Raw genomic sequence first — 262,706 nt, 5'->3', positions numbered from 1 at the left:
ACACTGGGACATCGCAATCTGCCTTCCTTAGCCTTCCTACATCTTCCATGGAATATACTTTGTGTGTTGTTTTTTAAAACGCTAATTGGAATGTCATTCCCATTCACACTTCGGCTCTTCAGCCTGACCCTGAAGAGTGAATGATCTGGGTATCTCAGCTATATCCCACCTTTCTGTTTCTTCCCCTCCCTGCTTCCCTATGTCTTCTTCTGTGCCAATTCCTTGGCCCTGCCAGTCCTCCACACATCTTGGTAGCTGCTCCTTCTGCCCAGACTATTTCACCAAGAGTCTTGCCCTTGGCAATGTCCATGACGGCACCTACTTTTCTCTGGATCCACGACCAGATCATCAACTTCTGCTTTGATATGCAGCTGGTTCCCAGGGTTTGTCTTACATAGCCCCGACTAGAGTTTGGAATTTAATGGTCGCGCGACTCCTGGGCCACATCTGGCTGAAGTGCTACGAAGACAAGAGCGCCAACTTTTTGTCCATCACCATAGTAACTTCTCTGTGATATTCCTCAGGACCCCTTAACAGGCCTTCCCAGCCCTTGACATTGCAACATGACATTGCCATGTATGAAGCTCATGCTTGATTAACTAATTAAGCTCAGAAGCGTAATTGCAAAGAAACTTACATTTTAAGCACGCTTGCAGTTTTGTGTTGTATCACACTCACTGCTGTCCTTGGCTGTGTGCAGCTAGTTGTCCACAGGATGGACACACTGCAGGAGGCAGGCGCGACTGTAGTTTCTCTTATCAGATAAGGCATGTGAGTCTCAAAGAGATTATGGTGTAGAATCCACATTCAGATCCTCAGGAGGACTGCTGCCTGGTACCAATGGCTACAGCATAAATATCACCATAACAGTTCTCCAAGTTGGAAGGAACAGAGGCCAGCAACTGACTCACACTGAAATTTGGCCCTTGGCAAATTATGGAGGAAACTTGTCAGTCTTTGAGGCTCAAGTACACAGCTTCTTAAGGGCCATTTCAGTGTGTCAGACGCACGGACTCCCTTATCAGAGGAGTCAGCAGGAAGCCAAAGCAGGATTAGTATTGAGTTCCCCAGCTTCCCTTAGGACGACTCAGAGAAGGACACCTGGAACCAAACGCTATCTGGAGCTCCCACAAGAGCCCGGGCTCCATCCTTGTTCCTCCCCAGTGGTCAGACAGGCTTCATTCAACTTCATCAATCTGTATGTCTGGTTCCTTATCCATAACGTACAGGCCACAGTGTAAAACCCCATTGGCATTCCAGAAAACACATGGTACATGCGCATGGAGGCTGTCAGCGAGCAAGTATCGATACAGGGCTGGTACAGGGACCTACACTCTCTGAGCACAAACACGCGCCTCCCACATAGTTCTCCAGGCCGAGCATCGTGTTGTTCTGGGTGGGCATCCTTGAAGTGATTTCCACGTGCTGTCAAGTCCTTCTCTCATCCGAATTATCTTGTGACATTTAGTACAGAAACTCCCTGTGGTCAGTGTCGCCCTTCAAATGACTGGGATCCCACCAGGAGAGCATCGAGTTCACGATCAGGGCGCTTCCCCAATACATTCCCACATACAGGGTCCTTGACCAACGTGCAGAGGTAGGAACTGAGCACTCAGGTAGCCTCTCTTGTTCTCGACCTCAGAAAACCCCAGTGAAAGTCACATCAGCTCTGGCCCTAAACCCAATACAAAAGCCCACGCAGCCTTCACCCCATCCCCCATCTCCTGCTAGGTCCCCAGTCCAGGTTCTTCCTGTGCAAATGAAGAGAACAGATTCCCTAGCAGAAGACAAGCTGTAAAGAGACATCTGTGACTAACGGGGGTGAGGTGGAGGGGGGTCATTGTCCCCACTCAACCAGCCAAGTGCCCAACACCCTTGTTATTATCACCATCCCTAGTAACAGGCTCCACTTACGCCAGGACAAGGCCACTGAGCAATCTTGGGTCACTAAAACCCCCGCAGCTGACGTGCCTCAGAGGTGTGGGGAGCAACCCAGCATGCTTCTTATGGGAAAGTGGTCTGTCCACTTGTACCCACTTTCTATTCTGGGATTTTTTAACAGCTCCTGAGTCCATTAGCTGAAATAACAGTGAGAGCAATTGAAGACCCGAGTGCCTTGAAATGTTTAGACACATAATGCTTCTCTGGCCTATTGCCTAGGAAAGTGGAGCCAGGATGGAACTCTTGATACTATGCTCCTCTGCGGTTTAGTAAGTTAAAGGAGAAATGTCAGACTTCAGGATTTAAAATACAATTTATACATATGTTAATAAGAAATGTTTGGATTTGAAATTTAGTTATGCTAGCAAACCCTTAACTGATGACAGAAACTTCATCTCCCAAGGGCACAGCCTCACAGGTGAGTATGCAGGCTGTGTGTCATTGAAACTCCGGCCTCTCTCCACAGTGCCCCAGAGGTTCTGGTGGTCTGTGCCCTGCTGACCGCTGTCAATGTCGCATTCTGCCCCAGCTATTTCTACAGTTTTTAGTGCACTGTTTACATTTAGTAAGTGTTGGCTGATCGAGAGAATAAACAGATGGGAGAACTGAGCTCACTGAGTGTTGTTCTATCCTTCCTACAGGTAGAAGAAAATCTGAAGTATCTGAAAATCTGAAGTATCTGAAAATCTGAAAATCTGAGTCTGAAGTAGGATTCTTGGACTGGGTGAACTGATTCACTTTGCCCGTGATGTAACCACTTTTAGACTTTGAGGCTCATGACGTACTTCCCAGCTGGGCATCTCCTTGACCCCTGGAGAGTCTGGGTCATTTTCTTGAGGCCATAGCAAAGCACAATGTTTTTCACTAAAATTTTTCGTGACATTTTTGGGGTCTTGAGCGTTGCCAGGACCCAAATGTCTGTGCACTTTACCCCTGCTGTATGTCGAGTCCCAATGCCCACCCACCTGGTAGTACACTTTTGAGAGGTGTCTAGTGTCTGTATCTTCCTTCCCCATTGCCACAACAGAACACAGAAAAGTGTCAGTCTATGAGCCAGGAAGCAGCCCTCACCAAGCCTGGTTCTGCCTTGATCTTGGAGCTCCCAGATTCAGGAACTGAAGAATAAACCCCTCTTTTCATTTGTAAGCAAACCTACTCTGTAGCATTTTAATAACCATCTGAATAGACACACACAGATCCTCTTTATTACAACCCAATATTACAAGAAGTTAAGCAGTATAGAGTTCTCAGTACTTTAATACAAGCCAGAAAGTTCATAAGCTTGTTAAAAAACATGACTATACTCCCAAGTGGCTGGACAACGTGACATTATCTGCAGGCTCTGACTCAGACAAATCTACTTGTCTCCTATTCTTTAATAATTAGTTTTATGTGCTATTGTGAATTAATGCAGCATTGTAAAAACTCAACATTATAGACGGTGTTCAAAGTCCTTTTCTTCAGTTGATCCCTTCCTTGAAGTAACCATTGTGATCAATTCATTTATATCATTATATCAAAATGGTTCTTTCCTTGAAGTATACATTGTGATCAATTCATTTATATTATTTTGAAAATACATTGAACATTTATGTGTCTGAAAAAATTATGTGGCATAATTGAATGTTATTTGCAAGTACATACGAAGAACATGTTCATGCTCCTTTTTTTTTCTCTTGTCATTTTTTCCTACCTAAGCTTCTGTATAGCATTCCAAGTAAGATGAACCCTATCACAAGTGTCTCTCTACATGACTGGGTGGCTTCTAGCATTTTTATTTTCCAAACAAATACGTTTGTGCATCATCTCAAACACAGAAGAAGATATTTGTCTGAAAAAAAAAAAAAACAAACCCTAAAACTACAAGGTGGCAGAGTACATAGCTTTAAAAATATATGAATTGGGGGCTGTAAAAAAAGGGGTGGTGGCTAGAAGCACTGGCTGCTCTTCCAGAGGACCCAGGTTCAATTTCCAGTACTCACATAGTACTGGAAATTACTTACAACTACCTGTAACTCCAGTTGCAGGGGATCTTCGGATCTTCAGCTGGAGGGGATGGGATGCCTCTTCTGATCTTTGGTACACAAACATACTGCAGAGAGCACGTGCGGGTCACAGCTGAGAGACTGCTCAATCCTTAAGGACACATATTGCTCTTACAGAGGACCAGAATTTTGTCCCCATCATTCACACTGGGAGGCTCACAACTGCCTGGTGGCCCAGCTCCAGGAGGCCCCCATACCTCTGTGGGTACCTGCACTCACGTGCAATGCTCCCCCACATAAAAGGTGTCTCTGCCAAATTTCCCTGAAAACTGTTTCTATTCCTTCTAACACTGTACAAAAGCTCTAATGTGCCCATGTTCAAGCATTACTTCTATTATTAATGTTTCCAATTTTCTCCATTTTTATGGATAAAAATGACTTATTATTATTTTAGTTTTCATCTTGAAATTAGTGGTGATGGCCGATGTAATTTTGTATTTTTGTTTGAGAATTGTGTTTCCTTTGTTCTTTTTGTCATTAAGTAATGGACTTGCTTTTGTACTTGATTTTAAAAATTGCTTAACTTTGCAAAACATATCTTCTTCTAGTGTATAATAAATACTCACATGTAATTACTGACTATTATTAACTGCTAATCTTAAAAGGATGCTTCACATAGAGATGAAATCATGCCTACCTGCAACTTCACCCTACTGGTATAGATCTATTTTCTACAGAAAAATAAAAATGAACATCATAAACATCTTTTAGGCTGAATGGTAGAAAAAAATAACATCTGATTTTAGTTCATAACTTCTATAATAGTTCTGTTTTATTTTCATTTCTAGCCAATGTTGAAGAAATCAAATGGTTAGCCCAGCAGGGCAAAGTCTGCACGGAAATAAAATTGTTTTTATTCAGAAACTTTTAAACAAAATTTAGAAAAACATTTTTCATAATAACCTCAGTTTGGGGAGATGCAGAAACATCCTGTCCTGGTCTCCCCTTTGTGAAATTACCTACAAAATCAGTGTCCTTAAAATTGGCTCCTGGTGCTGAGAAACTAGGCGGCTTCCTTTGAGGCAGAATGGTTGTGAGCCTTTCTGTTTGCCAGCCGTGCTCTACAGGCCAGGGAGTCTCTTTCTGAACTTGACTTCCCAGCAGGCCTGTAAGGCATGTGAGGATGGGGGCAATTATTGCCTCCCACTCCCAGGAAACAGCGGCCCTAAGAAAAGAGTCATCCTCAGTTTTTCTTCTCTGAGCTGGGTCCCCATTCTGGTGTCTCCAGCCACCATATGTGACATCTTTCAGGCCACACTCAAGACTTGTGTCTGCCTCCTGATTGCCTCCACTAGGATTGCGATCAGAAATCCTACCTTGTTGCGTAACCTTATATTTGCTTAATGTGGATGCATTCATGGCTAGATGGACAAATTAGTGGATTTACTGAACATGATGCCTCTTTGAAAGTAGCTCCTGAATCTATACACCTTGCCAAGTACTTCTCTGTGGAAAAATTAAAAATAGTGTTTTAAATTACTGCACAATAAAACTGACACTGCAGCCTGTGAGTGTGCTTTCCTGAGGCTGAATGCACACAGAGATTCGTGTCCTCACCTCAATAATCAAGTGGCAAACTGTCCCTCCATTGACGTTTCCAGTGACACCTCTCCCTTATTCTACCCCTAGAAACCTCTTACTTGTTTCCTATCATGATCCTCTTGTATTTTGAGAATATCTTATGAACGGAGTCATACAGTGTGTGAGCTTTGGGGAACAGCCTTTATAATTGAGATCCATTCAACTTACATGCACCAACAGTTTGCTTTCACTCCTGAGCAGAGTTCTTCTGTTGGTTGGACATCAATGTGTCTATCCATATGCTCACACAGAACAATTTGCCTTGTCCTCAACCTAGTCACAGTGTGTAGGGCTTTAATGAGCACTCCTGTACTGTTCTTCGGTGCAGAACTGAGTCTTAATTTCTCTCAGATGAGTACCCAGGAGTAGGAGTGTTGGACTGTATGGTAAAGGCAGGTTTAATCTTTGAGACAAGTTGCCAAACTGTTTTCCAGTAGGATTATATCAATTACTCTAGGGGGAGGGGGAGCATCTTTCCTTTTCTTGAGATAGAATCTTTCCCAGGCTGCTCTTGCACTGTTCAGAATGCCAGCTCATTCCTTGTTCTTCAGGGCTGAGGATGGGGTTGTCCATCACAGAGTGGGCTGAGAGGTCCATCAAGGCACAACCCTGCCAGCCTTTCCTTTCTGGCTTCCCAATGCACGCTGTTTAATAGGGTTGAGGTCGCCTGCATCCATGTTAAAGGCCGGTGGGAAGAACTTAGTCATCCCATTAGAAACATGCCGTGTCCGGTGCTTGCTAAATTCAGACTTAGGGCCTGGCATGGAATGCCCAGAGAAGTATAGGCAAAGAGAGCCTGAGCGAAAGGCGGAGGGTACCCACCCTACCTGACACTCTGATCCTCAGCAGAGGGTCAAGATGAGCCCCACCTCTCCATTCCCTAATATTACATCTCGTCTTTCCTCCTATTCTGCCATCATGAGGCTAGTGTGACAAGTTTCTTTCATCCAGTCTTCTGTGCCATGTGATTAGTATAGAAAATGAAGATAGCTATGTTTAGATGAAAGGATTATGAAGCCTCTCTTCTTCAGACTTCCTTCTCTGGGTCTAATCGTCCTAAATCCACACCTTGGCCGCAGGGTGGGGAGGCAGGGGATTCCAGTGCAGCACAGAGGAAAGGTAGCACTTCCTAAAGGTTGCAAGAGGCACCACCATCTCTTAAAGTAAGCTAAATGGGATAATTCAAACCTTGTGTTCTTTATTTCCCGTTCTGTTCTGTCTGCAGCTTTGAGTACAGCTTTGAGCAAGGATGAGTTCAGACCCCATATCCTCAAGCTTCGGTGTTACTCCAGTTGCCTCATTCTTTACAAACCTTCACAAACATGGGGACAAAAGGAGATTTCTCTCAGTTCTGTATCCTTCCTCCCACCCTCAAATCTTGATAGGATACAGAATCTGTTTCTCAAATTGGTTCTGGCCAGCTAGGTAGTGGTGCCATCTGTCAGTAAAGCCATACCAGCACTGGCTCTGTGCCAAGCTTGGAGGGCCTCACAGACCTGCTAAGGATGATACTGCTGTGCTTCCCTCTTGCTGTAGCAACTCCGTGACAAGACTGTTGAGTTTTCCTCATTTCAGGAATCAATCACCCCAGGTGTCACAGCTCAGGGTCATTCTGCTGTCCCCCACATAATGACTATACAGTGAGCACAGCGGTGGCCTTTTTCATCCCACTGAACTTTACTCAACGTCCCCTGGGGCTTGTTGACTGCAGAGCTGTGAGAAGGATTCCAGAACAGAATGAGGGTGTCTCTGGGGACGGTGAGTATGACGGAGTTACACTACAGAAGTCCCACAGTGGGGGACGGGTGGGTGGGTGACAGGCTTTACTGCATTCTTAATCCCTTGGCCATTCTGAATGACCTCTGTGAACCAAAGTTCACAGAAATTATCGTCACTCAGCATCTTACCCACTTCAGTAAAGCTAATTGCTCAGTTGGGCAAAGGTGACATTTAAAGTAGGTCTTTCAAACCAGAAAGCCAAAGCAGAATTCAGCAAATATTTTATAAAGAGGCTTGGGTTTTGGGAGAGGAGTAGCCTCTGTCACAACATGATGCTCTACTTTTAAGATGAAGGAAACCATATAAACAGGCATGGGTGTGTGCCAATAAAACTTTATTTGCAAAATAGTGGATTTGGTCAGTGAGTACACCTCAGTTTGCTGACTCTTGTGTTGGGGATGGCAGATACAGTGGTTTGCATGTTCTCCCAAGGCAACCGTACAGTGTGGTCCTGTTACTTATCCCCAAGAGTGCAAAAGTGTTAGGAAGTGAGGCCCACTGTGAGCTAATCAGGTCACGCAGGTTCCACCCTCATAAATGGATTGATGCTGTTATTATGAGAGTGAGTTTGTTATCATGGGGAGTGAAGTTGTTATGAAAAGACAAGTTTTTGGGCAGATGGTCACCCCCCAACCCCATTCTTCCACTATGGGATAATGCAGCCAAAAGGTTCTGGCCGATGCCAGCCTCTTAAGCACTGAGTTCCTAGCCTCCAGAAGCACAAGCCAATAAATTCCTGTTCATTACAAATTATCCAGTCAGTGATATTCTGTTGCAACATTCAGAGCAGAGTGAGACAGCAGATAAACCAGAGACAGAATCCAGGTCCCTCTCATATCAGCCTTGGGGTGCTTATATTTAGCCTTTTAGATCATAGAGAAGCACTCATATGGCTTTTGCGGCTAGGCTGTGGAGTCTCTTTGCTGCATCAGCTCATCTTCTGCTTGCTTGGACTGCCTTTTTAGTATTTGAAACCCGAATATTCCTTTCTGACCATATGGTTTAAACTAATACTACTCATCACCCCTAGCTTTTTGATTTAATTTTTTATTTGTACCTATTTTGTGTAATATTATAAGATTTAAATGTTTCTTTTCTGTATATATCTCTCAAGAATGTCTATGAGGGCAAGAGGAATTTTAATCTTATTGTTTATCTTCCCATACTTAGGACAAACACATAGTTGGTACTTGTTAATATTTGATAATTAAAAGAATGAATAAATATGAATAACCTTAAGGGAACTGGAGAACTCAGAGACAAAAACAATAAGCTTTTTTTTTTTTCATCTTTCTTTCATTGGTCCAAGAATGTTCAACACCCACTATTACTAGGGGCCTAATTACTTATTTATTTGTGAATTGTATAGAAAATTTTAAGAATGAAATAAATAGAAGTGGAACATTGTGGCCTCCAATGAATCTTCTCATGTACTCACATTGAAGTCCACTAAATTATAGGAATCAGTGATTAAGAGGCCACCTGGATCAGATCTGACCTTGAGGATGGAGGGACAATACAGATACCAGTGAAAGCTACCAGGATTTATTTTGTCTCCAAAAAGTCTTCGTAGGAAAAGATCTTTGTCTTTCCTCAAATCATCGCCAACTTCTTCTCAACAAAGTGTAGAATGTGTGGGTGGTCGTGGACATGACATGAAGGCATGTGGACAAGCTTCAGCCATCCGAAAACGGGATGCTTTGCTGAAGCAAGATGGTTGGGAAGAGATGTAGAAATGGTCTCCTCTGCTGGATGGTGGTGGCACACGCTTTTAATCCCAGCACTCAGGGAGGCAGGGGTAGGTGTATCACTGTGAGTTCAAGGCTAGCCTGGTCTACAAAGCGAATTCAGGATAGCTAAGGTTACATAGAGAAACCGTGTGTCGTAAAACAAAACAAAACAAAAAACAAAAGAAAAGGTCTCTTTCTTTTCTTTTAGTTCCGAGATGTAAAGTGTGTACGCGCTGGTTTTGCTTTCAACAGACAGCTCTCATTCGTTTATCAAGCGTGGTCTGCATGCCGGGATTGTGCTATACTGGGGATCAACCCAAAAGACAAAGCTTCCAGAATCCAGGAAGCAGCAGCTCCCCTTTAAATGAGAAAAGAAAACACAAAGGAGTCAGTCGGGAGGGCAGCTTTGCTGTGCAATAAGCCCTGTCAACACAAAAATTACAGAGCATTTTACAAGGCGTGGACTGCTGCGGAGCCGACCCTCTGTGAAGCCACCGCCGGAGCAGCGGGCAGCTGCTGCTGGGACATTTACCTTGTTACCTAACGTCACCCTCCCCAGCTCTTGTCTTATTGGCAATTTCCCTCCCAGTCAGGGCCTGAGTATGCAGACTGACCCATCTGGCTCTTGCTTTTGGCCGCCTTGAGAGAGACTTCATTTATGATTAACGTTTTCCACGCTTCTCTGTGGCCTCTGAGTGTTTTTCCTCTCTGCTTTACTGAGCGTCCATATGCTAACACTAGCATAGCCTTCTTTAACTTCACCTTCGTTAATGTACCGAAAAGCAGCTCTTTTTGTTTTTTGTTTTTTTTTAATTGCTTCTCCCCAGGATTCAGACATGAATCTCTGGGCACTGGGTTAGAAGGCAGAATTGAGAAGGAACAGTTATTTTTCTTAGTGTGTGACCAACTTCTAACCGTAAGAACTCAGGGGTAGAAAGGCTTACTTGGGTTCACGGTTTTATGAGAATATGGTCATGGCAGCTGGGCAGCTCTGTCCATGTTCACATCTTGGTGGATCAGGAAATAGAGAGAATAAAAGCCCAGACTAAAATCCTCAAAGCCTGTATCTAGAGACTGCCTCTGCCAGCTAGATACCACAAACTCTCAAAACTAGCACTAGGTGCTTAAACACATGAACTTGTTCGGGACATTTAGGACTCAAAAAACTAAGGTTCTTCCGCTGGACTCCATAAGCTAATGGCCACCTGATGATGCAAAGTTCACTTAGGATAACTTCAAGGCCTCCAAAATTTTAACATTCCCAATACTGTTCAAGAGACCAGTGTCTTTAAGACCAAGACAATCTTATTGTTGTGAATCTCTGTGGAAAAAAAGTTAATACTTCTAATATATAAGGGCACAGAGTAAACACTATTCTAAGAGGGAAGCAAGGAAAGATTGGACCAAAGCAAGACCAGAGTAAAACCCCGAAGCTCGGTGTGCAGTATCTGGGGCACGTAGTCAAAGCGTTATATAGGCTCCACTAGGCTTGAGTAGTCCCAACTCTGTGGTCCTTTGCCTGCAGCACATGTAGGTTCTTAGACATCTCCAGTTGGTGCCTGCAGCTTTACTCAACAAATGCCTCATATTCTAGTAGCTCTGACATCCTGGTATATCCATTGAAACTTGGGCTTTATCTTCACAGATTTCATACAGTGACTCATCCAGGTTCATTTACATGGACTCCAACTTTGCTGACCTTACCAGCTTTTACCCTGAGCTTTGGTGCAAACTCCTAGGACACTCTATTTCTTGCATTCTTCATGCCTTCAAAATAGCGTCCTGTAGGCAGTGGCAAGTTCTGCTGACAGCTTGAGAAAGACCCAGCTCCCCTAGAATAGCAGCTGCAACAGCTGCAGAAGGTAAACATTCCCACAGGTGGTCCTGCTCACTTGGAGTGCTCCTGCTCACTTGGAGTGCTCCTGTTCAGGCTGTTGCCTTTTAAATGGATGTTGGTTTTCAAGGGGCTGGGAAGATTGGCTAGTGGTTCAGAGAGCAGAGATCTACTTCCAGAGGACCCAAGTTTGGTTTGCAGCGCCCCTTTAGAAGGCTCACAGCCACAGTAACTCCCTCTCTAGGGGATCTGATGCCAATCTCTTTAACAAGAACCTCTTATCTCCGCCTGCCTTGACTAACCTATTTGCAACTTTAGCTGCTTCTGCCCTGACCAAACCACACAGTTTTTATGCCTTTTGTTGTTCTTTTTGCTTACCAGGAATGCATGTCATGTCATAAAGCGAATTGCTGCTGCTCAGCGTCTTCTTCCTTTTCTTTTCTTTTCTTTCTTTTTTTCTTTCTTTCTTTTTTTCTTTCTAACTCAGTCCATGGACAACATCATTCATATTTAGGCTGGGTTTCCCCTCCTCAGTTAATCCTTTCTGGAAGTTCCCTCAGAGATATGCCCAGTCAAGTTGCCAATGAGGATCAGGCATTATGGAGGTCTTTAGCCTTAGGAAGGCTCGTTGTGTTTCACATCACTGTTCAGAGTGCAGATCAAGACCAAGAACATAGTGTTCACAGGAAGGCTTTCAGCAAACGCTTATGCCTTCCTAGGTGCCAGAGTATTAGTAACAGGTGAAAGCAATACATGGAGGGTAGAGGCAGGACACCCAGGGAGCACGTGGTAGAGGAAGGCAGGATTGTCATTCATGCCTTCAGTGTTGCCTGGTAAAGAACAGTTCTGTAAACATAAAGATTATAAGGAGTCCTCCACGCAGAGCTCAGACATCTGCCAACATTCCAGAATTTACACTGGAGAAAAATCACACACAAAACAACGCAGAGGCATCACGTGTTTCACACAGTACACACACCCTAGAGGTCTACAGAACACAGGCAACACCATCTACCCAAGTGTCCTCACTCCTATCGCAGGCTTCATGATGGAGAATCCCAGGGGAGCAGGTCTACAGAACACAGGCAACACCATCTACCCAAGTGTCCTCACTCTTATCGCAGGCTTCATGACGGAGAATCCCAGTGGAGCATATCATTCATACATTTCATGAGTTTGACACCAGAAAGCTCATGGCTATGGTCACTCTCTGAATCTGGCAATGCTTCTGTTATACCTCAGACTCATTGACAAGCAGAGAATCTTTACTAGGGAGGAAGACAAATACTGAAGCAAGTGAGTACCTTGAAAACATGGTTGCAAGGCAGGAGTAATCTGAGAAAATGCATGTGTCTTTGCAAATGTGCGCCCTTCATTTCTATTTCACAATAAGTATGAGAAATGAGGCCTAATGGGAGTGGGGGTATTTCTGTAGTCTACTTGGATGATTATAACAAAATACCACAAACTGTGTGGCTCACAAACAACAAAAAACAAATATTTCTTTCTTACAGCTGTGAGGCTAGAGCATCCTAGTGAAGATGCCGTCAGAGTCAATGTCTGGCAGAGGCCTCTTTTCAGCTCGGAGACAGCAGTCGCTAGCTATGAGCAGACTCCACCTAGTCAGGTCACGAGCTCATGACCTCATCACCTACCATGGGCCTCAACTTTTAATAACAGAGCAGTGAAGATTCGTTTTCAAATTATGAATTTGGAGGTGGAGACACTCTGGTCACAGGTCTTACTAGGAACTTCCGTCTTGAAGTTCAAACCAGTCTAGGTGGTGACCTGGAACAGGCCATTGTCCCTACTGCAAACAGCAGATAGGGAGCGAGAGCGTTCAGGAAGTTATGCTGGCTAACTCTGATTGTCAGCTGGGTTAGATTGGGAGGGCTGGCCTTTGAGATTGGTGGCACACATGCCTCGGGATCTGTGTGTAAGATGTTAGACCATGAGGCCCTGACATAACCAAGGAGTAAATTCTATGATGGATTTGACACATGAGAACATTACTGGGAGGTGGTAAAAGGTGGGAGGTGGAACCTTATGAGAGAAATCAGGACACCAGTGGGGCACACCTTTGGATTGTGTCTTGCCCTTACTCCTTCCTGGGTCCCTCTCTCTACTTCCTGGACCACTGAGGTATGACCTGCTTTTCTCTGTCACACCTCCCCTGGCACAATGGACCGATACCTTTGGAACCACGAACCCGAAGAAATCCTTCTTCTCTTGGGTTGTTCATGGTCAGTATATCATCACAGTGACACAAGAGTATCTGGTAAAGCCGTCCTATCTCACTCGTTTCAAAGGCCTGTGCTTTCATAGTGTGTGTCACAGACATTCTCCACGAGTTCATTTTTAACACATCTTAAACGACCCCGAGAAGCTACCGTTCAAGTGTTCTTAGGTGAGAGAATTCCTGCTACATGTCATGGAACTGCAAAGAGAGTAAAAGGAAGACATGGGGTGAGCCTGGCTAGTGACCTCAGCGCAGAAGGTAGAGTCCCAGCGGGAAGGAGAGGTTACTTATGCAGAAGATCTGTGTGGCGTCTAAAGGGAGGGTCGATTCACCATGGGGGAGACAAGTGTGGGAACGAAGGGCCGAGTTCCTCTGGAAGGACCTCAGGGGGAGGGTAGGGGAACACGGGCTAGGCCGTTACTTCACTGGAAATTAATACATGTATAAACAAAATTAACAGAGTTCCAAAACTACTGGGAGAATGTTTGACTGTCTGGGGTGAGAAGTGGTTTGGGGAGTGATCCCCGGCATTGGCGAGGGGAGGAGGGGCAGAGAATGATAGATGGCCGAGGAAGCGCGGTTCCTGTGGGCTCAGGAAGGGGAGCTCTCTTCTGCTGGGTAGGAATGATGGAACAAAGTGGGATGCACAAATTCTTACTTCTAAGGGGTGCTAATTTTTAACGTTCCTTTTTTTTTTTTAATATGAGGAGGCATTTGAGTAGGAGCTACAACTGAGAAGAAATTATGTCTCATTGACATTATGCTTTTATACCTTTGTAGATGGCTGATTGGAGAGATTTTGATTTGAGATCTTTTGATAAGAGAGTAAAAAGTAATTATTTTAGTTAACATTTACTGCTTGTACCTTATAGAGTTTTGGTTGCTAATTCACTTCATCCTTACAGCATGCCTGCACACTAAGTTTATATGTGCTCCTCCTCTTTCTATGAGGAAAATGAAGCAAGGGCAAACACTGGGAGCACAGGTGAAGGTCTTGGCAGAGGCGAAATTTAAGGCAGGAGTCACCTGCTAAGCTGCTTCCCGTCGGGAGAGTCCATTCTAGCACTAAGGCAGGAAAGCTAGTTCCTTCCAGGAAAGTCAGCACCATCTGATGGCTTTGCCCACACAGGTCTCAACAGGTTAAATGTTTAACAAATGTTTGCTTTTCATAAAATAAACCTTAGCATCTTTATCTTTCCCAGTGTGTGTAGTTCCCACTCTAGGGCATTCTGGGAGCTAGGGAACAGAGGCGGCCTGAGTGAGCCCTTGTTTACACTTTGAGGAGAGTCCAGCATATTTCTCGTCTGCAGAGTGGCTCAGAGATTGTTCTTTAGAGCTCCTGTCAGAGCCCTGGAGCTGCATGCTAAGCTGTTCCCAGGCCCTGGCTGGCAAGACTGGCCCTTCATCCTCACAAGCCTGAGACTTCCCTCCCTCCCTGTTCCAGACAGACACCTCCCGTGTTGATGTTATACTCCTCAATAGATGGCCACGTCAGCCCTCCATCCTCTTTTATTCTTTAGGTTTACAGCAAGAGAGGGAGGCATGCAAAGATTTCTCTCACACAGAGCACTCCTCCGCAGCTCCTCCATTATGAATGCCAGCCCGAAGGGTGAATGTCTTATAACTGATGGACCTGCAGGCACATCCTTGCCACCCAGAGCCCATCATCTACAGGAAGATTCACTCCTCTTTATTTCGTTTTCACTCTTGTTTCGGATGCTATATGTCTGGACATGTGTCTGTCATTACAACATCACATGGGAAGGCTTTCACTGCCCTGGAATCTCTGGCTTTCCTCTTTACCTCTAGTCCCTAGCAACCATTGATCTTTCCACCGTCTCTGTGAGGCGGCCTCTTTGCACCTTCATTTTTATAAACAGCCATTATTTCTTCTTTGAAAAAAAAAAAGACTTGTGTGTAGTGGGGAGCAGGGAAGCATGTATCATGGCATGCGAGTGTAGGTCAGAGTGTGTTTTCTCTTCGCACTGTGTATATCCGGGGGTTCAAACTCAGGCTGTCTGGCTTGGCAGCAAGCACCTCCACCTGCTGAGCCATCGTTCTGACCCTCCTTCATTTTCACACTGGTGGCCCAGGTTGATTCTTTTTCCTATCATATTCACTTCTTTTGGGAATAACACGCCTTGCCCAATGCGATTGTAGCAGACATTGTTTTTGTTTTGTTTTGTTTTGTTTGTTTTTACTCAGATGGAATCATGCAAATGGTCATTTGAGCCAACATCTCAACCTTCAGTGTGAGGTTTTTGTGAAGCTGAATTACTTGGTAGTTCCAGGAGTGACTTCTCCAGTGCCACAGCAAGTTCACCTTGAGTGAGGCCTAGAGATCTGTTATTGGACACGAGGCCTGGGAGAGGGCAATAGAAAAAAGGGGGGAGCAGAGACAAGTGAATGTGGAGTTTGGGAAGAATGCAGAGCTGATGAAACGTCCCAAAGATTGTCACCTGGCTGGCGCTTTCAGCCGAGAGTCCTTACTGCTCCGGCTTAACAGACTGGATCGCCAATGCTAACCTTCCCTGTTAAGGTGGCAAAGGACACAGGAACGGGCTCACCTGCCTCCAAGATGGAGATGTTTGACCCAGCACAGGATGTTTAAAGCAGCAGAGCCTCCCGTTGTCAGTGTGACTGAAAAGCCTGAAGGGGGCCTATGACACCAGTCCCCTAGCTTCACATGTTCTCAGCAGGTGCTTTTGAACTCTCTCGAGGCCTGTCTAACAGGGTAACGGCAGAGCCGAAATGCCATGGGCTCTAATACCGAGGGCGACCCATCCTTTCATTCTGAGCACAGTGGTTTTTTCTCATCTTCCAATGGCTTCTTTTCTTTTTCCACGGAAGTGGGGGAAGAGCGGTTAACGGCTTTGTAGTCATATCTGCCCATTACCTGAGCACTTTCGATAAATGCCACCAACCCTGTTGATTGGGACATGTTCAGCTTCTAAACAGTCCTTGCTATTCAGTCTGCTGTGGAGACAGAGATTAAAGAAAAACCTGTAAAAGCCAGAGACATTAGTGATGTTGCCCGTCTCTTTCTTTTGCTCTTTGCTATTGTTTTACTCTCAATGATGTTTTTTGTTCTCACAAAATTAATACCTAGTGAAAAAATTTCAATAATAACATACAATTTAAAAAGACATCATTCTGCCTTCTGGGAACCCACCCTCTCCAGGACAGCTCTCCAGAGGCAATCACCGTTGACTCCCTGATTTCAAACCTTTCAGACATTTTATTGCCTTTCAAACACAAACCTTCTTTGAGAAGATCCCTATCCAACTTGTTTTCACTCCTTTAGGGACAGTTTTTGCAGGATTGTATAACAATCTATTTTGCATTTTAGAACCCATGACAGACATTTTCCAGATCAATTGATTTAGCATGACCTCATTTGTTCCAGGTGATACATAGAGCTTCACAGTTTAGTTATACAACAGCTTACTTAATCATTTTCCAATTGATGGTCCCTTAAATCATATCTAGTTTTTGATAATTCTAGATAAAGCATAGGTAAGTATCTTTATACGTACCTTATCCACTGGTGCTGGAATGTCAGAAGGTCTAATTTCTACAGGTAGAATTTCTAGGTTACAGGTTAAACACATCCATGTGTTGACATTCTTATTAAATAATGCCCCCAAAGGTTGTACCAGCTGCTAAAATGTGGGCAGTACCCATTCTTTAGGATGCTTGCCCACACAGCAGGAAATCCATTCTGCACGTTTTGATGAGAAAACAGACGAAAACCAGAATCTAGATGCTGCTCAAGTCGACTCCTTTCACTCCTGTGAGGATTTGAAGCTTGTTAATATTCATTAACCACAAATCTTTCTGCAGTGAGCCACCTTGCTAAGTCATGTGGCCATATCTCTACTGAGTGACTTGGACTTACTGGTTTCACAGGGACTCTGTACCCTGCGATAACACATTTCGTTCTAATCGACTGAACACAAGAGTTCTCGTCCTTTCATGTGCCACATTTGTCAGCCTTTTCTGTCTGTCTTCTTGATTTCTCTGGTTTCACTTCATGGTTGGAAAAAAAATCTTCCTCCAGTAAAAGCTGTTGTCTTCTTCAATACACTTTGAGCACTTTTGGTTTATTTTTCCCTGCATGATGTGAAGTAGGAAATTAATTTTAAATTTCTAATTGGGAATGAGCCACTCCACCACATCTTCATGGCTAGTTTGATTAGTCATTTAATTTTTAATGATTTTAAAGTGTTAATGCGTGTCATCAGGGCATCTTCATATGCACCTGCCATTACATCTTGCTCTTTAAAAAAAAGATTTATTTATTTTTTGTATATGAATGGTCTGTTTTCATGCACAGCAGAAGAGGGAATTAGTTTCCTTGTAGATGGTTGTAAGCCACCATGTGATTGCTGGGAATTGAACTCAGGACCTCTGGAAGAGCAGCCAGTGCTCCTAACCACTGAGCTATCTCTCCAGCCCCCTACATCTTGTTATTGGTTCTCCCACACTGGTCTTCCCTGTGACCCTTTTGACTGTACCTTGTTCTGTTTCTCCCCATAACCTGTCTGCTTTCCTAATACATATGGTCTATAATCTCTCTATTTACCACCTCCTTTAAGATCTCTTTTTCTATTCTTGACCTCCTGTTGAGTTTCATCATCTATCTCCTTATATAAATACACTCAGAGATACACACACATATAATTTCAAATCAGGTTCCCTCTTGTGTATTCTGAAGCAGCATTGTGATTGAATCTTACATCAGACAGTGTATGTCCTGTAAAGTTGAGCATGTTAGCTCTGAAATCAGACTGCCTGGGTTCAAAGTCAAGCAGTGCCACTTACTGTGTGACTTTGGCCAGGTCATCAAATTATCCTCAACCTCACTTTCCTCCCCTGAGAAATATCAACAATCATAGAAGCAGTCTTAGAATGTTATCACACAACAAGTCTGAGATCATGAGCACTTCACAGACTTCTTGCCTTATGTCGTGTTTGTCTCGGAAACTTCAAATCTAAGCTCCTACAATATAATGCATATTCTAGCCGTCAGAGCATTTGCTACATCTCAATGTAAAGATTCCCTCTCTCAACCTCTCTGTTATGTGTGTGCTGCAGAGGCCAGGAGAAAGTATCCAGTCCCCAAGAGTTACAGGCGGTTGTGGGCTGCCTGATGTGGGTGTTGGAAACCAAACTTGGAAGCACAGTAAGCAAGGCCCTGGGTGTAATCTCCAGTGTGAGTCTGTGCTCACCCACACGCTCACACACGCGCGTGCACGCGCGCGCGCACACACACACACACACACCCACACACCCACTAAATGTGATTTAGAAATGTAAAGCAACTTGTCTGACGGGAGACATGGCCTGGCGACGGAGCTAAACTGTTTGTCTCACCGTAAGCTGCACTGTTTGTGTTACACTTCCTCTCTTTTAAGAACCAGCACTCGCCAATGGTGGCATTTTGTGTCTCAAGTTCTTACATTTTCTAACTACCCATATTTTAATTATTCAGTTACATTACTTTCTATACTCTCTTGACCATGTGCCAAAGTTAGTTCTCAAAAGGCATTTCCATACACTAAGAATTGGGTAACATATCTCTAAAACAGTGTTTTTAACATTCTGATGATTGTCATCATCCAAAAGAAAACTTAGGCTGTTGGCCAAGGCTTACTCAGAGTCTAACTGGACTGACTCTCAAGAAGGAGATCCCTGCTGGTGGGAGATCTCTGCTCCCAAGTCCCAGGTCACCCTCCAGACAGCCTCGCTGGATTCTCTAGCAAGTTGCTGGAATTTCCTCTCTATTGGTCTCAGTGCTTCCTGGATCGATCATTCCAGGAACATGCCTCACATTGAAAACCCACTGTGACAAAGCCTAGGTAAAGCTTCACCAGTTCCGTTTCTTTTTCTAGGACACACAGGCTATGCTATTCCTGGGATTCTCTTGAGGATGGTTTGGGCCATCATTATAGGTCATGGGCAATGGAATGTGGCCAGAAATAATACCTGCCACTTCTAGGTTTGACAATTAACTACATCCATCATAACTCATAGTTAATTCTATGTATCAAATTAGGCATAAAATGGCTATGAGTTGGCTGAACACAGTGCCCAAATATGTGCTCAAATTTTACTGTGGATGTTTCTATGAAGGTGTTTTTGAAAGAGACTAACACTTAAATCAGGGTACCAATATATAACTTGCATGGGCCTCCTTTAGTCATTTAAAGGCCCAGATAGAAGAAAAACCCACTTCCATGAGCAAGAAGAGATTCTGCCTAGGGATGTCTTCGGATTTGAAAGTGGAGTGCTGATCCTCTCATTGTCTTCAGACTTCGGGCTCATTCATCAGGGTGTCAATGAGCTCTCCATTGCTAAAATGAAATGCCTGATATATCTACCTTATAAACAGAAAAATCTCACTTTGCTCCACAGTTTGGTAGGCTCTGGATTCCTCATTTATTGACCTCAGTGTTTGGGCAGCAGTGGTGGTGCACATGGTGGAAGAAATCTGCTCACAACATGCGTCAAGGATGAGGGGCAGGGGGATTGGAGTTTGATCCCATACTCCCCTTTTGGATGCATCCCTTCAATGACCCAAAGAGCTTCAAGAAACTACCTCCTTAAAGGTCTACCAGTTCCCAACATTGCTATTCTGGATATCAAGCCTTTAACACAGTAATGTTTAAGGGAATAAGATTCAAGTCTTCATAGTCGAAGGGGCCAATTCCTTAAAATAAATCTTTGTCAACTGGTACACACATTTTACTAGTTTTATTTCTCTGGAGAACTTGAAACACTTTGTCAAATCCCATGCTATTTTCCTCCCTAGCTGGGCACCCTGGAACAAAGGCCCAAAGATGACAGTCACTTGGAAGAAGCTTAGGTCTCCGAGTCACCACGCAGTGAACTTCTCAGGAAGAACATCTGACCTACAGTGAACTTTGCAAAGCTAGAAAGAAATGCTCTCGTGTTGACTCACGGCATGAGTTCCAGAAGCTAGAGTTACTTATCTTACTATAAAGGGTTGTATCATTGTTGTCAAGAGGATCTAGTGAAAGGGTCTGACTCTTTTGATGTTCTTCCTCTGACGTAGGAATTTCCCAAGGGAGATTACCTGTTCCTGGAGGTCTGCCATCCTTGAGTGCTGATCCTGGGGCTGAACTTTCTGGTTAAACCACCACTGCTACTGTGACCACTGGATTTAAACAGCCATTTTTGCTATGAACATCCATCCTCATTATGTTTTTGTGTCAATCTCTGGATGATGGAAAAATTGATTCTTAAAACCTGGGCCATATGTCCCTTCCATAACAGCCAAGGATCAGAAAGAGCGATCCCTTTATACAGAAATGGTAAGGTATCAGATTATGAGCAGCTAAAAGTAACAAATTCCCACTACGTCAAGGCCGTCCCAAGTGAAAATGCAGTCTGTAGAAAAAGCAAAGCCGTAAGAAACCCCGGACACTGGTGATCTTTGAGACCCCCATTTTCAATTTTCTGATTCTGGGATGAAATAGAATCCTGTCCAGTAGTATGGAAGATTTAAATGTCAAGAAATAAATTCAGATACCTTGAATATAAAGGAAAATTATTACTTCACAAAACTGAAATGTCTAATAATATTCTGACTGCCAAGATGGCTTTATCCAGATATTCAGAGGATGCCAGCCAGCAAGAGCTGGAATCTCTACCCTCTAATCCTCTGTAGGTTCTAGTCTTAGTCTCACCTTACTAGTAAAATGGCTGCCAGGGGCTCCACATCAGTATTCACTCAGGCTCAGAGATGTTCCAGCAAACCTAATTACTTGTCATTGACTCTGCCTTCTGAAATGTCTTCCTCATTCCTAGTGTAGGGAAATATAATGTTTGGCCAGCTCTGAGATATATGACCACCAGAGAATTGGAGTTGAGTTAAATCCACTGTAGCACAAGGAGCAGTCGGGGTAACGGTGGAAGTGAACTTTTAGGAAAGGACATAGAGGAGGAGGGCACATGCATCCCAAGAGCTAAAGTGAGCTGTTCAGTCTGGAGCAGTCCCCAGGCAGCGGGACATCCTTGAGCCAGGAGGCCTGAGGAGCAGATGAGGAGGGGGGTTGCCCTAAGTGGGGAATGTTGGTGAAAATAAGAGGTGATGTAGAAGGTGCCTGAGAACAGAGATAGCGGGGAGGGCTGATCGGCAAGTCTGGAAGCTGGCGTAGGGAGTCAGGGCTTCCCAGGTGTGATAGACATGCGCTTGAAAACAAGTTCAGGACTCCAGCTGCTAGCGGGCACTGCGGTGACTGGTCAGCATCAATTTAAGTGCTGTCTGCAGTAAACAGTTTGGCTCCTGTGGAGTCCAAGAGGCTGGGACTTGATCGGCTTGCCCAGATTGATTCTCATGGAAGTCGGAGAGCAAAGTAAGCTGGAGAGCTGGATTGTTTCCTCTGCCCAACCTCCCTTGGTCCTTTATTAGCTTCTATTTTTTTTAAGTCCCAGGCCATTCTAATTAATTTTATGAACAGCCCCAAATTTCCCCACTGCCTTCCCCTTCTTCGATGAGCGTAGTTTCTTGTTCCCTTTGTTAAACCCCCTGGCTCTGACTGAGAGTTCTCTTGGTCTTCTCTGCACCCAGACAAGAATACAGGGATCAGGCACTGACTGACCTCAGCGGACGCCAGCCTTTAATCTGTCCTTGCCCTTCACAGTGGACTTACAAAATCCATGTCCGATAAGGACCACAGGATGTGACCTTGTTTAGAAATAGAACTTTTACAGGTGTGACTGAATCAAGGATCATGTTATAAGATCGTTATGCATTTAGGGGAGGATCTGCTTCCAGTGACTGATGTTTTTACAAGGGCTGGCAAGGACACAGAGAAGATGATATGGAGATGAAGCAGAGGTGGCCATGATGTGTCTGACAGCCCACAGAGTTTTTAGCCACCACTGGAAGCTAGTGACAGGCATGGAACAAAGTCTCCCTTTGACTTTCCAAAGGAATTCACCCCCTCCGAGGCTTTGATTTTAGATTTGTGACTTCCCACACATCTAAGAGAATAAGTTCCAGCTCCTCTGTCACTGGTAACACAACCTACAGTAACTAATGTGTGGCAATTAACATACCCTCATGACTTTGGTGTGACTTCCATTTTATATGCAGAATCTGCTGCACAAGGTCACACAGCCATTTACTATTCCAACTGAGATTTGAACCTGCTTCCTATCCAACTCAAGTTAAGACTGTTTAGCTTTTGAGTTTGAGACTTGTAGGGGGAATTTGCATGAGACAATTTTCTATTTCTTGTTTTACACACACATATATACACACACACAGACAGAGAAACAGATACAAAGACTATATTATGTATATAAACAATGGAGAAGTTCTGTTTGTCACGCAAATTTTCATCTACCCGAAACAACTAAGTAAAAGAACCTCTAATTGCCCTCAGGCAATTTGCTTGGCTTTAGGCACTAGCATCCTTTCAGAAAAAAATTGCTGATTCACACTGTGAAAACTACATTCCCTTAAATGATATGGAGAGCAGTCACGGCCAGGACACTGTACTCTGGGGGTAGAGTTAGGAAGCAGAGACTCATTGTCATGCTCCAAAACAAGGTTTGCGGGCGTCTGTGTTGCTTCCTTTCCCAAGCAATTTAACTGGCTGTTGATTAATCAAACACAATCAAGAGCAGCAAAACCAGCCTGTATTTAAGAAAACAAGATGTTCTTTCCAGTTCATTGGGGTGGGGGTGGGGGGTGGTACAGATTATTATTCAACAATTCATATAGGAACAATTAGTAGCTTTTTGGAAACATATAATCTTTACTTGGCTCAACCAATATTTATTTATAGTGTTCTTGGCTGCAGATCTCTTCAGTTCATATAAATGGAAACGGAAATTACTAAATTACTGAATTACTAAAGGATATGGTAACCCTGGCCTCACTGAGAAAGACAAGAATCAGATCTGATGATGACTGTGCAGTCACGGACAAAGGCCAGACCACACTGCAGGAGAGTCTTAATGAGCCTCTCCTGGAAGGCCTCCTCTCTGGACCCCAAGCAGTTCTCCATACCCTAGCCAAGCCAAAGGTGGTGGATTAGATCCCGGCCGGCACTCCCTCTGAAATGCAGTGGCCTTGTCATTGCTTTTAAAACAGAAATGTCACATGGAGCTATCTGATTATGGCTGGTTTACAAAGGCAGCTGTAACACCTGCTTTCTGGCTTATGCCATGGGGGGTGTACAAATGGATAAAGTAAAAACATTCTACACACACACACACACACAGAGAGAGAGAGAGAGAGAGAGAGAGAGAGAGAGACACCCATATACACATACATGTACAAGTACATGTATACACACACACACACACACACACACACACACACACACACACACACACAGGCTTGATGTCTCAATAAGCAGTTGATCCAAAACATTAATGCTCATTTATAACACTTTAAATAAAATCCTAGAAACTGAAGAGTCAAAGAGTTACGTGTACAGGGGGCTGGAAAATGGCTCAGTAGTTATGAGCACTACCTTCTCTTCTAGAGAACCAAGACACAATTCACAGTGCCCAAGACGTGGCTCATAACCATTTTTAACTCCATTTCCAGGAGATCTTTTACCCTCTTCTAGCTATGAGGGTACCAGGCATATGCATGGTGCATATAAATGCATCCAGGCAAAAAACACACATGTAAGCTTAGATTTTCCAAACACCTCCCATCAACCCCCCACTTCAAACTTCCGGTCGGATTAGTAGGGAAAGGCGCCGTAAACCTCTTTTAGCTACTTCCTGCTGATTAGGGTCATCGGGTTCTTTGGGGATATACCAACCGCAGCTATCAGGATACCAGCAGTCCAGTCAGATGCCAAAGCAGCAAACCACAGCAGTAGCAGCAAACAGCAAGCAACAGCAACAGCAGTGGTACCGCTCAGCAAAAGCGGCTAGACTGAGCCCAAATGGCGTGAGTCTGCCAAAGCAGCAAAACTCCACCAAAGCAGCTGTGGAGCATCTCTCTCTGTGAAAACCAGCAAAGAGCTTCGAGCAGTTACAAAGCTTGCGAAGGGTAGAGATGTAAAAAGCATTGTCTCACTGTCTGCAGGCTTCTATTTATCCCTTCTCAGAGTCCACACAAGGATGTTTTCCAGCTAGCAAACCCCACGCGCCTCACATGAGGCAGTTTGCTGCTGACAAACCTCATTTGTCTTTTCACAGGGGCTGTTTTCCTTGGATGGGAGGAGGGGTGACATTCCCATATCCCATACTTGGAACCAAAACAAAAACATATTCACATGACACAACTGAGTCTCTAAAGAAACCAGAAACGGTACATCTATACAATGGAATACTACTCAGCAATGAAAAACAAGGAAATCATGAAATTTGCAGGTAAATGGTGGGACCTGGAAAGGATCATCCTGATTGAGTTTTCCCAGAAGCAAAAAGACACACACGGTATATGCTCACTCATATAGACATGCAACGTAGGACGGACCCACCGGAATCTGTGCATCTAGAGAGGTTGAGCAGAAGAGAGGACCCTGGCTAGAGTTTTCGATCCCCATCCTGAGGGGCGGGGAGGATGGACATCAGAGGAAGAAGAAAATAGGAAACAACCTAGGAACCTGCTACAGAGGGCCTCTGAAAGCCAGAAGAAGAAATCAGGAAACAAACTAGGAACACACCACAGAGGGCCTCTGAAAGCCTCTGCCCTGCAGACTATCAAAGCAGATGCTGAGCCTGATGGCCAACTCTCGGGCAGAGTGAATGGAATTTTGTGTAGGAAGTGGGAAATAGTGGGAGCTGGAGAGGACGGGGTCTCCACAAGGAGAGCAACAGAACAAGAAAATTTGAACACAGGGAACTTCCCAGAGACTCATACTCCAACCAAGGACTATTCATGGAGATGACCTGGAACCCCTGCGCAGATGTAGCCCATGGCAGGTCGGTGTCCAGGTGGGTTACCTAGTAATGGGAAGAGGGACTGCCTCTGACATAATCTGATTGGCCTGCTCTTTGATCACCTTCCCCTGAGGGGGTTGCAGCCCTACCAGGCCACAGAAGAGGACAATGCAGCCACTTTTGATGAGAACTGATAGACTAAGATCAGAAAGGAGAGGAGGACCTCCCCTATCAGTGGACTTGGGGAGGGGCATGCATGCAGAAATGGGAGGGAGGGTGGGATTGGGAGGGGAAGAGGGAGAGGCTTATGGGGGGATACAAAATTAATAAAGTGTAATTAAGAAAAAAATTAATTAAAAAATGGGAAAAAAAAGAAACCAGACATGTCCACTCCACACATACACATAAAATAAAACCAAATCTTTAAAAAGTTTTTTTTTTGCACAAAAGGAGCGCTAAAGGACTAGTAGAAAATGTAACTATTCAATCTTGCAACAAAGATGGCGCTTTTGCAGCATAAAAGCTATAGAGAAAAACCACAAAGGGAGCAATCAATAGATCCAACTACTTAAAAACAAACCTAGTCTTACTTTAAGCAAACCACAAACAACTTGACGGATCACGCCATAGTGCTGTTTGCCCCCATTAAAACCTGCACATGCAGAAAGTACACTCATGCAGAAAGTACAAGCGAATAAAAACATCTGGATAGTCATCAGAGACCACACAGCTTACATCCCACACAAAACAACCTCCTTGCTCTTAGAAGTGCATAAGACCCGGATGCATGCTACTCTAGGAAATTATTGATAGTACAGAAAAGGAAGCTCCGGCTTCTCCCTTAAGAATTGCTCTTACATATTTGGACAGCTTAATTGTTTTTATTGTTCAAATTACTTTCTGTCTTTTAGAAGACTTTAAATAATCGATGTCTAGACTTATGAGATTGTTTTAATTAGACAGAGATGACTTGGGTCACAAAGCAGATTTTCTCCCTGGCTCCCTTGGCTCTGTTTACAGTGTTATTTGTGAAGTATTATTGCTGAAGTGGAGGCAGTTAAAAAGAATCTTCTTTATTCCTTTTCATTATAGTTACTGGAGAATGTCTGGGCTTGGCCCTGATGGCTAGCTAAGGTCTGTCAATTACTTTTTTTTTCTTTTACAGGCAACATGAAATATATTGCCTTTTGATTTCCTGTCAAACTTAAAACGTAGCATTCAGAATATAATAAACTTAACATGCAACAAAACTGAAGCAAGAAAAATCATCATCTTGGTATAGAGATGCTCAGCTTTTAGCCCCATTGCCCCTCCAATACCTTACCTCTCAAGCAAATTCAATCAAATCATTTGGGCTCTATGCCACTTCTGAGTTCACACAAGGGTGCAGAGGGAAGGGGGGAGAAAACACTCGAAAGTACCTTCCTTCCATTCCTTTCCTATGAGAAAAACAACATTAAGCCATTTTCTGGGGACCAATACAACAGGCTCTTTTTTACCATCCATACACAGCATTCATCATCATTTGTGTATTAGTTCCTTTGCATATTGTTGTAGCAAAATACCGAAAATACAGAAGCAATCTAATGGAAGAAAGATCCATAGCTTCAAGGGGTCCAGTACATGATCACTTGCATCTGTGTTTCTTGGCCCCATTGTGAAGCAAAACATGACACAGGGTGTAAGACAGAAGCTGTTTACATCTTCACAGGCGGGAAGCAGAGATTGGCAGACAGGGACCAGGACTCATACACCTTCAAGGACGTTCCTCCAGGGACCTATTTCCTCTAGCAAGTCCCACCTTTCCGATTTTCTAGAACTTTCCAGAATAGTACCACCCCTGGGGAATTGATCTGTGAGCAATACCTGAGCCTTGAGCTGAGCATGGTAGTGCATGTATGTAATTCTGGCCCTTGGGGGATGGAGGCAAAGGGTTGAAGTCATCTTTGGCTACACAAGCAAGCTTCAGGTCAGCTTGGGTTACATAAGACGCTGTCTGAAAAGACCACACCTGAGAAAACTGTGGGTCTTTAAGGGTGCACTGCCTATCCAGACCATAACAGTCTATACTAACAGTGACTCCTGTGTGGTGCATTCTTTGGGAAACTGCAAAAAGCAATTTGAGCTCCACACGTGAGTGAATGAACAGCAATAAATAGGGATTGAACAGCTGCAAAAGGGGATGAGAGGCCCAGATGGTGGAGTACGATGCACCTAGGAAGTGCCTCACCTTACCAGCACCTCTGGAGGACAGGAAGCTTTAATTCATCTGACAAGTGCAGGCACTGGTTCTCAACTGTGGCTTGCGACCCCCAGAGATAGCGTATCAGATACTTAGACCACAATTCACAACAGTAGCAACAAAATAGTTTTATGGTTGTGGGTCACCACAGCATGTATTAAAGGATCCCGGCATTAGGGAGGTTGAGAACGACTGAACTAGGGCCTAGAAATGGAAAGGGGCATTTTCAGGACCTCAGCTTTGAAGCAAGAACACCAGGCGTGTTCACACCCAGATGCTTCAGTGCGACTGTTGAAATTTTTCCATCTCACCTTGTTTTCCGAGCCTCCCTTCTGGCTCTAGCCTTCAGATAAGCAGTCTTAAAGAGTTAAACACAGCTGGGTACGGTCGCACACCCTGTAACCCAGCACTCAGGGAGGGAAAGGCAGGGGATCACTGTGAGTTTGAGGCCAGCCTAGTTTACAAAAATCAAGTCCAGGACAGCCAAGACTGTCTCAAAAAACAAACAAACAAACAAACAAACAAAGAGTCAACCCTCAAGTTTGATAATTTTTATCCATGCAATATCCTTAATCAGACTGGCTGTCCAGCTGACGATTGTGTTCGTAGACTATGGATTTGGGAGTAGCTTGGTTCAAAGCCTTAACCTACCATTTTCTAGCTTTGTGCTAGTGAACACATCCTGACAGCCCTCCCGTGCCTTCATTTTCTCTCCTACAGAACGGAGAGATGTTTTCCACCTCTGGCTTGTTGATAGCAAGTCCTGCAGGAGCACCCAGTATTGTGACATTCCCTGCACTGTATCAATCCCTGCCTGAAGGTGGGAAATTATTTGCCTCATTCATCCTGGAGCCTGGTGCTGGTGGTCCTGGTTCAGGTTGGGAATGAGAAGGAAGGTTCAAGTCCTTCATGGTTAAGTCGTTCCTAACAAGGTGAGGGTCCTCTGTCCAGGGACAGCAATAGTGGACCAAGGGTTAAAACACTTAGAATTTCTTTTTTTCTACTCAGAATGAAAATAGGATAGATCCCTTCTAATTAAAATTAAAGTAGATATTATAAGAACAAATAAGCAGGATGAATGCATAAGAACTCTAGAGGTTTTCTTTTTTAAAAATAACTCTGAGTTTCCCTCACCAAAGGGAAGCAGCCAGTGTCTTTAGCTAGTATAACTTTTGTATTTGTTCCCATGACAACAAAATACGATCGTAATCCCATACCAATGGTTTCAGGTATGCTTTCAGGATTTATCTCAGGGATTCTTCTGTAAGAATTAAAATACAGAATAGAAGTTCTGGAAGATTATTCACGAAAGCAGTATTCGTGTTCATCTCAAAGGAATGGATTTATGAAAAAGTTAAGTTTACTTTATGTTTTTCTTATTTATTCAGTCACTCGCTCACTTACTTTGGTGCGTGTTGTGTATCGGTGTGAGGGGAGGGTAAATGTGCGTGGCTTCTGTGCAGTTGAATACATCTGTGCATGTGCGAGGAGACCAGAGAAGGATGCTGGGGGCCCCGCTCCACTCTCTGTCTTACTCCTTTGGGAGTGTCTCTCGCTGAGCCTGGAGTTACGCTTCTGGTCCCCAGCCCACCGCACCTCCATCGCTGGACTGCAGTAAGCACATGGCTGCGCCAGATTTTTAGAACGTTTTTTTCTTTTCTGTGCATGGGTGCTTTGCCTGCATTGATGTCTGTGCACCGCTTGCATTCCTGATGCCCACACAGGCTAGAAAGGGGCATTGGGTCCCGTGGAACTGGAGTTAGTTACAGACAGCTGTGAGCTGTTGTGTGGCTGCTGTGAACTGACCCCTGGTCCTCTGAAGAACAGACAGTGGTCCTCACCACCAAGCCATCCCCATTTCCCCAGGCCCTGCTTTTATGGCGGATGCTGGGATCCAAACTAAGACTCTCCCACGTGTGCAGCGGTTTAACCACTCTTAGCCAGTATCTCCAGTTTTTGCATTTTAAACATAAATGTATGCTGTTATATCAGAAATAAGAAAGTCACTCCAAAGGAAAGAGTGGTTCATGGCTCACTTTAACCTGGAAGCTGCACACGCTTCTACAAGTCTCCACTGCAGAAACGATATCGGTTGTAGTAACCGTTCAATTTGGGAGAGACAGTTCCTCTGCCTCTTCTGCCCATTACAAGGCCAGTGTGATGTTTCTTCTTTTTCTTTGAGGAAAATGACACCAATTTTGTTGGTCTTTTCCCCTAGAACCAATTTTCCCAACTCTTTCATCACGATAATGCTCACCATTAGCAGCACCTACAACCATGAAAATAATTACACCTCACTGACCAACCTCAAAGCCAACTAGCCACTCTTGCAGCGGACGTGTGGAGTCTGGAATAAAAGCTTGTCAGGTCACTTGTATCTCAGGAAAAACTGCACAAATTACAGTGACCAGATGGATTCCTATTGGCCCACAGGGAACAACTGTCTACAACTTCAGCTGCTAGTGCATTTCTTAACCAGGAATAGGTTTCACTGCCGTACAGTGGAATTTGGGTTCTCCAGCCTAAGGAGCCTGGCTTAGCAATAATAGTTCTGGTTATTCCACCATTGCTACTAACAAGTGGTCATTGCTATACGATCATGATGTTTATTTCTGTTATTATATTTCCTTCTCATTATTCACTCCAGGGATAGATTATGTAATTGCTGTGAGCACTGAAGTAGAAAACTTACTGTTCCTACAAAGCCCTAAGGACCAAAGTCCCCAGACCCCATTGCCATGGGCTGATTAATATATAAACTTGTTTTCTTCATGTGTGAATGTTGTGTGTGTGTACGCATGTGTTCTTGTTCTTAGATGGTCGCTTATATGATATACATGTGTGTGTGTGTGTGTGTGTGTGTGTGTGTGCAGATCAAAGGTCCATGTTGGGTGCCTTCCTCTATCATTCCCCACCTTTTTGTTTTCAGACAGTTTCTCAGTAAACTTGGAGGTCACTGTTTCAACCAGACTGGCTGGCCAGCAAGCCTCTTGTAGCCTCTGCCAGCAACCAGATTATGAGGCTGAGCCACAGCACCCAGCTTTTCAGCATGTGTCTGGGGATCTGGACGTAGGTCCTGAGTCTACTGTCACAAGAACTTTACTGACTAAGACATCTCTCTGGCCTCTGCGTGTTTCTATTTAGAGACGCCTTGCTTGTATTGTTAATCATTACAATTGAATTTGTGCCAAGTCGAGGCACTCTAACTCAGGTCTGAACAAAACTTACCTAACACTTCTGTCTTCACTATATGGTACATCACAGTCTTCTTGCGCTTAGGGACTTAGCAGCACTAAGTGCCTGGGCTTTTCAAGCAATAAAATCACCACGAAAAAGTACAGAAGTTAAAAAAATCATGACATCAAATGGACTTTAAAGAAGATTTGTTTATAATCTGAAAGATGAAAGAAAGGCATAGCACTGCCTTGCTCAGCCTCAGCCCAATGTGTACATTTGTTGACTCAATTTTTGTTGACATTCTGTATTTATCCACTAATGACTTCAAAGGCACCATGAGTTAATTGGCAAAGATAAGTTTTAATGAGTAGGTGATTTCACAAGTACAAGCCCTTCAAAAAACAAGGAGGAACTGCACATGTTTTTCTTCCTAAGACTTAACTTATGCTTCCTACAGAGTAAGCACTTTGTCAAGTATTCCATGGGCACTTTGTTCATTAAGCCTTTCAATAAGCAGGAGGCAGGCCAGAAAGTTAGGGAGGATTACATAGACACTGGAAGAAAGAGTCCCACCACTCCACGATATGGTTTGCATTTCTTGCAGGTGGAAAATTAACATTTCCTTACAGCTTCAGGGAGGAAGTGGGGGAAAAGGAAAGAGGGGGTAAGGAAGGGAGGAATGGAGGGAGGGAGGGAGGGAGGGAGGGAGGGAGGGAGGGAGGGAGAGGAGGTAAGAAGAGGAGAGGAGAAGAAGAATAGAGAGAGAATGGGAGGGGGATTACTTCCAAAGATAATATTCTCTCTTCAGAGGAAATCAGGATGACAAATGAACCACAACGAAGATTCTTTTTTTTTTTTTTATAATATAATGAGGATATTGTCTTAGCTTTAATTGTCAGTTTGGTTCAGCCTAGAGTCATCTGAGAGAAAATCTTCAATGGAATACTTTCTTGGATCAGATTGGCCTGTGAACATGTCTGTTGGGGGTTGTTTTGATTTTTAAAATTGATAAAGGCAGGTTCAGACAACTATGGGCAGTGCTGTTCCCTGGGCTGTGTCTTAGGCTGTATAAGAAAAGAAAAGAAAAGAAAAGAAAGAAAGAAAAGAAAAGAAAGAAAGAAAAGAAAAGAAAGAAAGAAAGAAAGACAGAAAGAAAGACAGAAAGAAAGAAAACGAGAGAGAGAGAGGGAGAGAGAGGGAGAGAGGAGGGAGAGAGGAGGAGGGAGAAAGAGAGTGGGAGGGAAGGAAAGAGAGAGAGGGAGAAAGAGAGAGAGAGAAAAGAAAATACTAGGACCAAAAGTACTAAAGGGGAATAAAGTGTCCATTTAATGTCGGAAACTGCAGCCCAGCATTGAAGGATGCCTAAGAGCTCAAGCAGGGGCTTGAAGCAGAAACCTTGGAGGAGCACGGTTTGCTGGCTCTCTCACCGGCTCATGTCTACTCAGCCTTCTCACACAGCCCAGGACTGTTTTCCCAGGGAACAGCTACAGAAAGAAAACTAGGGCAGAGTTAAGACACAACTGGACCTGGCCAAGGCCAGTGCGGCAGGGCTGAACCGCAGCAGCCATCTCCCATCCTGAAACCTGAGCATGGTACCTCATGCAGTCGCCTGCACTTTCATTTACAAAAGAAACTATTTCAGAGAAATAAGTAAACCATCTCGTCTCCAACTTAACTTTTTTTTCCAACTTAATTTTTAAACTTTGTTTAATCTTTGAACCTGGGACTTACACCTGCTAAGCAATACAACTTCAAAAGCCACAAAATCAACAAGTGAGATTGTGTCTCTTGAGAAACCCACAAGCACCCTTGGATGTGTATGAATTTCCATCTTCCTTAATATCCCAACTCTGCTCTACCGAGACTCATTCATAAGGTGCAGGCTCCACCGGAGAGAAGAAACTCCCCAGCTTGCTAGCCTACTAGCAGGGTCAGCCAGGATTAACTATGGTAACAACTCCATAGAGAAATACTATTGTGATCACTATCTACCTATGAGAAAACTGAGTCTCAAACAAACTAATGGCACAAACCATAGCTAACCAGTGGCCCAGCAGGATTCATACGGAAGCCTGGCCAGTTCTAAGGCCCATGGGCTTATCACTCTGCACCATGGTCCTAAGAAAGCTAAGCTGAGGCTGGTGCCGAGAAGAAGCTTGCAAAGGGCAGGGAAAGGGCGACTGCCTGGGCTGGTGACCTTCACCGAGAGGCAATGCGTATGGTGCAAAGTTCCCGGGGGTTTGGAAAGAAGGCCGTTTGGCTTCAGCTCTCGAGCGCATGGTTGTGTGTATGGAACTTTGAATAAAGCACACGTCCCCCGAGCCCACGCCGCCTGCTGGCTTTGTCTCAATTTTCAGTCAGCTCATTCTCCTCAGGGATCCTGCCCGTACGCTGTGCGTGGCAGAGCTTGACTCAAGGCTCCCAAATATGGAAGAACTGGAATTTTTGCTGTTGAGATGGACCGAGCCAACCAGTTTTTCAAACACATCATTTTCCCAGCAAAGAAGGGATGCTTTATGGTAAAAACAGTGGGAGAGAAGCCACCCGGTGGGTTGCAATAAGCCTTCAGGCTTGGCTGGCAAGCCTGCTGTGTTAGCTGCATATGCCAGGCTTTGGCCCAGTGCGCTAGGACCACCCATTTCACTGTCCTTGTGTATGCAAACTTGACAAGGCTCCCTGGTTATGTCCGGGCTAAATATTATCCAAACACTGACAAGAAACTTGATTGCCTGTTGCGAGTTGGATATATTTTCCTTGTTTTGTTTTAGAGTATATTATCGGTGTACCCAGTATATTTTATTTTCAGAAAGATAGTCTCAGAGAGCAGTGGGTGGATTTTACAGTTTGGTGTTGTTTATACAGGGCGAGGTTGCGGGTGGCTGAAGTGAAGAAAAATCTAAACCTAATTTCCATTCCCCCTCTCTTACCTTAGATAAGTGATATGTTGCCTATACAGAGAACATTCACACAGGGTCACATGGGTTTGGGTTTTGTTTTTAGCAAATTTATCCCTTGTTAGGGCTTTTCTTCCAAGTCATTTGTTAATTATAAACTGTTTTAGTCTGTTATTTTATCACTTCACTTGTAATTTGGAAATAACCTGGGTGCCCTGTGCTAGAACAGAAATGAAGGCAGCTCTCTCATTGAATTTTTTTTTTTTTTTTGAGTGTGGGATAAGATATTTTCACAGAAAATCTTCCCTTTGTACTCTGCATTGGTCAGTGAATCTCTGATTATTACCCCATTTTACTGTAAGGAGAAGCTGAGGCCATCCTTGGTGTGTTAGGTCCCAAAGAAACCCTGGACAAATGGCTAACTGAAGTGTCTATTATCAAAGGACACGCTGGCCTTGGCTGCCAGGCCCTCCCAGCTTCAGCACCTGTTGCTGAGTCCTGGCCTGCCTTAAACCTCCTCAGCCCCTGATCTGCTCTTCCCTTCCTCCAGCTTCTCTTTCTTACAGAGCCCAGCCATCCTGGTTCCCATGTAATCTCTTGGCCCTACTCTGAGTCTCTTGGATTTTCTCTGTGTCCTCTTGGTTTTCTCTCTTTGGTTCCTCTCTTGTCCTCTCTTTTCTCTCCCTCTCTTGTCGACCCCTCCACCTCTCATGGCCCACTCCTAACTGGATATGTTCAATCCAGTACTTTCTCTCTCTGCTCTGCATGCTTCCAGATGCCCCCTGGCTGTTCTCTACCTCATATCTACATTAAAATCCTTCTCCTCAACCATGCCACGAAGTGGCCATGTCCTCATTGTTATTCACTCTGTAGCTTGCCCATAGTTATACGAATGAGAAAAAAATACTTTTTTTCCCTCTTGTTCTGACACAGGGCCCAAAGAATAGCATATTGAAAAAAAATACAAACTGGGATTGGAGAGCTAGCTCTGTTGATAATATGCTTGCTGCACAAGTCTGAGAACCTCAGTTTGTAGCTCCCACTTGTAATGCTGAGATGGCAGAGAGAGGCAGATCTACAGTCTTCTTGGAATGCTATAGGCCAGTGAGAAACTCTGTGTCCAAAACCAGGTGCACCAACAGCCCACGTACATACTGCACACAAATACAAAATGCAAGTGCAGAGAACAAATACATGAGTTAAATAAAGTGACCAGAATGTCCATATCCCAAAATGAGGTGCCTGCTGACCATCTGTGCAGAACTTGCAAAGGATGTTTGGAAAGCCCTGCTTTGTGACATCACAGTGGATGACCTTGCAACATCCAGAGTGAGCTCTTCTTTAGAAAGATGTGGATGGGCTAAGAATCCTATCTTCCTCACTTAGATCAGACAGGAGGATCCTGGCTTCTCTGCTCAAATGTGACAGTTTAGACTGTGCCCACTGGACTTAGAGGATCCCAGGGACTGGGTTTGGACTCATGTCTGACAAATCCTGTAGGGAGGTGTCCTGTGAAGTAGCTACAAGTGGTCAAGTAGAAAGGCTCACAGTGAGGGCAAATGGTCACTCACTAACAGACAAGTGAGATGCCTCTAGGGGGACCACCTGGGAGACATTCAGATGATCCGTCCACAGAACTCTCTGGAAGGCTAACGTGCCTCCAACAGAGAGTGGATAGACAGACGCCTACAGGCTTGAGAGGGACTAAACATCTGTCCAGGAGAAGTTATATGCATCGCAGAAAGTGCAATCACAGGGCATCTTGTGAGACCCATGGAAGCACCTCACAGAGTAATCAGCTTTGGGGTTCTGTGTATAGTGGAGACAGTGCCGTGCATTCCACTGGTCAGGCACAGACCATACTTCTGAGGCTCCCTTGTTTTCTGAGATTATGTGACCAAGTCACAAAAAGTGAAGGATGGCCAGGATTAGCAGGTCAGACAGACACCTTCTTACCTGACCCCATAGTGCTTCCAGTGTGATCCTCAGTGTCCCATCTCTTTCTCCACCATCTGCAGAGCTGGTGAGAAGACAAGGGCTGGAAGAAGCAGGTTTTGAACTCCTGAGCTGCAATTCAGGCTTCTCCTGACCTCCTCAGATCCTGATTACTGTTACCTGTGACATGAGTGAGCAAAGACTGTCCGAGTGAAGTCAGCCTGCCATGGTGTGTGTGTGGGAGACAAAGGAGCATGTATTTGTGCTTACAGGCAACCTAAACACGAGAGGAATATTGCAACACCTATGACTGCACACATCCTCTCTGAGACAAGCAGGGAGGGCCTTTTCTGCCTTGTAACACTCTTCCTCTCCCACCAATCTTGCTCTCCAGCAGTGAAGAATCAATCAGACCTGGTGTCTGACTAGAAGAAGATGAACCAGGAAGAAAAGGAAGCAGCGAACCATACACTCAACCCACTCCAAAGCAAACTTTCAATCCAGCTGAGAGGATAAAGGACCTTTAATTGGGATGACAAAGTATTTTTTTTAATGTTAGTTGGGGCTGGAAATTCAGGTTAGTATAATAAAATCCATCTTATAATGAAAACGTTCAAATGCCTTTGAATTATCTTAGATATTTGGGGAAAACATGAAAGCAGCTTAGGATTCTACCTAGAAGTACAACAGAGCTGACCGCACACCAAGAGAAAAAAAATGTTTTTATTGCATTCTCTGTAGTCAAGCTCATTTAACATAAAGATTAATGGGTCTGGGTGGTGCCACTGTGTAGCAAAGGTTTTTCACTGAACAACATTGTACCTGCAAACAAGATTACTCTCCCTGAAAGCCAGATGTCTGCATCGCTCAAAGTGCCACTAGGGCATATCTCCCTCTGGACGCTCCCTATGAAGAGGAGGGTCTCCTTCTCTCCCTCCCAGCCCCACCTGTGGTGGAGTGTTCCATTTCCTTGGCTCCCTTGACTTCTCTTTAAGCTCTGCCTGTCTTCATCTCATTATCTTCTGCCTATGAAGTCTCCCTCTCCCTCATTCTAAGCAGAATATTTGTCATGGAACTTTGGGCTTACTTGCTTGCCAACATCAACTTGATTACAAAAGGCTTCTTTTCAAATAAGGGAGGAAATTAAATAATTACTAGAGTCAAGTGAAAATGAAAATAACACTTACCTTTGGGCTACAGCTAAGGCTGTTCAAGAGGAAAGCTATAGATCTAAGTACTTGCATTAAAACGTGAGCGATCTCAAGTAAATAACCTAATGATGCACCTTGTGGCTCTGGAAAAACAAGAACAATCCAAAACCAGGAGCAGTAGATGGCTAGAAATAATGAAGATTGGGAAGAAATTAGTGGTGGAGCTAAAAGAGCAATTTACACAATCAAAAAGAATCTGGTTCTTTGAAAAATAAACGAGTGAAAGTGATTACCTCCTAGGCAAACTAATCACAAGGAGAGAAGACCAACCCTTATTAACAAAGTGAGAACACACACACCCAAACAAATGCACATGCATGCACATATGTACGCACGACACACACACAGGTTTGCCAGACCTCACTAAACTGCAAATTTCACAAAGGAGGAGAAATTTCATTTTTTAAAATTTTATTTATTTATTTTTGATTTTGTTATTTCTTTTTTAAATATTAATTACAATTTATTCACTTTGTAGCCCTTTCCCTCATCCCCTCCCAGTCTCACTCTCCCTCCCTTATCTCCTCCCATGTCCCTTCCCCAGGCCACTGATAGGGGGGTGCTCCTCACCTTCCATCTGATACTAGCCTATCAGATCTCATCATGACTGGCTGCATTGTCTTCCTCTGTGGCCTGGTAAGGCTGCACCCCACTCAGGGGAGGTGATCAAAGAGCCAACCACTAAGTTCATGTCAGAGACAACCCCTGTTCCCTGGATTCTGATTTGCCATGGGCTACATCTGAGCAGGGGTTCTAGGTTATCTCCTTGCATTGTCCTTGGTAGGAGTATCAGTCTCAGAAAAGACTCCTGTGCCCAAATTTTTTGGTTCTGTTGCTCTCCTTGTGGAGCTAGGAAGGGTAATTTCTACTACTTAGTCATTTACATCAGTGCCTAGAACAGGATCTCGTTTGGTGTATAGTTTGCAGAAAAAATGTTCACATTTGGCCTTTGTCTGCAGAAGGCAATTCAGTATCTAAGCTTGGTGTTCAAGCTCTGTCTCTGGGCTCTGTCTGTTTTGACCTAGCACTGTGGTGGGCAAGTAGTCACTGGTGATGTTTTGTCTCTTGCTACCTACATGTCTTTTTCAAGTGCTTGTGTGTGTTTTCAAAACCTCTGTATAAGCAGAACTGAAATTTTTGGTTCTTTCTCTGTCTTTGCACCTTCTTAGAAATGCTTTTGGCAGTTGATAAAAAATTGGTGATAATTTTCCTCATTAAATTAGGAAGATGAGACTTAAGTAGACTGACTGGTGATGACAGCTACCCAGGAGAATCACACTGATTGGTTTCCTATGAGAAGAGGTCAAAATAATTTAGTTCTTATTATGTGGGTGAAAACATCTTCAAGCTTGTTTATATTGCTTCTTGTTTACTTTGCCGAGTCTTGTTGTTAACACATTCAGGGGGAAAGAAATATAATTCAAAGTCACTTTTGAGAAAATGACCTATCAGAAATAAAAACAAACTTCAAGAGGAACAAGTGAGGGAATGTGGGGAGAGAGAAGGAACGGTTGTCATTCAGTCTGTGAAACAGCTGCCTGTGCACAAGACAGAAGGGAGCACTGGGCCTCGTACTCCAAAGGTGGCACTTGTTGACTGGACATTGTCATGGGCTCTGCAGAATCCTATAAAAAAGGCAATAACATCACCTGATCCAACTAATATACACATTGAGGTCTCATGGAGTTTCAGAGGTCAAGCTCAGCTCCCCATGACTGCCCAGCCTGCCTCAGTGCTGGCTGGTGTACCCAGCCTGTTACCGAGCATGTCTTTAGAGGAACTCTAAGCAAAGGGAGGGTGCAATTCCCTAACATTGGAGCTTTCGGTTCTAATCCATTCTGTTTCACAGAGGATTGGGTGCATTCTGAATAGGACATGTCTAAAGAAAGCTTAAATGCATTTGCTCAGGGAAGAAGAGGGGAGCCTTCCTACACCTTCCCTCCATAAACCATTCTGAGCTTTCTAAAGAACAGCAACAAAACGAAATCCCTACAGAATTCAAGCACTGTTTTCTTCCCATAGTCCTGGCAGTCAGGAAGTCCAGGATCTAGGTAGGTGCTGGGTGAACTAAGCCACTTATAGAGGATGCCGCTGCAGCCCGATGTGACAGGGCCATCTGATGAAGCAAGTGAGGTATCTTTTGGGCTGGATGTCCTGTCCAATGCCAAAGTTCTTAGGCCTCTTCTCAAATAGGGATTCACCATCTGTTTGTCTGCCCACTTCTCCACGACAGTGAAGGCTGGGCCATTTTCTTCCCCTTGACCTTCTTTGTTTTGGGCATCTTGCTTGGCTGGAAAAAAAGGGGAGTTCTTAGTTCTTAACATATGACTTTGAGATGGTCCCAAGACTGATATCAAGCCTATAGGATATATGCTTCCTAAACCTTCCTGTTATAAACTAATTGTATTTTTCCTGCAACAAGCCAAATAGGCACACAGAATAGTAAAGTTAATTTAATGTTCTTAAAATTGGTATTGCAGCCAGGCGGTGGTGGTGCATGCCTTTAATTTCAGCACTTAAGAGTCAGAGGCAGGCAGATCTCTGTGAGTTCGAGGACAGCCTGGTCTACAAAGAGAGTCCAGGACAGCCAGGGCTACACAGGGAACCCTGTCTTGAAAAGCCAACCAACCAACCAACCAACCAACCAAACAAACAAACAAACAAAAAACCAAACAAACAAATAAATAGGAATACTACTCAGCTATCAAAAACAAGGAAATCATGAAATTTTCAGGCAAATGGAAGGAACTAGAAAAGATCATCCTCAGTCAAGTAACTCAGAAACAGAAAGACACCCATGGTGTACACTCACTCATAAGCAGATGTTAGCTGCATAGAATAGGATAAACATAATAAAATCTACAGGCCTAAAGAAGCTAAACACTAAGCAGGACTCTAGGAGGATGCCTAAGTCTCACTCAGAACAGCAAACAGGACAGACACCAGAAGCAGTGGGAGAGAGAAAACAGGATGGGAGCCTACTATAGAGGGTCCTCTGAAAGGCTCCACCCAACAGGATTGAAGCAGATGCTGAGACTCACAGCCAAACTTTGGGCAGAGCACAGGGAGTCTTATGGGAGAAAGGGGGAATACAAGGATACAGAGGGGACTGGAGCCCCACAAGGAGAGGAACCAAGCTAAAAAATCAGAGTCCAGGTGGTCCTGCATAGACCATGCATAGAGAAAACCTAGAGCCCCTGCTCAGATGTAGCCAGTTGGCAGTTCAGTCTCCATGTGGGTTACCAAATAAGGGGAGTAGGGGCTGCCTTTGTCATGAACTTGATTGCCCCTGGCAATGCGGCCTTGCCAGGCCACAGAGGAAGAGGATCCAGGCAGTCCTGATGAGACTTAATAAGCTAGGGGCAGATGACAGAGGAGAACTCCCCCTTTCAGTGGATTAGGGCAAGGGGATAGGGGGAAGAGGAAAGGAGGATGGGACTGGGAAGAGTTGAGGGAGGGGGCTTCAATTGGGATATATAATGAATAAATTGTAAAAAAAATTTTTAAAAGTATTTCATTTTGCAATAAATCTTTCACAGGAACCATTCTCTAAAGTGTTCCAAATAAAATGAAACTGGAATTACAGTGTAATAGATCATTCAATGTTATATGTATTTCACTGTCTTTACCCTGTATTGCAGCTCCTCGTTGAGTGTGCTGTTGATTGTGTCATAATCAACTACACCTACTTCATCTCTGTAGCGACCCTGCTATATCACCTGTCGCTTACTTATATTAAATAATGGGGATTGATTTTCCTATTGTAGACATATTAGAACACTCCCAAATCTGTGTGTGGGTAAAAAGTAAGCCAAGTTGAGACTCTGTCATTTGAAAGATCTAGAATCTTAACTGAGTTTAACTGACCTAAGTGAAGCTTACTGTGTGTATGATAACTCCGCCCAAACCTAAGCAAGTCTTTTTTTTTCTAGCATTTAAAAAATTGATTTTATTTATTGCAGTTTATTGACTTTGTATCCCGACTGTAGCCCCCTCCCTTGTCCCCTCCCAATCCTGCCCTCCCTTCCTTATCTCCTCCCTGCCCCTCCCCCAGTCCACTGATAGGGGAGGTCCTCCTCCCCTTCCATCTGACCCTAGCCTATCAGGTCTCATCAGGACTGCCTTTCATTGTCTTCCTCTGTGGCCTGGTAAGGCTGCACCCCCAGGGGGAGGTGATCAAAGAGCCAACCACTGACTTCATGTCAGAGATAGCCCCTGTTCCCTTTACTAGGGAACCCACTTGGACACTGAGCTGCCATGGGCTACATCTGTGTAGAGGTTCTAAGTTATCTCCATGCATGATCTTTGGTTGGAGTGTCAGTCTCAGAAAAGACCTTTTTGCCCAGATATTTTGGTTCTGTTGCTCTCCTTGTGGAGCTCCTGTCCTCTCCAGGTCTTACATCTCCCCTGTCTTTCATAAGATTCCCTGCACTCTGCCCAAAGTTTGGCTATGAGTCTTAGCCTCTGCTTTGATACCCTGCTGGGAAGAGTCTTTTAGGGGCCCTCTGTGGTAGGCTCCTCTCCTGTTCCCTGTTTTCTCCCTCTTTCAATGTCTATCCCATTTGCCTTTCTGAATGAGGAATGAGCATCTTACCCAGTATCCTCCTTCTTGATTAGCTTCTTTAGGTGTACAGACTTTAGCATGCCAAAGCAAGTCTTGCAGAAATAGTAGGTCCCCTGGGGTGTCTTGGGTTGGAATTGTACTCCAGATCTGCACTGTTTTCTGGCCTCCTTTTATTCCCACCCTGTGCAGAGGAGCCCCCTCCACATGCTCTTCTTCACTAAGAAGACTACCAGAAGCTTTAGCTTTACATTTTAATCTCCTCACATTCTCAACTCCTTACAGAGAAATCCCAGAGAAACGCTGTCCTGGGTTTGAGTAAGAAACTCGTTACTTTCCTGTCTGGCTTTTTCACTCTTCTTGTTGCTGTGATAAAATACCTAGACAAAAGCATGGGTTTATTTTGGTTCCAGGTTACAATCTCTCATGGCAAGAAGATTCTGGTGGTAGAAGCTTGAGGCAGCTCGTCACATCGAATCCACAGTCAGGGGGGCAGAGAGAAATGAGTGCTTATGCTCCCACTTATGTAATCCGTGGTTTCTGCCTAGGAAATGGTGCCACCCGTGATGAGTGCATCTCCCTACCTCAATTAACCCAGGCTCATCTCCCGCAGTCCTGCTCAGGGGCCTGTCTCCAATGTCCATTTGGGCGTTAAGCTGGCATTTGAGATTAACCGTCATATCCTTCTCAATCCTGACTCTGTGTCCCAGGGAGTGGGAAACTATGATCTTCCACAGGAGCATGACTGGGGGATGTTGAGGTACTCTTCTATTGGGTGTGATGACTTGACTCTCTCCATGGAGATGTGCCAAACAGGCAAAAACAACAGAAGGTAACCTCAGAAGAGTCTGTGTATTTGGAACAAATCTTACATTGATAGTATTTGCTGAGCCTCTGAAGCTTAACATTGAAAGTTGACATGTTAGTTTTCCATTACTACAATTAAAAACAGAAACAATCATAGATGTTTTTTTTCTTACAGCTTTTAACGTTTCAGTCTGTGGTCACTTGGTTCCATCACTGTAGGTCCTGCTAGGCCATGCTTCATGGCAGGAAGTACACAGTGGAGCCAGCTAGTCTGTTCCTGGTGTCCAGAAAGTGAAAAACAATAAGAGATAAGCACCCTCCAAACCCCTTCAAGGTTGTGTCCCCAATGACCAACACCTCTTAGCAGACCTCATCTTTTAAAGGTTTATGTAATTTCCCAGGAGCACGCTAAACTGAGGACAAGCCTTTAACACATGAGGGACATTCAAAGTCGAAATTATGCCAGGTAAGTACTGAAAACTATAAGACCCAATATTGCTCTTTGAGGAGTTCTCTGAGTAACTACGCAGATCCAGAGCTTCCTTTGCTCGCCTTCCAGCTGCAATATTTTCCTCTAGCTGCACATATTCATCATTTTCTTTCTTAAGGCAATTTTCACCTACATTTTAACCTTTAGGAGTAGGCTGGCTTCTCCCTTTCAGAGAATTAAGTCTATGAGGCAGAGGTCATATTTATTTAAACTCTCAATCCTGTCATCAGCACTGAGCAAAACACTTAGAATAAAGTATGGATGTCATTGCTAGATATGTCACCATGAACTGTGTGAATGAGAATTCCTGGAAGGAAGCTGTGCCTGCAAAGGCTTGTTGACTGGTTAGAACTTCAGCGATGTGGAGAGGTTGGGTTATTGCAGGTTCAGAGCCTCATTACAGTCTATCTTGGACTATCTTTGGTCTCCTAAATAGCTATACTCATCAGACCTAAAATCTGTGACTAACAGAGAAGGTCAAACCTAACATCTTGTAATTAGTAGATAATTGGAATCTATTAACAAACCCTAGTTGTGATGGTTTGAAAGAAAATGGCCCCCATAGACTCAGGGAGTGGCCTTGTTGAAGTAGGAGGTGTGGCTTTGCTGGATGATGGGGTGGACTTTGAGGTCTAAGAAGCTCAAGCCAGGCCAGTGGTTCATAGTCTCTTCCTGCTGCCTGCAGATCAAGATGTAGAACTCTTAGCTCTGTCTCCAGCACCATGTCTGCCTACACGCCGCTATATTTCCTGCCATGAGGATAATGGACTAAACCTCTGTAATTGGAAGCCAGGCCCAATTAAATGTTTTTCTTTATAAGAGTTGTTATGGTCATGGTGTCTCTTTACAGTAATAGAAACCCTAACTAAGACACTAGTTCTGCCAATTAGAGGACTAAAGCTACTCTTAAGTATTATTTAAGACCTCTAAGAGGAATTCTCTTCGTATGGCTATAACTTACCTCTCTGATGTTTCTACCAATGTATTTGAGAAATATCTCTATTTGTGAATTTCTTTGCTCTGCTACTATAAAAACTTCATTAAACTATTGCAAATGTTTCTACATTGGAGAAAGGAATTAATTTGGAGTAATGTAAATCTTTACCTGGGCCACGATCGCTCATATTTGGTTCCAGAATAAACTAACTGCTATCCTGTTAGAGGAGAGATTTTGCACTGGTAACTACTTACTTACTAGTGTGGGGTAGAGAGAAATAGCTTTTTTTTTTTTTTTTTTTTTTTTTTTTTTTTAAAGAATCAGGTAGTGAGCAGGGAAGCAGAGGCAGTGGTGGACCAAGAGGGATATTTCCCTTAGAGAGTGTCACTGTGGCCAAGCTAGGAGGAGGCTTCAATAAAAACGATGAAGTTGCATAATTCACTGAAGTATATCAGGAAGGAAGACAAATGTTAGAAGTCACTTCCCTTCAGGTTTGTGCTGGAAAAAGAGGTGAGACTCACCCATCACCACCATCCCACTTTCCCCGAAAAAGTGGTCTCCCTAGGGGTCGGGGAAACTTCTCTTTAAAGGAACTGAACCCTTGATCCCAAGCCCAGCCTATGCTCTATATAGGATCCTTATAGGGAATGAATTTAGGAAAATGCATAGCTGTGAGGCTTCTGTTTATTTGCTTTGTTAAAGCCGGTGAGAGACAGAGGTGATTAGGTCTTTAGCTATGCAAGAGGGTGCAGAATATTACACTGGAACCATGAAGCTAAGAGTAGTGAAGGAAGACTTCGTGACATTATTCCGGTTTCACAGTAAATCACGAGGAGAGGTTTTAAAATGTAAACTGTGTCCTGGCATCTGTTCAGAACATGGGGAAACAAATATCCACAGGAACAGCCCAATCAATCACTAGAATGTCTTTAAAGCTCTCTGGGAGACGCTAATGCACAGCCAGGGCTGGGAATCAGGAAACTAAATTGCTTTACATAAGGTAAAGTTTAGCCTTCTCTGGGGTCAGACAGTGCTATGAGACATTTAGAGGTTTAGTTTCTACATGGAGCTAGAGATGGGATGTTGTACCTTGGGAGCAGAAAATATGATCTGAAAATATAATCTGATCAAGGAGTGCCCCCCCCGAAACATGACAACCAGCTCTGCAGACAGACACTTGCTTCAAATGTCTCCCTTGCTCTCACTCCCACCACCACCCCACTGTGGAAGGCAAAGCCAGCGAAAGTTGGGACTATGGTCTCTTGGTTATGATTAATTCCATACTTGAGTTTTCTTGTCCTGTATGATAAGTCCTCACAATGAAGTTGTGATGTCAGGACTATGGAGAACAAGAAAAGAGATTATGTATACAAGTAGCAAGAGTTGTTCAGGTGGCAAAGGGTTCCTGTTGTACTTAACTTTATAATTGACACAACCCAGTGTCACCCAAGAAGGTAGTCTCAACTGAAGAATATCCAGATAAGACTGGCCCTCGGGCCAGTCTGTGGGAGCATTGTCCTGGTTGTGAGTTGATGCAGAAGGGCCCAGTCCACTGTGGGCAATACCATTCCCTGGGAAAGCGGTCGAGGTTATAGAAGGAAGCTAGCTAACTGAGCACGAGTCTTTGATGGAGCTGTCAAGCAGTGCTCTTCCATGGTCTCTGCTGCACTTCTCTCTCTGTGAATGCCAAGATCAACGGTAATGCAGCTTGAAATAGAAAGCAGGGCAACTTTCCCATTTCTGTCATCTGCTTTATGCCTTTCCGTTTCTGCCTTGACTTCCTCCAGTGACTGGCTGAGTAGGAAGTAATCCCTTTTATCCTCAGATCGTTTTTAGTCAGGGTGTTTTATTACAGTAATAGAAATGAAGGTCGTCCCCGAAAAGTATCCATCAATCAGTAATCTTAGGCCACGTCTGTCAGGCAGCTGGATTTCCTGCCACAATGCTGAAAGTTACAGGAGGAAAGGACCATTTTGCTTGGGGACAAGAAGGTCAAGGATCAAAAAAGACATCCAGACTTGTCTTCAAGGTTTGTGAGGCACGCTGGCTGTGGCAGTTGGCAGAGCTGGCTGCACTCCTTGTTGACTGCAGCGCTTGGGAAAGTGGGCCCTGCACTTCGCCGGGGCAACACAGTAGAGCTGGCTCTGGGGGCTTGGGGGCAGTGAGCTGGCCCTGAGGGCTTGAGAGCAGGAGAGCTGGCTCTGCCTCTTGCAGGCCATGGTATTGGGTGAGCTCCTGGGGCAGGCTGGAGAGCTTGCCCTGGTGGGCATGGGAGAGCTAGTAAACTGACCAGCTCAGCTACCACCCAGGCCCAGACCCGGGGCTTTGAGTTCACCCACCCCAACATCTACCCCATCTGTGAACTGCTGGAGTTCGCGAAAGAGCAGTCCTGCAGATCCAAAGCAGCAGGGCAACAACTGGATATCAAGAGTAGCCCTGGCAAGGATCCATATTGATAATGCAGCAGAAGCCAGGGGACTCAGAGCAGGTCAATGACTTACTGCAATGAACATTTGCAAATAAAATGCTTGGACAAAAGGGTATACTGTGTGACACACTGCAGCTTCCACCACAAGATTTGATTTGATTTGTTTGTTTGTTTGTTTGTTTTTCTTTTGGGGAGAGGTTGCAAGGGTAGAGGGTGGCTGTGAAGGGACAGGGAGATGAATGGGGTTGGGATGCATGATGTAACATGCACAAAGAATCAAGAAAAAGTTTATAAACAACAATCACAGAACAAACAAATACATGTGAGACACGAAGTGACAATGTGGGGTTTTTGAGAACAGGGTCTGCACCTCAATCCAAGCACTCTGGGAGGAGGAGGCAGGTAGACCTCTTGGTGTTCGAGGCGAGCCTGGTCTACAAAGTGAGCCCAGGACAGAGAAACCCTGTCTCAGAAAAACAAAAACAAACAAACGAAGACCAGGGCCTGAGCATGCATGTTTGTGCTGTATGTCTAGGATGAAACCCACACACGTGCAATTCTTCAAGTCACACATCAGCTGGTAGTGACCATGTAGTTCATTATCCTGGTGCCGGAGAGAAGTAGAATGTTAGTGAGAGGCTACAGGATTAAGTATGAATGCTGGTGTATGTCTGAGTTTAAAGAGGCGCCTTGAGGAGCTAAAGATTTTGGAGAGGAAGGCCTGGAGACTCAGCTGCCATTTGGCAAGATCTGAGAAAGGGGTCTAGGTCTTCTCCACGCATGGTTCTCCATTGGTGCATCAGTCTCTGCAGGATGCCCTGGGCTCAGATCTTTTAGTTTTGTTGGTCTCCTTGTGGGGCTCCTGCCCACTCCATGTTCCTCTAATTCCACCCCTCTCTTCCTCCATAAGACTCCTTGAGCTCTTCCCAAAGTTTGGCTGTGAGTCTCAGCATCTGCTTCTATCCCCTGTTGGGTGAATTCTCTCAGAGGACCCTCTATAGTAGGCCCCCATCCTGTTCCCTCTCTTCCACTGCTTCTGGTGTCTATCCTGTTTGCCATTCTGAATGAGAGTTAAGCATCCTCCCTAGGGTCCTCTTTAGTGTTTAGCTTCTTTAGGTCTGTAGATGGCTATTCTATATTATACGGCTAATATCCACTAATAAGTGAGTGTATACCATGCGTGTCTTTCTGTTTCTGAGTTACCTTACTTAGGATGATCTGTTATAATTCCATCCACTTCCTTGCAAATTTCATGATTTCCTTGTTTTTAATAGCTGAATAGTAGTCCATTGTGCAGATGTACCACAATTTCTGTATCCATTCCTCTGTTGAGTGACATCTAGGTTGTTTCCAGATTCTGGCTATTGCAAATAAAGTTGTTATGAACATAGTTGAGCAAATGTCCTTATTGAATGGTGGGTCATCTTTTGGGGATATGCCCAGGAGTGGTATAGCTGGGTCTTGAGGTAGTGCTATTACCAATTTTCTGAGAAAGTGCCAGATTGATTTCCAAAGTGGTTGTACAAGTTTGTACTCCCACCAGCAATGGAGGAGGGTTCCCCTTTCTCCACATCCTCTCCAGCATGTGTTGTCATTGGAGTTTTTGATCTTTGCCATTCTGATAGGTGTAAGATGGAATCTCAGAGTTGTTTTGATTTGTATTTCTCTGATGACTAAGGATGTTCAGAATCTCTTTAAGTGTTTCTCTGGCATTCTATATTCCTCTTTTGAGAATTCTCTGCCTACCTCTGTACTCCATTTTTAAATTGAATTATTTGGTTTGTTGGTGTCTACTTTCTTGAGTTCTTTATATGTTCTGGATATTAGTCTTCTATCTGATGTTGGACTGGTGAAGATCTTTTCCCAGTCAGTAGGGTGTCATTTTGTTCTGCTGGCAGTGTTCATTGCTTTACAGAAGCTTTTAAGTTTCGTGAGGTCCCATTTATTAATTGTAGATCTTAGAACCTGAGCTGTCGGTGTTCTGTTCAGGAAATTGTCTCCTGTGCCAATGAGTTTGAGGCTCTTCCTCAATTTTTCTTCCAACAGATTTAGTGTTTATAGTTTTATGTTGAGATCTTTGATTTGGACTTTAATTTTGTGCAGGGTGATAGATATGGGTCATTCTACATGTGAGCTTCCAGTTAGACCAGCACCATTTGTTAAGGATGCTATCTTTTTTTCCATTGTACTGTTTTGGCATCTTTGTCAAAAATCAGGTGTCCATAGGTATATGGGTTTATTTCTGGGTCTTCAATTTGATTCCATTGATCCACCAGTCTGTTTCTATGCCAGCACTATGCCGTTTTTATTACTGTTGCTCTATAGTACAGCTTGAGATCAGGGATGGAGATATCTCCAGAAGATCTTTTATTGTAGTGGATTATTTTAGCAATTCTTGCTTTCTTGTTATTGTATATGAAGTTGAGAATTTTCTTTCAAGGTCTGTAAAGAATTGTGTTGATAATTTGAAGGGAATTGCATTGAATCTGTAGATTGCTTTTGGTATAAGATGGCCATTTTTACTATGTTAATTCTGCCAAGCCATGAGCCTGGGAGATCTTTCCATCTTCTGATATCTTCTTCTGATTCTTTCTTCAAAGACTTGAAGTTTTTTGTTTTTTTTTTTCATACAAGTCTTTGACTTGCTTGGTTAGAGTCACGCCAAGGTACTTTATGTTATTGGTGGCTATTGTTAAGGGTGTTGTTTCCCTATGTCTTTCTCAGCCCTTTTGTCTTCTGTATACAGGAGGACTACTGATTTTTTTTGAGTTAATTTTGTATCCAGCCACTTTGCTGAAGGTGTTAATCAGCTGTAGGAGTTCCCTGGTAGAATTTTTGGGGTCACTCAGGTATACTATCATATCATATCATCTGCAAATGGTGTTACTTTGACTTCTTCCTTTCCAATTTGTATCCCCTTGATCTCCTTTAATTGTCTTATTGCTCTAGCAAGGTCTTCAAGAACTATGTTGAAGAGATATAGAGAGAGTGGGCAGCCTTGCCTTGTCCCTGATTTCAGTGGGATTGATTTAAGTTTCTCTCTGTTTAGTTTAATGTTGGCTATAGGCTTGCTGTATATTGCCTTTACTATGTTTAGATAAGTGCCTTCTATTCCTAATCTTTCTAGGACGTTAAACATGAACAAGTGTTGGATTTTATTAAATGCTTTTTCAGCATTTAAGGAGATGATCATGTGGTGTTTCTCTTTCAATTTGTTTATATGGTAGATTACATTGATGGATTTCCATATATTGAACCACCCCTGCATGCATGGGATGAAGCCTACTTGGTCATAGTGGATAATATCTTTGATGTGTTCTTGGATTTAGGTTACAAGTATTTTGTTGAGTATGTTCATAAGGGAGATTGGCCTGAAATTCTCTTTCTTTGTTGGGTCTTTGTGAAGTTTAGGTATCAAGGTGACTGTGGCTTCATAGAATAACTTTGGTAATGTTCCTTCTGTTTCTATTTTGTGGAATAGTTTGAAGAGTATTGGCATTAGCTCTTCTTTGAAGGTCTGGTAGAATTCTGTGCTGAAACCATCTGGCCTTGGGCTTTTTTTTGGATGGAATACTTTTGATAAATGCTTCTATTTCCTTAGGGGATATAGGACTATTTAATTTATTTGCCTGGTGTTGATTTAGCTTTGGTAAATGGAGTTGATCAAGAATTATCTATTTCATTTAGATTTTCAAATTTTGTGGCATCTAGGATTTTGAAAGTAAGACCTAATGATTGTTTGGATCTCCTTAGTGTCTGTTGTCATGTCCCCCTTTTCATTTCTGATTTTGTTGATTTGGATAGTCTCTCTCTGCCTTTTAGTTAGTTTGGCTGAGGGTTTGTCTATCTTGTTGAGAACCAGCTCTCGGTTTCTCATTGATTCTTTCAATTGTTCTATTTGTTTCTAATTTATTGATTTCAGCCCTGAGTTTGATTATTTCCAGCTGTCTACTCCTCTTGGGTGTGTCTGCTTCTTTTTTTTCAAGGGCTTTCAAGTGAGCCGTTAAGTTGCTTTTATGAGATGTTTCGAATGAAGGCACTTAGTGCTATGAACTTTCCTCTTAGCACTGCTTTTATTGTGTTCCATAAGTTTGGGTATGTTTTGTCTTCATTTTCACAGAATTCTAGGAAGTCTTTAATTTCTTTCTTTATTTCTTCCCTGTCCCAGCTGTCATTGAGTAGTAAGTTGTTCAGATTCCATGCGAGTGTAGGCTTTTTCCTATTTCTGTTTTTGTTGAGGTCCAGCTTTAGTCTATGGTGGCCTGATAAGATACAGGGATTATTTCAATCTTCTTGCATCTGTTGAGGGTTGCTTTGTGACAAACTATATCATCTATTTTGGACAAGGTTCCATGAGGTGCTGAGAAGAACGTAAATTCTTTTGTGTTTGGGTGGAAAGTTCTGTAAGTGTCTGTTAGGTACATTTGATTCATGACATTTGTTAGTGTCATTGTTTCTTCATTTAATTTCTGTTCTGTTGACCTGTCCTTTGTTGAGAGTGAGGTGTTGAAGTCTCCCACTATTTAATGTGTGGGGATCTATGTGTGGTTTCAGTTTTATCAATGTTTTTTTTTTTTTTTTTTTTTTTTTTTTTTTTTTTTTTTTTTACAAATGTGTGTACCCTTATATTGGGGTATAGATGTTCAGAATTGTGATGTCTTCTTGGTGGAATTTTCCCTTGATGAATATGAAGTGACCTTCTCCATCTCTTTTTATTAATTTTGGTTGAAGGTCTATTTTATTAAATATTAGAATGGCTATTCCTGCTTTCTTCTTGGGCCCATTTGCTTGGAAAACACTCTTCCAGCCTTTTAGTCTCAGGTAATGTCTATCCTTGTGGTTTAGATGTGTTTCTTGTATGCAACAGATTGTTGGGTCTTGTTTACTCATCCATTCTGTTAGTCTGTGTCTTTTTATTGGAGAGTTGAGTCCACTGATGTTGAGAGAGATCAATGATGAGTGGCTGCTAGATCCTTTGAGTTTGATGTTGGTTTTGGTAGTGTGTTTGTGTGCTTAGCTACTTTCAGTTTTGCTGTAGTGAGGTTATTTATTTCCTGTGTTTTCCTAAATGTAGTTAGCTTTCTCGGGTTGTAGTTTTCCTTCTAGTATCTTCTTTAAGCTTGGATTTGTGGGCAGATATTGTTTAAATTTGTTTTTGTCATTGAATATCTTGTTTTCTCCATCTATGAGGACTCTGAGTTTTGCTGGGTATAGTAGTCTGGGCTGACATCTGTGTTCCCTTAGAGTCTGCATGATATCCACCTAGGCCCTTCTGTCTTTCATAGTCTCTGTTGAGAAGTCAGGTGTGATTCTGATGGATTTGCCATTATATGTTGCTTTGCCTTTTTCCCTTGCAGCTCTTAGTATTTTTTCTTTGTTCTGTATACTTGCTTTGATTATTATGTGGCATGAGGATTTTCTTTTCTGGTTTAATTTACTAGGTGTTCTATATGCCTCTTGTATTCTTAAAGGCCTCTCGTTAAATTGGGGAAATTTTCTTCTGATTTTGTTGAAAATATTTTCTGGGCCTTGGAGATTTCTTTTTCCTCTATTCCTATTATTCTTAGGTTTTGTCTTCTCATGTTGTCTTGGATTTCTTGGATGGTTTGTGTCAGGAATTTTTTTAAAAATATTTATTTATTTATTATTTTTATACAGTGCTCTGCCTGCATATGTGTCAGCAGGCCATAAGAGGGCACCAGATCTCATTATAGATGGTTATAAGCTACCAGGTGGTTCCTGGGAATTGAACTCAGGACCTTTGTAAGAGCAGCCAGTGCTCTTAACCTCTGAGCCACCTCTCCAACCCCGTGTCAGGAATTTTTTAGATTTAACATTTTCTTTGATGGATACATCAATTTCTTCCATTGTATCTTCCACACCTGAGATTCTTTCTTCCATCCCTTGTAGTCTGTTGGTTATGCTTACCTCTGTAGTTCCTGATTTTTTTCCCTAAGTTCTTCAGCTCCATGATTTCCTTCGTTTGTGTTTTCGTTAGTTTTTCCAGTTCTATCTTCAGATCTTGAACCATTTTGTTGATTTCCTTTACCTGTCTGACTGTATTTTCCTACTTTTTGTTCAATTCCTTCACCTGTTTGTTTGACCATTCCTCCATTTCTTTTATTTCTTTCAGTGATTTAATTGTTTCCTTTCTAAAGGCCACAAACTGTTTGACTTTATCTTCCTCTATTTCTTTATGCATTTTGTTTGTTTCCTCCATTATCCTCTTCATAAGCATAGATGTAAGGTCATCTTCTTGAATTTCACTTATGTTGGGGTGTCCAGGGCTACTTGCCCCTGGATAACTGGGTTCTGGAGATGCCATATTGCTTTAAGTTTTGTTGGTTTTACTTTTACGATGGCCTTTACCCATCTGGCTGTCTCAGGTGTTGGCTTTTAGTTTCTGGTGCTTGCTGGAATCCTATGCTGGGGAGAATCCCCTTGGTAGGAAGATAGTTGTTCCTGAAGGAGGCTTCCTCAGCTTTTTGAGTATGACTACTGAATGGCCAGTGCTTCTCTGCGAAATGCCAGAGCTCAGGTGTATGGACCTGGGGAATAACTGGATTCGTGGATAGCCAGGAAGGCTCTCCTCTCACCAGGAGAAGACCTTGAGACAGCTGCCCTGCCGCTGGGTTATTGCTCTGAATTTAGTGAGCTGCAGCTGCTGCTCTTATACTGTGTTCGCTGGAGCAGCCCTCTTGAAGAACCAGGGAGCCCCACCCATTTGGTCAGTTTAGCTAGGGAGACAGGTTGCGCCTTGGAGCAGTGTCTGTGGGCTGATCCGGTGGATCCCAGGCTTCAGGGAATTCCCAGATCTGAGGTTGGAGCTCTGTGCCCCCCAGTACCCAAGCAGTAATCAGTGCCTGAGCACAGCACTCAGGCATGTGGTAGGAGGCTAGAGCCTGGGGCCTGTGGGAACACAGGAACTTTCCTGGGGATTATCTGGGTGTCCTGAGGTCAGACCTGATGTTTCCCTCACCATGGGGTTTCCTCCCAAAAGGGAGACCCAGTCTGTGGTGTTTTGGGGTCCACAGTTCAGTCTGGGATGGAGATTAGAGCATGCAGGCAGAAGGAAGTGTCTGCGCTGGAGACTGAGTGCCTGCAAGATGCCGGGAAACTTTCTTGAGAATGTTTCATGGTAGTGGTGGGTTCATTTGGGTGCCCTAAGATCCAGCCTGATGTTCCTTTTCTTCACCATGGGGTTTCCTCCTGACAGGGATACCCAGTCTCTGGTATTGTAGGGCCCGCAGTTCTGTCTGGGATGGTGATCAGAGTATGCAGGCATGTCTCTGGGCTGGTTACAGAGCACCTGCTGGGACCCAGAAACTCTTCCAGGATTTAGCTGTGTGACCTGAGAATGGACTTGATTGCTTCCCAGGCTGTGGGGTTTCCTCTCACCTGGGAAACACAATCACTTGTGTTTTAGGGCCCATGGTTTGGTCTGTTGGTCACTGTACAATCACTACTGCCCTGCATCTTGGATCCCCCTGCATAAATTGTTTGAAGAGGCATCATGAAATTGTCTTCTAATATCAGTTTTTAAAATGATATCTTGTAGCATAAATATATCTCAGAGAACAATGGCTTCTTAACTCACTCCCATTGGCTAGCTTTTATAGTACCGGAAGGTGCTGTACATGACACCAGAAGGAGAAAGTAACCATCAGTGTTACCAGCCGGGAACCCTGCCATGTATAACAAGGACCAGCTTAGCAAGATATGCCCAATGGTACAATGATGTTATCAAAGTTATGGTAGTAACTAGCCATTATTTAATTGGATTTAACCTCTGCCTCACAAGACAGACCCCATGCCTGAAACCATTAGCAGAACCAAAAACCTGTGGCTATATAGGTCAGAGCTTTTACAGGAGAACTTACTATTACTTTGCTAGCTGAATATGGTGTTAAGCTAACTCCAATGACATATCAATATACTCATATGTGGTGGTTTGAATGAGAAGGTCTCCCATTGGCTTATGTATTTGAATAATTTGTAAACATTATTTGTAAACATTATCCTTTCCAAACATTGGTAGAACTGTTTGGAAAGGATTAGGGGGTGTAGCCTTGTTGGGGGAGGTGTGTCACTGGGGGTGGGTTTTGAGGTTTCAAAAGTTCATGCCGTTTTCAGTTATTTCTCTTTGCCCAGTGGTTGTGTCTCCAGATGTTAGCTCTCAGCTACTGCTCCAGTCCCAAGCCTGCCTGCCTGCTGCTATCATGCTACCTGCTGTGAATGGTCATCAACTCTAACGGTCTGAAACTGAAGCCCCGAATTAAATGCTTCCTTTTATAAACTGCCTTGGTCACGGGGTCTTATCACAGCAATAGGTAAAATAACCAAGACACTCTATATAAGTGTGCATCTCAAATCTCACCAGAGAAGCCTTCTCCCACCCCTCAGTAAGTGGTGACTAACACAGAAATGCACAATGCAGTGGCCACTGTGAGGAGATAAGAAATATGAAGTACTTAGCCCTAAGTGGAGTATACATGTCGTGTTTCCTCTTGTAAAGACTGTGGGTTCATTGCAGAAGAAGGAGTGGGAAGATTGTAAAGCCAGAGAAGGTGGGCGACCATGAGGAAACAGTATTTTCTGGCCACATCATCGCAGGTGCCCACCTGAACTCGGCAATGGTGACACTATGCTCAATCCCTATGAGCCAGTGCAACCGCACAAAATGTTGGCATGGAGTGGGGAGGTGGCGCTGAATTCTTGCCCCTTGCTTAGAAGCTCTTGCTAAGTGATAGTTTCTTGGAGAAGGAAGGTCTGTTTCCTCTAAAGGTGTGGCCACTGGTAGGTTGAAAAGATAACCTCTGACCCATACAGTCTGATGCTTCCATCTTTGCTCAGCGCTTACATCTTTCAGAAATGGACCATGACGCAGCTGATTGCTCCAGGACAGTCTGTCTCCTTCCAATCAGCTCTGCCAATGTGAAGCCATTTTCATCTTCCTGCATCTAACAGATCCCTGTTTATGCTAAGACAGAGAAAGGATCTTTGCACTTCCTGGAAAGAGGGGAGATGATGAGACTGTGAGCGCCATGGACTAGACGGTGATGCGGCAAGCAGGACTTCATGCCGCTCAGGAAATAAAGCATCGTGAGCAAGGAAAAAAGCAAATTGCAAATGGATTTCTTTTTAATAATGTGTCCAAAGAGTAAGGCAAGGAGCATTAGGTTCCCCTAAGGGGAATGAGGACAGATTAGATTTGTTGTCATAGTGGACTCTGAATTACTGGCAAGTGGGCAAGGTTTGCCTCTGAGTACCCCGCCTCCCCTGTTGTTTGCTGATTTCTAATATTTCTTAGAGCCTTTTGCAATTTACAGACAGCTTTCCTTGTTGGTGGCACCTTCCTCATATCCTTCCTGGCTCCCTGGGCTTTCATCAGATCTGATCTCAGGAATGCATTTGCTTAACTCACTCCCAGTAAACAGTGTCAGATCCTTCATGGAAGACAGGGTCAAACGGAAAAAAAATATTATTCAAACAAAGGCAAAAATTACTGACAGTATTGAATGTGTGACCTTTCCAGAGGCATTCGTAATTTCTCCAGAAAATAAGGTCCTAAGTTAAACAGATGAATCTCAAATTCTACAGGCAGCAGGAGGGGTTTTCTGGGCATGGGACTTGAAAAATGTTCTTTTGTGATATTCTTGAAATAGCTTTTGTTTAGGAAGTCATTTTGTTTGCTGGCAAGGTATTCCTTTCCTTCTCCAGGTCTGCATAGCTGGTAGCAGACATGTCTTAGATCAGAAGAAATGGACGTTAGTCTTTATTTCATAATTATACAAAAATATAGATTCTCAGGATGTCAGCGGTTGGGGAAATCTCACACATTCATGTGGTTGAGCCTTTTATAGATAAGGAACTAAACCACAAGGAATTCTGGACCATTCTGAAGTTAGAGCCACAAGACCCACATGGTTCAGTAATCAGAGAAGTTGGCAAAGTGAAAACAAAGCATCAAGCTGACTGAGAAAGTCTCTTTAAATGTATTATAATTTAGACACATACCAAGACTCTCGTGCTTCGTGGCCTTGTTCTTGTGCCATAAATGTAACAGAACCGTATTGGAACAGTGCAGACAGTGCCAAGTCAAGACGTCTATTTGCCACAATGTAATCATTATCTTTTGTTCCTACACCAAGCACTGGTTTTTGAGTTTAATATTTTATATTCAGTGTAAATACAGTACATTCATATTCAGTCTATAAAAAATTTAATATAAAGCAGAATTCTGAAAAAAGTCAACAGATTTTTGTTAATACAATTTTTGTTACACCATGAAATTCTCCCTCCTTGTAACATAGCCTTGGTGAGCTCCTGGGCCCTGGGTGAGCTTCATACCACCATACATTTCTTTTTCTTTTTGACACAGACCTCCCCATTGTAGTTCAAGCCTCAAGCCTCAAACTGGTTACGTAGCTCATGCTAGCTTTGAACTCACTGAATTCCTACCTGAGCTTCCCAGCAACCAATATTACAGGTCATGCCACCATGACAGATTCTTGAGGTTATCTTTAGAGATCATCTTGTCTAGCTATATTGTCATCTGGTGACACAAGCACAATGATTTATACTCCTTGTTTCTCAGCAAGACAAAAATGAGAGCCAGATGTTCTGAGCGGTATCTAGGCCTCTGGCTGTCATAGCACAGGGCAGCATTTGACACAGTCAGAAGTCCTTGGTGGTTCTAGAATAACACTTGTCGCACATCATTCAAACTTAGGGGGCAGTTGACTAGCATGACTCCTTGGAACAAACCTAATTTCACAGGAGGGAGGAGAATTAGTGATTCTGTCTCCAGATCACCCGAGCTCACCAGGTGTGCTATCGGGTAATGCGCTGGTCTCTAAGAGTTTGATTTTCCATTCAACTCTACATTTTCCTTTGCTTGGCCTTAAAAGGAAGGAAAATTCCAAGTAAACAATAAAGTCATTAAAATCTTGATTGTTTGTTTTATGCTTTCCTCAGTATTTCCATTTTATATTTAAAACTCAGGAGTTCATCTTAAAGGGCAAAGATTACAATCAATGTTAAAGTCACAAAATGAATTGAGAAACCAGGTTCCTGAGCCTCAGAGAGAATTTTGTTTTTCTAAGATGTGCTGGTTATAGACTTCTGAAGCTAGAACATTTACAATTCAAACAATTTCTTGGCTTCATCTACTCTGAAGTCATCTAGAGAAAAGTTGAAAAAAATGCAGCAAAATAAAACAAGAAAACAATAGAAACCAAACCCAGGCGATTATTTGAGTAACTTGGCCACATCATAACAAATAGAGCTGTTTGTAAATATCACGTGACAGCCTGAGATATATATATATATATATAAATTTTTTTTTTAACCAGCTGTCTTTACAGCCATCTCCTCTGAAATTCAAACTTGTATTATCATCAAGGAACAATTTGTTTCCATGGGAACATAATTAGAAATTTCAGCTACGAGTTTTGATGATTACCATCTTAATGAATGAACTGAGTTTAGTTGGATGTGAACTGGCACAACTAAAAATAAGCAAAAATTAGTTGAAAGGAAAACACCATGTGGAAGAAAGGATGTCGCAATTGAGATGCAAGTTGCAATCAGAAGTCAGCAACCTTTAAGCATAATAAGCTGCATTTTACATGTCAATGCTCCCCGAGTAGCCATTTTAAAGTTCTCAATATGATGACAGAGTCTCAGCAATGCTAAGCCCTGATTACTTAAGGAAGAAATACCTACATAGAATTTACAGTTTCAAGGACTCGTAGTTTTCTGTGTGGGCATCTGCAAAGAAATCTCTGGCCCAAGAAAACCTATCAGAGCGGGAGCGTACTCCGTGGATTAGCAGGGATATTTTGCATCAGTGCTTTCAGACACCGAACCTTTCCCCAGCTGCAGCTTGGGCTTCGTTTCTTTTGAGGTTCCCTGTGTTTCCTTTCACATGTTTGCACGTCATTCCTTTACAGAGTGCAAATACTGTAAGATGTGATGCCTCGACTGCCCAACTTGTGACTTCATTCTTTGTCCAGGAGGATCCAGAAATCACACTTCAATGAATTTAGTAATTGTTTGAGTGATGATATAAATTGATACTTGCTTTAGGCTTAATGGTCAGCTGGACACAGTGTAGAGTTACCTGAGGGGAGAAGCCTCAGCTGAGGAGCTGCCTAGATTGGGTTGGTCTGGGGTCATGTCTGTGAGGACCTATCTAGGTTATTGTTTTATGTAGGGCCCCAGGTCACTGTGGCAGCATCATTCCTAGGTTGTCCTGGGCTATGTACAAAAGCTGGCTAAGCATGAGCCCATGAGAGAGCCACTCAGGGGCACCCCCCAAGACTTCTGCTTCTGAATGCCTGCCTGGAGCTCCTGCCCTGACTTCCCTCACTGATGGACTGTCACCTGGAAATGTAGTATGAAACCAACCGTTCCTTCTCGGTTGCTTTGGTTATGGCGTTTAGCACAGTAACGGAAAGCAGCTAGAAGAACGGGGATGACCACAGCAGCCTGACCCAGCCATGTGGAATGCCACTGCTGCCCCTGACCACCAGGAACTCATCTCAGATACTTCCACCTTGTCGCCAAAATTACCACGATCACTTAAACTGTCCCACATTTGAAAACTCTGTCGGCTTGTGCTTCATTCTTTTATACGGCACAAGTGCTGTCCGATCTCATGCCTCAACTGCCCAATTTGTGGCTGTGCCCTTTGTCTGGGAGGGCCCTGCCCATGAAACCTCAGAAACATGTGCCCATCAAATATCTGAAACTTTAAGGTGCACAGGCTTAATCAGATCTCTTTTTTCCCCTCTAGAATGAAACTCAGTTCCAAGTTGCCATGCAAGACAGGCGTGGCTAGAAAAGTCATAAAGACAAACGAGGAAAATGGAAACAAATAGAAAAAAAGCAAAATGCCAGACTAGATAAAACCAGCAGATCCAAAGAGTGAAAAGGAGTAAGAATAAAGTTTAAAGGGTTTTACAGGTAAGTGCTCAAATGTAAAACAAAAAGTATTGAAAGGCGGAAATACATTTGAGGGAAACTAGAAGAGGCAGACTAAGTTCAGAAGCTCTGAACTGTAGACTCAGGGAAGACGGAGGGCCTGAACTTCCCGGCACTACAAATGAACCTGAGCTTTGGAAACATTTAGCTTAGATTAAAATCCTGATTTTTCCATTTTCTACCATGTGACTCCAGGGAGTCCCACAGTCCAAGCTTCGGTCTCCTCACCTGATGACTTAGGTCACGCCACAGTCACCACGTTAGACTGGGTTATTCATGAACATCACAGACGTGCTGCTTCTGCCTGTGGAGTCTAGAGAGTCCAAGCCCAAGGTGCTGGCCTGGCAGATGTGTTGTCTGGTGAGAGGCCCTTTCTGCTTCACAGATGGTGCGTTGCAGCTGTGTGCTCATGGGGTGTCGCAGGGAAGGGAATCTCTCGGTCCTATTTTTATTTTTTCTTTTCTTTTTATATTAAATAATTTAATTTACATCTGGGTCATAGACCCTCCTTCCTCTCCTCCCAGCAACACCCTCCCTCCCACACCCCCTCTCCCCTATTCCTCAGAATAGGGTGTCCTTACCCAGACACCCCAACTCATCTATTCACATGATGACTGAGTTCATCTTCCTCCCCTGTGGCCTGGTAGGGAAGTCCCACCAGGGAGAAGTGATCAAAAAGTAGGCAAGATAGTTCATGTCAGAGAAATCCCCCACTCCCCTAACTAATGGGCCCATGTGAAGCCTAAAAGGCCCATTGGGCTTATCTTCTTGGGGTCTGTGCAGTGCGGTATGTCTGTCCTGTGCCGTACGACTAAAATCCACTTATAAGTATATACACCATGTGTGTCTTTCAGGGTCTGTGTTACCTCACTCAGGATGATCTTTTCTAGTTTCATCCATTTGCCTGAAAATTTCATGGTTTCCTGGTTTTTAATGGGGCCTCTTGAAACTGAAAAGCTTCTGTAAAACAAAGAACAATATCAATAGACTGAAACAGCAGTCTATAGCTTGGGAAAAGATCTTCACCAATCCTCTATCCAACAAAGGGTTAATACCCAGAATATAAAAAGAACTCAAGAAATTAAACACCCACAAACCAAATAACCCAATTAAAAAATGGAATACAGTCCCTTTTTTCAAAGGACGCTAATTATATTCTTGGCAGCAGAACTCTATTGATTTGTTCATGGCCCAGAGGCCCTCATTTCTTAATACCATCAACAAAAGGATTAGGTTCATTTAAAGCTTTCGAACTATTTATTTATTTACTTGTGTGTTTATTTATTTATTCTGTGTGTTTGTGTATGTGTGTGGGTGCATGCATGCCATGGTGTGAGCGTAGAGAGGAGGTCAGAGGACATCATAAGGTAGTTGGGATTTTTTCCTTCTACCATGCAGGTCCTGGGGATCCAACTCAGACCATCCCACTCAGCATCAAGCACCCTTACCTGCCAAGTCATCTTGCCTATCTAAGGGTTAGATATGAATGTGAATTCTGAGGGGCACAGTCAGACCACAGTGTCTAAAAGTATATATAGATAACTCTGATTTAGGGGTTAAAGGTGATTGATACCTAAGGATCTTACACTATTTCTGATTCTTGCTAAGAGTTTAAAATTGTTCATTTATAGTTCATAAGCAGAGGCTTATGAGAATGGGTTGCTCCTGAAATCAAGGGAGAAGTGGAGCTTTATTATTATTATTATTATTACATTAATTACATTTTATTTGCTTTGCATCCCAGCTGTAGCCCCCTCCCTCATTCCCTCCCAATCCCATCCTCCCTCCCTCATCTCCTCCCTTGCCCCTCTCCAAGTCCACCGATAGGGGAGGTCCACCTCCCAGAAGTGGAGGTTTTTATAGAAATATAGCAACAACCTGCATGGAATAGTTTGTTTTCCTTTTCTTCACTACCAACTACTTGGATTTTTAGGGAACCCTACATCTGGAATGGAGAAGAATGACTTAGAATTAAGAATTGGACCAAGCCAATCTATTCCTATACATAAGACTTATTGTCAGGGGTTCTTTTATATCTATGCTGTATTTTCACCCAATTCTCTGCATTCTTCCATTGGGACACTCAGCTTCTACCTACATCTGTACCATGTGGTAATATCCTCTCCTCCTGGAGCAAATCTTTCACAGCAGAGGTCTCTTCCACTCATTGTTATGGATGTTGTGGTCGCCCCGGATCCACAGGTGGAAGGCCTGATTCAACTGTATCTGGAGAGAGGGCCTTGAAAGGAGGAATTTAACTATTGTTAATTAAGCTCATTAGAGTCAGACCTAATCCAGTAGGAATGGTGTCTTTGTAAGAAGAAAAAGAGAAATGGGCTCTTGTGCTCACAGAAGACACGGTGAGAACATGGCATCTTGAAACCCAAAAGGAGAGAGAGGATCCAGGAGGAACCAACTCTGAAACACCTTGACCTTGGATTTCTAGCCTGCAAAAGTCAGATCTTTCTGCCGTTTAGGGCACCCACTCTGTTGCAGTCTTAGCATACCTCATGTATCTGCTGTGTCTAAGAAAGCATCTTTCCTGACCTCATTCCAGTGTTTCTTTCTTACTATTTAAGATCTTGAAATTTTTTTTTTCCTTCCCAGTGTCTAGATGTGAATTTGCTTCCTCCATTAGGTAACTTTATATGAGATGTGGAGGGTTGAGGTGGGGTAGGAACTGTTTTCAGATGCTTCAAGTACTGTTGAAATGATCATAGTCAGGAAGGCTTTCCTGCAGATGGCTGTAGTGTCTGTTTCACAGCTCTGAGGGTGTTCTAAAGGCTGAGACAGTGGTTGAGATGACCTCTGGTTCTTTAGATGGCAACTAAGCAGTTGTCCTCAAACTCAACAGTTCCTGATGGTGGCCTTCCCCTCCTCCCACTGCTTGTGACAGCTGCCTTGGTGGGCCACTCTGGGAGGCTTCAAGGCCTCAGCTGCAGATGGGGTATAGAACTTGCTGACCTTGTCCAGCTGTTTTATTTTTACCTACTTAAACAGTCTTTCCCAAATGCTCTTGTTTAAGAAGTGGTATCTGGTTTTTTGCAGATGAAAAGCAACAGATACATTTTTATCTGTCCTTGGCATTGAACACAATGTTTGGAACATAAAAAAGATTAACAAATGTTTATTGTTTGTATTTCTATCAATGTCTATATACCATTACCAGATAGGAAGCAAATAGTGAATATGAAACCCCAGGAGCACTGAGATAGACTAAGATCCCTGTCTTTGAATTTTTATTACTTTCTCTCAGTGATCAAATTACCCACCCAAGTTTGAAAAGTACTGGTTCAAATCTTCTCCAAGACCTATAAGGAACAAGACCTACCATGAAGCCCTTCAGACTCAGTGTTTCAGGTAATTTTCTTAAGAACCTAATAAGGTATGAATCCATTCTATAGATGAGAAAGCTGAGGTGCATAGACCTTAGAAAAATACCCACAGTCACACAGCTAGTGAGCAGGAGATTTTGATACCTAACTTTATGTCCATGAACACAAGCCAGGGGCGCCATGACTCACAAACTCCTCTATCTGAATAAATTCCCATTCATAGTGCCTAAGTGGGAAACTTATCCAAGTTTAAACTTAATTCCCCTAAATATTTTTCACTAAATAACATCACAGTCTTTCCAACAATGTATTAACTTACTAAAGAAAGGAAATGGACTTCTGGCTTCTTTCTGTCCAGAGAGTAACAATGGCTTGGGTAAAACACACACATATTCCAAAGCCTATGAAGATCTAATCAAGTTAAAAAAAAATGGACCGAGGAAATAAATGCTCTCAGACAGAATCATCATGCCCCAGGTTTTATTCCTACCTCTGAAGTGGAGGATGCCAACAGTGCCCCCTGGGTCTATCCATTTATGGCAGAAAGCATTATGAACTTTCAAGAATAGGTGGAAATCTATTATTGAGCTGCAAAAGCCTACACTCTTTTTCTTACTAATCATATTTCTAACAGTTTCAAGATTGAATCTCTAAGTTTAATAACATCCCATTATCTTCTAACATTTAGAAATTAATATTGTAGAGTCCACCTCCGGCTCTGCAGCAGGAAACCTGCTGTGGTCTCCCTTTCCTATCTGACCCCATCCCCAAGGGACCACAAAGCTCTTCTCCCCAATCTACTTCCCATGATCTCAGCTCCCAACCCCAGGAGGCATCCCTGCTAACCCAAGAGCAGCTTCTGCCAGGGCAACAAGTAGGCTGAAGGCCGACACAGCTCTTCTACTGCTTCTGAGATCCACTCCTACCCCTAGTCTCACCAGCTGAGCAGGCCAGTAAAACAGGCAACACACAACCATCACACTCTCCAAACATTCAAAGAGGAAAGAAACAAAAAAATGAACAAAACAACCAGACAACAAAGACAAAAACCCAGAAATCAGCACCTCATCTGAAACCCAGATGCCTAGACAATAGCATAAAAACATAATCACTAACAGTCAGGCAATATGTCTCTACCTGAGCCCAGCTAGCACAGCAGGCCCTGAATATTCCAACATAGCTGAAGCACAAGAAAAAGACCTTAAAACCAACATATGAACATGATAGAGGTCCTTAAAGAGGAATGAATAAACCCCTTAAAGCAGATATTAAGATTCATAACCAAACCTTCGGCAGAGTGCAGGGAATCATATGAAAGAAGAGGGAGTTAGTAAGACCTGGAGAGGACAGGAGCTCCACAAGGACCAAATATATCAGGGTACAGGGGTCTTTTATGAGACTGTTTCTCCAACCAAGGACCATGTATGGAAATATACCCTGCTTGGATATAGCCCATAGTAGCTCAGTATCCAAGTGGGTACCCTAGTAAGGGGAACAGGGACTATTTCTGACATGAACTCAACGGCTGGCTCTTCGACACCCCCCTTCCCCCAAGGGAGGAGCAGCTTTGCTAGGCGACAGAGGAGGACATTGCAGCTAGTCCTGAAGCGACCTGATAAGCTAGGGTCAGATGAAAGGGGAGAAGGTCCTCCCCTATCAGTGGTCTTGGAAAGGAGCAGGGAGGAGATGAGGGAGGAATGGTGGGATTAGGAGGGAATGAGGGAAAGGGCTACGGCTGGGATACAAAAAATACAAAAAATAACCTGTGATTAATATAAAAAATAAAAATTATCATTAAAAAAGAAAGAAATCCAGGAAAATACAAACAGTTAAAGAAAACTAATAAAACTGTTAAATGGAATAAATGTTATATTTCCTGAAAATGGAAATATAAGCGCGCACCCACACACACACTGAGAAAATTCTAGAAATGAAAATTTAGGAATTCAGACAGGAACTACAGAGGCACCTTCCCCAAAAGGAAGAGAAAATCTCAGGCATTGAAGATCTGATAGAAGAAATGGCTACATCAGTTTCTTAAAAAAGTTAGATCTAAAAAACTCCTGATACAAAATACCCAGGAAATCTAGGACACCTTGAAAAGACAAAGCCTAAGAATAATAGGAATAGAGGAAACTCAAAGATGCAGAAAATATTTCAACAAAATCACAGAAAAGGTTTCCTAACCTAAAGACAAAGAAGATGCTTATCAAGGTACAAGAAGCATATAGAACACCAAATAGCCTGGACCGGAAAAGAAAGTCCCCTTACCACATAATAATCAAAACTCTAAACATAAGGAAGAAATATTAAAAGCTGCAAGGGAAGAAGACCAAGTAACATATAAAGGCAAACCTATTAGAAATACATCTGACTTCTCAAAGGAGACTCTGAGAGCCAGAAGAGCCCTGATACATGTTCTGTAGATTTGGAGAGACTACAGATACTAACCAAGATCACAACACCCAGAAAACCTTTCTATCACTCCATAGATAGAGCAAATAAGACATTCATGATAATGCCAAATTTAAAGGATATCTACCTACAAATCCAGCCCTACAGAAGGTGCTAGAAGGAAAACTCGAGCCTAACGAGGTTAACTACACCATGAGAACACAAGAAATAAACAGCCTCGTACCAACAAAATCAAAAGAAGAGAAGCACAGACGCGCACACACAGTCACTTACTCACACACCACCACCAAAATAACCGGAGTCAACAATCATTGGCCACTGATATCTCTTCATGTCAGTCTGCTTTCCCCAACAAAAAGACACAGACTAACAGAATGGATGTGAAAACAGGATCCGTCCTTCTGCTGCATTCCAGAAACACACCTTAATATCAAGGATAAATATTACCTCAGGGCAAAAGACTGGAAAAAGGTACACCAAGTAACTGGACCTAAGAAGCAAGCAGTAAAGCCATTTTAGTATCTAACAAATTAGACTTCAAACCAAAACTATATTGGGAAGGACACTACACACTCATCAAAGGAAAAACCCACCAAGATGACAGTTCAATCTTCAACATTTATGCCCCAAACACAGGGGCACCCGACTTTGTAAAAAAGAAAGAAAGAAACACTAAACAAAAAACACTACTACAGTGTAAATCACAAATTGACCCTCACACATTAATACTGGGAGACTTCACTACCCCACTAACAAAAATGGTAGGTAATCCAGACAAAAACTAAACAGAGACATACTGGAGCGCACAGTCATTATAAACAAAATGCACCATACAGAACATTTCACCCCAATACAAAGTAGTATACCTTCTTCTCTGAACATCACGGAACTTTCTCCAATGTTGATTACATACTTTGACACAAAGCAAGTCTCAGCATATGCAAGAAAACTGAAAAAAACTTCCTGCATCCTATCAAACCACAACAGGAACAACAGAAAGCTTACGGATTCATAGAAATTGAATGATATGATACTGAATGAAAAAATGTGTCAAGGCAGAAACAACGAAATTAAAGACTTCCTAGAATTCAATGAAAATGAATACACAGCATACCTAAACTTATGGAACATAATTAAAGTGGTAATAAGAGAAAAATTCATAGCACTAAGTGCTGACATTTAAAAAAATGGAGGGATCTTATACTAGCAACTTAATAGAACACCTGAGAGCTCTAGAACAAAAGGAAGCAAACACAACCAAGAGTAGACAGCAAGGAATGATCAAACTGAGACTGAAATTAATAAGGTTGAAACAAAGAGAACAATACAAAGAATCAATGAAACATAGATACTGTTAGATAGATATTGTTACTGTTAGATACTGTTAGTTACTGTTAAATACTGTTGATTTTCAACAATATCTTATTGAACAGTTATTCAAACTAACTAAAAGTCAGAGAGAGAATATACAAATTAACAAAATTATAATAAAAAAGGGACATAACAACAGGCATGGAGGAAATCCAGAGAATCATAAGGACATACTTTTAAAATGTATATTCCACAAAACTGAAAAATCTGAGAGAACTGGATAATTTTCTCGAGAGGTGCCACTAACCAAAGTTAAATCAAGATTAGATAAATATTCTAAATGGACTCATTAGGGGCACAGAGGTCCCCGCGCTCACGGAGAACCACGAGAGAACCAGGAGTGTTAACCGTGCAGGGTGTCTCCTCAGTGCTGGAGATAAAATCAAACACCACCGCTGTCGCCTGGCCTGAGACCAGAGGATGGTGACAACTGACCTTTTTGCTATCTGTGGAGGCAAATCTCATCCACCTTTTGGTATAAAGGCAGACCTCACTCAAATTCCCCAGAATGGTTGTCCCAGGCTCTTTCCTTCCTAGACCATTATCCATCCTTAAGGGAGACGTTACAGTGCTTTATGGCCTGCTGCCCATAATGCTATCAGTTAGAGACCACACTGGATTACAAGCCTTTTAGCTATACAACCCACCCTTACGGCCACATGTACTTTGTAAAAGTTTCTATGTAGTCACACATTAAGGTTTATTGTGTACCTGAAATTGGATACATGCATGGATCCTCTCATAGAGTATAACCGCTACTGAAATAGAAGCGGTCATTAAATGTTTCCCAACCCAAAAAATGCTCAGGGCCAGATGATTTTAGTGAAGAATTCTACCAGACTTTCAAAGAAGAGTCAACACCAGTACTACTTGAATTATTTCACAAAATAGAAACAGACACATTGCCCAATTCATTTTATGAAGTCACTGTCACCCTGATATCCAAAGCAGTAAAGACTCAACAAAGCAAAAAGAATTACAGACTAATTTCCCTATGAACATACATGCAAAAATAATAAAGTACTTGCAAACTGAATCAAAAAACTCACACACAAAAAAAAAAAATCAAGTAGGCTTCACCCTAGAGAGGCAAGGGTGAATCAGTATACAAAAATCAATAAATATAACTCACCATATAAACAGACAGAAAGAAAAAAATACATGATCATCTCATTAGATGTATAAAAGAAATTTGATAAAATCCAACAGCCCTTCATGTAAAAGTCTTGGAGAGATTAGTGATATAAGGGACATACCTAAATATAATAAAGCAATTTATAGCTATACATCAAATTAGATGAAGAGAAACTCGAAGCAGTTCCACTAAAATCAGGACAAGACAATGTTGTCCCCTACCTCCATACCTATGCAATATAGTACTTAAGATAACTGAAGGATATCAAACAGTACAAATCGGAAAGGAAGAAATCCAAGTATTGTCTTCATTTGCAGAGGATATGATAGCATACATAAATGACTCTAAAACTTCTACCAGGAAACTCCTACAGCTGATAAACACTTTCAGCAAAGTGGCTGAATACAAGATTAACTAAAAATAATAGTAGCCCTCCTATACACAAATAACAGATTGAGAAAGAAATCAGGGAAAGAACACCCTTCACAGTAGCCTCAAATAATATAAAATATCTTGGGAGTAATTCTGAGGAAGCAAGTGGAAGACTTGTGTGATAAAAACATCAAGTCTCTGAAGAAAGAAATCAAAGAAAATATCAGAAAACAGAAAGATCTCCCATGCTTATGGATTGGTAGGATTAACAGAGTAAAAATGGCCATCTTGCCAAAAGCAATCTACAGGTTCAATGAAATCTCCAAAATCAAAATTCCAACTCAGGTCTACACAGATACTGAAAAACAATTCTCAACTTCATATAGAAAAACAAAACAAGAACAACAACAACAACAAAACCCAGGATAGCTAAAACAATCCTCAACAGCAAAAGAATTACCGGAGGTCTCACCATTTCCAATTTCAAGTTGTATTACAGAGCTACAGTAATAAACAAACAAACAAACAAACCTGCATGGTATTTGCATAAGAAGAGACACATTATTAATGAAATCGAACTAAAGACCCAGACATAAACCCACCCACCTACGGACAACTGCTTTTTGATAAAGAAGCCAGAAGTAATACTGAAAAAATAAACATCTTCAACAAATGGTGCTGGCCAAACTGGGTGTCTGCATATAGAAGAATGCAAGTAGATCCATATTTATCATCCTGCACAAAGCTCAGTTCCAAGTGGCTCAAAGACCTGGGAACCTGATGGAAGAGCAAGTGGGGAATAGTCTTGAACCCTATGGCACAGGAGACAACTTTCTGATCGGAATTTTAGTAACACAGGTACAAGATCAACAATTAATCAATGGGGACTCATGAAATTGGGAAGCTTCTAAGGCAAAGGACACCACAATCAGGCAAAGTGGCAGCCTACAGAATGTAAAAAAGCTGAACCAACTCCACATGCAATAGAGGACTAATATCCAAAATACAAAAAAAATCCAAGGAATTAGATTTAAAAAAAAACCCAAATAATCCAACTTAAAAATTGGTAAAGATCTAAACAAAAATTTCCACAGAGGAAACTATTTTCAGCTAGAAAACAATTAAGAAATATTCAGCTTTTATTATGTTTAGATATCAGCCTTGTATCCTTGACCTTATTTCTAAAACTTTATCATGAAGGAGTGTTGGATTTTCTTGGAAGGCTTTTCACATCTAATAAAATGATCATGTGATTTTCTTTCTTTCAGTTTGCTTATGTGGTGGACTACATTGATGGATTTTTTTTTTTGAACCATCCCTGCATCCCTGGGATGAAGCCTACTTGATCATGATGGATGATGTATTTGATGTGTTCTTGGATTCAGTTTGTGAGTATTTTGTTGAGTATTTTTGCATGAATGTTCATGAGGGAGATTGGTTTGAAATTCTCTTTCTTTGTTGAGTCTTTGTGTGGTTTAGTTATCAGGGTGACTGTGCTTCATAGAATTAGTTTGGCAATGTTCCTTCTATTTCTGTTTTGTGGGATAGTTTGAGGCATATTGTTATTATCTCTCCTTTTAAAGTCTGTTAGAATTCTGAACTAAAACCATCTGGCCCTGGGCGTTTTTTTTTTTTTTTTTTTTTTTTTTGGTTGGGAGACTTTTGATGACTTCTTCTAGTTCCTTAGGGGTTATAGGATTGTTTAAACTGTTTACCTGATCTTAAATTAGCTTGTGGTGAGAGGGTGGGTGAGTCAAGGGAGGAGCCTACAATTGGGATGCAAGGTGAATAAATTTTAAAAAATAAATTTAAATAAAAAGAAATGTTCAGCATCCTTAGCAATCAGGAAAATTGCAAATCAAAACTACTTTGAGATTCTATCTTATACCTGTCAGAATGGCTAAGATCAACAACAACACAAGTGGCAGCTCATGGTGGTAAGGATGTGGAGCAAGGGGAACACTTCCCCATTACTGGTGGGAGTACAAACTGGTACAGCCAGTATGGAAATCAATATGGCTGTTTCTCAGAAAGTTGGGAATCTGCCTACCTCAGGAACCAGCTATACAACTCCTGGGCATATACCCAAAGGATGCTCCATCCTACCACAAAGACACTCAACCATGTTCATTGTAGCTTTATTAATCATATCGAGAAACTGGAAGCAACATAGATGTTCCTTAAGAGAAGAATGGATAAAGAAAACGTGGCACATTTACATAATGGAGTATTGCTCAGCTGTTAAAAAAAAAAAGTCATGAAAGAAGCTGGCATGGTGGTGCACATATGTAATCCCAGCACTTTGGGAGGCAGAGGCAGGTGGATCGCTGTAAGTTTGAGGCCAGCCTGGTCTACAAAGTTAGTCCAGGACAGCCAAGGCTACACAGAGAAACCCTGTCTCAAAAAACAAAACAAAACAAAAAAACAAAAAACATGAAATTTGCAGCCAAATATTTGGAACTAGAAAAAAATCACCCTGAGTGAGGAAACCCAGACCCAGAAAGATAGAGGTGGTACATATTTACGTCTATGTGGATATTAGCTATTGAGTAAATGATAACAAGTTATAATCTGTAGAGCCATAGAGGTTACATAAAGGGGAGGGACCTGGGTGGGGGTGCACGGCTCTTCCCAGGAGGAGGAAGATTTATGGGTAGCCTAGGGTGGGAGGAGCTGGGAGCATGGTGGGAATCAGGTATGGAGGAGACCTGCTTGTCACTGGGTCACCTGCATTCCATAGCACTGCGCTTTTACTTGTGCTCACATGGTCACCTAGGGGTGTGTTGGGAACCATTGTGGGATGTACTTGTTGTGTGCCCAGGCCATATGGCAGCCTGCATCCCCAGCTTACTCTTGGGCTCACTTGGATGCACAGACAGGAGGACTGGGCCTCACCAGCAAAAGCATGTGTAACTTGGGAGTGTTGGTACATTACAGTCCCACATCTTGGCGCACCCCCATCTCCACGTGTGAAGTAGCTTCCTTCCTCAGCCTGCAAGAGTCTGATTTGCCATCGGAAGATGAAGGACCTCTACTTTTTTCTTTTGTATTTTGATAAACACTGGAGAAGCTGCAGCTGTTAAAATTATCTAGGGAAAAATCTCAGAACTGGTTTATTTGGTGTCGTAGAACCTCTTACTGCTTTCAATACACAATTAGTAATCAACTGTTTTGTATACTTGTTTTCAGTTTTCATTTCGACGAGACTGAAATTATAGCTATTAGAATAATGTCTCTTAACTATTTGAAGAAGGAGAAGAAGGAGAAGGAGAAAAAGAAGAAAGGAGGAGGAGGAGAAGGTGATCCTAATGACTCCTAGCAATGGAGGATATGGAGTCTCAAATGGCCATCTCTTGTCGCCTGCCGAGGCTTCCAGTGGTGGAACTGGGAGGCATTCATCTGAGTTGTTGGCTAAGGATCTCTCGTGGAAATTTCCAAAGGATCCAGGCTACTGTTGAGACAAAGGATTGTGCGCCACAAACTGACAGCGGTACCCCAGTGCCAAGGACAACAGCCACACAACTAAGGGGAAGTTGAGCTGGGGCCTACATGGAGCCTTCACTCCTACCGTCTAGTCTCCAGTGCAGGAAAATATTCTTCAGGCTACTGAAAGAGAAATGTAGAAACAAACTAGCCACAAAACTGACCTACAACTTGTCTTCCCTACAGAATAGGCTGGGGTAATGGTGCACACAACTTGTGGGAGTAGCCAACCAACACCTGACTTGACTTACAGCCCACTCCATGAGAAGGACCTCATGCCTGACACTGCTTGGGTAACCAAGAATCAGAGACTAGATATCCCAGAGAGCCAGATAGAACCAAGCACTACTGGCCTAAAAATGTATCAATAAATTACTCCCAATGACATTTTTCTATACTCACAGATGTGCCTTATCTAGTCGTCATCAGAGGTTTCCTCTGGCAACAGATGGGAACACACGCAGATTTCCACATCCAGACCTTGTGGAGAGAGATAGAGACAGTGATAGAGATAGATATAGAGAGATACATGGAGAGATAAAGAGATAGTGAGATAGTCTCTAAATGGGAAGCTTCCATCAAATTCCTCCCTCACAGCTCAGGAAATCCAGAGGAAGAGGTAGAAAGACTGTAAGAGCCAGAGGGGACAGAGGACACCAGGAGATGAGGGCTCATTGAATCAACTAAGCAAGGTGCATATGAACTCATGGAGACTGAAGCAGAAAGCACAAGGCCTTATGTGGGTTTTCATTTGTTGTTTGGTTGGTTTTTGTTTTTCTCCCAATGATTAGGTGCCTTTGGGGAAGGTGGTGCAGAAATTCAGTACATGTATACAGGTAGGGTAATAGGAAAAATCTATCCCTTCAAATATTTATCGCTTCTTGGTTTTGGAAACTTTATTTAAAATCCTCTAACTGGCCCACAGAACCAACTAAGCAGGGCTCTTAAGGGCTCAAAAAGAACTGAATCGACAGTCATGGACCTGTATGGTCCTCTGCATATACATTATGGTTGTGTAGCTTGGTGATCTTGGGGACTCCTAGCAGTGAGAGTGGGGAGTGTATCTGGCTCCTTTGCTTGTGCTTGGAGCCCCTTTCCTCCTACTGGGTTACCTTGTCCAGCCTTGATATGAGGGTTTGTCTTATTGTTAACTTGTTATGGCGCGTTCAGTTGATATCCCTGAGAAGCCCGCTCTTTCTTTCTTTCTTTCTTTCTTTCTTTCTTTCTTTCTTTCTTTCTTTCTTTCTTTCTCTCTCTCTTTCTTTCTCTCTCGCTCTGTCTCTCTCTCTCTAAGGGAAACAGAGGAGGAATGGATCTTGGAGAGAGTGGAGAACTGGGAAGAGTGGAGGGAGGGGAAACTGCAGTCAGGATGTAATGTATGAGAGGAGAATTTTTAAAAAAGAAAAGAAATCATTCTAAATGTTTGAATTAGGTGTTTAATTGCTGTCAGCTGTGGTTATCCTGCTGCGCTGACATGAGAAGCTATCCCTCATATCTGACGGCAACACCTACCCACCAACCATCCTCCTCCCATTCCCAGGACTAAAAACAATTGAAGCAAAAATGATTTGTTAAAGGGAAAAATGTGAAGAAGTTCAGTTCTGATGCCAATTCTGCCATTTGGAAGTTTATTGTGACTCTAGACAAGTTATCTAATTTCAAATGTTGGCATCTTAATCTGTGGACAATAAGAGACACTAGCTCTTAACTTGTGTATGGGGGGTGTCAAGGGTTAAATGAAACAGCGTTACAGCTTTGTACTTTGCATTCCTGAAACTAAAAAAGCATGATAAAGAAATGAGTCAGCATCTACCCACACACTGCAAGATGCACATTCCAGAGTAGTGGAAAATTGCTGTACAATTTTTCAGCAAACTCAGTTATGAAGCTGGGACTGCACCTATGTCACATTGTATAACTTACACGATTCTCTGAATTCCACCCTTAGAAAGGACATATTTCACTGTTGTTGACGGAAAATGAAAATTCTAGCTTCTCAAATTTTTTTTGACAGCTAACATTTCAGGAATGTAGAGATAAATCTTAACATTGATTAACAATTTTGTACCTTTACTCATATCCTGAATAACATGGAATGTGTTTTTGACTGTCCTCATTTCCTGTCCTTTCTTTTTTCATATTATCCAGTGAAGTCGTTCCAACAAGTGAGTCTGTTGAGATGGAATTGTTATTTATATGATGTAGTGTTCTAGGAACACTGTTTTAAAGTGTTGCCAGCATGCTTAGACATTAAGTAATGTCATCAAACAAATAAAAATGCTTTGAATTTCTCCTGGTGAATCATGGTCCTCTATCTCTCTCCCCCTAGGGACGGCAGGTTGTTGTTTTTTTTTTTTTTTTTTTTTTTTTTTTTTTTTTTGCCACATTCCATTTCTTATAACAAAAAGTGCAATTTGGCACATATTTTGTGTTTAGTTCCACAATTAAAATTCGTTTTGTTTGGGAGAATCTGGAGGGAATCTTACATCTTGACTGAGGCACAATGGGCCACTGGATGCAGACGCTTTCGGACAGTGTCTTGAATGAACCCTGTACCCAAATCAAGTGGTTAGGCCTCGGTATGGAGTCCTCAGCAGAGAAACAGTGAAGAGAAGGATGACGCAACGTGGCCAAGGCCCAAAGAGCACCTTAAATCAGAAGCAAACTACAAGTGTTGTAGAGCTACCAGGGAGACAGTGCTGAGGAAGTTGTGGCCAGGACCTGGCTGGTTAAAGGGTCGTGGCAGGATCATGGAGACCTGTAGCAGTGGTTGTTACTATGTGCCCCTGTGGCAGGGATATTGCACAAAGTTGTTTAAGCACTAATCCAGATGTTGCTGTGAGATTATCTGGCAGATTGGTAAGCACTCGGGTTAGCTGATGTTAGGCGGACCTCTTTCATCACCAAGAAGAAAGGGTTCTGTGTCAGAACTCTGAGAGGTCGTTCTGGGCCTGTCCGCCGGTATGAACTCAGTTCGGACTCACGCCTGGGGTATCACCTCTTCACTTTGAGTTATGCCACCCCAACCGTGTGAGCCAAATGCTCTCTTCTCTCATAATCTTCTCTCCCCTGTATCTCCATATTCTTCTTCATTGGCTCTTGATAATATGGACGGATTTTCCTCTCGTAGCACTTTTCCTTCTCCACTGCAAGGTTTGGGGAGATACTGGTGAGCTGGAAAGTTACACTTACATCCCTAATAATCCACCAATATCCACCGTGAGGGAAATTGGAGATGTTTCATTTTTCTTCAACCAGATCTTCTTAAGAACTTTACACTTTGCAGCTACCCTACTGGATGCGAGATGGAGTTAGGTTTCCATAAAGCCAACGGTGAGGTAAGACTTTATATATTAAAGGAATGGTGGAAGTGATTTTAGGAAACCCTGATAGAGGTACAAAAAGAGGGAGGGAAAGGGAGGATCCCCACAAAGAGCAGTTAATGAGCAGAGTCTAGATGTCGTCCAGTGAGATAAATGACCCGGGGATGTCTGAGAGGTCATGCACTGGGGTTACGTATGCACTAGCTGGGTGGTAAGGGGTAGACTAAAGCCCAAGAATTGAAATGGTGCATTGATTTTAAGAATGTTTCCCCCTTCTTCCGATGTCTATTCTGTTTGCCTTTCTGAATGAGGATTGAGCATCTTACCCAGGGACCTCTTTCTTGCTTAGCTTCTCTAGGTGTACTGATTTTAGTATTTTTTTATCCTACATTATATGTCTAATATCCACTTATGAGTATGTACCATGTGTGTCTTTCTGCTTCTGGGATACCTGACTCAGGATGATCTTTTCTAGTTCCTACCATTTGCCTGAATATTTCATGATTTCCTTGTTTTTAATTGCGGAGTAGTATTCCATTGGGTAAAAGTACCACAATTTCTGTATCCATTCCTTGGTTGAGGGACTTCTGGGTTATTTCCAGATTCTGGCTATTATGAATAAAGCTGCTACGAACATGGTTGAGCAAATGTCCTTGTTGTATACTTGAGCATATTTTGGATATATGCCTAGAAGTGGTACAGGACAGGAGTCTACCACAGAGGGCTTCTGAAAGACTCTACCCAGCAGGGTATTAAAGCAGATGCTATAACTCATAGCCAAACTTTGGGCAGAGTTCAGGGAATATTATAGAAGAAGGGGAAGAGAGAAAGACCTGGAGGGGACTGGAGCTCCACAAGGAGAGCAACAGAAAAAAAAAAGGGGGCCCTGGGGGTCTTTTCTGAGACTGATACTCCATCCAAGGACCATGCATGGAAATAATCTAGAACCCCTGCACAGATGTAGCCCATGGCAGCTCAGTCTCCAAATGGGCTTCCTAGTAAGGGGAACAGGGGCTGTCTCTGACATGAATTCAGTGGCTGGTTCTTTGATCACCTCTCCCTGATGGGGGAGCAGCCTTACCAGGCCACAGAGGAGGAAATTGCAGCCAGTCCTAATGAGACCTGATAGGCAAGGGTCAGATGGAAGGGGAGGGGGTCCTCCCCTATCAGTGGACTTTGGAGAGGGCCATGGGAGGAGAAGAGGGAGGGTGGGCAGGATTGGAAGGGTCGAGGAAGGAGGCTACAGCTGGAATACAAAATGAATAAATTGTATTAAATAAATAAAAAAAGTGGAAAAGAATGTTGTTTTAATCATAGGGTTTCACATCACAGTAATAAACACATGCACTGGAATACATAGTCTTGTGAATTTTTAACAAAAACATGATAACTCATAGATGTTTTATACTAAGAAGATTTTTCTAAAAAAGAAATCACAATCTGTCTTTTTACTCCCCCTTTCTCTTGTTATAATACACAATTCAACTTCTTGATCAAAGGATTTTCTTTGTTCACCCACTTTGTTCGAAGCTCCATGGCCCTGTTTCATATCCTGTACTAAGTTTGTTCCAGAGTTAAGTCCTGTTTATAGGTGGTTGGCCCTTGCTCCAGGGCATAGCCTACTAGGGCTTCTTCAGTGAGTCTGTGTTTATTCTCTGGAGTTCTACTCTCTGTCTATACAATGGTGCTGCTTTTGATTACTGGGCCTTGGATGTTTCTAGTTTGAAAAGCTGACCCTAATTTCTTATCTTCGACCATATGAACAGCTTGTGGGCTTCTATGATGAATTTCAAGATGTCCAACTATACTCTTCAACTTGATATCAAGTGCTAATACTTTAGTCACCCTATTCTTTACATATGTACTTGTCTTTCACATTCAAGAAAACTGGAAACACGTTCATACACAAAGGTGGCAGATGGCATGTTAAGTTTCCAAGGAGACAGTAAAGAGAGGCACATATAAAAAGATAAAAATTTATAACAAAAGTGTGTGACTATGGGAGGTAAAGTTTGGAAGGATAGAAAGCAGCGTTGTGATTACAGAATTGAGGAGGCAATGAGCTAGGAGAATCTTTTTCTACCCTCAGCCCTGCCTGCAGAAAGCACATGGGAGAAACTAGAGTGTCACCTTCCATTTCTCTTTTTAATTAACTGTTAACTAACTGTTGCTCCAAATAGTACAAATTGTATTTCCAAAGTCCATTCCAATTTGTACAACAAGACAAAATCACTGAGAATTCTAATAGCATTGCTTCCAAATACAGGGAGGTGTTAAATGAATGTAATGCAAAAACAAGCTACTTCCTTCTCAAATCACCAGTTTTTATTTATTTTTAAAATACCATTTGCAAAAAAAAAAAAATACCATTTGCAAACATTCTTCTCTTGTCATATAATCTCAGACCATATTTTCAAAGGCCACCCTTATTTGTTTATAATTGTTTTTGCTTTTAAAATGTCACATGACATTGAGGGAAATGCCACATAGATAAATAATTTATATTTTTATTTGAATTTTATGTGAGTGGTCTTGAACCCATACATTGCCTCTTTTTTTATTCATTTTACATCCCGATTATAGGCCTCTCCCTCCCTCTTCCCCCATCTCCTATTCCTCAAATAAACAGAGTCCCACACCCATCCACCACACTCATTAAGTTTGAGTGTATTCTCTTCCCCTGTGGCCTGCCACGGGGTATTTCCTAACTCTTAAGTATAGTCTGTATAGGACGGAGCAGAACAAGACTCTCCCAAGGACGCTCATTTACCAACATTCCCATTGCAAAGCTGACCTCATGCTGAAATTAGCTGAACCACATATCATACCATTGTAGCAGACTCAACCCATTGATAGGTAATGGATATTGTCATACATTTGTTTCTTCCAAAGCCAGTGAAACACGCATGCTTGGATTGTTTTCATCTTTTGAGTAAATTTCTGACAGTGTATAGTTCAATTTGTTTTGTAATACAATGTGTTGAAATCACCATCTTTTAAGGCAAGTGGGAATACGGTAGAGTTTATGGGAACCGTGCTCATAAATAAAGAAGGTGCTTCTTAGTTCCCTGGGCTGTGCCTCAGTTACTTATTAAGGTAGAAGGATGTTTTTGATACAGCCCACATCCTTGTGATAAGGTACAGTTATTTAGTGCTTTTTACATGCATGGTTCGGCTGTCTCCAGTGAGATCCACACAGCAGAGCAGACCGTGTCTGAGAAAGGCAGGTTGGGCCCTGCAACTCAAATCTGTTGATTTGGAGCACCACTCTTCTAATTCGAGGGCATTCCTGGAGATGTCTCTCTGTGACTGTTTTGCTTATGCCTCTGTTTACGCAGCTGTAACCATTCACGTGAGTTTGGGCTCTATTACTCACCTATTAGGCTGAGTTCAGGGTGCACTGTGAAATGTGAAATTGGAGCATTTTCCCCAGTTTCCACTCAAGGATTTCGAATGGAAAGATCTCTACTGGAGACCAGAGAGGAGACTTTTCTTCTTTAGTTTAATGGTTAAACAGTGACCCGAACACAGTAAAGTGTGCATACAGACATGTAGACAACAGGGTCTGTCTTTTATTAAAATTCTTTGCATATTGGCTGCATTGTCCCTCTGGGACTGAGAATTCCTTGAGAGAAGAGATCATTTCTTACTCATCTTTGTATTCCTTGCCATTCCTAGCCTGCAGCAGGTGCTTTGAAAGGTCTTGCCAAATTAAATTGGAAAAGGAAAGCAGAGGGCAGTCTAGAATTGGATCACACCCCAACACACCTGCTTCTATGTCTGTATGATACATTTTTTTTAGTGTTATGATTAAGGGCTTATTTTTTTGTTTATGATTTGAAAAGTAAATCTAAACCAAAATTTTGATTGTTTCTTTAAGCCTAAAGATTGTTCTCTCAGAAACAATTTAAAGCATTAAAAATTTGGGCTGGCATGTTCACATTTCTTGTATGTTTAGTTATTTTCTGTTCCTGGTCAATATTATGGGATATTATTTCCTCTAATTATTTCAGTCTTGATAGCTTATTTATTAAAATTGTAATACTAAGTATCCTTTCTCTAATACTCCCTAGGACAATATTTTCATTCTTTTTTTTTTTTTTTTTTTTTTTTTTTTTTTAGGTGAGAAAGCTGAAGTTCTTACGGGGGGGAGCTAATTCTTTTTTTCCTAATTTTTTAAATTTTTTTATTTTTCTTTATTAATTACACTTTACTCACTTTGTATTCCCCCCCCCCATGGTTCCCTCCCTCTTCCCATCCCAATCCCTCCCTTCCTCCACCTTAGGGCACACGCTAAGAAGGGAACTAGAATGTTTTCTGAATGCAGGAGTCTTGCTCCTTTGTTCCAAGACTCCCTTAAGCCTAAGCCAGCACAGTTCTATTTTTCATTATCATTTCCTTATTTGCAAAGGAGCATTTAACATGGTTTTTATTTTTTATTATTGTTCAAAGCCAGGTTGCTTTGAAGATTCATGAGCAGGTAGGTTATTGCCTTGGAGTACAAAGAATTGAGACCTATTCATCCACAGGTCTGAGACACTCTATGTGGAGGGAGAATGTTTTGTAAAGAAACAAAGAAAGTACTATATCCCTTTTCTGCCTGGCTCCTTCAGAGTTATTTTCCTAAACCATGTACACCAGGTGAATTAACTAGAATCTGTATGTATCTTCATCGTATCTCTGTGATGGTGTGACAAATGACAGGGTACGGGAGAGCTACATAGATGATAGGTGTCCAGTCTCTTTGAATTCCTATTGTTTATCTGCTCTAGTCCCTTCCTATTTAGAATTTAGCTTTTGGATCACAAGCATTACAATCTTCAGGGCTTGTCAGCAATTCAAATTACCAGATCCCACTAGAGACCTATTGAATCAGAACCCACATTTGATTTAACAAAATCTCTTGTGATTCTCAAGCTCATTAAAGTTCGGTGTCAGTAGCCCAGAGCAGCCTTTTCAGCATTCTCCATCTGTTTTTCTGATATACTACTTTTGCTTTGCTTAAAATATATGTACATACACAAAACTGAAGTTAATCCTTAATTACTCTGGTGATGTTATTCTAATGTGAAATTATGCCTAAGGGCTTTTGCTGAACTACTATTGGCCTTTGGATCGACATTCAATTAGTTAAATCAATTACTTGTAATTATAAATATCTTTCATATATCTCCATGAGGACAAGAACTGCATTTCATTAAATATTTGTGCTCAATTCAGTTCCTTGTATGTAAATTCATGGTAAACTGAAAGGTGAACCATGACTAAAAGACTGAATGAACACATAGAAGAGGAAATCATTTCTCTAGATGGTAAATTTCTTGAAGACCAGGACAGGATCGTACTCATTTTAAAATTAAGAATGCTAAAAAAAAAGTACTATTAATTTCTGTTGGTTAATTAGTTTATGTAAGGAGACCAGTCCTAGGATATGAATCCGGATTCTAGACCAGCAGTTCTCAACCTGTGGGTGGAAGCCCCTTTGGGAGTCGAATGACCCCTGTCACAGAGGTCACCTAAGACCACATATGCAAATGCATTATGGTTCATAACAATAGCAAAATTACAGTTAGGAAGTGGCAACAACTATACTTATATGATTAGGAGTCACCACAATATGAGGAACTGGCAGGCTTCATATTAAAGAGTTGCAGTATTAGGAAGGTTGAGAACTACTGCCCTGGAGTCTAAAGAATAGAAAAGTAGGAAAGGAAACAAAAGTGCAACTTTGTGCATTGTTTCTTACCTCAGCCAACCATCAAAACATCCTGTCAACTGCTGTAAATTGAGTTCTGAAATGTAAACACCTCGCTGAAGTGCAAAGGCTAGAGTCAAAGTCCTGCATTTTTTGGGGTGTGATCAACAATTGTGTTCACAGGTTCTGCAGAGACTGACCGGTGGAAGAGTTAAGAACCTTTATAACATAGTCTATCTACTAAATTTCAACACACAGACACAGACACTCTGACACACTCACACACACACACCGTTCTCGGATCATTTGGCACGTCGGAAACTGAGGAAGAATAAACTTTTGTTCTGGATTTTGGATCAGACTGGGTAGGGAACAAAGCAATGAAATCTACTTCCAGGCCCTGTCTCTATCCGCCGTCGGAACTCAAGTGCTAGGTCTTTCAGATGCGGAGGGGACCAGAGAGGGACGGACCCACGGCCCAGCAGTTGCCAGGCAACGCCCGCTGGAGAAGTCCCAGCGTCAAAAAGGTCCGGAAGAAGGGACCTGCAGCGCATTCTTTCCGTGCCGGCGGCTGTCCCCGCCGCTGGGCGGGTTAGGGCAGAGGAAATGTTGCAGGAAGAGTCGGACCTGTCTCTCATCATTGCCCAGATAGTCCAGAAACTCAAGGGCTCCAATCTGTATGCTCAGCTGGAACGGCAGGCCTGGGTAAGCGGGGCTGATGGGAAGCTATGGAGAACGGAGGGCCCGCAGGATGTCCTGTCTGCTACAATGCCTTCACCCAAGCCAGAACCCTCTGCGCTCTCCACCCCTTTCTGGTGTTTTAAACCCCTCCCAGAGCCCTGCAGCTAGGTTTGCTCAGACCCAGGCGTGGGGCGATTGTGTTTTATTAAAGATGGGTGGGGCGCATCACGCCTTTCTTCAGGCCAGAGAATGACCAAGGTTTCTTCTTCGTTTATCTATTCCTGTAGTCATTTAAAGACCCCTCCCCCTCTTTTTTTTTTTTTTTAAGCCGTTGGATTCAAGAATGGCATGCCTTCCTTCTCTTTTACTGTTTCGTAGTGAATTGGGGTCCCATGTGCGTTTTTTTAAATGTGCCACTTTGTTGCATTTTACTCTCGCTGCAGAGATTTCCTATGCGCCCACCTAGCGTTTATTGAACACGTTTCAAACAGACTAGGCACCGCAAGTACTTAGAGTGAACGGAGGGCTTTACTATGTGCGAATGTAGCGTAAATGCAGCCATACAGTGTGTGAACTTTTGTGGGTGCTTCTGTCTTCCTTAGACTTTTGGGATCCATCCAGACTATTGATATTTCAGTAGTTCTGTTCCTTTTAATTGCTGAATAGTATTTCATTATTTGGAAGCCCTGCGTTTAGTTTCTCAATTTAGGTACTTAACCTGGTGGATATTTGTTGTTTAGAGATTATGGATAATGTCAATATTCATGTTCTATGCCGGTGTCTTCGACTCATGAGCTAGAAAATGCATTGTTTAGTTTTCAAATTTTGGGAAATTTTTTCCAGTTTGTTTCTTTTGTTGATTTCTAGCTTAATTCCAGGATGAAGAACATTTTTATTATGTTAATTCTTGTCTAATTGTATGATCCAGAATATGCTTTAGCTTGTTAAACACTCCACATACATGTAATAAGCGTCTTTTTTTCTAATGTCTTAGAAATGTCAATTGAGGGGAGTAGATTGAACATTTTGTTAAGTGTGCCGTGTCTTTACTGAGAGCGGTATGTGGTGGTTAATCTTGGTTGTCAACCTGACGCATCTGAGAAGAGGAAACCTCAATTGAGAAATTGATCCTATAATTGAAATAGGATGGCCAAGCCCACTGTGGGTGGTGGCATCTTGAGGCGGGTAAGCCTGGGCTATATGAGAAAGACAGCTGAATGATGAGCCTGGGAGCAAGCCAGTATGCAGCATTTCTCCATGATCTCTGCTTTAGTTCCTGCCTTGAGCTGCTGCTCTGGCTTTTCTCCATGATGTACTATAATTTGTAAGCCAAATAAGTTCTTTACTCCCCCAAGCTGTTTTTGGTCAGTTTTTTTTTTTCCTATTTATTTATTTATTTATTTATTACAATCTATTCAATTTGTATCCCAGCTGTAGCCCCCTCCCTGGTTCCCTCCCAAACCCGCCTTCCCTGCCTCTTCTCCCATGCCCCTTCCCCAGTCCACTGATAAGGAAGGAGCTCCTCCCCTTCCATCTGACCCTAACCTATCAGGTCTCATCAGAACTGTCTTTCATTGTCTTCCTCTGTGTCCTGGTATGGCTGCCTTCCCCCCAGGGGGAGGTGATCAAAGAGCCCACCACTGAGTTCATGTCAGAGACAGCCCCTGTTCCCCTTACTAGGGAACCCAATTGGAGACTGAGCTGCCATGGGCTATATCTGAGCAGGGGTTCTAGGTTATCTTCATGCATGGTCCTTGGTTGGAATATCAGTCTTAGAAAAGACTCCTGGACTCAGATTTTTTTGGTTCTGTTGTTCTCCTTGTGGAGCTCCAGTTTTTGGTCAGTGTTTTATCATAGCAGCAGCAATAACAACAAAAACAAAGTAAGATTCAGTGTTTCAGTTAAATCTATCTATCTATCTATCTATCTATCTATCTATCTATCTATCTATCTACATGTCAGGGATGAAACGAACACTGATGTTTTCACAGTACCTTTCTTATTCCTGGGCTACAGATTCCTCCACCCAGACTTTTACCACTTTGTGCTAAGAGTAGGTCCTGGAGCATAGAGAAGTTGTCTCAGTGTTTCTGTTACCTCCCCAGCTTTCAAAAGTCTCAATCTGTGTCCTTTTCCAAAGCAGTTGGCTGCTTTAGTCTACTGCTAGGATCACGGTAGGTGTGGGAGCTCCTGATTCTCCACTCTTCGTGCATCCTTCTTATCTGTGAGGGGCCCTTCTTAACCCTGGCCTTTCTCTTTCTCTGTTTTGCAACAAAGCTCTACCTTGTGTGTGTGGCAGGTATGTGAGAGATACAAACCCGCTCAGGTACCAGCTTACCTCTTTGGGTTGGCATGGGGTCTTAAGCTGAAGAGAGGTGTTTTTTTTTTTTTTTTTTTTCAATGCAGTTTATTCAGGAACCTTGAACAATCATCTGACCCAGGGGAAAGCCAGCCCACAGCTTAAATAGCCTCTGGGTAGCCAACCCCAGCATGCCACGTGGGCAATGCAGATAGGTCCACATACATGGAAGCAAGCCAGATCCTCAGCCTTAGCCAAATGTGGAGTTGTTCATGTCAGAGAGCACTCACCATCGGGAAGGTGGAAGGCGGAAACCAGCTCCATCTTTAAGGCGCGGCATTACGCAGCTCTGCAGAGAGGGTTTTTTTTTTTTTTTTTTTTTTTTTTTTTTTTTTTTTTTATTCCTTCAACCTGTCCACAAGGCAGAGAACATTTTTGACTATTTTTGACTCAACCATGTGAGTGTTGCATGACATTCTACATGACAAAGTTTCTGGTGCTGTTTGTGGTTTAGGGCCTTTACATCACACAGGACGAGGGTTTTGTTGATGTAGCAGTATTATGCGTGTTCTTACATATTTAGCAAAGAATGCAGATTCCTGGGCTTCCCAAAGCTTTGGGGGAACCTTGGTGGAGGTGCATGGGAAATGGCACACAATGAAAGTGGAGTCCTTCTTTATTTTGTACTCTGGCCTGATCCAGATTGGTGTGCTTGCTTATAGTCTATGTACTATGTACCTAACCTCTGTGTTTATCTGGATTATAGCACACATGTGGAAAGTTTAAAAGCTAACATCCACACATAGCAGAAACCATAACATATTTATCTTTTTGGGTATGGGTTCCCTCACTCACTTTTTCTAGTTCCAGCCATGTACCTGCAAATTTTATGATTTTATTTTTCTTAACTGATGAATAATACTCCATTGTGTAAGTAAGCCACATATCCCTTAGTCGTTAGTCAGTTGCTGGATATCTAGGCTGTTTCCAGTTTCTGGCTAGTAGGGACCATGGACAGCTAGTATGCTCCAAGACCTGCTCTAAGCACAAAAATAAGCTAAGTCTTTGTTGTGTGATGTAAAATCCTCTGTTATATACTCAAGATGGCAGAGATGGATCATAAGATAGATTAATTTGATAAGCCACCACATTGATTTCCATAGTGGCTAGTCTCCCCTTTGAATAGAAGTGAATACATATTCCCCTTTCCCTGCATCCTCAGCAACATGTGCTGTCATTTGTTTTATTGATCTTGACCATTCTGACTGAGGTAAAAATGAAATATCAAGGCAGTTTTAATTTGCATTTTCCTGATGGCCAAGGATGTTTCACATTCCTTTAAGTGTTTCTCAGCCCATTGTGTCTCCTCTCTTGGGAACTCTCTCATTGGTTTTGTACTTCATTTTAAAGTTAAGTGATTTTTTTTTAAAATCAGGTTTTTAGTTTGTTTTTATTCTTTTTTTGGTTCTCTCTACAGTCTAGATCCTAATCCTCTATCAGACAATTGATGAAGATCATTTTCCATTCTGTAGGTTAACGCTTTGCCAGATGACTGTGGCCTTTGCTGTAGGAGAGGAAGGGGAAATAGAATATATTCCTAGGAGGTGTAAAGGGAAACTCGAACAGGATGGTTAAATAGGGAGGGAGATGGGAGAGGAGGGAACATGGAGAGGGACAACTAACAGTAAAGGCCAATTGAAACAACTAATGGAAACCTACTACTGTAGAAGCTTCCTAAAATATATATTATTATAATAAAATATGTGAAAGGAGTCTAAAAGAAGTGACCAAATAATAGGGTTACAATGCTCCAACTAGACATTTATGCCATCATGTAAAACTAACAATGCCAGGAATGGGTTAATATTGTTAAGTCATTGGCCAAAAGGGTCCCATGAATGCCCCTAAAGTCACAGGCTATTGCCAAAGCTCTTGATTTCTCTTTATAACCTAATAGTATGGCACTATTGCTGAAGACGATATTTGCTTATGTTATCAAACATGGAGAAGTCAAGCTGGTACCTAACGAGAAGCTTCATGGGTATTTACTAGCATTCATGGTCCTGGAAGGTGCCCAGCACACTACTAAGGGGGAAGGTAGTCATCAATATCACTCATCTACAAACCAGGCAACCTCAACACTGACTTGCCTGCAGGATAATACTAGTGCAACAGTGACACAAGTGTTATGGGAGTAACATTCAAGCTGACTCCATGCAGTAGAATCCATACTTGACTTCATCAGTGTTCTTTTGCTGTGAAGAGACACCATGTCCATGTTAACATGGTGGGAAGCATGGCGGCGTGCAGGCAGGCACAGTGTTAGAGAAGAAGCTGAGCATTTACAACTGGATCTGCAGGCAGCAGAAAGAGAGCCACAGGGCCTGGCTTGGACTTTTGAAACTCCAAAGCCCACCCCCAGTGATGTACATCCTCTAATAAGGCCACACCTACTCCAACAGGTCACACCTCCTAATCCCAATCATTCAAGTCTATGAGCCTGTGGGGGCCATTCAAACCATCACATTGACAGTGCCATAGTGGTCAAGAACTTGGGTCTAGATAGGTAGCAAGCCTCCAGGAAAACCTCCTGCTGTTATTCCACTCAAAGATCACAGTGATAAAATGGCTCCTAATGACCTATAGGCTGCTACACCCATATAGATCAGTGCCTTGCTCAGCCCACATTAGAGCAACTTCTTGTAGTAGAGGGTAATTAACACAGAGACTCACACTTGACAGTGCACGGAAAGTGAGAATCTTCGGAGAACTCAGGCCTAAATAGGATGTCTCCATCAGTGCCCTCGCCTCAACGCTTAGGGATCTATGTGGAAGAGAAAGATCCAAAGAGCCAGAAGTGATGGATGATTCTAAGGAAACTGTGTCTTCCAGACACAACAGGATTGATGCACATATGAACTCACAGAGACTGTGGTAGCATATACAGGACCTACACAACTTCAAGTCAGATGGAGTCCCATCTCTGGGAGGAGAATGTAAATAGAGGCTCTTACCTTTAACCAAGATGCTGTCTGCAATTGATATTCACTGGCAAAGAAAAATCAGGTGTTTGTTTTTTTCCCCCCAAAGATTGTCACTGGTTATATCAGCCATGCTCCAGGGCAGTCTCCATACCCAGGAGTAGTTTATTTTCATTTTCGTGGTCTTTTCGTTTTGAGAGAGACAAAGAAGGTAAAATTGGTTGGGTAGTTAGGCGGGGAGGATCTGATGGTTATTGGGGGAGGAGGAAACATGATCAAAATATATTGTATGAAAAAATTTTAATTAAAATAAAAATTAATGTCAAAAGGTCTGGAGAAATGGCTTAGCAGTTAAGAGCATTGGCTGCTCTTCTAGAGGTACTGAGTTCAATTTCCAGAATCCGTATGATAGCTCACAACCATCTTTAATGGAATCTGATCCCTGCTACTGGCATGCAGGTGTACATACAGACACAAACCTCGTATACATAAATAAAACCTTAAAAATTATATAACAAAAGCAAAAAAAACCCAGCCTATTTAGTAGTTGATTGCTGATTACCCACTGTGTGTTGGCCTCCCTATTTTTCCATTTTCTGCCAAAGATGAAATAGTTTGGAGACCTTTTTGTCCTTGGGTGGTCTTGTTTAGAATTTGGTTCATTTGGTTTTCTTAATAGTTTTTTTTTTTTTTTTTGGTGGGGGTTCAGTGAAGACAGGGTGGAATCAAAAGACAGGGTGGAATATGATTTTATTCCAAATGATCTGTTATTGGTGAGAATTGGATATTGAAATCATTCACTATTTCTGTGTTGGGGTCAAACTGTGTTTTAAATCTGTTATTTCATGAAATTTTTAACTAATAAGTTAAAAAATCCCAATTATGATCTCACTAAGATAGAACACTCATAGTGCTAGGCTTTTCACCTTTACGTTTGCTTTTTTCCCCAGTCTAGAAACTTCCTTCCATTTCTGTTTCCATTATTTTCAGCCAGATGAATTCCTATTTGTATTGTAAAGTTTGGTAAAATGTAAAAATCTAGCCATTTTCTTATGCCTTACCAGGTTCTTTGTATTCTCATACTTTACACATAAATTTATTGTATAATACATTTTGTTATATCTCTATTACAAATAAGTTTTAAAGGGAGACATCTTACGACTTTATAAATAATATATAATTTTATTGTTAGTCTGCGAGTACTATTGTCTTACAGTGGCTTTCTAGGATAGAGGTTAGCACAATCTCACTGATGTGAGTGTTGAGTACAATTGTATTATGAAAAAATTACTGTGTCTTCTGGCTTCATTGAATGAGTAGGGAAGTGGCACCTCCTTTTCATTTGCTATTTCTGCAAGTGCTAAGAAATTTTATTATTTTAAACACTGGGAAAAGTTCTTCAATATAGCCGTGTTTAGGGTTTTCCGTTTGTGCCCTTTTTGTTGTTTTAATTGACACGTTGTAAAATAGCCTATGTTTTATATAAACATTGAATGGAAAGTACAACTTTCCCCGTCACTGCTCTTGCTTTCCAGGTAGTTCCCTTTATTGTTAATATATCTCACTGGCGTGTGGTGCATTTCACATATATGACTAAAACTGATTCACTGTTACTACATTCTGCATTTCACATCAGGGCTCATTCTTTTTGCTGTACAGCTCTATGAGCTTTCAGAAATGTCATGTAAAATTCCAGGTGCCCTCCTGTACCTATTCATCCCTCCCTGTTCTCAGTGCCCAGACTCCATCCTTTTCTGTCTCCAGACTTTTCCCTTTGAGAGTGTCTTCATTATGCTTACAGTTTCTTGTCTTTGCACTGTCTTCTTTTACTTACTAATAAAGTATCAGTTCCTAGTGTCTCTTGCATGACTTGACAACTAATTTTTCTTCCGCTGAGTAATAGTTTATTGTATAGATTTACCATTTTGTTGAACAACAATCTTGGTTTCTTCCAAGTTTTGTCTGGTATGAATGAAGCTTCTATAAACAGTTTGTGTTTATGCTTCAGGTGTGTACATACATTTTCAACTCCTTTGAACATTGCAAGGACAGTGATTTCTGGGTTGTTTGATAAGATTATGGATAATTTGCAAGAAGATGACAACTGGTCTTCTCTTGTGGCTGCCATGTGTTTTTATTCTCATCAACAATGGATGAAAATTCCCATTGCCTCACATTTTCTCCAGCACTTACTGTCATCCATTTCTGGTGTGTATTATAATAATTCATTGTGTTAGTTTTCAGGTTCCTAATGACATACTATTTCTTTGGGACAGACTTTCTGGAGCAAATTGTTAGCTTTTGCGTGGGGTCTAGGGTACTAGGGTCTGGAATTGTCTTAGCGTCTTGCTTGCATTTCACCACTGAGTTACACTCTGAGTCTCAAATTTCTTGATCTTTATCTGTCTAGTGGTGTTTTATTTATTTTCATTATAAACACACACAGCTTTCTAAGTTGGCAGTGATTTTTCTTGTAGTGTGTTTGAGGTGTTATCCATTGTCTTTTCCCTTTTTGGTGTCTGTTGAGATTCTGGCATCACAGAATATATGTTGCCTGCCTCTACCTGGCAGCTTTAAAACATTTTCTTTCTGTTTTGGGGCTTTGAGCAGACTTGTTAAGATTTATGTTGGTAAGGCATTGTTGTTATTTGTATTATTATTGTTGATTATTTATTCTGTCTGGGTCCGTTCTGGCCAGTCTTATGTCAGTCTGACACAAGATATCTGAGAGGAGGGAGCATGAGATAGTGCTATTTGCAAGCCTGTGGAACATTTCTTTACTTAGTGATTGATGGAGTGGGCCCAGCTCGTTGTGGTGGTGCCACACCTGTGCTGTTGGTTCTGGGTTCTATAAAAAGCAAGCTGAAATTTTTTTCATACAAGTTTTTGACTTGCTTGGTTAGGGTTACACCAAGGTACTTTATGTCTTTTTTGGCTATTGTGAAGGGTGGGTTTCCTCAATTTTTTTCTCAGCCATTTTATCTTTTGTATACAGGAGGGCTACTGGTTTTTTGAGTTAATTTTGTAACCTGCCACTTTGCTGAAGGTGTTTATCAGCTGTAGGAGTTCCCTGGTAGAATTTTTGGGGTCTCTCAAATGTACTGTCATATCATCTGCAAATAGTGATAATTTGACTTCTTCCTTTCGAATTTGTATCCCCTTGATCTCCTTCAATTGTCTTATTGCTATAGCAAGGACTTCCAGAACTATGTTGAAGAAATATGGAGAGAGTGGGCAGCCTTGCCTTGTCCCAGACTTCAGTGGGATTGATTTAAGTTTCTCTCCGTTTAGTTTGATGTTGGCTATAGGCTTGCTCTATATTGCCTTTACTATGTTTAGATATGTGCCTTGTATCCCTGTTCTCTTCAAGACTTTAAACATGAATGGATGTTGGATTTTGTCAAATGCTTTTTCAGCATCTAAGGAGATTATCATGTGTTTTTCTTCTTTCAGTTTGTTAATATGGTGGATCACATTGGTGGATTTCCATATATTGAACCACCCCTGCATGCGTGGGATGAAGCCTACTTGGTCATAGTGGATGGTATCTTTGATGTGTTCTTGGATTCGGTTTGCAAGTATTTTGTTGAGTATTTTTGCATCAGTGTTTATAAGGGAAATTGGCCTGAAATTCCCTTTCTTTGTTGGTTCTTTGTGAGACTTAGGTACCAAGTTGACTGTGGCTTCATAGAATGAGTTTGGTAGTGTTCCTTCCATTTCTATTTTGTGGAATAGTTTGAAGAGAATTGGAGTTAGCTCTTCTTTGAAGGTCTGGTAGAATTCTGTGCTGAAATCATCTGGCCTTGGGCTTTTTTTTGGATGGAATACTTTTGATAAATGCTTCTATTTCCTTAGGGGATATAGGACTATTTAATTGATTGACCTGGTCTTGATTCAGCTTTGGTAAGTGGAATTGATCAAGAAAATCATCCATTTCATTTAGATTTTCAAATTTTGTAGCATATAGACTTTTGAAGGAAGTCCTAATGATTGTTTGGATTTCCTCAGTGTCTGTTGTTATGTCCCCCTTTTTATTTCTGATTTTGTTGATTTGGATAGTGTCCAACACACTTACGGACACCTGATATTTGACAAAGATGCCAAAACCATACAGTGGAAAAAAGATAGCATCTTCAACAAATGGTGCTGGTCTAACTGGATGTCTACATGTAGAAAAATGCAAATAGATTCATACTTATCACCCTGCACAAAACTAAAGTCCAAGTGGATCAAAGACCTCAACATAAAACCAGACACATTAAATCGGTTAGAAGAAAAAGTGGGAAAACCCTAGAACTCATTGGTGCAGGAGACAACTTCTTGAACAGAATACCAATAGCACAGGCTCTAAGAGCAACAATCAGTAAATGGGACCTCATGAAACCGAAGAACTTCTGTAAAGCAAAGGACACCATCCTCAATACAAAACAACTGCCTACAGATTGGGAAAGAATGTTCACCAACCCTCTATCTGACAGAGGGCAAATATCCAGTATATATAAAGAACTAAAGAAGTTGAAAAGCAACAAATCAAGTAATCCAATTAAAAAATGGGGAACAGAGCTAAACAGAGAATTCTTTTTCTTTTTTTTTTAATTTTTCATCAATTACACTTTATTCATTCTGCATCCCCCCATAAACCCCTCCCTCCTCCCCTCCCAATCTCACCCTCCCTCCTCCCTCTGCTTGCATGCCACTCCCCAAGTCCACTGATAGGGGAGGTTCTCCTCTCCTTTCTGATCTTAGTCTATCAGTTCACATCAAAAGTGGCTGCATTGTCCTCTACTATGGCAGCCCTACCAGGCCATAGTAGAGAATTCTTGATAGAGGAATATCAAATGGTAGAGAAACACTTAAAGAAATGCTCAACATCATTAGTCATCAGGGAAATGCAAATCAAAACAACCCTGAGATTTCATCTTTAACCCATCAGAATGGCCAAGATAAAAAACTCAAGTGACAACACATGCTGGAGAGGTTGTGGAGAAAGGGGTACCCTCTTCTACTGCTGGTGGGAATGTAAACCGGTACAACCACTCTGGAAATCAATCTGGCGCTTTCTCAGACAACTAGGAATAGCACTTCCTCAAGATCTAGCTAAACCACTCCTAGGCATATATCCAAAAGAGGCTCTAGTACACAATAAGGACATTTGCTCACCCATGTTTGTAGCAGCTTTATTTGTAATAGCCAGAAGCTGGAAACAACCCAGATGCCCCTCAACTGCAGATTGGGTGCAGAAATTGGGTGGTACATCTACATAATGGAATATTACTCAGCAATGAAAAACAAGGAAATCATGTAATTTGCAGGTAAATGGTGGGACCTGGAAAGGATCATCCTGAGTGAGCTATCCCAGAAGCAGAAAGACACACACGGTATATACTCACTCATATAGACATATAATATAAGATAAATCTACTAAAATCTGTACACCTAAAGAAACTAATAAGAGGGAGAACTCTGGCTAAAATGCTCAATCCTCACTCTGAAAGGCAAAGAGGATGGACACCAGAAGAAGAAGAAAACAGGAAACAAGTTAGGAGCCTCCCACAGAGGGCTTCTGAAAGGCTCTTCCCTGCAGACTATCAAAGCAGATGTTGAGACTTATGGCCAAACTTTGGGCAGGGAATCTTATGAAAGAAGTGGGAAATATTAGTAAGATCTGGAGAGGACAGGAGGTCCACAAGGAGAACAACAGAACCAAAACATTTGATTGAGCACAGGGGTCTTTTCTGAGACTCATACTCCAACCAAGTACCATGCATGGAGATAACCTAGAACCCCTGCACCGATGTAATCCATGGCAGTTCAGTGTCCAAGTGGGTTCCATAGTAATGGGAACAGGGACTGCTTCTGACATAAACTGATTGGCCTGCTCTTTGACCAGCTCCCCCTAAGAGGGGAGCAGCCTTACCAGGCCACAGAGGAAGACAATGCCGCCACTCCTGATGAGACCTAGCGGACTAAGATCAGAAGGAAGAAAAACAAACTCTCCCCTACCAGTGGACTTGGGGAGGGGAGTGTGTGGAGAAGGGGGAGGAAGGGAGGGATTGGGAGGGGAGGAGGGAGGGAACTAGAGGGGGGATACAAAGTAAATAAAGTATAATTAAAAATAAAAAAATAATTTTCAAATACAATTTCAATTAAAAAAAAAAAAGAAAGAAAGCTGAGCAAGCCATGGGGAACAAGCCAGTAAACTACCTGTGCATGGCCTCTGCATCAGCTCCTGAATTCCTGCCCTGTTTGAGTTCCTGGCCTGACTTTCTTCAGTGATGAACAGTGATATGGAAGTGTAACCCAAATAAACTCTTCTCTCAAGTTGCTTTTGGTCATGGTGTTTTATCACAGCTATTGTAACCCTAAGTGAAACCGTGGCCTGTTTTCAGTTTGGGAAATCATCTGCTGTCATCTTTTAAAATACCTGTTCTGCCACATGTTCCTGGTTTCCAGTTCCACAGTAGGACTCATGGCTAAATATGTCTTTAATGCATTCTTTGTAATTCACCTTTCCTCCTTTCTGTTCAGTTTAGAAATTTCCTTTGGACCTTCTAATTCATTCATCCTGTTTCGTGTTGTTTCTTATCTCTAATAAATCATCTAAGGAGTTCTTGTGCATGTATTTTATTTTTCAATTCTAACATTTCCAGGTGTTTTTAAATTTTATTGTTATTATTATTTTAGCTTTTCAAGACAGGGTTTCTCTGTGTAGCTTTGACTGTCCTAGACTTCCTCTGTAGACCATGCTGGCCTTGATCTCACAGAGACCCTCTTGTCTCTGCCTCCCTGAATGCTGGGAGTACAGGCATGTGCCACTGCCCCCGGCAGGTGGTTTTTAAAAAGGATGTATTTTTATTGTTTATCTATGTGTCTGAACGTGTCTGCCATATGTGTATGTGTGTTGCAGGCCATTGTGAGCCACTGGGCATGGCTTCTGGGAACTGAACTTAGGTCCTCTGACAGGGCGGTGAGTGCTCCTACCTGCTGAGCCTTGTCAACAGCCCGTTCAAGTGATCTTGTTTTTAAAGCCACTTCTGAGTTTGTTTTCTGGATTTTAATAATAATTTTTCCATGTGTGTGATTTTAGGTTCTGTGTCCTTCATAACTGTAAAGGTCCCTCTTCATTAAAACTGTTATCTAGTGATGCATGGAGCTCTTGGTAATTTTTTTCCTCTTCCTTTGTTCGGGTGATGTCAGTCAGATGCCTTTATTGAATGCTTTGCATTCTGTACTAATTAAAATACAGCCTCCAGGTGACAGCATCATTTGTTACCTTTCCCTCCATGAGTCAGTCTTGGGATTAGTTACCAACTTTAATGCCATTATGGAATGTGTTGAGTCAAGGCTGAGTTTTCTTAAGATAAGTCTTCCCTTGGTTCCTCCCCGCCTCCCCCCAGGTCTCTTAGGGTTCCAAGAAAGGATTTGATGTATTCTGTGGGTCCTCTACATTTGAGTCTCAAACTTTAATCTTTTTCCTCAGATTGCCAAAATACTTTCTCAGTGCTTTTTGGGTTGAGGTTTTTAGCTTTCTATCCCAGAGTCCCAGTTTCTTCAGGATAAAACCAGCCAAGTACTTAATACTTGGAAAGGCTCTACTTATTTCTCTGTGTGTCTTTAGCAGCCCTGCACGGCACTTTGTGCTAAGCTGGTTCTGATTCTCAAGCCCATGTCTTTCAGTTTAGCCTTCCAATCCCAAAGGAAGTGTAACTATTGTATAGCCAGTTCCTCTCTCAGGATTTTCTCTCCTTACTCTAATTCCTGTTTACTCAACAATTCTTATCTACTTTTAGGTAGGCTATAAAATGATTCCAGTCCCACCTTCCCACCCTCTTCCCCCTTTCACCCTTCTCTCCTCAGAAAAGGGGAGCCCCTACCCCCTAGTATCAGCTCACTGTCATACATCAAGTCTCATTAGGAACAAGAGCATCATCTTCCACTGAGGCAAGACAAGGCAGCCCAGCTAGAAGAAAAAGATCCAAAAGCTGGCAGCAACGTTCATATTAGAGACAACACCCACTCCAGTTGCTAGGGGACCCACATGAAGATCAAGCTGCTCATCAGCTACATATGTATAGGGGACCTCGGCCTAGTCCATCCATGCTCTTTGGTTGGTGCTTTAGTTTCTGAGGCCCCCATGGTCCTCAGTTAGTTGACTCTGTTGGTCTTCTTGTGGAAAACCTGTTATTTTTGAAGGTGCAAATGTGATAGACAGCATTTCTTCATCCAGTGTCCTTTGTTGTCTCAGTGTTCAGTGTGGTATTTTGCCCTTGATCCTTGAAACACTGACCCATTTATTCCTTTAATCAGCTTTGCTAATGTGTTTTTAAAAACTGATGAAATACTGTGTGTCTTTTACATTTAATTAGCATATTTTCATGCTGGTACTTCTGTACCATCTCAAGTTTTCTGTTTAGGTGTCCACAGAAATTACTAGAGCAACTTACAGAGAAAAATATAATTATGTAGATGTTTAAAAGCTAAATATAGATTTTTAAAGATTTTTCTTCTTGTAATCAAAATCATCTTTGGCATATATAATTAACCACCAATTGTGTTTTAGTATATCCTCTTATATAGTAAAGTGGTCATATTTTTGTTTTTTGAATATTCCCAAGTAACTGGCTTAGAGTTATTTTGAATGTTAGGATTGAGTTTTTCATTCATTCTCTAGACACTGGGGTAACAGTCTAATTCTAAATTGATGATCAGTGCCACATTGATATTGTTATTTTATTGTGCATTAAAATGGATGCAGTATAAAGCCCTGGGATGTTATTTTTATTCCATTAAACATATAATATGTCTTGTTATTCATTTTTAATTATAAGTAATAGAATTATAATAAGAAGGCCCCTGAAAGAAGATGAGCTTTGGAAAGAGAAATGATGTCATAGCTGTTGTCATGTCTAAAACCCCAGTATGTTTTGATATTAGTAAAAAAACTCATGAAATTTCACCTCAAATATATAGAATTCATATTAGTATGAAAGGTCCGAGCCATGATTAAAGCAAAATACGTTCTACCTTTTAAAAAAAATTTAACAAATTATCTGTATGTACGTGTGTCTGCCTGTGGGTAAGTGCTTGTGAATGCAGCTGCCTGTGGAGGCTAGAGGCATCCAATCTTTCTGGAGCTGTAGTTAAGGTACTTGTAACCTATCTGCTATGGGTGCTGGGAACTGAACTAGGATCATCTGGAAGAACAGTATGCATAGTCTCTTTTGGGGGGCATATTTTTAGGTAATATTTGGCATGTGCTTGGGGAAGATCTAGATTGGATTGTTACAGTTGATATACGAATTAGTAATTCAGGGTTTCTTATTTGTCCTCAACCAGGAAATTGTGCCATTCTTCTCTATTTTATGTTGACTTTTATTGTATCTTTACTTCTATAAAGTAAGATCACAAAGAAATGAATGATGGGATACAGAATTCCAAGAGAAGAAAGCTCTTGCCTGTATGCAATTTATACTTCAGGTACAAGGTATATATTACAATGTGAATTTGCCTTGTTAAAGTATTTCTTATGTTTTATGTCAGCACTGAGTTGCTTAGAAAATGTTGTGTAGGATCCCTGGATTAATAAGAGCTGAAGGGCTAAGGGGGAAGAGTGGCCACAAAAAGTAGAGTGAGAATGATTTTATAAAAGGGAAGAAGAGGTAACGGTGAGACTGAAGGTAGAGAAGAGAGTGTAGGTAGAAAAGTGGGTCAGCTTGGGGATGTCAGCAGAAGGCCTCCAGGGAAGGATCCATCTTCAGGTGAGAGAAACCAGAGCAGGGCTGAAATTATACAGCACATGTTGAGTGTAAGGCACAGTCAGCGATCAGGGCGCCAGACCTTCCAATCTGAAATTAACACTTATCCTAGCTACAGGGTGTTCCACTGGGACTGCTAGAATTACAGCAATGAGTCTGCACTACAGTGCAGATGGAAGCAGAAGCATCAGGAAATAATGGAGATACCCAATTCAACACGTTTACATTCAGCATCTCATTAGTGAGGATAATGGGCTCTTGAGAGGAATTAGACTAAGTCCAGATCAATTAAGCTAATGACAAGGATGTCTGGGAATTACTCTGGGAAAGGGCCATATTATTTTTAATAGAATGTCTCAGTTTCATTTTTTATGTCTTTAATTATGCTGTGAGATCTTTAAAAGTAAGGGAGAGTTCTTTTTATTTTTAAACTCAGCAACTGGCACATACAAAGAATTCAATTAATTATTGCAAGAACAATGCAGATGAATAGAACATCAATGCACTTAGAGGAAATGGCTGGAGAGTCAGGAACTCTTGTGTAGCACTCATGGTGGGAAGATGAAACCCAGTTACCAATTCTGGCACAATGAGAAGGCCAAGCTGTTTTCTTGTACAGGAACTTTCTAGATAAGTAGAAGTGCCTAAGTTGGGTGGGACTAGCTTTCAGGAAGTTCCTGAATGATGTCGATGATGGTGATGATAATGATGATTAACAACTACACAGGACATGAAGGTGTTGTTGAGGTAATTTCAAGAGGGGAACCACAGGATTTCTGTAAACACAGAGCATACCCCTTGCCTCTGATAATCAGGAGAGATAGATGAGAAGGGTGCTATAGTCTCTTCTTCGGCTTGTTTTTTCTTCCTACATTCTATGGGATCTCTGTGAAATGAACTCCACCAAACTGAACTCCACTGCACTCCCAACTGATTGCTCAGTTCACTCACCTCCACTGCACTGCACTGACATAGCTGAACTGTACCAACCTAACTCCACTCAGCTGGACTGCCTGAACTGCCCTGCACTGCCTCTCAACCGGCTCCCCACTGACGGCCAACTGACTGCCCTCAGCTCAGCTGGACTTCCTTTCCCTGTACTCTCCCTTAAGTCATCTCTCTTTCCTCTCTATTCTCCTGAGAGTTTGTTGTACCCTCTCTCAGACTCCTGTCAGAGCTTTCTCTCTGACTCATCACTTTGTCTGCCTCTCAGTTATATGTCACAGTCCTTCTACAAGCTGGCATTAACTCTGGAATCCCCATTGATAAGAATTTCCTCGCTGAACATCTACAAAGTTTGCTATGATGTGTGTGCAAAAGTTCACTGGAAAGTTTTGCAGTGGGTGAGGATATAAACTATCCATCTACATGGAAGTGGTTGAAGAAATTGTGATCTACTCAAATGATGGGATCTACGGAGCCAGATGCTATAAAACGTATCAAACAGAAGTTGGTGGGATTGGTGATTGTTTCTGTTTAATAGTTAAACTATGTAAGATTTTTAACTTAAATATAAAGAGGGAAGATGTAGAGAAATCTTAATCCAGCAACATGGCTACTCTGGCAAGGGACCACATCCAAAGATTTAGGTCTGTGTGATGCATTTGGAAATCAGACACACTACACACTTTTAATTCCTGTGGCTCAAATACAGACACACCCTTACCACACATCTTTAATCCCAAACATTGACATCTAATTGAGGGATAGATTAAGTGACATCAGAGAAATATTTGACAGAATAGGATATCTCCAACTTTCACTGCACGGGTGATTTGAGAGAGCATGAGAGGCAGTTGAGTTGAGGTCAGTCAATTGTCAAGAGTTGGGAGTTAGTTGAAAGGCAGTGAAGTGGCGTTGAGTTAGTGGCAGTTCATTTGGTAGAGTTGAGAGGCAGTTTTTACTAGGACAGTTTTACAGAGACAGGTTGTGAGAGACCAAGCTAGACACAGGTGAAGACAGAATGAGCTAGAGAATGAGGAGACAGAGATTAGAACAGATTGCTAGAGTTACTTTGAGGCCAAGCAGAGCAATTTAGGCAGAAGTGAGAGAAGCCAGTTTGAATCAGTCATCTTGGGAAGGAGTTTGAGCCAGAAAAGGTGAGTTGAACCACCTAGCCGGAATTCAGAAAGAGCTAGAAAGGGTGAGCTTATTCAGCAGTACGCCTCCAAGATGACAGTTACATCAGGTGAATAAAATATACTTTCATCTGTTCATTATTTGTAGTTTTTTGGGCTATTTCCACCTTTGGGCTGTTGAGAATAACAGGGGTGTCAAGCGTCTTATTTGCTTCCCTGCTTTGAGTTTCTTGCGATGTACCAGAAGTAGAATTCCTGGATCACGGTAATCATGTGCTCCATTGTAAAGAAACCACCGTACTCTATTTCAATTGTTTTCACTTCAATCTAATGGGGAATCAATACTTATAATTTATGTAGGTCCTCCCAGAGTTGGATGAGAAGGAAGAAGGAACCTGAGATTGAAAGGTTGAGAAGCAGTGTTCTGAAAGAATGTGTTCTATAGGTCAGTTAGGAAGCCACAGCAGTGGCAGACAGGTCAGAGGAGAGCTGCTCACAGAATGCCATTGAGCTCAAACTGGGATACAAAAGAATTTGAGGAAGCTTGAAATAGATGTGGCCTCAAGGAAAGCAAATTCAGAGATGACAAAATAGCTATTATTAAAGAGCTGTCACCAAAAGGGATCAAACTTTTCTGTGGCCTGAGGGTGGAGGGGTGAGGGGTGGCGCGTTTTAAGTAAGTAAATGCTGCCTGGCATTACCTCAGAGCAGGAATGTAAGGTAAGTTAAGGTGGGAATGAAAACCGTAGCTAAGCTGGAAAGCTAGTCCAGCTTCCACGTCGGATTCTCTCAGGCAGATCAGCACTTGGAGAGGGCAGTGGCCTTTAGGGGGTTAATAGCACAACAGAGCTGCTTGTAGTCCCTTCTCTCCTAAATTTCTACGATCTTCAGGCATAGCTGCATACCTAGAGTCCAGCATTGGTGGTATGACTGTAGTGAGAAGGGGAGGTGATGGGCCCCCATCAAGCAAAGGTTCATGGGAGCCCTTTCAGTGGTCCCTGCTCTAAGTGCTCTGCTTTTCTTTCCCAGAGCATGTGCCCTTAGCCTCCCTCCCTCTGAAGCTGCTCCTTCAGCCGCTTTGCTCCTCCAGTTTCCTTTACTCACTGAATTCAGAAGTTTAAGAGTGCTCATAGCCAAGGCTTTGAATTTAGAACTGTTCTAGCGGGAGTGAAAACTGCGCGTGTGCACACCTGTGCATTGGTAAGAGCACATGTTTTAGACATGTAGAAGAATGATGTTCCCATCAGCACGAAAGCATGAAGAGTGTACAGAATTAAGACTCTTGAGTTTCCTTCCTACTGTTTTGCAAGAGGAGTATATTTTAGTTCCTGTTGTGAGCTAAAGGTATTGGGTTTAAGAAAGCCTCAAGTTTTGGCTGTAGATTTTCCAAAGGCGTCTTTCTCCAAGAGTCATAACTTTTTCCATGAATATCTGTTACAGATATCTAGTACATTATTATCTAGGCATATCTTGTATTTTATAATATAACTTTAATTTATATTGAACTACAAAGCCTAAAAATTACTTTGATAATTTTCTACTCAGTTTTCATAATAACTTTGTTTAGCTTCTTTTCTTTGTTAAATAAAGAAGAAACAAATGCAGAGATGTTAAATGGATTAATCAAATTAATAAGTAAGTCTGGGAGATAATTTCAGCTCTCTGGTGCCAAACCCATGCTCATGCCATCCTGAGTGCTTTCTAAACTGTGCTCTATTATATCCAGGCCTAAAATAGATAATTAAACAACTGTATTATATTAAATAACCCTTCAATCTGATTAAGCACCAGAAATTCAGTAATAGCCTGCACTGCTTCAGTACATATCTGTGCTTACATGTGTTTGTGCCTGATCCATCACACAAGTGAGGATGCAGCTGCAGCTGCTGTGCAGAGCAGGGTATTGGCCAGGGAAAGCATGCATGCACATGCTCACCAGGTTGATACTGTACCATGCTGTTGAGGTGCAATGCACGAAGTGGAAGGAATGTCATGCACACAATTGAGCAGTTGGGTTAAAAGCTACACTCAGATTTCTTTGTTAGTGATAAGGGAGTTTTGGATTTATCCTAAAAATAAAAATGTTTAACTACTCTGTCAATTTTCTGCATCGATTTAGCTTGGGAGTGTGATTAGATTGTTAGGAAATTTATTAGTAATAGGAATATTTCTCTGTGAATCATTGAGCCATCAAAAGAAAATACAGAAATAAGATACTAAAAGTGTATGTATCAGAGTAAAGCTGCATCTTTTAAACGGATTGAATTGGTGAGAAAAGGCTCATTCTCAATGTGTAGTAATGCTACCTTTAATGTGGTATATATAGCAGTATTCCTAAAGTGTTTGGAGTGAGCTTTCTCAGAGGCTCGTGCTACCGAGTCATGCCAGAACCGTGCCACAGTAGCATGTGGCGCTCCTGTTACTGCCCTGCTCTGTTTACTGGTGTGTGTGGTGCCTGTGCCTTTGGTGAGGCAATAGTCCTTAGCTACATCCTCAGGTACCCTGTCCTGGTTTCGATGCTCTATTTTCTAAGATTTGTAACAATTTGAAAGGTTAGTGAATTTGGTTTGTGCCATGTCCAAACCAGCAGGGCTCAGGGAGTGGACCTCATTGGGGCAGTGAAGAGATGAATAAAAGACAGACAGGCAGATAGACAGACACATGGGCAGAAAGCTGGGATCCAGTGGTCTGGGCTTTCTGCTAGAGAAACCCCAGGCCCTGTCCCTGTTCCCGTCCTCACCCCACACTCCCAAGTGCTCATTATTATAGAGTTGAACAAAGAGGCGGGGCTATTGAGTACAGATAATCAAGGGGGCAGGGTTTATGGTCTATTACGGAACCAAGGAGGCAGGTTTATCTAGTCTTAGGGAAGTAGTCTTCAGACAGTCAGTGTCCTAGAAGAAAGCTATGGTGAATATTTTCTGCCCATTCTGTTGTCTCTCTCTGGACCAGAATGGAAGGATTCGCCTTCCATGGAAGGCTGGGCTATTCCTCTATGGATCTGAGGCTCTGGAGTCTTTGTCATGGCTGTGCTCATGTCAGCAGTACATATTCACTCAGGATTTCACTCACTCAGGCTTTCCTTGCTCCCTACAGGGTTGCATTTATTATAAAAAGTCTATCAAGGAGGTCTTGAAATAGTGAAAATGTTCAGAAACAATAACAAGCTTTTCTCTTCAAATTCTGTAAATGGTACTGTATGAATCATTTCCAAATACAAACCAGAGAAGGGAAAGAAAAACAAGAGAAGTTAAATTTCCATTTGCCTCTGTCATTGTAAATAATGAGCCGGAGGTTTTACGGCTTTTAAAATACTCCTGGGGATAATGGACTGGAAGTCACTCTGCTCACTTAAAAATAATTTTATAAAGTTCCTTATTTATTTGAGGATAAAATTGGCTAAAAAGAGTAGAACATGGTTTGGTCAAATATAATTTTTCAAGCAGCAATTAATGCCAGAGGATGCAGAAAGGGAGACCTGGCCTTGTCCTTTGGTTGATCATCTACTCAGGAAGATAAATGAGATGAATGCTTCATTGTAGTCTCTGTACTGTCACAGAGGACATGGCATTCTGTCTTTGTTAGGGGACGGGAAGGAGGGTAAAAGTTACTATGTATTTGTGTGAGGGACCATTTGTTTCCAAGGAAATCACATGAACAAAAGTTTGGAGACCTTGAGATTTCCAGCTGTGGGACCATGGTTTCCTCTGACTATGAGTACCATGCTGAGAACCTGAGGGGGTTATTAGCCTGGTCGAATAACATTAGCAGCATATCTATAGGAATAAGTAGATTTGCATTGTAAAGGGCTACTTATGCCTGTTGAAAATGTCAAGCTCCTTTGTATGACTGGAGAGACACAGCCAGGAAAGACATATTTTAGGAAGAAAGCAGTAGAGGGCAGATTGGAAAAGGGAGATGTTGGTTGGTTGGTTGGTTCGTTCATTCATTCATTCTTTTTTTTCATTCAATAATTGTGTATCTACTATGTGAAAATACCTATTTTAGGCATAATGATAGCTTCTTTAGGGGAGCTTGCTGTTAAATGATGAGACATGTAATTTACCAATAAATATAGTAAATGAATTAATTGATGGTATGCTAGGGGCTAGTGAATGCTAATAAAGAAGAAAAAGTAAAGGAGCTTGGGCTGGGGAGAGCTTTGTCGTTAAGAGCACTTACTCTTTCAGAGGACCTGAATTTGGTTCCCAGCACCCATGATGAGTGCTTACCACTGTCTGTAATTCCCATGCTGGGGATCTGACACCCTCTTCTTACATAATCTGATAGGCCTGTTCTTTGATCACCTCCTCCTGAGGGGAGAGCAGCCTTACCAGGCCACAGAAGATGACAATGTAGCCATTCCTGATGGGATCTGATAGATTAAGTTCAAAGGAAGGAGAGGAGGACCTCCCCTATCAGTAGACTTGGGAGGGGCAATCGAGAAGAAGGGGGAGGGAGGGTAGGGTGGGGAAGGAGGGTGGGGCTGGGAGGGGAGGAGAAAGGGGCTTATAAGGGGATACAAAGTGAATAAACTGTAATTAATAAAAAATAAAAAATAAAAAAAGGACTAGACTTAGAATGGAGAAAAGCAGTGTACTGGAAAACATGTTTATTTTTTCTTTCATTTTAAAGCTTTTTCATACAAACAATTGACCAGGCTATAATGCGTGGTTTGAAGGTGAAAGATATTTGTAATAAGTACCATGGAAGCAGATCAGTTGTTACAGCCAGACCCCTCCATGCTCCTCCTTGGAACTGCAGGTCAGTTTCTCCCTGGCAACCTGATGTTTGTGCTAACGATCTTACTGCATATGTGTATCTCCTAGTATAGCTTAGTCTTGCCAGTTAAAAATCGAATGCCTCCATTCTTCAGTTGAGGGGCATCTGGGCTGTTTCCAGCTTCTGGCTATTACAAATAAAGCTGCTACAAACATGGTTGAGCAAATACCCTTATTGTGTACTTGAGCCTCTTTTGGGTATATGCTTAGGAGTGGTATGGCTGGATCTTGAGGAAGTGCTATTCCTAGTTGTCTGAGAAAGCGCCAGATTGATTTCCAGAGTGGTTTTACAAGTTTACATTCCCACCAGCAGTGGAGGATGGTACATCTACACAATGGAGTATTACTCAGCAATGAAAAATAAGGAAATCATGAAATTTGCAGGTAAATGGTGGGACCTGGAAAAGATCATCCTGAGTGAGCTGTCCCAGAAGCAGAAAGACACACACAGTATGTATTCACTCATATAGACATATAACATAGGATAAACCTACTAAAATCTGTACATCTAAAGAAACTAATCAAGAGAGAGGACCCTGACTAAAATGTTCAATCCCCATCCTGAAAGGCAAAGAGAATGGACATCAAAAGAAGAAGAAAACAGGAAACAACCTAGGAACCTGCCACAGAGGGTCTCTGAAAGGCTCTGCCCTGCAGACTATCAAAGCAGACGCTGAGACTTATGGCCAACTGTTGGGCAGAGTGTATGGACTCTTATGTAAGAAGTGGGAAATAGTAAGATCTGGAGAGGACAGGAACCCTACAAGGAGAGCAACAGAACCAGAAAATTTGAACACAGGGGTCTTTCCAGAGACTGATACTCCAACCTAGTACCAGGCATGGAGATAACCTAAGACCCCTGCACAGATGTAGCCCATGGCAGTTTAGTGTCCAAGTAGGTTACATAGTAATGGGAAGAGGGACTGCCTCTGACATAATCTGATTGGCCTGTTCTTTGATCATCTCCCCCTGAGGGGGGAGCAGCCTTAGCAGGCCACAGAAGAAGACAATGCAGCCACTCCTGATGAGACCTGATACACTAAGATCAGAAGGAAGGAGAGGAGGACCTCCCCTACCAGTGGACTTGGGGAGGGGCATGAGTGAAGAAGGGGGAGGGAGGGTGAGATTGAGAGGGGAGGAGGGAGGGACTATGGGAGATACAAAATGAATAAAGTGTAATTAATAAAATAAAATCGAATGCCTTCTACTATTTTAAAATATAGGTTTATTTATTTCTGTGTGTGGTATATATGTATATGTGTGTGTGCTCAGGTGTGTGTGCACATGTGTTCATGTGTGTGGCTGCCAGAGGTTGTTGCTGGTGTCTTCCCCAGTCATTCTTGTCTTTGTATACCGAAGCAGGGTCTTTCACATGAACCTGGATCTCGCTAATTTGGCTACTCTAGTGAGCTACCTTGCTCTGGGATCCCCAGTCATTGACTATGGAGTCTTGGAAATATGAGCAGGCCTCCATTTCTGCCTCGCATCTATGTGAGTGCTGGGGATCCCGTGTTTTGTCTTCATATTCTCACAGCAAGCACTATTCACTGAATCTTCTTTCCAGCCTTTCTTCCTTTCTTTTTCAGGATGCTTCATCAGCCAAGGGCTGAACCGTTTATCTTAGCACTTCTCATAGCCTGGACTTTACTAACTGTAAACTCATACTGCAGCTCACTATGTTCTGCCCTCTACATGTTTGTCAGCTGGACCCCAGGCTTCGGCAGACTCGGGTGTCATGTTTTGGCACAGCTGTTGGCAATAGGGTGTCCTTTCATTGATCAGCATACACTATCTAGGTGTCTCTTCTACAGACTTAATATCTGTGTCTGATCAATGCCTAGAGTCAGCAATTCACTGGGCTGCAAATGTGGTATTCTAACTGGATATGTTTTACTTATTAGCTGTAATGGTTTAATTTTTATGTGTATAAATTTTTACCCAAATGTATATTCGTGCACCATATGTATGCCTGGTGCCCGTGGAGGCTACAGGACATCAGAACTCCTCCAGCTGGAGTTGCACAGTTGTGAGCTGCCATGTAGTGCTGGCAGCTGAGCTCAGGTCCTTTGTAAGAGCAGCACGTGTTCTTACAAAGGTAAGTGGTGAGCGCTTGCTCCAGCTCCTAAGCTGAAATACTTATATTAATCAAAATTTCACTTTTGCTGTTTGGTTCTCACTTGTAAAGTTCTTATTAGAAAGACAGGATAAATGTGTTTCTGTTGTTTACCTATTTGTTTATCTATTTGATATGTGTTTCTGTTATTTCTCTATCATACACAACTTGATTACTCTATCCATGTTTCTCACTTTAGTGTGCTCTTATTACAAAAGGAGGCCTTGGTTATACTGGTCCAGTTTTTTTATATTTTACACTGGAATAGGACAAACCACTCCAGACTTTAGGTCCTGTTCTATAGTAGGCTCATTAAGTGTTCTAGAGCATAGTTGTTGGCTAGTTGGGGGTTCTTGTTTTCCCCACACAGGATAGGTACCCCTGATTGCTTGGCTTCTTCCCACACAAGTGCTGACACTGTACAGGTTGCATGGCTGTTAAGTAGTTACAACCATTTGTATTTTGGGTTTGTGATATACATCACCTAGCTTTTTTTTTCCTGGAATTTTGGTGTTTTTTTAAAATTAGGTGGTCTATTTCTATGTGGTAATAAATGAGATTTTTAAAAAGTCTTCAGAGAGAGATGATGCAGAAGTTAAGAGGGGTAGACTGTACTTGAGAGAATTTTGTCCTAGCAGCCATGTTGGGCAGCTCACAACTTCCTGCAATTCCAGCTGCAGGGAGGTCTGACGCCTATGGTTTCTACAGGTGCCTACACTCTATGCACATACTCCTGCACAGACGAGGACTACCTACAGAACCACAGTAATCCTAAACATAGTCCATGTAATGAATGTACCTCCTCAAAATGCTCACTGACCCAGCCTTCTCCTTCAGGGGGAGAGCTTGAGCCGTGGAAGAGGAAAGTGCAGTCAGAATAGCTAAATTTGAAATTTCTGACCTAGAAGATCTGGTGGGTGGCAGTTTCCCTGCAGAATATTTAAAGTTTAAGGAAGGGAGCAAGGTAGATGGGAAGAAGAGCAATATTTGATTTTGTAGGTTTGAAATGAGCATAAAATACCATGAAGTAATGGAAATATTTTGTCAAGAACTGTGTATCTAGAGTTTCTCAGAGCTGTGTCATGAATCCCTAGCACCTTGAGGATAATCAACTCCATCACAAGTAGGGAAAAATGTTATAAAAACTTTAGTGTGGAGTACAAAGCATTTATCTGAGGATGAAAGAGACGCTAGTAATCAGCACTAATAAATTAAGAGTTTTATAAATAGGCACCACACATATGTTCATTGATCAGCAACCCAAACTGAAAGCCACTGTCCAGATTCACATCACATCAACAGATAGGGTACTGTGGTGTCTGGGTGTGGGTGCCAAGGCCTTTGGATATATGAGAAAAGATTGAGCGCATTTCTATTTGGGACTACAGCTGAACATTCTCCGTATTCATAAGCTGTATATCTTGTATTTTGCATAGGCTGGTATGCTATCATGAATGTAGATGAGCAGGCCTTCTCTGTGGGGGGCCAGTCCAGAGGGTCTAAGCTGCCACAACCTCTAAGGCCACTGCATGTGAGCTCAAGTGATATAATTCTTCTTCTGTTTCTCTTTCTTCTTCCCCTCCCCAAAATCTAGACTTGCCTTCAGAGACCTGAGATCAGACTTGAATCACTCAAAGAAGATATTAAAGAATTCTTTAAAATATCAGGTTTGTAAAGTTCTCCCCTTACTTTTAATTATTCCCAGACTTTGAGCTACTTCTTTAAAACTGATGTAACTTGGTTGAGAGGTCTCTGTATGGAGAGGATTAGAATCCACACATTTTAATAAAATTGTGCAAATACTCAAGGACACTAAAAACGACTGCTTTGCAGTCAAAATATGTCCCTACTCAAAATATGTCTCAAGACTGGCAAATATGTTTTTATTTAAGTAGCTTGTTTTTTTACTTCCTGCTATGGCTCTCCTACATTATTTTTATATGCTTTCAAAATAACAAAAAACAAAAACAAACAAAAACCCAAATCAAAACCAAAAAGAACATCTTAATTTTTGTACATGGAGGAACCTGGCATCAGTGCTAGCATATGGGAGCTGGAGGACTAAATGGTAGCTCCTCAGAATACTCTGCTTGTTGGTCAGGAGTTCAAAGACATTTGCGTTCATTTAGTATTTTGACAGTGGAAGAAGACATTGCTCTCAACGTGAGAAAATGATTCACGTTTTACTTACATAGTTATGGTTAGCAAAATTCTGTCACAAATAACTATGATGCCAACATTTCAGTGAGTTAAATTTTATTAAGTTGGGACTAGAGAGCTAACTCAACAATTAAGAGGACTGCCTACTCCTCCAAGAGACCCTGGTTCGGTTTCCAGCATACTCAGGTCAGCCCACAACCCCTATAATTCTAGTTCCAGATGATCTGGTGATCTCTTCTGAGATTCACAGGCTCCTGCGTGAATTTTGGTGCACATGTATTCATTCAGGCATACACACACATAAAATAAATAAATTTTAAGAAGGTAAAAAGTTACTGTGTTGCTTATGAAACTAATATTTATTTTTTTAAAACTTAAAAACAGGTTGGGAGAAGAAACTTCAGAATGCTGTTTATAGTGAACTGAATGTGTGAGTTTTTTCCATCTATTTTGTTTAACTATATTTACTTTGTATGTAGTAAAATTAGTATTTCTGTCTATTCATATGCTCTCACTTGTCATTAGTGTTCTTACAGGGTTTCAAGTAAGTTAATGTCACAAATCACTACAATCTAATCTGAAAATGAGTGATGAATAGTTGGTGCTTTTCCATAGTGCCAGGTTTGTATATTGAGAATGTATTAATCCAGTGTAATTAGGTAATGGGATATTTCTTATAATACTCATATTCTTTTTATTGTCGAATTATTATACTGCTTTCTGTTATTGCTGACTGACATAATTTCTAAACATAATTTCTTTTTCTTTGTAAGATTATTATTTTTACTAAGAACCTAATGTTTTTATTTATCTTGATTTGCCATCAGTGTTTATTAAAGTGTATAGTTGCTTTCAAAAAATATAGCTCTAGACTGTTAGCTTTGTGGTTTATTAAACATACATTGTTTATTCGCACATTATTTGTGGAGTGTTCACTGTGTGCCCGTGGGATGAGAAGCACTCATGGTGTAGGATAGAAAACTAAGCACGTGTCCTGCTCTCATGACATGTATAAACAGGTCAGTAAGTTTCTGGGTCTCCGATTTTGTTTTACCACTTGATCTGTCTCCAGCATTCTCTAGTTTTTAACACTCCCATTTCCCACATTCTCTGCCCAACCTATTGTTAACTGGGAAATGAGATAGCCTCGTGTAACCAGCTTGTTTGTGAGGTAGGCTCAGATGAAGACCTGTGGATTTATACTTAGTTCCTTTTCAATTGTTGTGAAGAAACTCCGTGACCAAGTCAACTCACAAAAGAAATCATTTAATTGGGGGCTAGCTTACAGTTTTAGAGGGTGAGACCATGACCATCTTGGTGGGGAGGAAGACAGCAGGAGCAGTAGTAGAGAGTCTACATCTGATGCATAGCCCAAGGCAGAGAGATGAGACGGAACCAGTGTGGGCTTTTGAGTCCTCAGAGCCGAACTCCCCCCGACACCCCAGTGCTGCCCCTCTTCCAACAAGGGCACATCTCTCAAGTCTTTGCACACAGTTCCAAAAACTGGGAACTCAACATTCAAATAAATGAGCCAGTGGGGACTTTTCTTATTCAAACCACCACATACATTTTTTTATATAATTTTTTTATTTTTTATATTAATTACAGTTTATTTACTTTGTGTCAAAGCTGTAGCCCCTCCCTTTTTCCCTCTCAATCCCACCCTCCCTCCCTCATCTCCTCCTTGCCCCTCTCTAAGTCCACTTATAAGGGAGGTCCTCCTCCCCTTCCATCTGACCCTAGCTTATCAAGTCTCACCAGGAGTGGCTACATTGTCCTCCTCTGTGGACTGACTAGGCTGCTCCTCCCATGATGGGGTGGAGGCAGTCAAGGAGCTAGCCATAGAGTTCATGCCAGAGACGGTCCCTGTTCCCCTTACTAGGGTACCCACTTGGATACTGAGCTGCCATGGGCTACATCCAAGCAGGAGTTCTAGGTTATAGCCATACATGGTCCCTGGTTGGAGAATCAGTCTCAGACAAGCTCCTGTGCCCAGATATATTTGGTCCTTGTGGAGCTCCTGTTCTCTCCAGGTTTTACCAAGTCTCTCTGTTTTCATATGATTCCCTGTACTCTGCCCAAAGTTTGGTTATGAGTCTCAGCATCTGCTTTGATACACTGCTATATAGAGTCTTTCAGAAGCCCTCTATGGTAGGCTTTTATTCTGCTTCTCATTTTCTCCTACTTTCAATGTCCATCCTAGTTGTCTTTCTAAGTAAGGTTTGATCTTCTTACCCTGAGTCCTCCTTCTTGTTTAGCTTCTTTAGGTGCACAGATTTTAGTATGTTTATGCTGTCTTATCTTATAGGTCTATTATCCACTTATAAGTGAATATATACCATGTGTGTCTTTCTGCTTCTGGGATTCCTCACTCAGGATGATCTTTTCTAGGTCCCACCATTTGCCTGCAAACTTCATGATTTCCTTGTTTTTAATTGCTGAGTAGTATTCCATTTTGTAAATGCACCACAATTTCTGTATCCATTCCTCTGTTGAGGGACATCTGGGTTGTTTCCAGGTTCTGGCTATTACAAATAAAACTGCTACAAACATGGTTGAACAAATGTCCTTGTTGTGTACTTGAGCATCTTTTGGATATATGCCTAGGAGAACCACACACATTTTTAAAATTAGATTTTTTTTTTTCTTTTTTAAAAAATTATTTTTTTGCTCAATCCCTATCCAGAAAGGCAAAGAGGATGGACATCAGAAGGAGAAAAGAGGGAACAAGTCAGGAGCCTGACACAGAGGACCTCTGAAAGGCTCTGCCCTGTAGACTATCAATGCAGATGCTGAGACTTATGGCCAACCTTTGGGCAGAGTGCAGGGAATCTCATGAAAGAAGGGGGAACAGTAAGATCTGGAGAGGACAGGAACAAGGAGAACAACAGAACCAAAAAATCTGAGCACAGGGGTCTTTCCTGTGACTGATACTCCAACCAAGGAACATGCATGGAGATAACCTAAGACCCCTGCACAGGTGTTCACCATGGCAGGTCAGTATCCAAGTGGGTTCCATTGTAATAGGAACAGGGACTGTCTCTAACATGAACTGATTGGCCTGCTCTTTAATTACCTCCCCCTAATGGGGGAGCAGCCTTACCAGGCCACAGAAGAAGGCAATGCAGCCACTCCTGAAGAGACCTAATTGACTAGGATCAGAAGGAAGGAAAAGAAGACCTCCCCTATCAGTGGACTTGGGGAGGGGCATGCATGCAGAAGGTGGAGGAAGGGAGGGATTGGGACTGGAGGAGGGAGGGAATCAAGGGGAATACAAAGTGAATAAAGTGTAATTAATAAAGAATTTTTAAAAATCTTATTTAATTAAAAAAACCTTTTGGTCTCTCATTTCCCCCTTTCCCATGATCATTTGAAGACCTAATCTTGGGTCTTTTCTTGTATCCTATAGATTTACCTTTTTATAATGGGATCTGAGTACCATTAGTGTATTGCTCCCAAACATTTTTTTCAAGAGAGCCATCAAGCAATTTAAAATACAAGTCCCAAAGATAAAAATCAAAATGAGTAGGGGTCCCTTCAGGGTGGATATAGGGGTAGTAAGCCAAAGAGAACTATTATCCTTTTTCTTTAGTATCTTTCTAGGCTTTTAGCCCAGTTGCTGAAATATTAGTTCCCATTTCAGCTAAGCAGGTGCCCAAGATAATAGCTAATGCCAGGGAGTCAGCCCCTTTTGACTTAGCATTTCAGCCTGCTAGGTGGGATTTGGGCAAAGATCCATCTTCTGGAGCTTCTTCAGTTCTGACAGTTGGACCGTTGGCATCAGGGGCTAGAGAGGCTAAAATGCCAGTCAAAGGCTAGGCAAAGGGGCAGTCCTCAGAAGTGTCTGGTTAGTTGATCCACCCGAAGAGGCAGGGAGCAATCATGTCAGCTTCCAGGAAGTCCAGATTTCAGCTTGCAGTCCATAGCTGATCCCAGAACAGAGTCAAACAGGTGAAAATCTGCTAAGACAAGTTTAGACTGGAGACAGAAGTTAAAATTTGTCTATTAAATGGGAAAAGTGAGGAATCCCAAGACCAGGGAAAAACTCATCTGGGGTCTGTTTGAGCTATGCCAGATCCAGGTCACATAACTTTTTCATTTCCTGAAACTCATATGAATTTTTAGTACACAAAAGGAAATATATAATTAAAAAAAAAAAAAAAACTCAGAAAAGGCTCTTCAAATGACCATGGGAAAGGGGGAAATGAGAGACCAAAAGATTAAAAATCAGCAGTTATTATTAAAGTTTAAGGCTTGAACTCAGGCTAGCTGGGTGGAGAAGTCCAGTAATGCCCTGAGGGGAAGAACCCGCCTTGCTGCGTTCCTTCCCCACCCACTAGAGATACAATTGCTAGGAAACTGGCCCATCCCTCTAGGGAGGGACAGCAGATCATTAATGGTTTGGGGACCTTCCTGTAGCCAATCAATTCAAAATGCAGCATTTTGACCAATAGATGCTTGCCAGGCAGGAATCACCCCTGCCTTGGCCATGCTAGGAGGGACCAGAATCTTTAAATCACCCAACTAACCTGAGCACGAGGCTCTTGGCTCTCACCGCTTCAGTGGTGGAGGGGGGTGGTGAGTCCAAGCTGCAGCTTGTAATGATTTACAATAAAAGATCTTCATGTGGTTTGCAACAGAAAAAAAAAAGAAGAAAAAAATTATTTTTTTTTTATTAATTACAGTTTATTCACTTTGTATCCCAGCTGTAGCCTCCTGCCTCATATCCTCCCAATTCCATCCTCCCTCCTTCTATGCCCCTCTCCCAGTCCACTGATAGGGGAGGTCCTCCTCCCCTTCCATCTGACCCTAGTCTATCAGGTCTCATCAGGACTGGCTACATTGTCTTCCTCTATGGCCTGGTAAGGCTGCTCCCCCTTCAGGAGAAGGTGATCAAAGACCACTGAGTTCATGTCAGAGACAACCTCTGTTCCCCTTACTAGGAGTAGGAGCTGCCATAGGCTCTATCTGTGCAGGGGGTCTAGGTTATCTCCATACATGGTCCTTGGTTAGAGTATCAGTCTCAGAAAAAACCCCTGGGCCCAGATTTTTTGATTCTGTTGCTCTCCTTGTGGAGCTCTTTTCCCCTCCAGGTCTTTCTATCTCCCCCTTCTTCCGTAAATTTCCCTGCACTCTGCCCAAAGTTTGGCTATGTGTCTCAGCATCTGCTTTGATGCCCTGCAGGGTAGAGTCTTTCAGAGGCCCTCTGTGGTAGGTTCCTATCCTGTTCTCTGTTTTCTCCCTCTTCTGATGCCCATCTTGTTTGCTTTTCTGAATGAAGATTGAGCATCTTACCAGGGTCCTCCTTCTTGAATAGCTTCCGTAGGTGTACAGATTTTAGTATGATTATATGTCTAATATCCACTTATAAGTGAGTATATACCATATGTGTTTTTCTGCTTCTGGGATACCTCACTTAGGATGATCTTCTCTAGTTCCTGCCATTTGCCTGCAATTTTCATAATTTCCTTGTTTTTAATTGCTGAGTAGTATGCCATTGTGTAAATGTACCATAATTTCTGTACCCATTCCTCAACTGAGGGACATCTGGGTTGTTTCCAGCTTCTGGCTATTACAAATAAGGCTGCTACAAACATGGTTGAGCAAATGTCCTTGTATACTTGAGTATCTTTTCGATATATGCCTAGGAGTGGTATAGCCGGATCTTGAGGTAGCAGTATTCTTTATTGTATGAGAAAGTGCCTGATTGATTTCCAAAGTGGTTGTAAAAGTTTATATTCCCACTTGCAATGGAGAAGGGTTCCCCTTTCTCCACATCCTCTCCAGCATGTGTTGTCACTTGAGTTCTTGATCTTAGCCATTCTGATGGGTATAAGGTGAAATCTCAGAGTCATTTTGATTTGCATTTCCCTGATAGCTAAGGACGTTGAGCATTTCTTTAAGTGTTTCTCTGCCATCTGATATTCCTCTATTGAGAATTTTCTGTTTAGCTGTGTACCCCATTTTTTAATTGGATTACTTGATTTGTTGCTGTTTAACTTCTTGCATTCTTTATATATACTGGATATTAGCCCTCTGTCAGATATAGAGTTGTTGAAGATCCTTTCCTAATCTGTAGGCTGTTATTTTGTTCTGACGACAGTGTCCTTTGTTTTATAGAAGCTTTTCAGTTTCACGAGGTCCCATTTATTCATTGTTAATCTTAGAGCCTGTGCTGTTGGTCTTCTGTTCATAAACTTGTCTCCTGTGCCAGTGAGTTAAAAACTCTTCCCCACTTTTTCTTCTGACTGGTTAAAATTAGATTTTAGTGTTTTGCCTATGACCGTCTTCCAAGTTGGTCTTTGAATTTTCAGCTAACATCAGATATACGTGCTATCTATTATTGAAATTGACTTCAACGATATCATTAGAAGTTTTGGCCATCAAAGATTGATGTTTGTTCTGATGATCAAAATGCTAATTCACACAGTATAGTAGAGATACCTGTTGTGCATTTTTCCAATTATGACCTTTTAACCTGATATTTTGCTAACAACTTCTGTTTTCGTGATCTAGTGCATTTCTGGAAATAGTTTTGTATGGCAGACTGTCTTTTTAGCTGATGGCCAGGACTATCTTTCAATCATTATCATACCTTCAATACACTACGCGGTGCAACTTATATTTTTAATAACTGGTTGAGATTCTGTAGGAGCTTATTAATACTGCCTTTCTTCTTTCTTGGGTTCTGAATAAAAGGAGAAAAATGATAAAACAGAATGGGAGCTGATACAATGAATAAAATGATGATAAAGCAGAAGTGAGAGCTCAATTTCAGACTTTTATTACTGATTAAGACTGAGCCAGAGAGATGGCTCTGCCATTAAGAGCACTGCCTGGTAAAGACTGAGTAGACATATGCACATAAAGAAGTTCACATACATGTAAGCACACACAGAGTTCATTTATTTTTTTTTTAAAGAGCAAATAAAGACCATAGGTTATCCCTAATCTGAACTCCAGGATTAAATGGTCTTAAAAATCCAGACAAACAATAACTTAAATGATCTGCTCTGGTTTAAATGTCCCCTCTAAAGTTCATAGGTGGAATGTACTTTCCGCTGTAATAATACTGACAGCTGAGCCCCTTGAGAGCCATTAGAGCACAAGTGCCTTGCCCTTACAGGTGGGCTGGAGACACTGTGAAAGGCCAGGCTTGGCTCTTTTCCCAGTGAGCCTCTTACCTTTTGTCACCAGATAATACAGGAGCAAGGCTCTCTCCAGATGATGGCTCCTGGATGTTTAACTTCCTGTGCTCCAGTACTGTAAGCCAGTGTGCTTCTGTTCTTGACTGATTACATTTTGTCTGGTGTAGTTTTGCACATCTGTAATCCCAGTGGTTGTGAGGCAGAGGCAAGACCAGCTCAAGGCCATCCTGGTCTGTATAGGAAGTCATAGGCCTGCTGGGGCTACCCAGTGAGTCCCTGCATGAAATACAGCACAAAAACATTGCCCATTACTAGGATGGTATAATTAAAGAATTTGTTAGACCCTGTACATGCAAATGAACTATTAACAGATTCTCTATCTGTAGCATGGACTGCAGAGTTAGTAACTTCTCACCATGTTAATTCAGTATCAAGAGCTCACCATGCCATTTAGCTGCCTTTCTCTGCTTCCAGGTACCCTTTGCCCAGTCACCCTTCCGCTCCCCCTGAGCATCTCAAAGAGCCCTTGGTGTACATGAGGAAAGCACAGGTTGGTCACTGTTTGTTTGCTTCTGTTTTCTTCTTGCATGCCAAGTAATGCAGTGTAGAGTATATTCTTATTTGCATAATATATATTGGATCATAGAAAGACTGGTTAAGAGCCTCTTCAGTAATAATGACACTTGTACACTCTGCCTTTTTATTTTCAGTAATCAACGTTCATACCTATTTAGTTATAGTAATATATATAGTAATATTTAATAGATACTATAGTATATAATATATAGTATGGCATATTACTATTTTGCTAATATAGTAATATGTAATACCTATAGTAACCCTGGAAAACATTAAAAACATTACATAGAAAGAAAGGGTCATATACCATACTGGCCTGAAGTTTGAAATGGGGTAATGCCTTCTTTTACAATCTACTCCTCAAGGCCAGTGAATGAACTCTAGATGAATTAACACATTAAAAACAAACAAAGCACCAAATAAATAAATAAAGAAGTATGTAACTAAATCCCTAAAACAACAACAACAATAAAAACCCTCTGTCCAGCTGGGTGCCATGGTGTATGCCTGTAATCCCAGCACTCAGGGAGACAGAGGCAGACCAATCTCTGTGAGTTCCAGACTAGACTAGTCTGTGAAGTGAGTCCAGGATAGTCAAGGGTGCACAGAGAAACCCTGTCTTGAAAAACCAAAAACCAACCAACCAAACAAACAAACAAACAAACACCCTCTGTCCTTTGAAGTCAGTTTTACTGACACCATATTTAAAAATATATTAAAAAAAAAAATATATATATATATTTACTCTCACAGCAGGCTGTCACTGTTAGTTGGCTGGCAACAAGGAAGAAACCATTTTTAAAAATTAATAAAACAAGCTAGACACAAAAAATGCAAGAAGACATTTAAAGCGAGAGAGTCTGTCATGTGTTCCCATATCTCTATGTTGTCCTTTACTGGACACAGCCCAGCCACCTCCCTGGCACAGCAATGCTTGTGAACCTTCTTTTGAGTGCTGGATGAGACTGTGGAACCATCACAGCCAGAGATGGGTTCTTCTCTCTAGCATGGCCCCAGAAAATTAAAATTAAAATTTTTATTATGAAAAGTTCAAATCATTCCTACAGAAATTCTGTGCATGCATCCCTTTGCTCACGCAGTTGTGCGTTTGCAGCTGTAGAAAGTGTTCTCCTGTGGCCAGTTGCCAGGTTCATGGTGGTTTATGTTAGCAAGATTCTGTTATTTTCATAAAAAAAAAACCCCTCCAAATTAGATGATTATAGAGACAGTATGACTGAGATAATGGAGATTTGAAGGAAATATGTAATATACTTATTCTAAGTGGTATCTCTAGGGTCAAATGATATTTATCTATTTGTATAAAAATTTATGTATTTGTATAAAAGCACAAATAGCTAAATATGTTCATGAAAGAATTGTGTGGCTTTTGTTATGCAGAATTAAACTAAAAAAAAGAAAGATGGAAAGTTAAGGTCTAAATATTTTTTGGATTGTTTTTTTTCCTTGAGACCATGTAAGTCAGTAGCCTAGAACTCAGTGACCTCAAACTCAGAGGGATCCATGTGCTTCTCTGCCTCTATCGTGCTGGGATTAAAGGTGTGTATCATCATGCCTGTGTAGATAAAATAATTTTAATCACAGGATCTTACTACTTATCCCTTGCTGGCTTGTAACTCACTATATTGGCCAGACTAGCTTCAAATGCAGTGAGCTGCCTGCCTCCACCTCTAAAGTGTTGAGATTAAAAGTCTTTACCCCCATTCTCAGCAGAAAATTTTAATTAATTAATATAGAAAAATCATGTTTTATCTTATTAGAGCCTTAAAGCTGCCAGTCACCGACTCTGACTGATAGCATTTTATTCTGCATATGAATGAATGGTTTTCTTTCCAGACGCAGGACTTGGCACACAATAGCTCCTAGGTTCTTGGCTGAATGCAGCCTGCCTCCTACTCTTTAGGACTAGCAAAAGGGTGTTTTACAAGGGTTTTTAACTGGTTGCAAAACCAATTAAAAAGAATAATATTAAGAACTGTATTGTATACATCAGAAGAATAGCTACAATGAAGACTGAAAAGATAAATACTGGTGGAGGTTATGACAGCCGGAATTCAAATGCTGTCAGCACTGAGGTAAAGCCTGGCAGTTTCACACAAAAACAAACGTGTACTATGGCCACAAAGGGCATCCCCAGTCAGAATAAGGAAGTTTAATGGTGGAGTTTGCTGTGGATGATCAGCAGTGTGTTAGTTATGGTTTAGGCTGTACATATATATGTATTTGTCTGAGCCACACCTAGATGTATGTATTTTTATGTAAATTAGATACATGCTGAGGTAAAAATGGTCAACTATTAATGCTGGTGTATAGATGGATGTCTAACTGAATTACTTTTTTACCTTTTATGTGTGGAATTTGTTTTGTCAAATCTGTAAGCAGTGAGAAAAATAAATCTTATAGCACAAGAAAATGATAGGAATTAATAAAATACATTTTTGGAAATAGTCATGCTTAATCATCTATATATTGTCTCTGACCTTTTTGCACTGCAAGAGTTAAATAATTGCAATGGAGAGCCTGGGACCGGTAGAGCCTAAATATTTACCTGTCCAGTTGCTTCAGTGTTCACTACCTTAAGAGCATCTCTCCCTAGCACCTATCCTAGCACTTAGCCTAGAGAACTTCTGAATAAGTATTGGCTGAATTAACCGGTTTCTTTTTTTTTTTTTTTAATTAAGCTTTTTAAAAATTATACCATGTGTGTCTTTGTCCTTCTGGGATACCTCACTCAGAATGATATTTTCTAGATCCCACCATTTGCCTGCAAATTTCATGATTTCCTCATTTTTGATTGATGAGTAATATTCCGTTGTGTAAAAATATATTAATTTCTGTATCCATTCCTCTTTTGATGGACATCTGGGTTGTTTCCAGCTTCTGGCTATTACAAATAAAGCTGCTACAAACATGGTTGAGCAAATGTCCTTGTTGTGTACTTGAGCAACTTTTGGATATATGTCTAGGAGTGGTATAGCTGGGTCTTGAGGAAGCACTATTTCTAATTGTCAGAGAAAGCACCAGATTGATTTCCAAAGTGGTTGTACCAGTTTACATTCCCACCAGCAATGGAGGAGGGTTCCCCTTTCTCTACAACCTCTCCAGCATGTGTTGTCATTTGAGTTTTTTATTTTAGCCATTTTGATGGGTGTAAGGTGAAATCTCAGGGTCATTTTGATTTGCATCTCTCTGATGGCTAAGGATGTTGAGCATCTCTTTAAGTGTTTCTCTGCCATTCTATATTTCTCTACAGAGAATTCACTGTTTAGCTCTGTACCCCATTTTTTAATTGGATTACTTGATTTATTGCTTTTTAACTTCTTTAGTTCTTTATATATGCTGGATATCAGCCCTCTGTTAGATATGGGGTTGGTGAAGATCCTTTCCCAGTCTGTAGGCTGTCGTTTTGTTAAAAATTATTATTATTTTTTATTAATTACAGTTTATTCACTTTGTATTCCACCTGTAGTGCCCTCCCTCTTCCCCTCCCAACCCTACCTTTCCTTCCTCTTCTCCACCCATGCCCCTCCCCCAGTCCACTGACAGGGGAGGTCCTCCTCCCCTTCCTTCTGATCCTAGTCTATCAGGTCTCATCAGGAGTGGCTGTATTGTCTTCCTCTGTGGCCTGGTAAGGCTGCTTCCCTTTAAGGGTGAGGTGATCAAAGAGCAGGCCAATCAGTTCATGTCAGAGACAGTCCCTGTTCCCATTACTAGGGAACCCTCTTGGGCACTGGACTACCATGGGCTATGTGCAGGGGTTCTAGTTTAGCTCCATGAATAGTCCTTGGTTGGATTGTCAGTCTCAGAAAACACCCCTGTGTCCAGATTTTTTGGTTCTTCTTAACTATACATATGGAATGTCTCTTTCTATTAGCCAGGTCTTTGTAACTGTGTTAACTGTCTGAGGGAATCACTTCAAAAGAAGGGCAAATTTATTCTGGCTCACAGTTTTGAGAGGTTCAGTCCATGGCCCACCAGCTCCATTGCTTCTGTGCAGCATTGGAGCAGAGCACTATGGTGGAAGGATGCAAAGGAACAGATATGTTTATGTCTTGGTGGACAGAAAGCATGGGGAAGGAGAAGGACTGAGGATGAGATATACCTTTTCAGAACAGATTCTCAGTGACCCCGTTCCTCCAGCTAGTCTCTAGCTTACACTTTCACCACTTCCCAATATTATCATAGTGTTATGAGTCTGTTAAGGGAATAATCCATCAATAATCTCAGAGGTCTTATGATCCATTCACTTTTCAGATTCTGTTAGTTGACAACAATAAAAGCTTCTGCTTAGGGAGGCATCCCGTATTGAAACTCTTAACAGTTACTGCCTAGCTCCTAAAAATTCATGTTCTTCTCATAAGGCAAAACGGCATTTAGTTCATCTCCAAGAGTTCCCATATTCTCAACAGTTCCATTATTTCTCAAACATCTAAGTCTGGATTATCTTCTAAGACTTAGGAAAAACTCTTTTCTGTGAATCATTGTAAATGTAAAAAACAAGTTACACAAGGGTACAGAGTCAACAGTTCTGTTCCAAAAGGTAGGAATAGGGTCATAGAAAGGAAGGATCCAACCGAAGCAAGACTGCAACCCAGCAAGATAGTAAGTCTGTCTCCTGGTACACATGATAGTTTGAGGTGAGCTCCAGATGGCTTGGGCAGCTCCACTACTGCAAATGCTTCTCTCCTTTGCTGGCTTTTCTCCCAGCCCAGAGCCTTTCTCACAGACCTTCCACGTTACTGGCATCAGTTTATACATATTTGAAATCTGAGCGGATGCTTCCATGACACGAGAGCTCTTATATTTTGCATCCTTGCAAAGCCAGTATCCCATGGATGACAACAAGGTTGCCTCAACTTGAGTGATGGCCAGGCCTCTCTGAATTATACTTGTAGCAGCCTCTGTCCTCCTGGTTGGCTGAGCACAGTGACTCTGTGCCAGTAGGCCACTCTACTTTAAGGGCACTCTGTTCTCATGAGAAAAAGCTTTCATACTTTTTGCAATGGGTAGTTCAAGATATCTGTCATATTATTTCAATTTCAAATACTTGTCTTCTTTTAAATAGTGTCTCTTTAGAAAAGAAACCTTCCTTAACCCCAAGTTTACATAGACTTTCCTGACTAAACTTGAAAATTTTAAGTCTTTTTGATATGTTCTGGTTCTCCCTATAAATTATATAGTCAGGTTTTGTAGGAATGACTCTACTCCTGGCACCAGTTTTCCATTTGGTTTTTCATCACTGTGACAGATATATGGGAGAACAACTCAGGTGGGAAAAGTTTGTGGCTCACAGTTTCAGAGGCCTCAGTGCATGATCAGTTAGCCCCAACGTTCTGTGCTGTGGTGTGGCAAAGGCTGTTGAGGAGCAGGTTCGCTCACCTCATGTCAGATAGAAAACAGAAGAATTAGAGGACAAGGCACACCTTCATAGAGCATGTTTCCAGTGACCTAGTTCTTCCCACTAGGCCCCACCACCTATTTTTTTCACTATAATAATGAAATTATTTTATAAATCTATCAACAATTTTACTCAGTAAGTCAGAACCATCAGGATCCAACCACTTTCTCCAAACACCATTGTCTAACAGTTAATGAATATGCTTGTGGAGGGAGGTTTTGTATTCAAACCACAGCAATCTTCTCATACTCAGTGTCAGCCTTTCTTCCCATTTTTTGTTGTCCATGGGAAGGCCCACTCAGTTCTTTGTTCTGTTGAGGACAAAGTTCTCTCCAGTTCCGTGGAGCCCACTTAGTCTGGATTTCATGACCATTATTTTATCATGTTCCTTCTGTGCCTCATTGTCTTTTGCTCTTTGAGACTTACTTTGTTTGCTGTTCAAGTCCTTAGCCTAATGGTACTTCTATTGTGTATGTCTCCTCTCAAACTGTTGGCAGCTTTGGGGTCAGAAAATCACTTAATTCTGTTAATCATTAGTCCAAAACCACTTACTTAACTTTTAATAGATTAATTTTCAGCCTGCTGGTAATGACATATTTTTTATTTAGTATCTACTTTCCATTTAGATTGTCTTAAAACCTCACCATGTAGGGAGGACTTACAATTCTACCAGTGTCTCACTCATCTTTAATGTGTGTCACTTAATTTATTGAAAATTTTGTGGTTGTCTTATTAACTCCCATAGCTTTCTTCTGCTTTGATGCTGAATACCTTTGCAGCCATTCTTCTATGACTAACTATATGCTGGCTATTTCTTTAGTGAGATCTAACTTGTTATGTCCAAATAGGCATCTCTTCATGACTTCCCATTTGTACTAATAGGTCATTGTCATTATTGTGGTAGTTTAGAATTACAGTATTTTTATTTCAGTTTTACATGTCCAAATAGTCTTAAGTTTTATAAATTCATTTTTGTAGTCTTATGATCTTTCTTTTAATTACCAAGGCTATTATCACATTGATACTGTTCTTGATAATGTTGATGTCAGTAATGAAAACTTCCATTGAGTACTTACTTTTTTCAGAGATTGTACTTTAATTTACATTTTTGTCTTACACTTTTCCATTTTCACTCTCTCACTGTCTCCATATATACTCTCAGTACTATTACTTTTTGTTTGGTTGGTTTTGGTTTTTTGTTTGTTTGTTTGTTTGTTTGTTTTTGGGCTTTTCAAGACCAGTTTTCTCCATGTAACAGTTCTGGCTGTCCTGGAACTCGATCTGTAGACCAGGCTGGCCTGGAACTCACAAAGATGGATTGTCTGTGCCTCTGGAGTGCTGGGATTACAGGTGCCAGCATCACCTGGCTACTGTTACCTTTAATTAGAAGCAGAACCTTCTGAGGTGTCCCACAGCCTTTTAGTATGCCTCTGCGATTCCCAGATGCAGAAAATAGAAAATAGAACTACTAATCAAAAGCTCGGCATTTAGGAACTTTCACTCCCTGTCTGCCGCTTCCCCATCCATGTTGTTCTTCCTGCTGTTATATGGCTGTCCTGTGCTCCTCTCGGGCATTGTGTCTTTTCCCTGCTGCATTATGGACACTGTTCACATTTTGTTTTTCTGTCCTGGACAGCGCTTTCTGCTCACTTTGTGTTATCAAAATGCCATCTGTTTTGTGAGGGTCATTTGAGATGGCACCTTTTCTCTAATGTTGCTGTCTCATTACCCTATTGAAAGGATCTGCCCTCCCTTCAGCCCTCAAATGTTTCTTTAGACCTTCCCATATGCTGCAGTAGTAGTGTCTGTGCAAACCTTTCTGCCTGTTGCTGTGCGCCCCCTCAGAGAACCCGTGAAGCCTCTTCGCACCTGTTCTATCTACTCTGCTGACCTTTATGCAGCAGGAACATCATTTATATCGACTAAGACTTTGCAGCCTTCCTCCCAGTCAGGCTTCCGTAGTCATAGTTTGAACAACATTGGATTAACTGAAGTTCAAACACTTTAAATACTTTGGGAACTACTTTGGTCCATTCAAAGAAAGTGGTATCTGAAGAAACTAGTTCAAGTATGGTGCTTATAAGGGTTGGGTTTTCTTTTAAACTAGTGCCGGTAGCACACACAGCTCTAATGTGCCAGTGACTTAGTGCGTCACATGTGCACTTGTTTAGTACTCATGGAAGCTGATGAACTGAGTCACTCAGCCTGACTTCACACAAGCAGTCTGTGACAGACCTGGAGCTTGACCTGAACAGAATGCTCCAGAGTCCATGCTTCCTGGTAGAACTAATTTAGCTCTTATCTGCTTGTGGAAATTCAAAATACACAATGCATATGTCTATCAACCCCCAAAATGCCCTAGAGGAACCCTCCCACTGCCTTAAAGAACTTTCAGTAGGCTCTGGTTCTCGGAGTTCCCTTGCCTCTCAGCTGTGCACTGCTGCAGCTCGAGATGTTAACACATGGGCCCAAGAACACCGATGGCCCAAACCACAGCGCTGCTGATGTCACAGCACTCTGGACGGTATCTGATGCAGAATGAGAAGTAATCAATGTTCGTTGGGTGAACTAATGAGTGAGGATAGCCATCTCAACCAGTTTTGCCATTTCTATGAATATCATAGTAACTTTTTAAAATCAGGGTACATACTGTTAATGGAAAACAATGATAGAGTCTTTCTTTTATTTTAGGGAAGTTGGGAAAAAAGAATCTTGAAGAGTTTAAATAGTATGTGTACGGAACTGAGTATCCCATTAGCACGAAAGGTACATTTAACATTTTTTCTGCTGAAGTATTTTATTGTGAATTATTTATTGAAAAATGTCATAAAGTTGCATAACTGTTAGGCTTGATAGTCTTCATTTACTGGTGTATCTTTTTTTAAAATAAAAATCTGTAAGTGCCAATTGTTTGGTTATATTTTATACATATTCTTAATTTATATATTTAGTGATCATTACAATGAACCTATGCTATAGCCTACTTAGACATTTGGCTGTTGTCTTAGTTACTTTTTTATTGCTGTGAAAGTTAGGGAAGGAAGGGTTTTTTTTAGAACTTAATGCTCCAGAGGGGTTGAGTCCATCACCATCACAGTGGGGAGACATGGCAGGGGCCAGGCAGGTGACTGGAGCAGCAGCTCAGAGCACAAGCAGGAGTCACAAAGCAAACTGGAACGGTGCAACCCTTTGAATTCACTAAACACACCCCTAGTGACATACTTTTCAACCTCCCCAAATAGCACCATCAGCAGGGGGACTAAATATGCTAATGCCTGAGACTGTAGGGGGCATCTCATCTAAAACCCCCACAACTGTAGAAAATGACTATACATTAGCATTTAGTCTTTGTACCTTCTGAGTAAGTGAGCACAGTAGCACTATTCCTTGAAGTCTGTAATTGGCAACATGATGCCATCTTCCAGTATTAATGTAATGACTGAAAAGAATAATCCATTGTATTTCTGCAGACCTGGAGTTCTGTTTAGTTCTTACTTAATGGTGGGAGAGGTAGGAAATGAAAAAAAAGTCAGTGGGAGTCTGTTCTAGATACTATAGCTGCTCACAAGTAGGAGAGTTTCCCTTCACTTCCTTCTCTACCCACTAGTTATCCTCCACTATTGAATAAATCAAGAACATACACTTTTGATGAGCACTAAGGAGAAGCCACTGAAGCACTAACAGGGTGGTTTGTAGAAAAACTTAGATGGAAATCTGTCTGGAATGCATGCTAAGGTATGATACTGTCTTTCACATCAGAAGATAACGCTACTGAGTCAGTCATGCCCTCAGTCAATCCCCTTGCCCTGCATTCCTGAGCTTGCTGATGGGATGAGAGCTGTAGCATATGGCTGAGGAGGAGGTCTTTGTGAGATTTACTGGCCAGTCTGATCATTTACCTTCTCTTCTTATACTAATTAGTTCCATGTTCTAACTATATCATTGAGACTAGATATGTTGCAATCATTTTAAAACTAAAGTTATGTAATTCCAAAGAAGTTTTCCATATGTTATGGTACCTTATTTAAATTCTTGAATAAGTTATTGATTTTGAAACTAATTAAAAAAATTTTTTAGAGACCAGTTGGAGAACAGAAAGAACTTCTTAATAAGTGGAATGAAATGGGAACTGATGAGCCAGGTATGTGTAGTATTTCCTACAAGACTGGTCACTGGACTAAAAGAACACAGTACTTCTCTGGAGGCGCCTAGACCTTCCACCTTCACTAATCCCTGACATCTGATTTGTTGATTTCTGTTTTGCAGTGTAAGAATTTGCAACTTTAGGCTTTGTTTTCCATTGCTTGCATAATACTAAATCATTTTTCCTTTTTTTAAACAGCATTTTAAAACCTTTTAAATAAAAGAATAAATAATCTTTTTGTCGCCTCTTCTGTTATCTTCCCTGAGCCTTAATTTTAGGAGTTTTGTTACAGATTTATCAACTGGGAGAACTATTGTTAAAGGCAAAGGACCAGAGTGTCTGCTGTGAAATTATGTCTTCTATATAGGACAGGGAAGCTGTACCCATGATATGACAACAGTGTGGTAGGGTAGCCTAAACAAGACACGAACAAGGATAACACCAGCATGGACAGGGAAAAATCTTATGATTTGGGGTGGACTATTGATGGACTATAGACATTTTACAACTGCTGAGAGAGGAAAAATTAGTCTTCCCTGGGGATGGCCATAATACCAAGTATTCACCCCTAAAACATATGTTTAGGAGCAACACTAAATGGACTCTTGGTTATACTTATAGATTTATGTGTATGTATGCACGCACCATTAATAATTAAAGAAAAACAATAGAGAGCATACATGAAAGTAGAAGGAGGGCTTGGAGCTAGAGAAAGTATAATTGCAGGAGGAGCGGAGATGGTAATAGTGGATTGAAGATAATGAGAATATATTACACCCATGAGTGAAATGTCATAAACTCATCCGTGTATACAATTAATAAATGACAGTGAAAAAAATAAAACAAGTAAATAAAATCTCTTCAATAGCTTCCTGAGACTTATCTTTTAGTTAAGGTAGAAATTCTATAAACTTAATTATGTTGAGATCTAAGGAAAGATTGTCTAGTGAAAAGTAAATTTCAAGAACTTAAAGATAGTTTTTAAATTGCATTTACTCTCACTTTAAATTTAGTGCACAGTCAGCTTTATACACAGAATGAGTAGCAACTATATATTGTAGATGTACCTAATTGTTTGGACAGATGCATACAAGGGCTCTCCCTTTCCCAGCCCCACTGCTAAAGTGACTCTGGAAACTTGGCAAGCAACATGCTATAATAGGAAATGGTGCAACTGAAATGAGAAAAGTTAGTACAAGCAGAGAAAGTCATTGAGAATGCATTATTTGTATTCTAAGCACTTTAAAAATTCTCATACAGAATCTTTACAAGAAACTCTTCTATAACAGTTGTTTAAATTGTCAAGGACAGTGTTTTTATTTCTGTGTTCACAGTATCTCAGAGTATACAACAAATAATACTCAATAAATGTGATTCATCCCTATGGAAACATAGGAAGTGACGTTCATATTTATTGGTCATTGAATATATTATCTGAAATTTTGTTTTACTCTCATTCCAGACTTAAGTCTTTTTCGACCCGTTTATGCACCTAAGGATTTTCTTGAGGTATGTTCTATTGGATAGATATGCAAATATTATAGGTGTAATTGGAGACCCATGCACGACCTCAAATGGCTTTTTCAGCCTGAGGTGATGCAACAAGAATTATCATGTTTGGCAAGGGAAAACTTATAAGATACTAACAAGGCTTCTTGTTTATTTTTAAAGGTATTAATTAATCTCCGCAACCCAAATTATGAAAATGGTGATTCTCTTAGTTTTAGGACTAATTTGGGTTTAATCCAAGTTCCTCTGAAAGTAAAGGACATCCCTGAATTGGTAAGTATAAACACTGAAGACTAAGTTAATGTATATTAGAAGATAACCACTAGAACAATATTGTAGTGCCGCATTTATCTATTATAATAAGACTCGTGGACGCATTAAACAAATTACTACTGTGACATCCTTTAAGTTAGAAATATGTACGTAGAAAGAGCAAGTTGGAGTGTTGAAGTCAAGTAAGTTTGCATTGGCCTATAACTGTTTTGCCTATTATTTCAATAAAGAACAAATATTTATGAGGCAGCTTACTGGGACTCAGGTATCTGATATGTGGCTATAAAAATGATTGGAACACATCATAAGATTTGTAAGAGGATTTTTCCATTCTTTTTAAAAATTTATTATTTATTACTATTTATTCACTTTGTATCCCAGCTGTAGCCTCCTCCCTCATCTCCTCCCAATTCCACCCTCCCTCCCTCTTCTCCCATGCCCCTCTCCTAGTCCGCTGATAGGGGAGGTCCTCCTCCCATTCTATCTGATCCTAGCCTATCAGGTCTCATCAGGACTGGTTGCATTGTCTTCCTCTGTGGCCTGGCAAGGCTGCCCCCTCCCCCAAAGGATGTTTGAGAGAGAGCATGTTATTTCCTGAAACCCAGAACATGGTAAAACACTAAGAGAAACTGCCTTTTCTCTGGAACCCATTGTCTCAGTGAGGAATTGGTTTTCAAATGAACTGTGAAGAGATTTCCTGATGGTGGGATGAAGTGTCATCACTCCTTTTATTACTGATTCCAGAATAATAAAGGATGCAGCACTGTCAGTGCCTCTGTGTGAAACTCTGAACTTTAAAGATGGAGAGGTCATCTAAAGCAGGGAGACGTCAGACCAGAGGGAAGTGTGCTCAGAGCGAGTATGCAGCAACCACATCATCTGTCGCTCTACATCCCCTACTCTGCTCTGGTGCATTAGCAGATTATTGTCCTTTTGCCAGCAGGCTGCATGTTATTTTGTGAATAAAGGGATGGTTCTGGAGGCATATTTGGAAGGCTCCAGCAGGAGAAAGTTATTTCCCTTCTGGTTCCTATGTATAGTAATGATCTCCGCAGTCCAGCTCCAGCCTGGGCTATAGCCTGTTCCTTTTGGCATCTTTTTTTTTTTTCCTCACCCTTGGTCTTGGTCACAGCCTTGATCACTGGGAAGACGCTTTTTCTGATTTCATACTTCCTTTTCATTTATGTTCCTCAAAGCCATAGTTGCTTTCTGCATTTGCTGCTTCTGTTTTTCCCTCTTGACATCTGTGGCAGGCCTTTTCTTTATTAACTAGAAATTGACTGAGAAAAGAAGCAAAATGGTTTTTTTCATAGAACCTTGGGAAAGCTCAATGATCAGAGACACCATGGCTGCCCACCATGGCAGTCCATAGGGCTGAGAATGGAGGTTCTGGGAAGATAATCAGGTGGAGCTCCTTCCCACTGTGCAGAGTCACATGACTCTTCCCATCCCCATAGGAGGCCAGAGGCACACTCACCAGAGATACAGACACAGAGCAGCTAGTAACTCAGAACCCTCCAATTTACAGTAGGAAGACAAGTCATTAACACAGGGATCAAGTGAAAGTCTATGGAATGGGGAGACCTTTGTTCTTATCTCTGCTACTATGCTTTCAGACCTTCTACAACTTTAGAATACCAGAAAAGCTAGCGAAGATTTGGGGAACCCTTATCGTTCCATCCTTGGCTGGCACAGAGCTGTCTTAACAGTGGCCCCCCACACTCTAGGGAGATCTTTGCTGCATTGCTCCCAGACTTCTTACTGTTGCCATTTGAGAGCATGAGGCAATGAACTCAAAGATCAAAAGGAGGGGGAGGGGAGGGAAAGAAGGTAGGGAGCAGAGGGAAAGGACAGGGAGGAGAGAGGGTAGGAGAAAGAATGAAAATGAATGAGTATGAGAATAAGAGTTTATAAAGTGATCACTAGTATTTGATTTAGATGTTTAAGCTTTGGACTTTGTGCGACACAGAAGAGAATAGGCAACAGCTTGGCCCCATATTAACTTTGATTTATAGAATGACACTAGACAGAAAACAGACATGCCTGTGTTTCAGCACTAGTGTCAAAAATATGTTCTGGTAGTCCCAAGCTCTGGTTGCAATCTGGAATTAGTCTGTTTTGAGTCTTGGTGGAGTCTTTTTTCTTAAACTTTTTTTCTTCATTGCCATTTCTGGAAATTCTTCTCTTTGGTTAGAATAGCAATTGTGGGGGAAAATAACAATTGCAGGTTTTACCCTAGGGCCTGTGATCTCCCAATCATGGATTTTGACAAGAATTATAGTATTTCCTCTTGTGAAGCAGACCTCAACTCCAATCAGAAAGTCATTAGTTACACCAAAACAGTTATGCCTTTATTGTAGCAGTTCGTACATCTTGCCTGCTAGGTCAGTATTGTAGCATGCAAGAGTATGGTTAGGCCTCGTCTGTGGTCATCGGGACTAGTTTCTGCTATCCTTACACCATGTCAGGGTGATTCTGACCCAGAATGATTGGATTCTGTTTCAAGTAGATGTCTTGAAATGGAGATGTACTAACTCTAAAGAGAGGCTGTGACTAGTGGAGTAGCCAGATGGGACTACACACTGGTAGTTCTGTATTTGCTGGGTCAGGCCTGTGTACCAGGGAGATAGTAGTCATCCACAAAGAACTGCAGGCTAGTGGGGAGGGTGGACAGTAAAAGGACAGTTTTACTACAGTGGGAGTAAATGTTTAGGTTGAGGCTGAAAAGAGATAATTAATTTATTGACTGCTTTTGTTCAGTCTGGAATAGCAAGGAAGGCTTCTAAGGAGGCACACTCCCTATGATCAATTTTGTGGAAATTGGGAGGTTGCTAAGGCTGAATGAAGAATAGTCTAGCGCAATGACATGGAAGTTGGACATCAAATCTCACATGTCATAAGTAAAACTCTACATTTTTATTACAGAACTTAGCATTGAAGTGGTTTTTGGCCCTAGATTTGTGTTTTAGTGTCCAGATCAATGTTATTCTTAACCTGAGATGTATAATCACTAATAATGATTCAGTGAAAGAAGCGTCATAAAATACATGGAAGACTGGTTGAAATGCCTCCGTTTCATGGTTCCTCACCATGAAACTCACTAACCTACATAACAGATGATTTGGAAAAATAAAGTTATTTCTGTTTTAAAGGACAGGGAAGTTTGGTTTACCACATAGTTATAAAGCATTGAAGCAACCATTAATAGAAGTATTTAATTTCTTATAGAATAAAATAGTACAAACAGTATGAGGTTTTCTATGCTTACAAAATACAGATGTTATTTTTGTCCCAGATAAGTGAAGGAAGTCTTATGAATAAATCTAATTTCATCCTTATTTTAGCTGAGCACTTAATAGTTCAATTTTACTAAAAAATGAGTTTGTTTTGGGTATTTGCGATGTTTGGTTTGTTAACATCAGAGTAAGATGCCAAATCATAGAAAACACAGAGAGACATGTTGGTAATATGGGACAATGATGTTAGATAAAATGGATTCGTGTGATGTGAGTGAGTGGCCCTGGGGTGGGGAGGAAGGGAGAGAAGGAAAAAAGTCAGGGGAGAGACATCGGCATGTGCTTGCCTGGGTTCATGTTTTATATAACATACATATAACTTTATACATCAGTATCATCTCTTACTATATGATTTGAATGTTACCGAAAAAGGCAATTTTTTTTTTTTTTTAAAGAAGACATTGCCATTATTTATACAAACTAAAAGGTTCAAAGTAAAAAGTTTTAGACAGGAAAAAGTGATGGAGTGAAAAATATTAGCAAAGGTCCTGTACCAGAAAAATACTGAAAGTTTACATTTCTTTTCTCATTATGTGTATAATTTTTCCTAGATGCTATCACTTTTTTAGTCATGTTTATTTCGTGTGAAAATGATGCATAGCTGTATCTACACTACACAGCTATCGTTATTCTGTTCCTTAATGTTTAGGGGCCATTACTGTTCTTTTGTTTTTTTTTTTTAGGTATTTATATGAAACAGATTCATTTTACATGTGATTCTTTTATGTGTTGATATTTAGGTGAAGTAATCTTTTCACATGCACCCAGGCCTGAGATACGTGCTAATTCTCCATGTGTTACTTTTCAGAAAGAATGCTTTATAGAACTTGGCTTAAGTACAGGACAACTGGGTATTGATGACTCTACACAAGTGCCTCCTGGTTAGTATTTCCTATGTGGTATTTAACTAGTGACAAGAGTTAGCTTCCAAGTACACAAGCCATCTTTATGCAGATCAATGGATTACAAAGTTGAAACACTGTATGACCTCCAACCAATCAAGAAACAGTGTATCACAACAGCTTACAAGACCCCTGTACACAGATGCCAACTAACACCTCATAGTAACAGCTGTCCTGCTTGAAACCCCATAGGGCTGGTGTGGCCTATTTGGAATTATTCTCGGTACACTTGTGTCAGTTTCCCATGGGTTACAGTTGTCTATAAGGTCCATAGTGTCTGAGGAACTATAAAATTATTTGTTCCATTTCTGTACTGTGACCCACCATATGTAATTACTACTGCCTGTCTTGCTTGTTGGTGTCATTTAAGTTATTCCCGCCATTCAGTTTTCATCACTTGGCCTGCTATGAATATATTTTCACAGGCCACTTGATGTCACATACATTGTAGGGCACACACCTGAGAGTGAGCTGACAGTTATCCTCTCATGTGCACGTGAACAATGTCAGTGGATATCGCCAGCTTTCCAACTCGTCATGCCAACTTACACTCTCACCAACTCTGTTTGAGAGGTTCATTTGCTCTATTTTTTTTTTTCATCTCAAATTCCCAGTCTCTTGTTTTTACCACAATGGTGGCTCTATGTTTCATATTGGTTCCAATTGCTTTTCTGATGACTAATGTGGTCAAGCAGCTTTTTCCTCACCTTTATAAGCTACCACTGTTGGTAAAGAACCTTTTCAAATGCTTGGCTTATTTGTGTCATACAGTTGCGTGCTTCTTCCCATCTTTATAAATTATGGATACAGGTCTTTTGCCAAATATATATGTTACAAATGTATTCAGAAACCTATCTTGTCCAAACTCTCTTAGTGGTGTTCTTTTTTGTGTGTGAACAGAAGTTTATTTTAGTATGCTGCATTATCACTGATACGTTTTAAAAAGCAGCCATTCCAGCGAAAGCATTTAAATGGCATTCAGGAGGTGAAGCTTGCACCTAGAAGAGGTAGGCTGTGCGGAGATAAATTTTAATCTAGCTGGACTGGAAACAGCACCTTATAAAGGAAGCTGCTAACAAGATTTTTTTTTAATTCAAAGAACTTTTTTCCTGAATGAATTTTTAAGTTTTATTTATGTAGTGTGTGTATGTGTGTCTACATGCATGTGTGAGTATGTGCTTCTGTGTGTATGTGTCATGTAATTGTGTGATCAGATCTCAGGTCCTCTTGAGTGACTACTCTTAACCCTGAGCTGTCTCTCCAGCCCCTGAATTAATATTAATAACAAATATTAATATTTGTTATAATAACAAATTGTTATTTGTTATTAATATTTGTTATAATATTAATATTAATAACAAATAATTCTTTGAATGACTTCTTTTTGAATGCACAGAAATATGTTTGTATGAGAATATATTCTGTTTTAACTAAAGAAACCTTAATTTTCCCATTTTTTCCTCCCCAATTAAGAGTGTGAACTCACTGTAACAACTTAGGAAAAGGCTTTTCTATGTTTAGGCTGCTAATTGAAGTTTTCAGAGCCAGGTGTGGTAGTGTGTGTCTTGTGCTTAGAAGGCTGAAGCAGCAGGGTTGTGCTCTTGAAGCCTTCCCAGGCTACTTTGTGAGATTAAATCCAGCCTGACAACAAGGTTCTGTCTCAAAACAACAACAACAAAACAAACCTGAGATTCCTATGTTTTCTATATAGTTATCCAATTTTAAAAATAATTAGAAGTATTAGTACCAGGAAAAATGCTTCTTATTCTAAATGTCATTGATAATGTTTGTGACTAATAATTTTATTTTCTTTCAATATTTTTAGAACTTTTTGAAAATGAGCATGTGCGTATTGGGCAAAAAGGTAAGCTTAGATTCATTAAAACCTATTTTAAAATGAGACTGTTCTAGGTAACTGTCCTCATGAAGTAGCCTCAGCTGAAATTTGTTCTCTGAAAAGTGAAGCACTGGAGAGTCATAATATTTAACTGAGCAGGTAATCTAACAAGAATCTTTATTTAGAAGCAAAATGCAGTGTGTTAGCTGTCTCAGTAAATGTAAGTGAAGCACACAGCTGACTCACTGAACAGGAAATGCAGACCAGCATCCGTCAGCCTCATGAGAGTCAAGCACTCTGCAGCAGAATCTTATCTCACAATCAAGGAGGCAGCTTCCTCTTTGATGCAACTACACACCTCTCATTAGGGCTAATGAGGGCATGCTCCTGCATCAGGAGAGGATGGAGCTCTTAAATCCCTCAAAATGGCTCAAAATGATACAGCTTAATAAATGTAGCAGATCTCCACATCCTGGATAACAATTGCCCATCTTTGGGCTCTCATTTTCTTGTTTCTGTAAATCCTTTATTGCCTTTGAGGTGAAAATAAGGCTTTGCACCTTATTTGACTGATCTGTATGACCATTACTGTCATGTACCAATGTCCCTACTTCAATTTTTCAAAGTCATGTTAATTTCAAAGACCTCTTTTGTGGGTTTGGCCTCTTTCATAAACATTCAGATAAAGAACACCCTTTAAAACTTATCATGCTGTCTTTGTCTCTTTTCATCATGTCTAGTAGAATATTTCCTCTTCCCTTTGAAAGGAAACAAGAGAATGGTTCTATTATATAAACATTGGTTGTATAGTATGTCTCATTTTTTGTTTGCTTTTAGTTTGTGAGGTTTTTTTTTCATTTTCAGGTTGAATAGTTCATATTTTAATTAAAGAAAATAAAAACAAAAGCAAAATGATACTATACTGATTTTTTTTAAAATGGGTGCTTAAGGATAATTTTGTTGAAAGTTTATTAGCCTTTGTTTTGAATTTCTTTTCCATTTTATTTCAAATTTGTGTAGAGCTAAGAAGCCATTTGGTAAAATGGGTGTGGTAACATTCGGCCACATTATTATTGGGCAGAATTTTGCGTGTCTAGTGCTGTATGTGGAAATACAGCGTGCCATGGCTTGGTAGCATACATTTATGAAAATTACCGGTTCCGAGGCTCTGCTCAGTCACAGAAGCCAGACATCAGTCTCCTTAGGAGTTGTAGATCTGTGGAGCTGTGGGAAAGAAAGCACAGTGATCTCAACACTGAGAGCTCTTGTCAGGCTGAGGAGGAGCTGGGGGCTCAAGACTTGAACCCCTTGGGCTGTGTGCTAGGGCCGTCTCAAAACCCAGAGAGTAGAAGGAAGACAATAGAAAATGCACGTATGTCAGGGGCAGAGCCTGAGACTTTGCTTCATAATGAGATTCCTGAGGTGCTCCTTGCATTGTGAATTTTCTAACAGGATTATCGTATACATTTGACAGTTCTAGCACAGCAGGATAGCGCTGCTGCTCAGCAATACATCAGACAAGGAAGTCCCACGGCACTGAGGGCTGAGCTCTGGGCGCTCATTTTGAATATCTCCAGTCAGCCTGAGGTAAGAAGCAAACAGGATGGATCAAACTTAAGTTTAAGGATGTGTCTTCTGGGTATCGTTTGTTCAAAGAGGAACAGCTGTGAAGTACTTTGTTATTCACCCTGCTTTTCATTTCCAGTTGTTGTTTTAGGGTAAGGCATGATTTAAGACAGAATTTAATCAATATCTGGATAGACATTTTTGTTAGTAAATAGTGTGATCATAAATATATGTAGTAAAACAAGAAGTAAAATTCTAAGTCAGATCAGCAAAGCAGTGACAGAATGGGATGTTCTAAAGAAGAGCAACTGAAAATGTGTAAGTGAAATCTTTGTGAGTTTTGGTTTGATTGGTTGGTTTTTTTTGAGGTAGGCTCTTATGTAGCCCATGTTGGTTTCAAATTCACTTATGTAGATGAGGCTGGCCTTGAACTTCTGGTGCTCTTGTCTCCACTTCGGAAAGTGCTGGGATTATAGGCATGTACAGCCACCCTTGGCTTTTATGGCTACCGTTGAAATATGCACTGTCCTTATGGTTCTAAAATTTGACCGATACTGTAGGGATATTATTTTTCCAAATACATGATCATTTTTTAAGGAAATGCAATGAATATTAAAGGAAGTGACCAACCCACTAACAGATAGATTGAGATCTTTTGTTTTCCAGTGTTGGGGATGAAGCCTAGGGCTTCATGCATGCAAGGCAAGCACGCCATCAGCTGAGCTGGTTCCCTGTCTAGGGCGTAGGTATAGTAGTGACAACTTGCATAGACACTAACTTCTCCGGGATAGTCTCTCTGTGTACACAGATGTAGTTACCTGTGTATAATGGTTATATAAGTGTATAAAGTCATTCTTCTAAGATTTCTGATCACTATCATACTTACAGCATAACAGGTTCTGTGAATATATAAACCTGGTGTAGATTTAGTTCCCTTGTCTTAGTGAATGTATATCACTGAGCAAAATGCCAAAATTTCAGCAAGCCTCAGCCTATACTTGAATGTACACACTAATAATATCTATATCACATATTTGTGACAAATATACAAAAATAATGAATGTGAATCCATCAATGTAATAATGGGCACAAATGTTTGCCACTAATGGCCACATAATTACTTGTAATTATGTTACAAATTTACAATATTGATAACAAAAAAACATTAATTTCTGTTGTGAAACTACATTTTCAACCTTTGCAAAAAAGGTGTTTGTGTATATATGTATGGTATGTGTGTGCACATGTGTGTGTGTGTGAGTGTGTCTTAAATCTCCCTATGCGAACAGCATTGTCAGCATCTTTTATTTGAAAAAATAAAGCTTGTGATTGAATGAGAGCAGTTTTAGAGCATGAGTTATTGCTGATATTTTGTGGTAATACTTTGAAGATAACTGTTTACAAAACAGATTTGAGTAATTTGCACATTTTTCTGTTTGTATGGTCTTCTATTCAACATAATTCGTTTTTTTAATTCATTTATTAGTTATTACAATTTATTCACTTTGTATCCTGGCTGTAGCCTGCTCCCTCATCTCCTCCCAGTCCCACCCCACTTCCCTCTTCTCCCCTGTTCCCCTCTCCTATTTCTCAGAAAGGGAGAGCCTTCCTTTCCTACCATCTGACCCCAGCTTATCAAGCCTCATTCCTCTGCATCTTCTTCCTCTGTGGCCTGGCAATGTCCCCCCACCAGGAGGACATGATCAAAGAGTGGGCAACAATCCATGTCAGAGATAACCCCTGCTCCCCTTACTTGGGAGCCCACATGAAGCCTGAGCAACCCATTGACTACATCTGAACAGGTGGTTTAGTCCCTCTCCATGCATGGTTCTTGGTTGGTTCATCAGTCTCTGCAGGACCCCCTGGGCCCAGATTTGTTGGCTCTGTTGGTCTCCTTGTGGAGCTTGTGTCCCCGCCAGGTACTTCTATCCCCCATAAGATTCCTTGAGCTCTGCCCACAATTTGGCTATGAGTCTCAGCATCTGTTTTGATCCCCTGCTGGGTGGAGTCTTTCAGAGGGCATCTATGGTAGCCTTCCATTCTGTTTCCTCTCTTCAACCACTTAGGCTCCTGTCCTGTTCACACTTTTCTCCTACTTCCAATGTCTATCTTGTTTGGCCTTCTGAATGAGAATTAAACATCCTTCCTAAGGTCCTCTTTGTTATTTAACTTCTTTAGGCCTGTGGATTTTAGTATGGCTATCATATATTATATGACTAATATCTGCTTACAAGTGAGTATATGCCATGCATGTCTTCCTGTTTCTGGGTTACTTCACTCAGGATGATCTTTTCTAGTTTTATTCATTTGCCTGCAAATTTCATGATTTCCTTGTTTTTAATAGCTGAGTAGTATTCCATTGTGTAAATGCACCACAGTTTCTTTATCTATTCTTCAGTTGAGGGACATCTAGGTTGTTTCCAGATTCTGGCTATTACGAATTAAACTGCTATGAACATAGTTGAGCAAATATATTGATAAATTGATTTAGTGTTCTGTAAGATATAAATTACAGGTATTCTGTTTGGGACTAAGGCTATATCAATTCCCACTTTTCACAGAATATAGCAGAATGTTTGTGTACTAAAGTTAAACTTTTAGTCTTTCTTTGCACATGATGTGGACTTTGTGTAAAAGTCTGTTATGTCCTCTTCTCCAGAAAACCTGCCTGGCACCCAAACTGACATTAGAACTTTCTCATTAGATATTTAACCAACAAATTTTAACAACTATTTTTTTCTGTTTTGATAGCTGTGGCAAAAGAAAAAAGGAGCACATAAAATATGGCCAGGAAATACGTGTTGAATTAATGAATCTTTATTTAATTATTTTCTTTAATGTTAGTCATGAATAGGCGTTTGTCTACGTGTGTGCACCATGTACCGTCAGTTCCCTCGGAGGCCTACACCAAGTGTTGGTCCCCTGGCACGGGATTTCTAGCCCGGTGGTTGAACTGCAGTGCTCCTAAGTGCTGAGCTATCACTCCAACCCGCAACTTATTTAATGCTTGAAAAGTCTAATGATAGATGAAGAATTAATAGGGCTATCCTTATGGTTATCAAATTCTTTCTTAGGGAATGCTGTCTAAGCCAGTGAGATGAACAGACCCTACTACAGAAAACAACTGTCTCAGTATAGCCGTCTCTCTGTATACTCATTGCATGTGCGAGCCTGGAGGAATCCCTGCACATCCTCTCCTTTAAGAATAAAAGTGAGATCTTACTATTTGTCACTTTTGTTCCCAGGCACCTCTGATTCTTGTTTTGTTTTTTTTTGTTTTGTTTTGTTTTGTTTTGTTTTTGTTTTTTTTTCATGGCAGAGTTGCTGGTCCTTCTCTTTGGATACCAGAATTCTCAAATTAAGTTTGTAGTTTAGTTGCTTCCCTCTCCCTCCACATCACGTCGCATCACATGATGAAAACAAGCAAATAATGAGATAAAGACAAATAAAACAAGCTCAACCATGACAAAGATACTCAATGGTGATTAATAGGCAAAGAAGAAACTTGGTTAGATGAGGTTGTGAAAATGCTCTCACTAGAAAAAACAAACAAACAAACAAACAAACAAAAACTGTTGCCAGATGGTTTCTGTTTAAATGATGAAAGAGGGTACATAAGAGAAAAATATCGAAACTAGTACCTTCTTTTGGACAAAGTGCCTTCCTTAGATTTACCGGAAGAAAACACAACATAGAAATGTTTTATTTTTTATTTATTTATTTTTTTCTGGAGAGGACAGGAACTCCACAAGGAGAGCAACAGAACCAGAAAATTTGAACACAGGGATCTTCCCAGAGACTCATACTCCAACCAAGTACCAGGCATGGAGATAACCTAGAACCTCTGCACAGATGTAGCCCATGGCAGCTCAGTGTCCAAGTGGGTTCCATAGTAATGGGAAGAGGGACTGCCTCTGACATAATCTGATTGGCCTGCTCTTTGATCCCCCCTGAGGGGGGAGCAGCCTTACCAGGCCACAGAAGATGACAATGCAGCCACTCCTGATGTGATCTGATAGACTAAGATCAGAAGAAAGGAGAGGAGGACCTCCCCTATCAGTGGACTGAGGGAAGGGCATGCATGAAGAAGGGGGAGGGAGGGTGGGATAGAGGGGGAAAAGGGAGGGGCTAATGGGGGGATACAAAGTGAATAAAGTGTAATTAAAAAAATAAAAAAAGAATAAAAGAATTGGAAAGAAAAAAATAATAAAAGTGAATTGTAGAGTCTGTGTTTTCCCTAGCTCTTTCCCCATTCTCTTTTCTTTTCAAAGCTGCATCTTAAACAAAAGTCTATTATATAGTGAACAGGGCAAGGCTAGACTTTTAAGTAACAAGTAGCTACTGTACTTGATACTATTGCCTAGTTTGTCCTTGGAATTATCTTGATCTTTATTTTAATTTATCCTTTTCTTAGTTTTTTTTTTCTCTTTTTATCTCTTCATGGGGGAGTAGGGCTTCTTAGAAGGGCATGGATAGTTCCCTCTCACTCTCTCATTGCTCTGAGGTGCCAGGCAGCCTTAAAACTGGTTTAGTGAATGTTTTTTTAAATATTGAGGAACTACAATAGTGTGAAAAATAGTACTTACCTTTAATTTACTATTAGATATTTTGTTTTGGATAAATAAAGGGACTATAACATATCTCACTGTCTACGTTATAATGAAATACATTGCACAGTGGTGATTCTAGGGAAGGGTAGCTTATCTCGCCCTCCAAGAACTTTATCTGAATTTGTGCCTGTATCACTTGGTATCCAGTCTTGGTGCTGGAGAAATGGCCCAACAGTTAATAGCACTGGCTGCTCTCCCAAGGAACAGAGTTTGATTCCCTGAACTCAACTGGTGGCTCATAAAACTGTCTGTAACCCCACTCCCAAGGACTCCATTACCTTCTTCTGGTATACAACCATAAGTAGAGGCAAAACACACATACATATGATTTTTTAGAAAGTCTTTTAAGTCTTAGTTTAACTTAGAGTTTTGTGAAATAAGACAACTTGTCACTCTAGATTCCTTCCATATGACTATCTCCAAGAGAGAGAATATTACTTGCTCAAAACATTTTAACTAAAATATACTAAAGGTTAAACATTTATTTAGCTGAGTGATATGGTATATAAAAATAATTAAATGAAAAATCAGAAATGGGGGACTGGAGAGATGGCTCTGAAGTTAACAGCACTACTTTGCTCTTCCAGAAGTCCTGAGTTCAATCCTCAGCAACCACATGGTGGCTCACAACCATCTATAATAAAATCTGGTGCCCTCTTCTGTCGTTCAGGTGTATATGCAGGCAGAACATTGTATACATAATAAAATAAATCTTTAAAAAGAAAGAAAAATACAGAAATGTTTAATTGCATAATTATTTCCTGTGTATACAAAAGCTTTGGTACATCACAGCAGCAATAAATTATCATAATTTATTTTATATACTGTTACTAAATCAATTTAAAGGTGCTGTTATAGCACAGGCTCTAAGAGCAACAATAAATAAAGTGGACCTCATGAAACTGAAAAGCTTCTGTAAAGCAAAAGACACTGTCATCAAAACAAAACGACAGCCTAGAGACTGGGAAAGGATCTTCACCAACCCTTTATCTGACAGAGGGCTAACATCCAGTATATATAAAGAACTCAACAAGTTAAAAAGCAACAAATCAAGTAATCCAATTAAAAAAATGGGGCATGGAGTTAAATAGAGAACTCTATGTAGAGGACTGTAGAATGGCAGAAAAACACTTAAAGAAATGCTCCTTAGCCATCAGGGAGATGCAAATCAAAATGACCCTGAGATTTCACCTTACACCCATCAGAATGGCTAAGATAAAAAACTCAAGTGACAACACATGCTGGAAAGGATGCAGAAAAAGGGGAACCCTCCTCCATTGCTGGTGGGAATGCAAACTTGTACAACCACTTTGGACATCAATGTGGCCCTTTCTCAGACAAATAGGAATAGTGATTCCTCAAGACCCAGCTATACCACTTCTAGGCATATAGCCAAAAGATGCTTAAGTATACAACAAGGACATTTGCTCAACCATGTTTGTAGCAGCTTTATTTGTAATAACCAGAACCTGGAAACAACCCAGATGCCCCTCAACTGAGGAATGGATACAGAAATTGTGGTACTTTTACACAATGGAATACTACTCAGCAATTAAAAACAAGGAAATCATGAAACTTGCAGGCAAATGGTGGGACCTAGAAACGATCATCCTGAGTGAGGTATCCCAAAAGCAGAAAGACACACATGGGATACACTCATTTATATAGACCTATGAGATAGGATAAATATACTGAAATCTATACACCTAAAGAAGATAAACAAGAAAGAGGACTCGGGGTAAGATGACCAATCCTCACTTAGAAAGACAAATGGGATGGACATTGGATGTAGGAGAAAACAAGAAACAGGACAGGAGCCTACTACAGATGGCCTCTGAAAGACTCTACCTAGCAGTGTATCAAAGCAGATACTAAGACTCATAACCAAACCATCGGCAGAGTGCAGGGAATCATATGAAAGAAGAGGGTGGAAGGAATGGGCGGGCATGGGAGCGTTAGCAGGCCTTCTGGTGTTGGTCTCCTTGGTTTGCCTGTGGTATATATGCAAGATTAGAGTCTCACAACAGTGTGATGCAGCCATGATCATTCAGGCCTTTACAGCCATTGAAGCAGGACATTCTCCCCAAGCATGGTTGGCTACCATAAAAAGCTAAAATGTTATGCTCAGGATGCGAGGCTAAGCACTGCACTCAGGGTCAGCCGCTTTGGACCCAGAGAAGAGCATGTCTGATTGCATGCGGGTTGATACCCCAGGTCCCGCCTCTGAGAAAAAGGTATCGGACGGGTCTAATGCTCTTTGGGTGGATGACACCTAAATGAACATCTGTACAAAGTCCCAATTTATTTCTAATATCAGAGATCAGACCTCTACTCTTGCCTGATGCGTCTAAAACAAAAAGGGGGAACTGTAGAGAGCTGCGGAATGCTATGCCTTAAAGATGGAGCTGGTTTCCGCCTTCCACCTTCCCGATGGTGAGTGCTCTCTGTCACGAACAACTCCACATTTGGCTGGGCCGAGGATCTGGCTTGCTTCCATTTATGTGGACCTATCTGCATTGCCCCCGTGGCACGCCTGGGTTGGCTACCCAGAGGCTATTTAAGCTGTGGGCTGGCTTTCCCCGGGGGCCGAGGATTGTTCAATGTTCCTGAATAAACTGCATTGAAAAAAAAAAAAAAAAAAAAAAACTTAAAAAAAAAAAAAACTTAAAAAAAAAAGAAAGAAGAGGGTGTTAATAAGACCTGGAGAGTACAGGAGTGCCAGAAGGACCAAATATACCAGGGCACAGGGGTCTTTCATGAGACTGTTCCTCCAACCAAGGACCATGTATAGATATAACCTAGAACCCCTGCTCAGTATAGCCCATGGTAGCTCAGTGTCCAAATGGGTTCTCTAATAAGGGGAACAGGAACTATTTCTGACATGAACTCAATAGCGAGCTCTTCCACTCCCCTCCCATGAGGGAAAAGCAGCCTGGCTAGGCCACAAAAGAAGATATTGCAGCCAGTCCTGAGGAGACTTGATAAGCTAGGGTCAGATGGAGGAGGAGGAGGTCCTCTCCTGTTAATGGACTTGGAAAGGGGCAGGGAGAAGACGAGGGAGGGAGGGTGGGATTGGGAGGGAATGAGGGAGGGGGCTATGGCTGGGATACAAAATAAATAACCTGTGGTAAATATAAAAAATTAAAAAAAAATAAAAATAAAAAAGAAGGTGCTGTTATCATTTTATAAGGTCTATAGTAACCTCTTAATTTGCTTATTAGAAAAAGCCAACACATTTTGACTACATATTGAAAAGAATATGACCTTGTTTTTATGAAGTGTTTTTGATATCTAGCTTGTAGTTTTGAACTTTTTATGGACAGATAAATTTCTGAATCAGCATGACCTTGTTTTCGTGCAGTCACCCAGCATTTTGTATTTGTTGCTTTGCTGTATATTTCATTATGTGTCTGAGTTTTAGCTAGTTCAATTAGGCCACAGGATTACTACATAATTATATTTATAGGGATGTTGGCTATTTTTAATAATTGGGCCCAGTAAAATCTGTCTTTATGTGTAAAATTTATTCAGTGCATTTGAATATATTTATATTTCTTTATGGAAATATGTGATCTAAAATTATTATTTTAATGATTACTCTTTTTAAGGTATTTATTAATTTTCTGGCAGTGGTTAGGAAAAGCATGTGATAACAAAAAGCATTGCAGGTACAGTTGAAAATAAATTGTTGTTAGGCAATTAAAGTAAGATTCCCTGTAAGCATTTATAATTCATAAGTAATATTGATGAAAATTTTCAGTCTAAGTTACCTTTGGAAATAATTCCTATAATTGATTTTATTTCAGTATGTCAACATACACATGAACAACAAATTAAAATAAATATTCATAGTGTAAGCTCATCGATCATTTTCTAAAGCAGTATTTTTTCAAAAGTCACCAGGATTGTGTTTCCCTCTGCTTTATATAAACGATATAATATCCAGAATATATAAAGAACTCAAGAAGTTAAACAGCAACAAATCAAGTAATCCAATTAAAAAATGAGGTACAGAACTAAACAGAGAATTCTCAATAGAGGAATATCAAATGGCAGAGAAACACTTAAAGAAATGCTCAACATCCTTATTCATCAAGGAAATGGCAAATCAAAATGACTCTGAGATTTCACCTTATACTCATCAGAATGGCTAAGATCAAGAACTCAAATGACAGCACATGCTGGAGAGGATGTGGAGAAAGGGGAACCCTCCTCCATTGCAGGTGGGGATGTAAACTTGTACAACCGCTTTGGAAATCAATCAGTCACTTTCTCAGACAATTAGGAATAGTGCTACTTGAAGATCCAGCTATACCACTCCTAGGCATTTATCGAAAAGATACTCAAGTATACAACAAGGACATTTGCTCAACCATGTTTGTAGCCGCCTTGTAATAGCCAGAAGCTGGAAACAACCCAGATGCCCCTCAGTTGAGGAATGGGTACAGAAATTGTGGTGCATTTACACAATGGCATACACTCAGCAATTAAAAACAAGGAAACCATGAAATTTGCAGGCAAATGGTGGAAACTAGAGATCATCCTGAATGAGTTATCCCAGGAGCAGAAAGACACACACGGTATAAACTCACCTATAAGTGGATATTAGACATATAGTATAGGATAAACATATTAAAATCTGTACACCTAAGGAAGCTAATCAAGAAGGAAGACTCTGGGTAAGATGCTCAATCTTTATTCAGAAAGGCAAATGGGATGGACATCAGAAGAGGAAGAACACAGGGAACAGGACAGGAGCCCTACCACAGAGGGCCTCTGAAAAACTCTGCCCAGCAGTATATCAAAGCAGATGCTGAGACTCATAGCCAAACTTTGGGCAGAGTACAGGGAATCTTATGAAAGAAGGGAGAGATAGAAAGATCTGGAGGGATAAGGAGCTCCACAAGGAGAGAAAAAAAAATCTGGGCCCAGGGGTCTTTTCTGAGACTGGTACTCCAACCAAGGATCATTCATGGAGATAACCTAGAACCCTTGCTCAGATGTAGCCCATGACAGCTTAGTGTCCAAGTAGGTTCCCTACTAAGGGGAACAGGGACTGTCTCTAATGTGAACTCAGTGGCCTGCTATTTAATCACCTCCCCCTGAGGTGGGTACAGCCTTACCAGGTCAGAGAAGAAGACAATGCAGCCAGTCCTGATGAGACCTGATAGACTAGGGTTAGATGGAAGGGGAGGGGGACCTCCCTTCTCAGTGGACTTGGGGAGGGGTATGGTAAGAGAGGAGAAAAGGAGGATGGGATTGGGAGGGGCTTAAGGAGGGAGCTACAGCTCAGATACAAAGTGAATAAACTGTAATTAATAAAACAATAAATAAAAAAATTAAAAATCCTAGGACAAAATGTAGTTTAATCTGTCAAAAAGACTTCTCGTCTGTAGAGCTGCCTCTCTGACAGGGATAGTCATCTTCTTTGGCTACACATACATCATAGATGACCACTGAGGGAGAAATAAAAGCAGCCTGTCCTGTCCAGCTTGGATCAGCTGAATTCACACTGGCAGGGCATTGAGTGATTTGTAGCACTTTGATTTGAGGCCTTCAAATCACATATATCATCATATTAGTGGAGATAAAGTAACAACAAGTACCATATGGCCTTGATAAAATCCAACAGCCAGTCTGAATCAAATCTTGAAATGATAGTACTGAAACTTAAGAATATTTCCTACAGGCAAATGCAAGCTGAACAGCAATTCTGACATTCATTAGGGTCACCATAAGGCTGCACTATTACTGCTGTTATACAGCATTGTTTTTAAGGTTCTAGCCAGTGTTGTAACATAGGAAAAGAACTGGTTTATTATTGGCTAGAGAAGATACACAGTCCTGTTCTCCTGAGATGGTTATGGTTAAATACCTAGAAAACTAAAACATTGCTATAAAATTAAAATATTTTGGTAAGATATTGTATAAAATACTTAAAAATCAGTTGCTTTTATCCATACCATCAATAACAACTTGAAATACAAAACTGAAAACACCTAGTTTATAATAATAGAATCAAAACCATTTAATATCAAGAGAGCAAGAAAGCCATAGAGGCCATATGAAGGAAATGCACACAAAAGACAGAGAGCAATAAAGCGTGACTCTCAGAAAATCCTCCAGGCACCATTTTGAGCTTACTGATGTATCCTATTTTTCCCTCATACCAACCTTACAATGAAGGCGTTGTTATCATTTTTTCTGAAGCCCACAGATGTTTGTGAATTTGTCTTACATGACTAGGATCTCCAATGTATTCTTGGATGGGATGCCTTAACATCATAAAACATCACTTTTCAAAAAAAGAGATGTATTTATTATATATACAGTACTTTGCCTGCATATGTGCCTGCAGGCCAGAAGCGGGCACCAGATCTCATTATAGATGGTTATGATCCACCATGTGGTTGCTGGGAATCAAGCTCAGGACCTCTAGAAGAACAGACAGTGTACTTAACCTCTGAGCCTACCAGGCCACAGAGGAAGACAATGCAACCAGTCCTGATGAGACCTGATAGGCTAGGGTCAGATGGAAGGGGAGGAGGACCACCCCTATCAGAGGACTAGGGGAGGGTCATGGTAGGGGGGAAGAGGTAGGGAGGGTGGGACCTGGGGGAGATGAGGGAGGGGGATATATAGCTGGGATACAAAGTAAATAAATTTTAATAAAAAATACATAAATTAAAAAAAAAGAAAAAAATCACTTTCCAAAACAAATATTTGGGACAATCTCATTTATTTTAAACCATGTTTTGTAGAGGTTAAATGTCTGAGAAAACCAAATCTATTATTCAATAAAACATGATGGTGAATTACTAAATAGTTCTTACTCTATTCTTTTACTTCAGTTAAGTATGCTGATTCTGATAATTGACTGTTACACTGGTAGAAAACAGTAAGATCTTTTGATAGCAGATACAATAGTAAGTTCAAGAGCCTTATAGATATTGAATGAACAATTAGCAGTTTTCCAAAAATAATTTGTATAAACATGTGGTGTGGAAGCCTTTCCTGACACAAGAAAACCCATGGCCATAAGGAACGTATAAGGAGTTGTTAGTATTTACCATAAAATTCAAGCAACATGTTATCTTGAAGGAAAGTGCTTGTAACACTTCTCCTTCTTCCCAAGAGTCTGGCACGTTATATAGAGAAAGAGCAGCTAACGGGCAGGCAGGTAATACTGTGAAGGGTCCCTGCTGAGGATCCAGTGACCAGGAAACACAGGGGAGGAGCTTCAGGTGGTTGGTTCAAAAGTACAAATGAATACAACTGTGAGATAACGTTTCTCATTTATGACAAAGCTGATAGAAGTAGAGGTGTGGATTAAATGTTGCCTCATCTCGCTGAGGAAAGTTGAACCAGTGGTGTTCTTGGAAAGTAGCCGTGCAGTCCATACCCTGATAGAAGGTGTCTGGAGATTTTACCCTACAGCTCCGCTCTGCCCAGTTATCCTGCAGACAGAAAAGCATAGTGCAGGTGGGACAAAGTACTTAGAAATAGCCTGAGTCTCTATTTATAGGTTTTAAAATTGTGATGTATAAGACTTAGAGAAATTGAGCTGGACTGACCTGAAAGCCTTCTCCCAAGGACCAGCTCTCGTAGTATTCAAAGGTCATATTTGGCTTCATAGTGAGTTTGAGACCAACCTGGGCCTCATGAGAGCATGTTTCAAAAAAAAAAAAAAAAAAAAAAAAGCCAAAGGGGAAAGCCCAGCCGTAAACACTGGGGCCATGTCAATGAGCAGTCTGTGGCTTTGGATGATGAGTTAGTTTTCTCTCTCGGCCTAAGCTCCTCAAATATGAGTGGAGATAGTTCTTTCTCACTGACCTATTTCACAGTGTTAAAGGAGTAATAAGATGCACCTAGTTCATAAATATTATATTCTTTATTATAGTTAGTCAGTTTAGCACATACTGATCAAATACCTCCTAGGTATCAGTGATGGAAAGAGGCATATTATTGAGCACCTGTTATTACTTAGTTTTCATTATAAGTAATGGATAAGTGAATAATGGGTAAAACAGAGCCCTACCTCTTAATGGCTATAATTTTATTATTGACTATTGTTTATTAAGGTTCAAGGCTGACCTTACTAACACTAAATGTTTGTGCATTTTACTTTTAAATTTAGGACATCCTGTACTATGAGCAGCTTAAGACCAATGTGATACAGCATGATCTTTTGGTGGACAGTCTAATTTATAAAGTAAGTAAAAGTATCCATGGTTTTCCCATTTCATTAACAACATTTGAAATAGAGTTTTCTCTGTGGAGGGCTTGAACTGTGAGCAAAAGTACATATCAAACTTGAAAAATAGTTTGATTGGCTCCATGTGCTAGAGCGCATCTGTGATGCTTTGTACCATGAAAGCAGGAGGAAAATCAAGAGTTCAAGGTCATGCTTGGCTTCACAGTGAGTTTGAGGCCAACCTGTGCCTCATGAGACCCTGTCTCAAAAAAAAAAAAAAAAAAAGGCATAGATAGGAGGGAGAGTGAGTGTTATCCCTGTGAGGTTGAGGCTGGTTTTCGAGCCTGAGGTCTGCACAGAGCTGTCTTCTTTTTTAGGGAGTTGTTCTTGTGTCCCTTTCCCAGTGCCTCCATGTTATGTAATGAGGCTAACATCTGACTAGAAAATTTCTATAATATTACATAAAATATAAAATTCATTGCAATATTATTTCCAAATGTTGCATAGAATTATAGGTAGATTCATTTGAGTAATTTTCCATGCTTTATAACTTTTAATTATAGGATGTGAAGCTGACAGCAAGCAATGATGATTACTATTTTGTATTTGAAGATTATTTATATCAGGTAAGTTAAAAAAATTTCCAGTATCCTTGTTTTAGGTTCTTTAAGTTATACTACTTGAAATATACTTTAGAGTTAATGAAATTCTCTGAATTCCCAAATGGGTTTCTGGGCTTCCTTTTTCTGGTTATATATGCTGCAGCCAGATGTGTGAGCAGGTCAGTTCTCTATCACTTTTGTTGGCACAAATTCTAAAACTGCATGTCAGCTTCATACTCAAGCAATCCCAAGATATTTAGATAATGCGTTTTACATGATACTCTCTTTTCGATTACAAAAAATAATTAATTGTTTTAAAATCAGTGTGGAGAATCATGATTATTCTGATCATTTTGACAGATACAAATCTCAAAACATCCATTAGAAATATTTCAAAATACAGGGCAAATGAGATGCGGGAGTTTGGGGTGTATAGAATCAAGGTATATTGTATACACATATAAAATTGTCAAAGAACAAATTTTTTTTAAATTTTGTCAAAGAACTAAAAGAAACCTTTCATAAATAATAAGTAGAGGAAAGTATGATGACTTATGTCATCAAGTAGAGAAGGTCAATAAACAGATAGAAATAAAAAAAAGATAAATTCTCTAGTTGAGAAATAACTGAAATAAAAACATTCACTGATGGCTACTGATTTGGAAAATCAGTGGGTAGACGGCGAGGACAGATCAACAGCTGAGTGAACAGGGCTTGCTCTCCTTGCCCAGATGCTGAGTCTTTAGTGTGTTAGTAGCCCTAGCTGGCTGAGGCTTCCCCAGAGTCACTCAGTTCTACATTTCCTTCTCCTGTGGTTTAGTTCCTGACAGTGTGGATCTTTTCCTGATCTGATTTCTAAGGAATATTGAGTAGTTAATGTTATACAAGTACAAATACAATTTGAACCCAAACCCCTGAAACATCCAACTTTCTCTGCTTATTAAAAAAATTGGTTCTTTCTATGCTGTTTTAATAACATACACAAAACTGTTATAATAGGGTCAGGGCAATAGTTCTCTGAAAGTGCCTGGCAGGCAAGCTCAGGGACTAGAGTTGATATCCCTAAAACCCATGGAAATGCACTGGGCATGTGGTCTGCCAGTAATTCCAACACTTAATAAGACACAGGTAGGAGATCCCTGGAATAAACTGATGTATTTTTAGCTCTGGGGTCAAGTGAGAGACCCTGCCTCAGTGAATAAGGTAAAGAACAATCAAGGAAGACTGTGAAATCAACCTTGGCTCTCTATACACATATGTACATGCACACACATGTAAACACATATATACATGTACACATATACACACCCACATTTATGTATGCACATTTATGCATGCATACCATACCACATTTTAAAAAACTGTTACAAAACCAAACTTAGCAAACATATAAGTGTATTAAAAAAGAGCCAACGATGAAATGATTTATAGTCTCTGACTATTGTACTGCTGTGTGTGGTTACAGAGAGTGTAAATTTGACAGGTTTATCTCATTTGGTGAATGGCGAGAAACTGTCATTTTCGGTTGCAACTGTAAAGTCTCTTGGTGGTGCTAACAAGAGCTTGCGAGGTGACAAATGCACCTCACTTGCTGAACAGTCAGTGAGCAAGAGTTACAGCTTCTGCAGTTAATGCCAGAAGTAACCCATAGTGCATCTTCATGTCCCCACATACGTCACTTATATGCAAAGAAACTTGAAAGTGAGCAAGTCAGACAGTAGAATCATTTTCAAACAGTGGATGCATTTTCTGAGGAAAAACAGAATGATCTTCAGGAAATCCTTCTGATCACCACAGTGTATAAACTGTAGGTCCTCTGAAGGGCCGCAGTGTAAGAGAGGAGCAGGACTGTGCAGTGTGTTTGGCAGTTGCTCTAGACTGCTTATGTAAAGCATCCGCATTCAACACCGAGTACCTGACATGTAGCATTTAATCTCAGCTTCCCAGTGTAATCAATATTTCAGTTAAAATTCCATTCTTTTTAGATTTTACAGATTTTTTCCAGTCACGTCTCATGACTACTGTTGCTGCTTTTAATCTTTAAAAAAACACTCAATAAAATTATTAAATAATAATTATTAATTATATGCACTGCACAGCATGTATCATGAATTTATGATAACTTTTGCATGACTGAAATGTTATGATATTGAATGTCAATTTCCTCTGTGCCCTTCCTCCCAGTCTCTGGCAACCATCATTCTAATCTCCGCTGCTGTGCATTTGACTGTTTAGAAATCTCAAACCAATATGACCTTCTATCTTTGTCTGTCTGTGACAGGCTTATCCCAATTAGTAGTATCCTCCATATTCACTGTCTGTCTCACGTAGCAAGATGTCCTTATTTTATTTTTATTAATTACACTTTATTCACTTTGTATCCCCCCTTGTAGTTCCCTTCCTCCTCCCCTCCCAATCCCTCTCTTCCTCCACCCTCTGCATGCATGCCCCTCCCCAAGTCTACTGGTAGGGGAGGACTTCTTTTCCTTCCTTCTGATCCTAGTCAATTAGGTCTCATCAGGAGTGGCTGCATTGTCTTCCTCTGTGGCCTGGTAAGGCAGCTCCCCCCTCAGGAGGAGGTAATTAAAGAGTAGGCCAGTCAGTTCATGTCAGAGCCAGTCCCTGTTCCTATTACTATGGAACCCACTAGGAACTGAACTGTCATGGGCTACATCTGTGCAGGGGTTCTAGTTTATCTCCATGTATGCTACTTGGTTTGACTATCAGTCTCAGGGAAGACCCATGTGCCCAGATTTTTGTTGCTCTCCTTGTGGAGTTCCTGTCCCTTCCAGGTCTTACTAACTCCCATTTCTTTCATAAGGTTTCCTGTGGTCTCCTCAAAGGTTGGCCATAAGTCTCAGCATCTGCTTTGATAGTCTGCAGGGCAGAGCCTTTCAGAGGCCCTCTGTGGCAGGCTCCTAACTTGTTCCCTGTTTTCTTCTTCTTCTGATGTCCATCCTCTTTTCCTTTCTGGATGGGAATTGAGCATTTTAGCCAGAGTTCTCCCTCTTGATTTGTTTCTTTAGGTGTACAGATTTTAGTAGGTTTATACTATATTATACGTCTATATGAGTGAGTATGTACTGTGTGTGTCTTTCTGTTTCTGGGATAGCTCACTCAGGATGATCTTCTCTAGTTCCCACTATTTACCTGCAAATTTCATGATTTCTTTGTTTTTTTTATTGCTGAGTAGTATTCCATTGTGTAAATGAACCATACTTTCTGTATCCATTCCTCAGCTGAGGGGCATCTGGGCTGTTTCCAGCTTCTGGCTATTACAAATAAAGCTGCTACAAACATGGTTGAGCAGATGTCCTTATTGTGTACTTGAGCCTCTTTTAGATATATGCCCAGGAGTGGTATGGCTGGATCTTGGGGGATGCCCTTCTTTTAAAAGACTAAATATTCTTCTTCTGTGTATATATACTGTTTTCTTTAGTCATTTTTCTAAATAAGCTGCAGTGTGGATCTTTATCCTAATTGCATAAAGACAGGATAATTTGAGGAATTACTCAATTCTGTTTTTCATGGTTATTAATAAATACTTTTTATGATGATATTTTAAAGTTATTTTATAATTAGTGATTATTTCAAGCTTTTTAAGCAAATCAATATACTTGCAAATGATGTGATTTTATATATAAAAGACCCCAAAAACTTCACCAGGAAGCATGTTTTTAGCAAAGTAATAGGATACAAAATTAACACACAAAAAAATCAGTAGCCTTTCTATATAGAAAGGACAAAAAGAAATCAGGGAAACAGGACCTTTCACAATAACCCAAAACAACAGCAACAACAACAACAAAATCCTTGTGATTACACTTAATAAGCACATAAAAGACTTGTATAGGAATAATGTGTCCCTCTAAAAATAATAACTTCAAAGCATTTATGAATTCTAAAGTTGCTGACAGTTGGTCAAATATTATCTACATGCAAAAAAATAAATAGTTCGGAGGGCTGGTAAACAGCCATATAACTCCTAAAAAAACGACTAAGGATTTAGTGGAACATGTATGGTGTTGCTGTGGACCACATTTGTTTTTCTTTATTGTTTAAATTTTCTAAAACTTTATCTATCTATCTGTCTGTCTGTCTATCTCTCTGTCTGTCTGTCTGTCTGTCTGTCTATCTATTGCAATCTTTTCACTTTTTTCCCTGGCTATAGCCCCTTTCCTCATCTCCTCCTAGTCCTACCCTCCCTCCCTTGTCTCCTCCTATGCCCCTTCCATAGTCCACTGATAGGGAAGGACCTCCTCCCTTTCTCTCTGACTCTAGCCTATCAGGTCTCATCAGGACTGGCTGCATCATCTTCCTCTGTGGCCTGGCAAGGCTGCACCCACCAGGGGGAGGTGACCAAAGAGCCAGCCACTGAGTTCATGTCAGAAATAGCCACTGTCCTCTTTACTAGGGAACCCACTTGGGAACTGAGCAGCCTATGGGCATCCTCTGAGAAAGGGGGTCTATTTCCAGTCACATTTACAGTCATTTGAAGCATGTATATCACATATGATCAATTCAAAGCCATAAACTTTTTGATTTCTTCAAGTGTTTTCATGACATTGGTATCCTCTTCTAGTTGCTTTGAAATATATTCTAGAGAGTTTTCATCAAGATTTACTCTATTGTGCTGTAGAAAACCAGAGCCAATTCTTCTTCCATGTGTGTGGGCTTACTCTACAATCATGTTTTATCCCTTCCTCACCCCGGTGTCTCTGATTTCATATAGGTTATTTATATATTTAATATGCAATGCTATCACATGTATCATTAACTAGTTCAAAACCAAACTATTCTCAAAGATAATTAAGCTTTTCTCTAATTATTTTTCACAATGCATTTTTACCTCAGGGACTCCTGTCAGCTCAAGGTCACGGTATGCATAAATTAGCATAAATTAGGTGAAAATATGTACCCATTGACTTTTTTTATATATTGCCTGATGAATTCAGACATCTTCCTGAAATAAACTGCTGTATTATGGATGACTAAGAAAAAAAACAAAACAAAACAACAACAACCAACAAAACAAAAAAAAAGACTTGTATAAATAAAAACTTTAAGACACTGAAGAAAAAACAAATGAAGGAAACACCAGAAGATAGAAAGAACTCCCATGCTCATGGTTTAATATTAATATTGTGAATGTGACAATGATCCCGAAAGCAATCCACAGATTCAACACAATCCTCATTAAAATTCCAACACAGTTCAAAGAAATTGAACCAACTATCTTCAACTCCATATGGAAATACACACGCACACCAAAAAAACAAAACAAGACCAAACAACAACAACAACAACAAAAAAAAACAGGATGGCAAAAAAAAAAAATCCCAATAATGAAAGAACTTTTGGAGGAATCACCATCGCATATTTCAAGTTGTATTGCAGAGCTTCAGTAATCAAAACAGCATAGTACTGCCATAAAAACGGACACATTGATCAATGGAATGGAATTGAAGACACAGACATAAGTTCGCATACCTGTGGGCATGTGAGTTTTGAAAAGAAAACCAAAAATTACACATTGGAGAAACTAAAGCATCTTCAACAATTGGTGCTCATCAGACTGGATGGCTGCACGTAGAAGAAAGAAAATAGATCCATACTTGTCACTGTGTACAAAATTCAACTTAAATGGATCAAGGAGCTCATCTTAAGACCAAACACCCTAAATCTGATAGAAGAGAAAAGGCAGAATAGGCTTGAACTCGTTGGCACACAGAATACCGATGACAGAGCACTAACATCAACAGTTAAGGAATGGGGCCTCATGAAGTTTCTCTGTGGCAAAGGCCTCCATCATTTGAGCAAAGAAGCAGCCTACAGAATGGGAAAAGATCTTTGCCAATTATACATCTGATAGAGAGATGGTATCTAAAATATATGAAGAACTAAAAACCCTGAATATCAAGAACACAAATAACCGAATTAAGAGGGTACAGAACTAAGCAGAGTGTTCTCCAAAGATGAAGCGCAATTAGATGAAACTTAAAGAAATGTTCAACATCTTTAGCCATAAGGGAAATACAAATTAAAACAATTTTGAGATTTCATATTACCCTGGTCAGAATGGCCAAGATCAATAAAACAAATAATAGCACGTGCTGGCAAGGATGCGGAGAAAGGTGGGTACTCACTCATTCCTGGTGAGAGTGCAGACTGGTACAACCACTGTGGAAATAGGTGTGGTGATTCCTCAGAAAGCTGAGCTTGATCTACCTCAAGATACAGCTATACTACTCGTAGGCATATATCCAAAAGACACTTCCTCCTACTACAGATACTTGTTCATCTATGTTTATTGATGCTTTGTTCATAGTAGCCAGAAATTTGAAACAGCTTAAATATCCACCAAGTGATAAATAGATAATGAAAATGTAGTACATTTATACAGCAGGACAGTATTTAGCTGTTAAGAAAAATGAAATTAGCAGGTAAGTAGATAGAGCTAGAAAAAAAAAATCATCCAAAGTGAGGTAAACCAGATATCATAAAGACAAACATGATATGTTTTCTCTTATATGTGGATGTTAGGTTTTAAGCCCTTGATATGTGTGCTACAATCCAGATAACCCCAAAGGTTAGGTACCTAGTAAGGGAGTAGGGGTAAGGAGAAGATCTCCCAAGCACTGAGCAATAGAATATAGTGTTATTGAGAGTATCTCTCATGGAATAGTAAAGAGAGTATAGTATTATGGACAAAGGGAAAACTAGAATTAAGGATTAAATAGGGAGGGAAATGGGAGAGATGAGCAAAGGAAGGAATGTAGAAAGGGACAGCTAAAACTAAGGGCTATTTGAAAAACCATATTGATACCACTATTGTAGAAGCTTCCTAAAAATACACATATATGAAATGTAGTCACCAAATAATAGGGGAGAGAATGCCCCAGCTAGACATCTTATGGCACCATGTAGAACCTCTAGTGCCAGGAATGGGTTACATCTTGTTGAGGTGTTGACCAAAAGTTCCCTATGGAAATCTCCAAATACCATGGGCTATTACCAAAGCTATTGATTACTCTCTACAACCTATTGGTAAGACACTATTGCTGAAGACAACACATGTCGTCCAGCACTGAGAAGTTGAGCTGATGCCTGACTAGAAGCGTCAGCCCTACTGACTGTCATTCATGGTAGTGGAAGGGAAAGGTAATTATCGATATTGCCTAGCTATAAGCACTGAGGTCTTAGTGTAGGCCTCAGCCCATAGCAGTCAGTGACTTACCCACAGGATACACTGGCGCAGTAGCAGCACGAATGTTCGCATGATAACAGACCACTTTTAAAATGGGTTTAGGCTCGCTCTGTGAGACAGAACCTATGCCTGACACTGACAGAGTGGCCAGGAACATGAAACTACACAGGTCATGGACCTAGGAGAAAACCTACAACTGTTAATTTGTTGTAGTTCTTTTTTTTTAATTATTCTTTATTAATTACACTTTATTCACTTTGTATCCCTCCCTGTGGTTCTCTCCCTCCTCCCGTCTCAATCCCTCCCTTCTTCCACCCTCTGCATGCATGCCCCTTGCAAGTCCACTGATAGGGGAGATCTTCTCCTTCCTTCTGGTCCTAGTCAATTAGGTCTCATCAGGAGTGGCTGCATTGTCTTCTTCTGTGGCCTGGTAAGGCTGCTTCCCCCTCAGGGGGAGGTAATTAAAGAGCAGGCCAATCAGTTCATGTCAGACACAGTCCCTGTTCCTATTACAATGGAACCCACTTGGATACTGAAGTGCCATGATCTACATCTGTGCAGGGGTCTTAGGTTATCTCTATGCATAGTCCTTGATTGGAGTATCAGTCTCAGGAATGACCCCAGTGCTCAGATTTTTTTGGATAGCCAGAAGCTGGAAACAGCCCAGATCCCCCTCAGTGGAGGAATGGATACAGAAATTGTGGTACAACTACACAATGGAATATTACTCAACAATAAAAAATAAGGAAATCATGAAATTTGCAGGTAAATGGTGGAATCTGGAAAAGATCATCCTGAGTGAGCTATCCCAGAAGCAGAAAGACACACAGGTATATACTCACTCATATAGACATATAATATAGGATAATCATACTAAAATCTGTACACCTAAAGAAACTAATCAAGAGGGAGGACTCTTGCTAAAATGCTCAGTTCCTATCCAGAAAGGCAAAGAGGATGGACATCAGAAGAAGGAGAAAAGAGGGAACAAGTCAGGAGCCTGACACAGAGGGCCTCTGAAAGGCTCTGCCCTGCAGACTATCAATGCAGATGCTGAGACTTATGGGCAACCTTTGGGCAGAGTGCAGGGAATCGTAGGAATGAAGTGGGAAACAGTAAGATCTGGAGAGGACAGGAACTCCACAAGGCAGTGGTTCTTAACCTTCCTAATTCTGTGACTTGTTAATACAGTTCCTTATGTTGTGGTGACCTAGAATTATTTCATTGCTACTTCATAACTGTGATATTGTTACTATTAGGAATCATAATGTAGACAGCTGATATGTCACTCCTATGCTTCTCAACCCATGGGTTGTGCTAAAGGAACATAGTAATAAAATGGCTCCTAATGACATACTGCTATACCGATAAATCAATGCTTCCCTCAGCTCTCACCAGAGAAGCTTCTTCTTGCAATAGATGGGAATTAACACAAAGATCCAGAATTGGACAATATGCGGAAAGTGAGAGAGTTTGGGGCACTCCATCCTAAATTAATCAATCTCCTCTCCTTAAGCCTCAGAGCCACATGGAAGAAGAGACAGAAAGATTCTAAGATCCAGAGATGGTGGATGACTCCAGGGACAGTATCTTCCAGACACAACAAGACTGATACACATGTGGACTCACAGAAACTGTGACAGCACATACATCACAGCCTGTATTGGTTCAAGCCAGATGGTGTCCAGCACTGAGAGAGGCAAGGGAACACAGGCTCCCATCCCTAACCAAGAAGCTATCTGCAGTTGACACCCACTGACAAAGAGGAAATCAGTTCTTTTTTCCAATAGACTGTCAACAGTTCTATCCACCACACTCCAGGACAGGCCCCATGCCCAGAATTAGTTGGCCAATACAAAACAAACTCAGTGTTATTTTTGTAGACTTTTTATTTCATTTTGCTTTGTCTTGGATTTTTTTTTTTTGTCTTAGCAATGTTTGCGTGCATGTTTTTATTTATTTTGTTAAAGGAAGAAAAAAGAACAATGTTCAGTGGAGTAGGAGGTGGTGAAGAACCAGGAGGAATTGCGAGAAGGAAACATGATTAAAATAAGATATGTGAAATTTTTTCAATATAATTATGATAAAATTAGTCTGAAGTATTGAAAGTTTAATATATATCATTGTATGCATTAAAAACAGTCCACTGTGTGAGTTCTTTTTCTTCAGGGAAAATTTTCTATATTTTTATCTATACATGTGTATGTGTATGTCAGTGAAAACAGTAAGATAGGGAAACTTTTCTCATCTTTATGTTCCCATTGTCAGTTTTCTAGCAACACAGCTGCTCTAAGGAAAACTGTTAATGATGACAGAGTAAAACTGGCTTTTCTGGCATACTGAGGGTTCCTATTCCTCCCATCTGATGAGAGTTTATTTAATATTGTGAATAGACTGGAGAATTATGTGGCGTGTGACAAGCTGGTACCCAGTTCAGCAGGGGGACTCTCCAGTGGTCTTCAAGGCAGCCTGACCATGTCACGCCTGCAGAAGGCTTGCCCCTGAGCATCTGTTTCTGCTGCTTCTGTATCTTAGGATGCAGCACACATGCTGCAGAGATAATATTTTCAATACAAAGTCAACCTCCTAACATCTCAATTTTAGTTTTTAGTTTTCATGAAATACTTTTTAAATTTAATTTTGTTTTTTTTAAATTTGTTTGACATCCCAAGGGTGCTCCCTCCTTCCTCTCCTCCCCCTCCCCCACTTTCTCTCTTTCCCCTTCCTCTCTCCCTTTCCCCCAAAAAAGGAGAGCTCCCCTGCCCATATCAACCTTTTCTAGCACATCAAGTCACATCAGGACTGGGCCTATCTTCATCCTCTGAGGCCAGACAAGGCATCCCTGCCAGAGGGAAGTTATCCAAAAGCAGGCAAGAGAATCCATGTTAGAAACAGCCCCTCCATCTCCACTCAGCAGGCAACCCATATCAAGACCAAGAAGCCTGTTGCTACATGTGTGCAGGGGCCTAGGTCTAGACCATGCATGCTCAGTCTCTAAAAGCCCCCATGGGACTGGGTAAGTTGTCTCTGTTGGTATTCTTGTGTGGTTCCTGTCCCTTGCAGTTCCTTCTCTCTTCCCCAGCACTGCCATGGGACCGCCCCACACTTGGCTGCAAGTCCCACCATCTGTCCTATCTGCTGCTGGCTGGAGCTCTCCCAGACTACAGTCAAGTTAGGCTCCTGTCTGCAAGCAGAGCAGAGCATCATTAGTAGTGCCAGGGGCTGGCTCTCTACAGTGGGACGGGCCAATTATTGGTTGGGCTTTCCCTCAATCTTTGCTCCCTCTTTATCCCTGCACTTCTTGCAGGCAGGGTAATTTTTGGATCACAGGTTTTGTTGGTGGGTTGTTGTTCCCCTCCTTCCACTGGTCCTGTCTGGCTAGGAGGTGGTCACTTCAGTCTTCATGACCCCTCTCCCCCTTTAGGAGTCTCAGCTAGAGCCACACCCATGTCCTCCCTATCCAGTTGCAAGCCTCCAGCCTGACAAGGAGATGCCCCCCAGTTTCCCTCCTCTCACCTCCCCTACACTGTTTTCCCCCATCCGATTGCTTACCCTTGTTTTCCTTCCCGTTTCAGCTCCTGTCCAGTTCCCTCTCTCCATCCACTTCTACTGTCTATCCTGTTTCCCTTCTGAGTGACATTCAGGTGCCCTCCCTTGGGCCCTTCTTCTTACTTAGAGTCTGGGTTACTTGTTCTTTCGGTCTGTGGACTGTAGTATGGTTATCCTGTAATATAGGTCTAATATCTGCGTATAAGTGAGTACATACTATGTGCCTCTTTCTGGGTCTGAGTCACCCCACTTAGGATGATCTTTTCTAGTTCTATCCATTTGTCTGCAAATTTCATGTGGTTTTTTTGTTTGTTTGTTTGTTTGTTTTTAATAGCTGAGAAGTAGTCCATTGTATAAATATACAATTTCTTACAAATATTTAGTGATACTGAGTTTTCAGTTACCCCAGAGTTTTTAAATGTGTTCAATCATAAACCATCCATTATTCAGCAAAAGTAAATTGGTTGGTTTAACAGAACTATTTAGGTTCCTGTACTAAATGGCATTATCACAGTGTCCATAAGTTAACATATCCAAAGCACATAAAATTTCCTAGAAAAGAATCCATGTAATAAAGAAGGAGGATTTACTCTGTGCTCCATGCTAAATCTTCATCATATGTAGCATGTTCGGAGTATCAGAGCTGGAAAATCATGCTGCATTTGTAGTATGTTCTGTCACTGAATGGGGTTTAAGAAAGGCCCAAGGCAATCAGGAATTTTCCTCTGCAGTGTGTGTTCACATGCGATTGGGTACACACAAGTACAAGTTCACATGCATGTGTGTGTGTCTACGTGTAGAAATCGCCATCATCAATGCCAGAAGTCTTACTTCCTCTTATTTCATCTGGGGATCCTCTGTCTGCACCTTCCAAGTGCTGGTACTGGAATGACGAGCAGGCCACCACACCCACCTAGCAGTCTGGGGGTGGGGTGTAGGGGATCTGAACTCTGGTCTTCATGATTGCAGAGCAAGTACTTTCCCTATTGCACTGTCAACCCAGCCTCTAGGCATTTTTTATTTATGTATCAAAGGACCGAATGTTCTGACATAAACACTGTTGGGTGTTAGGACAAGATGGTATTTATTAAAGCTTATATCTTTGGGGGAATTGGGAGAATTGTAGATCTATAAATAGAATTTGACAAGTATAATAGAGGTTTATGTTCAGTTCTATGCAAAAGCAGTTAAAATTCTACAATTGCACAGAGGTCAGTAGAATGGAAATGTTTTAATCAATGTTTAATTCTTTTATTGTTTGAGAATTTCATACATGCATATAAAATATGCATTCACATTTCCTCGTTTGTTAAAAAAACAACACCAACACCAAAACATTGAGTCCAGTTAGGGCTGTAGTGATGGAGGACCGTCTCCTGTAGTGTGGGTAGCCTGTCAGAGGGTGCATCTCCGAAGAAAACAGATGTTCCCTCTCATCAGTCTTCAGTTGCTGATAGTTTGGCAGCTTGGGTGGGACTTCTTGAGTCCCCCCGCCCCCACGTCTGGACAGTTTGTCTAGCTTGATCTTATGCAGGCCTTGAGCATGTAGTCACAGCCATTGTGAGGTAATGTGTACAACTGGTCAGGCCCTCTTCAGTAGCCTTTCTTCTCTTGGTCAAGAATATCTGGGATCCTGTGTTCACGAGCTTCCGTGTGCTTTACCTACTGGCATTCTTAGTCAGCTTTGCGAATTTCCCGCCGTTTTCTCATCTCCAGTGTTTTAGTCTGGGATTCCTAAGCTATTACTTCCCAAAAATTATCTCCCCTCCTTTTTTCTTCTGTCTCTCCTTCTTTTGAACTCTACAACGTATGTACAGAGGTCAGTGTAATGTCGCAGGTTCTGCTGTCTCTGTTCACTTTACTGTTTTGTTTTTTTTTCCTTCTTTTCCCCAAACCCATTTGTTCCTTTGCTTTATTCTCAGCTCTGATGAATATATTCTGCCTGGTCAAATCTGCCTTTCATCCTTCCAGTGAATTTTCATTTCAGATATTGTCTTTCCTACCTCCAGAGTCACTTTTTTGTTTTGTTGCTGTTTTTCTGAGTTTGTTGTCTCTTGGTTGGGTTTCCATTTTATACAAATTTCAGTTTATTTTCTCCACATATGTCTTTATGTGAGCATTTTTGAGATCATTATCCCAACACCCAAACCTATTAAATTTGCCATCAGATCTTTTCAGGAACAATTTCATTTGACTTTTTCTTTTAAATGGCTCATACTTTCCAGTTTCTTTATTCTTATGATTTTTGTTGAAAACTGGACATTTGAGTATAATAATATATCTCTGAAAATTACATTCTACTCACTTCTCAGCCCATATTTTTTCTGTTATTGTGTGGAATTTCTGTTTTTCTTTCTTTGATTTTTATAAGTTATTTCTGATATCAGCATGAGATATAATGCTGAGGTCTTTACAAAGCTTTTCTGAGCCTGCACTTTGACCTGGGCATGTAAGATTACTCCCTAACTTTCTCCATAGTTGTGGGCATTTGCTCTAATGACCTGTCTCCTAACAAGAAGACAGAAGAATGAAGTAGGGGTAGGATGATTATCTCTTTAAATCCCAGGGCCTTCACGTCAAATAGACAGCAGTGAGCAGGCAGTAGTGGAGGTCTGTGTAATACTGTGACCTACCCTTCTTCTCCATCTCCACCATCTGCCTCTGCACCACTCTGGGCAGTAGTCATCAGCAGTCAGGACGCAGGTGTCCGAGGTAATGTGCAGCTATACAATACCATAAGGAAGGAGCTGTCAACTCCCATTCTGACATGGAATTCTGAGTCAAATTCCTCTGTAATTAAGGAAACAGCAGGCATGCTGGAATTTGCTAGGTTATACATTTTAAAATGGTAACTAGAAAACTGAAATCTGGTTACTGATAGATTAAGTAAAAAAAATCACAGTTGTCTTTGGTGAGGTTATGTGTGGTAGTTGTTTGCTTTATTTAGAAGAGCCTTAAGAACATATACACAGCTGTTTGTCAACAGTGTAGAGTGGCGAGTGGGGAAATGCTGCTGTGTTTCAAGCTGGCATCGACTAGATTAACCACAATTTATTACCGGAGGTCCCTCTGAAAATCCCAGGATGTCAGTAGACTCCATGCTTCCCAGATAGTTATATCAGACCCAGCACAGTAGTTGTTTGGATGGAAGGTAGCTTTGTGTGCTTCCTGCTTCATTATCTCAGTAGAATTTTCTTGGTATATAAATTTTTTAATTATATTTATTTATGTATTTATTTATTTACTTTGTATGTCGGCTGTAGCCCCCTCCCTCGTCTCCTCCCAGTCACATCCACCCTCTCCCTAGTCCACTGATAGAGTAGGTCCTCCTCCCCTTCTATCTGACCCTAGTCTATCAGGTCTCATCTAGACAGTCTTGGTCTAACACTTGGTCTAACTGTGGTAGCAACCACAGTTCATATTTCTGTCTGGTTTCTTACAGTTTTTCAGTAATGGAGATTCCTGCTGTGAGTAATCTCAGCCAGGACATGCATTTTTTTTTCTTAATTTGTAAGTGATCACACCCTTCTGAGGGTATACCCTAGCAGATTTACAACAAATCTGTCATCTCCTTACAGAAAAATCAGAGCTAAACCTGCTCAGTCTAGAGCGGAGTTGGCAGCTCTCGGCTTGTACCCCAGGGTTGCATCCCAGTACACACTGTCTAACACACTACCTCTGGCATTCTCACTTTACAGGCCTAGTGTTCTCCTGAGAGAAGTCTCAGATGTCTTGCCTTCCCAAGGCCGCAGGCAGCAGGGCCTCTATGGGGATATATTTAAGCACAGAGCTTCTTCTAAAGTTACTGTGCTACCACAGCCTGCTAAACTGAGGGGACGTTGACATAGGCTTTCCTTAGGGTTCCTCTCTGATGCAGCAATAGATTATTACAGCATATTGGAGTATTTTCCTTTGTTTAGATTTAGTTATTTTATCCGTCTATTGTTGTATTAGCTTATTGCTGTGACTTATGCATTTTTATAATTCACTGGCTTAAAGTAAATAAATCCTTTGAGATTCTGAAACACAGAAATGAATGATTTTACCTGGCTACATTCACAGGTTTTCACAGGGCTGTGTTATTTCTTGGGATTCTGAAGAAGAACCCATTTTTTTCCTTTCCCTTCTTCTGGAATGCTCTCATTCTTTGCCTCACAGCTGCTTCCCTCATTTTTTAAGCCAATAGAGAGCTAGCATCTCACTTTGACCTAGTTGCCTTTTGGTCTCACTTATGAAGAGCCTTATAATTACATTGGGTCCAGTATTTAATCTTGAATAATCTTACCAGTTGCAGACTGTCAATTTAATGGCCTCTATCAGACCAATTTTTTAATTTTTTAATTTTTGAAATTATAATTATCTCATTTCTGCCTTCCCTTTCCTTCCTCCACACCCTCCCCACAATTTGCTATCTTTTAAATTCATGGCCCCTTTTTCTATAATTGTTTAAAAAGAACTCAAGAAGTTAAACAACAAACCAAGTAATCTAGTTAAAAATGGGGTACAGAACTAAACAGAGAATTTTCAATAGAGGAATATCATATGGCAGAGAAACCCTTAAAGAAATGTTCAATGTCCTTAGCCATCAAAGACAGGAAAATCAAAATGACCCTGAGATTTCACTTTATACCCATCAGAATGGCTAAAATCAAAACCTCAAGTGACAGCACATGGTGGAGAGGATGTAGGGAACCCTCCTCCATTGCTGGTGAGAATATAACCTTATACAACCACTTTGGAAATTAGTCTGGCACTTTCTCAGACAATTGGGAATAGTGCTTCCTCAAGATCCAGCTATACCACTCCTAGGCATATATCCAAAATCTGCTCAAGTATACAACAAGGACATTTGCTCAACCATGCTCGTAGCAGCTTTATTTGTAATAGCCAGAACCTGGACACAACCCAGATGCCCCTCAATGGAGGAATGGATACAGAAATTGTGGTACATTCACACAATGGGATACTATTCAACAATTAATAACTTTCAAATATATTTATATATTCTGAAATACGTAAATACAACCTACTCAGTCCATATAATGTTACTTGTATTTGTTTTCAGAGATCACCATTTGATATTAGATAAGCACTCAGTATGCTCTTCCATAGGGAAGAGCTCTTAGTTGTCTGTAGTTCTTTTTCTAGGGTTGAGGCCTCACGGGACTTTTCCTCCTTCCACACTTCCTCTTGGTCTCTTTCCCGTTCATGTCATGTTTAGGCAACCATGTGGCCTAACATGGGTGTAGCTTTGCACAGTTCTAGGATACACAGTCTCACAGCAAGCTTTCTGCTCTTCTGTTACAATCTTTCTGTCCCTTTTTAAAGTGATCCCGGAGCATTAGGTGAAGGAGTGGTCCCAGAGACCCCCATGTTATTACAGGCTATTGATATACCCTTGGCTGTCCTCCAGAAGTGGAAATAAGTTCCTATTGCTAAAGACACCGTTCACAGGGCCCACGAGGCCCGGGTTGGACTTGACTAAATGCCTCCTCCCTGAGGCCTAGCTTTCCTGACACCAGAAAGCACTATGCCAGCTTCCACGGGAGGCAAGCAACTAGTAGTCCTCCTCAGCTATGATTCCTATGAGCCACCGTAACCAGCATGGCATGATAACCCCTTAGTGGTGTGCATACCTTGACAATAGCCAATTGGGCTTGAGGCCTGTTAAACTTGAGATTATAGCATCATTACAACGTTCTTTCCTTTTCTCTCCTCAATCCCTCCAATGTAATCCCCCCTCCATCTTATTTCATTCAAATCCATGGCCTCTTAGACAGAGTAACATGGAAGGGGGATATCTTCTAATGCTTCAGCTCTAGACAAAGTAGTGCAGGCAACTCAGGAATGCTGAGATCAGAAATATTCTTCTCTAAGAAAAAGTATGCCAGTTGGTTACCCAATACCAAATGGTCAGCCCTAGAAACATATACATAAGTAACATGATAAGGGCTGAGCAGGTTGGATTTATGTATTTAGGAATACACACACACACACACACCACCACCACCACTAACAACAACAACAGTTAAAAAGAAAGATGTCTACCACAGATGTTCTCTAAAAGACTCTACCCAGCAGAGGATTGAAGCAGATGCAGAGACTCACAGCCAATCTTTGGATAGAGCGCAGAGAATCTTATGGAAGAAGGGGGATATAGAAGGACCCCCATACAAGGAGACCAACAAAGCCAAAAAAAAAAAAGCTGGGCCCAGGGGGGACTGCAGAGACTGATGCAGCAATCAAAAACCATGCATAGAGAGGACCTAGACTCGCTGCTCAGATGTAGCCCATAGACAGCCCAGTCTCCATATGGGTCTTGTAGTAAGAGAAGAGACAGTCTCTGATATGTACTCGGTTGCCTGCTTCCTGATCACTTCTCTCTGCTGGGATGACCTAAGCAGCCTACAGAGGAAAGGATCCAGGCAATCCTGCTGAGACCTGATAGGCTAGGGTCAGACAATAGAGGAGGACTTGCCCTAACAGTGAACTAGAGGAGATGGATAGGGTAGGAAGAGGGAGGGAAGAAGGAAGGGTGGGACTGGGAGGAGATGAGGGAGGGGGCTATACCCAGGATACAAAGGGAATGAATTGTAAATGATACTAATGAAAAAAATAAAAAATAATAAAATCATTAAGAAGAAAGAAAGAAAGAAAGAAAAAGAAAGAGAAAGAAAGAAAGAAAGAAAGAAAGAAAGAAAGAAAGAAAGGAAGGAAGGAAGGAAAAAGAGGCCATAAATTTGAATGAAATAAGATGGGTTAGATGGGAGGGGTTGGAGAGAGAAAGGGATAGGAGAAGATATTGTGATGATATGATAATCTCAAAAACATCATAAATCAGGACACACAAAAGAGATGAGATCAATACTTTGATTAATCACATTTTATGACCCTATGATTGTTTGGAGCCCAATGGTCTTTGCCTCATTATTGGAAAATATCCATCATAATAATAGTTCAAAATTAAAAATTTTCTCAGTAGACGCTAAAATTCTTTCTGATCTGGGTTTAATAAAACACTTTAAAATTGTGGTTAAAAACAAACAGCAAAACATGAAATTTGCCCCCTTACCCATTCTTGGATGTGCAGCTAGTGATGTTAAGTGTTTCCATTGTTAGTATCGACAGCCTGATATTCACTTTATACCATTTTATCTGGAAAGGAAATGCGTTTGTCAGCAAACAGTGACTGTATGGTGCCCGCAATTATCCCTGACATGCCCAACTTCTGCTGCACACCAGCTAAGTCTGGTTCCAGTTTCCTACACCCTCAGTGCTTGTGTGTGAATACCCAAGGGTACCCTGGTGTACTTTTCATCTGTTAGGCTTCTCACAGGTGATTTTGGTTTCCAGATAAAACATAGGCAAATCAGCACATAGGTAGCAACTTTCAGCTGTTCAAAGTCTGGGGAGCAAACAGGGACACGTTCCTGTGAGAACTGGCTGCCTTCACAGGGAGGCCCTCTGTGAGCCTTTCATGAAGGTGTGCCTGCTAGAGGGCGCTCTTCCCATTGGAAAACAGCACTGAACTTCAGCAGCCCCACTATGCTTCCCCCTTGTGAAATTACAATTCATTTAATTACTATCAGTTGTTCTATAGCGGTGCTCATCGTTTATTTTTCCAATGTTATATCCAGGTATTACTTTGTTTTTCACGGGATACGTCTGTCCTGGGACACTTTGCGTACAACAGTGCTTCACCACCGAAATCATACATCAGAGGTAATATTTTAACACTCTAAAGAGAAATTACTGAAGACTTATATAATCATTCCCGCAACGTTTGAATATTTTGTATCTTTTATTAGTATTTCCAATTTTTAAACTGAAAATTATTTCCATTTTCTCTGCAATAGCCTTCCTTTCAGTGTCAGCATCCTAGCCTCCACTGGTGCCAGAGACTGGTTTTTGCCATCTCCTGTGCCAAATCTGTCATTTTTCTCCTTCTCATTACTCATGAACCAACCCACCACAGAGATTTATCTTTTCAGTTTTTCTTAAGTTTCTTTTTATAAATTAGTTCTTGAATTCTCGTTCTGCTAAACTTATGATTATCGTATGATATTCTTATAGTTTCTATTCTAGTGGTCTCTCTAACACTACCTCAACATGCCACATCACCATTTCAGTGTCCTGTCAGCACCTGAAGACAGAACTAACGTCAGCCTTCTCTCCTTTTCACTGAGTGGTACACCCAGCACTCAAATCTCGGTGCCTTGTATGTTCGTGGGTGGCCTGTCTGCTGCTTCCACAGAGAAAGAGACCATCGCTGCCTGGGTGTTCAAGCTCTTGCCCTGGGACAGACTGTATCATCTTGTGCTGGAGTCAGGCTCCCTTCCCCAGTGTGGGGCTGCTTTGCTTCTGAAATGAAGACATTAAAAACTCCCTTTCCTTTGTATCTAAAGAGACTGTTGAGGTGGGGATTGGCTCAGTCAATAAACTGCCTGTGGTGCAAACAGGAAGGTCTGACTTTGCTTCCCCAGTAAAAGTTTCTCACAGGTGACTTTAGTTTCCAGATGACACATAGGAAAATCAGCGCACAGTTAGCAACTTTGTTTTCTGCTGTTCAAGTCTGGGGGCAAACAGGGAAAGTGGAGCGGTGTGCCTGTGACCTGACACAGACAGGTCCGAGATGCGCAATGGCAGCCGTCCTGGCTGGACTGGCAGACCGAGATGCGCAATGGCAGCCGTCCTGGCTGGACTGGCAGACCGAGATGCTCAGTGGCCAGCCGTCCTGGCTGGACTGGCAGACCGAGATGCTCAGTGGCCAGCCGTCCTGGCTGGACTGTCAGACCGAGATGCTCAGTGGCCAGCCGTCCTAGCTGGACTGTCAGACCGTAAGGTGGAGAGTGATCTAGGAAGGCGCTGACTTTGATCTCTGGCCTCTGCATGCGAACATCTGTGCATGCACACACACATACTCCTATGTACATGTACACACACACACATGCATACACACACATATATATAGTATATAATACACACAAACGCACACATATACTGCACACACCCCTGCATCTCAGCCGGCACACAGAGTGATTATACAATTTAATTGTAACTACATGAATGGCCAACGTGAGCTCTCATTTTTAAGACCATCTGTCTGCCCACGTCATCTTAAACCTAGTTTTCTTAACTTCCCTGATTATCTCACGGTATGCTTTCGTCATTCCAGCCCCTACATAGCCATATGCATAAAAAGCTGCCCATTCCACCCCCGCAAATTATAGGCCCTTTATGAACTAGCCTGTATGTCATGTCTACCAGCCTACCATCAGTTTCCCTCACGTCTGAACACTGAAACCCTTGAAGCCCATTTAAAAGACGCCAGCAAACAGATTCTATGATTTTGTGGTTTGGCCTAGATTATAATCCCAAAGGCCTAGGTGGGCACCGTACCATGTGCTTGCTGTGCTTGTCTCCGCGTCTGCTGCTCTGATCAACTGTGTGTCTGTTTTCATCATTCTCTTCTTTTCCCCACGCAAAGGTCAGCAGCCCCGCTTTTACTCTTATCTTCTTTCTGCCTTACACACCCAATTTAAAAAACCTTAATAATAAATTTTAATTTAAATACTAATGTAAGAATGACTGTCTTTTTGACAATTCAGAGTTGTGCAGAAACTGTTAAGATGATGCTCTAGAGCCCAGGAATCACAATGGGCTGAGCCCTCTCCCATCAGTCACTAAGGCTTGTCTGCTTACAACCTGGTCTCATGGAGACAGTTTCTCGATTGAGGTTTGATCCTTTCAGATGACTATAGCTTGTGTCAAGTTGACAGAAAAACTAGCCAGCACACACCTAAAGTTATTCAGTGGAAGATGGGAAAGTGAGATGTTGAACATTATAGAGAATGTACTTCCTTGGAACAACTCTGTTTTCAAATGTTCTTCTTCTTTCTCTGGTCATTCAAAGGATGCTGGGAGTCAGGGCATACGTGGCTGTTACATAGTTGAAGATATTTAAATTGAATTCCTCAGCACATTTCCTAAAAACATAAGTTAATGGGATATGGCAAGACTTGCTTTAATAAACAGGCTTGTTAAAATCAGAAATTCAATTTTATGTTTATAAATTATTCTCCAGTGCTTAAGGAAATTTGAAAGCATTGTTTAATCAATATTATTGAGTTTAATTCCTAAAAGGCTTTTCTGGCATCAGATGATTAGCTGACAGATTTTCAGCTAATTCCATATCATGAAATAAAATAAAGTTAGACTATGGTTTTTAAATCCCACATATAATCTATTTCTTATTAGCACATTCACAGAATGTTGGTTTTTAATTTTTTTTTTTTTTTTTTTTTTTTTTTTTACTTACTGTATGCCCTTCTCCTACAGGAAAACTAGGATTAGAAGAATATGCTGTCTTTTATCCACCCAATGGTAAGAGATGCTACTGCTTCCTCTGGAGGGAAATGGGGAAATAGCAGCTTTGTACTGGGGATGTAACTTTCTCATTTTGTCCTTAAAAGGAACACAAGTTATCCTCTAAAATAACACTTCCTTCTATAAAAGGTGTACTTTAGTGGCTTCCTCCATGCTGTGCAGTTTAATGCCAAACTTTGCACAGCCCTCCAGCTCTGCTTGGGACCAGTAATTTTTTAAGAAGCTGAGTCAGCGTCAATGCCCATGTCTAAGGCAAGTAGCTTTCCTTGAGGAGTGCTAACCAGGGCCTTCACTCTGTGTTGCCAGCACAGCACAGGAGCTGGGGGCGGACTGGCCTGTGCTGCGGCTCCTTGTCTTTGTAAGCATCCAGGGTGGTATTCAGTAAATGCGAAGATTGCGAAGAAAAGTATTGACTTGCTAAGAAGTGATCACATATCACCCCGCATTTACCATTTACACGTTCAGTGTCCGGGTCTTTTATGATGCTTAAAAATGTATCATGTAGCTGTCCTTGTCCTGATGGGGTTAAGCTGCACCCTGAGAACTTTTGCTTTAGAGGAGTTAGGAGCGAGCATATGCTTCGTAACCCAGTAGTTCTGTGTTCAGATCCGAGCTCTGCCAACTCACTCCATGACCTTGGAAAGTTACATGACTTCCCTGACCTTGAGTCTCATCAACTTAAGATATGGATAGTGACCACATGTGGTATGTTATAAAATACCAGTTCAGGGCCTGACATATACCCATATACCGAAAGCAGAAAAAGCAGCCATGATTGTGGTAATTAGCAATGTCAAGCACCATCCGAAAGTCAGATGTTTTCCTGCCTGTTCATCTTATACCTTTCAGTCCTGAGACCTGGCTCCTTATGCCTTTTTTCTCTTGCCCTGCTGTCTTCACAGATTTCCCTATGTTTGCCTCTGCTTTCATGGATCTATTTGTTAATTACTAATATTGTTTTCTAGTTCTAACCTGTTATGTGATCGCCTCAAACCTAATATGACCCAGCTGAGTATATTATTGTGCTGTGTCCTTCCAAAAAAGTAAAGGAAGCAGATTAAAACCACAAGCAACCAACCTATATATTTCAATTAACTGCCATTTTCATCTACCGAGTAACTCAAGGGCTGAAACCTGGAAGTCATCCTAGATGTCTCAGTCTTGCCCTGCCTCATCTATGTCTCCAGATTGTTTTGCTTTCATCTGGGGTCATCTCTTCCTCACTGACCACTGCTTTGCCCTTCATCTGGTCTTACTATATCTAATATAATGGTAATGCCCGTCTACACGGGTGTCTCCTCCTTAACTTTTCTAGTTCATCTCAGTTTTACACCCAAAATGAGAATCTGAAGATGCCCATTTTTCTCAAAGTGTCTCAGTGTTGCTGAAAAATTTAACATCCGGGCTTCTCAGTATGGCATGCACAGTGGGGCTCCCTGGAGTCTGACCCTGTACATTCTACTACCTAGCGTCATACATTACCATTTCCCATCTTACCTTTTAAAAATTAATATCAATATCCAACTGTTTTTTCTCACACACAGCCACACACTCTGACACAAGCACTATGTTGCTGCCTACTTTATGCATGACGTTGTTTTCAGCTTAGAGTAGACCAGTCAGCTTTTCTTCCCACGGTCGTCCTGAAGGCTCAGTTCACACATGATCCTGTTTGGATGCATCATTGAATCCTTGCTAGGTTAAGAGCCCTTCTCTAGGCTCTCATGTGCCTGGGCAGAAAACTTCAGGACCTCTCAACCTCATCTCCCTCTCAGTGTTACAGACTTCAGAAGGTTCAGGCTGTATTCTTGTTTCATTATTGCTCCCTCAATATATAGCATATAGTAGTATTGCAACACTTACTTATTCAAACCAATTTAGATGTGCTGTACACCTAAAATTGTTGTTTAATCCTTCATCCCAGGGACTTTTTCCAATAACTTTATATTGAAAAAATAGAAAATCAGAAAAAATAAAATGTATCTAAATAGCTAGAAAAAAAGTGTCCCTACACTTGAGGTAACAGGAGGTACTATAAAATCTTAGCTTTTACTTAAACACATGCCTGACATGCTTGGCTCATCTCTCCTTCAACAGGAAGCATGGCCAGTGTTTAACACAGGTAGGGAAATGACCAGCACCTATTAGAACTAAAATGTAAAGGCCTCATACTATAGAGCATTATATAGGAGCACTCCAGCAAATAATATAAAAGCCAGCAACCCCTCCTCTTTCCAAAAGTTCTAGGTTGTAACACATTGCAATTTCAGCTCTTTTGTGTGTGTGGTGGGAGCACTGGATATATATATTTTTTAATATTAGTTACAGTTTTTTAACTTTGTATCCCTGCTGTATCCCGCTCCCTCATTCCCTCCCAATCCCACCCTCCCTGCCCATCTCCTCCCCACCCCCCTCCAAGTCCACTGATAGGGGAGGTCCTCCTCCCCCTTCATCTGACCCTGGCCCACCAGGTTTCCCCAGGACTGGCTGCAAAGTCCTCCTCCATGGCCTAGCAGGGCCGCTCCTCCCGGGGTGGGGGGGTGGGAGGGAGGTCAAAGAGCCAGCCATTGAGTCCATGTCAGAAACAGTCCCTTCTTCCCCCACTAGGGTACCCACCTGGATACCGAGCTACCGTGAGCCACATCTGAGCAGAGGCGCTAGGCCACATCCATACATGGTCCTTGTTTGGAGAAACAGTCTCATAAAAGACCCCTGGGGACACTGGATATTAACCTCCTGTCTCACATATGCTAGGCACATGGTCTACTGTTGCATTCTATTTCCAGCCCTAAAATAAGATCTTTATAATAATTTCAAGATGTTTATATGTTCAATTACAATAATAAGTTAGGAGTAGTTATAGATACATGAGCTACTATATTCTGAGGCATGCTAAGCAGCCTGAATCATGTTAAGTATATTGTATGTATTAACTCATGTAGTCTTTATAATTAACCTATGATACAGGTACAAAGAAACTGAGGCACAACCTGAGATAAACTCACAGCTCTTCATGAATTGAGCTCTATAGAGTCACTTCTTTTGGATGGTTTTAAGCCTTAAGGAAGCAAGGACACTTTTCTAGAGACAAAGTTCACTTTATGTACAGACAACTTTCTCTGGAGTTTAGGCAATTCTAGGCAACATTTCACATTACCTGTTGCATTTTCCAACCTCTGCCAGAGTAATATTATTTTGAAAATTGAGGGTCATCTATAGTACTACCACAGTCAGAACTGGCCTGGCTTTCTTAGGTAGAGACATTTACCTAAAGTTCTGTGAAGTACTCTGAGTCCCCGGCCAAGGTGCTTCAAGGCTAGTTTTCTTTCTTACCGCCACCCACGTCTTCCCTCCACACACCTTCCCAGGATGGAAATGAAAGCCATGGTGTCACAAGACATTGCCTCACTGAAGAATCATCCCTGGACACGCCCTCTCTAACAAATCTTGTTAAACAAGGTTTCTGAGCTGAGGGAGACACCTCACTGGTGTCCTTGAAGCTTTTCATATTTATTATAATCAACATGTGTAGATTGCCTCTGTTCATTGGCTGAGTACTCTCTGTTCTGACTCAGGGCTCTGAGTGTCCCACAGAAATGTGTACACAAATAAAGGACCTGCCGGCAAAGGCTTTTCATGCTAGCAAAGTAGATATGCAAGAAAGAAAGGGAGAGAATATTTGAGAGAGAGATGAACTCACTGAGCAGTCCAGGTGTCAGAAAGTGTAGAAAGTTGGGGAAGGCCTGGCTATTCTAGATAAGGCAGATGAAAAGGCGCCTCTGAGGAAGTAGACAAGAATGGTGTCCGAGTGAGCAGAGTGAGTTATGCAAAGCAGTGGGAAAAGAACATTCTGGAGGGAGAACATAGCACGTTTAAGGTCAAGAGTTAGGACCAAGACTTTGAACACTGCCACAGTGTAGTTTATGCCTTCTAGTGAGCTGAAACAGGGTCAGTAAAAGCAAACAAGGGCCACCCCGGGTGGAACAAGGCTGGGGTAATCTGTCTAGGGTTCCTGAAGAACAGTGTCTGTTAATTTATCTTTACTTTTCCCCCTTGTGAAAAACTGTAGCTCATTTCTTTGCATACCTGGTAGATTTTTCCATCGTTGAAAGCTGGCTGTCTCCCCTATTATAATGTGAGCATTGTAGAACCAGACTGCCTCCCCCCGAAATTCCCTGTTGTTGCTTTATAACAGTTTAGTGATTTATGTAAACTATTTCTATAATTACTATGTCTACTATTTTGTGCCTACTGAACTCTCTGTTACTTTAGATTAATGGTGAGCTAGTGATTTGATAAGAATTTTTTTAAATGCTTAGCACTAATTTTTTTTAATTCAAAATTGAAACATTGCTTAGTGTTTACAAATTCACACGATGAAGGGTAGGTAGGCCATTTACACTAGGTCATTTATCACCTCTATGTTAGTTTCTTCTGTTTAAAGAGGCTAATATATATATATATTTGCATTATTTCCTCTCTGAGCCTGTTTTTTTTCCCTATGCTTTTCAATTGTCTTTTATTTGCACCATCTATTATTTCTTCTTCCTTGGGGTCATTGGTAGTGTATTTGCCTTTAAATGCTCTTCACAAATGCTGCCTGGCAGGCCGCTTCTGCCTGGGAAATCACTAGCAGGCACAGGTGCAGCAGAGCACTCCTGCACTTGTCCCTTGTAGCTGCTTGTAGCTGCTCGACAGTTCAAAAACATAGTGGTACGTTTTTTTTCTATAAAAGATCTGCATTGTCATCTGTCACACTAGTGAGTTTCACTAGGAATGAGGGCTGCTATTTTTACTGCTGTTGCCGAGCTAAAGAGTAGGGGATGGCAAGCAAGTGGATAAATTAAAATGCCACACTGATGTCTTACCAAACCCTTGACATTAAGTGTCCCTCTTATTGTAAGGATAATTTTATTAGATTTCAAAGTGTTTAAAAAATTGATTCTAGCATTTTTGCTTTACTGGGGGTGCAGTGTTTAGGAGTTCTTTCTTGTGTTCATCTCTTCCATTTTCTGATCGATACTGTAAAAGAAATCATCCTGGCTGCTATATAGGACATTACTATTCTTAAAATGCAAACTTGAAGAGAACAAGGACTTGATCAATAGTTTTGATGACCAATATATCCAGCATTTACAGTCATATGTAACATGAAGTCTATGTTCAATAAACATTGTGGAATGAGTGTGCAGATGAGTAAGGGAACTAACACAGAAGAGTCCAGAGGAACAAGAGGAGAGATGAGGCAATTCTCCTAGACTAACATGAAAAATACACATCCATCTTCCTGAGACCTAACTGTGAGGTTCAAGTCATAAAGTTGTAATCATTAGTCACTATATAACCCTGAGCGGGGAAGTCTGGGGCTAGAAGAGGGGTCATCAACAAAGGCTAACAATCCCCAGCAACACACACGCACACACCCATACCATATACACTGCATATGCGTGCGTGTGCATCCACACACATGCCTGTTCATACACACATGCACACACACACATGCACACACACACACCTAAGGTCATTGAACTTACCTGGAGACTTGGCCAAATCTCAGTTTGGGAATGGGAAGCCCCTGACATCGTACAGCACAGAACATGACAAAGTTAGGGAAGTCTCTTGAAAAAATAACGAGAACGCTGGGCGGAGTGGCTCACACCCGTAACTCCAGCATCAGGGAGGCAGAGGCAGGTGGATTGCTGTAATTTCAGGGACAGCCTGGTCTACACACTGAGTCCAGGACAGCCAAGGCTACACAGACAAACCTGTTTCAAAATAATAATAGTAATAATGAAAATATATTACTTTAAATCTCTTTGCAAGTGTAAAGTTGATAAATAGCAATATATTTTGTCATCTATATTAACTAAATAAATTTAAAATACCACATAACTTCATATCTACTAAGAACATAAATTTAGATGGAAACAGAAAAACTTGTTAACTTTTTTTTTTTAAATATGACATCTGGGTTCACATTTAGATGTTGTTTTATTGTAATGGTGTGGAAATTTTTAATTACTAAAATAAAGTATCAAAGTTGTAGTTTAAAAGTTTTAATTTAGAAAGATTATGAAAATGGCTTAAAAATCCAATTTATCCATTATCTTAATCTTTATCTTTGCTGACATGTTGGTTATGTGTAAGATGAGAATAAACAGGCATATATTATCTCATCAAATGAATGTAATGAAATGGACTGAGTAATTCCAAATGCAAGTGTGTGAGCGCGCCGGCTGGTGTGAGTTGAAGTGAATCAGATGTAAGTCATAAAGACAGGGAGGAAAGGGGGCCCAGACCTGGTGAAGAGGGAAGCATGTCTGTGGGCTTGGTGAGTCAGAGCTTTCTGTGTGTTTTCTACTTCAAGATTTGTTTTTGTTGATGGTGTTTTCTGAGATTTGGCAAGGCTCCATTAAATCACCTGTTTGTACTGTTAGTCATAGCACATGGATGGGCAGTTAACATTTGAGACCATCTTCAGATGCACATGAATCTTAAACAGTCACTGATGGCATGCTTGTGGAACCTGGAAGGTGATCAAATGTGTCCCTAGCACTTAAAGCACATGCTTGGACAGCAGCCAGGTGAATGAAACTTGACTCTTGAAAGGCTGAAGTGATGAGAGGTGAAGGAGGGGCCCTGGAGAAACTTGATAAGAAACAACTCTATGATCAAAGAAACCTAATGTGTTTATGTCCTAGGGGTTCTTCATTGTTCCTCGGGCCCCCTGTTTTTTTGTTTGTTTTTTTGTGTGTTTTGTGTTTTTTGGCCAGGATTTTACTGTGTCCTTCTTCAAGCCATGAAGACTCTTTGGAGCCCTCTTTAATCTTAATCAGACTCTTTTTAGATTTGTGCTCATACTTAAATGTGGTACTTTCCATTTGGAGAACAAAAAATAGCCATCAGTATTGAACATCTGTGTTATACTAAATATTGGACTGATAATACTGGTCACTGTAAATATAACAATTCATTTATGTTTGAGGGGAAATCAGTAAAAGTTCACAAATTAAAAAGAATTCAGAGAAGATTAATAACTGGACCAAAGTCACAAAGAATTCAAATTCATGGCTATATAACTTCATTGAGTTTTTGTTCTTTACACTGAGTCATATATGACATCCTTTGCTATATCTTAATCATGCATTTATAAGTGAGTTTTTGTATCAGTGTCTTATTTACAGGCCTTTATTATGCTTATAAGCATTAAGGGCATTATTTGTCACCTCACAGAGGACGCTGGGCTGGATTCTGAGGATATGCCTGGTGTGAAATATATGGAGCCCTTGCTTTATGGAGAGCAGTTGCTGTTTCTGATCTTGGGGGAATGTAATGAAGTTTAACTGAGCACGCATGAGATTGATCTGCACGCCGTTTGTGCTGCCGTGCAGATCGCGGGCTCGGTCACTCAAGCTTTATTAAAAGCACCTCGCCCTGATTTAGCTGCGAATCACTTAGGTCCTCAGAACTCGGAGTGTTTGAAAGGAACAGCAGCTTCATTTCAACCCCCTGGGAGGGCACAAGAGCGCGGGTTCTGTGAGCCTCAAGGTAAATGGGAGGTTACTTAGGGATTTTGCTTTTTGGTTGTTGTTGTTGTTGCTGTAGTTCACTTTAGGAAGGTTCTGACCGGATGTGTTATATACAGAACTATTCGTGAGAGCCACTGAAGTATGAAAGCCTGCTGATGCTAAGTGTGGTGTGCTGTGTCTCAGAGGCTCTGGGCTCAGGATTGCACAACAAAGAGGAAACAGCAGGGCCAAGTTAGAGCTTTGAATTCCACAAACGAGCTGGAGGCATTTAACCAATGTAACAACACCAGAATTTGAATTTCATTAGTTAAGGGTCAACATCTCACTTATTTTAATGTCCCTACAGGCTACAGAATAGGTATCTAGGTATCCATTAATTAAAAAGGAAGAGTTCAACAGACATAGGGTGATAAGTGAATGAGCAGCAGAAAGCAGTGGATATAGAGGTCTTTCTCATAGTCTTAGCACTAGTTTAGGAAGATAACTTGAGCAATTTCAAAAGTTAGTGACTTGATTATTTGGAGGGAAGAACGGAAATTAGGAGGCTTTTGTAGTACCATAGGAATGACAAGCTCATCAGGCCCTGGATGGAGGTAACTAAATAAATGGTTCAAAAATAGCAAAGGCAGACTGTCCAGGTGTCATAACTCTTTCTGTATGCATGTAATGGCACAGTGTTTATCTGACTGGATAGATAAGCAATATCTGTCCTATGCTCATTTATGTTTTATAAAAATAAAAATGGATTATAAGAGTGAGATAAGAGAAGGAAAATGGCTTGTGTTAATCACTGACTTTTGTCAAGTATTATATTGTAGTGCACACATGGTCTTATTTATCTCCCCTTCCAATTGGAAATGCTTTATAGGTAAAAGCTAGTCTACCCATAACCCTCACAGGACCCATCTGTTATAAATCTGAATATTAAAAGTTGTAAATCAGAGCAGGAATCTGGTAAGTTTTTCTGTCCTTTCCTAACAATCTGGAAGGCCACGTTTGGATTCTCTGACTCCTCAGCAGGCCCTAGAGTACAATATGTGCATCTCCTCATCCTGTTCGTGCTTCCACAGAGAAACACCCCTGACGACTTCTCTGTCTTGCCGTGTGTGTGTGTGTGTGTGTGTGTGTGTGTGTGTGTGTGTGCACGCACACTCATCAGGTTTAAAAAGAACATACAAGCTTTGCAAGCTGGCTTCAGGAAATTTGGCCTGGAAATATGGGATGGTCACGAAGAAGAGTCAGGGTTATAGTCAAAGTAGAGCCCACAGCACAGGGTCACTGTCTTAACCCAGAGAGAGTTGTGGAAGAATAAATAAGTTAAATAACTCACCACCACGTCTGTAGACAGTGATAGAGCGGGAAATGCACAGTGTTGTCTGGGTGCCCAGAGACCCGTGCCTCATTGAAGCAGGCCAGGTCTGCTGGAAGGCTCACCGCTCCTTACCTTCCTGCGGGAGGGCTTGCCGGCGCCTAGTGACGACTGCAGTGCTCAGGGCTGACCCCCAAGCACATAATTTAGTCTCCGGTGTGCTGCAACGACATTGCCTGGAACTTTGAGAAGTTCCTGGTGGCACCAACGCGTTCAGTGCGCAGGTACAGCCGCCACCTTCACACCGCGTTGAAGCCGGCACAGAAGCCCTACTGTCCCAGCAACCTAGCAGCCCCTCAGGCGTTCCTGGTGTCGGGGCATGGGGTCTCTGGCTGCAGTGTGGAGGGAGGTTCTTCCGTGATGGTGTTTCCTCTAAGTTTGCATGGAGAAACACCTGATTTTCAGGAAACTCCCCTCAGATAGTCTTGTCCATCCCCCATGCCTTTTTGCCTAACCAAAGGCATCTTCACCACTGATAAAGAGCTGAATGTCAAAACTAACTAACTAAATAAATAAATAAATAGTACAATGTGATGAATTGTTTGAGGTAAAATGTCAAGGACTGTTGGGAGATGAGTCTAGAATGTTGCTGAATAGGATCAAAATACATTATGTAAAATTATAAAGTAATATATTTTAAAAAAGAACTTTGATGAGGGAGTGGGATACAGCTGGGATACAGAGTTAATAAAATGTAACAAATAATAAAAATTAAAAATTAAAAAAATTTAAAAAAGAACTTTGAAGGGGTAAGTTAGGGACAAGGCTAGGAAGGAAGATTGTTGCCTAAAGCCCTGTCCACCCAAAGGCTGAAAAGGAAGCCATCCACTGGGGAGGAAGAGAGTCCTGTTGTAGGGTAGGGAGAGGAGTAATGTTTGTGATAGCCAAGTGCCTCACTGACCAGAAAGAGACAACATAGCAGACATCGGGTACCAGAAACAGGAGAACGAGAAAGCAGTAAAAGCCCAAGGGTTCTTTTCCTGCATGTTAGGCGGTATGCTGAGACCCACAGAAACAGCCTCCAGAAGGAAGCAGGGTTCTTGGGTTTCTCAATTTCAGTTAAAGATTAATAAGGAGAATTCTGGTAGAGAGAGTGAAAGTAAATGTGACAGAGTCTTGGAAGGCAGCTGAGATTAGGAGCGACAGAAGAACCACAGAAAAAACGCAGAAGCAGAAGTTTGGGGGAAGCAGCCTGACATGTCCAGCTCATCACTGCCATGGGAAGGAAGGTCAGGGCTGAGAGGGAGCCTTCAGTTGTCTGAAGCTAATATAACCACGGCAGGCAGAGAGACCCCTACATTTGGCTATCAGAAATTAGAGCCATATAGGCAGAAAATAGACCACATCATGTAAGGGTGTCTGGGGAAGTAATGGAAGGAGTGTAGATGGCTTTTTGTTGTTATTTTCGTAAAAAATTAAGCTTGGCTTCAAAGGAAGGCAATTTTACATTTATTTAATTGAAAAATAAGATCTGGGAAGAAAATGTGCTTTTGATGATGGTGTCTGGTGAGGAGGTGTATAGGGGAGGTGTGTGTGTGTGTGTGTCTATGTGTGTGTGTCTATGTGTGAAGTCTTTGATTGAAAGGTTTCCATAGAAACTAGAGATACAGCACGTAGAAGCTCACCCTTGCTGCTGGTGCTCTGTGAGTATAAGTGAGGAGCAGGCCTCACCGCCGTCCACCTTAGCCCAGCTCTGTACAGTGAGATTTTCTCCTCACAACCATCAGCTGACTGCCAGAGCCTCCGGGCCTTCTTCCCAAGCTCCTCACCTGTACAGCCTCTGCGGCTTCCTCTGCCTCCGTCTGGCCTGACTGCCCCACCCCATCACTCTTCATACTATTTTCTTGATACCATTTATTACTGTCTGGATGTAGAAACTTATTCTATGGTTTCTTTTCCAAAACAAACAGTCAGTTGCCATCCTTCGAACAGCATCTACCACGTGCTAGAGGTTCAGGGGATATTAGTTGAGTAATAAACATGAAAAGGGGAAGAGATAACTGATGGACAGGATTCCAAAGCAGAGATTGGCAGACTGTAGCCAGCCAGGTGGTGAATATTTCTTTCTGGCCACTGTCTTTCTACTCCATATTACTATTTGTTTTTGTAAATAATCCTTTAAAAATACAAAAGCCCTTCTTAGCTCATAAGCCACACAAACAAGTTCTGGAGTGAAATTAGCTTGCTGACAGGAAGCAGGATTTGGTGACCTGAGAGGAGAAAGAGAAATGTCTCCCTGCTGAGCATGCAAGTGAGGAGAGGTGAAGTATAGACGAGACAGGCAGAGCTCATGCCAGTGACGCCAGCCTGCTAGTGCCAGGCGGTCAGGACTGCCGCTGTTAAGAGAGAACATTTCAAAGCATAGAGAAGCTAAACAAATAGAAGTCACAAGAGTCCTGATAAGCACCAGAAATGCCAAAGAAGGACAGTACATAATAAATCTGTCACATGCTGGGAGGCGAGACAGCCACGAAAGAGAGCCTGATGTTCAGAGTGTGTGACTCCTCAGAGCCACGCTGCCTAACTTCTGGGTGGTCTGGCCTACTAGCTCACAATAATAACGGGTTACCATCATAACATTTTTTTATTAAATTGTTTTTAAACAAAGAAACATGACATTATTTTGTAAATGCTTATATCAACAGTAAACATTTACAACAAACCCAAGCATTTTAACTCTATTAATGGCTGAGCCACAGTCATTTAATCATGTTCTCTGATTTGTGGATAAAAGAACTGAATGAAGTTTACAGAAGTTAAAAAACTTGCGAAAGACACAAAAAGCCCCTAAGTGGCCAAACTAGAGAGGCTAAGCAGGTGTGCTCTTACGTGGTCATGGCCTTCACTGACTCAATAGGGTGCTGTTTAATGAGCTGAAATCTGCATGAGGTGGTTCCTACTGACAGTTATTGTCCTCACACTTTCTTGTTCACCATTTTCATGTTGCCTTGGATGAGAACATAGATAGTATGCATCTATGTTCAGTTGCCATCCTTCGAACAGCATCTACCACGTTTGCATCAGGGAGAATAGCAAACACATTAGATAACAGTGCAAATCCAGAATTATCTCCTACTGGACTGGTTCACCAAAGAAGAAGTGTAGCAGATAAGAATACAGCCCTACTCAGATCCAAAAACAACTGTCCAAATGCAGTTTTAGCTGTGGCTGTGTGAGAGGAACATACTTGGAGGTCTCAGTCATTGACTTTCAGATAAGAGTGAAATGGAGGGGCTGTGCCAGACCACTCTTTCATAGAGCCTCAGTTGTCACCAAACTGCGACAGGGCTGGACATTTCAAACATTTGCATATGACCTAACGGTCAGCATTAGGACTAAGAAGTAGACGTCACTGGGCACTGGAGTTGGACCCAGCATGAGAAATTGTTCCCCACAAACATGCTTTTGAAATGGTCCATGTCCTCTATGCCTCAGATTGAGATCTGGCTGACTTCTTAGAACTTACTCTATATGGCCTGCCAGCATAGTTTTGCCTCCTTACAGGTCAGAAGACTATAGCACTTCTATACTTTAAATAAACAAACAAATGAATAAATAAAAACCTTTTGGATTTTTTTTCACTTTTAAATTTAAACTTTTTTTATACTTTATTCATTCTATACATGATTGTAGCTCCCTCCCTTATCTCCTAGTCCCATTCCCCCCTCTCCTCCCTATTTCCCTCCCCTAGACCACAGAAAGGTGAGGCCCTCCCATCCTTCCATCTCACCCCAGCCTATCGGGTCTCATCAGGACTGCCTGGATCCTCCTCCCCTGTGGCCTGGCAAGGCTACTCCACTAGGGGGACATGATTAAAGAGTAGGCAACAGAGATAACTCCTGCTTTTCTTACTTGGGAGCCCACAAACCCCTACTCCCCTTACTGGGGAGCCCACATGAAGCCTAAGCTGTCCATTGACTACATCTGAACAGGGGGTTTAGGCCCTCTCCATGCATGGTCCTTGGTTGGTTCATCAGTCTCTGCTAGAACCACTGGGCCCAGATTTGTTGGCTCTGTTGGTCCCCTTGTGGAGCTCTTGTCCCCTCCACGTACCCCTGACTCCTCCATAAGATTCCTTGAGCTTTGCCCAAAGTTTGGCTATGAGTCTCAGCATCTGCTTTGATCCCCTGCTGGGTGGAGTCTTTCAGAGGTCATCTATGTTAGCCTTCCATCCTGTTCCCTCTCTTCAACCACTTAGGTTACTGTCCTGTTCACTGTCTTCTCCTACTTCCAAAGTCTATCTTGTGTGGCCTTCTGAATGAGAATTAAACATCCTTCCTAAGGTCCTCTTTGTCATTTAGCTTCTTTAGGCCTGTGGATTTTAGTATGGTTATCCTATATTATATGATGAATATCTGCCTATAAGTGAGAATATACCATGCATGTCTTCCTGATTCTGGATTACCTCATACAGAATGATCTTTTCTAGTTTTATTCATTTGCCTGCAAATTTTGTGATTTCCTTGTTTTTAATAGCTGAGTAGTATTCCATTGTATAAATACGCCACAATTTCTTTATCTGTTCTTCATTTGAGGGACATCTAGGTTGTTTCCAGATTCTGGCTATTATGAATTAAGCTGCTATGAACATAGTTGAGCAAATACATTGATAAACTGATTTAGTGTTCTGTAAGATTCTGTTTGGAATTAAGGCTATATCAATTCCCACTTTTCACAGAATATAGCAAAATGTTTGTGTACTAAAGTTGTGCTTTTAGTCTTTCTTTGCACATGATATGGACTTTGTATAAAATTTTTGCCAATTATTATACCATATGAATTTATACTGCAGCCTCTCAATGTGTCTCCTAATAAAATTAGTGAAATAGTTGTAGTATTTTCTATGAAGTGATGTTTACAGAAACACCTTGAAAATCTCACTGATTCTTAGCAGACTGGATCCTAGTAAGTGGAATGTAGTTGTTTAAGGAGCAACATTATAAACTGACTTTTAGGGCCATTGCAGTAGTTCTGAAATGTAGTTCCATGGCCACCCTTTGCAGCTTGATCCTGTTCTTTGTAAGCATGTTTATTTGCTCTACCATCTCAATAGAAAATTAATTGGTGTCTCATCAGGAAAAGATTTCTCTTTAATCTGGTCTTTTCAAAGGAAAGAATTGAGCTAAGAGACATAAACAGTGTAGCAGAAGTTTATTTACAAAGCAAAGTAAAATGATAGCACAACCCAGAGTTATCTGAGCAGGCTAACCCAGACTTGTGTATGTGTTAGATGGGGATGGGCGGGCAAAGGGACGGCACAGAACATTGGGTGTTGTCCTATCAACTTTTAAAAATGTTTTATAAGTACTTATGAGGTGTGTGGTATATTCATTCATGGGCATAAGGTAACTTTTTTTTTAACTCCTTGCAAATCATGGTGAACCCCATCTCCTTTACAGGGAATTTCTTCCCATGATTCTATTGACTTGCCCACAAAAGAAAAGGTCCAGACCAAAATATAGATGCTATTACAATGAAGCCTTAAACCTGGGCTTTTGAGGATAGTAATGACTTGATCCCTTGCTGGTATACAAGTCACACTCAGGAAGGGGTGTTGCCTGAATTTCTGACACGCTGGGACCAGCTTAACTGCAGTCAAGGATGTTCATTGCATGAAGAGGTGTTCTCACCATAACTGTGTTCTCACCATAACTGTGTTCTCACCATAACTGTGTTCTCATCATAGCTGTGTTCTCACCATAACTGTGTTCTCACCATAACTGTGTTCTCACCATAACTGTGTTCTCACCATAACTGTGTTCTCACCATAGCTGTGTTCTCACCATAGCTGTGTTCTCACCATAACTGTGTTCTCACCATAACTGTGTTCTCACCATAACTGTGTTCTCACCATAACTGTGTTCTCACCATAACTGTGTTCTCACCATAGCTGTGTTCTCACCATAACTGTGTCCTCATCATAGCTGTGCCCTCACCATAGCTGTGCCCTCACCATAGCTGGATACACACCCCAGGACACAGGGACAGTTCGTCAGCTCTCTCCTCTCTGACTCTTTGTCTAAGGCCTCCAGAGGCACAGCTGTAGTTTTCCAGCACCTCATGGCTAATTCCTTGCTTACTCTCAGTCTCAGATGCAAGTTTGAATATGTCTAGTTTACCTTTCTAAGAGTGTTAAAACAAGTGTTATTAGTTACCATCACTGTCTTTCTGACATTTCAAACAAAGTGGAGCAGAAAGTATAACACTCCCTTTGCAGTTTTGATCTTTTAACTTCCTGCATGAAGCCAAGGTATGTGACTGGTACTCTGTTTACTTTTCAGGTGTAATCCCTTTTCATGGATTTTCCATGTATGGTAAGTTGGATTTGATATAGTCATCATTTTTGTTATGTTTTGGAAATTTAAACATAATGATTATGCTTATTATTTCACCATTCATACAAACTTAAGTATTATGTACATTTTAAACATTGAATTCAGTGTTTTTGTGTGTCTAATTAAGAAAGTTAAAAATAAAGATCACAACTATTCAGATAATTTCTCAGTAATGAGAATGAAAACACACTGTGAAGGTTGCTGTGACTTTTACCATCTAATCTAATGGAATAAGAGCACATTAATATTTAGCTTTACTATAGTAATAAAACCAGCATGGAACTGGCTTAAAACCAGCCATGCTGATTAATGGAATCAAACTGAATACTCAAACATAAATTCACGTACTGTGGATACCTGGGGGTTTGTTTTGTTTTGTTTTTACAAAGATGTAAAAAAAAAAAAAATTACATGCTTGAAGAAACTACAGCATCTTCAACAATTGGTGCTCATCAGACTGGATGGCTGCACCTAGAAGAAAGAAAATAGATCCATACTTGTCACCTTGCACAATTTCAACTCCAAATGGATAAGGGACCACAACATAAGACCAGACACCCTAAATCTGATAGAAGAGAAAGGGGAGTATAGACTTGAACTTTGGTGCACAAATGACATGTTGACCAGAACACTAATAACACAGCACTGAGACCAACAGTTAAGGAATGGGACCTCATGAAGTTGAAAGTTTCTATATGGCAAAGGCCTCCATCATTTGAGCAAAGAAGCAGCCTACAGAATGGGAAAAGATCTTTGCCAATTATACACTTGATAGAGAGATGGTATCTAAAATATATGAAGAACTAAAAACCCTGAATATCAAAAATACAAATTACCCAATTAAAAGTGAGGTACAGAACTGAGCAGATAGTTCGCCAAAGATGAAGCACAAATGGCTGAAAAACACTTTTAAAAATGTTCAACATCCTTAGCCATGAGGGAAATGCAAATTAAAACAATTTTGATATTTCATTTTACCCTGGTCAGCATGGCCAAAATCAATAAAAGAAGTGACAGCTCATGCTGGTGAGGGTGCAAGGAAGAAAGAACACTCATAGTTTTGGTGGGAATGCAAACTGGTCCAACCACTGTGGAAATTTCAGTCTGGCGGCTCTTCGGGAAGCTGGAATTGATGTACCTCAGGATCTAGCTGTACCACTTTCTGGTATGTGCCCAGTGGACCCCATCCTACAACAGAGAGATACTTGCCCATCCATGTTTGTTGCCGCTGTGTTCATAATAGCCAGAAATTGAAAACAGACTATATGTTCTTCATCTGATGAGTAGATAGTTCAAATGTGGTACATTTACACAACAGGATAGTATTCAGTGTTAAGAAAAATAAAATTATGAGATTAGAGAGATTATGAGATTGTCCTACATGAAATAACACAGATGCCAAAATGCTAATATTGTACATTTTCTCTTATGTCTGAACATTAGCCTTCATTCAATATATGTGCTACAATCCAAATAACTACAGAGGCTAGATGCCAAGTAAGGGACCTGAGAAGAGACTTTCTTAAAGAACAGGAACTAGAATGCAGAATTATGGAGAGTCAACGGGAAACTGGAACTGGAGGATTAAATAGGAAAGGGGATGGGAGAGAAGGTAAAGGTGGGAATAAGGGGATGGACTGTTACTACTAAAGGCCATGTGAAAACTGGGTACCTTCCACTCTAGATGATTTCCGTAATATGCGTATATGTTTATATTGAATGTATATTTATATGTAATACATTAATATATAGACATAAGTTTAATAAATTAATATATTAAATTATATGTATATAAAAGGAATTTAAATGGAGTCACCAGATAATAGGAGACAGTGTGCCAACCAGACATCTTGTGTCACCAAGTAAATCCTCCAGTGTAGGAATAGGTTATATCTTGTTGCATCATTGACCAAAGGAGTCCCATGGAAACTCCCAAACATTATAGGATATTGCTAAAGCTATTGGCTGCTCTCTGTAATCTGATGGTAAGGACTTATTTTTATTATTTTTATTGATTCTGTGTGAGTTTCATATCATGAACTCCAGTCCCACTCATCTTTCTGCCATTCCCTCATATCCACTCTTCATCCTCCCCCACAGAAGAAAATAAACACACACACACAAAATAAAACAAAACTAGAAAACATCTTGTTATGGAAGCTGTAGTGTCTCATTGTGTGTCCCACAGTATACCCTTCTGTCCACACATCTTCACTTGCAAATGTCCATTGCAATGAGTCATTAGACTGGTTCAAGGTCTCTGGCTTCTGTCACACCATCAGTACTGGCTCCTCACCCGAACTCCTCCCTGCTGTGTTCTTTCCCTGTGTTACAGAGACCTTGCAGCTTTGAGTCACCAGGACCAGCCCTTTCACATACCCCAACAGTTCACAGATGGTGTAGATTTTTGGGTGGGCCAACTCAAAGCCCTGGACCTGGGCCTGGCTGGTAGCTGAGCTGGCCAGCCTGCTGACTCTGTCTTACCTGCACCGTCAGGGTAAGCTCTCCAGCCCTGCTTCAGCTAGGTCACCTAATACCCTCATCGGCAGGGGTTAGGGTCCACTGTCCTGCTCTTATCCCCTCTGAGCCAGCTCACCCACATCCATGCCTTCAGAGCCAGCTCTACAGTGCTTCCCAGTCAAGGTTCTGGGCCTGTAAGGGGGTGGGCCAGCGATAGCCAGTGAGGGGCAGGGCTAGCTCTCCCACCCTGGGGACCTCAGGGCTAGCTCTTCTGACTACCCCAGGTGGAGAGGGGCAAGGTTGGGGAGAGCATCACTCTTTTGCCCACTCCACCTCATCGCAGATAAGTGGTAGGGCCAGCTCCATGCCCATGCCCTCAGTACCAGCACACCCATTCCCCTATACCAGGGCCAGTTCTACTGTGCTGCCCAGGCAACGTACAGGACCTGCTCTCCCAAGTGCTGCAGCTGAGTAAGGCCCTATTGCTGAAGACAACAGTAGTTTTAAATCATTGAACATGGAAATGCTGAGCTTATGCTTATCTAGAAGTTTCCATAATGAGTAGCCTTATTGTACTAGAAGGTAGTTTTCACACCATCAGAGGAGAAAGGTAACCATCAGTATCACCCAGCTACAAACCCTGTGACCTACAACAGTAACATGCCTGCAAATATGATGGTGACATAGTGGAATGAATGTTATGGGAGGAACCAACCACACTTTTTTTTTCCTTTTATGAAAATACGGTATTTTATCACATAATTTATCCTGATTAAAGTTTTTCCTTCCTCTACTCCTCCAAGTTTTTCCTTGCCTTCTGTCCTATCCAGATTCACACCCTTTCTGTCTCTCATTATAAAAGAACAGACTTCTAAGAGATAATATTAAAATATAACAAAAAAATATAAAATCTGGGCACAGGGGTCTTTTCTGAGACTGATACTCCAACCAATGACCATGCATAGAGATAACCTAGATGTAGCCCATGGCAGCTCAGTCTCCAAATGGGTTCCCTACTAATGGGAACAGGGACTGTCTCTGACATGAACTCAGTGGCAGGCTCTTTGATCACCTCCCCCTGAGGGGGGAGCAGCCTTACCAGGTCACAGAGGAAGACAGTGTAGCCAGTCCTGATGAGACCTGATAGGCTAGGATCAGAGGGAAGGGGAGGAGGACCTCCCCTATCAGTGGACTTGGGGAGGGACATGGGAGGAGATGACGGAGGGAGGCTAGGATTGGGAAGGGATGAGGGAGGGATACAAAGTGAATAAATTGTAATAAATAATAATAAAAGAAAGAAAGAAACAAAAAAGATGCCTTTGAAAATCATCTTCAAAATCTATTAAAGTGAATATGTAATTTTGAAAGCACTGTTGAAATATAATTGACATACAGATTTATGTATTTAAACTATAGAACCTAATAAATTTGAAGATAAATATATACCTATGAATATGGCCACAATGTAAATCATTCACATATCAAAAAATATGTCAGAAAAAATCTGAAGGAAGGGACAACATAATTGGTGGCTTGTAATTTCCCTAGACTCTTGGTATGCATGCTGTTGGTTCTGTTGGAGTAATCATTCATCCTCAGGGAAATGCATGTACAGGCTTGAGAACTTTGGGGCCTTTGCAGCCTCATGCTCCACTGAATGAGAAATGGTAAAAGCTTAACAAAAATAACACATTATACTTCATTATGTCAGGTCATTTGTAAATGTTCAGAAGTTACCTAAACTTATGGCATCTACATTATTCTCTCGCTTACCTTTAGGATACACAGAAGTACTTCAATAGTTTACTCTTTTAACATAAGCAAGCAATAGGCCAAGATCTTTCTTTTAAAAAGTACTTCTATATTGACAATCAAAGACATTATCAAGGATAGAATGTACTTTTCAAAGTAGGATACAGTAAAATTTGCAGGAGCTTAGAGGACCTTGGCCTTGTGCTGTCTAGATGGTGTTGCTCATAGACTTGCATGAGAGTGTGCTCTTCTTTATTCTCCTGATCAACTACAGTGTATAATATAAACACACAATATTATAGTGAGGCTCTTTTATAGCATAGCTCTTTTGTAAGATTGTAAGGAATCTGAAACAAGAAACATGAAAAAGTTAAAAATATAAATTTTACCCTTGACAATAAGAAATGTTTGCCTTTTATTCCATTTTATTGTTAACTGTTAACATTTTCCAAGTAAAAAAATGTTTAGTATATACAATTGATATGAAGTCCACTTGGTCCATGAAAGGTTAAACACCTGGCAGAGTCAAACTCTGCCCATCATTCACACTCATGGTCATTTAAATAGACTTAACACCGATACACACAAGGGACAAATGTTAGCTAAAGAAATGGATGATGTGAACTATTTGATGAAGAATTTGCCTCTGCTGCGTTTGAAAACTCTGGAGGCATCTGTGGGTCCAGCAGGAGCAGGCAGTGAACCGCACCAGTCTCCCAGCACATTGAACCATCTCTAAGTAGGTGCTTTGCCACTTCATTGTCTTCATTTTACAAATTACAACATTTTATCTGCTTTTAAAATCCATTCAAAACTTAGCTAATTTAAACTGCCTTCTGACTCTCATTTACATAAATTAATAGTTTTATTATAAGTGTATAGCACATTACCATCTCAAATGTAAGTTTCCACCACACAGAATCTAAATGGCTTTAAAAATTAATAAGTAAATTTATTTTGATGGAAGAACCAAGTAGGGAAATGTGTATGAAATAAAAATTTTAGGTTCATGCTTACTTTTTCCATGTTAGATATAATGGATTGATGCTTTGCTGTTTTGGTGCTCTCTCAGGAAATGTAACAAAATATTGTGATGCCTTGAACCCTGATTACTTGCAGAGTTTTTGTATTATTTATGTTTATGGAAATGTATTTATTTTTAACTTCACTCTTTACTTCTGTACTAGAAATGATTGTTAATAATTTCAGAACCCATAGAATCTTCAGTTGGAGGTTGCAAGTTTTGTTTACTAAAAATATATCTTTAATTTTTTATTAATTATTTATTACAATTAATTCACTTTGTATCCCGGCTGTGGCCCCCTCCTTCGTCTCCTCCCAATCCCTCCCTCCCTCCCTCTTCTCCTATGCTCCTCCCTTACTCCACTGATAGGGGAGGTCCTCCTCCCCTTCCATCTGACCCTAGCCTATCAGGTCTCATCAGGACTGGCTACATGTTCTTCCTCTGTGGCCTGGCAGGGCTGCACCCTTCAGGGGGAGGTGATCAAAGAGCCAGCCACTAAGTTCATGCCAGAGATAGCCCCTGCTCCTCTTACTAGGAAAGCCATTGGAGACTGAGCTGCCATGGGCTACATCTGAGCAAGGGTATTAGGTCCTCTCCATGCATGGTCCTTGGTTGGGGTATCAGTCTCTGCAGGGCCCCCAGGCCCCAGGTGTTTGTTTGTTCGTTTGTTTGTTTTGTTTTTTGACTATGTTGGTCTCCTTTTGAAGCTCTTGTCCCCTCCAGGTCTTTCTATCTCCCCCTTCTTTCATAAAATTCCATGCACTGTGCCCAAAGTTTGGCTATGAGTCTTAGCCTCTGCTTCAATACCTCCATCAGTAGAGTCTTTCAGAGGCCATCTGTGATAGGCTAAAATGACTCTGAGATTCCACCTTATACCCATCAGAATGGCTAAGATCAAAAACTCAAGTGACAACATAGGCTGGAGAGGATGTGGAGAAAGGGGAACCCTCCTCCATTGCTGGTGGGAATGTAACCTTGTACAACCACTTTGGAAATCAATCTGGCCCTTTTTCAGAAAATTAGGAATAGTGATTCCTCAAGACCCAGCTATACCACTCCTGGGCATATATCTGAAAGAGGCTCAAGGACACAACAAGGACATTTGCCCAACCATGTTCACAGCAGCTCTGTTCAGAATAGCCAGAAGCTGGCAACAACCCAGATGTCCCTCAACGGAGGAATGGGGAAATTCCCTTTCAGAAATTGTGCTACATTTACACAGTGGAATACTACTCAGCTATTAAAAACAAGGAAAACATGAAATTTTCAGGCAAATGGTGGGAACAAGAAAAGATCATCCTGAGTGAGGTATCCCAGAAGCAGAAAGACACACATGGTGTATACTCACTCATAAGTGGATACTAGACATATAATATAGCATGAACATACTAAAACCTATAGTCCTAAAGAAGCTAAACAACAAGAAAGACCCTAGGGAAAATGCTCATTCCTCATTCAGAAGAGCAAATGATAGACATCAGAAAGAGGAGAAGACAGGGAACATGACAGGAACCTACTGAAAATCTTTTTTGAGAATTTCTGCATGAATTCTGTGTTTACATTGTTTATGCCCTTCTCTCCTCTCCTCTCCCCTGAACTATTCCTGTGCCAGTCTCCTTTTTTTTTTTTTAATTTATGGCCTCCTCTCAATCATTGTAATTTGGAAATAAATTTTAATTCTTCATTTTAAAGTTTTACTAATAGCATGTATTTGTGTCACATTGAGTTTTCTTAAGTTGTTATTACAATTAAAGCATGAATTACAATTTTTAAATACATGGAATCTTTAATTTGGGCTATTTTAATAAGTAGCCATGTATTTTTATATGTTTCAAATTAAAGTTTTGAAATAGAAGGACATATCTGTCTGGTTTTAAACTTTATATATAAAGTTTATCTATGAGGTTTTTCTTTCTAAATAATACATTTATTGATTGAGATATTAACTCTGCTGAAAGTAATTTGTTCCTCTCATGCACTACAGAAAAAGTAGAATTTGCCATACAGAATGCTGGCTTTTATTGAATTATTCATCAGTCACACTGCAAACTGTCCGTTAGGCCATATAATTGAAGCTTTGTGCCCAAGCATTTAAAACATTTTTACAGCTTTTTTATTCAAGAATGCTAAGTTTTTGCACTGTTTTCCCTACTTACTTAATGCCCAGTGCCCTCAGGGCTTCCTGAGATACTACAGAGCCCAACCCAGTTTCTGCCAGATGAAAGCGCTACAGATAAGCAAGACATTTTGTTAAAATTAATATTTAGATACCCAGTTTTACATGTTTGTAGTGTTTATGCTGTTTCTAATTTCTGGAAAATGTGACATTGTCAGACTAGTAGAATCATCTGTCAGATTGGTCCCCATGATTAGCACTTCCTGGCATCCAGCCGTGGAATATCTGAATGGTTGATGACCCACCTGCACTTAACTGACAATAAGAAAACGTCATTTGGCACTCGTCACGGAAATGAAGTTGTGGCCTGAGCAACATTTTAAGTTGGTGGAAGCTATTTTGATACATAAAGATATGCCAAGGCTAGGAGTGTAAGTTAGTTGGTAAGGGGCTTACCCAGCATGCAGGAAGCCTGTCTAATCCCCACACCACAGAAACAACGGCAGTAGCCATAACAAAAACCAGACGTGGTGGGACGCGCCTATAATCCCCACACTCAGGAGGTAGAGGGAGAAGTTCAGAAGGTCAAGGTCATCTTCTGGTGAGTTTGAGACCATAAAAAATTTAATGTGATCAGTAGTAGGAAGACGTTGCTCAAAATTTTTATTTCCAAAGTGAATGAATTAAAAATGTTGAGAAGTCGTCTTATGTTGTATTTAACTTCCAAAGTTAAAGTTCTTGATGATGCGGTCAATAGAGGCCCGCCATGCAAGTAGGAGGATCACCAGAGTTCAGATCCTCAGCAGCCATGTAACAGCCAGGTGTGGTGGCACCCATCTCTAACCTAGCACTGGGGCTGGAGTTGGGAGGGACAGGTGAGTGGGGGAGAGGAAGACAGGTGGGTCTCTGGAGCTTGCTGTCCAGCCGGTCTAGCCAATTAGTGCACATCTGATGTAAGACCTTGTCGCACAAAGTAATGTGGGAAAGGATAAAGGAAGACACTCAACATTGACCTCTGTCTGGCCTTTGCATGCATGCACTTGCACACATATTTATATGTAAGAATAAAAACATGCATACAAAATTTTAATTTTTTTCAAAATTAAAACATAATTACACCATTTCCTTCCTCCCTCTCCTTCCTTCAATCCTTTGCAGGACACCTCCTACCATGCTCTTTCTCTTTCTTTGTTATGTAAATGTAATCTGCTCAGTCTATATAATTTTACTTGTGTGTACCATTTAGGGCTGACCCCTTGGGCTTGGATAACCAATTGGTGGCCTCCTCCCTGGGGAAGACTAGTTCTCCTGCTCTCAGTGTTGCTTTGCTGCATGTTATTTCTTTTTCTAGGTTTGGGCCCATCAGATTTATCCTTCCCTGATACAATGTCTACTGATACCATCCTCATTCAGATCATTTTAGGTAGCCATGGTGTTGAGACTTACTGGGTGTGGCTTCCCTGACATTTTGAGGAGACCCGAGCTCGCAGCTGCCTCTTTTGGCTCTTAGAGTCTTTCTGCCCCTTCTTCTGCAGTGATCCTTGAGCCCCAGGTGCAGGAGCTGTGGTGTTGGCATATCAGTTGGGGCTGGGCACCACACTATCACGTGTTCTCTGTTTTTTGATTGTTTTTCTGTAATGGTCTCCATCTGTTGCAAAGGAAGCTTCTTCGGTGAGAGATGAGAGCCATCCTCATCAGTTGATATAAGGACACATATTTAAAATGTAATTAGGGGTTCTGCTGGCTTAGTAGAATATCAGCTGTAGCTTTTCCTTCACCATCCATGACTCATTGTCCTGACTAGCTGACCAGGTTTCCAGCACCACCCGTGATTTCCCTCTTGCTGAGTGGGCCCTAAGTCCTTAGCCGTTGGTTACTGCCGGGATATGCATGCCACTATTGAACACTTACGGTTACTGTGCTGTACAGGTTGTTGTAGTTCACAGGCATCATAGCTAGGAACAAGTATCAGTTGCTTCTCTCCCTTGGGATCTTGCATGGCACCTTCTGGTTTGTTGAAATCTAAAGCTCAGGGAGAAGGCTCTCAAGTTAAATCCAGCTTGGATCATCTAAGACTTGTGTTTGAAGTGCATGGTGTCTTCAGCAATAGGGACTTACCTTAAACCTCTGGGAGGGAACCAGGGCAAAAATAATAACTTAGAATTTGGGAGAGTATCTTGGGTTACTGTGAGAAACAACTGGAAAGGGAACTTCTCAGGCCTGGTGTTGGGGGTTTTGTTAGCTAGCCTGTGGCTAGAAGCCACTGATGAGAGAAAACATTCAACACTTGTTTTTCCAGTTCTTGTTTACCTCACTCAGCATGATCTTTTCTAGTTCATCCATTTACCTATAAAGTTCATGATTTTGTTTTTCTTTACAGCTGAATAGTATTCCATGGTATGTATTTACCACATTTTCATTATCCATTATATGAACATCATTTACTTTTTTTTTCCCTAGCTATTGTGAATAAAACATCAATGAATATGGTTGAACAATTATCTGTAGAGTAAGAAGTCTAGTCCTTTCACCATATGCTAAGGAGTAGTTAGTTGTGTTCTCTGATAGATTTAGTTTTAGCTTTTGGGAATTCTCCACACTGTCTTCTAGAGTGTTTGGACCCATTTGCAATCTTACTACGAATGAAGGTTCCCTTTTCTCAGTATCTTCTTGTGTATTCTTTGTTGTCTTCTTGGTCTTCACTGTTCTGACCGAGGTAAGGTAAATTGAAAGTTGTTTTGACTTGCATTGCTAGGTACTATAGAGAGTTTGTCAGATATTTATTTCCTGCCTTAATTCTCTGTTAAGATCCTTAGCCCATTTTTTAAAAATGTGTCTTTTTTTGTTTGCTTTTGGCTTTGTCTGTCTTTCTGTCTCTTGTTTCTCTCTGTGTCTCTTTCTGTCTCTGCCTCTCTCTGTCTGTCTCTCTCTTTCCTTTGAGGCCTTCAATTTTTTTAATTTAATTTTTAATTTAATTTTTTAATTTTAATTTACAGCCTGACCAGCCCCCTCTCCCTTCTCCACACAGTCCTGCCCTCACATCCTTTTCCTCATTACACCCTCTACTTCTTTTCACAGAAGGAGGGAGTTCCTAAGGGGTACCAACCCACTCTGGCACCTCAAGTCCCAGCATGACTAAGCACACCTTCTCCCACTGAGGAGAGTCTCTCTTCTGTTTTTAGTTCGTTATATATTCTGGATAGTAATCTGTCAGATGGACTTCCTGCAAAGATTGTGTCCTATTCTGTGGGCTTCCTCTTCACTTGATTCTGTAACTATGCAGAAGCCTTTTATTTTTATGAGGTTCCACTTGTTGATTCTTGGTGTTCATTTCTTTTGGGGGGGGGGAAGTCTATTCATATATCTATATTGTGTAGAATTCTGCTTATGTTTTCTTCTGCAGTTTTAGTGTTTTGGGTTTCACAGGTCTTTGATCCATTTGGAGTTAGATTTTTTTTTAAGGTGATAGATACAGATCTATTTTCATTCTTCTACATGTAGCCATACAGTTTTCCCAGCATCATTTGTTGATGATGCTGTCTTTTCTCCAGTGTATGTGTTTGGAATCTTTGCCAAATATTAAGTGGCTGTAGTTATGTGTACTGATGTTTGGGTCTTGTGTTTTGTTCCATTGGTTTACGTGTTTGTTTTGTGTCAGTAGCTTGTTGTTTTTATTACTGTGTCTTTGTAGTGTGTCCTGAGGTCTGGCATGGTAATCCCACCACATTGTTCTTCCTGATGAGGATGGTACTGAGTGGTTTACAGAGGCATGGGCATGTTACTAGTCAGTGGCATCGCTGAAGAAAATGGAAAATAGCTTCCCTCCCCCACAACCATTAACGGAACATAAGTCCTCAGGGAGGATTGGAGCCTAATGAAATCTTTCCCACTCTGTGATCCGATGCTGGTCTTGTACATTTTTCATGTAGGCACTTATAGCCACTGTAAATTGAAGAGTGCAATGGCCATGTGATGTTAGGAAGTCAGTATTCCCTATTTTTATTTTCCCACTGCCTCCTGCTTTCTCCAGCTCTTACGTTCTCTCCGCCCATTCCTCCAAAACGATGTTGGAGAAACTTGGAGGGGGTGACACAGATATCTCATTCATGGCTAAGCATTCAGCTGTCACTTAGTTTCATCCTTTTGACAGTCATGAGCATCTGCAGTTACCACTGTCCAGTGTGCATCACGAAGCCACAGAGGGTAACTAGTGGGAAGTATGATCTAGATGCATTATATAGGTATATGAAAATGTCGTAAAACTCATTATGAATAATTTAGACTAATAAGCAAAATATTTGTGATAAGAACTTGTATATAAGAATAGGAGGGAATGTCTATATTCTTGTAGATAACATCTAAATATTAGTAAATATCATACTTAGCAATATTAAAAGTTTTATTTCTAAGAAACTGATAAAGACTTTTTTTATACTGCTTGTATAGTATAGTCTTTTGAAGGTCATTGCCAATGAAGTAAACCAACAGAAAGAAAGATGGAAAGAAAGAAAGGGGGAGAAATAAAAAGAGAAATAAACTAATACTTGAACAACAAAATAAAATTTTATTGTCATCAGATATTGTAATTATGTGCATCAAAAATCCAAAAGAATATTTGTATAGTCTGTGAAGATTGATGAATACACAATTAACACAAACTTTCTTCCTATGCTTCATCAACAAAGATGCAGAAAAATTACATCTTTTACAGAAGCTCTGATTTAGAGTGAAAAGTGTAGGGTATCACCTTTAAGATGTACTGTGGGGTAGGGTCTTTATTTCTGAAAATCTTCTGGGCATATGAACAAAAAGCTGGCAAAATGTATACATAAAAACACAGACACCCAAACAAATCTTGTTGTAGCGTTAGATAAATACCTTAACTCTCTTGCACCTCAATTTCTCCATCTGCCAATCTCAGATAAAATGTACTATTCTAATGACAAGTTACTATGATGATTTAAAACAGAAGGAGGAGCGTCTACTTGGGAGACTGAGGAGCAGACGGAGCTCAGGGTTAAGGCCAGCATAGGAGCTCAGGGTTAAGGCCAGCATAGGCTATAACACCCCATATTGGAAAAAGAGTAAGAATTTCCTGGTAATTGCTTTCTTGTTACTTGGTTTTTAAAAGGCTGTTTGGAATAGTTTTTATGTTTCTGTGAATTTTAATATAGATACATAGCTCTCTCACTTCATTCTCAGTCAGATGATAGGCTGAGCTTCTAACCATTTGTAACTTGTGCATTTTTATATTTAGCAGTTGTTTGAACTTTCACATGTACATATATTCCCTTTCAACATTAAAGCACAATATTTGTATGACAACAAACTTTGCTGTGGATATGAATACTATACCTTCTTGTTTTGTTCTTTGTATTTCATGAACTTATTCTAAATGTTTTAGTCCTGCAGTATTACTAATTATTTTTTCTTTCAGTTGCACCACTGTGTTTTCTGTATCACGAACCTTACAAATTGTATCAGATATTCCGTGAGATGTATGTCCGCTTTTTCTTCAGACTCCACTCCATCTCCTCTCATCCTTCTGTAAGTTCCTAAGTTGGATCAACTCAGACTCTAAACTGTTCTTTCCTTAAAGAAAGTCTCCTTCTTAAATTCCGCAGCAAGGAATTTTAATTTATGGTATCAAATAGTGTGTTTCTAGAATTAAGGAAAGAGAAAAAAAAAGTGATGTTTAAGTATTTTGCAAAGTAGAGAGGAAAACATTTATTAATTCAATTTTAGCTTTCTGTATTAAAATAACCCATGGGTTATCTGGATTCTCATCCTTAGTTGAGAGTTCTTTGTTGATATCTTTATCTGAGGAGGGCAGTTGGTGAGGCTGTCTGTGCTGCTGGGGAGAAGTTTAAGGAGCAAGCACGGAAGGACTGGGTGCTACTTTCTTGTTCTTGCTAGAATTATCATTATCACTTTATCTTTTAAAATGAAAAGTGAGCATTTATTTGTTTTGTAGCCAATTATCAGTTTATTTCACTACATATTTTCTTTTTATTTATCCAACTCCTACTTGCCCACGAACCTTGGCAAATGCAGCGTTTACTTTTCTATCAGCTTTTCCCTTTCATGTTCTTTGGTCTTCCTGTGGGTATCCTGCCTTGCTCAGTGTGAATACCCGTCCAGTGGAAGGCAGGGCGGGCCTACCAAACTGCTTAGCGAGGACTGTGTTCTTCTACGGTTTTTATTCTTCCATTTATAGCAGTTTGTTCCTGCTCCACTTTCTTTGTCTTCAGTTTTTCCTCCTGCATTACTGGTGAAAGTTGGCAACTAAGAAATTTTAGATGTCACAGATAAGCTAACAAATCATCTTGAGAATTGGATTTAGTTATTATTTTCCATTCCTATTTAATCTAGAATAAACAGAAAGATAATATTAATAGTTCTCTTTCCTAACATCATGCTGAGGATTACATTCTCATACCACATACACTTTCCCACACACACATTCCCATGCACACCGTACATGCATATCCATGCACACAAGCACACAGGAACATATGCAAACTCACATAGATATTTTATGCCTCAGAGTTTTGGAAAAACAACTCTCTGGAGAGTAGCTGGCCATACCTTCCAGTCCCGCCCCTTTCCTTCATTTCCTGGGGGATTGACTGGAGCTCTCTCATCTTCAGGCTTATGCAGTTTCAGACTGACACTGTTTAAAACCATGACAGTTAGATACTCAAAAAGAGGGTGAAAACTTCTGATTAAGAGCAGCCCAAGGAACACTGAGCCACAGAAAAACTTTATTCAGAGTTACTGAGGAATAAACACACTTGAAAAAAATACTTGCTTAAATTAGTTGCTTCTTCTTTACAAATAATGCTTCTTTTTAAAACATAGATTTTAGTAAACAAACAACTTTTATTCTGAGTTATCAGATATGTTTCTTTGCTAACTTCTTGGTGTGATTCAAAGAAGTGAGGAAAAAAAACAGGAAATGTTTTTCCAAAGGGTGAGGCTGGAGGCAAAGAGACTCAGGGAGAGAGAGAGGGAGAGAGAGAGAGGGATGGCAGAAGCACCAGGAAACGCCTGGAAACTGGAACACATCCAGACAAAACTGATTCTGCTAGACCTCAGTGGCAGTTTGTGGCTCACAAAATGGCAGGCGTTCTGGAAAGGATGTTTTATGTTTGCTGTGGGTTCTTCGGCTGTGGGGGAGAGGGTGGGCCCTTCTAGGGAGCCTGTTGTGTTTATAGGAGGCTGCTTAGCATGCAACAAGTGTGTATTCATGACAACACAAAACTTACCTTTAAATGCAGTGTCAGAGACCGACCGATTGATGTGTTTCTATTTTTATTCCTGAAGAGTATTTATATGTATTGTCTTTTTTTGAACAATTTGTTGCCATAGTTCATATTTAAAGACTAAACTATGTCTCTTGTGACTCATTATTGGATCTAGGGTATTGTGTCACTCTGTTTGCTGTTTGAAACTCTTCTTCAAACATATCTTCCCCAACTCTTTTATCATCTGCGAGAAATCGGAGCTCAACCGTGAGTATATTTATTACCTTACTGTGTCTTCACAATGCTTCCCTGCAGTGAAACTGGAAACACAGAATGCTCTTTTCCATCACTCACAGCCACAGTATATCCTCAAGGAATACCACAATTCTCCCTGCAAAAGTGATAATCATTAAGTACAACTATATCATGTCCCTAATCACACACACACACACACACACACACAAATACACACAATGTTCTTTTTTCTTTTATTTATTTATTTTTATTATTACAATTTATTCACTTTGTATCCCAGCTGTAGCCCCCTCCCTAGTCTCCTCCCAATCCCACCCACTGTCTGTCTTCTACCCCTATGCCCTCTCCCTTAGTCCACTGATAGGGGCAGGACTCCTCCCCTTCCCTTGGACCCTAGCCTGTCAGGTCTCATCAGGAATGGCTGCATTGTTTTCCTCTGTGGCCTGGTAAGGCTGTACCCTCCTGTCTTAAGGAGATGATCAAAGAGCCAGCCACTGAGGTCATGTCAGAGGCAGTCTCTGTTCCCCTTACTAGGGAACCAACCCACTTGGACACTGAGCTGCCTTGGGCTACATCTGTGAAGGGGTTCTAGGTTATCTCCATGCATGGTCCTTGGCTGGAGTATCGGTCTTTACAAAGACCCCCGTGCCCAGATTTTTACACAAAACATTCTTAGTAGAGAGCTGGGTATGATAGCTTGGTGGGAAAAGCCCTTGTCCTATATGTGTGAGCTTTGGGTTCAGTGACTAGCACTGAAAACAAAATGTACTTAGAATGACTAGCATCCTATTAAAAGTTGTATTCACTGGGATTGATTTTTGTGTCTGGTTTACGGATCATCAAATCATCTAATTTCAGTTCATAATGAAAACATTTTTTGAAACAAATACAGCCTGGGAAATGTGGTAATACCAAAATTAAGTCAGTGTGGATTAACTTTATCAGAGCACATCCTGTGAAATGTGTCAGGTTGAAGTTTGCTGTTTTCACTTAAGGGAAGCAGACCAAATACCTCTCAGCCGTTGTCCTGTGTTTTCTCCTTACAGAAGTTTGGATTTGCTTCACTGATCTCAGTGTGAGTCATAAGTGAATATGTAGATTAGCTCTGACCTCAGTGAGCGGTTTTGTCTCCTTTGAAATGATATTATCTAGATTAGCATTTTCCTCCTGTCCTCTCCAAGCACACACACGCACGCACACACACACATACACACACACACACACACACTCTACTAAGGACGGTCTATGTGAACAAAGAACACTAACTCTTTGAGGCTGAAGGACTTAATGACAACCAGGTGTGGTATTCGTCTTATACACACCTAAACCCTCAGCAAATGCCTGCCTGAGTGGATGTAAGTGTAACCCAGCTGCAAATCCCATTTCTTTTAAGCTGTGCCATCCAGGTAAGGTTATTTATGCTGCAAACTCTTCATGCTTAAATCAAGATAACACAATTTCTTTATCTTAAAATGAAGAGACTTCCCACCTTACAGAATGGTTTGCAGGTTCAGTGACTATAGACAAGATACAGACATGGAGGGGACAGATGTGAATGAATGCCTTATCTCCTTTCTCTGAAGCCCCTTTGGATTTGAGAAAGGTGTCAATGTTATTTAAAAACAATACTTCATATTTTCTTTTGATAATTCAGATAATTGATACTCTTTTTTCCTGTGGCCTCTTTTGAAAAATACTCTGTTCTTAATTGAGACCATAAAACAGGAATTCGGCAAAAAATAGTTTATATTGAGCTCAACCCTTTTTCTCTTAAATGGTTCACTGACCTCTGTTCACTGAAATTAGAAGCTGGATATAACTAGGCTCTTCTTTATTGCGTTGAAGGTGTTTGCTTCCTGCTAGAAACTAAAATGCTGGTAGTTTTTTTTCTAGTCTACTTACACATTTTAAATCATTACAAGGAACATTTAGATTTGGTGAACTTAAAATTCTTCAACAGGAGAAAGTATAAAAAGCCCAGTATTCAAGGTAGAAATTGATTTTAAAAGACTTTCATAAGTGAAAACTGCTCCTGTTGTGGTTTTATTACTGTTTAGTGTACACACATGTACTCACACACACACACACATGCACACATTCACGCATGTCTGGAGAGCAGAGGACAGTTTGCAACAATCATTTCTTTTGTTGCAGTTGGTCCTGGAGACAGGACTCACTCAGTTCATCAGTTTTGGCCGTGCTTGCCTGCCTCCTTTTGTTGATCATTCTGCACAGAGATTTATTAACTCTAGTCATCTTTGATAGAATGAGTTTTATGTTCTGTTGAGTTTTCTCTCGTTTTACAGTTTCAATTTCATGGATTTCTTCTCTGTTACTCTTTCTTTATATTTGCTTTGTGTTTATTTTGCTCGTATTTAAGGTACTTTTCTCCCTTTTTAGTACAAGTGTTAATGTTACAGATTTCTCTTAAAGTAAATTCTATGAATGAAGTTTGATATGTTATCGTCTCATTTTCAGTCAACTAAAAGTGTTTAATTTTTTTGTGACTTCCCGTTTGTCCCTCAGTTATATTAAAACTATGGCACTGCGCTGCGTTAGAAGCTTCACCCCCACTGACTAACATGCGTGTTGCCGGACGGTACCATACACAGATGTTCGACAGTCTCACCCAGCTAGGAAGCCCGAGAGCTACAGCAGCAACCCGCCTGCAAGATATCCCCACCGGGGTAGTAGTGGCAGAAATGCTATGGAGTAACTAACCCCCTCTTTTAAATTGCTTTTTCTTATGGGATTACTCCATGAAATGCAGTCCATATCTGCAACTCTTAACAAGTCCGAGAAGCAGAGACTAGATAGGTAATGGTCCCTAGAGAAAACGTGCTACTAATATTCTACTAAATGAACACAGCGACTAACTAACTCCTAATGGGATATTGATATCCCATGACTCAGCGCACACTCCATCGCTCACCAGAGAAGCTTCTTCTCACAGAAGATAGCAGTTAACACAGAGACCCCCAGCTGAACAGCATGCTGAGTGACAGACATGGGAGCACTCAGCCCTAATGAGATGTCTTCATCAAGGCCCTCTGCTATGAAATATAATTCCACAAGGAGCTACCATGCTGGGCCCAAGCCAAGATGTGCCCCTGAGAAATTACACCATGCATCAGACCTGGTGTAAAAGGAGTTTACTGGGGGAAGGGAGAGGAGTGAGGAGAAGAGGTAGTCAGACGAGTGGACAGGTATACAGGCAGACAGACAGAAGCAGAGCAAGGGGGCAGAGAGAGGGGACCACCAAGGACAGAGAAAGGGGGAGAAAGTTAAGAGCGAGAGAACCGCTGCGTGCCAGGTGCGTTCTTTATAGGCAGCACACACCTGTGGCCTGGCAGCTGCTGCTGCAGGTCAAGAGGGAAGCAATCGCTAGGTCCCTGAGGGCAGGCCGGCAGAATCGCCTGTGCACTGACACCCTCCCCTCGAGGTTCAGGGCTGTATGTGAAAATGAGGTGGAAAGATTCAAAGGGCCAAAGGTGGCACATGGCTTCCAAGGAAACAGGACTACAGGGCTAATATACTTATGAACTCACAGACTGTGATAACATGCACAAGAGAAGGGGGAAATGGGCACAAAGTCCTATCCCTAACCAAGAAGCTATTTGCAATGATACCTGCTGAGAGAGATAAAATTAGTTAGTTTGTTTTTTCCATTGGAATGAAACTGGGTATATTAGTCACTCCAAGGCAGGCTTCATGCCAGGAGTAGTTGGCCAACACAAAACAGACTCAAAGATGGAGTTCTGTTGTTTGTCCTTTCTGTTGTCGGTTTTGTTTGTTTGTTTGTTTGTTTGTTTGTTTAAAGACAGCAAAAGAACAGGGAATTAGGTGGATAGGGAGGGGGAAGGATATGATCAAAATATATTGTATAAAAACAATTTATTAATTTTTTTTAATTGAGCTAAGTGTGGTGGTACATGCCTCCCAGCACCTGGGAGGCAGAGGCAGGCAGATCTTTATAAGTTCAAGGCCAGCCTGGTCTATATAGTGAGTTCCAGGACAGCCAGGGCCATGTAGAGAGACTTAGTCTCAAATAATAATAATAATAATAACCCTAATTTTTTCAATGTGATGTTTATTTTCCAGATATTGAAAAGGTTAGAGATTTTTCTATTATTGCCTTCTGTTTTCATTCTTAAGGTGTTAGAGAGTGCATTTCATATGATTTCAGTGCTTTTAATTTTTTTAACATTTTTTGACCCAGATATAATCTGTTAAGACAAATGTTATATATCCACTTGAAATAATTTATGTTCTTGGGCCATGGAAACATCATATGTGCAAAAGTGTGTGATGCATGAGCTTGACAGCACCGCTCCCCACCCCCTGGACCTACATAAAAAGTGGGGTGTTGTAGCCTGCATCCTCAGTCCCAGCGCTCCTCTGGCCACACGGGAGGCAGAAACCAAAGACTGTCCGAGAAGCTCGTGGGCCAGCTGCCCAGCCGGAGTACACGGCACAGACTGAGAGACAGCCACAAAGCCCCTGCCTCAGACTGAAAGTGGACGGCAGGAAGCAGCCCCGAAAAGTTGTTCATGACCACCACGCGCGCACACACACACACACACACACACACACACACACACCACAGCCACATGCAAGATGATTTCTGTTCCATGAATATTTGTCAGAATTATGTAAATGTCGGTAAGTCAACCATGTTGATGAGCCTTCCATCTGCTTTTATTCAACTCTTTGCCAGTTTTCTTTTGCTCTTAGTTATTGAGCAATATTAGTCTCTAGGTGAAATTGTGGACATCTTCTTCCATCCATGTTGTATGTAATTTAGTCTCTAGGTGAAATTGTGGAAGTCTTCTTCCGTCCATGTTGTATGTAATTTAGTCTCTAGGTGAAATTGTGGAAGTCTTCTTCCGTCCATGTTGTATGTAATTTAGTCTCTAGGTGAAATTGTGGAAGTCTTCTTCCGTCCATGTTGTATGTAATTTGAATCTCTGTTTCAAGGAGACTTGGAACTAGTTGTTTCCCTTTATTCTTGACTATAAATCTATTGTACTGGATTGTAATACAGCTACGACAGCTTTCTCTTGATTACAAATTGCATGGTGTTTTCTGTTTCTAATTATTATTATTAATTATCAATGTTTTTAAGTTTCAAGTAGGTTTCTTGTCAAAGTATAAGTTGAGTCTTCTTACACAGTAATCTGTCTTCAAACTGGTATGTTTATACCATTTATTATTTAACATAATTAACATTATTTGATTGAAATCCATCTTGCCAGAATTTTGTTTCTTGTGTTCTTTCATTTCACTTACTAAGCTACTATTTAAAAACTGAGTACTTTTCATTACAGTTTATATGCACAATTCATTGTGCTCTTGATTGAATGATCTTTGATAGGTGTCTCCTTTTTCACATCATTCATCAAGTGACTATATTCCACTTTTAAGCAAATTCCAAACTTGGTATCTGAACATTTCAGGAAGGATCATTTTATTTTTTTTAATATTTTTTTATTTTTAAATAATTTTATATATTCACTTGTATCCCAGCTGTAGCCCTCTCCCTCTTTCCCTCCTAATCCTCCCATCCCTCCCTCATCTCCTCCCTGCCCCGTCCCGAGTCCACTGAGAGGGGGTGTCCTCCTCTCCTTTCATCTGGTCCTAGCTTATCAGGTATCTTCAGGATGGTTGCAATGTCCTTATCTGTGGCCTAGCAAGGCTGCTCCTCCCTCAGGGGGGAAGGGAAGCTCATGAGTTTATGTCAGAAACAATTCCTGTCCCCGTTACTAGGGAACCCACTTGGATACTGAGCTATACCATGGGCTGTCTGAGTAGGGGTTGTAGGTTATATCTGTGCATGGTCCTTGGTTGGATAAACAGTCTCATAGAAAGGATCGTTTTAATCTGTGTTTTCTGTGGTTGCTATCAAGTCTCTTTATACTTAAGCAACTTGATTGCAATTTATCTAAACTTACATTTTCTTTGAGTTTCTTCCGTTGGAGTCTGCTGATCATCTTACGACTTTATCTGTGTCGTACTAGAGTATTTTCCTTTAGCTGCCGTTCTCCAGTATGTTTTGTGTACCACACTTGCTCCCTCTTCTTCTGGGCCACAATGACACCATGTCAGTGTTGTCAACCTTGTCCACTGGGTACTTGAAGATCTATATGTGCTCTTTGTTTATGTGTCTTTTTAAAGTCTCGTTATTTGGTTTTCTAATGATCTTATCTGTGATTTGGATTCAACACTTTTTTAGATCTTATTTTTATTGAAACATGCTCAAATTCATTGACTCTTTCCTTGATCATTTCAATCTGCTAACAGACCTACTCAGTAACTTGGAGTTTTTATCATTAAGTTTTATCTTTTTGCAAATAACTATTGTACTGTTTCATTCTAGAACTTTCATTTAGTCATTCTTTATATAAAACTCATGGAACTGTATACTTGCAAGGGTAGATTTGCTGTGCTAAGTCATCCCCCAGTAAACTTTATCCTTTTAAAGTCATTGCTGTGCTTTCTCTGTGGGAGGAGACACTGAGAACTTGAGTAAAATGAAAATGATTGAATGTAATAATTTAGATATATTTTTCAGTATTAAAGTATTTATTGCCGCTGGGTATGGTGGTGCATGCTTTTAATCTCAGCACTCAGGGAGGAAGAGACAGGAGGATTACTGTGAGTTTGAGGCCAGCCTAGTCTAGAAAGCAAGTCCTGAACAGCCAAGGCTACACAGAAAAATCTCATCTCAAAAAAAAAAAATTGCTAAAAATTTTCTCCTGTTTGATGTAAAACAAATTGAAAGGCTTAATTTGTAAATACCACTGACCAACACTTGGACACATTAGAATATAGAATAATTCAACAATGTATTTGACTGTGACCTTTCAGGGACAGTAGAGTGATTTTTAGATGCTCATAAACAATAGAGAAATGTGAGAGGGTCATTTATTTCTTAGGACATTAAAGCCAAAGGACTCATTTCCTGATTCTGGGAGGAAACCGTTACTGTAAAATAGATGACTTATGAATGTGGGATCTCATACATCTTCAGACTTTTTGTAACTAAATGAATTCAGTTGAATTTGTTTTTATAACCTTGTCACTAAAATGAAGGGCTTGAAATAAGAATCCTAAGGTCTCTTGTTGCTTTAAACCATTTGTCTTCCTGATTTCCGACTTGTTGTTTTACTTTATTTTATCCACTCTCAGTAGCAGTTTGACTGAGAAGTACGGGTAAACTTATTGAACTAAAAAGTATAAAAGCACTGAATGTTCTTTAAATATTTAGAATAAAATCCAAATTGTCATGGCTTGCCTAAAATTAAGACTATTTGAATACAGCTCTTGATCATACTCTGAAAAAAATACATTGTTAGATGGCTTATAAATATGAACTCCATCATACATAACTCTTCCTCTTAATAGTTCTGGAACATTAAATTGAGGTCCCACCTTCTTGCCTTTGACTTTTTACAGCTTTTAGGAAATGAGGAGTTTCAGAAGATTTACAATAATGACAAAATTGGTTGGATTTTTCTAATATTGCCTATATGGGAAAGATCTAATAATAAAATTAATTCTTATTTCCCTTGTCTACAGACTTCGTATATCATTTAAATGGATGGTTCGAGCTTTTTCTGGATACTTAGCTACAGATCAACTCTTGCTTTTGTGGGACAGAATCCTAGGATACAACTCTCTGGAAATTCTTGCTGGTAAGAGGAAGTGCTTGTTCGTGAAGTCCCTGCTGCTTCCGTGTGGAGCCCCTTTCCTGGCAGACACTTGCTGATTGTCATTGGAAGAGAAGGGGCTGCAGTCATCGTTTCTAATGTTTGAGCATTTATAGATTGAGCAGGCCTGGAAAGCAGGCTCTGCAGTTCTGTACTTCTGATGCATCCATCCAGCTGCTCTGCACCAACCTGAGGTTTGTGCAGCAGATATATCTGGCCTCCACTCTAAGTCATAACATTCTGTCCTGTGCCCTTCTCAGAGACTGAGCCCCTTGCATATGTCAAAGCTTAGCTCTTCTGGTCTGCAGTTTAACTTGGGTTGTAATTTTTGCTAATGGTCTTTGGCTTCTACCCTGAAATTTCTTCTATGCTGAAATTTCTTCTTTTAGTTATTTTCTCATAAAACAAACAAACCAGTTTTTCCTTTGCAAGGAAGCCACAGATTCATCTATTGTTAATGATTAAGTAGTTTATACAACAGATGCATACTAAGGCAATCTCACGTTAGCACACCAGGTACATATTCATTATGTGTTCTGCACCTTTAGCGCACAGGTGACTCCATTACCTCATCACTATGATTATTAGAAAACTCCAATAACTGTTAGGATATCTGAAACAATAGATGGAATACAGAAAAGCTGGCAATGTTGTTTGTTTCCTTCCTTTACTGTTAAAATCATCTCTCTGGGAAATCGTGGAAATAAGGCTTAGTCAGAAAAATAATGTGCCAAGAGTATTCTCTCGGTACCATATTAACATTTTCTTGAATGCCAGAGGCCCATAATGTTTGGGTGACATTTGGAAAGGTGAAATTAGAATAACTATAAAGTACCATGAAGATAAATGTCACCTGAGGTGCAGTCAGACTGTCACTGATTGATGTTATAACATCTCCCAGCATCCTTCTCTTTTTTTCTTGAAGCTCATACAAACTTGTTAGGGAAGAATGGCTTGCCCTCATTATCTTAGCTAAAGGACAGTGACCTATCATCTAGGAATGGAAGGAATGCCAGAGAACATTGGCTATAGCTTCTTGGACATTTCTGACAAACTGCCCTTATCCTCTAGTCTAATACTTAAGTGCTAAGTAATCCTGCTCTTCTCAAAGGGCGCATTTCTTTATGGCTAATAGGACTTATTAACATGTGCCCCTTTTAAGCCTCAAAGTGAAGGTGTCTACTGCCAAGTCTGGCAGCCGGAGTCAAATCCGAAGAGCCACATGGTGGAAGGAGAGAAGGACAGTTGTGCTCTGACTTCCAGACACACACCATGGCTTTCATATATGCACCAGGCACTGAGACCCACACGCAGAGATATGTGCACACGCGTAAAATAATAACATAAGTCTTAGAATCAAAAGCATCCCTTCTTCTTTTTAAAGATTTAGAGTGTGTGTGTGTGTGTGTGTGTTTGACATGTTTATCTAGTATCCACAGACACCAGAAGAGAACATCAGATATCATGGCGCTAGAGGGGCAGTCAATTGTGAGCCCCCCTGCCTGGGTGCTCGGAACTGATCTCAGTCATGTGGAAAAGCAGCCAGTGCTCATAACCTTGAGTCATCTCTGCAGCTCCAAATATGCTCCTTTAAACCAAGATTGTCTTCATGTTTTTTTTCCTGTATTCATTACCCATCTTTTCGTAGAGTCTTATATTTTTCAGACTAAGCAGTCTAGTGTTCTGCTACCATTTCCCAAATGCCTGGATTTTAGATTTCACCAAGTTACTCTCCTTTGGGTGTACCAGAAACTTTGAAGAGCACACTCCACAGCGCTTGGTGTCCCTGCAGAGAGAATAGTGAGTAAACGTTGAAAGAGGAAGTTCACTGTGAGAAAGTGCTTTCTCAGAGAGGAATTAGGTAGAGTGAGCTCTTTGTCTCCTTTGTGGGAAAGTTTTAATGTGAAAGAAGCTTTGATTTAGAAAACTTTCAAGGACTCTTCAGATTTAAATCATCTGATTTTGTGTCGCATCACTCCTTAAGCTAAAGGGAAAGGGAAAGAAAACTATGCAGAATATTGGATTTGCTGTGCACCAGGGACTCTGTTAGATCGGTGTATTAACCAAAACAGACTGGCAGAGAAACAGAAACTCATTCATTCTTGCTGCATATACTCACTGCCCTGAATGCTTGCAAAATTCAACAAGGAAGAATTCTAGAGCATCTACACATGAAACTGGGGTGTTGGGAGTCCCAGCCTTGGAATTCAGGTAAAAGTCCATAATAATAGATGTAGAAAAAATACACAGGTTTCCATTGATTGTGTCACCAGTTTGAAACAGGTGCTTACTGCCACCTTCTTTATATCAAGTATGCTATTATAGTCTTTATAAAGCTTTCATAGATACATCTGTCCTTAATTATGATTTACAGACCACTAAAGCAGAGCTTAAAATAGAGCTGTCTTAATGTCATGAAAAGGTTTATTAAGAGTAAAGTAATGAGAATAGCTGTTTAAAAAAAAAAACAAAGTAAACACTATAATTTCCACAATTCATATGAAGCGTGATTTCAGTTAAGAATGTCCCAAAGTATAGGTCCTCAGTGTGGAAGCAGGCCTGTTCTCTGTAGAAGGCTGGACAGACCCAACATGAAGCAAACGGAAAGGCACTCCTGTGATGTGACACCAAGATAAATAAAGGCTATGAGCGCACATTTGGATGCTGAGTTCAATCAGTGGGCTTATCTACCTTTGGACAAACAGCTGATCACCGTCTGAGACTCGTTCCTGCCCCGGCAGAATATTTGGATGTCCTGTCAAGCATTCAGCCAACTGCTCAGCTCTATACGGGCATGAAAGTGGGAAACATATTTCTTAGCTTCTAAAATGTTTTCACTATCCAAAATATGATTTCAGATAATAGAAGCGATAAACATCGCTGACCTACTGAAATTGTTTAATACTCTTGTAAACATATGCTCCATAGCCCTAAAATCCTTTTTAATTCTTTTCAGTTAAAGAGAAAAATCCTTTGATCCAGATCCCTTGTTTCATGATGAAAAATTCAAGTTGACTTATTTTTAATTTGTATTATTATTATTCCCTCATTCTCTCCGGGATTGTCCTATCTAATTACAATACTCTTGCCACGACTTCCCCAAATCTCTCACCCCCAAGCAAAATGCCTGAGCTATCCACAGCTCCTGGTTGCACTCCTCCCTACCTGGGTGATCTAGAGGCCTGGAAAGCAAGAGCCTGATGTCCCCTCTGCCAGCACAGCCTTCCACCTGTGAGGGCCCAGGACCACCACAGCCCTACCAGACAGGCCACATCTGGAAGTGCCTCTGAGGTACAGCAAGGCTGCCCCTCCCTAGGAGAGCACACAATCTCTGGTGTCAGCGCTGAGTCCCTACTCCTTGCCTTTGGACTCAATAGGGAAATCCTTCAAGGGTCACATGAACAGGCTTTAGAACCAGGCTTAAGTATCAGCTCTACTGTTTCTACCCGGGTGACCACAAACATGTCAGCCAGCTCACTGTGCTGTTTCTACACTAGCAAAAACGGACTTGCTCATAGCGTGGGGTGAAAATTAACTACTATGGTTATTCTCATACTAGATATATTGTTTAAAACACCTTGTGTTAGCTGGGCAGGACACCTCGGAACCAGTGTTCCGACGACTTTCTAATGCTAGTCAGTACCACTAATCCCCCAACTTCCCATGCTTTGAAGTGTGGGAGTTCACTCCCACTTCAGGCCGTGAGGGAGAAGAGTAAGAAGCCCTCTCTGTGTAATCCCCTCTCCTCAGGGTCACCTGTGCTCCTCATAACTCGTCACTCCCGTGGAGTTCCGTGGTCGCTCCTATATTGATAAATGGTGTATGCTTACCTGGCCCTTCTTTTGTGTGTGACAGAAGCGAACAGTCGAAGTTTTTTCTGTTTCATATCACAATGTAGACATGTTTTCAAATTTTCAACTTACTTTTCTTATACCTAACATTGTAAATATCAAGATTAGCTCTACAACAGCCCTCTGCATAGAACTACCCATTTGTGACACTAAGAAAGCCAATAAAGAGGACATAAAGATGTAAATATAACACAATCTTATAAAATCCATTTTTAAAGGATTTATACCCATATTTATATGAGGACACCTCCCTCAAACACATTAAGATGAGTTTTTAGAATTTAACGTCACATAACGTCCCAAAGGCTCTTCAGTGTCATGTACTAGAAATATCTGTGGGCTCTTAGAGACCCATGCGTTTCAACAGTTAGGGTACCTTTCCTGTTGCTCCTTATGCCCATGTGTTAGTTGTAGGTGTGACAGAAATCACTTCTACATGACTTTTTAAGACCTCTGGGTTTTTCTCTCCCCAGACTGTGGGGCTCACTGGGTGGAATGGCCAGGCATCATTCTCCAGAATAGATGTCCCACTCATGGCTCCCTAAGGCAGAGGCGGGGGAACAGCTGCCGTCTCTGTCCTTGTGCAGCGCCTGGTGGCTGTGGGCAGAGCGTGCGTGTCCGGGCTCTTGAGGAGGCCAGCAGTTGAAATAGTGTGCATTCTTTTCCAGTGCTGGCAGCCGCCGTGTTTGCTTTCCGAGCAGTGAACCTGATGGAGGTGACATCACTGGCTGCAGCTGAAGTAAGGATAAGTTTCACTCGGATGGGATGGAAATAGTTCCTGAGAGGCCGCCAGGCTGACCGTTTAGTGTCTGGTGCATAGGACACGCACTACTTGTAGCTGAATTTTTTTAACTCGGGTAAAACCTATAAATTCTGAGTTAACTATTATTAAGTACTCAAATTTCCCTAATCGCTTGAAAACAACCTTCTTACGAAGGGTCATAAACAAGATTATTACAGGAAACCATTATGACCATTATGGGCAACCAGATACCTAGTGCTCTCAGTGGAAACCATGCGGGTTACAGTACACTTTCTTACTGTGGCTTATGCCCCTGTGTTACCAACAGAAAAACTGTCCAAGGAGTTAAATAGGATGTGTTTGAAGGAAGTACTAATGACACGGGCTTTGGAATGTTTTTGGTGAATTATAATGATTTAAAGCTGATTCCTTCCTTCCTTCCTTCCTTTCTTCCTTCCTTCCTTCCTTCCCTCCTTCTTTTTTTCCTTTCTTCCTTCTTAATGTCATCTCAGTTTCTTTCTGTCTATCTCAAAATCCAGTTGTGGTCCTAAGATTCTTGCTGGTACGCCATCATTTTTTGTCTGTTTGTGTCCTTTTGTTTTTCCCTTGACAATTACTTACATATAAGAATATAGAGAAATTCAGCCTCCCCCATTACCCTCTCTCATCACTCTCTTTCTTGACAAAATCTTTTCTCCCACTAATCAGTACCCATGCTTCTTACCCCACCTGCCACCCAGTGATTCCTGGGGTTTAACCAGGGTTGCTTTCTGGAGCCTGGGTGAAGTATGGGCCACTTTCCAGCAGCTACCCTACTGAAGAAAATTACCCTCTTCCTCCATCAGCCACTGACAACCATGGACTCCTCAGGGAGAGTGAGGGCTTATGAAGCTCTTCCCCACACAGGGTTTTTGACAGACTTAAACTTTTGTAGGGCTCGTGAAGATAAGCCTAGCTGCGTGAGTTCCTGAGTGCAATGACCATGTCTCATCTAGAAGACACAGGTTCACTGCCCCCACCCTATCCTCCACCCTTACAGTCTTTCTGCTCTTCTTCCACCATGTTCCTGAGCTTTAGTAGAGGACTGATCCCTTGACAGTCACACATTCTCAGCCACATGACCAGTTAGGAGTCTCTGTTTTAATTGCCACCCACTGCAAAAAGAAGCTTCTACAATAGGAGACTCGGGTTAGCACCCATCTATGGGACAGGAGCCCACGAGAGGGACTGTTTGCAATTGCTTGCTATTTGAGGGGGTGCTACTCTTCTTAGTGGTGTAACCACTGATGAGCTGTAAAGCTGATCCTTTTGGTAATACAGCTTTTACCTAAGGTATGCGCAGTTAAGTAGGGCCCACAGTACTACTGTATTTGTTGTCTCTCGGAGAGGTCTAAGTCCTTCAATAGCCGCCTGCATGTTGTGTTTAAAGGGAAGAGGATGTTGACGTGTCTTGCAACTGAGTAAACAGTCACTCCATCTCAACAAGATCCCCTGCAGTCCCTTCCACTCTCATAGAGGAGCGGGTCTAGTGTTCATAATGGAGGTTTATTTATAGCAGAGAGCTGAAATGTTAGACCTCGTGTAAGCTCCTGCCGCCTGTGGGTGTGAACACAGTGCAAGGCTGAGGTGGGTGATTTTCTTATGTGCATTTTAGATTTTGCACAGGTTCAGAGACTCCAAGGAGGAAGTTGTAGCACTGGGAGGGACTGGAGCCAGCTGAAGAACTTAGCGGGAATGGCTGCCAAGGTCACCCCGAGCAGGTGTTTCTGTTGTGCTTGATTTGACAGACCTTGGTGTTAATAATTCCTTTTTTGGTTCTTTGTTCCAGGCAGTTCTGGCTGACCTTTCTACCTTAAAAGTTATGCCTCTTCTTCAAATTTTTCTGTTTGCTACTGTCACCTGATCTTCGAGGTCGCTGGCAACATATCTAGTTTTTCATTAGAAACTAATCATGAACTATGCAAACTCTGCATACAACCAAAATTAAACTTTGCATAAAAGCCAATAAAGATCATGTACCCTCCTCAGTTAAAGATAAGAAGTTTTTCACTTTTGAAACAATAACCAAATACTGCGCTTGCATGCTGATGACTGTCAAGAGAGAAGCAATAGACAACACTTCTGCTGAACTGAGCATCCTACATGCACAGATTCCTAACTTGTACCAGGCATGTACCATATATGCAATAAGAACTAAAGCCACTGTAATAAACTTCAAGAGGTAACATAGCTTCTTGTCAGTTTGTACACTTCTCCCTAGGTGATGGTTGGTTTTATACATTGTTCCCGCTAACACCAATGGGGGGATGGGCATGAAGAAGCTTGAAAATAATAATGCATTTGAGTGGAATTCAAAGTGATAGCTTGATCAACTTTTAATTTATGATGGATTTTCAGATCCCTCCCATTTTATTTCTCCATTAAACATCTCTATTGGAAAAAGGTATAGAGATCATCCAATAATTTGTTTTGGTTTTGTTTTTTGAGGCAGTCTTATATAGCCCAGGCTCTCCCCAAACTCAGTGTGTAGCAGAGAATGACTGAATTCCAGATTCTCTTGCCTCCATCTGCCACGTGCTGGGATTACAGGTGTGTTTCGGCACACCTGCCTCCATCTGCTGATATCTTCCTCGTGACTCTGGAAGTCAGAAACGTGTAGAGCGATCCCTTTGCACCCCCCAACCTGACATCTTTCACACAGAAGCCTTGACAGTGCTGACACTTGCTGCCAGATTCTGTTTCCTTGGAAGTGCACAAGGAGGAGGAGTCAAAACCACATCCACTCTGCTGAATCCCGGGCTTCCAGATTGACTTTTAGAGCACAACAGTGCAGATACACCACAAGTAGTCAATCTAGAACGGGAGGTTTATTCAAGGCACTGGGTCTTATTTTCCTGTGTATGTGAGCAAAGGGTTCTGTTTTGTTTTACATTTCTTTAATAATGTCATTTCAGTATATAGAATAATAGAATGTGAAGAAAAAAACAGGTCTTCTGATTTTAGAAGAAAATTTAAGATGCTGCTCACACTAATAAAACTCAAATAAATCAATAGATTGATACTCTTCTTATCTGAACTTTTATTAATTTTCATTCAAATGTATCTTATAAATCTGTTATTTTCACTCCATATATTAGGAAAACTGAAATTCTACATAGTACTTCAGATGTGGAGAAATTAGGTATGAATAGTTTACTGAAAGTCTAAATTCTCTTATTCATCAGGAAGTTGCCGAAGACTGAACAAGTTCTTCTGTGATTGATTCTCAGCAAACTTTAATAATCTTACTGTCTTGGTGACGTCATACGCCATGTTGTCGTGCGTGTCCAGGTGCACCTCCAAGGAGGGGGCGAGCATGGCTCCAGGGCTGGGGTCCTCTCCCTTTGCCACAGTGGTAACAGTAGTAGGAGGCAGCTGTGCTGGAGATGATTAGTAGCAGATGTAGAGAGATAAGCCCCTCTTTAAACCTTTTATAGAAAAGTACAAATTTACTAGTTGTGGTTGTCTGATACTCTAGACTGGAGAATTCCTCTCTTATCTACGTGTTCCTAAACAATTAGATCTCAGTCATTGGCAAGTAGGGGGGAATCCAGACAGATGGTAACACATTATTGTTTCTGCTGTTTACCTTGCAAGATTGTAAAGGACCACAGGATAAAATATATATGAAAGTGATTTTTAAACAGTAAGCCACCAGTCAAATATGGTAGTGTTAATTTTTATGTTACAATTTAAGGTCAACAGCTAGAAGGTAGCTAGAAGAATGGCCAGCTCTATTAACATGTGTTGTGTTTCTTGAAAGCTTGAGAATATGTCTACTGAGAAATAAATCATTACCTGATAGGTGCTTTCTTTCAATGCAATTTACTTTAGCCAGTAGCTTTGAATTTCAGTCCCAGACCCAACCTGGTAGGCAACTTCACACTTTGCCACTACACAAACCCCTGCTGTGCTACTCTTAGCTGCTGGCTAAGCACTACATAGAGAGCCATCGGGCAGCCCTGCCCACTCCATCCCTAACTGCTTCTTCACCCTGCCTCACTTGGCTTCCTTCACTGGCATTTTCCTGTGCCATCTTAGATCAGCCATCGACACCCCCTTCCCTTCTGCTCTGCCTGTGACCACGTGAGTCTGGTAAATGAGTGGGGAAGTGCTAGCGGCCATGAGCACAGAGTGAAGAAGCCGCGCAGGCGTGTGTGTTTGGCTCTTCTGAACTCTGTCCATTAGCGTGCACCATGGCTTTGTGTATGGAACAGTCTGTCTGACCATCTTTGGATCAGGACGTTTTGCTACTGCAGTTTCCTGGCTAACTAAAATGTCCAGTTTGACTTAACAATCCAGTGCTTCTTGCTCAGCCCAGAACCACTCCTCCCACTCCACGGGGAGAAGAGAGACAAATAAGCTTGCACATTCTCCACCATCTCGTCCAAACCTTACCTTGATCCCCATACTGAATTTCTTCCTTCTTGTCTCAAGAAGTTGGTAATCTATTTCTATAGTTCTCGAAATGCTGGGCACTTTGAGTTATTTCTGTGCTTACAAAGTTTGACTCCTTGTTGCTTAAAGGATGAAGTCGCTGCTCGTTAGCAAAGCGGGGCTAATTCCTCGTAGCCTGGCCTTTCCATTTCCTTGTCCCACGGTGATCCATCCCCATGCCCCTCTTCTCAGCAAATGTAATGATCTTCAGCCAGTTCTGGATGTTCGTTTTATCTTTGTGATATCTTTTATCTATATATTCAAGGTCCCACTCAAAAAAAAGGCTGTTCTATTACCAAGATATGCTGGATCCTGTACATTAAAATTATTTCTGTGTCTCTGTTCATCCGTTAATATGCTGCTTGTAATAGTGGATATTCTTAAAGTAACTGTCATTGACTTCCTAGCTGTCCGGTCACAAGAAAAGATTGTCTGCATGTACTTGTATCTCCTGAATTATTCCAAAATGTGGGGGATAGATTTTCTTAAACACAAATATCTAGTCTCACTTCTTCTGCAAAGGCCCTGAGCTCTACTTGCAGCTTTCCTTTTCCCTATGTGCTTCAGGTGACACTGACTCCTAACCCCCAAGCTCTCTGGGTTGGCCAGGCAGTCCCATTTGCCATCCCACTGGCCACGGAATGGCTTTGGTCTGTGACTAGTGAAAGTCGATGACACTTGGTTAGAAGACTCTGGTTTAACCTTTCAGGGAAACTAAATATGAGAAAGATTATGATCCAGACCCTGTGTCCTATGAATGGAGAGACAGAAAAGATCCCCAGGACACACCCCAATAGGCTTCCACTGGACTTTTTTGCACATAAGCCAAAGGATTTTTTTTTTTTCGAACAGAAAGGATTTTAACTTCTGTGGTTATTTTCTTTGAGGTTTGAGATTCATAAGGTGTAGAAGCTCAGTCCACACACTCTTCAAACCAGTATAGGACGTCTAAACTCCCTTCAGTCAAGGCAAAACTGTGGCCTTACTAGGATAAAGCCTACGTGCCGTTCCTACCTGATACACTTAACAAGGGTCTTTGCCCTTTGGCTCTTTGTCATATAAGGCCCTCACTTAGAATGCTTTCTCTTCTCTCCTCACCCAACTATAACTTGTACCTCTGAACCTAACTCAGGTGATGTATCATCGGGAACACTGCGCCTCATACCCAGCCCAAGTCATGCCACATCCTAGCTTGTCTGTCTTTTCTGCTATATGGTAACTATTTGAGGGCAGACATGGTCTCATTTTAGCTTTACATCTCTAGAGCTGAGCATAGTCCTTCTCTGTTATAGGCTTCCTGAATGTTCATGAGTGAATGAGAGGCCATCTGGTTCAGGACTCATTTTACTCATGACAGTGAACGTTGTTCAGAGTGACAGGCTGTCAATCCTCATGTAGCCATTTTACCTTTAGTTTCCTAAAGAGGAAGTTTCAACAGGAATAATATAGTTAAAGGAGAAAAATTAGTGCTTCAATTTTTCATTTAAGTGAATATGTATACAGTCCATTTAAGGGAACAGTTCTGTACCTGTTCCTATGTACCTATGTCACCATTTTGACAGTTGTGGTAGAATGTTCCCATGACCCAAGACAGTGCCCTTTGTGCCCTTCCTTTCAGTCCCTTGCACACTCATTCCAGACAGTTACAGAGCTGTTGCTAGCCCTAAAGATTATGCTTTCTTCTCTAGAGGTCCCACACCTATGATCCTTTGTGTCTGGCTTGCTCTACTTGGCATAATGTGCTAAGATTCATGTTGTAGGACTGACCATTCAGTGTCAGTTATGGCTGAATATACATTGTCCTGTAGTCATGCGTCTCCCTTTCCCTGAGGCAAATGCCTAGCAGTATAATTTACAGGTCACATACAAGCACTCGCTCACCTTTCGAAGAATTCCCCAGGTTCTTCTGTGAAGTAATTCCACCATTTATATTTCCACCAATACATGAGCTGCAGTGGCTCCAAGTCTTGGCTATCATTGTGTTAGTTAAACTAGTAGGTAGCCGTGTCTTTCCTGTTACTCCCTCATAGGTACAGCAGCATCTTACTATGCTTGGTTGCTGTTTGCACATAACATAACACTTTAGAATCAAATCTTTTGTTCATTTAAAACCAGTTACCTTCATATTACATTGTAAGACTTCTCTGTTGTGAATATAACTTAGAAATCCCATTCTGTGGGCTAGCCCTTATTTAAAAAAAAAAAAAAAACTATTCCTTTATTCTTTTACATTTTTATTTAAAAATTTTTCCCTCACTCATATTTACATATAAATCATTATTTCATTATTTCCCCATACAGAGCGCTAATTATCTTTTTCAAGAGTAAAAGCTTTCATTTTGTTGAAATCAAATTTAGCTATATTTTTTCTTTTTCAGAGTTGTGTGTGTGTGTGTACTATCTATAAAATCTTTGTGTAACTCAAAATTGCATATACTTTCTCCATGTTTTCTTCTATAAACTTTATAAATTTCTCTCATTCATTCATGAATTTTTAAAGTTCCTTAGTGTATGTGGCAAGCTAAGGGCTGAGGTTCATATTTTAACCCTTGAAGCCTACCATTTGCTAAGCCAGCCACCCTTGGCCTTCCACCTCAGTACTTCTGTAAACTCAGGAGGCCCTAGCTGGTGTCTGGACTTGATTTTATTTCCTGTGGATTTGTGTCCGTGCTTACTGTAACAGCATAGCATCTTAATATTTGTGGATTCATAACAAGTCTTGGGATTGACAGTATAACCATTGCTCATGTCAAAATTATTTAAGCTATTTCAGTATTATTAATTTTCTAAATAAGTTCTAGAATCAGCATTTCAGTTTTCCAAAAAAAGAGTTTGTTAGGGTTATTTTTTAAGTACCATTAGCTCTATAAATAGGTTTGGAAACAACTTGATATCATGAGTTGTTCAGTCCATGATCATAGTATATCTTTTCATTTACTTAGGTCTTTTACATTTTCTCTTAGTAATATATTGTAGTTTTAAGTGAGCAGTTCTTGCACATCTTTTGTTTAAAATATCCCTATTTAGTTCACATTTACGTTACTGTAAATTAATGTTTAACTTTCAATTTTCAGTCATTTGTTCTTAATATATAGAAGTACAACTGATTGTTTTATATTGACCCTTTATCCTAAGACCTTGAAAAACTCAATACTGCTGTTATTTTTTTGTAGCTTTCATAGGATTTCCTACATGTATAGTATATTAACTGCAAATAAAGATAATATTGCTTCTTTCAAATCTTTGTGCCTTTGGTTTCCTTTTTTTCTCTGTAGTAAATTAAATTAAACCTGTAGTAAATTAAAGGGAGACTTCTTCCTGAAGAATTCAAACAATCTCTCTCCATGCCATGAGCAAAAAGAAATAATGAACAGGGGAAAGCCAAAAGTGGGAGAAGAAAACAAAATTCACTAACTGAGAAGAAATAGCCAAGCACCCAAGCAGGACAATGCTAGAGCAGAGACACCATAGCTCTTGCTATTTCATGAAGTAGCCAACCATAATTAGAGCAAAGCAGGCTTCCTCCTGTCTAAATGGAATAAACCATGAAGTTCCCTTGGATACGAAAGCATAAATTATTTCTAATATGCAAACTGTCTTGAACACAGTCCACAAAGCTTGCCACCAAAGGCTTGGATGATGGACTGACACAGGGGAAGAGAAAGGGAAGGAGTGAGGAAAGGAGAGAGAAGACAGATGAAAAAGAAACATTATTTTGTGTGCTGAAGGGCTTCTTCCTCTAGAAGAGAAGTGAATGAGTATTTTACATGTAGGAAGTGAAAGATTAATGCAAAGAACTAAGTTTATATGTAAAGGATGCTTTGTGTGACTACAGCCAACACGACTCTGTACTAAGAATATTCCCCCAACTCTGTCAGGTCTAAATGATGCAAGCCTGGTGTTCAAGTACAGAAACACAGGAGGGCACTCTGGGAGACAGGAACTCAGCTCTCCTGACGAATAAGCCAACCCAGAATCGGCCCTAAAGCAAGTCAGTAGACTCAGCTAGGAAAAAAGGCAACAACATCTCTTCTGACATTCCAGATTCTTCTAACAATGTATACACTGATCATAGCGGAAGTTTTGGTTTCTTTGTGAACTCAGTTATGTTATGTAAATAAGTTTTCCTTTTACTCCCAAGTGTGGGATTTTAGTTGGGCTATAGTTTGTCCACAGCTGTTAATTTTCTCTTGCGGGGCGTGGCTTTTGCCAGCTGGTAACTGCCTGCCACGTGCATCAAGGAGAGGGTCGTGGTCTAGGACTCTGCAGAGGACGAAGCTGAGAGCCGGGAAAGAGAAATGTGGTGTAATGTGCGGTGTTGGCGTGTGCCGTGTAGCAGTTTGGAAGGGCCGGAGAGATGGACAGTGTGGCGGCTTGGAGCAGACAGACCCAGAGAAACGCTTCGGGGAACAGTGGCTTGGAGAAGGCTGCTGGCTGCGTTTGCTGTTGATGGAGATTGCTATATCCCCCAAAGACCCTAAACAGCCAGGAAAAGTAAGAAGGTCTGTGCCCCTCTCCACACTAACCCTCTCCCTCCTACTTAGAGTTGGGGGGTTGGTGGAAGGGAGGTAGAGATCTAAGCACCCCAAATAAAGTAACTTGTAAGGAGAGAAACCTAAGTAAGGATCCAAAAGGTCCTTTACTGTACAGCTGAGAGCTTCCCTCACGGAAGGAAAAACTACCCAAGGTCAGAAAAGAACTACTCAGAAGGATTAGTGCAAACAAGCTTTCAAGCTCACATGGGGCCCAGAATAGCACCTGCCTTCACCAGGCAGAGTGGAGCCTCCTAGTACTTGGAACATTAGTGTGCTCAGAAGGGGGTTACCCCATTAATGGAGAACATTAATCCTAGACTAAATGCTACTCCGATCACTTCCTGCAAACATTTAAAAGACTCGAGAGGATTAAATGATTCCTAGGTAACTTATCCTAGAACAGAAGTCAAGATTATGTATAAGAATACAAATGTACCCAGCTCCCAATAATGTAAAATTCACAACCCTGGGCACTTCACTTAAAACATTGCCAGACATTAAAAGTAGGAACATTTGACTCAGTAAGAACAAAATAAAGGAATAAATAAGTTTGGCACTAGTGACAGAGTGGGGAAAAAAAGATGCTTATAAATGTTTACTGCTTGTGCAAAAAGGTAGAGAAGAAACTGGCTGCAGTAAGTAGAATTTTGGGGAATATTGTTAATTTAACCATGTGTATATGTGCCTGAGGGTGTGTGTGTGTGTGTGTGTGTGTGTGTGTGTGTGTGTGTGTCTGTGTCTGTGTCTGTGCAAGTACCTGTGGAGACAAAGCTGGAAGTCCAATCCCCTGGAGCTGGAGTTAAAGGTGGTATGAGCCACCACGTGAAGGCTGGGAACCAAACCCAGCCCTCTGCAAGAGCAACGAGTGTTCTTAACCACTGAGGCATTCTCCGCCCACATGGACGTTCCAAGACAATGTTCTGGAGAAAATGCAGAGGAAGGGGATGCGTTAAAAGCAGGTTAGGCCTGTTGGAGGAAAACACTAGAGTGAATCCTGAGGACACCACAACATGAGAACCCCAAAATGAAACAGATTTCATCAGTAAGCGTGAACTTAAACAACCTGGTGTGTGTGTGTGTGTGTGTGTGTGTGTGCGTACATAACAGTGTGCAGAGTCTGGGGCTCTTTTTAAATTATTTTTAATTTTTAGTGCATTGGCATTTTGCCTGTGCAAAACGTGTGTGTGAGGGTGTTGGATCCCCTGGAACTAGAGTTTTAGTTATGAGCTGCCGTGGGGGTGCTAGAAATCGAACCCAGGTCCACTCGAAGAAGAGCCAGTGCTCTTAACCACTGAGCCACCTCCCCAGCCCCAAGACTGGAGCTCTTATGCACAGTTTTAAGAATGTAAAAATATGCCACTGCAGGTTATGAGGCTTTCTCAAAAAGTTAAAAATAGAAGTATAATAAAATGCACAATCCTTCTCCATATTTATGCAGAAAAATCGAAACTACAATCTCAAAGACTTATTTCAACTCCTGTGTTTGTTATAGCATTAATTGTAATAGCCAAGACAGGAAAACAACACACTTAGCCCGTTGGTGTATAAGTAGATAAAGAAAATGTGGCATAAACCTGCCACATAAAACAAGGAAATCTTGCCTGCAAGAACCTGGGGATACGCTAAGTGAAATGAATGAGCTAGTTGCAAAAGGACAAACACTATATATATGGTTCTGTGAAACGGTCCAAACAGGAGCAGAGTTCTACCTTGCTGAAGGCAGGGTAGTGAGAAGTGAGCCACTATAGGGGGTAACATTTCAGCCAGCCAAGATAAACAGGTCCTGAGATCTACGAACAAATGTGTGCTGATAGTAAACACTGGCCGGATTGTATGCTCAGGGTTTGTTAGCAGGGTCAGTTCTGTGTTCAGTGTTTTTATATATTTTAAGTGCTATGAAAAATAAACAAGAGAAAAGTTAAACCAAAACTAAGTAGGACAAAGGAAATAATAATAAACACAGCAAAAATTTTACGAAATGAACAAAAACTGAAAATATAAAAATAAAAAGATGGTTCTTCAATCAGACCAACATGGTTTAATAAAATAAATGAGCTGGTAAGGGTAAGGAATATTAGCTGCGTCGAAAACAAGAGGGAAGGTGTATGCATGGAGCCCGAAAGCTTTATGGCTGCACATGGGGAGCCGGCTGTGGCAGCCTTCTGACTTTGCTATTGTCTGGAGTTGTTTTGGTGATTCTGGACTCTCTGCATCTGTGTGTATGGTGGCCCGGAGCCAGACTCAGCTCTTCAGAAACAGGCCACCTTCTTTGTGATGCAAACAGACTACCAGGCTCTTGGTATGACTTTCATGACCGAAACCCATCCACGTGACAGGTCTCACGGGAAGGCGCTGAAGCTGACATTCCCACCGCAGCGGGACATTCCCTGGCCGCTGCAGCGCCTTGTCGGTGCTCGCGGGCTCCCTGTTCCCAGCCCAGCTGCTCGCTCCGGAGGCCTTCCTCAGCACCTATCTTCTTTCTCTGGGAGAAAACCCGAGTCCGAAGACATTTTTCTCCACACTAACTTCGCTCCCAACACTTTCCCGCTGTCAGCCCTGTCTTTTCTCCAGCCCTATGAAGTATCCAATTGGGGTACCCTGGCACCAAGGCCATTCTCCACACTGGCCTTGATCTACCTGACTCACACTCAGAACTGTTCTTTGAGGGGAATGAACAGGCTGATGGGTTCCTTTCTCGCTTACTCTGCTCTCACTGCCCTCGTAAATGACTAACGCCCTGTCCATCACTCTCACCTCAGTGTGTTGCCTTGGCTCTTGACATCATGAACTACACAATCACATGTTAACTTCTCAAAGGGAAAAGGCTTCTGGGATTGTAATTAGGATTTCAAATTGAATCCATGCATCAGTTTGGCAGAGCCTGACATGAAACAGTCCTGGATTAATCAATAACATGGTCCTTTTAAATTTCGCTCAGGAATGTTGTCGTAGTCTGCCTCGACGTTTGTTGTCAGGCTACAGGTGTGGCACAGCCTTTGTCAGCTATTTCTTCTTGAGACTAAGGGCATGTGCCACCGTGACCACCTAATCTTCACCTGCAAGGAACTGAACTAGGGGCTCCTGTTTGCTAAGCCGGCACTCTCCCATCGGGCCACGCTCCAAGCCTGATTCACATATTTTCAGTGCTATAGTATAGCAAGTGCTGTTGTGTGATCTCTGGCTGATGTCTGATAGATAAAAATGACTGGTTGTTGTATATTGATCTTTTATCCTAAACACTGGTAAAATCATTTATTTGTTTTGGGAGCTCTGTGGAAGGCTGTACAACATTTTATATCTTCGTGACGATGTCGTTTGTAAATAAAGACAGTCTTGTTTCCTTATTTAAATATGAGTAACCTTTTTCCTTAGTCTTTTCACATTGGCTAAACTTCCAGTAACATGTTGGGAGGTCGAGTCAATATCCTGTGTGCGCTGAATCTAAAGACAGAAGCGCTCTTTGTTAAGACCACGGGAAAAGCCAGGTTTTTGCTGCTGGTGGTAGTGTGAGTTTTGTCAGCATGTAGTTCAGAATATGCTGAAACTGGCCTTGAACTCATGATCCTCCTGCATCAACTCCCCAAGTGCTGAGGTTACCACCATTTCTAAGCAGTCATTTTTTTATAGACACCTTTTATCCTAGGCAAGAAATTACTACCTTTGCTGAGTTTAATTTTAATTATAAATTGATTTTGAAATTTGTAAAAATAGCCTTTCTGTGTGTACTGACAGATCACCGCATTGTCTTGATTAATGCACTCGATTAGGCCCTCTGCTGCTATGGCCTGGACTGTGTCTTTTCCAAAATTCATGCTGGAACTCAGGTGCCATTGTTAACACTGTTGCCTTGGGCTGTGGGTCTTAAATGGCCAGGTAAGCCAGGATAGCTCCAGCTGGGAGGTGGGCCAGCTCCTCAATTAAAGGGCTTTCAGAAGGAGATGTTCTCTTTGTCCTTCCACTTCTGAGGGAACAGCAGGAAACCCCTTCTATCGTTGCCTTACTATGAGAGTTCACAGCCCCCAGAAGTGTGAACCAATACATTTTTTCCTTTATAACTTCTCGGTACCATGTATTCTGCTGTAGCAACACAAATCAATTAGCATGACAGTATATTATAGGGCTGTTAGAATAAACTTGATTCTTTCTCCTTATTTATTGATTATTATGATAATGAAGCAATGGCACAAACCTATAATCCCAGCACTAGGGGAGGCAGAGGCAGGCAGAGCTCTGTGAGTTTGAGGCCAGCCTGGTCTACAAAGCAAGTCCAGTCCAGGGCTACACAGAGAAGCCCTGTCTTGAAAACCTAAGAAAAAACAAAACAAACAAACAAAAAGAATTGTCTCTCTATTCTTAAATGGAGATTTTTTTTTTGTTATCCTGAGGAAATTATTAATTTAAACACAATCATGAATTATTTACAAATTTCAAGACATTGCAGCTTTTATCCCGTTGGAGCAGTTAGTCATTGCAGCCTCTCCATAGAGCCTGCTGAGTCCTTTTGACATAACTTGCTCATCTCTCCAAGTGTGCTTTGTTGGCTGCTACGGCAAGATGGCCCAAATTTGTCATGCATTTTCTTCCCTAAACCAGACCTCAGTCAACTACTCAAAAAACCCTAGTTGTGTCTGTCAGTGTTATTCATTGTGACTAAGTCGGTCATTGTTACCAGGTCTTTCCAGGAAGGTAACTCCTGATTCCAATACAAACAGTTTTCACTTGTTTGTATCTTCACACACACACACACACACACACACACACACACACCCCAACTCTCAAGAATAGGCTTGCTAATGGGTAAAGTGTCTATGCTCCCTCATTTGCTTCATCCAGCACCCCACATGTAATAGTTGCGAGGCAACACTAAAGTTTTGGCATGCTCCCTGTTGTAGCACTATTTAAACCTGCAGCACACCTCCATTGTCAGGACACAGCACATGTTCGCACTCCATTCATTCTGGTCCCGCTTCGTCAGGACCATCCACTATCCTTGCTTGTCGGTGGCTTGCATAGTCGTTCAGGCTGTGTGATTCACGTTTTCTAGTGGGTTCCTCCAAGTGTCTGCAGAGGAGCCATCTTGTCTGTGATCTCCATGTTGAGCACAGCAGCTTATACACCTTGTCTACCCAAAAGTGAGTTAGGTTGGATATAAGGTTTCTGGTTGTTCTTTCCTTGAGAATGTTTCTTTCTTTCTTTTCTTTTATTTTTTGAGACAGGATTTCTCTGTGTAGTCTTGGCTGTCCTGGAACTCACTCTGTAAACCAGGCTGGTAAACCAGGCTGGCCTCCGCCTCACAGCAATCCCCCAACTTCTGCCTCCCTAAGTGCTTTCCTTGAGAATCTTCATATATAAAAATAAATAAATAATATATGTGATATAATATAATATATAATAAATATAATAAAAGTAAATAAATTATATGTGTATAATTTATTTTTATTTCTAGGTACATTGATGTTTTGCCTGCATGCATGTCTGTGTGAGTGTATCAGATCTTGGAGTTACCAACAGTTGTGAGCTACCATGTGGGTGCTGGGAATTGAACCCAGGTCCTTTGGAAGAACAGCCAGTGCTCTTAACCAGCAAGCCATCTTTCCAGCTCCTTCCTTGAGAATCTTAATATGTTATTATTTACTTTTTTCTCTATTCTGACTTTCTTTTCATAAGAAGCCACTTACTGTTTTTGTAAAGCTATCCTGAGCTGTGTGTCCTTTTCTTTAAACTAAGTAATAAATAAGCAAGACTGTCTTGGTGTTGGTTGGTTGTTCTCTTGTTCTGAGGGTGACTGTATTCCCTCTTAATATATAATCTTAACCTCCCTTTTTAAAGCTCAAGAAAATCTTCTTGAACTGTAATTTATTTTCACCATTTATTCTGTTTGATGACATTGGTTTCCCTCTACAAGAAGGGACAGTTGGGTCACTTTCTGACATTATTATCTGTTTCTCTGGGGGTTGAAGGGCAGAGTTTGCTATGTAGCTCAAGCTGGCCTAGAGCTTGCAATATAACCCTCCCAAGTTCTGGAAGTACAGTCACGTGTGACCACACCCCACTTATCACCATTTTTAAACTGAGAAAACTGATGGCCATCAGGCATGTTATTCACTTTAGGGGTAGCAAATTAGCCAAAAGAGGACAGGCAACAGTGGAAAGAAGCCCCGAGGACTGACAAACCCACTGGGCGCAGACAGGCTGTCTATGAAAAGCCGAGGACTAGCAAGGCCACAGAGACCCTGCAGCTTTAAGCTTCCATTAGTTAGGTGAACTTATCTGAGGCCTCTAAGAGCCAGGCCTTAAGCCAGCTGCCTTGTACGTCCCACAGTTAAGATCCTTGCCCTCGCCCACTGCTCTCAGTGTGGTCTCCAGGAAGCAGCATTAGCGTCACCTGGAAACGGAGGCTGCTGAGTCAGAATGTCTGGTGGAGGATCCCACAGGCTGTGTCTGACAAGCTGGCCACACCATTCTGGTAGAGGCTCATGCTGGACGGTCCACTGCTTTAAAGAGATCATTCTTTTAACCCCTTAAGGTGAGACTGAACGGGGATCCAGCAGAGGTGGGGGGTAAAGGTCACAAAGGGGGCCGTCACACAGCTGACCACGCACTGGGGCAGGTTAGTGGGTTTTCTTGGCTCTAAGATGGGGGCAGACACAACTCTTCTTCAAGGAGGTCATGAGTACCAGACATTTCAAAGTTTGTCTCACCAGGGCAGGAATCACAGGCCTGAAAATACATCTACTTGAGGGGTTGAGGAGAATCCCAAGTTCAAGGCCAGCCTGGATTACGGGATAAGGTCAAGGCTAGCCTGGGTAATTTTAAGAGGCGCTGTCTCAAAATAACAATTGCAAAAAGGCCCCAGGGGCCCTCTTCCTGAGGCTTCCAGTCAATTGGATGAATTTATCTCGGAGAGCAACTCAGTGGTAGGGCACTTGGTTGGCTCTGTGTCAGTTCCCAGTACTGCCAAAAAGAACTCCCCCAAACAAAACAACAACAAAACACACACACACACAGACACACGTCTTTCTCTTCCTTGCCCCAATCTACCTAAAATAAAGTCTAGAAAACTTAACATCCCTAGGACAAAAACCTCAAGATAGCAGAGGCCACTTCCAAGCACACGCTGCCACCTGCAATGCATTTTTAATTAAGTTTTTTAAACCGTTTCTGGGGTTGAGCAATTCAGCTGAGCCTCTGAGTCCTGAGGATAAGGATTTATTATTTCTTTTAAAGCAGAAATAGGTTTTCCAATGCTGACTTTTATCCAAATAGTTTCAAAGATTAGATTAAAACTCTCTAAAAGTGAAACTTAGCCTCATGCTCTTATGCTTTGGAAGGGGCGGGGTTACCTTATGCTTTGTTTCGCTTGTATTTTTTAAGATAGGAAGAACAGATCATGTGATGCTTTTGTTTTAAATTTGTGATTAAGGATTAAATCTAACAAAAGGAGCCAAAGTTATCTGAGTATTTTTCTTACCTTGTAACATGTTCACTCAATTTGTTTGTTATAAAAATAGACACCTTGAACCAAAAATTTAGAAAATACAGAGAAATGTGAAGAAAAATAAGTCCTATCCTCTCACTCAAAGGAAATAGCCAATCTAATTCTTTCTTTGTGCCATTTTTCTGCTCATGTGTATGATGTTAATATGCATACAGACTTGTAAAGGTTATTGCCTGTGCCCCTGTGAACCCCACAAATTTTATTTAGGTTCCAAAACATGCGCACACACAGATTTAGCATGCCCGCAGAGGGGGTACAGAATGGTTTACTACGAAGGAGACCCCTCCGCAGGAAGCAGGGCAGGACCCAGAGCGGAAGTTTCACTCCGCAGGCGGCACTGGCCTGAGACAGGCTGCTACACAAGCGGGCCTCTGCACTGAGGTGCACTGTGGAAAGGGCACCCAGTCATCAAGCCTGGATCCCCACTCCCCTCTCACGGACACGCGCGCTTCTCAATCTGTCTCTTAGATTTTTTTTTTTCATTGCACAATCTGTGTAAGGGGAAAAGCAAAAACTTTATTGTGAAGCTAAATTTCTTTTGACACTGGCGTCTTGTGGCTATGCCAGTGTTTCTTATAACGGAACATTTATTTACTTACATTCTGGAAGGGAAAAAAATGGGTGCATTAAAAATGCCATTGAGGTTTTCTTTTGTTTTGTCCTTCCCATAAAACAACCAGAAGGTCGCAGGACAATAAAATACAGCACACCCTGAAAGCCAGCTTGTCCTGAGAGAGTTCAGATCATTGTTTTTTGGACATGTACACATATATGTGTGTGTATGTGTGTGTATATATATGTGTGTGTGTGTGTGTGTGTGTGTGTGTGTGTATGTGTGTGTGTGTGTGTGTGTGTGTATATATGTGTGTGTGTGTGTGTGTGTATATGTGTGTGTGTGTGTGTGTGTGTGTATGTGTGTGTGTGTGTGTGTGTGTGTGTGTGTGTGTGTATCCATCACACATGGCTTTCAAGTGTAGGCCAAGTATCAAACGTTTTACCACTAGCTTTTAAATACCCATCCTAAAGTGCGCAGGTGCCTCTAATCCTACCGCTAGAGCCCCTGCCACGTGACAACAGAAGCTATGTCAGCTTCACACATGGCTCTGAAGTAGCCACAGGGCTAGTTTTTCCATTCGTATGAAAGAATGTTCCAGCATCTTTAATGACCGAAGATAATCCTCTGTTGTCCTCTTGTGCATCTAGGTTACAAAAATATATACCCGCCTTTGAAGAAAGGTCTTGATTGGTTGAGGTCAACTGCAGGTCAGATTGTGGAAACCTGGCATGTCTACAACAAGAAAAGAAACCCGCTTATGTTTTCACTTGAACCTCACTATGCAGTTTTCTGTTTGGAGATCTAATTAAGGAATGAGGAGTGATTGATTTTAGCTGCAAATCACTGTCAGTCGGCTACCAGGGTGAGGGGTGGGGGGGACACTTTCTAGTGAAACATACAAAGGAAAACATTTGGATCCAGAATGAAGACCTGAAAAATGTTTTACATGGACGGGGAGGATCGGAACAACTTGGCACTTCTTGCACCAAGTTAGAAAAAGAGACGAGGTATAGAGACACGCCAGCCTCGTTCCTCCCTGCTGTAGAAAGCTTGTCTTCTCTGATAAACCCCGTGGGTATGCTTTCTGAACTCAAGTGTGGAGAGTGGCAATACAAGGTCAGCATTCCCTCCAGGAGGGGGAGCCACAGACGGAGGACAGGACGGGGCAGGTGCACAGATAGAGAAGGCGGCTCCTCAGAGCTGGATTTAGAGATGTGGTGTGCGCCGTTAGGGTGGAATGGCCACAACAGGCGTGCTCTTGCAGCATGCTTCTGGCGACTACCATCACCGCAAAGCTATCTCTAGCTGCCCTGTCCTGGGAACTGGTCAGAGTGATACGCTTTCTCCCCAAGAGTCCTCTGTGCTAAGCACCCTTAGACTTTAAGCCACATGAAGATTTGGCTATAACAGCCTCTCTAGCCTGCCAACCTTCTTACTGAGTGCACCTTGATAGCGCACTAGGCTGTGGGCAGAGAGAGACGCTGTCCTTTCTCTTCTGCGTCAGCTTTGGTGACCCACAGCACGGGCCCAAGGTCATCAGGAATCCCAGAGGATTTCCTTGGGCTTCCCAGAGTCTGCTGGCTAGAGAATCATGGAGACTTTGACGCCATCTTTGTGTTCTACAAATCCAATACTGGGAAGGCAATGAAAGAGCAAAGATCATTTTCTCAGCCTTCCATGGCGCCTATGTGTGCAGCCTCAGGTCTTGGGCCATAGTTAACATCAGCATCCTGCTTCTCTCGACTAGTGGTAAGTGCCTGACAGGTAGATGACCAGCAAACTATCAAAAGGCAGCATGGTGGTTAGGATTTAATCTCAACTTGACAAGATCTAAAGTAACCTGGGAGACCACGCGTCTGTGAAGAAATCTCCAGACTGCATCAACTGAGGTTGGGAGACCCATTTTAACCATGGAGCAGCAGCCCAGAGGCTTGTGTCCCAGACTGAAGAAAAAGGAGAAAACAAGCTGAGCATTGGTCCTCTTGACAAGATACAATGTGACCCGTGTTGTTGCCGAGGGTTTCCTGCCACTGTATCCCCTTAAACAGTGAGACAAAACAAGCCTTTCCTCCCTTAAGTGGGCTCTGTCGGGTGCTTGATCACAGAAACAGGAAAGGTAACTAAGAAAGCAATCAAAAGCACAAGCAGAGATATTTCTGCTGCTTTTTTTTTCCCCAAACACCTTTTCATGCTGCTGTTCACCACCCTCAGGGGACATTGCTGAGAGCTCTGTCCACTCTTGCTTTCCTCTGTCTGTAAAGATGGTACGGTTTCCAGCTGCCTGGCACCATGCTCAGTGGGATAGGGTTTTCCCTGGCCTGAAACGGGCATCTCTATGGACAACCCCTGAACATCTTCTCAAAGAACAGGAGATATTAACTCTCAACTACCAACATGTCCTGGGATCTTTATAACTTTATAACTACATAACTATAGACATATATATATGTCTATAGATAGGTAAATAGCTAGATAGATCTTTTTTATTTTATTTTATTAATTATACTTTGTTTATTTTGTAGCTCCCCATAAGCCCCTCCCTCCTCCCCTCCCTTCCCCTGCTTCACACATGCCCCTCCCCAAGTCCACTGATAGGGGAGGTCCTCTTCTCCTTCCTTCTGACCTTAGTCTAGATAGATAAATCTTATATAGCAAGTTTGTGTTGTCATACCAAACAGTCCGAATTTGTGAGAGGAGAGGCAGTCCTCTGCATTGAAAAAGATTGGAGAATTATTTTTAGGAAATTGAAAATGCCTTGATGTTATATGGCTAATATCCGCTTATAAGTGAATGTATACCATGCCTGTCTTTCTGTTTCTGGGATACCTCACTCAGAATGCTCTCTTCTAGTTCCATCCATCTGCCTGCAAATTTCATGATGTCCTTGTTTTTAATAGCTGAATAGTATTCCATTGTGTAAATGTACCACAATTTCTATATCCATTCCTCTGTTGAGGGACATTTAGGTTGTTTCCAGATTCTGGCTATTGCAAATAAAGCTACAGAGCTGCACAAATGTCCTTATTGAATAGTGGGACATCTTTGTGGATATGCCCAGGAGTGGTATAGCTGGATCTTGAGGTAGTGCGGCTTCAATCAGGATGAATAATGAATAAATTATGAAGAAAAAAATTAAAATTAAAAAAATTCCGTGATGTAAATTCAGGTCAAGCTGTGGGTTACATTACTCACTAGTACTAAGTGCTGACCGTGAAGATAACTGTAACAGTAGCCCTTCACGTCACAGGTCCTGCTGAGCACTGCCCATGTTCTCTGTCGTACTCCCAATACCACCAAGAGAAAAGGATTGTCACACCCCTAGGCTGTAGAGCTGAGCATGAGAGTGACAAGATTTACCCATGTTCACACATCCTATTAGAAGCTGTTTAAAACTCATGGTCAGCCTCTGATTCTCCATAGCTATTTTTTTTTTTTGGCCTAGAACTAGTGATCTTGAAATTAAGTTCATTTTTGTTTTTGTTTTTCCAGACACACAGGCTCTTTTGCACTGAAAGGAGAAAACAAGCCAGCCTATTATTTCTGAAAAATCATTCTACAACTAGAGTCTACCATAATAAGCACCTCACTAATCTATGCAAAGGTCTTTAAAACTTAACACAGACCCTGAGAAGTAGAGAAGCACCTGCCTCAGGATTGTGTGGCTGGGTTGATCCAGTTGTCACTATGGAGTAGACAGCACATTTGTGACACTTATCAGTGAAAAATGTTAGCACTAACTCCCATGATAATGGCAGTCTCCTCTCTTGACTTCCGTCTTCTGAAGACAATAGCAACACCGTCACACAGTCAATGAGAGAGATGCAGGAACTGTGGCCAGCAACAGGGACAGGGGAATGCTTAGACTATGGCAGCGTGTAGTGTACAAAAGCTTTCCCACACCAGACTGAGTGTGTGTGTGTGTGTGTGTGTGTGTGTGTGTGTTTGCCCGCCTGCACATGACTCCTGTACCACTGCCAGTCTATGCAGCCAGGCACAGACTTGTGTTCAGAGAGCTCATGCTATCATTACTTCCTTTCCTTTGTGCCAAACAGCACTAGGATCTCTGCGGGCTTTCTAAAGAAGACGTGCAGGATGCTGCCAGCGGCCTTCCAGGTTTGCATTTTAGGCATCAGAGATCTCTTTGTCATACAAGCAGGCAGCCAGCAGGATGGGAAGAAAACAAAGTGTGTCTGCTAAGGAAGCTGGGCACTACATTTCCTGTGATTGCAGTCTCAAGGGTAACTTTTCATGTGTTATGTGGCATGGTTTCTTGAGAACTCTTGATAGGCCTTCCCTTGCCCGGGTTGCCCAATGGCATTACCTCCTGGACCCTAGGAACATGACTATCTGTGTACCTTAGAAACATTTATACCCAAAGAGTGGGTATTCCGTTGTCATTCAGTTGTAAGTGTTCATCTAATCTCCTCCAAGCATTCAAGCATGCAAGAGAGGCTTGGTTTTGGGTTCTTAGTTCAAGGGCAATGCCTACTCTGGGAGAAGCAGCACTCTGGGCTGGCAAAGCAGCACCACAAATAGTGACCCAGGACCTCGGAGCATGGAGAATGCTGTCTTGCTACATATAAGTACGAGAGAAGGACAGAGATGGGTGTGGATAGCCTGCTGAGTGGGTGGCAGGGTGGGCAGATGGGTAGGGGTGGGGAAAGCTGTAGGAAGTTGTCTATGAGTACAAGATAATGGCTTTGAGTCGAGACAAGGGTTTCTAGTCTCTGATTCCTTAGTGAGGTGACATCAGAAGATGTAAATACTGTCCCACAACCAAACTTCTCCACCTCTAAAACAGGGATGACACTGTATGCCTGGCATGTTTGTTAAGGGAATTGACAGTGAGGCCCGCAGAGCGCCAGGCAGCTGGTAAGCCCTCAGCAGAGGGAACAGCTCTTTATTCGCATTAGTAGCCTCTAGAACATCTTACAGGGATCCCTGGAATTCGAGCCAGGCTTAAGAAAAGAGTGGACTGAGACAGATGGGAAGGGACAAGAGGGTGCTTTCTGATGCCTAAGAACTTGAGCCTGGAACTTTGGAGGCTTGGGGGTCATTGGGGGCTGCTACAGAGTCATGGGACTAGAAGGGCAAGTCGGAGCCTGAACAACGGGCATGCTGAGGAGCTTCCCTGCCCATCAGCAGAGATTTCTGGGAGGTTCGGAGGGAACTAGGAAGGCTCCCAGGAGCCCCTTTCTTCCCCAGCCTGATTTTGACAACATCCGGACTTCCTCTGAGCTGGGAAGCTCTGTTTTTAAACAGTATTTATAGTTCTCTCTACCTTTTATAAGTAACCATGACTTCCTGTGTCCACAACAGCTGCAGGATCCCGGCCATGAGCTCTCTTCCATCCCCAGGGAGCAGCCTCAAGGCCGCAGCAGACAAAAACTCTCAGATGACAGGAAGTAAACGTAGTTGAAGGTTTTTGTTTGGATTTGATTTGATTTTTTTTTTTTTTTTAAGACAAGCTCTACTCATACGACCCAGACTAGCCTGGCTTTCCCCATGTAGTCTGAGACAGACTGGACAGACTGGAGCTCATGATCACCCCGTGCCGCAGCTTCTCAAGTGCTAGGATTATAGGCACATGTTACCACACCTGGTGCCAGTGAGTTCTGAAGATTAGATGTGACTGAGGGAAGGAAAACCTTAAAGCTAATTTGAATCGAGCACCCGGCTGTGTCCTGACTCGCCCTGTGGCTGTACTCTGGGGGACAGTTCCAGGTGCTTGCAGGCTCCTCAGGCCCAGTGATGGGGGGGGGGGGGGCAGGCTGGCACAAGAGCCTGGAGCATGCCTGAGAGGTTCCTTCTGTAGGAGGCAGCAGAGCCCAGGGCACCGATGATTGCCTTCGGGAGGCAGAAGCCTCAGAGAGTGCCCACTGCCTGAGTCGGCAGCTCATGGATACCCTGCGGGGAAGCTAGGAACTGTGCAGATTCAGGCCAGAGCATCCATTTTGTGGGGAGAGGACCTGCCCTTTCTTTCTTCTTCCTCTCCTCCTCCTTCTCCTCTTCCTTCTCCTCCTGCTCTTCCTCCTCCTAGACAGAGATTCTCTGTGTATCTCTGGCTGTCCTGGAACTTGATCTGTTGACCAGGTTGGGCTCAAACTCAGAGATCTACCAGCCTCTACTTCTGCTGGGAATAAAGGCATGTGCCACTATGCCCAGCCAGGTCCTGCCTTTTCAATCAGACACGTTTTAAGAACCTTGAGTATCTGTTGACAGAGCCTCACCTCCTTATTTTGCCCACAACTATACTTGCTGCAGTGATTTCTCCACCATCACACACCTGGGCCATACCAGAGGCAATTCTCAGCTTCTCCTACTCCCCTGACCCCATGAGAACCTAAAATAAGCAACCATCTGTGACATTCTGATTGTGACTTCTAGGCGGAAATTAAACATGTAAAAGACTCCTCAGAAAGCCTTCATTGCACAAGCCACACCCTCCTTCTAGCTAGTCTCCCTCTGCATAGCTCCCACCTACCTAGCTAGCTTCAGGCTAGCTTCAGGTTAAGGGAACATTTCTTGGTGACAGATACGAATGACGAAGCTGGTTCTGAATTTATCCAGAATTATCAATAAGGGTAGCGTTGGCAAACTCTGGCCCAGGTGACTGCCTCCTTGAAAAAGAACACCTAGAAAATAAACTGGAATAAGAGCTTGGGGTGTGCTGGTGCCTTCTGTTATGTTCTTCTCATTCATTTGGGTGACCCGCTGTTACCTTAAAATGATTGGCCAAATTCTTACCCTAGCTATAATGACAAAAAGCCTAGATAGAGGCTAACAGCTTGGGACTGGGTCCCAGCTGTCTTCTGCATCACTGGCTAACTTTTGGGAAAGTTTCTTGTCTTTCTGCACTTTAACTTTTTCCTGTGTGAATACCAGGAATCTGATTGGCAGAGACCGGAGGATGACAGTTAAGATGTCCCTGTCACCGCACCACACTGGTCCTCCCAGCCCAGCTTTCCTTGCAGTTCGGGCTGCTGTGTAGTTAGAGTCTCTTGCCAAGGGAATGTGATCCTGCACTCTCCCTCTTAACCACCTGCTGGTCAAGGGAGTGTCAGACCTGGGGGCCTTGGAGAGTGAAAGGAGCCGAGGGCTCCGAGCTACCACAGGAAGACTGACCGCCAAACATTTCCACTGAACACCTAACTGAAACGACAAATTAATAAAGTAAAACCAAACCTTCCTTAAGTTAAAAGGCTTAGCATTTAGGGTGAGTTTTTACTGCCTCCGAAGGTTGTTGGTAGACCTAAATAAATCAACACAGGAAAGCCTTTAGGACAATTCCTGGGACATGCGTAAGTGACCTGTATGTGTGAGTGCTATTGTGATGTGTGGCTAGATAAATCATGGACGGAGAAGCCCTATGTGGGGGGTAGGTGAGCACACAGAGCCGCCTCCCTGTGTTGCCTCTGCAGCACATGCAGCTGCCCTTACAGTGTCGCCTTTCCGTCCCCATGAACAAAGCACAGCCCCCAAGTCATCTCTAGTCTTCTCGTCCTCACAAGGAAGGCCAACGTACCACCGTGTCTTCCTCAGCCCCAGTACATCTCCACATCCGCCTTTACACGCATGTTCCTCTTACCGCACGCCCTGGCTCTCACAGAAAATCTCAGGCTTTTCTAGACAAGGGTCCAAGAGGCAAAGCAGAGCAAGCCAGTGACATTCATTCTTTACTGATGGACTCAGCTCCTTCAAGCAGCATTTTTTTTTCAGTGCTCTCTGTGTACTATAAAAAAATGCAGTGAATAGGGCAGGTGAAGATCTCTCTGGAGCTTACATTTTGAGGAGGGAAGCTGGAGAATAAATAAGTAAAGTCGTGACGTACCAAACGGGATAACTGTAAGTGGAAAACAAGTCGTGGAGCATAATAACCTCAGAATGCCACAGGAAGATGCCATTTTAAACCAAGAGAGAGAGAGACATGTGGAAAAGTTGCATTTGTGGCAAGACTAGAGAAAGTGATGGGGAGGGCACGGGAGGAATTAAGAGGGACTCATGGGACTGAGCGAGGCCTTCGGGAGCTTCATGGGGAGGGGCTGTCTTGACTTTGAGCAGGAGAAAGTCGTGGAGGGCTCCAGGGAGAGGGTGGCAGGACCTGACATATGTATTAAAAGGATCATACCAGTTGCCAGATGGGAAGAATAACCAAGCACAGGCAAAGCACAAAGCCAGGAGAACAGGGCAGGAATCTTGGCAAGAGATGATAGAGTATGGCGACTTGGGCCAGGACGGGGAAGCTGTGAGTGAAAATTGTGCATGTATTTGAGGATAGAGCCAGACAATTTTCTGGCCAATTGGAGGTGGGGGTTTCAGAGTAAATGAGGAATCAAAAATGACTCCATGGTTGGAAGCCTAAAAATATGATAGCCTGGACATTTAATGAGACAGGGCAGGAGCAGGCTTACTGAGGGAGGATGAGTTTCCTTTCTGGGCGTGTTAAGTCTGAGGTGCATGTTCCCCATCCAAGTGGGGATGACAAGTGTGCAACAGGAATTCAGGGGAAAGGTCCAGGCAGAGGAATAAATTTGGAAGTTGTCAGCATATAGATGGAATTTAAAGTTGGGAAGCTGTCTGGGATTATAGGTCAGAACACATGGATAGAACAGACATCAAAGAAGCAATCCCCCCAGAGTAAGGGGTTTAGAAGCTGGGAAGGACCCACAAAAGAGACTAACCAAAGAAGGGGGGCTGCTGGGAGGGACACCTGGCAGAATGCAGGGATCTGGGAGCCAAGTGAAGAAAGTGCTTCCAGAGAGGTGAATAAACTACCACAGAGGTCAACAAACAGAGCTGGAAAGGGACCGCTGGAATGAGCAACATGGAATCTTCTGGAGACATAACAAGAACAAAATGGGAGCCAAAGACTGACAGGAGTGGGCTGGAGAAAGATCGGGAGAGGGAGAAGTGGAGACAGAAACCTCAGACACAACCTCTTCAGGGAGGGGTACCGTAACAGAGGCAACTAACCTAGGCATGGCTGGAAGGCAAGAGCTGGCTAATAGGGCTTTTCCTTCCGGCAAGAACAATTGCACCATGATTGGATGTATTGATCAAAGCCGCCAGACATGATAGTAAGTTTTTTGTAAACTTGCACTCTCCCTTTTGTGCAGAACATTGTTTTAATCTGTGAGCAATCTGATTTCTGAAAATCTTTTAGTAAATTAATCTGAAGAAAGAAATGCTATGCTTGTCCCATTTTCCTGCGAATACTGGACAGGACATGTAGACCCCATGTCTAAGAAGCTGAGTTTAGATCAAGCCTGCTGGTTGTCCCGGCCTTCCTGACCTCCACTGCTGCTCTGTGGCTCCTGCCTCCCTCTACCTCAACCTAGGACAGGCCTGACTAGATTCTTGAAGCCTCCTGCCTTTCCAGGAAAATAGACCCACTAAGGAGGTGATTCTGTAACAATAAGAATCTTTCACCCTTAGAAAGTTTCAACTCTTAACAGGTTTTCAAATCAAAAATTATTTGAAGTGTTTTTTAATTTATTTGTTTATTTTTCTGGTGTCTTTAACACCAACATTGAATAGTCAAAAGACTTGGGCAACCAAATAATGTACACATTGGAAAGGGCAAGCATCCAGCTGAGTCAGGAACAGTGAGGGATACAGCTAGGAGGGCCACAGTAGTGACATATAAACTGTGGATCGGCTTGATTCTCCTAAGGTAGGTAGGTAAGTGCTTTTCCTGATACCATGTGGGGTGGCTTGAATGAAAATGGCCCCCCATAGGCCCATAGTAGGTGGCACTATTGGGAGATGTGGCATTGCTGGAGGAAGTGTGTCACTGAGGGTGGGCTTTGAGGTTTTGGAAGTTCAAGGAAGGCTCACTGTGTCTCTCTTCCTGCTGCCTGAAGATCTGGATATAGAACTCTCAGCTACCTCTCTAGCACCATGTCTGCCTGCATGCCGTCATGCTTCTAACCATGATCATAATGGACTAAACCTCTGAACTAGAAGCCAACCCCAATGAAATGTTTCCTTGTATAAGAGTTGGCATGGTCATGGTGTCTCTTTAGAGCATTAGGAGCTGTAAGACATTGTATTTTCTGTCTGTCAGAATTCAACCTGTGATTTAGGGCAGACATTCAGACTCACTAAACCAAAGTGAAGACTTACTCACATAACGAGGCTGCTCAAACAGAATGAGTCAACTCCAGGCATGCCAATCAGCGGTACAACTGATGTCATTAAGAAGCCATTTCTCCTCTCTCCTCCTATGCATTTTTGTGGTTCTTAGATGCCGAAAGAGGCAATAAAGTCTGGCAGCGTCTGGTGGCTCTTGATAATCTTACGTTATAGCATCTGAAATCCCAGGGCAGAAGCAGCCTCTCTCCAATTAGCTCTAATTAAGTCTTTGGAGGATGTCTGGTTGGCCCATTTTGGGTCATGTGTGAATTCCTGACTCAATCACTGGCCAGCTAGAAAACACTGACTAGCTAGGCCTGAGTCATGGCCTTAGATGGAGATGAGCTCATAGCGAAGCAGGTGCCCTAAAAGGAAATTCATATTCACTTGCCAAAGAGAAGGCAGAAGCATGCCGCAGGAGAACTGGGATACGGTGTGTGGCTCCACCACTGAGGCCAATTTCCTTCTAAAGGAGAGGATCTTCTTTTAGTGAAGGCTTCCTGCCGCTGTTAAAGATCACCCAGGCAGTGGCAACAGGAGGAAAACCACTGGAGGAGCGCTGAGAGCTCTTCCTTGGTTATTTACCCCTTTCATTTTGAAACTGAACTTTTCAAAAGGAAATGAACCAAAAGGAATCAGGATGGTTAAATTAATAAAGACAAAAAAATTTAAAAAGACAATATAATAAAACATAAAAACATCCAAAGTTCAACTGTTTGAAAAGTTTAATAAATAGATTATAAGAACTTCACTGAGGATAAAATAAATCATAGAGCTAAGGATATAGGTCAATGGTACATTTGACCAGAATGTGTAAGACCCTAGATTTGACTCCCAATACCAAAACAAAAAGTATTGAAAAAAAGAGTAAAGTTCATAAGTTTCCAATAAAAAATAAGATGTCAATTAAATAAAAAGTCACAAAAGGCCCTAATATTGATATTTTAAAATGTATAAAATAAGCAATATGTAAAATATCAAAATCTAGTGAATATAAATGTGAGTTACTCTAGAGTATCTGGGAAGGGTAATACCAACACTAGACTATTTTATGACCAGAGAGTTTCACAGTTGTTCAATATATGGTTAACATATATTTTAACATATATGGTTAAAATATAACCTGAAAAACCCTAGGCCATAGAGAAACCCAAGTTGCTCTGTAAATCAATATTAGAAGAGAAAATCAATAAAAAATTAATAAATAAATTCACACAATAAGAACACGACAGTTAATTAAAAGCAGTCACTAAGGGATAAATAATAATTACATGATTTGGGGTTATTTCAAAATTCAAGGGTTGCTCAGATCAGAAAAATCTGTTGCCATGGTTCATTATTACAACAGTCTCCCAGGAATGTGATTTTGTTATAAATGACAAATTAATTTAAACCAGCGGTTCTCAACCTTCCCAGTGCAGCAACCCTTTAATACAGCTCGTCGTGTTGTGGTTGTTATGGGTTCAGGAATACCCGCACACTGACCGCTTGAACACCAGACCCAGACTGATGGAAGTTTATTGAATGCTGAACAAAGACTGACCAATCAGGGCTGCATCTGGTCTCAGGACCCAGACAGGGACTCCAGTCTATCCCTAAGACAGGCTTTTCATATGAAAACCATAACCAGGTAACCAGGTATAGGAAGCGAGAGGCGGGGCTGCATTACATCATTTTGAACAGCTAAACATATTCGATTTTGTTCCAAGTGTATTGTCTCTAGGTAGCTAGACAAAGCATTTTAAGCTAGTTAAGATATAGGTTTCGGAACTTTCCAGTTCTCTACCATCCCGGGAGAAAGGAACTAGCAGGATGTTTCATTCTTAACTCTAATAGAATGTACATTTATCTTTAACTCAAGAAGAACATGCATTTATCATCTCTTGTTTTATTCTAAGCAGCAAGTATTGAACGATCCTGGTCTCAGGCACGTAGGGCCTGAGAACTGGAAATTAATTAATTTCACCTTATGATCAAAATGGAGACTTGGAGACAAAATGGCTTCTGCTATGCTAAAGGAGACAGCAGGTGGTAATAGAGGAGCTACAATAATGCTAAGAACTAAAGTAGGCCTTAACGGAGGCGCTACAGTTAGGTAAAAAGTTTAAACTGATTACGACAGTGGCGATCCACAACCAAAAAAACCGTCTTTGCTGCTAATTCATAACTGCAATTTTGCTACTGTTATGAAGTGTAATTTAGACATCTGCTGTGCAGAATATCTAATTTGTGACTCCTGTGAAAGTGTCACTTGACCCTAAAGGGGTCGCAGCCCACAAGTTGCGAACTGCTGATTTGAATTAAAGTTAGCAACCGTGTATTCCTCTATGTGATGCTATGGTTTGGGTGGACTCGGGTGAGCGGTTCTCCTCCGTGAGGTGTGACGTGTGGAACTGCCTCTGAGTGGGACCGAACAGCTGCTTCTCATTCATAGACCGGCCCATTCTTTCACACAGCACTGTGCAGGACTCCAAGTGCAGGCTTCTTCCAAGAGCACCCGTCCTATTGTGCAATTGCTTATCCGGTTCTGATTGCATCACGCCTGCCCGTGTCCAGTTGGCTGTAGCCACACGCATGTGTCAACGTGGGAAAGAAGAGCACAGAGGCAGGAAACATGCAAGTACAGTTGTTCTAGGTAGCAGTCTACCACAAGCAGCGTTCCATTCATTTGATACAGCGCAGAGGAACTTTCAAATAAATGAAGAACAAACACTTGGGGTGGATCATGGGAAACCACAACGTTCAATTCTTCTGTATCTGTTAAGCAACAGTCTCTCAGCCTGGTATTAACCTAACTTAAAATACCAGAACCACCTTCACTGAAACCAGGAACTTGAAAATGAGGTCACAATTATTATTAATAATTGTCCTTGGAATCTAACAAATTTAATAAAAATAGAATATGAAGTAACTGTTGTAAATATTGAAATAACCTTCGTTGGGAATGTGGTTATGTGTTTGAAGACAACAGGATTTGGAGCTGCAGTGATGCCTCAACCATTGCAAGCATTGACTGCTCTTCCAGCGGACCCAGGTTTAATTCCTAGCACCTGTGTGGCAGCTATCAGCCACCTGTAACTCCAGTTTAGGAGATCTGTGAATGTGGCATCTTATGGCTTCTCTGGGCACGAGGTACACATGTGGGCAAAACACCCATGCCAAAAAATTCAACAAATAAATAATTTTATCAACAATATGGGAATTAGATAAGAAACTTGAAATGTTCTCTCTCTCTCTCTCTCTCTCTCTCTCTCTCTCTCTGACAACCAGTACCTAGAAAAGAGAATAGAAAACATATTTTAATTACAACAAAGATGATACTTTTATCAGAGATAAATTTAACATGAAGAACACGGAGTAGCAACATCTCTTCAAAGATCTAAGCCAAGATCGTAGCAGATGGGGAATTGTCTTGATTGTGAATATAATACAAAAGGACATCTTACCAAAATTAAGAAATAAACATAATCAATTACTCTTGGAGAAGATAGAAATTAGATTAAATCGTCTCAAAACGTGTAGAGGGATGAGAGCCTAAGAGTAACCAGGAGGAAGTTTTTGAATCACTAAAAAAAATTAAGATAAAATTAAATTCAAAGAAAGCATATAGAGAAAACTTTTCTTTCATCTGTGTCTCACATCTGACAAATTCTATCTTATGCCTTACCATGTAGATCCTTCCAAAAGTTTTTTTATATAGATAAATATGTTGATTTTTCCTGTGGCATTTTGCACAAACATTAGAAATTTCAAATACACAATCACGCTCTGCTTAAGTCTGTAAGATAGTTCTAAGTGCACACAGAGTTCTCTTGTTACCTACTACGCGACTGCTCTAGTTTCCATTAGATCAAGTTACACGAACGTGGCCCCTTATTATTGAATATTGGGGTGACCTTTACTATTTTGTCAATACAAGTTGTGTCCCAAAATATATACCTTTTTCCCTGGTAAATGCACTTGTAGAGTTTCCCAAACTCCCAACTGCTGGGAACATGCATTTGGGCTTTTGCCAGATTGCCCTCCCTGGAGGTCATGGTCTTACCAGCAATGAATAAGAATGTCTTTGCTCCAAACTTCATCACTGCAGTGTATTACAAAGCTTTTGGATTACGGCCAAGTCAAGAGGCATAAAATCTTTCTCAGCACACTTTTCATTTGTATTGTTTTTTTCTCAGTAGGAAGGAGTAATGTCGAATATCTTTTTGAGTTTTAAAAATGTATTAAAACGTTATGTAAAAAAGCTTGCCAGTAAAAAAATCACACATTGAAGTTAACCAGCCCTAAAGCCTGCCCTTCTTAATGAACTTTTGTGCAGCAGAATAGCCACTCTGAAGCTGTGAAGCTTCACCCTGCATCTTATATTTTCATTATCAAACATATTTCTTTGCACTTATCCATCACCAAAAAGTGAAAAAAAAATGTCAGAGTTAAAACCAAAAAATAATTGGCTCTATAACCTTTCATGACTCAAATGTCTATTACCTACATTCAGTTCTTTCCAATAATTATTACTAGTAATTAGCCCTTCTTGTTCTCCTTTCCACATACTTGTTTACACACATTACATACAGACAGAATCTGTATTGTTTTCGTACGTGTTATAGACTAGGATCTGCATGTGAAGGAGGCCACGCAGGTTTCTTCTTTCACAGACTGTGTGACCTTCTTATACTATGTGTTCAAGTCCATTCATTTGGGCATCCTTTAAGAGCTTATCCCATAAGTAAAAAAAAACAAAAAAACAAAACCAAAACAAATTGTAGGCAAAGACATACCTGTAAACATTCACACAATAGCAATAGTAGGACACATCCAAACTCAAAGGTGAGTGAGAGCATTTTGCTTTGGAAGCTATAGAAGGACAGTTACACAAAGTGGGTTAGGAAAAAACGAAGGGTCTTTTGTGGGAAATTCACTCCTCTGATCAAATATTCATTTCTTCTACCAAGGGCCTATGTTGGGGCCTAACTTTGTGTAAGAAAACAGCATTCTTTCATAATGTGGCGTTTAGGAAAAGATCAAGTCATGGGAGTGAGGTTCTCACAGCAGGGAGGAGAGTCCTTGGCGGAGGCCTGAGGGAGCTCACACACACCTTCCACTCTGTAAAAGGAGAATGCACAGAAGTATCTGCGAGGGTCAGGCCCTCGCTGGACATTGGCTCTACTCTCAACTTGGCCTTGGACTTAGCAGCCTTCAATACATTTCAGTTATTTATGAACTGCCAGTGGAGGCTCTTTTGTTGCAACCTCTGGAACACAAAGCGAACAGATAAGAACAGAAGCTTAGAGATCACCAAGAGCAAACATGGCTCAAAACGAGTGAAGCTTTTACCAAACAAGTGACACAGCAAGAACCATCGGGAGAAGGGTCTGACGACCAAAGCCACGGTGTCAACACATTCAGGAAGAGACTTGGTTCATGTGTAATCAGGAAGGGACAACTTAATGTCACAACGACACATCGGTTCCCTCTGACTTACTCTGGCGGGAAACAGGGATTCATGCTGCTGAAGGAGAAACGTGGAAAGGAAGGGGCGGCTTGTATATATTTCTGATTGGAAATCTGCGCGCTGAAGTAGTCCTTCTGGAAAGAGATTTGGCTACAACTGTTACGATTAGAACACACAAAGGTTTGACCCAGAGGTCTCTCTCCCTCCTAGAAGAAGGAAAGCTATGTGTGCTGTTCCATAACGCTGGCGAAAACTGGAAACAGCCAGGCCGGGGAAGGTTCACTAAACCACAAGGCCGTTACATTCGGCCTTGAAGAGAGTGATGTGGAAGTGAAGCAACTAAACTGAGAGCCCTCTAAGTACCCCACTCAGGGGCAAACTCATACTGATCTTTCCAGAAGCATGTGGACGGTGATAGCCATAGGAATACGGAGGGGAACACAGTGCGGGGACAGGGTTTCTGTCGGCCTGTTTCCCACAGAACGAAAGGCTGGAAGTCCGTGACTGAGCTTCTTCCTGGGCAGTGGAAGTCAGCCTTTCACCGTGTCCTCACACGGGAGACAGCAGGAGACCTGGTGGCTCGTCCTCTGACTTACGAGGGTGGTCATCCCGCTCACTAGGGCTCTAGCCTTATGAGCTAATTAACCAGCAGAGGAAGCTTTGAACAGCACCTCTTTGGGTCCTAGGGCTTCAGTTTGTTGGCCGAGGGTGGGTGGGTATTCGAACATTTAGATTATAGCAGACTAGAACTGAGTTCTCACCTGCCCCTTGAGCGTCAAGGCTGTGCGGAGGGGGCTTCTGCAGAGGAGAGGGAATAAGTCAGTGCTTATAAAAGCAGACTCCAACACCCCTGACAAGCAGCTCTGGCACACATGGAGATTCCTCCCTGTTTTCACAATGGAGAAAGGCAGCCTCCGAGCCTGGGCCCCACAGCAAGGCAATTACTGAACCATAAATATCATGCAAGACTCCTGACTTTCCCATGGCTTGAAGCTGAACCATTCCCAGACAAATATAACTAAGTCAGGGGCGTAAAATTGATGTGCGCAAATGGATAAATGACAAAGGCTTGGCTGTGCGAACTGGGGAGTTGGAGCTGACCCTGGGACTACAGGGTTCTTAAGTGTCACTGCTGATGGAATGAAGGTAGCTCTCTTGCTGCCCATGAGAAAGAGAGAACACGTGAGTGACTGGAGCCAGGCACCCGCCCCGTGGTCTCACCCCAGTTGTCTCCTGCCCATTTGTGGCAGACGGTGCACTTGGAGGATTAGTGAGGAATGGGCTGGGTGAGCAGATTGCCGTAGATTAGAGAGGAAGTCTGTTCCTGGGTGGCTCTGACGATCTGGCAGGCTCAGGCAGCAGGGGGGGAAGAGAGAAAGGCTGGGGAAAGGAGAATGAGGAAAAGCCTCCCAGGGTTGAGTTTTGCAATCATTTCTGAACACTGCTGTTGGTGTGCCTGCTAAGATCTTCCTAAATTATAAAGCAAGAGAAAGAGGGGATCAGGGGAATAAGATGGGAAAGACAGATTTAAAAAAACAGCAACTAAGTGGGCAGACTGACAATGTTTTCAATTCCTCAGTCTCTGACCCTATCCTTGAGGGCCTACGTATCTAACACCTAGGCATGAAGAAGCAGAATAATAATAATTTTTTCTTTCAAATCAAGGAGTTGGCTGCACGTTTTTGTTATTAGTAAAGTTCGTTGCTTGTGATAGCCTATACTGGAAAGTCAATGAGGAAGGCAGCACACCCTGTGACCTAAGGGAAGCTAAAAGCCAAAGGCCACGGACAGCAAGCAGCAAGGATCTGCTTTCTGTGAAGGTGATCTAGCTGTGACAAGTCCAGAAAACCATACACAGTTTTGGCTGCAGAGCTCAGGCTGGGTGGCCCAGCACCAATGGAAGAGGCATCGGGTTGGGGGCCTTCCCTTCTTCCTCCACCAGACATAGAGATCTGTCAGCCCCACGTTGCCCACACTCATCCTGGGCACCTTACACATAGCTCTCAGTTGTGTGGGAAGCTGAAGACACAGTCCAGAAGGCAAGGTTTATTTTTATTTAGAAAGGTTGAAGAGGAGAAATGTGAAGTTGATTAAGATACTTAAGTGAAGAGGACATGAACTGATGCTGAAACCAAGTAACCTAGATGGAGGTCAGAAGCAAAAGGTGGTCTTCCTCAAGCTAGCCCTCCACAGAGGGGAGACAAATCCAAGGTTACAGGGAGGCAGGAGAGGTTGTCTTATGGCCCAGGGGCTTGGGGCTCCAGACTGCAGGCCATGGCCTTTTCTTGCAGAAGTTACCAGGCTCTAGCAAATCGCTGGGCTTGTCTGAATCTTAGTATTTTTGCCTCTAACTGGAGATGTACCTACTTTGCAGAATTTTAAAGAGATTTTAAAAAATTGAGGCAAAGTGCTGACATAAGAATTGCTTTGGAAATGTGAGCTATTATATTATAGAAGCTATACTATAGAGCTATTACTTTACAGAGGTCTTATTAGAACAATAGGACAGTGGACACTCTTATGAAAAACCATCCAAGTCCTGGGTTCCCAGACAAAGCACAGGACATTTGGGAACATGCTGCCTAGGGCCTTCAACTGAACATCTAGGTCTAGAACTAGGATCCTGTACTCCCATGGAACACTGACTAGAGAACTCTCACCCTAGGCTGCCTTGGCAGGATTCAAACCATGGCTTATGAAACCACTGGATGCCCAACACTCGATGCTCATCCCTTCCTCCTGCCACCATTCCAGCCATGCCATGTTCTGTGTACCCCGGGGCACTCTCATCCATCTGCCCCTCAGCCACAAAGTGATTGCCATTTCTTTTTTTTTTCTAATTCTTTACAATCATCACAAGGTGCTACCAGCAACCCCTGAGCCCGACCTATCTCCCCACCTCTGACTAACTCCACTATTTATTCTTCACCTCATTCTCCATCAATAGGCAAAGAGACCTTGGAAGGGATGCGTCAAACCCCAAGTCCCATGATTACAAGGCTGAGACGTTTAGGAGTAACAGACTCCCAGTTCTCAGTGTGCGCCTAAGGGCTCTCCCTCCCTGATCTTATCTGGCTCCCAGCAGCCCTCCCTGAGCTCAGAGGTTTCACTGTCTTAAAGCATGTGCAGCCTTTTGACTGACTCAGCATTGGCAGAAGGCCTTGCTTCTGCCTGGAACCCTGTCTTCACCCCACATGCTCCCAGCCTCGGCACAGTTGCCATCCTCTCCTTGGATGCCAGCTCCCCAGAGAGACAGGCACAACTTCTGCTGCCAAAGATAGAACTTTGGGACCACCCCTTCCCCGGTGCTTGCTTGTGCTCTCCAGAGCTCGGGCCTCCTCACCTGTGAAGTGGTCATAATGGCAAGAGGATTATATGTACATTGCTTTAAATAGCATCAGGCACTTGGTAGGTGCCGAATCAATGTATGATGTTAGCAGATATTTACCTTGTGGAATCATTGTGATTTATTCCTATGTCTATCTCCCCCGGAAACTTTGAGATGGTAGGGGTCTTACTCATCTTTGGATGCAGGCCAACTGGCAGGGTGCATGGCACGAAAAAAGTCACCTGTACTGAGTTCAGTAGCACCCCTCCCACCAAATGCTTTCCTCACAGAATCTCAGCGTGTGTCCTTACTTGAGAAAAGCTTCTGCAAATGCAGCTAAGGTGAGACCTCATGGAATCAGATCAGGCCTAAGACTTTATAGAAGACCGTGTGAGACACAATATAGATGCAGTCACAAAAGAAAGAGGCCTGTGATGAAAGAGGCGGAGACTGAACTGTGCAGCTTTGAGCCAAGGAGCCAAAGAGCCAAAGAGATTGCCGTAAAACCAGAAGCCAGGAGAGCTGTGGGAGAGGACTGAGTGCCTGCAGAGACCAGCTCTCGCAACAATTTGAATTTGAATTTTTGTCTTGCAGAACTGTGAAAGAGTGAACTTCTGAGTAAATGAGAAAGAGCAAATAAAGAAGCCATCAGGCACCTCTCCCAGCATTCTGAACCCAGGACTGGGTGAACATCTTCCTTCTCTACATTTTATAAGACAGGACTCTCTCAGGAGGGAGTCAGGACTCGGATTTCTCCCCACTATCACCTTAGAGCTGAGGAAGCAACCACCTCACCACAGACCAGCTCAGATCAACATGCCCAAGAGGTCAGAGCCACCACCTGCCACCAAGATACTGTCTTCTGCCCAGGAGGAAGGATGTTCTTTCACAACCCAAGTCACTTAAAGCCGTTCATTGTATGGAAAATCCCAAGAGCCTGTCAGTGCCTGGTGCTGGGTTCAGGCTATGTGCCCCAGCTCCTGCCCTGCCCTCTCCAGGGAAACCTACCATTTCCCCTCTCAAACCTTGAAAATGTATTTTAACACACACACACACACACACACACACACACACACACACACACAGAGAGAGAGAGAGAGAGAGAGAGAGACCTTCATTTCCCAAGGGGGTCATTTGGCAAAGACAAAAATAGCTCAGCGAAACCACAGAGGAAATTATGTTTTTGGCAAGAATCTTCATCCCTCAATGTGCCACTTGCTTGGCCAGTTCACTTTGTGCAGTGGACACGGGCTGATGCCAGGTGGTGTGGCCTGAGAGCCCACTGGTGACAGTTAGGCAGAAGTCGTATCGCTGCAGGAAGCGTCCACACATTGCCACCGTAGGCTCTAAAGCGATGCCTGAGAGGATGCCTGTCCTTCCTGCTGTGTTTCCAGAAGCAAACAGTGTGATTATCTGAGCATTCTATCAGAATGCTATCAGAAACCTATATTGAAACAGAAGCCTGTGACGTGGAGTCTCAGGGGACATATATGCATTCCTGATCTACCCAGTCTAGCTGTGTAAGCTTTCACAAGATGCTCCCATCTCGGGATCCTGATCTGTCTGAGTGTGAAATGCCAGGATGTGTGCAGTAGGGACTCAACAATTGTACTTCCATCAGCCTCCCACCCACGGAGACTTGCATGAAGTTCTGGCGCATGAGGTAGGGTACTCTTACCTTAGGTTCCATGTAAAGTTACATGTTAACTCAGGTCATTGTCAGATTAAGAATTTGAAAGCTAAAAGCTATCTGTAGAAACCAAGCATTTATTTCTGGCTCCAAAGGCCAACTGATCCATTATAAGGATATTAGGGTGAATTGAATAAATCACTGATTGCCAAGCAGCAATCACTTCCTATTTGTTGGGAAGACATGATGTACTGAAGTGAGCACTTGACTTTGATTGCAAAGATAGATAAGGTTTGAGCCCTGGATCAATAGAGAATGGCTATGATCACCTTCTCTGCCCAGATGATCAAGATGTTGAGGTCAATGGAGATGAAATGGTTAAAAGCCCACAGACAAAAGGTTCTGTTGGGTAACTTGGTGTTTTCGTGAAGCAGTGAATTTTCTGACACATGTCTGGACAGGGAAGCTTAAAAAGACATATTCCAGTGTGAAATGAAGGTGTTGCCAAGTGTCTTCTCCATATCTCTCTCTGCTCTGTGCCCCAGGGCATGCTTCTCTTGGACCAGGCATGTCCTGGGGCTTCCTTGTCCTCTGGCTCTTAGTACCCATGGCTGAGGAACTGGACAAGAAAAGGCACATAGTGTTTTTGCCTTCAGCTTCTTGCCACACAAGCTGTAACTTGGCAGAGCCGCAGTTTTCTATCTAAGCGACACCCCTATTGAGCAACCTCTTTCCCTTGACTCCAGCTCTCACCGTAGTCCACCCAGTAGGTTAACTGCGAGGTGAGGCTGTGAAGGAGGCTGTCGGGGAGTGGGGAAGTGGGTCAGGAGAGGGAGGGCAGCATTACAAGGCATGCAGGTTGGCATGGATGTTCACAGCAGAGCCACTGCGCTCAGAGTTACTCCACCTGAGTAGGGAGAAGGCGGGGCTCCCGCCTCTTGAAGACACCATGTCTTCCCTGCCCTGACTTAAATCTTCCATGTCGTCCTTCATTTTTCTGTCTTCAGAACTAGCTGTAGCAGATGCTTGTGTCCCGCCCACATCCCTGTCACCAGCCAAGGCTTCTTCAAGTCTGTCTCTCTGAAGAATTTTCTCCTTAGGTCACAGCGTCCTTTAAGAACAGTTCTCAATGGAAGGCTGAGGGGACCTGGTGAATGATTGCCAGGTCTTTTTGATTCTGAGGTAGGATGACTTCAAAGCACTTCTATGGGTTTCCAGAGGTCTGATTTGAGCTGTTCACAGCAACAAGTTCTTTATTGGTCTATCCTGAGTTGTCAGCCCTCCTGGTCCTGAACCACTTCCTGGCCTACCTCCCCACTCCATTAGCCATTCTGTGGTAATACAGAAAACATCTATCACATGTTACTTATGAAGAAAAGAAGGCTTATTTAGCCCAAAGTTTTTGAGGTTCAAGTCCAAGACTGGGCAGCCCAATTATTTTGAGCCTCTACTGAAGTTTCCAGATGCCAGTAACAGAAGAGCATGATCGAATGTCAATGAGCCAGAGGGAGAAGAAAACAATAAGGTTTCATAGTCCACATCTCCATTGGTTTAAGGGCCTCCCACTAGGCTCTACTTCTTAAAGGCCCACAGCCCCTCCCAGGGACATTACAAGCTCTCGCATATGGAAGACACACACCCAAACCATAGCAGGCACAGCCTGACGGCTCTTCATAGAATCACCTCCTAATGAATCTCCCTGTCTATGAAACTCTGCTTCATGAGAACTCAAACCAAGATGCCTAGGACATAAATGATAGCCCCATCCAAACAGGCCACACAGGTACCATTAAGTAACTGAATTCCTTAGCAAGGTCTATAGAACCCTTGATGATCAGACCTCCACTCACTGTCCGTTTTCCTCTCCAGAACACTCTCTGGCTTGACTTCTTTCTATCCACCAGCCACACTCAATTATAGGAAGTTCTTAGAACACTGTCTGCTCGTCAAGTTTTCTGGCCATTTGCCATGCTGTTCTCTCTGCCAGGAACAACCTTCATTCACCCGTACACTCATTTGCCTCCCATTTGTCTTTAAGGCTTCTGTCTTCCCTGACCACCTCCACCAGCAGACACCAAAATGGAGAGGTGTGGATCCTGTTTGGATGGTGCCTGTTTCCTCCACTAGACTGTAAACCCCTGAACACAGGAACTTCCTTATTCATCCTCAAAGTCCCAATATAGCATTGCACACACAGGGTAGGCTTTTAAATAAGTGCCGATTAATGGATAAAACAATTCAGTAAATGAATAAAACATTTCTTCTGCAGAAGGAATAAAAAGATCCCTCCTATGGAATAAAATGCAGTGGATATTCTGGGGAAATTGTAAACTACCTTGTGGTCTGATGGGAAAATGTCACCTTGGGAAGAGGTGAGCATTAATTTTGTAAGGTTATAAAGGAGGTGAAAGCTAGGCAGAAAGACTGGAGTTGATGAGGAGCAGGGAGAGGAAGCCTCCAGTGACAAGGACCCTAAGGATATTCCCAACCTGGGAAAGGAGCAATCCAGGCCAGCAAGAGAGGATGCTGTGAGGAGCTTCTGGACCAGTGGGGCATGTAAGTGGGGTGTGTCCTTGACCACACAGAGTTCCAAGGCTGTGACTTCATTCATTGTTTAATCTGCCACCCCTCCCCCAGCACCTGCCATCTTTCCTTCCTTCCTCAACTTCCTCTGCTACTGGGTGAGGTTTCCTGTTAAGTCGTTCTGAGAACTGGAGTTTTCAGAGCTCTGGAGAGTAAGAATGTTTGCCGATGAAACTGCTACTAAAGGTCCTCATTGACTTCCAAGAAGCCATGACTCGCCATGCAGTACAGGAGTTTCAGAGAGGATGGCCACCTCAGGAGACAGAGACCAGGAGGTGCCCTCTTCACTTTCAGGGCGCCCTTTACCGAGTTTTCACAGCTTCTCAGGAAGAGGACAACTTCAGTCTTGTGTTCACAAAGCCAAACTGTCAGCACCAGGATGCCGCCTCTCTCAAAGAACACGTGGTGACTCATTTCCAGGACGGAGGCCTGCTGTAAAGTGGATTGCCCTGATCTTTTTTATCTTTCAGCTCAAAAGTTTTGAAAACTTTAGAAGGTAAATTCCTATTTTTTTATAGAATCCAGGAATGGCTAAAAATGTGTATCTATGTAAAAATTAGTAGTAAAAAAAGCTTTTAGGACAGCCAGCATTCATGAAGATGACTGCAAAAGGCTACAGAGTCCTAGAAGGTTAAAACACTGCCCAATAATCTTTTATCCAAAACCCCCCAACATCCTAAAAGCTCAGAATCCAATTTAAGGCATAATTTCAGCATTAAAATTCATGTAGTAGCAAACAGTGACCTGAACTAATGGGAACTTATTTATAGTCAGTATTTATCTCCAAGAAATTACTTATACATATTTTTATCACCAAAATACTGATGTGTTCTATTATAAGGTTCTACCCTATACCCTGGTGAGAATTATGTAATGGGAAGTTTTAGTATGCTGTTAGACATTGTTTGTGTCATTCTAGAATTAGAAAACAACTCTGAATTCTAGAACACATTGGACTCAGAGGCCACATAACAGATTATGCGGCAAGCCTATATAAAGTATGTTCAAATCAGTTCAAGAAGTAGTCATTTTTAGGCTATTGTAATTTAATGAAAGTTGGAGCATGTAGCCATTATCACTTCTGACTGTCCGATCCCTCTTCCAGTTCCTTCTGCGTCTGTACTCGGTTACTTTGCTCTCAGTAGTAGTTGATGAATCTGAGCCTGAAGCACCCTTGAACTGCACTGGTATCAGATCAAGAGACATGCCTGTGAAGATTGGCTGCCTTTGGGCCCATCACATAGTTTTTCTATCTGGAAGGAGAGATCAGACTTGCTTTTTTAAGAGCAAGCTGCAATTGACAAAACCAATGGGTATATGTGAAAATGCCCGAGAGGCCATAAAGGAATGCAAAATCTCTAAAGAAAGCTGATTATTCAGTTATTCCAAATAACCCACTGTGACTCTACAGGGGTGGAAGCTTTGTTTAAAGTGAAATATACTGACACTCTGTGCTGAGTGAGACCCTAGTAGACGACAGGAGAACTGGAGAAGCCCAGGCAGGCCTCTCTCCTCTGTGCTTGCCCATCTTGGCATGCTCTGCTCATTTGATGCCTGTGTTTCATTTCTATCATCCTCTTGGGTGTGCCTGAGGCGTAAGCCTTTGGGCTTTGGCTTTTCCATCCCTTTCGACATGTTATCATCTGGGGTTGCCTCTCTTCCTCACTCTGTCCTGTGTTTAGACTGCACAGTCTGCTTTCAAGTTTCAGGTTTCCTGAGTTCATAAAGGCGGACTTTCTAGTAAGTACGCGGCCACCTTCAAACGTATTGCTCATGTCAACGCTATGTCTAAACGGGCATGCCCTATAGGTGGCTCCTGCCAAAGAGCAACTTTACGTTGAGTTTAGAAAAGCTGAGATCAACCTTCAGTGGACAGAATTCACCAGACATTTAACACTCTCCTCTACTTGAGTCATGTTAGACTGGCCCTAGAGTCAGGTCTTTTCCAGGGGAGGCACCCAGCAGCGCACGGGTGTGTCTCACACAAGAGAACAATCAACAAGATTAAGTTACTTTGAGTTCCTAATTGATTTTCCAGAACTTGGTCTTCCCATCACAAAATACAGCTTTCTGAGCAACTCATTCATTGCAGCCTAATGCTACCAGGGGGTTGGGGTGGGGGGGGGTTGTGCTTTAGGAAAGCAGACACGTTCTGGAAATAAAAGGCTTTCACATGTACATGAATAATTGATACAGTTAGCCTCCCAATGACCCTTATTGTTTGCATTCACCAAACCCAATGCCAAGAGAGATTTTTGTGTTTATGCTACATGAACTCGGAGAGTTGTTCAAATTCTTTTCATCTCTAGAGCTTTGTTGTATTGAATGTGTGTAGAACTAAAAAGGATGTTTTACAAGGCTTTGGCACTGTTTTGAAACGCAAATTTGGTCAGGCTAGTTATAACAATTGTTTTTAATTACTTTAACTTGCTATGGTTTTCTTTATTCTTGATAATGTATAGTTTACGCCTTTTATAAAAACCTTAATCTCTTTATTTGCTTGTTTGATGAGGTTTTAATTGTTTCTTTGCTTTTTCAAGACAAAGTCTTCCTGTGTATCCCTGGCTGTCCTGGTACTTACTATGTAGTTCAGGCTAAACTCAAGTTCAAGACAGCCCTCTGTCTCTTTATTCTGAGGAGTTTGTGGCTCTTAAAGGAGGGAGGACATGACTCTCCTCTGTAGTGTATACAGTGACCTATTGTTAAAATCTAGTTCAACACACTGGCCTTGGTGTTATCCCTTTTTTCTAAGTCCTCTTCATTTGAATTAAACAGAACTGATCAGGACTCTCTTTGTGGACCTTGTCCCCAGGCTGAGCCCACAATTTTGCAAAGGCTAAGAGGCAATTATCCTAGGTGTCGTGGGTCCTGTAGTTCAGTTGCAACTTCTCAACGCACAAAAGCTGTCGCTCACTGGCAACAAGGAAGGGAACACCAGGCCATGACTGTGTTCCATTAAAACCTCATCTACAAAGACCGGTGTGGTGCTGGATTTATCCAGAAGCCCCTGGCTCGTTTGCTTTAATGAATCGGTTGCTGCATTGTGCTAGAATTAGCTTCAAAATGCTGGTCTTTTTGAAGAGTTTCTTAAAAGAAGAAACTCTTGCGTTTCTTCTAGTAAAAACTCCTGTGTCAATCACTTTCAAAGCAAGGGAGTCCAACCACTACATAACCCATCAGGAAAAAAAAAAACAGACTTAGGCAAAAGTCATTAGTAGTGGGTAGTGACACAAGTAGGGGAAACTAGTGAGAAATGGAATATTTACATAATCTCTAAATACTAATAGTTCCCCACTACATACTTATTATCTGCAAAGAGGAGACTGATTTTGCAGGGGTGCTTTAGAGTGCTGGAACCCCTCATTCAATTGATCAAAGCTATTTACCTGACAGCGAGATAAACTGACCCCAGGACATTTGCATCTGTGCTACCTCTGCTAAAACTAAGTCATCTGGATCCAGTCGTGAAAACCACCAAACACCCACACATGGAGGACACTGTAGATAATGTTAAATCCATACTCTCTGCAAGTACCAATGTTATGAAAAATAAGGATTGGAGAACTGGGCCAGAACAGGAAAGACATGGTAGAAAACATGGCCCATAAACGCAGGTATCTAAGATTCTGTTTATAAAGAACATGAGTGGGAGAATTGTCAAAATCCAAACTAGATCCATAGATTGAAAAACATTTTGTATCAAATTTAATGTTCAGATCTTGATCATAATACATTTTGGTCATTGTTTTCAGCACAGTCACACCATCACCAAAGTGACTAATCATTTTAGCTTGCCTGGAACAGAGTAGCTTCTTCATATAGGGCTTTCGAGGACTGGGCCACATAAGTGGCAATGGACTCTCAAAAGGGTCTGAACCAAAATGTGTGATACACGTGTGTACATGGGTATAAAACAAATTTTAGTAAATGTTGGCACTTGATGCATAGTAAAATACCCATACTATTTTAGTAGCCTTTCCATATTGAATTATGGAAATTATTATTTCCATATCTGAATTATACTAAAAATAAAAACAGAATGGAAAAGAGTTCAATACTATCTCAAGAAATGACCCCCAAAGCTGATAAAAATGTGCTTTTGCATCATGGCAGTCAGCAGCCACAGAAAGAGCCACTCTGAACCTCAGCCCTGCAGTGTGAAGCACTGATCAAATACCTCATCTCCCCCGCCCTGCACACCACACCCTGCATCATCCAAGCTCAAATGAGAGGGGCTTGTTTCAGAATACCATATTTTTAGACCTCAAAGTAAGAGACTAGTCAAAATATGACTGGCAATCAACTATTAGTTAACCACTGATTGTATGTTGGTCACTTTCCCGTGAGAGAAGAACACCCAATTTTCGCTGCTACCTCCATGCAGAGACTTGTTAATGACCCCCTTGAAGAGAAAAAGGGGGGAAAAAAGTCACAAGGAAGTTACATCAGTTGGCCAAGAGCACACAGCTGCAGGGTGAAGACGGACAGATTTCAAACCAGCTCCGAATAATGGAAGACAACACAAATGGCCACCGCTGGGGACAGTGAAACACCATGTCCTTCCCTGTAGCCTCACAGCAAGGAACTGTTTGAGAGACAGACACCGGGTGAGCAATGAGAGACGGCCGAGCTTGGTGCTCTGCGAATTCCTCTGTGCCTGAGTCATGTTTAATTTCCATAAATGTGTGTGCACAAGTAAATGCATACACACAGTTTTGCATTAACAGAGAGGTCAAGGACAAAGTCTCTTAAACTTCACAGTGCTTAAGAACTACTTGGTAAAATAATAATTAATAATAATAATAATAATAAACAAAAATGTGTATTTAATGTCAGGGGTCCCTGAACACTTAGAATCTTGAAATACCACAAGTCATGCTACATCAGGCGGTTTCATCTTACCTTGACAACATTTTAAGATTTTAAAAAATCATCCCTATTGTTTAGAAGGTCAGTAAGTACCTCAAGGCGAAGTCAGACAGGAAATTATTCCCCTCCCGGATGTCAGGCACACTTGAGGTAGGTGAGGCTCTAGGCTTGGCTCACTTGCACACAACAGATCTAAGAAAGTGTCTCCAGTGTCTGGAAGATGTGTCAGGCAGACAGACTCTGGACAGGCAAGGTCAGGGTGTGGCCTCCTCAGACAGCCACTGGCAACAAGGCCGTAAAGATCTGCAGAAACTAGCTGGCTCTGAAGACACAAGGGGAGCAAGCACTTTCTCCTTGTTTGTGTGCAGCTTGAGTTCTTCACTGTATGTGCGTCTTCTCCCAAGCCAGCAGGCCTAGAGGAGCAGGAACCAGGCATGGCCTAGCAGGGAGACGGAAGTTTCCGGGACCTTGTGCTGCAGTTGCAAAATCCTTGTTAGCCTGCAAATCAGATCCTGCAGCGGTGTTCCCCTCTCACAGAAATGCTTAGCTCCTTCCGTGGGGTGGCTTGTGGTTACACTGGCTTGCCTAGTTTGCTCCCCAGATACCACTGATGTTATTGGACACTCCTCTCAGCCTTGTTCACTCTGCTTTAAGTCGCTGGCCCTGCCCTCTTGTTGCTCTTCAGACTCCCAAATATATCATGGTTCAGGGGTTCTGTGCCTTCCCTTTCCTCTTCCCGGGATCCCCCCCCCATTCCACCCCCCTCCCATACTCCCAAGACTTTCCTCTTCAACTGTAATTCCTTGCACAATGCAGATGCTATGGTCCAAAATGGCAACCCTCAACATCTCCCCCTTCTCAGCTTTCCTTTCATCTCAGTTCTAAGTCTACCTAGCATAGTGAGTGTAGAACTTACTTGGTGACGGAGTTCACCCTGTTGAACCGTAAGCACCATCAGTTCTGGGTTCTATTTGTTTTTACAGTTGTATTTTCAGCGTCCAGAGGACCTCCTGGAATTTAGCAGACATGTAAATCTCTGTGTACTGTACATGAACTGGGATCAATTCTACTTAGGTTTCTGTGAGTCCTGCCTTGGCATTCCATTTGTGCAGACATGTATGCAGTCCCAATGTGATACATGAAGAAAGGATCTTCGCCAGGAAACGGAGCCACCTAGGTGTCCATCAACAGATGAATGGATAAAGAAAGCGTGTTACATGTATACAATGGAATTTTAATCAGCTTTAAAGAAAAAAAAAAGTGTGACATCTGTCAGAACATAGATGAAACTAGCAAAGCAAGCCAAACAGAGAAAGACGACGCAAGCTTCATGTTGTATCAAATATAGAGAAACTGTGTGTGTTTGGGGGTGGGGTGGGGAGGGGGTTGGTTAGGTGTGTGTATGTAAATGTGTATGTAGTGGGTGTTTAGGTGTGTGTGTATCAATAACTAAAGCAGGGATCATGAGATCAGAAGAAGAGATCTAAAGGACGGGGAAGAAAGAACAGCGGGATATATGTGATGTGATAGCAGAAGTGGGGATTATCTGGGGGAAAGAGCAGAGCCCACCAGAAACACACAGGAGTGCAGATTGGGGGAAGGAAAAAACTAGAATGACGTCTAATGACATATATGTATGAAATGTCATAATGAAACCCATTAATTTGTGTGCTAACTTTAAAATCCATAACCATAAGCCTGCGAGTTTAACATTCCACCTATTTAATACATAAAATAACCTGTCCATTCATATGTTTTAAGCCTCGTCTTGGGAGATGGCCCAGCAGGGAAGAGCATTTTCTCAGCAAGTATGAGGACATGGCTCCTGCTCCTGGAACCCCAAGTGCTGTGGTGTGTGTGTGTGTGTGTGTGTGTGTGTGTGTGCGGCAGGAGGATCTCTCAGGCTTACTGCCTGCCAGCCCAGCTCCATGTCCAGTGAGGGACCTGTCTCAAGAGAAGAAAGAGAAAAGTGACAAAGAGAACTGACTTCTTCCTCTGGCCTCTGAGCATTGCACACACAAACGCACATACAGCGTGTGTGCACACACACACACACACACATGCACGCATAGCTGCTTACACATACTCACACTTGAAAATGTGAAATAACTTATTTAGTATTTATTTATTATAATTTATTCACTTTGTATCCCTCCTGTAGTGCCCTCCCTCGTCTCCTCCCAGCCCCACCCATCCTTCCTCCATTTAATTTAGTTTTAAACAAACAAAACAACTCATCAATTTCAGATGGGAGAGATTTCAGGTCCTTATCAGTCTTCCTTTTTGAAGGTCTCACCTTGAGTCTTAGCAGAGATACTTAAGTGTTTACCTTCTACGTGAAACATAATTTTGGCTGAAGCCCTTTTCAAAGAAATATCATAGCTCTGCTTTGAAATGGCTTGGCAAGGCACAGCGTGACTCATTTAATTTACATTGGCTCTGACTCTCACCACTCATCAATTCTTTTTAAGTGAACTAAAATCTAACCTAAAAGTTATTTCAAATGAAGTTAAATTTTTATGAGCAATCATTTAATTTGTTCTATGCTATGCGTCCATCGAGTTAAGCACTTGTGAACTGGAATTTCACTGCTCCCTCTGTAATTTAAAGCAACCATTACTTTCCTTTGAGATCTAGCCATGTTTATGGGCTGCTGCTTTTTCATCAGGCCTCAGTCTTGAACCCACTAAATCTACTGGAGCAACTTTACTGGTGAGAGTCAGAAAAATGAAGTCTCACTTTACTGAGTGTTAATACGGGTCCTGGATTTGTGGAGGAATTGCTATGATGCTCTGTGACGGTGGAGAGAAGTTACAAAGTCAGAGCCTGGCCCACCACAGTGCTGTTGCAGCTGGCATCCCTAGCCACTCCTCCTGCACAGCCCACCTGAATTCCTGGGAGCTGGCGATGATATTTTCTGTGAAGAGCTGGACTGCTGGCCTCTCCTCTCTACTTCTACCACCATCAATCGCCCCCTGCGCCCTGATGACAGATATGTGTTCCTGGCATTTTTATGACCCTTTGATAGAAGTCTGTTGACTCATTTAAGGCAAGAGGGGGAAGTGCTCAGTAGCAGAGGCCACATGGGAAAACAGATCAGTTAGTCACATCATCATGTGCCAGGGCCCGCTGCTGACTGCAGAGCGGGCTTTTATCAAAGCTGTCTCTTATTTGTAAAGACTTTAGCCTTGGTGGCTTGTCCTTCACTTAAGCTGTCAGTTGCTGAGGTTTTCTTGTTGTGCTGTGGCACAGACCGGTTTATTTACCACCAAGAAGGCTCACTTTGAACGGATCTTGCCAAACTGATTCAGGAGGAGCACATTTCATTCCTAGCCAGCACTGTCTAAAGAAAACCACACAAAACTGAAAGCTAGTAACTGTCCTAGAGGACAGATGTCACCCAGAGCCACCAGATCATTTTGTTTGTTTTTCTTGCTAACCCAGCACGACTTTGAACCCACACTGTAAATAAAAGAGACAGGCACAAAACTCTACACTTCCGACTTCCTCCTAGGGTGCTGACATTTCCAAGCCCCGTATGTTTTCCTAAACAAAGTTTCATGAAGATATATTTATTTAAGGAAAAATAAAACCTCCAAACCTGTTTTTAAGAGTTCGGCAGCAAAGTAAACATTGCTCTTCCAGCACAACCTTCGGAAGAGATCTGAGCTGCAAGGTCACTTTGTGATCCCCATGAGCAAAGCAAACGTCGCTCTCCAGGACTGACCCCCGACTTTGTAACCGGAAGAGATCTGAGCTGCAAGCCCCCAGGAGCAAAGTAAACATTGGAAGCTCTCCAGCACTAACCTGGAATACGGTAACCTTGAGGAGGGATCTGAGCTGCTGAAACTAGACCTAACTCTAGAAGAGGTTCTGGTGTCATGAGACCCCACCTCTTGAACAAAAGCCCTGTTAAGATTTACAAGACCGTCATTTATTTGCACCACCTTGCAGTTTTTGATTGGCACCGCTCTCACCGTGATTGGCTGCCTTCTGCTGAAGGGCTACTTTGGCCTCATGGGGATCATCCAGGCCATTGCAGTCCTGATTGTGGGTATCTTGGTGTTTGTGCCCGGTGTTACCATTTGATCAACACCTACAGCCTGCAGCGGCTGTCGGAAGTACTCCTACAGTGACCTTCCAGACTTCAAGGACTAGCCCACCACAGTAGAGGGCAGGGGATCACAGGTGGGACAGAACAAAGCTGCAAGGCATTGGCGGTGGAAAACTACACCTGGAATTAAGGACTTCTGCAGCTTTATAAATGATAAATAAAATTATGACCATACTTTAAAAGAGAGAGAGAGAGAGAGAGAGAGAGTTCGGCATCGTGACATGCTCCTCTAACCTCATCAGTACTGAACAGAAGCAAGAGGACTGAGAGTTCGAGGCCAGCGCCAGCTCAAAGTGAGACTCTCTCTAAAGAACAAACAGCAGCCAACAACAACAAAAAACCATTACAAATGCAGGTTATAGAACCCTAAAAAAGAGAGGCTGCCTGTGAGCTCCGGCAGGACCGTTGCCGGATATGCTGTCTCCACATCTTTGTAACAGCAGCCCACTAGAGAGAAAAGAAAACTGAGACGTGGTGGAACCACTTATTCGCATTGGTGAGCAAAACAAACAAACACACAAACAAGGCAGTGATTTTAACAGACATTTGCCACTGATCAGAAGAGCAGTTGATAGATTTTAAAGCGTGCCACACTCCTCTGGAATTATGACCCGGGGCCTAAGGTTCGATGTTCTCCTTCCCCTCTCCTTCCCCATCTCCACCTTGGGAAGACAGCCGAGCCTCTTCAGTTCTCATTGGCGATCTGAATAGACTGGCCCCCCTCAGGAAAAGGCTTTACCCAGCTCAAGGCACTCAACAGGAAGCTCACGCAGCTTGCCTTTGGGGCATCTGACTCCTAACCATCGTAACTAACTCCAACTCTTTGCTCCAATGATGGGCACATGGCCCAGGCACAACCAGTTAGGGCAATCCCTTTACGAGGGCATTTGAATAGATCAGAAAAGAGTAGACGTTCTCGTGATGGTCTATGAAAAGAAGACTAGAATATTTTATTCTAATCCTTACTAAAAGGCAACTGACTTGGTTTGCTGATGGAAAATATGGAGAACATCTCTGAAAATTCAGCAAAAAGAGGAAAGAAGGACAAGAAAGTCAGCCATGTTGAGTGTAATGGAAGTTTTGGTTTCTTTAAAAACTCAGTTATGTTATGTAAATATGTTTTTGTTTTAATCCCAAGTGTGGGATTTTAGTTTGGGCTTTCATTTGTCCACAGCTGATAACTGCCTCCTGCGGGGCATGGCTTTTGCCAGCTGGTAACAGCCTGCCTTGTGTAGCAGGAAGAGGGCCTTCTTTAGGACACTGAAGGACATAAAGATGAGAGCCCAGAAAGAGAAACTGTGGCAGTTTAGAGAGACCAGAGACAGACAGTGGAGCGGTTTGGAGAGACTCTTCATGGCACAGCAGCTTGGCGGAGACAGACAGAGGAGACTGCTTGTTTTCGTTCGCTGTTGGCAGAGTTTGGTATGGCCCAAAGAACCCATCAACCCTAAACAGCTTGAGAAGTAAAGGAGTCTGTGGCCCCTGTCCCCACTAACCTTCTCTTACCTAGGGTTAAAGGGTTGGTGAAAAGGAGGTGGAGGCTTAAATACCCCAAATAAAACAGAGGTTTAAAGCTAGTGCAACATTTGAGAAAAGCCAAAGTCCTAGCAGAATTTTATGGCCTGGATCCCTCACACCCAAGACAGTTTGAGATGGGTTTTCTTTAGAATCTCAGTTGTACTTTAGAATATCAACTAATACGGATTTTTTTTTTCACATTACCATTTATTTTTTTATTATAATATCCTTGACTCTAGTCTAAAACTAATGAATGCTTAATGCGGAAATTTTGAGATAGAGAAAAAAACACAAAGAAGAGACAGCAAAACTCACTTTGAACCCAACAAGTCTGAATTTGTAGCTAGTGAGGTTTCAGTGTGTGTCTTTTTCCGTGTGGTATTTATTTGTGGATTTCTACATCATGTCCATGTTGTATGCTTGTACTACAGCTTAGTTCACTAATTACCGCTTTTGAACAACTGATGTTATTACTTTTCCCCTCCCTCTCTCCCTTCTACCTTCTTTCTTCCTTCTTTCCTTCCTCCCCCAACCCTGTTGTTCACTAGTTGTTATCATGAACATTCATGTTGATGAAATGCACACAGGCATAGTCATTCTTCCCAATGGACTTCCATGCCCATACATATACTAAAGTTCTCTTTTATCCATGGTTTTTAATTTTTTAAGTAAGCATGTTTATACATGGTTTAACACAGTATAAATTCCTAGCGGTAAAATTGCTGAGTAGAAGCAATGCGTGTTTAGGCTTTTGATAATACCTTGCAAAGTAGTGGCTTTAAACACACTTGAATGTGTTTCTTGGTGGCTATTCCATGACCTCTGGATATTACTGTTCAAATCAAGATGAACACATTTTTACTGTAATGTTATCTATTTGCCTCTTTATAACTTTTAATTTTCTTGTAGGAGGAACAAAGCATATAAGGGTATGTTGTATTCAATTTTGTTGTCATTGGTTAGAAATATTTAGTGAATATTGTTTTGAGGCTTTGCTGCCAGTTTTCTGTAACACTGACCTGACTTGTCATAAATTAAATAAGATAACTGGAAAGGTGCTATTGTGTCATTACAACAGCTAACAAAAGAGGTTTGGTCCAGACTTTGTGGGCTCAAATCCCAGTGCTACTCCTTAGTAGCTGTGTGACAACTGTATAACATTCCTTTAAAACAAAACCTTTGCTCCTTATTTTTCTCACTCATAACTTGGAAGTAATAGAAATGTGGTTTGCATGTAACGCATCCCACCAGTTCATGCCTTTGAACACTTGGTCCCCAACTGGTAGTAAAGCTTGAGGAAGTTGAGGGACCTTCCCCAAGTGTGGAAGAGGTGGGACCTCAGCGGAGGAAGTCAGTCTCTGGAAGACTGGCCTTAGAGTTGGAGCTTGGCCGGCTCCTTGCCTTGACTCTCTCCACTTCCCACTTGCTAAGGTATGAGGAGTCCCCATCCTCCCCCTCCTGCTGCAGTGAACTCCCCTGCACCTTCCACACCACAGTGTGGCTAAACTTCTAAAACTCTGAGCCACAACAAATAGCTCTTTTCTTAAGCTGCTCTGTCAGGTATTCTGTCTCAGTAACAAATAAGGAAAGTAACTAACACAAGTCCCTGCTTTCTGGGATTATGATACCAGTCAGAATGAAGTCCCATAGCAGGGCATGGTGCAAGTTTAGCTTTCACAGGGCATCAGCTATTAGTAATGAGTGTATATAACAAAACCAGACTATTTG

At 41.7% G+C, this 262,706-nt stretch overlaps 1 protein-coding gene across 2 annotated transcripts; it reads left to right on the top strand.

The window, feature by feature from the left end:
* The first annotated feature begins 80,320 nt into the window (after positions 1–80,320).
* On the top strand, positions 80,321–213,346 carry Tbc1d19 (TBC1 domain family member 19). Of its 2 annotated transcripts, XM_060365309.1 has the most exons (21): positions 80,321–80,535; positions 106,113–106,185; positions 107,063–107,108; positions 114,301–114,376; positions 122,513–122,587; positions 123,899–123,962; positions 125,428–125,474; positions 125,637–125,747; positions 129,852–129,924; positions 131,771–131,809; positions 133,257–133,369; positions 146,096–146,170; positions 146,716–146,778; positions 165,148–165,232; positions 167,849–167,893; positions 183,076–183,108; positions 195,919–196,028; positions 197,904–197,995; positions 205,562–205,677; positions 210,212–210,282; positions 212,114–213,346. In XM_060365309.1, exons 1-21 carry the CDS (start codon positions 80,437–80,439, stop codon positions 212,186–212,188), a joined length of 1,581 nt encoding a protein of 526 aa, XP_060221292.1. In that variant the 5' UTR covers positions 80,321–80,436; the 3' UTR covers positions 212,189–213,346. The 2 variants fall into 2 exon arrangements, with proteins under 2 accessions (XP_060221292.1, XP_060221293.1); XM_060365310.1 differs by lacking the exon at positions 122,513–122,587 and having other exon boundaries at positions 80,328–80,535.
* The last annotated feature ends 49,360 nt before the right edge of the window (positions 213,347–262,706 follow it).

The sequence above is a fragment of the Meriones unguiculatus genome, chromosome 12 (genome assembly GCF_030254825.1).
Source record: "Meriones unguiculatus strain TT.TT164.6M chromosome 12, Bangor_MerUng_6.1, whole genome shotgun sequence".
In the NCBI taxonomy this organism is placed as follows: domain Eukaryota; kingdom Metazoa; phylum Chordata; class Mammalia; order Rodentia; family Muridae; genus Meriones; species Meriones unguiculatus.
This window is presented reverse-complemented; position numbering and strand designations above follow the sequence as displayed.

Excerpts from the sequence above, each read along its gene's own strand:
- Tbc1d19 (XM_060365309.1), top strand. The coding sequence starts at position 80,437 with ATGTTGCAGGAAGAGTCGGACCTGTCTCTCATCATTGCCCAGATAGTC. Across the intron at positions 80,536-106,112 it reads AGCTGGAACGGCAGGCCTGG|ACTTGCCTTCAGAGACCTGA; the intron begins GTAAGCGGGGCT and ends CCCAAAATCTAG. Across the intron at positions 125,475-125,636 it reads CACCTAAGGATTTTCTTGAG|GTATTAATTAATCTCCGCAA; the intron begins GTATGTTCTATT and ends TTATTTTTAAAG.